The 288,358-nt window shown below is 42.3% G+C and overlaps 1 protein-coding gene and 2 long non-coding RNA genes across 9 annotated transcripts; 2 read left to right on the top strand and 1 right to left on the bottom strand.

Annotated features, from left to right (window-relative positions):
* Window positions 1-7,975: 7,975 nt before the first annotated feature.
* LOC114112889 (uncharacterized) lies at window positions 7,976-11,422 on the top strand. Its single transcript, XR_003588033.3, has 3 exons — window positions 7,976-8,100; window positions 8,530-8,657; window positions 10,599-11,422. It is a non-coding gene; the product is annotated as an uncharacterized LOC114112889 (long non-coding RNA).
* Window positions 11,423-65,255: 53,833 nt separating this feature from the next.
* PLEKHM3 (pleckstrin homology domain containing M3) lies at window positions 65,256-279,413 on the top strand. 6 transcript variants are annotated; one of them, XM_042244110.1, is made up of 9 exons: window positions 65,256-65,394; window positions 65,664-65,890; window positions 92,366-93,276; window positions 114,487-115,422; window positions 147,502-147,647; window positions 158,831-159,024; window positions 176,564-176,627; window positions 240,349-240,506; window positions 273,181-279,413. In XM_042244110.1, exons 3-9 carry the CDS (start codon window positions 92,682-92,684, stop codon window positions 273,356-273,358), a joined length of 2,271 nt encoding a protein of 756 aa, XP_042100044.1. In that variant the 5' UTR covers window positions 65,256-65,394; window positions 65,664-65,890; window positions 92,366-92,681; the 3' UTR covers window positions 273,359-279,413. The 6 variants fall into 6 exon arrangements, with proteins under 6 accessions (XP_042100044.1, XP_004004919.2, XP_042100045.1 ...); XM_004004870.5 differs by lacking the exon at window positions 65,664-65,890; XM_060410310.1 differs by lacking the exons at window positions 65,256-65,394; window positions 65,664-65,890 and adding an exon at window positions 77,069-77,183.
* LOC121818743 (uncharacterized) lies at window positions 156,330-174,567 on the bottom strand. Of its 2 annotated transcripts, none has more exons than XR_006058828.2 (4): window positions 174,453-174,567; window positions 172,893-173,374; window positions 169,135-171,825; window positions 156,330-163,867 (listed from the first exon to the last, which is right to left on the bottom strand). It is a non-coding gene; the product is annotated as an uncharacterized LOC121818743 (long non-coding RNA). The 2 variants fall into 2 exon arrangements; XR_006058829.2 differs by having other exon boundaries at window positions 171,643-171,825.
* Window positions 279,414-288,358: the final 8,945 nt, after the last annotated feature.

The following is a 288,358-nucleotide window of genomic DNA, read 5'->3' as shown; positions in this document are numbered from 1 at the left end:
GCATTCATTTCACATGCTAACAAGGTAATGCTCAAAATCCTTCAAGTTAGACTTCAGCAGCACGAGAAATTCCATATATATAAGCAGGGTTTAGAAAAGGCAGAGGAACCAGAGATCAAATTACCAACATCCATAGGATCATAGAAAAAGCAAGAGAATCCCAGAAAAACATCTACTTCTGCTTCATTGACTACACTAAATCCTTTGACTGTGTAGATCACAACAAACTGTGGAAAATTCTTAAAGAGATGGGAATACCAGAAGACCTTACATGCCTCCTGAGAAACCTGTATGCGGGTCCAAAAGCAACAGTTAGAACCAGACATGGAATAACAGACTGGTTCAAAATTGGGAAAGGAGTATGTCAAGGCTGTGTATTGTCACCCTGCTTATCTAACTTCTATGCAGAGTTCAGTTCAGTTCAGTCGCTCAGTCATGTCCAGCTCTTTGCGACCCCATGAACCTCAGCACAGCAGGCCTCCCTGTCCATCACCAACTCCCAGAGTCCACCCAAACCCATATCCACTGAGTCAGTGATGCCATCCAACCATCTCATCCTCTGTCGTCCCCTTCTCCTCCTGCCCTCAATCTTTCCCAGCGTCAGGGTCTTTTCAAATGAGTCAGTTCTTTGCATCAGGTGGCCAAAGTATTCGAGTTTCAGCTTCAACATCAGTCCTACCAATGAACACCCAGGACTGATCTCCTTTGGGATGGACTGGCTGGATCTCCTTGCAGTCCAAGGGATGCTCAAGAGTCTTCTCCAACACCACAGTTCAAAGCTACATTATGCAAAATGCCAGCCCGGAGGAAGCACAAGCTGGAATCAAGATTGCCAGGAGAAATATCAATAACCTCAGATATGCAGATGACACCACCCTTATGGCAGAAAGCAAAGAGGAACTAAAGAGCCTCTTGATGAAGGTGAAAGAAGAGAGTGAAAAAGCTCGCTTAAAATTCAGCATTCAAAAAACTAAGATCATGGCATCCAGTCCCATCACTTCATGGCAAATAGATGGGAGAAAAGTGGAAACAGTGGCAGATTTTATTTTCTTGGGCTACACAGCAGACACTGACTGCAGTCATGAAGTTAAAAGACACTTGCTCCTTGGAAGAAAAGCTAGGACCAACCTAGACAGCATATTAAAAACCAGAGACATTACTTTGCCAACAAAGGTCCATATAGTCAAAGCTGTGGATTTTCCAGTAGTAACATATGGATGGGAGAGTAAGACCATAAAGAAGGCTGATCATTGAAGAATTGATGCTTTCAAATTGTGGTTATGGAGAAGACTCCTTTGGACAGCAAGAAGTTCAAAGCAGTTGATCCTAAAGGAAATCAGTCCTAAATATTCATTGGAAGGACTGATGCTGCAACTGAAGCTCCAAAACTTTGGCTACCTGATGTGAAGAGCTGACTCATTGGAAATGATACTGATGCTGGGAAAGATTGAGGGCAGGAGAAGTGGGCAATGGGGTAAGCTAGCCCTTCTAGCATTTTTGTGTCTCACTTTTCTAATTTGTAAGAATGGAAGTAATAATATGTTTCACTTCATAGGAAGTAAATGTAGTTTAATGCAGTTTTTAGTCCTAAATCTCTCACGCTGAATGGCGTGCACAAGCACTGGAGTCCTTAAATTTCATTTGCATACGAACCACCTGTGGGATGGGTCTAGGAATCTGCCTTTTATCAGTTGTCCCAAGTAATTCGATTGCAGGTGATCCTCAACCTACTATTGATACTTTGAAAACACTAATATACAAGGTCCAGATACTCAGTAATAACTAAGGAACACTTACATATAAGTACTTACTATATAGCAGTTATTTCCCAGGATGAAAGGTGAGGGAGGTAGGGAAGCAAGATGGGGAAGAAAAAGCCAACTCAGCTGAGTCCCTTGAAGTGTCCCAGAGCTTGGATCATACTTCTGAGTTTCTCCCACCTGTGCTGGGAGCCAGCGTGAGGAACTCCGCCCATGGCAAAGGTCATGAGGAACGAGGCTTGGCATACGCAAAGGCGTGATCAAGCCTCAGGAAACCCCCTGTTCCCGAGCATCTAACCCCAAAACCAGAGTCTGTTTTATGCTCTCACATACACCTCTGACTTTATGGGGGGCTCTCCCCCATAACCGTTTCTCTCGGAGAAGGAGTTAACTTGCAGCTCCAAGTCAATAAAAATTCTTGGGCGTGACAAGAGTGTTTCAGCTTACGGACTCCTCTGAAGCTTATCTAGCCCACCTATATGGGTTCGTCCGGCCACATGTGATTGTTTACAGCCTCCCAATCTGAGAGGCACGAGATGTTTTAGACTTACTAAAGGCAAATTATTTTGGGGAGTTGGAAATTATTAGTATAGTGGGTTGGTTAGGAATTATATTGGTGAAGGGTTTTTCATTTGTTGTGCCAATAATTGCTGCTAATTCCTTGCTCTGGGTGGGACAAGGGTGTCTCAGGTCAAACCTCTCTGCTGACAGACTAGCTTGTGTGACAGGATTATCCATACTCCTGCCACATGATTGTTTACTACCTCTCAACCATAAACAGCACAGAGAGTTTTGGAGTATTTTGAGAGTCTTAATTAGCATATAGCTTTTTCTTCTTGTTGAGTCAATGATTGCCGCCAGGCCTCCATATCCTTAGGCACCTGGGAATATATTAATCAATGTATTTGGAATATAGAAAAGGAAATACAGTAGTTTTTGATGTTAGCAATACTAGACTTTTTGAGTTAATGGATTTTCTCTTTTGTAATAGATCACTGTGCTTTGTTATAAATCACTGTGTCCTTGCTATGTAAAAATGTAACTTTATCATATCTTAAGACTAAATAGATCTTAAGGGGAGCATTGGTGAAAGGATTTTCATTTGTTGGGCTGATGTTTGCTTCTTATAATGAATATAACTAACTTATAGGAGAAATAAGTATTAACCTTTAAGCATATGAGAGGAATAAGTATTAACCTTGAAGATTAATCACGTTAACCTTGGGTTAAATAAATTCCTTTCTTGATTGTAACTCACTACACCCTCATCCTATAGGAATGTAACTTCATTTGGAGGGTGGTGCCTGGGTTAAGAAAAAACACCCTTGGAAGAAATAAGTTTTTGGTTATCAGAAAGAAAGGATCATAAAATGTCAGCAAGTCTCACTCATGGCCAGAAGATGACATAATATTCCTAAGACCTTTTTTATACACTTATGTGAAGCACCTGATTTTGATAAAGGTCAGGACTGCTGACTCCCGCGTGACTCTATATTCATCCCTATGTGTAACAAAAGGTATATAAACAAACCCAAAAATAAAGAAATCGGATCAGTTTCTGGAAAGACTGATTCCCCCATGTCACTTCTTTCTTGCTCCCGCTTTTCTGGCTGAATTCCTATCTGGAGCATGGATGCTATTTCACGTAATCCAAGTTATTCAGCCTCTTTTTCTCCACTAATCTTCCTACTACACTATCCATTTCTAATCTCTCTATATTTGTGATTAAATATGTATTTTTCCAAAGACGCCGACTCCGTCCCCACCTTTGAATCACCCTGGATCCACCGGGGCTGGACCCCAGCACACCTGGAGGCTAAGGATCTGGGGGCTGGTATTCCCTTTGTCTCTGGTCATGGGGCAAAGGAGCCATAAAACTCTCAGGGCCTTGGGACTCTATGGGATGGTGAAGAGCAATCTTCAGAAGGCATCAGGGCCAGCATTAATTAGTTCAAAGCCTGCAGAAGCTGGAAGGTAAGCACATGAGCTGGAAAGAGGGCTGAGGGGATCTCGACAGAGTATGCCTTGTTGGTACAGTAGGGACAGTAAAAGTGTCCCCCTTGTATGTTGTGAGGTTAAAATGATACGATGCCTGTAAACACTTTAGTATAGGGTCTGACACATATAAGTGCTCACCAAGTGTCTGCAGTTATCATCACCATCATTACCACCACAGTCATTAGGTTCTATAGATTTGATAATACTCACTCAGTCGCATCCAACTCTTTGCAACACTATGGACTGTAGCCCACCCAGCTCCTCTGTCTATGAGATTTTCGAGGCAAGAATACTGGAGTGGGTTGCCATTTCCTTCTCTAGAGGATCTTCCCAGCCCAGGGACCAAACCTGTGTCTCCTGCATTGGCAGGCGGATTCTTTACCACTGTGCTACCTGGGAAACTCTAACGGATACAAATGCGGTGCGAATGCCATGAAGTAATCATGTTCCACAGAAAGGAAGACATACGAGAGGAACAAGGGGGGATTCGAGTTGATTGAAGCATGAGAGACCCAAAGAAGTAAGAGAGAAAGAAGGTAGTTGGATGGTAAAGCCAGATCTGGGAGGGAAACAGCATCAATCATCAGACCTTGGTGGGGACAGGAGTGATATTGTTAGAAGGCTCAGGACCAGCATCTAGAATCTGAATTCCAAATCGAAAATGGTTTTAAAAAACAAAAGGAAAGCAATAGAAAAAGCAAAACTATTTCAAATCTACATAAACTAAAATCAGTAAAGGCAGGACTCCCTTGTGGTCCAGTAGTTAAGACTCCGCCTTCCAAAGCAGGGGCCATGGGTTTGATGCCTGGTCAGGGAAGTAAGATCCCACATACCATAGGGCAACTAAGCCTGAATGCCACAAAAAAAGACGGAAGGAATGAAGATCCTGCATGCCATAACTAAGACCTGACACAGTCAAATAAATAAATTAAGGCTTTTTAAAAAGACAATAAAAGAGAAGTGTTACTACAAAACACTAACCCATAAAAAGGAATGCATTGACTCAGTTCTAATGAGGGGGATGAACCTAGAGTGAATATACAGAGCGAAGTCGGAAAAAGGAAGATAAACATCGTATATTAACACATACACATGGGATCTAGAAACATGGTACTGATTAATCTATCTGGAGGGCAGCAATAGAGATGCAGACATAGAGAACAGATTTGTGGACACAGGAGGGAAGGGCAGGGTGGGACAAATTGAGAGAGCAGCGCTGAAACATATGCATTACCACATGCCAAATTAGATAGCCAATGGAAATTTTCTGTATGGTGCAGGGAGCTCAAATCCAGTGATCTCTGACAACAGAGCGGGTAGATAGGGTGGAAGTTGGGAGGGTGGGGACATATATAGACCCATAGCTGATTCATGTCGATATATGGCAGAAACCAACATGATATTATAAAGTGACACTGAAAGGGAAAGTTACTCAGTCGTGTCCAACTCTTTGGGACCCTATGGACTGTAGCCCACCAGGCTCCCCTGTCCCTGGAATTCTCCAGGCAAGAAGACTGGAGTGGGTTGCCATTCCCTTCTCCAGGAGATCTTCCCGACCCAGGGATTGAACCCAGGTCTCCTGCACTGCAGGCAGATCCTTTACCCTTTGAGCCACCAGCGAAGCCCATGAGCCAGTTAAAAATATGTAAATTAAAAAACCACTAACACTACGGCTTCTTCCACAAGCCATGTGACCCCATTCTCCCCCAAGAGGTCTCAGCTACCCAGCCACTCGGACCTCTGAACTGGAAAAGCTAGTCTTATAAGAATCAACACAAGCTATTAAAAACCTTTCCATGCTCACTGCCACTCCTTCTCTCATTACCTTTTATCAAAACTATTCCAATAACTTCTTAATTTATTAAATAACTTATTTTTACCTCAGCTTTTCCAGCTTTCTTTAAAAAGCATTTTTTTTCCCCTCTGAAAACAAAACTGGAATATTGAATACATTATTTTAGGATAGGGATTGTTTCCGTTAGGATTAGTTGCTAAGGTTATTTGAAGAAACTTTAAAAAGAAAGAGGAAGGGGAGAGGAAGCAAACAGAGAGACGCCAGTGACGAGAGGACTCTGGCTCAGGACGTGGTGTAGCATTTATGGAGGTAAGAAGTGGTGAGATTCTGAAGACAGAAACAACAAAAACTCTTGCTAGATTCAACTTGGAGGTGAGAGAGAAATTTGGTTTGAGGAACTGGAAGAATGGAGTTGCCTTCAACCCGGACAGGAAGAACTGCAAGGGAGCAGATCTTTGCAGGAAAATCAGGCATCCCATTTTGGGCAAGACAAGTTTGAGGTGTTAGTGAGCGTTCAAGTGGAGTCATTAACCAGGTTACTGATTATATTAGCCTGGAGTTCAGGAGAGAAGCTGGGCTGGAGATGCACGTTTGCAAGTCATCAGTGGGTAGACAGTATTGAAAGTCATAAATCTGAACACAATGCCCAAGGGAGTGTGTGTAGCTGCAGAAGGTGAACCCTAGCTTTAAGGGCATGAAGCAAAGAATGAAAGCATAGGTCAGGAAAAGCTAACTTCTGTAACAAACACCACCAACAGTTTAGTGACTTACACAATTAAATTTTATCTTTCACTTAAAAAATTATAAATTTTTAAACAATAAAAAGGGTTTTTTATTTATTATAAACATAATGACTTTTTAGCTAGTTCTTCAGACAAGATATATCCAGAAACATTAAAGTCAGTAGGAACAATGCCAACATTTTTAGAGAAATGGAATCCAATTGTTTTATATAACTTTTAACTTTTTGCCCATTATACTAGAAAGCACTACCTACAAGTTCATTGCCCCAGTTCACTTGAGGATAAAACACATTTAGATTTATTAACAGATTACGGACTTCAACGCTGTAGTAAGTAGAGCTACAGAGGCCTGGTGCACAGCTGCCTAGATGTATTTTCTCTAGGTGACAGCGCCACCCAGTGCTCACTGGAAGGAAGGCCCATATCGTTCAAAAGCCTTTCCCTGACTTCACAAATGGTATGAGATTGTTGTGCACCTTTTAAATACACTGAGTTAAGCCACGAAGGTAAACTTATAACTTAGCTAAAGATCTTATTAAGTAAGTGTAAATTGTACTCAAATAGCAGTGTCTGAGAGCTTTTTGACATCGCATAAGCATACACTAAGAGAAGGTGGTTTCCTAAGAGAAAACAGGACTGATGGATGATCTGTGTTCCCCTGAGCGTCTGTGGCCCTTCTCAGCAAGAAATCCAGCACTTGTCTGTGTCTTCTCACAGAGCCTATGTCTACTCCTCCATCTCTCAACATCCAACAGATCCACTTCTAATTTATGAAACTGTGAGTTCATGAGTAACAGATCGTGTGTGTCCAACTCTTTGCACCATAGACTGTAGCCCATTAGGTTCCTCTGTCCATGGGGTTCTCCAGGCAAGAATACTGGAGCAGGTTGCTGTTTCCTACTCCAGGGGATCTCCCTGGCTCAGAGATTGAACCTGTGGCTCCTGAGTCTTCTGCACTGGCAGGTGAAGTCTTTACTGCTGAGCCACCAGGGAAGCCCAAAATAGATCCTATAGCAGAGTTCAAATACTTCCTTCACTTCATCTTCAACCTCAACACTTACTCGCTTACGATTTCTCAACCAACTCCTTTACATATTTTCTCTTGTACCATTGTACATAAATAGTTCTTTCACCAGAGCATTGATTAATCTCTATCAGAAAAAAGGGGCAGCTATGCCAAATCTCACTGGCTGCCTCTCTGTTTCTCTTTCCCTCTCTCAGTGTCTACAGACATAGACAGGGTTATTCTTTTTGAAAATATTTGTTTATTTATTTGGCTGCACTGAGTCTTAGTTGTGGCATGTGAGATCTTAGTTCCCTGTTGTTTAGTCACTAAGTCGTGTCCAACTCTTTGCAGCCCAGGGGCTACCGCACGCCAGGTTGCTTCCCTAACCAGGGAAACCACCCGAGCGCCCTACATTGGGAGCTTGGGAGTCTTAGCCACTGGACCACCAGAGAAGCCCGCATATATGGTTATTCTTATCGCACTGGTCTCACAATGTCTCAGATCAGTCTAGGTGTATTCAGAGATAATGAGCTCCTTGTCCAACTCCTCTGCCAGTCCTTGCAATTTAAAGCCACTATCTTGGCTCTTTGGAACAACAACCAAGCTTTATGTCTGGAGGCTGTTTTGAGGAGTGTCTTTTTCTTCCTGCCTGAAACCTCCCCCTCCCAGCTTGTGCTGGTCTCAAAGCTAGGAATTGCTAATTGTTGATAAAGCTTAAGAATATAGTTCCTGTTCTCAAACTCCTTGGGCTTTGTTGAAAGTTCCAGAAAAGCTCCACCAAACATTTCACACGGAAGGGTGAGTGAAAGTAGCTGGTTTTCTGATGGAAGTATTGCTTCTGCATTTTCAAGCGCTAGTTTTGGGAATCAGACTTTGCTACTAACATTACCATGGACTAGTTGTGAGACATTAAGGAAGCACTTAACTGCTCAGCTGCAGTTTTTACAGCTGCCCAGTGGAGCTAATAATAGTAAAATGCTGTAAAATGCCTGATATATAGTAACTCATTAGATGCTAGCTATTATTGTTACATTTTGTTTATCTTTTTAGTGTCCTGACTATAGTGTTTTGTACTTGTTGTGGAATTTTAAAAATTATCAAGAAACTCTAAGCTTGGCTAAAAATAATGTAATTATTAGTGTATATCAGGGAGCTATAGTACCTAGAATACAGGAAATAATATATCTAATGTTCTCCAAACTAGTCAAACAAATTTCTCATCTCTAGGCCATACATCATAAAGGTATCTTTACTAAGATGTCACACTTTTTAAAGAGAATACCAGAATTGTGAAGAGTCTAAAACCATTTCCTAAGAGTGAAGAACCTGGGACTGTTGAAACTGGAGAAGAACTAGTAAGTATTTTCAGGTATTTAAAAGGGTCCCGTGTGAAAAAATAATCTAGATTAATTTTTTCAGAAGATGGAGGCAGTCTCTTAAGACTGAACCCTTAACCCACAGGATCTGATGCTGCCTACCTCTAGGTAGATAGTGTCAACATTGTGTTATATTGTACAACACCCAGTTGGTGTTGCAGAATTGCTTGATGGGAGGTTGAGGAGGAGGGAGGAAGCTCCATACATTTGAGGGACCAGAATACAAAGCTTTCAGGGTATTGTGTGTGGTATAAGGGAAAACAATTGTGTTTTTCTTTACATCTAAGAATGCTTTTCTAATAAAAGGAACCAGGGCTCCTAGGAGAAGTGATTAATTCCGAGGCAAGAACAGAGAAAATAAATATGAGTATGGAACATTTTGCGATACTAGAAAATAAGAAAATACTAAAAAATAAATAAATAACAGAGAGAGTCACAGGAGCCACCCTGATGGTGATCCTAATGACAAAAGCTAGACCCATTTAAACTGCTACATCTCAGCCTGATTTTGGCTAGTGAAGATTCACTGAAACTGCTACCCTACAGGGAGCTTTTTAACATGACCACATGGTGGGAAGCCGACTTTTCACTGCCCGCTTTCCCCTTGGAGCTTTCAGTTTTAATATCTCCATTAACTCAGAAGCAAACCAAAAAATTCCCCATGAGGTATAATACACATTATTAAAATTTTAGAGATAAGATATAATCGGCACTGTTCAGATAATTTTCCATTGATACTTTATGACACAGGAAATACTGAAATTCCTTAAACATCTGGAGTACGTGTCCAGACATGGAAAGCTGACTAGTGTAATATAACTCCCACGTCAGTGAACAGGGATCAAGCAACTTCTGAAAGGACAACAGTGTCAGAAGGCTGTCCTGCTGCTTTGCCGATGTTTCTTTCTGCCATGTAGCCAATAATAACTGACAACACTTATAGTGTGTCTAGGGTGGCAAGCATGTACCAATCACTTCACATCCATTTGCTTGTCCAATCTTTTTCACAGCCACCATATGAGACAGGTATTAGCAGTATCTGCACTTAACAAGGATACAAGTTCAGAGCAGTTAAATGATTAATCTAGGGCCACATACACACAGAAAGAGCAGAGCCAGGATGTGAAGCTAGATTTCTCTGACTCAGAATCCTCAAAGTTTACCTACCTACCAACAAGCAGTGTGTTATCCTGCACACCGCCTCCATGCAGGATAAGGACATGCTTTGACAAAGGAAGGCTGAGGGGAGGGGCTAAGAGGGGGCCAGAAATATGTACAGTCAACCCTCAGAATCTGCAGGGAATGGGTTGCAGGAGCCCCCAGGGATACCAGGATGCCCAGATACTCAAGTCTCTTCTATAAACGGCTGGTAGAGGGACTTCCCTGGCCGTCCTGTGGCTAAGACTCTGAGCTCCCAACACAGGGGGTCCAGGTTCAATCCCTGGTCAGGCAAATAGATCCTACATGTTGCAAGTAAAGATTTTGCATTCTGGAAATAAAGAATGCTGCAACTAAGACCAGATGTAGCCAAATAAACAATTTCCTTTTTAAAATGATTGGTACAGTTGGCCAACTTAATCCTCTAGTTTGAGATCTGAAAATTCAACCAACCTTGGGTTGATGCTGGAGGCCCTGGACAGAACCTGTGGATGTAGATGGCCAACTGTATGTTTATCGAAGAGGGGCAACTGTGCACTATTTCCTGGACATACCATTTCCAGCGATAATTTACTTGAAGGATATAATCTCACCCAAAATGAGAAGAGGCAGAGAGAGAAACAGGAAAAGCACCCCACCTAGAGGACTGGAAACAGAGGAAAGAGGGATCTTTGCACCTAAAAAGTGAGAGCTGTTTGGGGACTTTTCAGGCCTGTAACTCTCATGAAACCAGACTGGATGCTCTAACTTCTGTCATTTCAGACAAGTGTGCCAGCGAGACCATGAAGGAGAGTGTGACTGCAGGGTCCCTGGTGCCAACGGACATTCTTGCAACACATCTGTGGGCTCCATAGTGAGACAGAGCAGGACACTATGGTCCTTGCCCACAATGTCCTCAGCCTGCCTTTTGTCTGTGGAAAATCTTTAGCCAAAGAATAAGTTTAGGGACTTCCCTAATAGTCCAGTGGTTAAGACTCCATCCTTCCAATGCAGGGGGCACAGGTTCAATCCCTGGTCAGGGAACTAAGATCCCACATGCTGTGGGTGCAGCAGCAAAAAAAAAAGAAAAAGAAAAGAAAGAATTTAATCAGCAAAATGAGAAAATACAGAAACAAAGGAAATCAGTCCAACAAGACTGAATAATAATAAAGTCAGTAAACACAGTCGAGGGCTTTTAGTTCCTCCTCAAAGGCTATAGATAATATTCTGAACCATATTCTGTGAGCTGTCTTAGAGATACTAAAACCCTCAGCAGGTGGAAGAAGTTATCTGCCTGATGACCAGATTGTAGCCATGACATAAACGGCCACAGTTCTGAGAATTAGCCTCCAGGAAATGGGAACAAACTGACTCTGGAACCGAAGATTAATTGTACTTAAAATAATCAAGATAATGCTGGCCAGAATACCGCAGGACCAAATTCAAGATAACTGTCAGAAGTGAACTGTCAGAAACTGTGCTGTTTCTGCATGTAGCCCCTCTCTTTGCCCAGTGATTGTCAGTGGTGGTGGAGTCGGCCTTTGGACAGGAATCTAACCCTCCACTCCCATTCATGGCACCAGAAATAAACCAAGCTTTCCACCAAACTTGCTTTTTTATTGGCTTTTGAATGGTGAGCAGCCAAACTCCCACTTTCCATTACAGTAGTGGTTTGCCCTCCATGAAAGTCCTGCCTTTATCTGGGGGGAATGGGTTTGATAAGCCACCACAGGTCTAGGGCACGACACCACAAGTCACTGGCAGGTGGTTAAACAAGGGGCCGGATGCTGTGATCTTAGTTTTCTGAATGTTGAGTTTTAAGCCAACTTTTTCACTCTCCTCTTTCACTTTCATCAAGAGGCTCTTTAGTTCTTCTTCACTTTCTGCCATAAGGGTAGTGTCATCTGCATATCTGAGATTATTGATATTTCTCCCAGCAATCTTGATTCCAGCTTGTGCTTCAAAAGCTGGATTCCAGCCCGGCATTTCTCATGATGTACTCTGCATATAAGTTAAATAAGCAGGGTGACAATGTACAGCCTTGACATACTCCTTTCCCTATTTGGAACCTGTCTGTTGTTCCATGTCTAATTCTAACTGCTGCTTCTTGACCTGCATACAGATTTCTCAGGAGGCAGGTCAGGTGGTCTGGCATTCCCATCTCTCTAAGAATTTTCCAGAGTTTGTTGTGATCCACACAATCAAAGGCTTTGGCATAGACGATAAAGCAAATGTAGGTGTTTTTCTGGAGCTCTCTTGCTTTTTCGATGATCCAACAGATGTTGGCTATTTGCTCTCTGGTGGTTCTTCTGCCTTTTCTAAATCCAGTTGAACACCTGGAAGTTCATGGTTCATGTACTGTTGAAGCCTGGCTTGGAGAATTTTGAGCATTAATCTGCTAGCATGTGAAATAAGTGCAATTGTGTGGTAATTCATGGCAAATAGATGGGGAAACAATGGAAATAGTGAGAGACTTTATTTTCTTGGGCTCCAAAATCACTGCAGATGGTGACTGCAGCCATGAAATTAAAAGATACTTGCTCCTTGGAAGAAAAGCTATGGCCAACCTAGACAGCATATTAAAAGCAGAGACATTACTTTGCCAACAAAGGTTTGTCTAGTCAAAGCTATGGTTTTTCCAGTGGTCATGTATGGATGTGAGAGTTGGACTATAAAGAAAGCCGAGGGCCAAAGACTTGATGCTTTTGAACTGCAGGGAGATCCAACCAGTTCATCCTAAAGAAAATCAGTCTTGAATATTCACTGGAAGGAGTGATGCTGAAGCTGAAACTCCAATACTTTGGCCACCTGATGCAAAGAACTGACTCATTGGAAAAGACCCTGATGCTGGGAAAGATTGAAGGCAGGAGGAGAAGGGGATGGCAGAGGATGAGATGGTCGGATGACATCACTGACTCAATGGACATGAGCCTGAGTAAACTCTAGGAGTTGGTGATGGACAGGGAAGCCTAGAATGCTGCAGCCCATGGGGTCTCAAAGAGTCGGACACGACTGAGCGACTGAACTGAACTGAACTGAAGAACTGAACCATTGAGAAAAAACAGACAGACATGGATGCACCAAAACAGCAAGAGAAAGGCGTGAACACACAGGTGGGTACATGGTGTCAGGTATATGGTGCATCAGGCGGACACTGAGGAGCCCAACATGGCCAGAGGACAGACTATAACGAGTGGGTGGACATAAAGGCCAGAGAATATACTAGAAAGATGGGGTGGAGCAGCATAGGAAGTGCTTTCAGGTAATAGGAGACCCTGGAAGGCATTCAGCAGGCTTCGTGAAATTGGATCTGTGTTTCTTTAAAGTCAAAGGACAGGCAACTGGGAGGAGGGATAGAAGCAGGAAGCCAGGGAGCTACAATAGCATTTACAGAGAACTGGTCCAGCTCCAAGTAGACCTGCCCCATCAACAGAGGGCAGCCAGACATAACCTCTCTCCAGACAGTCCCTCTCTCCTAGGGAAAAGAAAGGCCAGGTGGCCAGATCTTCCCACTTTTCATGAAAATCTAAAACTGTGTCAATACATTCTGATGTTAACTATCCATGCACCAGCCTGATTTGTAATACTGATTTAAACTTTAAAAAATCATGACAATCAGGCAAGAAAAATATACTCTCAGTTAAATTTATGCACAATGAGGAACAAAGAAGGGATTAGAAATCCAGACAGCATAGTTTGGTAATTAAATCCTGCAATCAGACTGCCCTGGACTTGGATTCATATTTTCCCAGGAGGCCAGGAGTAAGTAACTTAGCCTCTCTAAGCCTCATTACACAAGATGATTGATGGGATTGTTGTGAGGGATAAATTAAATAACACATGTTAAGCCTTTAGTGCAGGATTGGGAATATAGTAAGTGCACAATATGTAAGCTTCCTTTGTTGTTGTATCAAATGCATTATTATTCTCTGTTGTATTTTTCTGTAGTTAGTGGATTATTCTCATTTCATAAGTTGAGTTTAAGATTCAAAGCACCACAAATAACTACTACAATCTTTTAAAAAAAAACAACAACAACCTATTTCTCTAGTTTTGATACCCATAGTAGTAAGAAAAGTAAGAAAAAAGGTAACTGGCATTATTCATCCTCCCTTTGAAAACAAACCAGAAGTTATGGCCCTGAAATTCATTGAGCCTTTCCCCCAAGAATACGAGGCTCTCCCTTCTCTGAAAGTCTTGTAAGTAAGTTTTTAGCTTGACAGACATTTTCCAGCTTACATTTTCAACACTAGAGTTTTGTAGACATTTAAAAAACCTAAACCTAAACTTTAAATTAGAGGCAAAGTTGACTATTTAAAGAAGCCTATATGAACAAATATCTTACTTGCTAAAGATAAGGGTTCAGTGATTTACACTTAATCCCCCAAATGTTGTGGATCCAAGTTTGCTCAGAGAGCATTTAGTAGAAGATTAGCAGCAGCTGTTTTGTCTGACCTGTTCTTGGGTTTCATGTCTGTCTTCTAGCAAAATAGGAAAGGAAAGATTAGGCTACAGAGGGTCAGAATGCAAATAACTCTGAACTGAGATCACTTACATTGCACTGGACAGAACTCCTCCAACTGCAAATGTCTGCAAACTAACCCATACAAGCTTTAACCGAAAGGATGATCTATAAGCCTTGGGCATGGCTGGGTGCAGGGGTTCAAGTAAGATTATCAGGAGCTGTTCTTTGTAGACTTCCGTCTTCCTCGGTCCTGTTTTCCTCTGTGTGGGCTTTGCTCTCACCAGGCTCTTTCCATATATGGTGGACCTCCATAGCTACAGGTGTACAGCATCCTGTAGCTCAGAATCCCAGTGGGGAGTTCTTAGAAAGTCTTGGCATTGAGTCTCCCTGGCCTACTTTGAGTTAATTTCCCTCTTCCTGGGTTGATCATCGTGGCCAGTAGAATAGACTATTCTAAGGGGTTAAGATGAAGCCTGGGCTTATTCCTGGAGTTAGGGATAGAATGAGCTAGACGGAAGCCACCTGGCTCGAGAATGAGGAAGAGATGTTCCCCTAAGGCAAAAGGGATGCTGGAAAGTGGAATGGATTGAAAGTAGGGAAAGGTCCAGATGCCTGCCTCCAAGGTGCCAGTGCCCTCCACTACAAAATCCAAACAAAACTGGTGACTTGATTTGTGGCCCAACATGTAGCGAACAATTCTGCTAATGCCTGCAAACCAGCTACTAGATAATCACCACCAGGAAGACAAGCTGAGAGTACAGTCTAGCTAGCACCTCTGCTTTCTCAGTCAGTTTTGACTTTATGATGCAAAATATGAATTTAGAGTGCTTTTTAAAAATTTTGCTATTGGGAGGATTTAGAGTTATATAAGAAATCCCTGTTGATAAAACCAAGTGGACCCTGGCATGGAATTACTGGGTGAAGTTAAGACTGTTCTATCATGAACTATGTAAAAAATAGGGCCAATGAACTTGCTGATTTCCTAAGGGCAAGACTTAGAGTGAACTGCAAATAATCACATTTCTTTGAATGGCCAAGTCTCCTCACCACCATAGCATCTATCTAGTCTTTAAGTCTGTTATCTCATTTTTGAAAACCAGACTTTGAACTGCTATAAATTTCCTTGTAAAACTCCCTCTTATAATTAACAGTATGATTGTGCAGCAAGAAGCGATTAAGATTTGGGATCAAAAGCTTTGACTTCAAGTCTCCAGCGGTCTTCTTTTTTGGCCTCATATGTGTTTTATTTTAGTTTTTATCAAGATATAATATTTGATATAGAACATTATGTCAGTTTCAGGTGCACAATATAATGTAAAATGATCACCACAAGTCCAGCTAACATCCATCACCACACATAGTTACAGAGGCTTTTTATTGTGGTGAGAATTTTAAGATCTACTCTTAGCCCCTTCCGAATACATATGTGTCCGTGCATGCTCAGTCGCTCAGTCCTGTCCAACCCTTTGGAACCCTATGGACTGTAGCCTGCTAGGCTTCTCTGTCCAGGGAATTTTCCAGGCAAGGATGCTGGGGTGGGTTGCCATTTCCTACTCCATTCAAACACACAACACAGTATTATTACCTGTAGTCGCCGCGCTGTCCACTACCTCCTCATCCAATGTCCTTCTTGCCAGTTGCACAGCCTCATGTTCTGTGAACCTGTTTCCTCTTCTCTCAAATACCCATAGAATTCCTGCCCTATCTACCTCGCCAGATTTTTATGAGAAGCAAATATGATCATGTTCAGGAAGCCAATATTTAAACTATCAAGTGTTCTACTTTATTGTAAGGTAGACACATGGAGTTATTCTATAATAAAACTGCTGCTTACAGAGCCACTCAACTTCAAACACATTCCTAGACTCTCCCCAAAGTGGGCAGCTATTCATATTTGAATATTTCATAAATGTGGATGGAAGTTTTTTGGAGGCTTAGGCTGCCTTCCTTTGAGAGAAATGAAATCTTATTTTCTCCTTTAATATAATAATTATGGCTTATTTAGCGGATTTTTTTATTCCTTTGTAACTAATCTATTTTTCTTTTGGATTATGGAAGTATTTCTTGAGACAATATTTGTTTCATCTGTATGTCATTTCTGGCTGCTATTTTTTCCATCTTGGATCCCTTTTCACTTCCTTCCCTTATGTTTAAACTTTGTTTCACGGTTCCCACCTCAACCATCCATTCACCCTCAAGCAGGAAATGGGATACACACACATACACATTCACACAAAGAAGAAGCTTATAGGTAAAAAAAAAAAACAGGAGGAAAGTTAGGAAAAATGCAAAATTGATGGGACTTGGAGAAGGATGTGTACATTAGTCCAAGCATTTGGACTGGGAGAAAAATTGCCATGAAGTTTGGAATACACTGAATTGAGGGGAGGAACAGAGAGTTCTAAATCATTGCTTTAAAACCCTGGGTCTCATTTTTATAGCTTGTTTTTTGGCTGCCCAAATGTTTAGGGGACTGCGTTCAGCTTAGGAGATATGGCTGTGCCACTTATGACTACCATTTAGGCAGTCTTTTGTAACTTTTCTGCACATGTCATTTTTGATCTTTGAGACAGGTTTTCAAAAAATAATGTGGATGAAACTCACCAATGTAATACATTGTAAAAGAAGCCAGATACAAAAGATCGATACTGTACAATTCCATTTTTTATAAACTAAGAAAACAGGCAAAATGATTGGATGATGTTAAAAGCTGGGCTTGAGTAGTGATGAGAAGCAGCACCAGTGGGTGTCTGGGTTTCTGCTAATGTTCTGCTTCTTGATATGGGTACTGGTTACAGGGTGTAATCAGTTTGTGAAAAATCACAGAACTGTATACTTACAATTTGGCATATATGTTATACTTTAATTTAAATTTTTTTGCGGGCTTCCCTGGTGGCTCAGACGTTAAAGCATCTGCCTGGAATGCGGGAGACCTAGGTTCGATCCCTGGGTCGGGAAGATCCCCTGGAGAAGGAAATGGCAACCCACTCCAGTATTCTTGCCTGGAGAATCCCTTTAAATAGCATCAATTGCTTTAAGAAAATATCAAGCGACTTCCGTGGTGCTCCAGTAGTTAAGATTTCACCTTCCAATGCAATGGGTGTGGGTTCAATCCCTGGTCAGGGAGCTAAGATTCCACATACCTTACGGCCAGAATACCAAAACATAAAATAGAAGCAGTATTGTAAAAAATTCAATAAAATGGTCCACATCAAAAAAAATCTTTAAAAAGAAAATAGCAACCACAGAGATCTTGAACTTATTTTCTCCTAATTAGTGAAGTTGGCTGGAGTGAAGAAGTAGGAAAGGTTCTTGACATTCAGGCTTTTACTGCTCAATTATTCATTCATTTAATACATGTTTATTTAAGAATGGGTTCAAGAACTAAAGGCAAAGAGAGGTCCTTGCTCTCACACAGAGTACAGTCTAGTTAGATGGGGGAGGAGATAGCTGTCAATCAAATAATCACACCAATCAATTTATAAGAGACAGAACGGAGGGAGGAGGAACCATGAGGAAGTCCTCCTCTCTGAGACAAGAAGGGTGAGTGGCCCTTGGTAGAGGAATAGAAAAGATTGGTTGTTATGTGGTATTTAAATGTTAGGCTTAATTAGACCACTAGAGGGCGGCCACAGACAGGTATTTGCGGCAATTCATAAACCGGTGGCGAACCGAGTCTAAAAGTTCTCATAGCTTTTGTTCAACTCTCCTTGATGGTGTTGCTGCTGCTGCTGCTAAGTCGCTTCAGTCGTGTCCGACTCTGTGCGACCCCATAGACGGCAGCCCACCAGGCTCCCCCGTCCCTGGGATTCTCCAGGCAAGAACACTGGAGTGGGTTGCCTTTTCCTTCTCCAATGCATGAAAGTGAAAAGTGAAAGTGCAGTCGCTCAGTAGTGACCCCATGGACTGCAGCCCACCAGGCTCCTCGGTCCATGGCATTTGCCAGGCAAGAGGACTGGAGTGGGGTGCCACAGCACAAAATATCTAACAGAAACTAATAATCAAGTGTCAATTTACATATGTTCGTTTGGCCGTGTAGTCTTGCCTAACAATATAATACAGATTCCTACCAAGCACCTAGTTGCCTTAAAAGAATAAAGTTAAAAAATCAAAAAGGAATGGTTAAAAGAGCCACCCCCAAGCCACAGGTATGCTATTACTATTGCTTACTCATTAGCACCCCAAAGTCCCTCACATCTACAGCATCCCAGGCCCCCACAGAAAGTACTTCACTGCATGATATTACCTGTTTCTCACTGAGGCAGCGAATGAGCTGGTAGAATTTTACATGTTGCCTTCAGAGAAACAAAGGCAGAATAAGCAATAATTCACCACATCCAAATAAATGATCAAGGATGAAATTAAGGTTAAAACCAAGTCAGTACTAGTGCACTAATGAGTAGATCTCTTTAGCACCTAAGCATTCCAGTAAGCATTTAAGGCATGGCTCTCCCTCCCTTAAAACTAATTTCTAGTGCAATTGAAAAAAAAAATGTATTTTAATTGTTTAAAAATGAAAGCAAATCTATCCTGGTGACAGGTGAAGGCCTGTGTGGTCCAGACATTGCCCGTCTCCGGGACCCCTTTCCTCTCCTCCTTTCCTTACTTCTTCCCAGTCTCAGTTGACTTGATTCCAGGAAGTCAACAAACATTTCACATTTTCCATCACTTCTCTTTCACATTTGCTGTTTCCTTTGCCTGAGATGTCTGTTCTCATCATCACACAAGAAGCTTTTTGTTCTTCAAATTCCAGTGAATGGTCACTTCCTGAAAAGACTTCGTAAACCATGCACCCCTGGCTGTCCCTTCCCATAGAACCTCGACCTTTAGCTGGCACTTTGATGCCCAGTATGCCGGTCCATATTTCCTAGCTGTGCTAGCGGCTGAATGTGGCCACGCGTCTGGTTAATGGTTGTAGGTGGAAACACTGTGTGAGACGTCCTAGAAGCCTCCTTAAGAGCAAGCAGAGGGACTTCCCTGGTAGTCCAGTGGTTAGGACTTCACCTTCTAATGATGGAGTGTGGGTTTAATCCCTGGTCAGGAAGCTGAGATCCCACATGTCTCATAGCCAAGAAACTAAATCATAAAATGGAAACAATTCGTAGCAAGTTCAATAAAGACTTTTTTAAAAATCCATATAAAAAAATCTTTAAAAAAAAAAGAAGAAGCAGAGAAGTCCTTACTTTCCTCTCTCCTGCTGTCTAGAATGCCAATATAATAACTGCAGCTTCTAGAAGCATCTTGGACTCTGAGGCGGCAGTGATGATGGGAAGAAGGGCAGAGAGGAACCTGGAAAATTAATGATACCATGGGATGGGAGTGGGATAGGAAGTACCAGCCTCTAGGTATTTTTTATATGAGAAACAGACTGCTTTACACCAGTGCTCCTTGTAGCTTTACTGCTACCTGGCACCACACCTCAAAACTAACAAACACACCACACCCGTCCCCAGACACACCACCCTATTGTCTTCAGCGCCCTTTCACTACCTGGAATAGCTCATTCATGAGAGCGGGGGCCTGTTCTGTCTTGTTCACTGCAGTAACCCCAGCATCTGCTGTAATATTTCTATTCCTTTCCAGAAATTCTTGGAATTTTGATATTTTTCCGAATTCCAAGAAAATCATTTGAGAAAACAGAGGAAAATATTATAATTCTTCCTACAAGAAATAAAGATTAATGATCTGCATGGAGCTCTTACTGGTTTGACGGAATCCACCAATATCAACAACTAATGATGGCGTGGCAGTCATGAAAAAAATCTGGACAGTTTCCAGCAGTTGTGCTACTTCACTATGCTGTAGAAGTGTTTTACTCAAAGCCTGGAAAGGTGAAAGCTTCAAAAACCACTAGCAGGAGGCATACACAGTGCAGATTCTGAAGGTGAGAAAAACGAAAGCAATGAGCTCAGATCCAGACGATGCGACTGGGGCTAATCAGTATGATCTGCAAAATGATGTCCTCCTGACCGTTTTTCAAATAAGAGAAATTATAATACTGTTCACATTTTCTCCAGTGAAAAATTCTCTTTGGCAACAAGAATGGGGGAAAAAAACTTTTAGGCTTTTTGAATGGCAAGGCACCTTGAAGCACACAGAAAAAATAATAATTGAGAGATTTTTAAAGACCCCAAATAAGAAAAATGGTTTTATGCCCACTGAAGTTGGGACACTTGTTTTCAAAGAGGAATATTACAAAATTGTGAGAGGAATATTGAATTGCTTGCAACTGGCTTGGTTAGCAGTTGAAAAAGTAAGTAACCATGATGCAATTCTTCTAAGCAAAAACAGAATTCTGCTAAAAAAAAATTAGAATCAAATTGCTTAGTGAAAGTGAAGTCGCTCAGTCATGCCCGACTCTTTGAGACCCCATGGACTGTAGCCCACCAGTCTCCTCCGTCCATGGAATTCTCCAGGCAAGAATGCTGGAGTGGGTTGCCATTTCCTTCTCCAGGGGATCTTCTGGACCCAGGGATCGAACCCAGGTCTCCTGCATTGCAAGCACACACTTTAACCTCTGAGTCACCAGGGAAGCGTAGGAAAAAAGATCTAATATCCCTCATTAAACATTTAAGCAATGTTAATAGTTTATATGAGGGGGACAGTTTCTTTGCTTTGGCAAACAAGAACAAAATCATTTAGTTAGCAAAATCATTACTGGAAAGATTCTTATGAAGGAAAATATGCCTCATCAGAAGACATGTGAAGAAGAGTAAATGTTTTTGTGGACTCTCCATTGTGAAATCTGAAACTGGTCTAAAATCTGAATTAGCAAAAATAATATAAACTTTAAGAAAGAAATGAAAATCAGAGAAATACAATATTTTAATCATTTTAAAAAGGGATACAGTAGAAAATACCACAACATTGTAGAGCAACTATATTCCAATAAAAATTAATTTTAGAAAGGGGATGAATTTATAATAAACTACATGTATCTTAATAATCAGCTTGAAGACACTTCTAGACATACTCTCAACAATTCAACTATCAGCACAAAATTAAAGAACAAGGCCTTCCCTGATGATCTAGCAGCTAAGACTGTACTCCCAATGCAGGGGGCCAGGGTTTGATCCCTCGTCAGGGAATTAGATTCCACGTTCTGCAACTGGGACTCCACATAGGGAAATAAAATGATTAATAAAAAAATAGATATCAGAATGAAAGAATATTCAATATCTGAAATATTTGTCATAAAGCAAGACAAAGATTATGACAACCAAAGCAATACATGTTTTGCTGCTGCTGCTGCTGCTGCTAAGTCGCTTCAGTCATGTCTGACTCTGTGTGACCCCATAGACAGCAGGCCACCAGGCTCCCTCATCCCTGGGATTCTCCAGGAAAGAACACTGGAGTGGGTTGCCATTTCCTTCTCCAATGCATGAAAGTGAGAAGTGAAAGTGAAGTCGCTCAGTTGTGCCCAACTCCTAGTGACCCCATGGACTGCAGCCCACCAGGCTCCTCCATCCATGGGATTTTCCAGGCAAGAGTACTGGAGTGGAGTGCCATTGCCTTCTCCGATAATCGGGTGCTGTTAAAAGTTCATTTTAAGAATGGTAACTTTTAACAGAAACAGAGGCACAGACATAGAAAACAAACTTACAGTTATCAAAGAGAAAGGGGGATGGGGGAGTGATAAATTAGGAGTTTGGAATTAGGAGATACACACTACTGTATATAAGATAAACAATATGGTCCTACTGTATAGCACAGGGAAAATTATATTTAATACCTTATTACAAACCATAATGGAAAAGAATATGAAAAAGGATATATATATGTATAATTGAATCTTTTTCCGTATGCCACAAACTAACTCAACATTGTAAATCAACTATATGTCAAATTAGAAAAGAATGATAATTTTTAAAATTTAAATGTTATGGTATTATTTTTTAAACTCTAAAACCACTGTACTTGGCACTTGTCTTTTAACGTTTTCTATTATCAAATATCGATACCAGGTAGAGATCGTCTTTACACTTCACTGAGATTGTCAACCTAAAACAGATAGACTACAGTTATTTCTCCAGCAAAAATGAGTTTATTTGAAATCAGTAAAAGATGACAATTCAGGGTCTGCAACTACAGTGCATGCACCAGCCCCCAGCAGAGGTGGAGAGGAGAACTGTTTTAAAGAGGGAAAAGGAAGTTGGAGGGGGGACAGGGCAGAGGAAGGTGCTAAACAAAGAGTCCATTGGAGGGATTGAGAGTTTGAAGTCTAGTGGGTTTTCTTTTTTTTGTGTGTGTGTGTGTGTGTCATGTTTTTAATTGTGGAAAATACTCACAACATACTTTGTACCATTTTGACAGTTTTTAAGTGATGCTACGGAGACACTACGCATATTTGCACTGTGATACCATCACAGCATCCTTTGTGTATCATTTTTTTAAATTTTTTTTATTTTATTTTATTTTATTTTATTTTATTTTTTTCCATTCATTAGGTTTTCCTTTTTTTTTTTTTAAATTTTAAAATCTTTAATTCTTACATGCATTCCCAAACATGAACCCCCCTCCCACCTCCCTCCCCATAACATCTTTCTGGGTCATCCCCATGCACCAGCCCCAAGCATGCTGCATCCTGCGTCAGACATAGACTGGCGATTCAATTCACATGATAGTATACATGTTAGAATGGCATTCTCCCAAATCATCCCACCCTCTCCCTCTCCCTCTGAGTCCAAAAGTCCGTTATACACATCTGTGTCTCTTTCCCTGTCTTGCATACAGGGTCGTCATTGCCATCTTCCTAAATTCCATATATATGTGTTAGTATACTGTATTGGTGTTTTTCTTTCTGGCTTACTTCACTCTGTATAATCGGCTCCAGTTTCATCCATCTCAACAGAACTGATTCAAATGAATTCTTTTTAACGGCTGAGTAATACTCCATTGTGTATATGTACCACAGCTTTCTTATCCATTCATCTGCTGATGGACATCTAGGTTGTTTCCATGTCCTGGCTATTATAAACAGTGCTGCGATGAACATTGGGGTACATGTGTCTCTTTCAATTCTGGTTTCCTCGGTGTGTATGCCCAGAAGTGGGATTGCTGTGGGTTTTCATTGGCCAAGTTGTGAGTCTCTCATTGCCTGAGCTCTTGCCAGGAAAGAAAGAGGAATCTTTTCTTCCCCTTGTTGGGCTCAGCTATCATCTAGGGCATGACAGCTCTCCCTTCTGGTCTCCTGACTTTATTTTAATTGAGGTTTCTGTTTATTTTTATTTTTTTACAAAAGGTAGTATAATCTTGCATCAGTATGTATTTCCATAATAATAAACCATTCATTTACTATTGCTTTTTTGTTTTTTACGGAAAACTTTGGAAACCTTTTAGCATAACTTTGTTGCAGAAAAATGGTTCACCATTTACTGTTATGGTCAGTTGCTATTTAAAAACATACAAAGAAGGACTTCTCTGGTGGTCCAGTGGCTAAGAATCTGCCTACAGTGGAGGGGACACAGGTACTACCTGGGAGGATCCCACACGCTGTGCATCAGCTAAGCCCCTGCATCACAACTACAGAACCCATGCGCCCTGGAGCCCGGACTCCACAGCAAGAGAAGCCACTGCAATCACAGCTACAGAGCCCAGGTGCCCTGGAGCCCGGACTCCACAGCAAGAGAAGCCACTGCAATGAGTAGCCCCTGCACCACAGCTAGAGAGTGGCCCACACAACTAGAGAAATGAAGATCCAGCATAGCCAAAATAAATAATAATTTTTTTAATGTAAAGAAAGGTATTACAGAAAAAAATAAAAGAATAACATGATTTTGAGAATTTCTGAGAACCCCAATTTCTCGGTCCAAAATCCTGACAATTGGTATCTATCAGGAATTTGCATAGAGCAGACACTCAGCATATATTTCAAATGAAATAAATGTGACCTTGTTCCATAGCCCCTGCCATCTCATTTAAAGGAGAAATCCAGGACCTCCTTTGAGGCTGGTGTGGGAACAACACCCTGAAATTCCTGAGAGCTCTGGTGTTTACTGAGATGGTCTATGAGACATAGTCTTAAGATCCTCAGAAGTACTCCCAGGCCTGCCCTGAAATTCTGTGATAGAGTATCTTATAGCCACACTCTGGATTTGAGCTTAGCCCCAAAGCCATTTCTTGTTTAAGAATCTTTTAATGGGAGTGACTGGGGATGACCGACAACTTTATTTGAGAATCCAGTAAATCTTTATTTCTTTGTGTTTTCTCCCAATTCTGCCCAAAATATGCATGATTTCTTGGTTAGAAACATTGGAATTGGGTCATCTCTCCCATCTTGTGTGTACATACTTGGCTTAGTTGCAGCACCAAGGATCTTCAATCTTCGTTGCTGCATGCGGGACCTTTTTTTTTTATTTTCCTAGTTGCAGCAAGTGGAATCTTTACTTGCTGCCTGAGAACTCTTAGTTGCAGCGTATGGGATCTGGTTTCCAGAACGAGGACTGAACTTGGGCCCCCTGCACTGGGAGTGCGGAGTCTTAGCCCCTGGACCACCAGGGAAGTCCCTCCCATCTTCCATGTTATCATGGGACCTAGGAAAAGGAGCTTGGCACTTTCTACATTCCTCTTGGACATCTCCCCAGCTGACCCATGAGTTAATTAAGCAGACTTTCTAATCTTCACTTTCCACAGGTGACAGTGTTGCTAGACTTTCTGCCACTACATGAAAGGGATCCTCTGTTTTCCAGCATCCGCATCCTTCACCCCCTCCCCAGCTGTCTTCATGGCCTTTTTGGCTTCTTCCTACCACGCTGTCCCAAAGCCAGTGTCATATGGTTTAGGCATTTGTTAGGGTAGCATCCCATTTCCAAGGACAAAATTCTGTTCAAGTTATCTATTGCTGCACGATAAACCTAGTGGTTGAAAAAATAACTTACTATTACTATATTTGGACACAGCACAGCAAGGACAGCCCATTTCTGCTCCAGAATGCCTGGAGCCTCACCTGTAATGAGTTGAATATCTGGAAGGCTAGCGCAATTGGAAGCTGGCTGGTATCTCTTTTTCCTCTCTTGATCCCCTTCTCCCTCTCCAGGGAGTTTCTTTGTGTGGTTAGTTTAGGCTTCCCTATTTGATGGCAGCCTCTGGAGAGTCAGTCTTCTTACATGGCAGCTCAGGGCTCCAGTCCCTGTCCCACGAGACATGAACGGAAGTTGCTAGTCTCTTAAGGGCAAGTCTGGGAGCTTCATTTTTCACAATACTCCACGGATCAAAGCAGTCAGAACTCACCCAAAATCAAGGGAAAGCAACATAGGTCCCATACTTCAATGAAAGTAGCATCAAAAACCTCTAGTTACCTCCCATCTGCCACATTGTTAATTCCTAGGGTGAAAATAATATAGTTAAAAACTTCACGATAACAGAAATTCAGGTATAACTTCACTCCTGCCCAGGCCATATTCTTAAAAGAAAATGGCCTTAGGGATTTGCCTGGCTGTCCAGCGGTTAGGACTTCACCTTCCAATGCAGGGGGTCTGGGTTTGATCCCTGCTTGGAGAGCTAAGATGCCACATGCTTGGAAGCGGCCAAAACCCAAAACATAAAACAGAAACAATATTGTAACAAATTCAATAAAAACTTTAAAAAAAGATGATCCACCTAAAAAAATAAATCTTAAAAAAAAAAAAAAGAGGTGTGAGGAGTGGCCTCAGATTCTTGGTTTCTACGGTGGTTCGTACTGTGATCATTTGAGACCCTTCTGTATGCAGTACACCCTGTGCTTGTGATAGTGAAATAATCGGTGTTCTGAATATTCCCCATTCATCTCTCCAGGTAACATCTTCACCTTTCTTCACGTGCTCTGTGTCCCGGGAGGCTCCCGGTTGAGTCCAGCCACGAGGTGACGCCAGCGGGAGGGCGATGGCTGGAGTAGGGGCGGGTGAATGAAGGCACAGTGTTTGTTCTCCAGCTCCCTCCCCGCTGAGTCACTGTGGTTTGGTTCTGGGGCTCCTACGCAGCCTCCTCCATTCAGCAGTCCCAGGGTAGTAACAGCTTCCTGGCTCTTGCTAGCTCTCAGGTACGGCATGGCATCGGCATCGCTTGGGTTTTGTTCCTTTCACCCTGACTCTTTCCGATTATTCTACTTGGGTCTTCTGTTTGCTTGTGGAGACTGAATACAGACGGTCTATTTCTTATAAAACTAATAAATTAATAAATTTTCTTACCAAAATTGTATCAATGTATTTTTCCATTCTTTTATCAGATTTTGGGTCCATGCCCCACATTTTTAGAGTTCTTTACATCTCAGGGAACTCAAACAGGGGCTCTGTTTCAACCTAGAGGGGTGGGATGGGGAGGGAGATGGGAGGGAGCTTCAACAGGGAGCAGACATATGTACATCTGTGGCTGACTCACGTTGGTATTTGACAGAAAACAACAAAATTCTGTAAAGCAATTACCCTTTGATTAAAAAATAAATAATTTGAAAAGACTATTAGCCCATTATCTGTAATACATCTTACAAATATTTTCTCTCAGTTTGTTAGCGGTTTGCTTTAGCCATTGTTGTTGTTCAGACACTAAGTCATATCTGACTCATTGCAATCCCATGGACTGCAGCATGCCAGGCTTCCCTGTCCTTCACTATCTCCCAGAATTTGCTCAAATTCGTGTCCTTTGAGTCGGTGATGCCATCCAACCATCTCATCCTCTGTTGTCCACTTCTCCTCCCTCAGTCTTTCCCAGCATCAGGGTCTCTTCGAATCAGGTGGCCAAAGTTTTGAAGCTTCAGCTTCAGCCTCAGTCCTTCCAATGAATATTCAGGGTTGATTTCTTTTAGAATTGACTGGTTTGGCTGGTTTTAGCCATCTAGAAACAAAAATTTTAATATTCTGTGTAGTCAAATATATACCTAAATGTATTTTTTCATTGCTTTTAGATTTGGAGTCTTTTCCCATACCAAAGTTGAAGAATTCATTGCTATTGTCATTCCAATCCCAAAGAAAGGCAATGCCAAAGAATGCTCAAACTACCGCACAATTGCACTCATCTCACATGCTAGTAAAGTAATGCTCAACATTCTCCAAGCCAGGCCTCAGCAATACGTGAACCGTGGACTCCCTGATGTTTAAGCTGGTTTTAGAAAAGGCAGAGGAACCAGAGATCAAGTTGCCAACATCCGCTGGATCATGGAAAAGGAAGAGAGTTCCAGAAAACATCTATTTCTCCTTTATTGACTATGCCAAAGCCTTTGACTGTGTGGATCACAATAAACTCTGGAAAATTCTGAAAGACATGGGAATACCAGACCACCTGACCTGCCTCCTGAGACACCTGTATGCAGGTCAAGAAGCAACAGTTAGAACTGGACATGGAACAACAGACAGGTTCCAAATAGTAAAAGGAGTGCGTCAAGGCTGTATATTGTCACCTTGCTTATTTAACTTATATGCAGAGTACATCATGAGAAATGCTGGGCTGGAAGAAACACAAGCTGGAATCAAGATTGCTGGGAGAAATATCAATAACCTCAGATATGCAGATGACACCACCCTTATGGCAGAAAGTGAAGAGGAACTCAAAAGCCTCTTGATGAAAGTGAAAGAGGAGAGTGAAAAAGTTGGCTTAAAGCTCAGTGTTCAGAAAACGAAGATCATGGCATCTAGTCCCATCACTTCATGGGAAATAGATGGGGAAACAGTGGAAACAGTGTCAGACTTTATTTTTGGGGGCTCCAAAATCACTGCAGATGGTGACTGCAGCCATGAAATTAAAAGACGCTTACTCCTTGGAAGAAAAGTTATGACCAACCTAGATAGCATATTCAAAAGCAGAGACATTACTTTGCCGACTAAGGTCCATCTAGTCAAGGTTATTTTTTTTCCAGTGGTCATGTATGGATGTGAGAGTTGGACTGTGAAGAAAGCTGAGCGCTGAAGAATTGATGCTTTTGAACTGTGGTGTTGGAGAAGACTCTTGAGAGTCCCTTGGACTGCAAGGAGATCCAACCAGTCCATTCTGAAGGAGATTGGCCCTGGGATTTCTTTGGAAGGAAGGATGCTAAAGCTGAAACTCCAGTACTTTGGCCACCTCAAGCGAAGAGTTGACTCATTGGAAAAGACTCTGATGCTGGGAGGGATTGCGGGCAGAAGGAGAAGGAGACGACAGAGGATGAGATGGCTGGATGGCATCACTGACTCGATGGACGTGAGTCTAAGTGAACTCCTGGAGTTGGTGATGGACAGGGAGGCCTGGCATGCTGCGATTCATGGGGTCGCAAAGAGTCGGACATGACTGAGCTACTGAACTGAACTGAACTGTCTTCTGGTAGTTGTATGATTTAGTATCTTACATTTAGATCTCTGATCACTTTGAATTGATTTCTGACTCTGGCATGAGGTATGGGTTTAATTTTATCTTTTTCCAAATAGTCCCAGCACCATTTATTTAAAAATCTAACCCCTTCAAAATAGGTATTTTTTGTTTTGAATGTGTACACACACACACACACACACACACACACACACACACACACACACACACAAGAATCTAAAAAGTAATCAGACTTGGGAGACAAGCAGTTCTCTAAAAATTTACCCCAGATGTGGAAAGAACCAGCGTCATTCAGTTCCGCGACTTGAGAGAATAAAGCAACTATTGCAGTATATACCTACAATTTGCAATGAAACACAGGGAGATGAGCAAGCATAGTCTCCACCCTAAGAACATAACCACCTGAAGGGGGCGATAAACACTTACATCAAAGACTGCAGTGAGCCTCAGTGTTTAATACAGTATATTTGTTGGGTTAGCACCTCTCTGGGCCCCCAAAATCTACACCCAAATATCCATGTGAAGTGCTTATGTATGTCTACGGTGATCCATGGTAGAAATGCAATTTGCTTGCTATTGTATATACTGAATGCTGATTTCGTATTCTCCAAGTATCCTGATCGCCTCTAACATTGATCTTCATCCCCATGATGGTCTCTTTCATGGGAGAAAGACTATTAATATGGTAAGACCTTTCATTCGCTCTACAGATACTTATCAAGTGGCTTCTGTGTGTGCAGAACTGCTCTCAGAGCTCAGATAGTAATAGAGAACAAGAAAGACCTGTGATGACTGCATCCTGGAGGCAGAGGCAGAAAACAAACATTTAAGGTATAATGTCAAGTAGTATGATGAAGAGTACAGCAAGTCAAGGAGTGAAGAGCGAGGTACCATCTTAGATAGGATGGAGAGGGAGAGCCTTTCTTGGGAGAAGAAAGCAGTTAGGGAGTCTTAAATGACATGAATGGGGAAATCACATGAAGGCCCTTGGAGAGAGCAACTGCAGATCTAGGGGCGGAATGGGGGCCAATATAGCCAGAAGAGAAAGCAAGGGAGGGGCCAGGAGGAAGGCAGTGCCTAGATCCAGTAGGAACTCTAGGTTAAAAAAAAGAGCTTGGATTTTTTTCCATGAAAAAGGATCCTTTTGGCAGGGGCATGACATGTACAATCTGATTTATGTGCTAAATCTGGCTGCCATGGGGAGAATAGATCATAGTGCGGGTCACATACGGGGGCTGGAGAAGAGTCACAGAGTTCCTATGAGAGATGACAGGAGCCTGGACCAGGGACAGCCGTGGAGAGGAAAAGAATTGGAGAAGCAGAGGAATATGGGAGTTTTTGTAAGCCGAGCTAGCAGGATTTGCTGAGGGACTGAATTTGGGAAAGACAGGAGCCAAGGATGACTCTGATTTTGGATTAACCTGGTGAATAACAGTACCATCTATGGAGAAGGGCAAGAATCTAGAGATCTATATTGGACACATGGGTTCAAGATATTTGGTTACTTCCCATTAATTTTTAACATCCCATCATAAATTGCTTGTTTCTTTCCTATTCTGTGGTCTTCAGTTAGAGTTGTTCCCAGGAAGATGTTTAAGCTCAGTGAAAAGAAGAGAGAATAAATGACCATTTGATCATTTCTCAAGGTCTCAAGCATTATCCTTCTAAAAGAAAAAAGATTGAATCAATATTATTATTGATTTAATAATAGCTGTTTGAATCTAGTTGACTTCGATTGTAGTCAAACAGGGAAAAATCAATGGAAGTTAAACTCAGTGGTTTGCAGTGTTTTATATGGCTAAGAGCAGAGATGAACTTATAGCTTGCAACTGGCTCAGTCTGACGGGATGTTAGTTAACTGGGGGTAGATGCTTTAAATAATAACCGAGCCCTGATCCTTAAATCAGAATCTGTTAGGGGACATTTTCTCAGCATCTGCCCCACACAGGGGAGTTTGCTAGAGATTGTCACCATGTCAGATACTGTGGCCCACTTATTGTTATTCTTGGACACCTCTTTGTTCCTGGAGAGTTTCCCATGATTTCCAAGATACAGTTGATCATTGCGTCTTGTTTGTGAACTGTGTTGAGTCCCCAAGACTGAACACATAACTTTAATAAGACCATAAATGGGTTAAGGTACGTGAAGTACTTCGAGGGGTTGAAAAGGTCATAGAAGTAGCATTTAATGTTATCTTTACCTTAAAAGTAGCTCTTCAACGAAACAGTAAGCAAAAAGTGGGTCAAAAAAAAAAAGTTGTGAAGAGGATATTCTTTACAAAGATCTTGGGTTTACAGTCAATTATTTCCTGGCTAAGTGAGAACCCTGATAGTCGGTGAATTCTGAAGAAGTGTGGCCCTTTCAGGCCTCACACTGAATCTTAGCGGGGGGAGCAGAGCAGAATATCCGCAGCTATTGTGAACCATAAATTATTCGAGGTCTTTTTGATGGGAAAAGAAGAGTGGCATGGGCCAAATATGAATGAGTTACATCTTAAGCAACAAATGAGCAACATTTTTTTTCTGAAATTAAAAAGTCTTTTTTTCTTATAAAGAAAGCAATACATTTTAATACAGAAAATTATAAAAAAGAAAACAGTAATCACTACTCAGAAATTACCACTGTTGCTATTTTATTTATATACTAAAATATATATGTGTGTATATATATAAACATATATATAATCTTTTAGGAATATTGACTTCTATGAGTATATTCTTTAAGATGGTACAATTTGAAAACTGGAAGATCAGCTTTTAAAGAACTTCAAGTTACAGTGAAAAGTTGCCTAGCATAGACTTAGTAGTAATTATTTACATTTTACAGTACACATTCTATGCGTTATCACTTTTATTAGTACTAAGCAATAGCAGTTGCTATTAATATCATTAATAATTATTATTAATATTGTTGCACTATTGGTAACAGAGGAAAGAATACCTTGCTGGAAGATGTAAGTCCTAGCCCCAATTTATGACTAAAAAGACAATGAACTTTGTTAAGCCTCAGTTTCCTCAAATGTACAGTAAAAATCTTGGGCTAGATGAAATCTGAGGCCTCTTCTAATTTTGAAATCCTATCTAAGCCTTGTTTTGGAAAATAGGTACTTACTAAGATGCATTTCCTGAGATGCCAAATTTTACTTTCAAATATTTTTATCTAAAACACACCTGTTTTCAAGCAAAGAAAATGGATCACATTTTGAAGAATATCCTAATGCTTTGAAGATGGAGCCTATTTACAGAGACCAATTTGTTTCTCTGCATTATTTTAGCATGCAACTCTACCCTGGGACTGAAGCTTCCTAAGTATCTGAGGCTTTGGAAAGTGGGGGTAGAAGAAGCTCATTACCATGGAGATAGATGGGAGCAAATGGTCATATCATCAAAAGCAAACTAGAAATGTACAAAGCTTTTGTGATGCTGATCCTTTTTTTTTTTTTTTTAAGTAAGAAGAAGAAGGAAAAAAGGCACAAATAAAAGGACAGATCTCGCTCATTAAATCCAACACTAATTTAGTAATCAGTGAAATAAAGGTACCCTTGAAAGCCTGCAGCCAGAAAACACAGTGCAACAAAGAAGCACAAAAGGTTGCTGGCTGCCAGGTGTAATTTCCAGGTACTCCAAGTGCATTTGGACTCCCGGTTCTCTTAGCTTTTCTTTACAGATTGGCTGTCTTCATAGTAGATGTGAACGATCCATTTAGTCACCCCAGTATGTTATCCAAATATTTAGGGGGAGAAAAATTGCAGGAAAATAACCTTTAATTTTATGATTCTCTAGAAGAAACTGTTCAAAATTAAGAGGTATGAGAAGCTAAGAATGAGAGCTAATTTATTTTTTTGTTTATTACCTATCACTTGGGATAACCTGAAAATAATTTTGACAAGAACATTTAGAGTCAAATATGGGATAAAAGTCAAATTTACATAAAGTGGCTTGTATCAGAGTAAAATCACTATCAACTGTATCTCTACCTTCATCTATATCTACAGATAGATAGATAAAAAGGTTTTCTTTTAACCTCATCAATTATTTTATTTCACTCAGGTAGAAGCTGCCAAAAGCCGAAAGGCAGGAAAGATTTATTTTCAGTTCTTCATAAATATTCAAAATAAGAAAAATCATTTAAGAATAAATATATAAAAGTTTAAAAGCATGGCCAAGATTCTGCCTTGCACTTTCAGTCTATAAATTAGAAATAGTAATTATGTGGTGTTGGGATGTTTTAGAGGTTGAAGTATTATTTTTAAAGTGTTTTGTGCTATGCAGAGAAGAAATATACTTTACATCATATTTTAGGTGTGATTTATAAGAAAAATAGTCTCTTCTCCCTTAACTTCCTCTTCCTTTTCCATTTCAGATTCCCCCTCTGGTTGCAGCTGTTAAGAGAGAAAACTATTTGCAATTACAAAGCATTAATTTAATTGATCTATAAATTTAACGTAAAGACAAAACATCAAGATTTTTTAAAACTCTACTAGTACTGAAGTTCATTAAGAATGTAAATGAAAAGTTAGAAAAATTCTGAAAAATAGTGAAGTAATTAATACAAACAAATATTAAAATATATGATAACATTATAATAATCAAAATATTCTAGAGAAGAAATAGGTAGCTCAAAAGACTAGAATAATCAGAAATAAACCCAAATACACATGTGAATTATGTATGAAAAGGTGTACTGTGTGCCCAGTCGTGTCTGACTCTTTGCGATCCCACGGACCATAGCCCACCTGGCTCCCCTGTCCATGAGATTCTCCAGGCAAGAATACTGGAGTGGGTTGCCATTTCCTTCTCCAGTATGAAAAGATAAATGCACCAAATTTAGGGAAGATGAAAAGAAGGGAAGATGCGTCAGTTAATAAATGGTAGGTAAGCTGGTTAGGAATAAAAAGTGAAACAAAATAGGTCCTTTATCACATTCTTTATATCTCCCAACTTCCCAGAAGATTTTAATATTCTAAATGTTAAAAAAATAAAATTATAATTCTAAAAGTTCAGAACTTTAAAGATTTTCTTTGATAAATAATCTTGGCATATAAAAAGACTTTCTAAGTAAGACAGATAATCCTAAAGTCTTAAAGGAAGAGAAAAATAAATTTGAGCATATGCAAAGTGGAAAAAATATTGCAATATAATTGGCAAAGAGATATAGTCATTGATATGCAACACTTTGTACAATTCATTGAGTAAAAACAAATCAAATGGAAAATGGTCAAATATATTTAAATTTTCCTCTCTTTCACAATTAAATAGTTGTATATTAAAACAATGAGTATATCCATACTATGAATGTTATTCACCAACAAAAAATAGCATAAGGAATTCCCTGGCAGTCCAGTGGGTAGGACACAGAGCATTCACTGAGGAGGGCCCAGGTTCAAACCCTGGTCAGGGAACTAAGATTCCAAAAGCTGCCTGGTATGGGGAAAAAAAAGGAAAAAGAAAAAAGAGGAAAGAAAAAAAAGTAGCATAATTTATAGTAGCCCAAAAGAGTAAGCAACTCAAATGTTCATCAGTAGATGAGTGGGTAAGCAAAATGTGGTACATCCATTTTGCTAGAATATTATTCAGCCACAAAGAAGAATGAAGTACTGATAACGGCTACAAACATGAATGAACCTTGAAAGAAGCGAAAGTGAAAGAAGCCAGACACAAAGACCATGCTGTGTGATTCTAATTATATGAAGTCCTCAGACTAGGCAAATCTCAAGAGAGAAAAAGTAGATCAATAATTGCCAGGGGCTGGGGGATTGGAAATTGGGGAGAAATGGGGAGTGACTTCTAATAATTAGCGTCTGTTTTGAGATCATGACAACTGTGGTGGGGACTGCACAATTCTGTGAATATGCTAAAACCTGTGACCCGTGAACTTTAAATAGATGAATTGTTTGATACATGGATTATATCTCAATAAAGCTGTTAGTTTTTAAATGTATTTTTAATGAGGTATGTTGAATTTGTTCATTAGGTTACAAAATTCAATAAATAATGAATATTGTTAATAGTATAGGACAAGCATTCTTATACTTAATGGAAGTACACATTCATACACTTTTTTGAGGACAATTTAGCAATATCTTTCAAAATACAAATACACCACATCTTTTGATTCTACAAATTCAAAAAATTACAAAAGATACACTTGTAAAAACTCGCCAAGTTACATACAGAAGGAAATTGTGGTTATTGGGAAAATCTGAAAATCTGGAGGTACCCATTTTAAAAAGTACATACAGCCTTTCAAGAATATCATGGAATTATGTGAACTGATAGGGAAATACCTCCAAGAAAATAATGAAAATAACTAATATGTATTCAGCACTGGCTATGTACCATCTTCTAAGTGCTTTACAGACAATAACCTACCAAATCCTTTTTGCAACCCTATTTTTAATTTTAATTTATTTTTTTTGCAACCCTATATTTTTATCTGTATATTCCATTATACAGATGACAACACTAGAAAAGCACAAGTGTGTGAATAGCAAAGAGGAAGTTTTTGCTCTTGATTTTATATATTTTTGCATTGCTTAAACAATTTACCATGTGATATTAATTTTATTTCAATAAAGAAAAGTTAAAGCCTCAAACCCAAAGAGCTTGTATTCTAATATCTAAAGATTCTGGGACACATCAAAGAAATCAAGAAAGGGGGCTATTTCTGTCTTCAAAAAGCAATATGACTTGCCTACGACAGGCAATAGGCTCTGTTATCTCCATTTTTCAGATGAGGTAAAAGAAGTCAGAAAGTTTAAGTGAATTGTGCAATATTACACAGCAGTGAAATGACAGTATAGGATCTGAACCAAAACCTGAGGCTGAAGCCTACACTCTTACAAATACATATAGGCCCAGCAAGAAACTGGATACAATATAAATATCCATCACCAGATGAAATATTACATATCAGTTAAAAAAAAACACCTAGTTTAAAAGTAAAGGTCCTTTATGACCTTGAGATAAGAAAAGATTTCTTAAATAGGACACACAAAAAATTAACCATAAAGAAGAAAAAACCTAATAAATAAGGCTATATTAAAATTAAGAACTGCTATTCATTAAAAGAAATCTCTATGAAAGTGAAAAGGAAAACCACAGATAAATGAAACTATTAGCAATGCACTTATCTTACAAATCATTTTTTTTAAAGACAACAAAATATAAAACAGACAGAAGATTTGAACAAGAACTTCTCAAAGGAGGAATTCAAATGGCTAGTGAACACAGGAAAATGTATTAAAACTCACCAATCAACAAGCAAATACAAGTTATAACTAGACAACCTTATCTATCACCAGAGCAACTAAAAAGAGAAGGACTGACAATGCCATGTATTGGTGAGAATATGGAGCAACTGGAACTCTCATATATGACTGTGGATTGTAGTGACTGTAAATTGGTACACCCACTTTAGGGAACTGTTTCGCAATATCTATCAAAGCTAGACTCAGCAGTACATCCAACAGAAATGCATGCATCTATTCACCAGAAAACATGTTCATAGCAGCATTATTTATAATGGCCAAAGTCTTGAAACAACTTCAATACCTGTTAACAGTAGAATAGATAAATGAAATGTGGTATATTCCAACAATAGATAAAGCAACGATATACAGTTTATTCATAAAGCAATGAAAAGATATGAACTATAACTACGTGAATACCAATATAGATGCATCCCACAAATATAATGTTGAGCAGAAGAAGTCAAAATAGAAAAACTGCAGTGTTTTGATTACGTTCCTAAAAAGCTCAGAGATAAATCTAATGTTGATGGGGTGATTGCTCTGCAGGAGGAATGTATTGAATAGAAATGTATAAAGGGAATTTTGTGCAATTTTTAAAAATTACGCTATAGTTAATTTGCAATGTTAGGTTCTTCAGTACAGCAGTGATTCATTTATACGTGTGTAGACATTTTAAAATATTCTTACCTAGTACAGTTTATCCCAGGATATTAAATATAGTTCTCTGTGCAATACAGTGGGACTTTATTGTTTATCCATTCTGCACATAGTAGTTTGCATCTGCTAATCCCAAACTCCCAATCCATCCTCCCACCACCCCACTGTTCCTGCGGCAATCAATGTTCTATATGTCTGTGAATCTGTTTCTGTTTTATAGGTAGGTTCTTCTGTGTAGTATTTTAGAGTCCACATATAAGTGATATCATATGATATTTATCTTTTTCTTCCTGACTTACTTCACTTAGTATGATAATCTCTAAGTCCATCCTTGTTGCTGCACATAGCATTGTTTCACTCACAAAAGGATATTTTGAGGGCTGTTAATGGGTCAGGAAGCAACAGTTAGAACTGGACATGGAACAACAGACGGATTCCAAATAGCAAAAGGAGTATGTCAAAGCTGTATATTGTCACCTTGCTTATTTAACTTATATGCTGAGTACATCATGAGAAATGCTGGGCTGGAAGAAGCACAAGCTGAAATCAAGATTGCCGGGAGAAATATCAATAATCTCAGATATGCAGATGACACCACCCTTATGGCAGAAAGTGAAGAGGAACTAAAAAGCCTCTTGATGAAAGTGAAAGAGGAGAGCAAAAAAGTTGGCTTAAAGCTCAGTGTTCAGAAAATGAAGATCATGGCATCTGGTCCCATTATTTAATGGCAAATAGATGGGGAAACAGTGGAAACAGTGTCAGACTTTATTTTTTGGGCACCAAAATCACTGGCAATGGTGATTGCAGCCATGAAATTAAAAGACGCTTACTCCTTGGAAGGAAAGTTATGACCAACCTAGATAGCATATTCAAAAGCAGAGACATCACTTTGCCAACAAAGGTCCGTCTAGTCAAGGCTATGGTTTTTCCAATAGTCATGTATGGATGTGAGAGTTGGACTGTGCAGTAACTATCAGTACAATATGCATTTTTACGTAAGTTACATTTCTGTAAACTTTTTTTTTTGGCTGCACCTCTTAATTCCTAGAGTGGGAATTGAACCCAGGCCATGGTCATGAAAGTGCTGGATCTTAACCACTGGACTGCCAGGGGACTCCCTCCTAGAAAATTTTAAAACATAATGAATAAGATAACCAACAAGGACCTACTGGATACAACATGGAACTCTGCTCAGTGTCATGTGGCAGCCTGGATTGGTGGGGAGTTTGAAGGAGAATGGATACTTGTGTATGGCTTAGTCTCAGCTCTTCACCTGAAACTATGACAACATTGTTAATTGGCTATACCCCAACAAAATAAAAAGTTAAAAAAAACCCATAATATTAATATTCTTATTGGGTGGGGATCCATATAGATGGTATCAGCACAAAAATCATAGAATGTAGAGCATGGTGACTATAATTTTTGTTATCATTTATTACTCTACTGAATACTAGAAATGCAAAGGAAGTAGATTTTAGATGCTCTGGTCACACCCCAAAACTGGCAGCTGTGTGAAGAGATAAAATGTTAATTATTCTGACTCTAAATGTAAATCATTTTATTATGAACATATACATCAAATTCGGAGAAGGTGATGGCACCCCACTCCAGTACTCTTGCCTGGAAAATCCCACTGACAGAGGAGCCTGATAGGCAGCAGTCCATGGGGTCGCTACTAGTTGGACACGACTGAGCGACTTCACTTTCACTTTTCACTTTCATGCACTGGAGAAGGAAATGGCAACCCACTCCAGTGTTCTTGCCTGGGGAATCCCAGGGACAGGGGAGCCTGGTGGGCTGCCGTCTATGGGGTCGCACAGAGTCAGACACGACTGAAACAACTTAGCAGCTTCCATCAAATTATCATGTGGTACACCTTAAATATGTGCACTTTTTCTCTTAAAAAATCATAGACACTGACCCCGGGCGGAACCGGGCCCGCCACCATGGGGGGCACCAGGTTGCTTCAGCTACGATGAATGAGCCATTGTGAAGAGAGAGCCCCAGGAGGCACGCGGATTATGTGGTCAGTGGGCTGACCTGAGAGACCTATGTAAAAGGAAAGCCTATTCCAGCACACGGACTGTTTTTGTACTAGAATTTGCTAACTTGTAAAATGGCCAATAATCAGGATTTCCCTATAAGTCTCTTGGACATTGATCACTTGTAGTAAATTTAAACTCTAATTATGACAGCTACATTGAAAAATAATTGTACTGAAATTAACTTGTCTATCTTTATTTGGTTTTAATTTTTAAATGTTTTTAAAAAGAGACTTGTTTTGGGGGGGATGGGGCAGAGGGTGGGTGATTTCTTTTGTAAGTATAAAATAAATGGACACGCATTGGATACAAAAAAATAATTCAAAGACAGCAAAAAGTAAACATCAAATGTGTGATCATGACTGCCTCTAAGGATGGAAGAAGAATGAAACTTGACTGAACCTATAATTTTTTCATAATAAAATATCAAAAGCAAATATCACAAATAATAACATTTGATAGTGGGTACAAATGCATTTGTTATATTACTCTTTTATTCTTCCATATGGTTGAAGGTTTTAATATTTTTATTAAATGTTCTTTGTACCACAACTAACAGCCTCTTGATCGGTTACTAGAAATCAAATTGACAAAAACTCCTACAGAATGAGATAGTTTTGGAGGGGAAAGGAGGGGAGTTGATGTTCAGTTAGTTTTACAGTCTCATGTCTCTATCACTGATTTGAACCATTTTGTTGAAGCCATGACCAAGTAAAACAGAAACAGGATTTGTCTGATACTTTTATATGTGACAAATTAAAGGTCAGCTCAACGTATTTAACTGAACGACTGATCTTCCTTCTTTTGGCTTCTTCCTTAAATGAAATAGCCAGCTTACAGATCTAATTTTCATATCTTAGTGTGTCTTAGATCTGACCCTTCTTTTTCTCTCTAACTCAATTGTACATGGCCTGCTCTGCTCAGGTCCTAGTCCAGTCTAGCTTGAAACACCATTAATGGTCCAATATTCATTAAATATTGATTTTTTCATGTCACATCACTTCTTTGCACAATAGCCTTCAAACTCTCCAAAGTCTTCCTTCTAGGTAAGTTAGTGTAATACCCAATCACAGATTACTTCATTACCAAGGGGATTCAAACCAGAGCAAAGCTCCACGTCCCTAAACTCTCACTTTTACATAAGATGAGGTCCTAAAAGAAACCCAATCATCTTCTTACTGAGATGCCTCTTGCTTCCTCTTGCTCTGCGTTCTCTCTTACAACACCCAGAAATAAATTTGACTTCCTCAACTGTAAGAGTGTGCCCATTTAGAGGATACTGATACATTAAATTGAGTGAAAGAAGCAAGGCACAAAAAGATATAAAATTCCTTTTAACTGTGATTAATAAAAGTCAATGCTAGTTAAATTATTTAGGTATGCTTTGTTACATAGATGATAAGACTATAAAACAAAAACAAGGAAATAGTTATGACAAGTGTTGGCATAGTGTTAGTTCTTTTCTTTTATAAAATATTTATTTATTTGGCTGTGCTGGGTCTTAGTTGAGTCATACAGGGTCTTTGATCTTTAGTTGTGGGCAAGTGGGTCCTAGTTCCCTGACCAGAGATTGAACCCAGGTGCCCGGCATTGTGAGTTCAGAGTCTTAGCCACTGGACCCTCAGAGAAGTTCCCACGATGTTAGTTCTCAGGGGGAAGGAAGGGATGGGATGGGCTGAGACAATCAAGAAGGGAGCTCCACGGAAAGGTCCTACTGCAGGAGAGCATGGGTGGAAGCCGGCCACATCCTGAAAATGATCTGAGAGCCGAGTGAAAGACCTCGTCTCCAGACGTGTCTGAGAAGAGGATTCAGCATGATGCCACTTGACAAGAAATGGATTCAAGAACATGTCTGGTGATAAAGCTTCAGTCTGGGCATAGATTACCTTATTCAAGGATGAGTAAAAAAAACAAAGCATAGCAACCTAGGGGGGTGAAAAAAAAAACTATTGCAGAAGAGGAGAAAGGAAACAACTCACAGGAACCTCCTAAGAAGAGCTTGCTCCAGGCTTCGGTCCACTGTTGACTACTGACAATTCAGGGAACTGACAGCCTTAGTAGGTCCCAATGGACTTTTTCAAAGGGAAGGGTTAGGAGTTATTAAAAGAGGGAAATAGCACAAGAAAACATCAGGGTGAAATGAAAATGCAACAAGATTTTTATTTAAAGGAAGAATGATGTGATAAAAGATTGGAAGGAAATTAAAACTGAATGCTGGAATTAAAAAAAAAAAACATGGGAGGGTATTACAAAATTAAGGCTATTGTGATATAGGTGACAAGTTAAATAACTCCCCAAATGCAGAGAACAGGAGAGAGAAATGAAAAAGTTTAGATGATGGAAACAAGAGAGAGAGAGCAAAGAAGAGAGTCAGCAGATGTTCCTTGAGAAGAGCTTGGAATGGAAACACTCAGTCACCAGAGATTTGATAGAAGAGTCATTCTCCACAGGAGGATGGGGGTGAAGAGGCACGTCACAGCTTGTTGGGCCACAGAACCAGAATTGCCAGGGAAGGAGTCGTGTGCTTTTATGGATGTATGTATGTGTGGGTGGCACCCCACTCCAGTACTCTCGCCTGGAAAATCCCATGGACAGAGGAGCCTAGTAGGCTGCAGTCCATGGGGTCGCTAAGAGTCGGACACGACTGAGCGACTTCACTTTCACGTTTCACTTTCCTGCATTGGAGAAGGAAATGGCAACCCACTCCAGTGTTCTTGCCTGGAGAATCCCAGGGAGCAGGGAGCCTGGTGGGCTGCCATCTATGGGGTCACACAGAGTCGGACACAACTGAAGTGACTTAGCAACTTAGCAATGTGTGGGTATATGTATGTATGTGTGTATATGTGTGTACATGTGTGTATGTGTGTATATATGGGTATATATATTATATTGTGGTATAACAGTTTACAATATTAGTTTCCAGTGTACAGCAAAATTTTTATAGATTATATTCCATTTATAGTTATAAAATACTGGCTGTATTCCTTGTGTGTGTGTGTGTATGCCCAGTTGTGTCTCTTTGTGACCCCATGGACTGTAGTCCACCAGGCTCCTCTGGCCATGAGATTTTTTTTTCCAGGCAAGAGTACTGGAGTGGGTTGGCATTTCCTCCTCCAGGGGATCTTCCCAACCCAGGGATCGAACCCAGGTCTCCTGTGTTGGCAGGCGGATTCTTTACAACCGAGCCACCTGGGAAGCCCTGTATTCCCTATGCTATGCAATAAATCCTTGTACTTATTCATTTTATGTGTAATAATTCCCTACATCTGTCATCCAGTTTCCCTCTCCCCACTGGTACTCATTAGTTTGTTCTTCTATATATGAGTTAGCTTCTTTTTTGTTTTATTCACTAGTTTGTTTTATTCTTTAGATTCTACACATAAGTGATAATATACAGCATTTGTCTTTCTCTGTCTGACTTATTCTACTAAGTATGATGCTCTCCGGGTAGGAGAGGTAGACTTGTAAATTATAGTAATGAGTGACTCCTGGTAGGGCTGTGTTTGTGTTCTTCATTGTGTTAGGAAAAAAATGTCAGCACCCTTATAAAGTAGATCTGAGATAAGATAAGATGTGGATGAATGAATAAAGATGTTTAGAGTAAAAGTGCTAAACCATGTCCTAGGTAAAGTCAATCAAGAGAAGACCACACTCAAGAAAAGGAAACCCTCCTATACTCTTGGTGGGAATGTAAATTAGTACAACCACTATGGAAAATGGTATAGAAGTTCCTTAAAAAACTAAAAATAGAGCTACCACATGATCCAGCAATCCCACTCCTGGGCATATATCCAGAGGAGACAAAAACTCTAATTCAAAAAGATATACGCAAGGGCTTCACTGGTGGCTCAGTGGTAAAGACACTGTTTCCACTGTTTCCCCATCTATTTCCCATGAAGTGATGGCACTGGATGCCATGATCTTTGTTTTCTGGGTGTTGAGCTTTAAGCCAACTTTTTCACTCTCCTCTTTCACTTTCATCAAGAGGCTCTTTCCTCTTTACTTTCTGCCATAAGGGTGGTGTCATCTGCATATCTGAGGTTATTGATATTTCTCCCAGCAATCTTGGTTCCAGCTGGTGCTTCTTCCAGCCCAGCATTTCTCATAATATACTCTGCATATAAGTTAAATAAGCAGGGTGACAATATACAGCCTTGATGTACTCCTTTTCCTATTTGGAACCCGTCTGTTGTTCCATGTTCAGTTCTAACTGTTGCTTCCTGACCTGCATACAGGTTTCTCAAGAGGCAGTCAGGTGGTCTGGTATTCCCATCTCTTGAAGAATTTTCCAGAGTTTATTGTGATCCACACAGTCAAAGGCTTTGACATAGTCAATCCAAAATCACTGCAGATGGTGATTGCAGCCATGAAATTAAAAGACTCTTACTCCTTGGAAGGAAAGTTATGACCAACCTAGATAGCATATTTTTTAATATGTAATATCTCTGCTTTTTAGCAGATATTTTTAGCAGATATTACTTTGCCAACAAAGACCCGTCTAGTCAAGGCTATGGTTTTTCCAGTGGTCATGTATGGATGTGAGAGTTGCACTGTGAAGAAAGCTGAGAGCCGAAGAATTGATGCTTTTGGACTGTGGTTCTGGAGAAGACTCTTGCGACTGCAAGGAGATCCAACCAGTTCATCTTAAAGGAGACCAGTCCTGGGTGTTCATTGGAAGGACTGATGTTGAAGCTGAGACTCCGATAGTTTGGCCACCTCATGCGAAGAGTTGACTACCCTGATGCTGGGAGGGATTGGGGGCAGGAGGAGAAGGGAACGACAGAGGATGAGATGGCTGGATGGCATCACCGACTTGATGCACATGAGTTTGAGTGAACTCCGGGAGTTGGTGATGGACAGGGAGGTCTGGCGTGTGATTTGTGGGGTCGCAAACAGTCAGACACAACTGAGCGACTGAACTGAACTGAACTGAACAGTGCTAAAGAGTCTGCTGATTCAATCATTGGGTTGGGAAGGTCCTCTGGAGGAGGAAAGAGCAACCCACTCCAGTATTTCTGCTTGGGATTTCACATGGACAGAGAAGCCTGTCAGGCTACAGTCCATGGGGTGGCAAAAGAGTTGGATACAACTTAGTGGCTAAACAACAAAATACTTTAATTAAAAGAAGAAGAAGAAGAAGAAGAAATTCACACTTAAAATACATTTGTACAAAATTTTTGAAGCACAAGATTAAGAGGAAAAAAAATCCTGCCGTAATCTATTTTTTTTTCTTAAAAAAAAAAGAAAAGCTACCTGAAACAAGCAAATTTTAAAAATCAGACTTTTCACAAGCTTTACTTTCTCAGCCGCATGAAATTCCTATGGCAATAAAGCAATGCTTTCCAAATGCAAAGGAATGAAGTTGAAATTGAATAGCATTTAGCTGTGTTGCCACTTGGGGAAGAGCAACAAAAACTCCTATTTGCCAGCACGCAGAAAGGATGCTACCCATGTACCCTTTAATAAAACTAACTATGGTTTTTCCTGCGGTCATGTATGGATGTGAGAGTTGGACTGCGAAGAAAGCTGAGCGCCGAAGAATTGATGCTTTTGACCTGTGGTGTTGGAGAAGACTCTTGAGAGTCCCTTGGACTGCAAGGAGATCCAATCAGTCCATTCTAAACAGATCAGCCCTCGGATTTCTTTGGAAGGAATGATGCTAAAGCTGAAACTCCAGTACTTTGGCCACCTCATGCAAAGACTTGACTCATTGGAAAAGACTCTGATGCTGGGAGGGATTGGGGGCAGGAGGAGAAGGGGATGACAGAGGATGAGATGGCTGGATGGCATCACTGACTTGATGGACATGAGTCTGAGTGAACTCCAGGAGATGGTGATGGACAGGGAGGCCTGGCGTGCTATGATTCATGGGGTCGCAAAGAGTCGGACACAACTGAGCGACTGAACGGAACTGAACTGAACTGAACAAACTTTTGAATTGGTAAGTCATAAAATGAAACGACTGGTGATGAGTACAAAAATCAATTAAAATTGAAATAATTTTGAATAGTGATTTCAATTTTACTACTCAAAATCATTTTAAGTAGCTTATTTTTTAACATCCCCATCCTCTGTATGGGGCTTCCCAGGTGACTCAGCAATAAGAAAATCCACCTGCCAATGCAGGAGACACAGGTTTGATCCCTGGGTTGGGAAGATCTCCTGGAGACAGGAACGGCAACTCACTCCAGTATTCTTGCCTGGGAAATCCCAAGGACAGAGGAGCCTGGCAGGCTACAGTCCATGGGTTTGCAAGAGTCAGACATGACTTATTAGAGACTAAATAAACCACCACCACCACCATCCGCTATATGACAAAATTAATTTTAGTTATAGTAATTAAATAAAACAAAACTGGTCAGAAAAGAAATGTAGATGGTGAAAATAGTTTATTAAATTTTGTATATATAACTATACTAGTAAAAACTTATACTACAAAAAAGGGAAATACAGCTTAATACTTCTAAATAAAAATGATGTGAGATTTTTCTGGTCAAAAGAGAAAAACTTGTACCTACATATTGGTCAGACACAGTAATTAATTAAAACACCATGATTTAATAATAATTGCAAAAACTAACAACATTATAAACAAGAAGAGAGTTCTATTAAGGATAATGCTAGAATTCAGTAAAACATTTTATATATAAACTAAATTTTGCAATTGCCAATCAGAAATATTCACCTTGCAGTTTGCACTATTTCGCTCTTTTCTATTTAAAATACTGAAAGTTCAAATAGTCACAAAGAATGACAGAAGCTCTGATTCTTTGTCTTTGAAACCACTCTGATATTTATGTCAAATCTACTGGTTAGAGACAGGCATTTGTGGTGCCACAAGGGTTGGAAACACAAACTGGGGTCCTTAAAGTGAGATAGAACAACCCTGAACCAATATAAAGTTCCATTTGGAATGAGCTTGCATGTGCTGTGTGTTGAAAACCCAGCATATAACTGGGAGTTTTTATAATTAATATCCATGTAGAACACAACATTTACTAAAGAACAAGTAATAAACTGTGCTAAGTTGACATTCATGCATCTTCTTAAAATTCAGGAACCTCAACAATTGTTGAGCATTTAGGCAAAGACTTTTTTTCAGGGAAGGGTATTTCGTCGCTGACTTTGGACATTTCTAGGAACATGGTGATAATGAACAGCAGATAGCATTTAGTTAGTTTCATTAGGCTCCCACTGCCCTACCCTTGGGTGACCGCTGGTTTTAATAATTCTGTTAAGTCTGGGTGGGGGCGGGGTGCGGTGGGAAACTGAATGTCAGACCCTACGTCTCTCTTTTTCTAACTGTCCTCCAAAGAAAGTCCTGTGGTTTAATCCTTTGGGGATGATGTTCGCAGTCCTAATATTGGGAAGCTAGTGGCTTGAACAACGGTTTAAACCAGGGAGGGGAGTATTTTTCTCCCATAAGGGGCAGTGTCATCACCGATGCACGCTCCCTCTAGTTTTTTCGGTGTCAACATCCTTCACTTCTGTCTTTTCCCCTTAAGCTCGCAGCGTAGCGGCTAAACCTCAAGATCCTGTGCTAACAGTCCCCTCAAGCAAGAAAAACAAAAGCAAAATGCTCACAACAAGCCAAACCTTTTTTTTTCAAATGAGGAAAACAGTTAGCTTCCCTAGAAACCTCATCAGTCAGATTTTTGCTTACATCTCATTGGCTAGAACCTGTTATCTTAACTGCAAGAATGAGAAATAAAGTTGTTGGTTTTTAATTCTTTTTTAGCTAAGAGCATTTTTTATTTGGAACATCCCCAATACAGTTGGAGTTCTTTCTGGAAGGAAGAATGGATATCACTGAGGTAAATTATCTGGGAATTTGGTTCGTGCGCGCTTAGTCGTGGCCCACTCTTTATGACCCGGTGAATTATAGCCCGCCAGGCTCCTCTGTCCAGGGGATTCTCCAGGCAAGAATACTGGAGTGGGTGGCCATGTCCTCCTCCAGGGGATCTTCCCAACCCAGGGATCGAACCCATGTCTCCTGAGTCTCCTGCACAGGCAGGCAGTTTCTTTACTGAAATGTTTTCTTTACTGAAATAAACAAACTTGGGGTATACTCGAATTTCCCATAAGGAAAGACTTGTGGTTACGAATCACAGGAATTTGAATACATGGTCCCAGTGCTATAGAGGAGAAAGATCCATGAGAGTTTCTGAATGCTTGTGCCCCCTCAAACTCATGCTGAAAGACTAACCTCAAAGACGACCCTGTTAGGAGGTGTCATATGCGAGGTAATTAGGCCATGAGGGTGGAGCCTCCACGAGTGAGGGGACTAGTGTCCTTATTAAAGAGACCCTAGAGAGGCCCCACGCCCCTTCCACCCCGTGAGGGCCCAGGGAGAGGGTGCCTCCACGAGGACGAGGGTCTAACCCAGACTCCTCATCTACAGGTGCCAGGAGCTTGCACTTCCCAGCCTCTAGAATGGTGAGAAGCAAACTTTTGCTGTCTAAAAGCTACTCAGGCTATGGTATTTTGTTCTAGCAATCTGAATGGACCATCTGCTAAAACAACCTATTTTTCAGAAGATGTTTACTCTGCTGTGTTGTTGTTCAGTCACTAACACTTTGTCCGACACTTTGCAGCCCCATGGACTGCAGCACGCCAGGCTTCCCTGTCCTTCACTCTTTCCTGCAGTTTGCTCAGATTCATGTCCTTTGAGTCAGTTATGCTATCTAACCATCTTATCCTCTGCTATCTACTAGCTTTGTTGTAGTAGAGATTATTTCTGTGCTAAGTCACATAATTTCATGCTTATATTTTAAAAAATATTTTAACACACTTTGTATTTTAAGATTTTTCCACTTGTTACTTTCCTTTCTGGTGACCAAGAGAAAATAAAATAGTATATTATCCTGTTCAATCACCATGACTATAAATACTGCGTGCATGTGTGTCCAGTTGTATCTGACTCTTTGCAACCCCGTGGGGGTTAGCCCGCCAGGCTCCTCCGTCCATGGGGTTTCCCAGGCAAGAATACTGAAGTGGGTTGCCGTTTCCTTCTGCAGGGGAACTTTCCAAACAAGTGACTGAAACTGCATCTCCTGCACTGCAGGCAGTCTTCTGCATTTCAGGCAGATTCTTTACCACTGAGCCACCAGGGAAACCCACATGTATTGATATACATATACAAACAGATACAGAAGTAGATATTAACATTTAGCTATAGCAGCCTATGGTTACTTCAGTAAAGAGCTGGCTCGGAATACCCAGGCTTCCACTCAAGCTGATCTTCTCAGAGTTTGAGCACATCACATGGCATAGCCCTCTTTACAACTATATTCTAAAACACCCCCTCATCAGATTCTCCCCAGCCTAAGAACCAACAGTGATATAGCAAGGCGTGATTTAAGTGCTACCTTATTCTACAGTGAATACATGGGACCGTTAAAAAAAAAAATGATGTAGATCTTTAGGACTAACAGAAAAAACTGACAAGAAAGTGGAGAACTGTGTTGTGAAGTGAACAAAGGAAGCTGCACAGCCTTAAGCAGAGGAGACTTTTATTTGTTGTCTTTTGTCAAGGGGAGAGGTGATTAGACTCTGCACAGAAAAAAGTCTAAGGGAATCTACATCAAAATGTTACTTTCTTTTTTTCTTTTTGAGGAGGTCATGAGAAACATTATATTTTTTCTATATTGCTTACTTCTCTGATGTCTTATGTTTTTATACAAAAATATATTATCCTTAAAATCAGAAAAAACTAGATATCAATATATATGCATACATAGATTCATATTTATATGTAGCATGTTTTCTAAAACTCACTTCCTCACAAGATCCGGCCTTGTCTTCATACCACTCCCAAACTTTCAGCTTTCATTAGGCTCTTCCATGCCATGTATGTTTTCCCCTTCAAGCCTTTGTTCCTATTATTCCTTCTGCCTGGAATGCCCTCCCAAAAACCCTTCATTATTCCAAATTCTACTATACCTACCTAATCTTCAAGGACAACCCAGATTAAACTCAAGGGTTTCCTTGAAACACTTCCCCAAGTTCTTACCCCATTCAAACGTCTTTCCTCAACTTTTATAATGCCTTAAAACTTCAGTATGTATGAAAATCCGCTGGAGAGATTGTCAACCTCCTGTTTTCCTGCCCCCAGAGATTGTTTCAGTGGAACTGCAGTAGGTCCGGAAGCCTGCATTTCTAATGATGCTTCCAGGTGATGTTGATGCTACAGGTTGCAGACCACATTTGTAGAGACACTGGACTAGAACCCAACAATTCAGGATTCATTGTACCTGTTGTCTCATTTATTTATAAAACATGTATCTTTCGTTATAGACTGCCAGTTCTCTGTGTTAAGTAGACACCCTGTTTTATACTCTGCTGTGTCCTTTGCAGTTTGAGAGTCGAGAGATGCTCATAGGATACATGTCAACTGAGTTTGGAGGTTTGCAGATTTTCTCAGTAATTTAGATAGCACTAGAGATTATGTAACAATTTGCAGCCATCTATTCCACTATTGCCAAGTCCAGAAAACTTTCTAGTCCTGGTTCTGAACTTGAGTACATCTGGAATCCATGCGTGTGACCACGTGAATTTACAGTTACAGGATAAGGGACAAAGGACATGCTGGCCTCTGCAAGACAGTTTCTTTATGGAACCTCAGATTCTCTGAAAACATAACTTTATCATAAGACTTTCTTTCTTTAATTTCTAAACTGTTCCTAAATTAGTGGGAGCTCAAGGCTGGCTGATGCAACTTGATTATAATAGAGCAGTCTGAATTTAGTTGGCCACAACTGTGAAATTCAAGTGTGCAGTTGACTTCTAGCCTTAGTTTCCAAAAGGAGTGACTATGTGCGATTGGTGAGTCCACTATCTGAATGCCTGATGCTGCTCAGTGCAAGTCAGGGGACACTCAGCTTGCCCCATATAAGCCAGCCTTGATGGCCATCTCCCCAGAACACTCCAAGCAACAGAAAACACACCCAAATCTGTGCTCTTACTTTGCATCTGCCAAGGTCCACCCTTCTTTCTCCAACCAGTAGAGAAAGTCCTCATTTTTCATGGGGGCCAAAACCAGCTGGAACAATCATGCCTGGCCGTCTCTATGCCGATATGCTTGCAGTGCTGACAATCTGTAAACCTTGACTCCCCTCTTTGGCTAAACACCCATTTTCTTTCCCACTGGGTCATGACAAGACAGGAGGCATCATTAAAGCTTGTGGTGCTTCTTTGAGCCTTGTGAATCTATGTTACTGCATATGCGTCCACTTATAAGGGGAATAAGAATGTGTTTTTAGTTCTACCTCTGAAACTAGAAAATTAGTCTTTAACCTCACAGGAAAGGATAACAGGCCTGTACTCTGATAGGGGAAAATATGAGGTGTAGGTAATTCCCAAATGTAGTAGTCATGGAAACCTCTCAGGGAACAAACTTTGGTTGAAAAATTGAAAATAGGCAAGTACTTAGGTCACAGATATTGTTCTTATCCCTGAAGATATAGTGATATACAAAACCAGATGTAGTTATTGCTTATAGAGATTATAACTATTCTCATGACATTACAGTCTCTTGAGTAGGTAATTATAAATATATAAATCATTCCAATAAATGTAAAAGTTTAATTGCAGTGGGCTTTCCTAGTGGCTCAGTGGTAAAGAATCCATCTGCAATGTAGGAGACTCAGGAGACACAGGTTTGATACCAGGGTCAGGCAGATCCCCTGGAGGAGGGCATGGCAACCCACTCCAATAATCTTGCCTGGGAAATCCTATGGACAGAGGAGCCTGGCAGGCTAAGGTCCATGGGGTTGCAAAGAGTCAGACACGACTGAAGCAACTGAGCATGGACACATGCCATGAAGGCATATATGGTTTATAAATGCATGAAGTGAAAGTTATTGACCCAGAAGGCAGTCAGGGAAGACTTTCCTGAAGATCTGACTACTGATCTGAGAGCTGAAGGATGAGTGGATGGTACTAGGCAAAAGGAATGCTAGACAGAAAGATGTGCAAAGGCCCTGTGGCAGGAATGGGCAGGATATGATCAATCACTGAAAACGGCCCCAGTGACTGGAATAAAAAGCTGGAGAAAGCACGATATAAGACATTACTAGACAGGAAGAAAGGGCCAGACCATGTTGGGTCTTGTAGATTATATCAAGAATTCTCATGAATAACAAGAAGCCACTGAGATGTTTAATTACATTTCTGTTTTGAAAGAGTTGCTCTGGTTGTTGTAGGGAGAATGAGTTGGGAGGCAAACAGTGCTGCTGGAAGAGGATTGCAGGGGAGGATTGCAGTCACCCAGGGGAGAAGAGACAACAGCTTCGTCCAGGGTTGGACCGGGGGATGTGAGAAATGGACAGCTCAGGTCACTTCCCAGCTAAAACTATAAGTAATGCACAAGAGTTCCCTTGTGAGATACAAGCCTCCAGGAAAGCTGAGTGTTTGAGGCCTTTGTTAAAGCTGGCTGATTATAATATGGCAGTTTGAATCCAAGTGGCCATCCTAAGTCTGAAACGTAAGTACACCACAGACTTAAAAGGAAAAATGGGACAGTGATTTTTCTGGAGAAGTAGACCCCTAAAAGATGAGAAGAAGCAGCAAGCTAAAGGGGAAATTGCCCAGGGCGTCATCCTGCTTTACTCCTACCGAGTGAGGCTGTTTCCAACGACACATTCCCCAAAACCCAAAGGGCCAAGGGCCAGTAAGAGGAAGTGGGGAAATCACCTTGCCGTAAAGAAGAAAGGGACAACGATGTTTCCTCATTTTGAAATCTAAAATCCTGAGCAGCAGGGGTCCACACCAAGTTTTTGTGAAGGTCATTTTGCAGTACGGTAACTTCTGGCTTACTGTCAGCGTCTCTAAAGACAGTCCCCAGAAATAAAGGGGCAAAGAAGGGGCTTTTTTAGAACCGTTAGCGGGCCCCCTCCCCCACAGCCCCATTAGTGGGCCTTATTAAACCAACTCAGACAAAGAGCAAAGATGCCCTAGTTAATGGAGAGTCTCTGATAATTACTCTGCTCAGCCGCTTCTTTTAGGGTCTGAATGGCCTTTAAATAATGTTTCTCTTGCTGTGGTCACAGACAATGACCTAGCAATCTGCTTTAAGCGGTGCCAATCCCATTAGCTAAAGAACAGCAAACTCTGTGTGTGTCTGTGTGCCAATGAGTGAGTGAGTGTGTATGTGTGAATGTGTGTGTGTGTTGAGGAGCTCAGTTTATGAGAGAGATTAGATTTAAATGTTGCTTTCTTCCTCTTTTCCTCCCTACCTTAATAAACCTATCCCTCCCAAGAATCAAAGGTATCGTTGTGTTTACTGGGTCATCCACTGGGCAGAAATCTATTCCTGAAAGTGACAAGGGATCTTCTCAAATGCTTGTAGAAGATGCCCCTCATTCTTATTTACTAAGCACTTCTCTTCAGATGTGATTTTCAACTTATCTCTGCCCTCTAAAACCTTCAAGTCCCAAACCACAATCATGCCAAGAATATAGTCACTGCAATACATATCTACTATTCAAAGCTGAAAAGCTTAAAAATGTGGAAGAAAATAGGGTAGGAGACAAGGCTAATAGGAGGAAATATCAAGATCCTTGAAATATTTTGCCCTGTGGCCCTCTCTCCTGATGCTTGCAACTCTTTTCTTCCAATAATTAGACTATGTTAATGATCTAAGAAAGAATTGGAAAATTTTATTTGAGCCAAACTTGAGGATTATAAGCTGGGAAAAGCATCTCAGAAAGCTCTGAGAACTGTTTTCACCTGGTAGAAGGCACTGTTATATAACTTTCCTTGAGACAGAGGCCTGGACATGAAATGATGTGACATTGACAGTTTACTTAATGCACGTAAGCATCATTGTGGTGGTTCACGTGACCCCTTGCAAGAGCAGGGAGGAATGTTATCTTAAAGGAGTTGTCAATGCCACCAGAGAAGGTTGCTCGTTAGAGTTCAGCAGGTATTCCTGCCAGTGGGGGAGGTTTGGTCGATGTATTGCAAATATGCAATACACAGTTGGAGAGAGGGGAAGCCAGGGGTTAGAGAAGAATTTTTTATGTTTAAATTTTTCTCATCTCACCATAAAATATGAATTTTATTCCACAACTATGTAGTTATATTTAAAAACAAATTATATCATGGGCAGAGACTGAGAAAAAGGGCAAACTTGCTTTATCTGGGGCTTCCCAGGTGGCGCTAGTGGTAAAAAAAAAATCTGCCTGCCAATGCAGGAGGCACAGGAGACTCAGGTTTGATCCCTAGGTTGGGGATTTCTGCTGCTGCTAAGTTGCTTCAGTCATGTCCGACTCTGTGCAGCCCCATAGACGGCAGCCCTCCAGGCTTCCCCGTCCATGGGATTCTCCAGGCAAGAATACTGGAGTGGGTTGCCATTTTCTTCTCCAATGCATGAAAGTGAAAAGTGAAAGTGAAGTCGCTCAGTCATGTCCAACTCTTAGCGAACCCATGGACTGCAGCCTACCAGGCTCCTCCGTCCATGGGATTTTCCAGGCAAGAGTACTGGAGTGGGGTGCCATAGCCTTCTCCAAGGCTGGGGATTGGCAAGGGTCAAATGCTCCAACATGAAAGTGTAAATAAGTTCAATCAGGAGCAATTTTGTCGTGAAAACGTGTAAAGCAACATTCAGATGAACTGAAGTGAGTCAGCTCTGGCTGGAACCTGCTCTTGCCCGCCTTGGTCTGGAGGACTTTCTCAGGGGTTCCAGAGTGGTCTAATTCAACAGTTTTGAAACAGAGTGTGAAAACAAGTCAGCAAAACAATCTGAGATGACTCCAGTTACACAAATACATGGCAGTGAGTTATGTGCAGCTCAGTGAGTCTCACAAAGCATCCTCAACACACACACACGTGTACACACACCACTTGACAACTTCTGGAGAGAACAATTACACTCCAGCCAATAGGATGAAAGCTATTTTCTAATTCTGGATTCCAGAAAGACACCATAGGCCAGGGGAAATTCTCCTCAGAAAAAGTAAAGAAGATGTTCTTACTTCTCATTACTTACCATCCCATTCTCATTCCCTTTAACATCTATCTTTCATTTCAGTGACTGTGAACAGCTTACAAATAAGTTTCCTTCTCTATAATTTAATTTCTGATGTTATTCACTTTTGAAAGCACAAACTTTCAAACAGATATCTATCTGAGAGATGCTGGTTTCTTGTATGCCTACTGTTAGCAATCTACCTGTTGAGTAACAACTTTCATTTGCATAATAATTAGTTAAAATATGTGAAATAAGGACTCCTAACTGCAGGAACTGAAGCAAGTGCTTTGGGCCTTGGGGCTCTTTTGTATCAGTGAGTCCTGTTCTGGTGAAAACGACGGAATAATGTGAAAGTTCATTTGGGTGTGTGAGGAAGGATGGTGAACTTTTAGAAGATAAAAAAGAAAAGGGGGATCCAGCTCTTAGAGACAGGCTTGAAACTTGGGTTAGATTTTTTAAAAACACCTTGAAAATTACTCTTAAAACCAAATTGAATTCTGGAACTCAATAGTCTTTTACACTAAGTTCAGTCACTCAGTCGTGTCTCACTTTTTGCGACTCCATGGACTGAAGCACACCAGGCCTCCCTGTCCATCACCACCTCCCGGAGCTCACTCAAACTCATGTCCATCGAGTCGGTGATGCCATCCAGCCATCTCATCCTCTGTCGTCCCCTTCTCCTCCTGCCTTTAATTTTTCCCAGCATCAGGGTCTTTTTCAATGAGTCAGTTCTTCACATCAGGTGGCCAAACTATTGGAGCTTCAGCTTTAGCATCAGTCCTTCCAGTGAATATTCAGGACTGATTTCCTCTAGGATTGACTGATTTGATCTCTTTGCAGACCAAGGGACTCTCAAGAGTCTTCTCCAACACCACAGTTCAAAAGCATCAGTTCTTTGGTGCTCAGTTTTCTTTACGGTCCAACTCTCACATCCATACATGACTCCTGGAAAAACCATAGCTTTTATTTTCCAGAACTTTGTCAGCAGAGTAATGTCTCTGCTTTTTAATATGCTGTCTAGGTTGGTCATAGCTTTTCTTCCAAGAAGTCTATTTTAATTTCATGGCTGCAGTCACCATCTGCAGTGATTTTGGAGTGTCTTTAATACTACAAATATAAATTTTCTGTTAGATCTTACTATGAACCATCATGGTGTTTGGTGCTGTGAGTTATAACAAGTATAATAAATATAATCTATGATCCTAGACTTTGTGGCTGGGATCATAATTTCAGAGGTCCTGATCCTCAATCCAATGCCTTTTTAGTACAACAAAGCCTCTCTTATGACATGATTACCTTTTTTTTTTTGGTTTGTTTGTATCTTTTTTGTCTATTTTTTTTACTTTCTTAAAATTTATTTGTTTACTCGAAGGATAGTCACTTTATAGAACTTTGTTGTTTTCTGTCAAACATCAACATTAATCAGCATGACATGATTACTTTATGGTAATCTCATAAGGACTAAAGATGGAATATTGAGTAAAAAGTGTTGATCCCCAGAATTGGACTGTGAAGAAAGCTGAGCACCAAAGAATTGATGCTTTTAAACTATGGTGTTGGAGAAGACTCTTGAGAGTCCCTTGGACTGCAAGGAGATCCAACCAGTCCATTCTGAAGGAGATCGGCCCTGGGATTTCTTTGGAAGGAATGATGCTAAGGCTGAAACTGCATTATTTTGGCCACCTCATGCGAAGAGTTGACTCATTGGAAAAGACTCTGATGCTGGGAGGGATTGGGGGCAGGAGGAGAAGGGGACAACAGAGGATGAGATGGCTGGATGGCATCACTGACTCGATGGACGTGAGTTTGAGTGAACTCCAGGAGGTGGTGAAGGACAGGGAGGCCTGGCGTGCTGCAGTTCATGGGGCTGCAAAGAGTCGGACACGACTGAACAACTGAACTGAGCTGAGAACTACCAAGGACTGCTCTTAGATCTGTTGACTTGCTTTAAGTCCTTCTCTGGCTGCATCTCTTTCTGGTCAATGAGGTGACTACCTGGAACCCTCTCCTTCTAGACCAGGTTCCTGGGATATCAGAATTCCCTGTACCAAAGCCAAGAGTCTATCTCCAGCACTGCATGGGCTTCCTCAGGGCTTGCTTTCCTGGGGGCTGATCCAGCTGCCAGTCCTCAAAAGTTTGAGGATTGACTGTAGCTGGGGAATCAGTAAATGAAGTTAGGGATGGCAGCTGAGGTGTTTATATGCACATGTCTGGGGCTTTGTGGTGTAGGACACGATCTGGGCTGGGAAACTGAAGGCATCCATTTGTTTTCTGGTCCTGGCTTTTGTAAATATTAGGGTCTACCTGCTCAGCTCCCCAGTTCCAGTGGGATGAAGTTTTCATACATGTAATGTGTGTGTGTGTAAATTTTTTTACACTACTCTGCAGTATGATATCTTCATGTTTATCTCCATGCAATAACAGCTTACTTACTGGGGGCCTTATACTGCCAAACACTAATACAAATTTTACTGTGAATTAACTTATTGCAACAACACTTTGAGGTAGACAATATTATTACTATTATTACATTATTATTATCATCACCATCCCCATTTTACCTACAGGGAAACTGAAGCACAAAGAAGTAAAATAATTTGTGCAAGGCCTGGAAATGAGTAAGTGTTAGGGACAGGATTTTAACTGCAAGACAAGGTAGCTGCTCATCAGTCTCCTCTGCTTTTCTACCACAATTCTATTCATCCTTCAAGGCAGGCTCAAACCATTGTTCTTCTGTGGAGGCCTGTCTGAGTGGTTCCGTCTGCCTCTGAACTTCTGGAATTTCTGTTGCCTTTATCGCTCTCTGGGTGTGTATCATTTGGGACCACTGGACATCTTTCCATCTAGAGGTGAAAGGTGACTAGACTCTTGACTGACAGCTAGTTGAGTAGGAGGTGACTTAGTTTCTCAGAACAAGTATGGTGGACTCTGTGATGGGTGGCCCGGACTCCCCATCAGAAAAGGACTCATTGCCCCAGCTGCTGGGAGTGGTGTCATAGACTGCCTTCAGTGGTCAGACCCTTCAGGGACTGTATCAGCTGCAGAGGGCTGCCTTGCCCAAGGCCATGCTCCCTCCCACATTCATTGACCGATGGATGTGGACAGGAAAAGGCCTGGTCATCTTGGTCAGTGGTGAGCTGGAGCCAGCTTCTTCTGGCTCTTGAGGCCTGACTTTTGCACATCTCCAATTCCTTGTTCAGTGACACGACATTCATAAACTTAGGTATGGTGTGGTGTTTACATTATGGAAATCAGCCAACACTAACAAGTCAGGGCTTTTGTTTTCTCAGAGTTCGATTTGCCAGCACACTACTTGTTCTTTGTCCAGTTCAAGACTGCTCTGAAGCCTCTGACAGGCCACTCTGGCTCAGAGGTCTTCATGGGGCTGGTGAGGCTGCACAACTCTACCTGTCCCCCTGCCCAGTTTGGCTCTCATCCACTCCCATACACACATGCTGATCCCCTAGGTATACCCTGCATGCTGAATTCTCTCTGAGTCTGATTCCCGGGAATTCAACCTGCAACTCTTTTATTTTTTTCTCTTCATGAGTTGTTTTATTTGGGGCAAAATGATGACTATAGTCTGGGAGACAGCCTCTCAGATAGCTTTCAGGGTCTGTTGAAGGTCAGCAACTCCTGCAACTCTTTTTAAAAAAAATATTTATTTATTTAGGTGTGCTGGTTCTTAGTTATAGCACATGGAATGTTAGGTCTTCATTGCAGCATGAGAACTCTTAGTTGTGGCATGTTCAATCTAGTTCCCCAACCACGGATCGAACCCTGGTCTCCTGCATTGGGAACTTGGAGTCTTAGTCACTGGACCATCAGGGAAGTACCCCCAGCGGTCTTAATGCTGTTAAAGTTTACCCAACTTTGCTGATTGTTTAGGTGTTTTATTGGGAATTCTGGGTTTTTCCAGAAGGAAGTTGAGAGCATATCATACAAAACAGTTCTGTCCCACATCAAAATTGAAAAAGTTTTCCTTTTACAAGTTTTTAACTTTCTGGATCATTCTATCAACAGGTAATTTGTTGTTCTTATTGCTGTTCAGTCACTAAGTCATGTCTGACTCTTTGTGACCTCATGGATTGCAGCACACCAGGTTTCCCTGTCCTTCACTATCTCCTGGGAATTTGCTCAGGTTCATGCTCATTGAATGAAGTGATGCTATCTACCCATCTCATCTTCTGCTTTCCTCTTCTTCTTTTGCTTTCAATCTTTCCCAGTATCAGAGTCTTTTCTAATGAGTCAGTTTTTAGCAGCTCTTTTTCCAGTAGTCATGTATGGATGTGAGAGTTGGATTGTGAAGAAGGCTGAGCACCGAAGAATTGATGCTTTTGAACTGTGGTGTTGGAGAAGACTCTTGAGAGTCCCTTGGACTGCAAGGAGATCCAACCAGTCCATTCTGAAGGAGATCAACCCTGGGATTTCTTTGGAAGGAATGATGCTAAAGCTGAAACTCCAGTACTTTGGCCACCTCATGCGAAGAGTTGACTGATTGGAAAAGACTCTGATGCTGGGAGGGAATGGGGGCAGGAGGTAAAGGGGATGACAGAGGATGAGACGGCTGGATGGCATCGCTGACTCGATGGACACGAGTCTGAGTGAAATCAGGGAGTTGGTGATGGACAGGGAGGCCTGGCATGCTGCGATTCATGGGGTCGCAAAGAGTCGGACACGACTGAGCAACTGAACTGAACAGAACTGAATGGAGGGCCTAGTTAGTATTAACCACATATAAGCCACCTCAAGCCCATGAACCCCTGACCAAGAGGTCAAAGCATTCCTGTATGTGCTTCTTGAATACCTAAAATGAACCACACTCATATTGCCCAAATATAGAAACTTTCTTGTAAGGGTCTATTACTCATTCTTGATCTTTCTGTTTTAAAAAGACATAGTCAGTGATAGTAGGGTATGGAATCATTGAATATTTTGCTTTGTTGAAGGCTTTTCACCTTTCTTTTCCTGTTTACCTATTTGTAGAAGTGATAGCAAAAGACTGCAAATCATATATGGTCTGACCATTAACTAATCAGAAAGAATCCTGCCTCTAATGCAAGAATGGGATCAGGTATCAATCCTTTGGGTATTGGATCTTAGGATGGGTAGAAAGGGAATTCTTTGGAAAGAGATTTGAGACAGTTAGGAAGCTTAGGAATAGAAGCCAGTTACAATAAATGGAGTAGCCATCATAGTCTACAAGAGTCCGAAATGCAGTACTTGGATGCAATCTCAAAACGACAGAATGATCTCTGTTCGTTTCCAAGGCAAGCCATTCAATATCACAGTAATCCAAATCTATGTCACAACCAGTAATGCTGAAGAAGCTGAAGTTGAATGGTTCTATGAAGACCTACAAGACCTTTTAGAACTACCACCCAAAAAAAGATGTCCTTTTCATTATAGGGGACTGAAATACAAAAGCAGGAAGTCAAGAAACACCTGGAATAACAGGCAAATTTGGCCTTGGAGTACGGAATGAAGCACGGCAAAGGCTAATAGAGTTTTGCCAAGAGAACACACTGGTCATAGCAAACACCCTCTTCCAACAACGCAAGAGAAGACTCTACACATGGTCATCACCAGATGGTCAACACCGAAATCAGATTGATTATATTCTTTGCAGTCAAATATGGAGAAGCTCTGTACAGTCAACAAAAACAAGACCAGGAGCTGACTGTGGCTCAGATCATGAACTCCTTATTGCCAAATTCAGACTTAAATTGAAAAAAGTAGGGAAAACCACTAGACCATTTGACCTAAGTTAAATCCCTTATGATTATAGAGTGGAAGTGAGAAATAGATTTAAGGGACTAGATCTGATAGACAGAGTGCATGATGAACTATGGACAGAGGTTCGTGACATTGTACAGGAGACAGGAATCTACACTATCCCCAAGAAAAAGAAATGCAAAAAGGCAAAATGGCTGTCTGAGGAGGCCTTACAAATAGCTGTGAAAAAAAAGAAGTGAAAAGAAAGGAGAAAAGGAAAGATATAAGCATCTGAATGCAGAGTTCCAAAGAATAGCAAGGAGAGATAAGAAAGCCTTCCTCAGTGATCAATGCAAAGAAATAGAGGAAAACAATAGAATGGGAAAGACTAGAGATCTCTTAAAGAAAATCAGAGATACCAAGGGAACATTTCATGCAAAGATGGGCTCAATAAAGGTCGGAAATTGTATAGCCCTAACAGAAGCAGAAGATATTAAGAGGTGGCAAAAATATAAAGAAGAACTGTACAAAAAAGACCTTAATGACCAACTATGATGCTGTGCTCACCTAGAGCCAGACATCCTGGAATGTGAAGTCAAGTGGGCCTTAGGAAGCATCACTATGAACAAATCTAGCGGAGGTGATGGAATTCCAGTTGAGCTATTTCAAACCTAAAAGATGATGCTGTCAAAGTGCTGCACTCAATATGCCAGCAAATATGGAAAACTCAGCAGTGGGCATGGGACTGGAAAAGGTCAGTTTTCATTCCAGTCTCAAAGAAAGGCAATGCCAAAGAATGCTCAAACTGCCACACAATTACACTCATCTCACACGCTAGTAAAGTAATGCTCAAAATCCTCCAGGCCAGGCTTCAACAATACGTGAACTGTGAACTTCCAGATGTTCAAGCTGGCTTTAGAAAAGGCAGAGGAACCAGAAATCAAATTGCCAACATCCGCTGGATCATTGAAAAAGCAAGAGAGTTCCAGAAAAACATCTATTTCTGCTTTATTGACTATGCCAAAGCCTTTGACTGTGTGGATCACAATAAACTCTGGAAAATTCTGAAAGACATGGGAATATCGGACCACCTGACCTGCCTCTTGAGAAACGTGTATGCAGGTCAGGAAGCAACAGTTAGAACTGGACATGGAACAACAGAATTGTTCCAAATAGGAAAAGGAGTACGTCAAGACTGCATATTTCACTCTGCTTATTTAACTTATATGCAGAATACATCATGAGAAATGCTGGGCTGGAAGAAGTACAAGCTAGAATCAAGATTGCCAGGAGAAATATCAATAACCTCAGATATGCAGATGATACCGCCCTTATGGCAGAAAGTGAAGAAGAATTAAAGAGCCTTGGATGAAAATGAAAGAGGAGAGTGGAAAAGTTGGCTTAAAGCTCAACATTCAGAAAACTAAGATCATGGCATCTGGTCCCATCACTTCATGGCAAATAGATGGGGAAACAGTGGAAACAGTGGCTGACTTTATTTTTTTGGGCTCCATAATCACTGCAGATGGTGATTGCAGCCATGAAGTTAAAAGATGCTTACTCCTTAGAAGGAAAGTTATGACCAACCTAGATAGCATATTTAAAAGCAGAGACATTACTTTGCCGACTAAGGGCCGTCTAGTCAAGGTTATGGTTTTTCCAGTGGTCATGTATGGATGTGAGAGTTGGACTGTGAAGAAAGCTGAGCGCTGAAGAATTGATGCTTTTGAACTGTGGTGTTGGAGAAGACTCTTGAGAGTCCCTTGGACTGCAAGGAGATCCAACCAGTCCATCTTAAAGGAGATCAGTCCTGGGTGTTCATTGGAAGGACTGATGCTGAAGCTGAAACTCCAATATTTTGGCCACCTGATGCGAAGAGCTAACTCATTTGAAAAGATCCTGATGCTGGGAAAGATTGCGGGCAGGAGTAGAAGGGGACGACAGAGGATAAGATGGTTGGATAGCATCACCAACTCAATGGACATGGGTTTGGGTGGACTCCAGGAGTTGGTGATGGACAGGAAGACCTGGCATGCTGCGGTTCATGGAGTTGCAGAGTCGGACATGACTGAGTGAATGAACTGAACTGAACTGAAGTAGCATTTGTGGAGCTGTTTTAATATTTTAACAATGGAATGGCCTTGTGGATGCCTCCCAGCTTCATTTGTACTTTTACGCAAGTCCATTTATGCCTTTAGGGTTCTACATCTCAAATGCTTTTAATTTGCTTAATAAGACAAACAAATTATATTCTATTGCTCTCAGTGAATATCACAATCATCTTTACTTGGGTATGCTTGTGTACATGGGGTGAGATATACTTGGTTTGCAAATTCTAGGCTATAAATAACACCAACATTTTTTGATTCTGTTTAAAATATATTTTGATGAGACTTTTGTTTTACTTCTTGGAAGATAGCATTGCTTTATTGAATCCTGGCTGGACCATTACATTATAAAGGAAAGTTTAGAGGAAAAAAATTTAATGAAGGCGTACAATGATAGAATCTCATTGCATGTCATTTGGTATTTTACTTTGTTATAATGTACATTTATGAAGATGATTTGTGTGTGTGCGTGCTAAGTCGCTTTAGTCGTGTCTGACTCTTTTTTACCCTACGGACCATAGCCTGCCAGGCTTCTCTGTCCAGGGGATTCTTCAGACAAGAATATTGGGAGTGGGTCCTCCAAGAGGTCTTCCCGACCCAGGGATCTAACCCCTGTTTCTTATGTCTCGTGCATTAGCAGGTGGGTTCTTTACCACTAGTGCCACCTGGGAAGCCCCGTGAAGATCAGTAACTAGGTACCATAAGTGTTGTGGACAGAGGAGCCTGGCGGGCTACAGTCCATTTGGACAAAAAAGTTTGGACATGACTTAGCAGCTAAAAAAAAAACACCCAAAAAACAAACTAAAAAAGTGCTATGGAAAATGCAAAGATGGAAAAAGCAAATTCTTTGCCCTTCAGGGGATGCAGATGGAATATAATTGTGGAGCCTAAAGCAGGATAGCGGGAATTAACGAAAGAGTATCCAGGAGTGGTTAAAAAGAAAAGTGAATCCAGAGTGTAGGGTGGGAGAAAGAAGTATTGTGGAAGTAAGTCTGGAAGATGGAGTGCTTTCACTTGTAAATGACGATGCTTTCAGTTGTAAATGACCAGCACAAACTACCTTGAGTAAATAGGGATTTCATTGGTAGCATACTGTGGCGTCTAAAAGGTATAAACAGGTGGCCCTTTGGATTAGGGTAATAATGATGTAGGCTCATCGATTGTAACAAATGTATCATCCGAGTGCGGGATCTTGACAGTGGGATCGGGGTTGTGTATATGTCAGGCACAGCCAGTATCTGGGAACTCTACTTTCTGCTCAGTTTTGCTGCAAACCCAAAACTGCTCTGCAAAATAAAGAAAAAGCATGCTATGGCTGCTATGTCTGGGATCATCCACTTGTTTTGGTTCTGAGGATCTGCATCAGTGATAATGAGTAAATCTAGTCATTCTGTAAGTGCAGCTTTTTAATACATTTTAGGTACCAGATAGTCTGCTTAATGCATAGTGGGAAAAAAACGACAAAGCATCAGCCCAGTGATCACCTACATTGGAAGCACTCTGAGGCACTTGTAAACTCACAGAATTCAGGACTTTACTGTAGACCTTCAGAATAAAAATCTATGGGTGTATGGTCAGGCCACTCAATTCAGCTATTTTCTTGCTCTCTGTACATTCCCCTGCTCACCTACACCCTACCCACATGACTGGCGTTCCTATGTACTTGCCCCAGGCCTCAACTGGAAATTGTTCCTATTGAAGGGGCAGTGAGGGGCATGCCCTTCTACTGGTTTCCCTGGTAAGCCATGGGCCTATCTGATGTCAATTGTCAATTCCCCCTGTAACCAGCAACCACCCCAGGAGTGAAGACTGCTACCAGTCCACAGCACGCCATGGGGTGTCACTTCAGATTCTTGCTCCAGACATATAAGATCCTCCACCCATTAAACCATAGATATCTCTGTTGCTAAGTCCAAGCTCTTTCTTTGGTCTTAAAACTGGGCAAGTACAGGCCTTGTAGGCATGTGGGGTGCAGCCCAACAATGGGTGTGTGACCCAGGAATTTGCAGTTTCAACAAGCATCTAAGAGCCTTGACACTCAAAATGTGGCATCACCTGAGAGTTTACTAGAGGTGCAAAGGCCCCACCACAGACTCTTGAACCATGATCTGCATTTTAACAGGATCCTCACAAGTTAAAGTTTGAGAAACACTGCTCTAGAAGATTCTGTTTCATGCTGAAGTTTGAGAATCAATGGCCTGGGAAGGCTAATGAGTATGTAGATAAATGCATTTATAGAAGAACATGTGAGTTCCTCTGGGCATGCTTAAAAGGATCAGGTTCCTCAGAGACTTCTAGGAGAGGTGTGATGACACTTGCTTCTTAAAGAGCAAGGAGAAGTTGGCCAGGCTAAAGGGATGGGGCAAAGGTGACAACTCTCATCAAAGGGAACCAGCTATCAAAAGTCCTGAGGCAAAAGAGAATACTGCATGTTTAGGCAACAACAGGTATCTCAAATTGCAGTGTAAGTTTTCTGACAAACTTATTTAAACTCTAAACATCAAAAGAGATTTTTTTCTTTTAATTCAGTGGGGAAAGATTTTTATTCATTTTCCAGAGAGTGGGGGAATCATGTTTTTCAAACCTTATCTTGCTACTTTCTCTGGCCTCCTTCAACAATTTTTTTTGTGTGTGTCCATTTCTTTGTTCATTCATTCAGACATATATACCTTGCCACTGTGAAAGTCAAACTGTTAAATTGCTCAGTCGGGTCCACCTCTTTGTGACCCCATGGACTGTAGCTTGCCAGGCTCCGCTGTCCATGGAATTGTCCAGGCAAGAATCCTGGAGTGGGTTGCCATTTTCTTCTCCAGGATATCTTCCCAAACCAAGGATCAAACCTGGGTCTCCTACATTGCAGGCAGATTCTTTATATTCTGAGCCACCAGGGAAGCCCCTGATCAGTAGGCACAGAAGCCATTGTGCTTTGTACCTCTAAGTGGTGGTGAGTGAAACTGAAATAGTTCCTGCCCTCAGGGAGTTTGTGGTTCAGGTGGTAAAGAATCCGCCTGCAATGCGGGGCACATGGGTTCTATCCTTGGGTTGGGAAGATCCCCTGGAGAAGGGAAAGGCTACCCACTCCAGTATTCTGGCCTGGAGAATTCCATGAACTGTATAGTCCATTTGGTTTGCAAAGAGTTGGACACGACTGTGCAACTTTCACTCACTCACTCACTCAAGGAGTTTACAGGTGAGGCTGGAGTGGGATTAGAGATGCCAACAAAACAGGTAAGGTTTTTTTTAAAATATGTAATTATAAATTGAGAAAATGGCTAAGTGCGCTATGATGGAGAATAAAGCAGGAAACTTCAAAGACAGTCTTCCATTCAGACCAGCCTATCCTCTTGTAAACTGGCCAAAGTCACTGGGGGTGGGTTGGGGAGAACTCAGGTCGTCTGCCAGTGTGCATGTACACACACACACACACACACACACACACACACACACACACGCCCTTTCTGTTTTGATGTGAATCTGAATGGGGGTTGAAGACCTCTCAAAACCATCCTCTTTCAACCTGCAGGCTACAACATGAAAGGGCAATGAAAATTGACTTTCATCGCAGCTCCAAACCGGAAATGCGAAGCAACCTCTAGGTTCTAATAGTCCTATTTTTAGAAATAAGTTATTTCTCAAATTCTCTTAATCAAGGGAGCTGCTAAAAACTAGTCCCAGGTTGGTTCCAAGTAAAAATTTCGATTGCAAACATCCACTTGGGCGTTGAGAAGAGCAGAGAGGAGACTGAGGCACATAGCACTGTTTTCAAGAAGTATGTGATGAAGACTGTGAGAAAACAAAGAGGTAAGAAGGCCAGGAGGGTGTGGTTGGCCACACCGGGCGCTGGGTCCCTAGGGCGGGGAAGACGAATCCTTGCGGCCTGGAACCTTGTGCGTCGGAGTCTCGCTTCCCGGGCTGCTGGAAGGAAGCATTTAAGTGTGGGACCGCAAGAAGCGCTTGTAAACAGAGAGCCGGGCCGGAGTGGTCGCTGGCCAAATGGGCTGTCACCGTGAGGAGGGCGGGCTGCCGAAACCTAGCCCCAGCCTGGAGTAGGTTGCAGGCCCTGCAGGTGAAGGGAGAGAAGCAGTCGGTGGCCAGGTGAGCATCTGTCTGCTTCTTTGCCGCCTGGCTGGCCACTGGGGGAAGGGTGTGGGGATGACAGCATTGTAAATATCCGAGAAGCTCCCTAGGGTAGCGGTGATTTTGCTATTTCTTTCATCCTCTGGAATGAAAATTGCACAATAATGCAGTGGATAATAGTGGAGAGGAGATTATATGATGCATTGTCTGTTTATTTTTATGAATCAGGTATATAAGTAGAAAGCAGTTGAAATAGCTGATCCTGTTCTGTGCGTTTTTTTTTTCAGTCCTCCCCTCCTGGGTCCTAGAAACGAGGCCTCAGCAGAGCTTTTAATTCGCATCTAACTAGGGCTCCCAGATTACAACGATTGTTCCTTCTGTTGACCTTGCTCATTTTTAATATATAGTAAATGCCACTGTGTGACTGATGACAAGCATGATTTGGTCTTCTGTAAAAGGATTACTAAGCTAAAAGATTGAGATCCGGAAATTTTAGACCCACTCCTCAAATAAAGTAAGTTACTACTAAGATATACAAATGAATGACAAATAAAGACTGATCTAGATTTATAGCTTGCAAAGCAAAACAGATTTGAATTTACCAGGTTAAACCGAGATTGAGTTATGCTGTTGTAAACTTATTTGGAAGTTTTCTTTATTCTTGGAAAAGAGAAATATCTAGGCTTTTTTCCTGTAATATATTAATTCCAGTTGTCATAGTCAATTGCAATTTGTATTCATTCATAAGCTACTTTGGCACACCTTTAAGATACAAGGCAATTTTTATTTCATTAGCTTCAAAAAAAATGCTTTAATCAAAACTGGGCTGAAAGATCAGTAGACATGCAGTCCTTCTGGGTAATATAGTCTAACTTTTAGTTACTAGAAGAATATTAGAGTAAATTGCACATAAAACAGTGTTTTAAAGTCATGCACATCAAGGAGATAATATTAATGACTGATCAGTTTGCCTTTACAGTGAGTATTTTCACAATGTAATGGTTCATAGCAAGAACTATAAAGCCAGTGTGGGTTTGAATTCCTGCTTGGTCACTTCCTATTGTGTAACCTTGAGCAGTTTATTTGTTGTGTTTCTTAATCTTTGGTATGGGAATGACAGTACTGACCTCATAGGGTTATTATGAGGATTAAATGAGTAAATATCTTTAAAGTTCTTAGAACAGCACCTGTAGAAATTGCAATATACATGTTTGTTAATAAATACATAAGGATATAGCAATGTTAAAAGTAAATGTTAAATGGGTATAGTTTCAGTTTTGCAAAATGAAGAGTTCTAGAGATTAGTTGCACAACAAGGTAAATATACTTAACAGTCAGGAACTGTACCCTTAAAAATAGGATAGTAACTTTCATATTGTCACTTTCCCCACAATTAAATCTTTATCAGCAGTGTTAGCAAAGTTATATACAGTCATCCCTCGATACACAAGGGGGCTTAGTTCCAAGACCTCTCAGATACCAAAATTCAAAAATTCTCAAGACCTTTATATAAAATGGTGTAGTGCCTTGCACTTAACCTACACACATCCTCTGGTGTAATTTAAATCATTTTTAGATTACTTATGAAAGTGTTAGCCGCTCAGTTGTGTCTAACTCTGTGATCCCATGGACTGTAGCCTGCCAGACTCCTCGGTACTATAAGATCACTGGTAGTACCTAATATAATGTATATTCTATGTAAATAGCTGTAATTTCAACGAAAATACTTTGTAAATAGTTGCCTTTTTTTTTTAAGTTGCTAAGTCATATATTACTCTTTGCTGCCCCATAGGCTGTAACCCCCCAGGCCCCTCTGTCCATGGGATTTCTCAGGCAAGAATCCTGGAGTGGGTTGCCATTTCCTCCTCCGGGGGCTCTTCCTGACCCAGGGATCAAACCTGCATCTCCTGTATTAGCCGGCAGATTCTTTACCACTGAGCCATTAGGGAATCTGCAGATAGTTGCTTGTTGCTCAGCAAATTCAAGTTTTGCTTCTGGAACTTTCTGGAGTTTTTCCGCCAGGTATTTTCAATCTGTGATTAGTTGAATTTGTGGATGTGGAAGCCAAAGGTACGGAGGACCCACTGTGTTCGGAATCTTTATTAGCACTTAGCAGGCCCTCCCCACAGCTGTCTTTGCTATTGGGAAAATGCACCTTCTGGCAGTCATCAGTAAGATTCACTTATTTGGTAAATTCATGCAATTAAGACATCACAAAGAGAACAAACAAATGATTAGAAGCAACACCTAAGATGCTGTGGCCCACACAATTCTGAAAATGCCCCTCCCCTGGGATTGCATGCTCTAATCCCTAGAACCTGTTGCAGTGATGAAGTGTCACTTCCTTGATCATATTATGTTACATGGCACAGTTGAATATAAAATAGGAGAATGAGCTGGTGGGCCAAATCTAATCAAAGTGAAGTGAAGTCGCTCAGTCCTGTCTGACTCTTTGCGACCTTGTGGACTGTAGCCTACCAGGCTCCTCTGTCCATGGGATTTCCCAGGCAAGAGTACTGGAATGGGTTGTCATTTCCTTCTCCAGGGGATCTTCCCGACCCAGGGATGAAACCCGGGTCTCCCGCATTATAGGCAGACGCTTTACCGTCTGAGCCACCAGGGAAGTCAGATCTAATCAAAGGGGCCTGTAAAAAGAGGAGAGCGTTCTCTGGTTAGGGAAATCCGAGCAATCTGAAGCCTGAGAAGGACTGACTATGTTGTTGCTGCATTGAAGATGGAGGGGATGCTTGAGAAGGAGTGGAGGCGGCCTTGAGAAAGTCAGTTCAGTTCAGTTCAGTCGCTCGGTTGTGTCCGACTCTTTGCGACCCCATGCCACAGCACGCCAGGCCTTCCCGTCCATCACCAACTCCTGGAGTTCACTCAGACTCACGTCCATCGAGTCAGGGATACCATCCAGCCATCTCATCCTCTGTCATCCCCTTCTCCTCCTGCCCCCAATCCCTCCCAGCATCAGGGTCTTTTCCAATGAGTCAACTCTTCACATGAGGTGGCCAAAGTACTGGAGTTTCAGCCTTAGCATCATTCCTTCCAAAGAAATCCCAGGGCCGATCTCCTTCAGAATGGACTGGTTGGATCTCCTTGTAGTCTAAGGGACTCTCAAGAGTCTTCTCCAACACCACAGTTCAAAATCATCAATTCTTCAGCGCTCAGCTTTCTTCACAGTCCAACTCTCACATCTATACATGACCAGTGGAAAAACCGTAGCCTTGACTAGATGGACATTTGTTGGCAAAGTAATGTCTCTGCTTTTGAAAATGCCATCTAGATTGGTCATAACTTTTCTTCCAAGGAGTAAACGTCTTTTAATTTCATGGCTGCAGTCACCATCTGCAGTGATTTTGGAGCCCCCCAAAATAAAGTCTGATGCTGTTTCCACTGTTTCCCCATCTATTTCCCATGAAGTGATGGGACCAGATGCCATGATCTTTGTTTTCTGAATGTTGAGCTTTAACCCAACTTTTTCACTCTCCTCTTTCACTTTCATCAAGAAGCGTTTTAGTTCCTCTTCACTTTCTGCCATAAGGGTGGTGTCGCCTGCATATCTGAGGTTATTGATATTTTTCCTGGCAATCTTGATTCTAGCTTGTGCTTCTTCCAGCCCAGCATTTCTCATGATGTACTCTGCATATAAGTTAAATAAGCAGGGTGACAGTATACAGCCTTGATGTGAGAAAGTCAGGAGACCTGGAATTGCTGAGGGTGACCGAGCATGGAAATCGGGAACTCAGACTGAGGGCCTGCAAATGAATGAGCTCGGAACTGGTTTCTTTACCAGAGCCGTTGGTTAGGAACACAGCCTGGCCAGTGCTTTGATTTCAGCCTTGTGAAGGAGAGCCTGAGCTGAGAACCCAGCCAGCCCCATCCAGACTCTGACTTTCAGAATTGTGAGGAAATACATGTTGTGTTAAGGTTCTAAGTTTGTGGGAATTTGCTACACCACAATAGAAGACCGTAAAGACAGGAACAGATTATCCATAGAAGAGAAAACTAAATGGCTAATAGTCATATGAAAGTGCATTCTCAAATAAAAAAGAAAAGAAAAAAAATGCTTTCTCTTTCCATTAATCAAATAAATTGAAACAACAACCAGCTCTCAGATTTACATAGATTTTAAAAAATTCTAGCTCTTCACATCAGTTAGTGTGCAGTAGAGCAGGCACTCTCAGATGCTGTGAGGGGTACACTGAGGTTAAACCTTTCTGAAAAACTTGTTGGCTGAATGTCTGAAAAATCTCACGAATGTGTCTACTCCTCAGTCCAATAGTTCCACTTCTAGCAGTCTGTCCAAGGGAACTTATAAGAAATATTTAAAAAGTTAACATTCACAAGTGCTTAATATAGCTTTGGTTAGAAAAGTCAGGTATTGACGATAGTCTCAGTGGCCAACAGGAGGGGAACAGTTTGAATTAATTAGGGTATTGTCAAAAGATATGGTGTTATAGAGACTTTTAAAAGGATATTTATGAAGGGTTTTAACAGTATGGAAAGGTATTTACCAATTTTTGGTAAATAGGAGGAGATCAGTTAGAGAAATATATGTGTAGTAAGTGAAAAGTGTTAGTCGCTCAGCTGTGTCCAACTTTTTGTGACCCTATGGACTGAAGCCTTCCAGGCTCCTCTGTCCATGGGATTCTCCAGGCAAGCATAGTGGAGTGGGTAGCCATTCCCTTCTCTAGGGGTTCTTCCTGACCCAGGGATCTGAGTCTCCCACATTGCAGGCAAATTCTTTACCATTTGAGCCACCAGGGAAGACCATAATAACTCTCAACTATGTTTAAAAAAGCAGAAAATATACCTATATAAGGAAAGAGGCTGAAAGGGCCAAAATGGAGCAGGACTTTTTTTTTTCCCATTGGAGGATGACTAGGCATAGTTTATTTCCCCTTGAACATTTTTATGTATTTTCAAAACATTTAACAGTAAGTATATAGTAGTTGTATATAACCATAATAGTTAACAAATATTATTTTAAATGCTGTTTAAAACTCTATGCTATGGGGCATACAATGACTCTAAGACCTTGTTCAGTCAAATAATGGAGAAAATAAAAGTTCATAAATAACTAAAACGTGTGAGAAAGTGATGTTTTAAAGAAAGACAATGAGATAGGAAATGATAAATATGGTTGAGAAGGTTGAACACAAGGTAGGGTAACTTATTTGTCAATACAGATAATCAGTGTGAGCTTTATGGTAGAAGGATGGATGAGTATCATACTGAAATAATAGAATAAGGAAGCTTGTGGTTGAGTTTCCTTAAGTCTTTGTTTTCTCATAGATTGATGGATTTTAGGCTTTGGGCCATAGACTCAGGTTAATTATACAAGTGGAAAACAAAGAACTATGATGGCTATATAGCCATTAGCGAAACAAACAAACAAACAAAAAAAACCATTGCATGTTGTTACTAGGAAAACCAAACTAGGCTGGTAACATCTGCATTAAAAACCATATAAAGGTAATACTTCCTGAATATTTATCAAGTATTTAACATACTGTATTCCAGTTTAATCTTGTGTGCAGCTTTCCTATGATATGTGAAGTCAAGTCATACATTTACATATTTAAGAAGCAGGCAGGTTGTAGGGTACTATTTTAATTACTGGTTTCAGAAAACCTGATTTTACTAGAAACCTGAAAAGGTTAGACCGGTTGGGTAGAATGTTTAGGATTCTCTGTCTCCGGAAACTTTCCAGGAGCCCCAGACCACTGCCGCTCCTCCTCCTTTTCCTACTATTCCTTTGATAGTTCGATATGCCCTCTCCTCCGCATCTGTAGGAAAGTCCTGGAAGTGTCTCTTGCCCGACTGGCTGTTAGCCAAATGCTGATTTTCTTCAGGGGGCATGTTTACCCTTTAAAAGAAACTGTGTTGAGGAATATCTAACAAGGAATTGCTTTTTTTCTTTTTCCTTTTTCTTGTAGAGTGGATTTAGTATTTGGTTCTTAAGTAGCTGAACCGTATTCTAGCTTGGAGTTTCTGGTGCAAGCTAAATAATTCAGAGAACTGGGTACTGAGTGAGAGTGTGGTAAGCATAACCACCAGCAGTGAATCCCATGCCCATGTTTGCTCTGCTTCACTGTCTACTGTAGGTTTTACCAGACAGCAATAAAAAGCCCACATCATTCACCTTCATGTTGACAGTTGGGTAAGAGGTTTATTTGGTCCATGAGTGTAGTTAATGTTAGCGGCAACATGAGTTATGAGCAAAAAACCAAAGTCAAAATATAGAGGCCATTGTGTTGAGATGTCAGGCATGCTATTTTTCACTAACATTTTTTTTGTTTTTCATACACTCATTAACTGTCAATTTGAGTTTTGTGTTTTACATTTGATCCCCTGATGATATGTCACATTTATGAGTATGGAAGAGATTATTCACCTAGTTACCATGATTAGTGTAACCAATTTATAATTCAGTGCAAACTGAAGCTGCCTTGGTCTGTATTATCCGTTTTACCTGTGGACATTTATCCAACTGCAAAATTGCTAAATGTCCATTTCACTCCAAAGTCTACAGATGTGATTATAGATTTTCATAGAACAAGGAACGTGTATTATAGATTAGAAAACATTGGAAATGTAACCAACAGTTTTTATGCTCCAGGAAATTAGCTAAATGATCTTTTCTCATAAACTTTTCCAGAACAACTTCTCTTCCACCCTCAGGGATTCATTGGTTTGTTAATTAGACAAGTAAGAATTGAGCATTTGTTTTATACCTTGACACATACCTCTTATACTTGGAGCCAGAGATACAATCTTGAAGGAAACAGGCACAATCTTGCCTTCGTGAAGGTTGCCATCTAGCAGGGGAGACAGACAAGTAAACAGGCTATTTTTACAGAGTGAAAAGCATTATAATTGAGAAAATATGTGTGCTGTGGTACCTCATAAGAGGGATGTCCAGAATGGACATGGGAGGTCAGGGAAGAAGTGGTACCTCAGCAAAGACCTGAAGGCTGAATGAGAACTGACTAAGTTCTGTGCCTGTGTGTGGGGGGGTGGTGGTGGGGGTACAGGATAAGAGATGATGGAGATTTAAGAGGTAACCCTAGAAAAATAAGTGGATCGGAGCTCTTATAGGCAGTGTTAAGGAATAGTAAGATTTATCCAGAAAATAACAGAGTTTTATCAATATTTTTAGAAAGCCCTCTCTGACTGCAGTGTAGTGAATGGATTAGTGGAAGGAAAAAAGTAAAGGGAGGAAACTGGCTGGTGTCTGAACGAAGGTTGTAAAGAAGGAGAGAAAGGGATAAATTTGGCAGATCTCAGAGAAGTAGAATTAACATGACTTGCTGTTCAGAGTGATTTTGGGGGGAGGGAGCCAGTAGGGTCAAGGATGATGATATTCTTCACTCTGTGGAGAATGCCAAGAGGAGGGCAGGCAGAGGGTTAGATGAGGAGTTCGGTTTTGTGCATGTTAGGAGTTAGGGGATGTCTGAAAGGCAGTGGCATGTGTGAGTCTTGAGCTCAGGAGAGTAATACTTCTCATCTCCATGTGGACTTCTACAGAAAGCCACAGGGATGGAGAAGATCACCCAGGGGAAAAGGAACTAAATAAGAGGGTTATGAGGAAAATAGGGGAGCACCTACATTATGATATGGGCATTTTGTTGTTCAGTCACTCAGTCATGTCCAACTCTTTGAGACCCCATGGACTGCAATATACTAGGCTCCCCTGTCCTTCACTATCTGCCAGAGTTTGCTCAGATTCATGTCCATTGAGTTGGTGAGGCTATCTGCCGCCTCCTTTTCCTTTTGCCTTCAATCTTTAACAGCCTCAGGGGCTTTTCAAATGAGTTGGCTTTTCGAATTAGTTGGTCAAAGTATTGGCGCTTCAGCTTCAGCATCAGTTCTTCTAATGAATATTCAGGGTTGGTTTCCTTTTAGGATTGACTGGTTTGATCTCCTTGCTGTCCAAGGGACTCTCAAGAGTCTTCCCCAACACCACAGTTCAAAAGCATCAATTCTTTGGTGCTCAGCCTTCTCTATGGTCCAGCTCTACATCCATACATGACTACTGGAAAAACCATAGCTTTGACTGTACAGACCTTTGTCAGCAAAGTGATAAGGGCACAGGAAAGGGAGCTCATACAAGGGACTGAAAGGAGCATACAGAGATAAAGGAGAAGTGCTGGAAGAGACCGTGTTAATGCATTCAAGAGAGCGATGTAAAGAGTGAGTATTCAATAGTTCAGTACTACTGAGAGGTCAGGCAGTTGTGGAGTGAAAAGTCTCCCGGGTTTGGCAATAAGAAGATTGCTGCTGACCTCTGCCTGTGCAGTTTCACCTGAGGCAGAATCAGAGTGCTTCCACATGGTGAGAAGTAGAGTCAGAGAATTAAAAAAAAAAATTTTTTTTTCTTTAAGGAACTTGGAATAGGAGAAGGGACAAAGTGTCCGAGCTGTAAAGGAACTTGGGGGAAAAGGGAAGATGTTACTTGTTCATTATTGCTTCTTTGAGAAGAAATGTTCCTTTTGAATCACCCTGAATCTAGTCCTAGTGAATCCTTCCATTCTAAGACCACCAGAAAGCACAGAAACTAATGCTGCCTGAATAGTGCAGGAGGAACCCTTGAGTAAATTAAAACCTTGTCTCAGAGCTTCCAAAACTGATTGCTGTCACCACTCTCTCCACTAGTTTGTTGGTTTGTAATGGGAGAGATCAAAAAGACTGTGGTGACCTTTTCCCTGGTACCATCCAGACGACACCTGTCAGTATCCTGTACCCTGCTTTTGAGTTCTCAAAGCACTTACATTATGTCATTTGATTTGCACTCCAAAACAGTCTTTGGAGGAGGTAGGACAGGAATCCTTATTTGACCTACATTGAAAGAACTAGAATTCAGGTTCAAATGACTTAACAAGTAGTAGTGGTGCATGGACGCTTCAAACTCAGGTTTTCTAATTCCAGACCTTGTGGTCCAAAAGTAATTACCCGTCACTAAAAGGTCAGATATCATATCTATATTTTCACTGTAGTGGGGTCATATGAAACCTGGGCATGTCATCTAAAGAAACAAGACTGAAAGTTGTGGGTCAACTTTGTTAGAATCCCATATATACTGGTATTTGTCCCTCTATCTACCTGTCACCCCCCCCCCCAAAAAAAAAGTTTAGTTAGTTTATTTGGATGTGCCTTAATAAGCTGAAGCATGTTTGAATTACCTATAGTCACATCTAACTTGAAAATATTCCTTTCAGTTCTTTTGACAGAAATACTTATTTGCAGGGTTAGTTTTTTTTTTTTTTTAAAGCAAACATTTTTACAAGTGTTTCTATTTATTGGCTAAATGAAAAATGATGTCTTTGGTAAACATTAGTGAAAGGTTAGGGCAATTAGGCCTATGTAAACATTTTGAAAGCACTTGTTTGGCCAAAATGGAGTCACAGTTATTATACCCTTGCAGACATTCCAAGCAGTATGTCCAAGGTCACTTCAGAGAATTGAGGTTAGCTAGTTAGAACAGCCTTTTATTCTGTTTGTTCAGGCACCTCTCATTCACCATTCCCTTAGAGAATTTACAATGACACAGAAATAGTACAGAGGTGATTTTTTTTTTTTGTAAATTAAGTATATTTAGCAGTTAACTTTCTGAGTTGTGGGATACACAAATAGAAAGATTTAAAAATAATTATTAAAGTTCTTACTGTTTGAAATTAACATTCAAAGTACCTTATGTGTAAAATTCTAGCTGTGTTATCTCAAGGTAATTAGTTTGCTGTTGTTCTACTGGCTGGTATGTGCATTTTAGAGGCTGGTTTCCACTCACTTACTGGCCATATTAGCTTGGACAAGGTATTACTGCATTTCTTTAAATCTCAAGTCCCTTATCTGTAAAGTGGTAATAATAATAATAGCAGCAACTCTTCGATAGGGTTGCTGGGAGGATTTAATAGCATAATGAAGATACAAGGCTTCACATAATCACTTTAGTAAGTGCTCAATAGCACTTTTTTCCAGTAGTCATGTGTGGATGTGAGAGTTGAACTGTAAAGAAAGCTGAGTGCTGAATAATTGATGCTTTTAAACTGTGGTGTTGGAGAAGACTCTTGAGAGTCCTTTGCACTGCAAGGAGATGCAACCAGTCCATCCTAAAGGAAATCAGTCCTGAATATTCATTGGGAGGACTGATGCTGAAGCTGAAGCTTCAATACTTTGGCCACCTAATGAGAAGAACTGACTCATCGGAAAAGACCCTGATGCTGGGAAAGATTGAAGGCAAGAGGAGAAGGGGATGACAGAGGATGAGATGGTTGGATGGCATCACCGACTCCATGGACATGAGTTTGAGTAAACTCCGGGAGTTGGCGATGGACAGGGAGGCCTAACATGCTGCAGTCCATGGGGTTACAGAGAGTCAGACACAACTGAGTGACTGAATGGAACTGAACTGAAATGCTCAGTAAATGTTACAATGACTTAAATCTTGGGTTTGGCATAGGAGCTGTAAGAACTCTGTGTAGTTTTTTAAAGTTTTTGTTAAATACACCCTTCCACATTTAACTTATGTCCATCTACACTGAAGGAGTCCTCTGCAGGGCATTTTTGAAGACTTTAGTAGTAGTCATTTCCGATGCTGGGGAACTATTTGAATCCCAACTACTGTAAGCGTATCATCCTAATGTCAGATCAAAACAGAGAAATAGGACAATCAGAGCTTCAGAATTCAACTTTGGAGGGTTTTTGCATTGCAGACTTGTTTTGTAAAAATCCATTTCATACTAATGATAATAGTCTATGCATGCATGCATGCTCAGTCATATCAGACTCTTTGTGACACAGTGGACTGTAGCCTGCCAGGCTCCTCTGTCCATGGGATTCTCGAAGCAAGAATACTGAAGCGGAGTGCCATGCTGTCCTCCAGGGCATCTTCCCAACCCAGGGATCGAACCCAGGTCTCTGTGTCAGCAGGTGAATTCTTTAGCCACCTGGGAAGCCCAATGGTCCATAATAAAAGGAATTTAAACCAAGATTTAGAGGTGAAAATGTAGTTTTTAGTGTTCTTCTTTTTCGTACTTTGTAAACTTTTCCTCTATCTATATGATGGACAGAGAATTTTTTGGCCTATGTGTTGTACTTTAGTAAAATAGCAAAGACTTGTCTTCTTATTTTTACCTTGCCTTGTCCTTATCTTTGAGGGTCAAAGACAATGTTTTGTCTGCTTTTGGCAGCCTCATTTGTTTCCTGAGAGAATTGGTAAGAGGCTGCTTGGTAGCCAACCAAGGTCATTGTCAAAAATTGTGTCCAAAAAGGAGGGAGAAGTTGTGGAAGCAGCCCATCATCACTGGGTACCTCCATCCTTTCAAATAAGAAGTGAGTCACCTTCTGCTTAGACCTTATGTGGTTCTGGTACTCTCTGGGTACCATTTAACAAAGATCTGGGCTCATATTTAAGCAGGTTCAAGTGTACCGAGGCAAGAAAAAAAAATCAAATAATTACCTCTCATGTACATTCACCCTAAATGCCCAGAGGAACCAGTTCTGTGAATATGTGCTCACACGTAAGCTGGTTGTTGCTTTGAAGGTTAAAGTGGTGAGTATTCTCCCTTCTGCCAACCAGCTGTGGTGACCTAAGAAATTAAGTCAACAGGAAGTGAGGCATGGGTTCATTTCTCATGACATCTCAGCCACCCAGCAGAGGCTTCTCTTGGCCAGGGATGTTCCCATGGGTCGTAGAGACTTGGGCAGCTTGTGAGGAAGCACTCTGCATGCCTGCCTCCCGTTTGTGCAGTGGTGAGTTCACGGTGAGCTCACCCTTTGGTGACACCCTTCAAGATATTCCAGTAAGTTGACAGCTTCATGCCAGCATGAATGATGCCAGAAGCATCATTTCTAGAGCAGCTCTGATTAGTTTTGTTTGTACATTTGTTTCCTCTGTCTTTGGTTTCTTTCAGCTGAAGTCATCTCTGTGTACATGTTATTATGTGATTTAATTGTGCTTTGTCACTTAAGACCTTTTATTGTGCCTTGATTTGTGATAATTCTTATTTATGTCCTTGTAACACCTTTTGTATACTTCTGTTAGAGTGCTTTATATACTTGGTTTTGTTGTGTTTCCTCACAAGCTTTTTGAGGGCAGAAGCTGTGTTTTGTGACCCTAGTATCATCTAACATGGTGTTTGGATACTTGGCCCATCCTCTATGAGTGCTTGTTGAATATAAATGTTTTTGTGTTTAGGAATCTACTAGCTTCTAATAGGAATAGTAAATGTTTTAGATGTTACAAAAATTTCACATATATTGTCTGCATTTGTGCATTACAGCTCTCTAATGGAGAGATGCTTTGAGGGATACAGGCATTGGCAGGATTTCCACTTTGCAGATAAGAAGGGCAAAGAAGTCCTGAGTCAGCCTGACTTACCGGAGGTCATTCAGCTTAGAAGGCAGTGCTGAGCCATCAGCCCTCTCCTGGTGTCAGAAATGTGTGTTTTTCTTGTTGCTACACCTCTGTCCCATCAAACAAACTCAAAACTGGGTGGCTCATGGATTGAATTCAGCTTACTTAGTCCTTGTTTATGGTCCTTCTAGCATCAGGGTCCCTGAGTGATTTAAGGTGATTTAAAAGTTAACTTGTACTCAGTAATTAGACAGGGATTGCAGGAACTTCTTTTTCTTTCCCATGGGGCCTTCGACTGACAATAGATGAGTTATTTTGGTCTCTTTCATCATCTCTAAAAAATAATCCTGCTTCTCTACTTACCTCTCTTTGTTGAGATTACTACAAAATTTTATCAAGAAACTTATCAAGTGCTTTATAAACCACGCACTAAACCATGCGCATGAAGACAGTTACTCTCAATAAAGTCAAATAGTTGTATGAGCTGATGACATCTTTAAATCTAAAGAGGCTAATCCAGAAAGCTTCTTCCCTAGCTTTTAGGGTGTCTTGCATAGCTGGGTCTCAGTTGATGTCCTTGGAGGGGCCATTGCCTTCGTTGTGGACATTTCATGTTAGCTGGTTTAGCTAAGACGCCACCTCCATGTTGCAGTTGTTGTTCAGTCGCTAAGTCATGTTCGTCTCTTTGCGACCCCGTGGACTGCAGCACCCCAGGCTCCTCTGTCATCCACTGTCTCTTGGAGTTTGTTCAAAGTCATGTCCACTAAGTTGGTGATGCCATCCAACCATCTCATCCTCCTAGTTCTAGTGAATTTTTCCTTGCTGCAGTTGGAGGCTGACGCTAGCGCGTATGGTTTTTATGATGGAACTTGTCACTTTGTTCACCCCAGTCCTAGGATGAAGATAATTTGAGTGGTTCCTTTGTGTGTTTTTTAATCACTATTTCCTGCCATGGAGGTAAAGGGAAATAAAAAACATTGAGTCTGCCTGCATTTTTCGACACTTAAGTAACTGAAGTTTGTGTCTGTTTTGTTGCTAAAACCAGGACATTTTAGTTTTATGAAAATGGGCTTCTGAATCAGAAGCCTTAGCTTTCCAATCCAGTGGTTGACATCGGGGCATAATAACATTACTGCCTTCAAGAGCAGAGCAGTTGGAAATTTGAGATGCCATACTTATATTTTGTTTGCTTTCTGGGAAAATACCTTGGGGTGTCACATGTCTCAGTGATTTTTGCAAGTGACAAATAGTAATCACAGAGATGGACTGAAAAATGCTTTAGGTTGATTGCCTGGGGATATTTCAAAGGGAACATGTCCTTCCTGGTATTAGAAAGAGCTTGAGCTCTGAGTCACTGGGAAATTTGACCAGCTGAACTATGGATTTGGAGTGGTTCTCAGAGTAATTCCTAAGTGTTGCATAGGTGCTTTTGTTTTCATAAAAGGTCTGAGTGAGGTCTTTGCTTCCTGACCCTTGCCATGTTATTTTTAAACCCACTTTTAATAGCTTGGAAGCTTTTTCTAACCAAGAAAAAAATGTAAAAGCTCAAGTCAGTGTTTTGGAAATCATGTCAGATTTTGCTTAGATGAGCTTATGAATTCAAATATATTTTTGCCGGAAAACCAGAGTGCTGTTTATATGTATAGGTGTCAGTACCTTGAAAACAGACTTCATTTAGTTGTTCATTCAGCCAGTATTTACTGAGCACCCACTGTGTACTGGGCTTCTGAGGTGGTGCAGTGGTAAAGAATCCGCCAGCCAAGCAGGAGACATGGGTTCAGTCCCTGGGTCGGCAAGATACCCTGGAGTAGGAAATGGCAGCCCGCTCTAGTATTCTTGCCTGGAAAGTCCCATGAACAGAGGAGGGTGGCAGGCTACAGTCATGGGCTGCAGAGAGTCAGACATGACTGAGTGACTGAACCCCCGCCTCCCTCCCCACACACATACACATTGTGTATTAGCCATAGTGTTAGGTCCAGTGAGGGTGGTAAACATGCGATGGGGTAGAATTGCTGTTCTCAAGTTGCTGTATGTCCAATAGGGTAGGCGTGTGACTGCAGGAAATTTACTTGGTATCTTTGCACCTCAGATTCCTCATCTGTAAAAATGGGAATAATGGTACCACTTTAAACATGGTAAAGCTTACAGATATAAAGTACTAAGCAGTACTAAGTGCTTGGCACAAAATATGCTTTTGATAGTTTATCATCATCCTCATTTCAGAAAGAACAGGCACTGTGCAATGTAAGCTGTGGGCATGGTACCAAAGACATTCTATAGATGGTTGAAGAAAGAGCAGACCGTTTTAGGATCGGGAATCAAAGAAAGCTTGTGAAAGAGGTGGCAATTGGGCTTCAAGAGTGGCTGGAATTTCAGTAGGTAGAGGTAGGAGGTGATACCTCAGAGATAACTGTAAGCAAAGTGTTAGAGTTGGGAAAGCCTAAAATTTGAGCAGTAGTATTCCAGTTTGGAGGAAAAGAATATCTTACGAAAGCGAAGTGGAAAGTTGGAGAGCAAGCTAGTCCCAGACTGTGAAAGAGCTGTGCCATCATCAGTGGGAGCTGTACTGAAGGGTTGTATTTGCTTCTGTCTCGCCAGTAACTTAAACAGCACACAGCCCATCGTGAGCAGTCAGCAAGTAATCATTGAGTGAATCACTGAGTTGGCTTGAGACAAGTTGAACTTCATTTGGCCAGAAGATAAGTCAGGTAGAAATGTCTTACAAAAAGATGGGAACATGGGGCCCAAGTCCCATGAAGACCGAAGGTGGAAGTTTGGGAGGTGTGAACATGGAGGTGATTATTGAAGGGCAGTGGGGACAAACTGACCTGAGCAGCACACGTGGCTGTGGTCAGAGGAGAGAGCTGGGGTGAGGCCCTATTTGATGAGGAAACCAGTAAGGAAAGGCAGAAGGTGGAACCAAGAAGGGGAGGGTAGAAGGAGGAGGGAAACAGAGACTTCGGTGCCTGTGAACCCCGAGGAGAAAAGGCTTGAGGAGGGGCTGGTTGACAGGCTCAGGGAAGGGCAGGGCTTTGCAGGGAGGGAGCTAGTCGTGGTGTAGTGAGGAGGTCCCTGGACTGGATGGAAGAGAGTTCAGTCAAGAGGGGCCTGGTGCCAGGCCATAGGTCTTGCTGGACACAGCACACTCGAGCACATTTTTTTCTTTTCAGGGTTAGTTATTTATTGGTATTTGCTTTTTGAGTATATATCTAAACAGATCATATGCACAAACTGTATATATAATCTGATTTTAATTAAATATTAGATTTTTTAAAAAAATCTGTTTTCTCTGAGTTCTGAGGTCATGACTGATTTTCGTTTCTTTTCCACATCTGTCAGTATTTTCTAGGGTTTTTATGAGTGGTTATTACCTTCAGAACCGAGAAAAACACTATAAAATTATATTTTTAAATGGTATGTTCCTTATGTATTGCCCATCAATACACTTCTCATGTATTGAAACTTAGATAAATGTAGCCATTTAATTCCATCTGTGTTTCTACCTGTCCTTCTCCCCCGAAAGACCTCTGAACTCTTCTTCTGAGGTCCACACCAGCACTGTTTCCTTATCTGCTGCTCCTGGCTTGCCTGTGCGCCATCAACATGCTTACATTCCACGTCTTTATAGCAGAGCTTAACCTCTTGTAGCCTGATCGCCCGGAAACACCCTTACTAAGGTCAGATCCTTTTGTGGTGGAGCCTTTACATTATGTAACTTTCCGGGCAGCTGTGGCCTTAACCGAAGTGAAGACCATGTGAGAGCCACATGTGCTGATCATTCTTATAATCGCCCTTGTTTCTCATATTTGAGGATGAATTGGCAGAAACCATTTATCCTGGGTGTCTTTAGCATTGCATTTTTCTTCATAGTCCAGCTGCTTCTAAAACTACGTGGCCCCAGCTTCTTGAGCACTCATTACATTCTGAATACAAGCCATTTAGTCAAGTGGGAGGAAGTCCGCGTTTTTACCATCCAACTTGGGAGATGTGGCCTGTCTATGTGGGCCGGACTGGTATTATTACTCATATCTGTTTCTGCTTCTGTGTGGGAGGACTGCTGTATTCATCCTGCTAATTAGCCTTGCCTAATGAGCATGTAAACAGCAGATTTCCTCGTTAGGAAATAGCAGTACACTGATACCGCATCCTGTTACATTTGGATGCCTGCATGGGATTCTTTGGGTTGAGTGTTTATGGCCACGCTTGACAAATGGACCTCAGTTTCTCTACCTGTCATGCTGGGGAAGTAATGCTTTTTACAGAAAGAGTATTCTTTATAAAAATAAGATAAAATGTCTGTAGATCATTGAGTTGGCTGAAAAGCAGGATGCTATAAATAGTTGGTTGCTGATGTTGCTGTTGCAGGGCTGACATGTCTTTCCAAGGAGAGAGCAGGAGCACATGGTTGTTTGGGTGAGGTCCAGTGGAGGGCTCCATAATTATATAGCTGTTTACATTTTTTAAAAAGGTGTGTTGAAATCGAAACAGCTACCTAGTGAATGATCCACATTCACTATCAAGCTGAAGCAGTTTGATATTAGCAGTGTTATTGGATGCAGATGGTTGAGTAAGGCGCCCAGAATGTAAGCGGTTTGCCAGAGGCCACCCAGCACATGTGTGGTTGAACCAGACTTAGAACTCAGTTCTGATTAGCTCCTGATTTCCAGTTTTGTGGAGAAGCAAACCAGACTGCACCCCCACAGTGATTTTACTTAGTTCACTTTGTCAGAGGAAAGTACTCTCCCTACTTTGATCTGTCTGAAAGTGTTATTTTTAATTAACTGATTTCAAAACCAGATGAGGCAAGCTAGTAAGAGGTGTTCACTTATAGAAACTAAACTTGGCCTTAGACCCTTGTATAGTGAACTTGAGGACTATACATCCTAGGGAAAAGAAAAATTCCAAGAGGAGAAAGGTTGGAACATGGAGCACCAAAGGTTGAAGACATAGAGATTATATAAGAGGGTCAGTAAGACATCACCTGCCTGCTGTCAAGTACTTGGAATGTAGAGTGGGATCAAGAGAGGACTGTTGAGCATTTAGTACGTTGTGGCAAACCCAGGGTGTTCTGAGAGCCTGAGCAATTTGGAACATTCCCCAGCTTGGGCCAAAGCACCGGAGAGATAAAACAGCAAGGAGAGTGTTAGCCGGGAACGACAAAATAAAGAGGTAGATAGGTCATGAAGGGGCGTGAACGTCCTGTAAAGGAATAACAACGCTTCCATGCAACATGCATCTATTTAGTGCTCTGTGTGTGTGTGTCAGGTATTTCTCCAATGTACTTGGGATACATGAGTGAACAAAATAAGTATCAATTCCTGCCCTTGAGGAGCTTTCACTTTAATGAGGAGGGAGAAACACTAGATATTAAGTAATAATTAAACTGAGTGGTACAGTAGAGGATGGTAAATGTAAAAAGGATGCGGCCGTGTGACCACAGTTGACGTCAGCAGTAGTGAGTCATGTTGATAGTATCTACTCTTCTTATGATATGAGAGTGGCACCTTACCTCTCTGGTTTTTCTCCCCCAAACATATAACGCTAATCTCATCACAAGAAAACCATCAAACAAATCTCAGTTGAGGGATAGCCTGTGAAAACCCTGACCAGTACTCCTCAGAACTGTCGAAGTCATCAAAACAAGTAAAGCCTGAGAAGCTGTCACAGCCAAGAGAAGGCTAAAGAGACTTGACAACTAAGTGCCACGTGTTATCCTGATTAGGGTCCTGGAACAGGAAAAAGATATTAGGGAAAACTGAGGAAGTCTGAACAAAGTGTGAACTTTAGTTAACAATGTTATATTAGTATTGGTTCATTAATTGTGATAAACGTACCATATTAATGCAAGATGTTACATGGAGGAAGCTGGTTGTGGAGTATACGGAAACTCATTGTACTGTTTTTGCAATAATTATGTAAATCTCAAAATGTTCTAAAATTTAAAATTTACTAAAAAAAAAAAATCCACAGAGTAAAGAAGATCAGAAGTCCAGGGTAGAGACACATGTTGTAATTTAAAATAGGATGGTCAGGGCAGGCCTCATTGAGAAGGTGATGTGAACAGTCACTTAAAAAGAGAGTTGACCAGGTTGGTATGGGGGGGATGGCGAGGAATGGGTCAGCCAGTGCAAAGACCCTGAGGGGAGAAGATGTCTGCAAGTCGGAGAACCAGCAGGGAGGCGAGCACGTACGTGTGTGTGTGCGTGCGTGTGTGCGTGCGTGCATGCGTGTGTGTGTGTGTGTGTGTGTGTGTTTTGAAGGGTGAGGGGGCCAGGTTCGGAGAGTATGACATTACAGAGGAAAGGCTATGGAAGCCATCAGGTGAGGACTTTGGGGCTGTTACCAGGAGATAGTGAAGGATAGGGAAGCCTGATGTGCTGCAGTCCACGGGGTCACAAAGAGTTGGACACGACTGAGCGACTGAACAACGGCAACATTCATATACTGTGTGCCGGGAACCATGCCATGGGTTGTCCTATTTAATTCTCTCAGCTGTTGATATTTTAGGAGAGTTAAAGTTAAATTTAAAGTTAATTTATGTTACCTTGCTGATTTTGCAAATGGGAAGATTGAGGTTAGGAAGATGAAGTAATTTACCAGAGTCGGTTGCTGGTAACTGGTGCAGCTGCAGTTCTTTTCTTCGTACTGAGACCCACAGTCGTCACTCCTGACTTCAGCCTCCTCTTCTCAGGGGGCTGGACTAGATCTTCTAGGCCAGGAATTAGATCTTCTAAACCACAGCCCACTAGAAAAGGTGGCCCGCTGCTTGTTTTTGTTTAAGTCATGGTGAAAAAAAAACAACACATAAAGTTTACCATTGTAATCATTTTAAGGTCAATAGTATTTATATTCACATTGCTGTGAAGCACATCTCCAGAACTTTCCATCTTGCAGATCTTAAACTCTATACCCATTAAACAACAACTCCTTTTTACCTCCTTTCCTAGCCCCTGGTAACCCCCATTCTACCTTTTAATCTCCGTGAATATGATACACAGATAACACCACCCTTATGGCAGGAAGTGAAGAAGAACTAAAGAGCCTCTTGATGAAAGTGAAAGAGGAGAGTGAAAAAGTAGGCTTAAAACGCAACATTCAGAAAACTAAGATCAAGGCATCTGGTCCCATCACTTCATGGTAAATAGATGGGAAAACAATAGAGACAGTGACAGACTTTATTTTTTTTTTTGGCTCCAAAATCACTGCAGATGGTGACTGCAGCCATGAATTAAAAGATGCTTGCTCCTTGGAAGAAAAGCTATGACTAACCTAGACAGCATATTAAAAAGCAGAGACGTTACTTTGCCAACAGAGGTCTGTCTAATCAAACTATGGTTTTTCCAGTAGTCATGTATAGATATGAGTTGGACCATAAAGAAAGCTGGAAAATTGATGCTTTTGAACTGTGGTGTTGGAGAAAACTCTTGAGAGTCCGTTGGACTGCAAGGAGATCAAACCAGTCAATCCTAAGTGAAATCAATCCTGAATATTCATTGGAAGGACTGATGCTGAAGCTGGAACTCCAGTACTTTGGCTACTGATGCGAAAAACTGACTCATTAGAAAAAACCCTGATGCTGGGAAAGATTGAAGGTAGGAAGAGAAAGGGATGACAGAGGACGAGATGGTTGGATGGCATCACTGACTTGATGGACATGAATTTGAGCAAGTTCCGGGAGTTGGTGATGGACAGGGAAGCCTGGTGTGCTGCAGTCTGTGTGGTTACAAAGAGTCGGACACGACTGAGTGACTGAATGACAACAGCAAAGACATTGAAGGCATTTAGAACAGTGTCTAAATAGTAAGTGCTCCACCAGGATATGGGACTTCCCTGGTGGCTCAGGCAATAAAGAATTCACCTGCAATGTGGGAGACCCGGGTTCTATCCCTGGGTCGGGAAGATCCCCTGGAGAAGGGAATGGTAACCCATTCCAGTATTCTTGCCTGGGAATTCCCATGGACACAATAGCCTAGCGGGCTACTGTCCATGGGGTCACAAAGAGTCAGACACAACTGAGTAACTTTGATTCACTTTGACCACTAGGATATAAGCTCCACAAGGACAGGATTTATGTTTGTCTTGTTTACTGTTGTATCACCAGTGCCTAGAACACAGGTGTTGCTTCAGTAAATATTTATGGAATGAATAAATCACCGCAGCAAATGCAGGCAACAGCTGTATTTCTCGTATTAATTCATTTATTACACTAAAGAGTAATTTTTTTTGGCAGTTGTTAAAGCAGTACCTCTATTATTTATTGCTGGAGATAATCATTATGTGATGAGAAGGCTGTCAGAGGGACTATTTCAGGAAAGAGAGTGGGTCATATCCTAGGTCATGTCCAAGTCTCTGCCATGGCAAGAAGCCTTCACAGAAGAGAGAATTCAAGAGAGAGCCATAGTGAAGTGAAAGAGGGTTTATTCCGGGAGATAACATACTCCGTAGACAGAGTGTGAATCATCTCAGAAGTCAAGAGAGGCACCAGGGTATGGAGTTGTCAGTTTTTATAGGGATGGGAAGTTTCATAGGCTATTGAGTGGGAGGAGTGTTCCAGCTATTTTGGGGAAGGGGTGGGAACTTCGGGGACTGGGCCACTGTCCACTTTTTGACCTTCATGGTTGGCCTTGAAACTGTCACGGTGCTTGTAGGTGTGTCATTTATTGATATATTACAAATGGGGCTTCCCTGATAGCTCAGTTGGTAAAGAATTTGCTTGCAATGCAGGAGATCCTAGTTCGATTCCTGTATTGGTAAGATTCCCTAGTGAGGGGATAGGCTACACACTCCAGTATTCTTGGGCTTCTCTGGTGGCTCAGCTGGTAAAAAAATCCGCCTGCAATGCAGGAGACCTGGGTTTGATCCCTGGGTTAGGAAGATCTCCTGGAGAAGGGAAAGGCTTCCTTTCCAAAACTTCTAGGAATTGGACCACTGTCCACTTTTTGACCTTCATGGTTGGCCTTGTAGGTGTGTCATTTAGCGTGCTGATATGTTACAAATGGGAGCTTCCCAGGGGGCACAGTGGTAGAGAATCTGCCTGCCATTGCAGAAGATGCAGGTTCAATCCCTGGGTCAGGAAGTTCCCCTGGAGGGTGTAATGGCAACCCACTCTAGTATTCATGCCTGGAAAATCCCATGAACAGAGGAGCCTGGCAGGCTGCAGTCCATGGGGTCACAAAGAATTGGACATGCCTGAGCACACACGTCTTTGTTGTCATCATCATCATGTTACAGTGAGCGTATCCTGAGGCTCAAGGTCTAGTGGAAGTTGACAAGGTCTGCCATCTTGGGCCTAATTGATTCTAATCAGTGTGTCGTGTTCTCAGGCTGTGTCATTCTTTTAACGGCTGTGCCCTGCTCCTTTCCTGTCTGAATACTGACAAAAGAAAAAGAGGAAAAGAAAACAATGTCATGATTCTAAAGTTAGCCATTCAAAAATAATTTTATTTATTTATTATTATTTAATTGTTTAAAAGTGCTTCCCTTATAGCTCAGTTGGTAAAGAATCTGCCTGCAATACAGGAGACCCCGGTGTGATTCCTGAGCCAGGAAGATCTGCTGGAGAAGGGATAGGCTACCCACTCCAATATTCTTGGGCTTCCCTTATGGCTCAGCTGGTAAAGAATCCGTCTGCAATGTGGGAGACCTGGGTTCACTCCCTGGGTTGGGAAGATCCCATGGAGAAGGGAAAGGCTACCCACTCTAGGATTCTGGCCTGGAGAATTCAGGGTCTCAAAGAGTTGGACTTGACTGGTTCTAATCAGTGTGTCGTGTCCTGAGGCTCTGCCATTCATTCAATGTTGTGCCCTGCTCCTTTCCTGTCATTCATTTATTCAACAAATACTTTGTTGAACCTCAACTGTGTTTAGGGGGCCCATAGGTGAACAAAATTGCTGTCTGAGGGGATATTGACATCACAACTAGTAATTATGGATGTCATGTATATAACTTACAGAAATGCTGGTGTTCTTCTGAACCAAGGCCCTTGTATCCTTGAACAAGGACGGTTAACCTAGTCTGGGACACCAAAGAATGCTTCCCTAAGGAAGCGATGAGTCCTAATAATTGTTTGCAGTGTGGCAAAATACTCTGAAATTTAGTGTCTTAAAACAATTTATTTTCTCTCATGGGTCTGGGATAACTGACTCAGCTGGAAAATTCTCTCTTGGGATCGTGATACTGACTGGGGCTAGAATCATCATAGAGCTCAATTAGGCTGCCATTCAAGATAGCTTTTCCCTCATGTGTCTGGTGCCTCTGTCCTCTAACAGTTGGCCTCTCCCTCCAGCAGAGTAGCCTGGACTTTCTAAGTGGCCTAGAGCTCCAAGAAATAGGAAGAGGAAGCTGCCAGGCCCATTCAGGGCTGCACCTCCAGTGGCTCAGTATCATTTCTGCCACACACTAGTGATCAAAACATCACAAGCCTTGCCTACATTCTCTGGAGAGGAAAAGTAAGCACTCTTTCTGATGGGGAAGTAGCAAGTTCTCATTGCAGAAAAGCACGTGGGATAGGAACTATTGTTGTGGCCCTCTTTAGAGAGTGTAGGTCTGTCACTTGGTGTTAGGTTGGACCCTCAAAGATGATTAGGCATTGATGTGATGAGCAGAAGAGTCCAGGAGGGCATAACTCCTCTGGCAATGGGATCAGCCCCAGTGCAGGCCTGGAGATCCGAAAGGTAAACCTTGGAGGAGGAACTAAAAGGCTTGTGTGACTAAGAGGAGGAATGAGGAGCAGGAGTGGCCTGGAAATCCTGGGGTACACAGTGAATGCATGTTTACATCAGAAAACAAAGAAAATAGCTGTGTAGGTTCCGGACAGAAGCAGTGGAAAGCACCAAAAATGAAATTCTTAGAATAGGAAGAACAGATTAGTCCCAAGGACCTGGGTTGGAGTAGGGGTGGGTCAGGGAAATCTTATCCCAAATTACATAGCTAGAGTGAGACAGAATTAGGATTCAGAGCTAGATCTGACTCTGGATCTGCTAGCTTGCTTGCTATACTCCACTATATTGCTCACCCCACTGCCTATGAAAAGTCATTTTATATAATGAACTTGAAAATCCCTTGCTAACCAAAAGGTGATCTACTCTTCCTAATTTCTTCCGAGCTATCCTGGCAAATACCATCTAAGTTCTTTAGGCTCAACTCAAAGGGCACATCCTTAATCTCTCCCTCACCCTTGCTGTCAAGTGACCCCCTCCCTCCTTCCCCCACCAAATCTGTTTCCATTCTCTATCAAGGGAGTGTTTTGGACTTATTTTCTTAGGCTCATCATGATAGACCATGAGTCTAGGGCCAGAGTGTATTTGATTCATCTTTCCATCGTCAGCATCTTTTATCTGTCGTGACCTTAATGAATCATGAATGGATGGGTAGATGAGTGGTTTCTAGAATCCCAGCACTGAAGTGGTTCTCAAGTTGAGTTGTTACTGCCCTTAATGAGGGTTAAATGAGGCATTGCATTTGAAGTATCCTTGGGACCTCTTACTCTCTCTGGGCCTCAGTGTCCCTTTCTGTAGAAGATTGGGGTTGCAAGGATGATCTTAAAGGCCCCTACCTTGTCTATGAGTTTACAGATTTGGAATGCATTGCGATGAAGTGTTCTACAAACGAGCAGTGCTGGCCAGCAGTGGTTATATGTTCCAGAAAAGCGTCTATTTCTGCTTTATTGACTATGCCAAAGCCTTTGACTGTGTGGATCACAATAAACTGTGGAAAATTCTGAAAGAGATGGGAATACCAGACCTCCTGACCTGCCTCTTGAGAAAACTTTATGCAGGTCAGAAAGCAACAGTTAGAACTGGACATGGAATAACAGACTGGTTCCAAATAGGAAAAGGAGTACGTCAAGGCTGTATATTGTCACCCTGCTTATTTAACTTATATGCTGAGTACATCATGAGAAACGCTGGGCTGAATGAAGCACAAGCTGGAATCAAGATTGCTGGGAGAAATATCAATAACCTCAGATATGCAGATGATACCACCCTTATGGCAGAAAGTGAAGAAGAACTAAAGAGCCTCTTGATGAAAGTGAAAGAGGAGAGTGAAAAAGTTGGCTTAAAGCTCAACATTCAGAAAACGAAGATTATGGCATCCAGTCCCATCACTCCATGGGAAATAGATGGGAAACAGTGGAAACAGTGGCAGACTTTATTTTTTGGGGCTCCAAAATCACTGCAGATGGTGACTGCAGCCATGAAGTTAAAAGATGCTTACTCCTTAGAAGGAAAGTTATGACCAACCTAGACAGCATATTAAAAAGTGGAGACATTTCTTAGCCAACAAAGGTCCGTCTAGTCAAGGCTATGGTTTTTCTAGTAGTTATGTATGGATGTGAGAGTTGGACGATAAAGAAAGCTGAGCACTGAAGAATTGATGCTTTTGAACTGTGGTGTTGGAGAAGACTCTTGAGAGTCCCTTGGACTGCAAGGAGATCCAACCCGTCCATCCTAAAGGAGATCAGTCCTGAGTGTTCATTGGAAGGACTGATGTTGAAGTTGAAACTCCAGTACTTTGGCCACTTGATGCAAAGAGCTGACTCATTGGAAAAGACCCTGATGCTGGGAAAGGTCTAAGGTGGGAGGAGAAGGGGATGACAGAGGATAAGATGGTTGGATGGCATCACCAACTCAATGGACATGACTTTGGGTAGGCTCTGGGAGTTGGTGATGGACAGGGAGGCCTGGCGTGCTGTGGTCCATGGGGTTGCAAAGAGTCGGACACGACTGAGCGATTCAACTGAACTGAACTGAACTGAACCAGCTTGCAAATACCAAAGCAGGGAACACAACGAGTATATTCCTAGACATTTCAATTTTTTTATTTTAAAGTCAATTTGAAGGTATTTATGCTTTCTAGTATATATAAAGATTGAATTTTAAGCACTGGGTAAGGAAAGGAGTATTCAAAATAGAATCTTAGGTGAATAGCTTTGTGCTCTGCACCTTAATGTCTCTTCTGTAAAGTGGGAAACATACTTTATGATGTTCATTTAGAATTTTAGTCAATAAAGAACTAAAATTTTTAAGATTTATTCTATATTTTTTTCTTAGCCTCTGGTGTACAAGATGAAACTGAAAATTACAAGTTCCAAAATTCCAGAAGTAGTAAAACTGCTATAAAATTCAGGAGACTCAGGCTTAGCATAGACACAGCAAACAAAACCCTGTTTGCAACTAGAAAAATGTTAGAACTGATTTTCAGTCAGTTCCTTGCCAACATAATAAAAATCAAAATCTAAAAAGTAGATAAATTCACAGTCATTATCAGTTTACGAGAGGTTAGCCACCAAGGTCCTATAACCTGCACACCTTGATACATTTAAAATAAAAGGCTGTATATACTAGCTTAACACATTAAGCAATATAGATTAGTGCTGTTGATTTAAATACAATGATTTCATGGCCTACGTGCTAAAAATGATTTTAGTGTACCACAGAAATTGTGCAGTTTTAGAGAAAAAAGCACATTTATGTACCTTTATAGCAGCTTGCAAAGGTGTTGCTAATTGCCTGGTTTTATCTACTTGTAAGTAGTTAAGGAAGACAGAGCTTACCTAGTTGTTTTGTTTGTTCGTTTTTTGGTAAAGATATAAAGGTGTATGTTGAGCATGTGAAATGTGGCTAGTGTGACTGGAGAACTTTATTTGATTTTTAATAAAGTTAAATTTCAATAGCCATGTATGGCTAGTGTCCTCCATATTGGACAGCATTGCTGTTCTCATTTGGCCTGGCCTCAAGGATCTAGGTATCTCAGAGAGTGAGGTAGTGTTAGGGTTCTTTCCGCCCAGCCCCAAGGCTGAACCTACATATAGAGAAAGTGAAGTCACTCAGTCGTGTCTGACTCTTTGCGACCCCATGGGCTGTGGCCCACCAGGCTTCTCCATCCATGGAATTTTCCAGGCATGAGTACTGGAGTGGGCTGCCATTTCCTTCTCCAGGGGGTCTTCCCGACCCAGGGATTGAACCCAGGTCCCCTGCGTTGCTGGCAGACGCTTTACCATCTGAGCCACCAGGGAATCTCCTAAACCTACACATAGGCAATTCTCAAAGCCTCGGGGAGTGTGAACACTAAAACCTTTTTGCAAGCTGACTGGAAAAGTTGTCCAGAGTCATCTTCAGGCATTACGTCATCCAAACGTAGGAAGCCTAGCGCAGCAACATTCAGAAGAAGGCCCATTCTTCCTCTCTGCTTCCCCTTCGCACCTTTGAGCTGATCAAACCATCAGTGCTTTCAAAGTTTGTGAAAAGACTCATGCAATTATGACTTTCAGACTGATTATGATAAAGGTTGAGTCACAGAATTCCTAGTCTCTTTTGCTTACTATTTTAGGTCAGTATCAACAGAGATTTGCCAGGGCAGTCTTTTCACACCTGCTATAAAAGGCTTCTCTGTGTGAGTAAAAGCTCTTGACTTTAATTCCGCTCATCAGGAGTCCCACGCTGCTCTGTGTAAGTTTTAACACAAAGTAGAGATGTGTACTCTTAACAGTAGAACTTCTGGGTGTTGTCCATGATTGGGCATGACTGCCATGGAAGAGATGTCAAGATGAGGATGTAACTGGGCAGATTCGTATGTGTAGAATACAATGAACCATGTGCCAATGTTGTTCTCTTTATTTTCTTTCAGGAAATCAAAGATGGTCGTGACGTTGCTTTGACAAACACTTCCTGTTGTCTTGACAGTGGTCTCCCTGAAGAGTATTCTCAAAGGAATATTTGTCTCCCAGTATCTCTGTTGATGACTGTTATCATCTAGAAAATGCTTTTCATGTTCAGGAAATCAGCCACCCTTGTGCTTGACCTGTTCTGGGCAGCTGAATGAAAGTTCCTTCCAGTTGCTTCCAGAACTCTGTTGCCCAAAACTCTTCTCCTCTTTGGGTGAATGTTCATGAGGCCCTTTCCTGAACCAGTGTAGGAGGCTTTGGCCCCTTGGAGCCTATGACATGGAAGCTTTGGAAGTGGATGATATTAGCCCAGCCTTGGAAGTGACCGAGGATTTCTTTAATACTTTTGACAATAAGCTCGAAAAGGCTGTGCAGCAAGCGGAGGTTTATGGGATCCAAGAAGTCCCTGAACTGGTGGGGCGGGAGGTCCTCAGTAACATAGACAATGGTGCTATCAGAAATGTCACCTCCTTGGGCCAGGGGGGCATGATCTGGGACCATTGTAAGACCAGACTCTTAGACACCAAAGTTCCAAATGTCTTCCCTGCCAAAGAACAGTTTATGGTCCAGAAGGGGACGACCCCAGATAATCTGTCCTGGATGGAACAAAAGGAAGCATCCACCTTTAATTTTTTCAACATCTGTCAGCGTCGGAGAGACAGGCCTCGTTCTGTGAATGACTTATTGGATGAGACCTCTACTTTTAAGCCTGGGCATGCTCGATCAAGGTCAGATATTACCCAGGTGGACTGGAGGGTGGTCCTCAAAACCATGCCTCTGCAGCAAGAAGTGTCTCTTCAGGGTCCTCACTTCACCAGGCCTTCTTTTCTGTTGTCCTCATCAAACAAGGTAGAAGATGCTCAAGGAAACACAGGTATGTCTTCATAGCTGCCTGCTATTGAACAGTGGTTGATTTTGCTTTGTCTCTCTTGCATCTGCCTCATGAAGGTCTGCCTCTCCACTGTCCATGTCTGTCTTTGCCTACTTAAGCCCCTTCTTCCATTTACTTCCACACTTACCTTATCTGAAGCCTCCAGTCTTATTATTGTTCTAGGAGGTACTGAGTGAAAGGATAACTGTGGTTAATTCTCTTTCCTAATCTTGTTTGTTAGAATCAGAATATTCCCGTAATTAAGGCAGTACTTTCCTTTGACATTGCATGATACCACTTATTCACATCAATAGATGTTTATCAGGTCATAAGCATCAGTCTTGTGCTACGAAGGCTTGTATGAAGCCACAGTCCCTGCCCTAAAGAACTTCTCTTTAGGCTGAGGGGATCAGACACTCCCAGAGACTCAGGAAGACACCCAGTGGTGAGAGAGCGAGTGACACTGATTGTAAGAAGATAGAGGGAGGGGAGGACGCTTTGGGCTGGACTTGTCAGAAAAGGGTAGTGAGACATCGTGGAACTTGAGCTGGACCTTGAAGGACACTATGTTGCAGAAAGAGAGTGGCAGCGGGAGGACTCTCGGTTAGGATTATGGTGTGGACAGAGGGACGGACAGAGGAGAGCGGGCTGACCCTCAAGGAGACCAAAGGATCTCATGATGATCGTGGGAGGAACAGTGTGAAAAGGTTGCTTAGGACCTCATGGTTTAGGCCCCAAGTTCCTTTTCCTCTTGTTTTCTATGCATACACACGTGCCCATGGATACGTGCTCGTGTACATATGAACATGTGAACTTGCTCTTCTGTGAGACACAACAAGCCATCTCTCTCTTTCTCTCAGCATTTTTCCTGATGATAACCTCATTTATACAGGCTTTATACATGTATACAGTAAACATTTATTACTAATGATTCTTCAACTACCTTGCATAACCTCTTTATTTAGATGCATGCATGCTAAGTGGCTTCAGTCGTGTCCTACTCTTTGTGACCCCATGGGCTGTAGCCCTCCAGACTCCCCGGTCCATGGGATTCTCCAGGCAAGAATATTGGAGCTGGTTGCCCTGCCCTCCTCCAGGGGATCTTCCTGACGCAGGGATGAAACCCACATCTCTTATGTGTCCTGCATTACTATGGGTTCTTTACCGCTAGCACCACCTTGGAAGCCCTAGTTTAGATGGCTTCTGCTCAGTTAACTGGGGAGACTTCTTTTGGCACTTTGTTTCTGTTTTAGCGTTACATGTATTCATTTATTTAAGAATGAGAGTTTTGCCTTGAGCTCATGTACAAGTGGCTTCCCAGGTGGCTCAGTGGTAAAGAATCCGCCTTCCACTGCAGAAGATGTGGGTTCTGTCCCTGGGTCAGGAAGATCCCCTGGAGGAGGAAATGGCAACCCACGTCAGTATTCTTGCCTGGAAAATTCCATGGATGGAAGAGCCTCGAGAGCTGTAGTCTATGGGGTATCACAAAAGAGTTGGACATGACTGAGCGACTGAGCGACATGACTGAGTTGGACATGACTTACCCATGCTGTGTAAACAATTGTACTCATTGATTAGTAAGCAAGCTCAGTTCTTATTTAGTTTCTTGAAGTACACGTAGATTTTTTTAAAAATCACTAACGCCCTGTAACCATTCTAAATCCCTGGCATAACCCAAGTTAGGACGTCGTATCTACAGTTTTATTTTTCCTATCTTGTCTAGATTGTAAATGCAAAAACTGGCCTTCCTCACATTCTCTAAAGGAACCTAAAGAGAAAACCTTCCTTAGCTGCTCCCTTGAGGATATGAGGGACCATGATCTTTACTTTTTAATTCTCAATTTTAAAAAATTTGGGTATTGTGTTGAAATATAAGAACTGAATTACCATTCAGTTTGAAAAGCAAACTGTAACAAATGGCCTTTGCAGGTATTGATGTTATATCACGTGGCCAGCTTTTGGGTATCCATAGAATACACATTCTATCAGGAATTAATAAAGTTGGGAAATGACCTGCCAGGTTTCTGACGTCTTTTCTGTCTGGCACGCTGTGGAGAACAGGAGATATAAATCTTGTTTGTGTTGCTCACTCAGTTGAGGGCAGGGGTAAGCAGGGCCCACTGGCCGCCCATTCTTGCGCTGGTGGGGAGGGTGTGTGGAGAAGAGTTAGATTGGTGACCGGTCATTCTTGGGCTGGTGGGGAGGGTGTGTGGGGAAGAGTTAGATTGGTGACCGGTCACCCACTCTGTCAGCTGTAATTCTCACTGCATTTGGGAGTTGGGGGGGGGGGGGGGTGGTGTCAGCATCCAGGTACATCCTTGTCAAAATCAGCCAACATCTTTGAGTGAACTTTGCTTTAAAATCTTTGAAAGCAGCCATCCAGGCTGCAGCAGTTGTTCCTCCTGAAGCAGTATGGCCAAAGCCGAGGAAGGTACTGTGGTGTCTTGGCCAGAGCTGGAGCTGCGGACCCAGGAGGTTTGGGATGAGGCCAGGCCTCATTCTTGAGTCTCAGACTTACACATCCCACTGCCTGGGGCATCTCTGCTGGAGTGTCCCACAGGCGCTTGGAAGTTCAGGGTCCAGAAAAGAGCCCATCCTCCTCACATCCTCCAGTTCAGCTGTAAAAGCTAACAGGGTAATGAGAGGTTGAGGGCTCCTCAGAAGAAATAAACTTTAGCGCGGGGGGTTTCCATTGATGAGGGCAACCTGGTTTTGTGTCCAGCCCTTACCTCTGTGTCTCTCCCTTACTTGTGAGCTGTATTACTTTGTAGTCTTCTCCAGTTGATTTTTTACTCTTTTCTGGATCCTTCTCTGAGCTCATCTGAGTAGCTTAGAGACTTTCCAGTAGTGGGTTTCTCCTCAGCTGCCCCTTCCTCCTTTTTTGCCCACCCCCATCCCTTCCCTTTCCTTCCTAACAGTACGCCTGAGGGTCTTCTTTATTAGGTAGGGCCTCTGTGTCTTTCACCTCATTTGGCAGTGACTAACTGGGCTTTTCGGAGAAGACAATGGCACCCCACTCTAGTACTCTTCTTGCCTGGAAAATCCCATGGGCAGAGGAGCCTGGTAGGCTGTAGTCCATGGGGTTGCTAAGATTCGGATACGACTGAGCAACTTGACTTTCACTTTTCACTTTCATGCATTGGAGAAGGAAATGGCAACCCGCTCTAGTGTTCTTGCCTGGAGAATCCCAGGGACGGGGGAGCCTGGTGGGCTGCTGTCTGTGGGATCGCACAGAGTCAGACACGACTGAAGTGACTTAGCAGCAGCAGCAGCAGCAACTGGGCTTTTGAGCCTTACCGAGGATAAACATTGCTCTGGGTATAAAGCAACTCAGATTTTGGCATATTGAGGGCAGTGCGCAGCTGAGGTATAGTAAGAGCTATTTGGCTAATGGGCAAGCCTGTCTGAAGAAGGCCTTCTGGTCTGACAAAGTAGCAAGCGTATTAAAAAAATGACTCCAGGTCTAGACTGTTAAGAGTTTCCTTCCTTGTTTCAGTATTTACTTGATGTGTAACATAGGGCAAGTTTCTTAACCTCTCTGAGCCTTTATTTTTTTGGCCATAAAGCATGGGATAATTGTAGTATTTACCTCAGTATCTTGTGAGCATTAAAGGGGTTAAAAGATCTAAAGTGCTTCTCATAACCATGTTTGGCACGTAGTAAACACTTAAGTCTTTCCTAGTGGCTCAGACAGTAAAGAATCTGCCTCCAATGCAGGAGACCTGAGTTTAATCCCCGGGTCTGAAGGATCCGCTGGAGAAGGTTAACGGTAACCCACTACAGTATTCTTGCCTGGGAAATCCCATGGACAGAGGAGCCTGGTGGGCTACAGTCCGTGGGGTCACAAAGAGTCAGACAGGAGAGAGCAACTAACACTTTCACTTTCAAACACTTAATAAATGTCTTAAACATTTAGTAATATTATAAGTATTATAACTGAATTTGAAACTCATCCATGAGAATCAAAGTGACCCTGCCAGTCACTCCTGGTTTCTCCTGGCATAGTCAGTTTCATAAAATGACCTCACAATAAATATTTCTTCAATTGGCCTTCCTGCACTGTACTTTCTCACAGCGAGTCACTGGTTCGTTAATGAGAAATAGACCATCCCTTGTCTCACACTGACTTGTCATCAACAGTTTACTGTCTTCCACACCAGAGTTTATGGTCACTGAGGAAGGGATTGTTTCCTGTGCATGGTTTTATCCTCAGTACCTAATATAGGGCTCTGAACATAATACGTGCTCAGAACAAATATTTGCATGTGAGATTAACATAATTCTGATAGAAATAAAGCTGATAAGTTAAGAACATCAACTTCTCTAGCGGGTTTATGCCTTTCTAGAAAAACGACCGCTCCACCCTCTTTTCTGAGAGCCTCGCCTGGTCATCTCATAGCATCTCATACCTTGCATGTCTTTTCTGTGAAGTTCTTTAGCAGCAGTGAAAAATGAAGATTTGCTTTCATCTCAAAGGCTGCCGTGTAGTCTCCTTGTGATAAGAGAGAATCAGACAGATATGGCTTATAAAATAGCCCCTCGTGTCGGAAGAATGGTGTCCTGGCCGTGGAGGAGTCTCCGGATACCATCTCGGACTCCAGGGTCACACAGTCGCAGCTACGGTTGCCCTTTGTAGAGGGACCTTCTGACTGCTGTCGGGGGAGCACAGAGCCTGGGGAGGTAATTGTGGTTTGCCCCTTGCTCTTCCTGTAGTTGGCAGTCCTGCGAGGTAATTTTTTGTATCACTCTTCAGCTTTTGCCTGTTTGCTCATAATGTTTCTTTATAGAAGACTATTGCTTTGGGTTTGAAGACCACTTCTTTGCTAGGTTTTTGGTATAGATGAGAACAATATACATCAAACATATCAATAGCCTCCTTGTTACCGTCAAAGCCAACATTTAAGCACCTGGTGTGTTATCCTCAGGGCAAGTAAGAGAGCCCGGGTGGAGAGAGAAGGGAAAAAATAATAATAATACTTACTTTGTTCACTGACTATTTTAAGTGCTTTGCAGATAGTCACTTATTTAATTCATTTTTATTGACTCCATTTTAAGGATGAGGAAACTGAGGCACAGAGAGCTTTAGTAATGTGCTTACAGTCCCCCTACTAGTAACAAGTGGATCCTCAACTTGAACCTGGCACTCCATCTTCAGAGTCCATGCTCTAAACCGTGAAGCTAGACCTGAACCCCTACTTCGGAAGCCAGTAGGTCTGTCTCCAGAACCCTCCACTCTGGAAGCTGTGTTGGCAATCAGTCCCTGTTGGGGTCAAGGGTAGGAAGTGGTATGGAAGAAACAGACCTGGATAATGTTCATCAACTAAAATTAATCCCTTCGGGAATCACTGGTTAGGAAAAACCGAGACGCACCGAAGCAGTCTAGCTAAGCAAGGTTTGTTTCCTGCTCTAACACATTTACTACATGGACAGTTGCAGAGCTGGCCACGGCCCTTTAGGGGACCAGTGGGTCTGCAGAAGGAAGACTGCAGCTTTGCTCGTCACAACCTTGAATGTTAGCCGTGCAGAAAAGCATAAGGAAACCGAACCCCTGGTTTGTGACCATGGAAAGAGGGCTTCAGAGTTCTGCCCCATCTCCGCTGCCTTTCTCAGTCTTACTCAGTTCAGTTCAGTCGCTCAGTCGTGTCTGACTCTTTGTGCTCAGAAGCCTGTAAATGCATTCTCGAGATTCCATTGCCTCAGGCAGAGGCAAACCTAAGATAGACTGTGCTAAGTGCTGAGTGAACAAAGGGTCCTACCAGTGGGTCCTACAAGGTGGGTGGAGTATAGCTTGAATCCAACCTAGTTAAGACTGTCTGCATTATCTGAGGAAGGAATTATCGTGTCCAAAGGGTGAGGTCATAAACTGATGGGAAGGAATAGATCTAGGGAGATAGCAGCAGTTCTTTTTTATCCCCCAGCTTTATCGAAGTATAATTGACAAAATTATAAGATATTTTAGGTGTCTGTCATGATCAGATACATGTATACACTACAGAAGCATGATCCATCCGTTTGACACACCCATCACCTTACAACACAGGCAGTTACTCCTGAAGAACCTCAGGGTCGGTGAACGTGAAAGTGCTAGTCGTTCAGTGGAGTCCAACTCTTTGGGACCCCATGGACTGTGCCTGCCAAGGCCCTCTGTCCATGGGGTTTCCCGGGCAAGAATACTGGAGGGGGTAGCCATTCCCTTCTCCAGGGGATCTTCCCAAGCCAGGGATTGAACCCAGGTCTTCTGCACTGCAGGCACATTCTTTACCACTGAGCTACCTCAGAGTAGGCGGTGGAGACCAAAGCTTCCCCAGGGCCAGCTCCTCTCCTCCTGCCATCCCAGGGTCTGCGTTGCCCGGGGCAGCTGTAGCAAGGTGAGACTGGGAGCCAGTCCTGAGTAGAGGCCCTGCCTCCACCACCAGCATGGCTCCTGTGTAGTCCTAGCACTACAGTAACCTTCATTCTGTACAGACATGCTCCCAACTAGTGTCTGCTTTAACCTGTTACCCCTTTGCACCACTATCATCCTATTTTGTTTACTGAGTAAATGGTACAGCTGTAGGCAGCAGGGAATTTTCCATGGGATAGAGAAGATGAGGATGTAATACTGTAGGATTACAATCCAAATATAAAAATGTATTAAGGTAAGAACATGAAAAGTCCCTATAGGAACATGTGGACACTAGAATGTTATCAATATGAAAATTAGGTGTACACACACACACACTTAGTGCTCTAAATATATACACGTAGTAGAAGAAGGGGAGACTTTATGGAAAGAACACTCACTTAGGGCCTGCAAGCATTTTATCCCACCTCTGTTCCTAACTTGCCACATAAGTTTGGAAAAATCACTTGTCTGTTGCCTTTGGTTTATAAACCTAGTAAAGCAGGTTCAATTGTCTTTATAATCTTTTCCAACTCTAAAATGATTCTAAGATGTAGCTGAACTGACCTCGACTCATGGTTGTGTGGGAGCTAATTACTGTAGTCAGATCAGTGATGGAAAGTCGCGGTGGAAATATAGGCATGGTTGTAATTATTTTACACAGAAGGATTTCTGTGTGCCTTGTAACTCTACTTCTGGACGAACTGCTGTTGCAGTTCTTAAAATAAAAAAGTTTAAAAGAAATCCTTGGCCTTAGCTGTGGAGCTCTGAAACCCGAATCTGACTGGTGCTTCCCTCCTAGCTGTGTTCACGTTTTCATCTGCTTGGCAAGCATAGTGGTCAGCTGGGCTTTTGTTTCCTTCAGTCTCACTCTCTGGTGACCTAGTACCATTCCTCTGCCTGTGTTTCTTGAGCTGAGATCTTCAGGAAAAGATCTCAACAGAGATTTTATGTAGGGCTGGAAAATCATGGCAGGATGGTTTCTTTATCCTGAGCTCTGTGTTGCTCCATTTCAATTCCCTTTTCCCCCATCTTTCACTTGAGAAAAAAAAAAAAGGCCAAATTTGGGACGTACACTAAATTGACTGCTTTTTCAGTTATGATATTTCTCAAAAGCCTTGGAACCAATAGAAGTGGGAATATTCCTGTGGGCTTAGAACAAGTGAAGTCACCAGGACATGGGCTCTTGCTGACTCTGATTCACCCTTCAGCACCATTAGTCAGTGCAAAGAAGTTGCTAAAATAGGTCACAGAAAGTTGATTTTATATGGTTGTATAGTTTCCATTGGTTATATTTTTCGGAAACCTAACATGCCTCATCGCCAACTGGCATCCTAATTCCTAATAAATCTATATGGGAACTCTGAAAATGAAGTGTCTTTGACTTTTTTTGCGGCTGTTCTGTTAATGCATTTTATCTTTCTTGGCTAAGGAGGACTATAGTTACTAATTTTACAAATGTCTAGAGTTACCTTCTTAAAACACAGATTTTTTTATGCTACTCTGTTCTTAAAAATGAATCCTGGTTCCCCATTCTTTACAAAAATCAAGTGTAAATTTTCTGAAGCATCCAGGTAATCTTTCTAAGTTTATCACCTGCACCTTTCTTCTCCACCTACTGATAAAGATCCCTGGTGTTATTTGCTCAGTCATATCCGACTCTTTGCGACCCCAAAGACTATAGCCTGCCAGGCTCCTCTGTCCATGGGATTCTCCAGGCAAGAATACTGGAGTGGGTTGCCATTTCCATCTCCAGGGGATCTTCCCAACCCAGAGATCAAACCTGGGTCTCCTGCATTGCAGGCGGATTCTTTACCATCTGAGCCACCAGGAAAGCCCCTTCTTCCCCCATCTCGGCGCTAATTTTGAATCTGTCATGTGTGTTTAACCAGCTTAGCCTTTGCTTATGATGTCTTTTCACCCAGAAGACCTTCCCAGCCTTCTTCACTTTTCACAATCCTCCATTATCTTTCAAGGATCAGTTCAAATGCCACATCCTCTCTGAGACCTTTCCATCTTTTTCTATTTTTTTAAATTAAAGTATAGATGACTTACAATATTGCATTAACTTCTGGTGTACAATGTAGTGATACACTGTTTTTATACACTGTACTCTATATAAAGTTATTATAAAATACTGCCATATTTCCTGTACTGTGCATTATATTGTTTGTAACTTATTTATTTTATATCTGCTAGTTCATACCTCTCTTCACCTATCTTTCTCCTTTCCTGACCTCTTTCCCCTCTAATAACAACTAGTTTGTTCTCTGTCTGTGTATTTTTAATTACAATTATGTTTTTTCTTTTATTTCCTGTTTCCACAGCACATTTTATTTTGCCATGCATTATAGGTAATTGCTTGACCATTCACTTTTCACACTAGGTTGGCAGTTCTTTGACGCAGTGAATTGTAGACAACTTTCTATCGTATCAGGTATGAGCCTATGAGGCTGTTTGGCTGAATTCTATGTGTTGGTACTTGGAAAATCAGGATACACAGTTTTTTTGTTTGTTTGTTTCCAGAATGAAAATGACCTGCTCTCTCTTTCAGTTTTCCTTACCTAAAGCTTGAGTCAAGTTGAATAAAGTTTGTTATTATTAATACTGTCAGTAAGAGCTATCATTTAGTGAGTTAACTTTATGCCCAGACCTGTGCTAAGAAGTATTCATCTGTTATCTTATTTAATATTAATAATAATTTAATATGTTAGATAATATTGTCCTGATTTTACAAAGGAGAAAGTGGAGGCTTAGAAAAGGCAATCTCACTAGGCCATCAGGCTATAAGTGGAGAAGCTCCAGGCCCACTCTGGCGGCTACACGTAACCACGCTATAAAACTGCCTCTCAAGTCTGAGGAAGCGTAGGACTCATTCCCTCCACCGCAAATAAAACACAGTGTGATCTAGATTGAAAATCTGGAGGTTGGCATTCCATCCTCATTTGCACACTTTGTGGTGTACCCTTGGCCAAGTCATTTTGTTTCCTGGAACCTCATTCCAAATCTGTTAAATCAGTTAAAATGTTTTTAGAAGCAAGTAATAGAATACTCAACTCAGTAGAAGTGGCATAAATAGTGAGGCCATTTATCATTTTATTTTTTTATCTAACAGATAGCTATTGGACATAGTGCGTAGCAAACACTGTAGACAGTAAATACTTAAGGACACCTACCTCTGGTGGCCCCAGAGTCATCAAAGATCCAGGTACTTTTCATCTTTTTTCTTTGCTGTCCTCAGTATAGGTGGTGGTGTCTCCTCTTTCCCTCATTGATGCAAGATGGCTGCATTAGCCCCAAAGATATGTATCCACAGCCAAAGTCAGGAAAGGAAAAAGCAGGGCACCTTGTCTGGGTCTTTTCTCCGAGGTCCCCAAGAGCACCCCATCAGCAGTCAGAACTGGGTTCCATACTGGTCCCTAAAGCAACCTCTGGCAAAGGAAAATAGGGTTACCAATTGTTTTAAACAAACCATGGCACTTTCTGTGGGGGTGGGAAGAAGCCATCTCCACACCTAAACAAAATTAGGGTTCTCTTGATAAAGAAGGGGGAGACACTCGACAGAGTAGCCAGGCGCCTGGCAGGTTCTGCCTCTGGTAGGGCTGGGCTGAAGAGATTTCTAGTCCCTTCTGCCTCTGGGTTTCTGTGATTCAGTGTTACCCAAAGATAGAGCACTTATCTTAAAATCTGGTGGCCTAAGTATGGGAGATTCTTTTATACTTAATTTCTATAGATTAATGAAACAAGAATGAGAAGCTCACCATGGCAGACAGTGAGCATCATTTGAAAGCTGATGTTTGGAAATGTTTTCTGGGTTAAAAAAAGTTCATAAACACTAGAGATTATCCTTGTTAGAGAAGACAGAAAACCTCTGAATTTAAGAGGTTGAGTCTGTGATCTTCTGGTCAGGTTCACATCCAAAGAGTAAAATTGACCAGGTCTGTGTTGACTTGTACGCTATCACTGTTGCTCACAGCACAAAGAACTTAGATGGAGAAGATCCCTAGCTGTGTATCTAACGCCTACATAGCCACATATGTTACAGGTCTGTTTCTTCTAGAGCCTACACAGATACTATGTCCTTTCCCCTAAGTTTATGAAGGGAAAACAAATGGGATGTTCTCTTTCACCAACAAAGAAAGATCTCCGAAGTAGCTCATCACTTGAGCTTAGTTCATTTCTCCCAGAATGAGTTTGTTAATGACCATTGGTGAGCACTGCAGTGGCTAGCACTGTGTACCATGTATAAAATGTCCAGGACCCAGCCCCTCTTTGATTCCTGTAGATCATTCTCTTCATGTTCTTTGCTGTGGGCATTTGTGGCAGTGTCATAGTTGACGTGCATCCTGTTAAATTCACTTCCCTCATGTGACTCTAATGAGAACAAAGACCCCAAACTAGTTAACTTCTTCCTAGTTTCTGGCTTAAGCACGGTCAGATACTAGAATATGAAGCAAAGAGACTTGGAAAGCAAAGAGACTTGATTGATCTAGAATGTCAGAGAAGTCTTCATTGAGGAAAGAATGTTCCAGCTGAGCACTGAGGGTTGAGTATGTAGTGGAGGTGGAGATGAACATAGCCTGTGTGGGGGGTGGTCAGAGGCTAAGCCAGAACAGGACTCATAATGGACTACAAGATTATGGAGGACCTTCAAAGCCAGGCCGAGAGAATTAGCCTGGTATGTTGGGCAAGAAGCACTTGGAAATTTCTTGAGAGTCAGGATTGAAAGGATATGGACTTCCTGGTGGTCCAGTGGTTGAGACTCTGAGCTTCTACTGCAGGGGACATGGGTTTGATCCTTGGTGGGGGAATTAAGATCCTGCATGCCGCTCTTGTCCTCTCTCCCTCCCTTTGCACACTTCACTCCCAGGGAGAAATAACTTCCAGGCAGCTTTAGGAGAGGAAGCAGGCGTGTATCACTCAGCCTCTGAAGGAAAGGCTGATTCTGGCCTGCTCCTCTCAATGTGCTTTGCCACCTATCAGCTCTGTGTGAGCAGCCCCCTGGGAGGGGAAAGTCTGTGTTGAGTGATCTAGTGATCCACTGGATCCAGGGATCCATTGTTGCTGGTGACTCACAGGTGGAAGTGAAAGTGAAGTCACTCAGTCGTGTCCGACTCTTTGTGACCCCGTGGACTGTAGCCCATCAGGTTCCTCTGTCTATGGGATTCTCCAGGCAAGAATGCTGGAGTGGGTTGCCATTTCCTTCTCTAGGGGAATCTTCCTGACCTAGGGATTGAATCCAGGTCTCCTGCATTGCAGGCAGACGCTTTAACCACTGAGCCACCATCTGTGTAATTCTGGGATTCTGTTCATGGCTACACCCCTAACCTGTAACCTCCAGCTGGCTCATGTTCAGATTGCTATGAGTCTGACTACCCTCTATCAATCTCAGTTGGTTTGCAACTTGGGTGAAGAAGAGAGATGCTATTTACTGGGTCCGCTCAGGCCCTAAGAGTATGGAAGGATTGGTAGATGGGGTGGAAATGAGAAAACTCTGCCAGTCATCATGATGTGAAGTGATGGGACTCAAATTAGGATGACTGTGGCAAAAGAGAAAGTGGGACTTTTCTCTTTGGTGAAAAGTGAAAGTGAAAAGAGAAAGTGACTTTTCCCAGCACTGGCTCCATAAAAGAAAGTGACTTTTCTCTTTTGTGAAAGAGAAGGAACGGCTGTCCTTGGGCTGTGAGCTCTTGATAGGATCTGTCTGACTCATTTGGCATTCCCACAGATCCCAGCAGAGTCCTTTGTGCGTGCATCCAACAAGTGCTTATGGAGCCAGTGCGGCTAATATGGGGGTGAGAGGGACATCCAGGTCCTTGTCTTCAAGGAGCAGCGGTTCTTTGAAAGAAATAAAAGAAGGTCGTAAGATAAGAGACTGAGAGGGGCCCTTTAGCTGAGGTGCTGAGAGGCAGTGGCCTCACTGAGGATGGCACCTTTGAGGTGAAAAGCTGAGGAGATGAAGACGTCAGTGGAGCTGGGGGGAGGTATTCCAGAGAGAGGACACAGCAGCTCCAGAGTCCTCAAGGCCAGAAAGCACTCAGCTCGTTCAAAAAACACAGGAGGCTTTTGGCTGGAGTTAGAGAAGAAATGTGAGATGGTGCGAGGTGAGGTCAGAGCAGTAGTCAGAGGCCAGACTGTGCAGGACAGAAAGCAGAGACATTGGAAGCATCTAGAATCTGGAGGAAGGAGACAGATTGAGGCGTAGGAGATGCAGGTGCAAGTAAGTACTTTGGAATAGAATAGACACAATACACTTCGGGATATTAGAAGACAAGAGGAGAAGAGATCCGTAGAGGGGTAATTTTCAGATGTAATAGACGAAGAGATTCTGAAGAAAGGGAGATTCCACCTTCAGAGTGGAGGTGGAAGGGCTCGCTTTTCCTGGTCTTCTTTTGAGACCAGAAGCTGAAGTAGGAAACAAATCGATTGAATTCTTAAAAAGATGTGTCAGGAGTCATTCTGAGAATTACTGGTCTCTTCTTCATAATAATACAATGAGGTAGGTACTATTATGCATGCATGCTAAGTCGCTTCAGTCATGTCTGACTCTTTGCAACCCTATGGATTGTAGCCCACCAGACATTATAGCCCATCCCAGCCCACCATGGGATTCTCCAGGCAAGGGTATTGGGAGTGGGTTGCCATGCCCTGTCTCAGGGGATGTTCCTGACCCAGGGATCGCACCCACATCTCTTACGTCTCCTGCAGGAGGATTCTTTAGCAGGCGGATTCTTTACCACTAGCACCACCTGGGAAGCACAGGTGCTATTATAGCCCCATTATAAAGATGATAAAACTGAGACTTGGGTTACGCCATTTGTCCAGGGTTACCCAGACATTTAGGACAGAATTACGATATAAACTTCGGCCAGTTGGCTTAACCACCTGTGGTCTTACACTTGTATAGTACATTGGTTAGTGTAATGTTGAAGTGAAGCCAAGTAAAATATATATAAAGGCCCTCCCTCTGGTGTACATAGAAAGAGATGGTAGAATTTGGAGTTTGAAAGACTAAAGAAGGTGTGGAAAATTTGTTCTGGGATTGTGTTTGAGATCCATGAAATGAATAAAAGAATGAATTGTCTGGATTAAAGCAATAAAAGAAGTTGAACATGAATTTATGTTTGACCAGTGCTCTGGTCTGAATATTTGCATCCTCCAAAATTCATACGTTAAACTTCTGGCCCCAGAAGTGATGGAATTAGGAGGGGGCTTTGTGGGGTGCTTATTAGGATGTGAGGGTGGGGCCCTCTTTTCACATTTATTAGTCTTGTTATATGAACTTAAATGTTTCCTTTAAATTTGCCCAGATAATTTTGGTTTGGAATATTGTCAGCACAAAGGCTTTTGAGTTCTTTGAAAACATTACAGTGTTGCTCTTTGTCTTTCATTCTGAACTACTGCCTGATCTTTGGGAGTCCTATTCTTAGGACTTCATTCCTTGTCTTGACTCAGGCCATTCAGACTTTCTTGGTAAACTAAATGTTTACCTAAATGTTTCATTAACTGTGATCTGAGACATGCATTTTTAAAAAAAACATGGTTTTTAAAAACAAAATTGCATAAAGTGACCAAAATGGAAGCACATTTTGTTTAATTACATATGGTAATATATGTGAATAAGTCTCACTATTATTTATATTATTATTACATATATATATAATGTCTAAAAGCTTAATATCAGATACTCTACAGTCTGGGCAGAAGGATTATGAGTGCTGGAATGTGGAGGCAGAAACTTTTTTTACCTTTCTTATTGATTTTCTTGGAATATTACATAATTTAATACATATTTGATGAGTGTGAAATAGTATCTGAAATATGAGTCACCAAGGTGGTATAGCCATTGAGCCTTGTGGCTTCAGGGGAGGACAGCTGTGTTCAACTAGAGGGGATAAGGAAAGGCCTCGGGAAGAAGTGAGATTTTATAGTAGCCCTTACATATGAGGAAAACTTGGACAAGAAGAGATTCAAGGAAATCTAGGCGGGGGTGTACAGTGAGAGAGAATCCATGGTTGGGAGGGGCCAGTAGTAAAAGTCACTGCAAGTCCCCTGTCTGGAGTGTGGGTAGTGGAGGAGAGTGGCTATGGCGTGTGGAAGGCCCCTGGAGAAATTCATAACAGAGGGATCAGACTAATATCCTCTGACCCTCCTAATCAATCTCCACATCCGTACAAGGACAATCACCTGTAGCATATTCTCACAAAAAAAGAAGAGCACCTACCTGGACCTTGAGATCTATATAGCAGTTGACAGTAAACCTAGGAAACAGGAGCATTTGAACAATACCCTGAGGATACATTCAGCCAAATCCAGGCTGTGCGAAATTCTACAGGACAAAGGAACTAATTTCTTCAATAAATTGTTGCTGTTCAGTTGCTAAGTTGTGTCCGACTCTTGTGACCCCATGGACTGTAGCCTGCCAGGCTCCTCTGTCCATGGGATTTCCCAGGCAAGAATACTGGAGTAGGTTGCCATTTCCTCCTCTGGGGGATCTTCCTGACCCAGTGATTGAACCTGCATCTCCTGCATTGGCAGGAAGATTCTTTACTTCTGAGCCACTAGAGAAGCCCAAAATATATGCCATGACAGCGAGAAAGAGGGAATTGTTACAGATTTAAAGAAACTTAAAAGACCTATCACAACTGTATGGATCACAAACAAGCTGTGGAAAATTCTTAGAAAGATGAGGATACCACACCACCTTACCTGCCTCCTGAGAAACGTGTATGCAGGTCAAGAAGCAAGAGTTAGAACCAGGCATGGAACAATGGACTGGTTCAAAACTGGAAAAGAGTATGTCAAGGCTGTATATTGTCACCCTGCTTATTTAACTTCTATACAGAGTACATCATGCAAAATGCCAGCCTGGATGAAGCACAAGCTGGAATCAAGATTGCTGGGAGAAATATCAATAACCTCAGATATGCAGATGACACCACCCTTATGGCAGAAAGCGAAGAGAAACTAAAGAGCCTCTTGATGAAGGTGAAAGAGGAGAGTGAAAAAGCTGACTTAAAACTCAACATTCAAAAAATGAAGATCATGGCTTCTGGTCCCATCACTTCATGGCAAATAGATGGGGAAACAATGGAAACAGTGATAGACTTTATTTTCTTGGTCTCCAAAATCACTGCAGATGGCACCTGCAGCCATGAAATTAAAAGACACTTGCTCCTTGAAAGAAAAGCTATGACAAACCTAGACAGCATATTAAAAAGCAGAGACATTACTTTGCTACAAAGTTACATATAGTCAGAGCTATGGTTTTTCCAGTAGTCATGTATGGATATGAGAGTTGGACCATAAAGAAAGCTTTGCTCCAAAGAATTGATGCTTTTAAACTATGGTGTTGGAGAAGACTCTTGAGAGTCTCTTGGACAGCAAGGAGATCATACCAGTCAATCTTAAAGGAAATCAACCCTGAATATTCATTGGAGGGACTGATCCTGAGGCTGAAGCTCCCATACTTTGGCCACCTGATACAAAGAGTCGACTCATTGGAAAAGACCCTGATGTTGGGAGGGGCTTCCTTGATAGCTCAGTTGGTAAAGAATCTGCCTGTAATGCAGGAGATCACGGTTCGATTCCTGGGTCGGAAAGATCCACTGAAAAAGGGATAGGCTACCCACTCCAGTATTCTTCGGCTTCCCTTGTGGCTCAGCTGGTAAAGAATCTGCCTGCAGTGGAGGAGACCTGGGTGCAGTCCCTGGGTTGGGAAGATCCTGTGGAGAAGGGAAAGGCTACCCACTCCAGTATTCTGGCCTGGAGAATTCCATGGACTATACAGTATACAGTATACTATACTGTATAGTCCATGGAGTCGCAAGTAGTTGGACATGACTCAGTGACTTTCAGTTTCACTTTTACGGATGCTGGGAAAGATTGAAGGCAGGAAGAGAAGGCGACAACAGAGGATGAGATGGTTGGTTGACATCACCGATTCAACGGACATGAGTTTGAACAAGCTCTGGGAGATGGTGAAGGACAGGGAAACCTGTTGTGCTGCAGTCTATGTGGGAAAAAAGAATCAAGACATGACTGAGCAACTGAACAACATAAAGACCTGTCAACCAAATCAATGTGTAAACCTAAATCGAACAAATCATCTATATAAAGAAATTTTTTGAGATAATCTGGGAAAATGAGATACAGACTGGGTATTAGGTAAGGAATTATTAATGTTTGGGGCATGAAAATGGTCTGATATATGTTGTAAAGTTCTTATCTGTTAGATTGGAGGTATAGCCTGAAGTGTTGACATTAGTAATGATGAAATGTCTGCAATTTGCTTTCAAAAATATTCCAGCAAACACACACACACAAAGCATGAGTTGGAGAGGAGACAGTAGCAGAAACTTGGTGATTTTTAAAAATGAATTAATTTTAATTGGAAGCTAATTACTTTATAGTATTGTGGTGGTTTTTGCTATACGTCGAAATGAGTCAGGCATGGGTGTACATGTGTCCCCATCCAGAACCCTCCTCCCACCTCCTTCCCCATCCCACCCTTCTAGGTTGTCCCAGTGCACCAGCTTTGAGTGCCCTGTTTCATGCATTGAACTTGGACTCTATTTCACATATGGTAATATACATATTACAGTGCTAATCTCTCAAATCATCCCACCCTCACCTTCTCCCACAGAGTCCAAAAGTCTGTTCTTCATATCTGTGTCTCTTTTGCTGTCTTGCATATAGGGTAGTCGTTACCATCGTTCTAAATTCCATATATACGCTTTAATATACTGTATTGGTGTTTTTCTTTCTGACTTACTTCACTCTGTGTAATAGGCTCCAGTTTCATCTACCTCGTTAAAACTGATTCAAATGCATTCTTTTTAATGGCTGAATAATATTCCATTTTGTATATGTACCACAACTTTATTATCCATTCATCTGCTGATGGACACCTAGGTTGCTTCCATGTCCTGGCTATTGTAAACAGCGCTGTAATGAACACTGGGGTACACGTGTCTCTTTCAATTCTGGTGTGCTCGGTGTGTATGCCCAGCTGTGGGATTGCTGGGTCGTATGGCAGTTCTGTTTCCAGTTTTTAAGGAATCTCCACACTGTTCTCCATAGTGGCTGTACCAGTTTGCATTCCTACCAATAGTGTGGAAGCTTGGTGATTTTTTTAGACTGAGGGTTGGGTCCATAGGAAAATGTGTTATGGTCAACCTAAGGAGTTTGAACTTTATCATGTAGGACTAGGAAACTTATGCAGGGTTTTAGGCTGATGAGGAGGCATGAGAAAGGTTATAAGCCGCCCAGAAAGGTTTCCCTGGTAACTGAGTGGGACATGGCGGGTGGGGAGGAGGACTCACAATGGGAGCCCATTTAAAATCTTGATTAAGATGGTGGCTATGAGAATGGAAACTTTTTTTTTTTTGAGAACAGAGAGAGGAAATAATGGCAAAAGAGGAACTCTTTGGTGGTTTGGCAGTACAGAAGTGAATCAGGTGCATAAGGAAATCCCCTTTTCCTCTTTAGTCAGTGGCAATTTTTATCCTTAAGCTACTGCTCTGAGTCGTATGGGACAAGGGGAGCGAAAAGGGATCTTTGTTGAGGAGGAACTGAGCCACGTCTTCATAACTGGCCACAGTGGAAAGCAGTGGGGAAACAGAATTCTCAGGTTCTTTTTGTTTATGTTTTTGTCTTGTTTCTTGCTCTTTTTCACGAGAGAACTAGTCTCTTGTAGTTTCAGTATGAAATTTATAGATACAGTGATTCATTTTGATTGCCTTTCTGTTTTCATTGGGGAAATGGTGATAATCTTTGTCAGAGGTTCTACCTGAATCATTTATGATATTAGTTAAGACAGAGATAATAGGGTTCATTTGTGAAATGGGATACTTTAGAAAAATGTAGGTGATGAAATGATATGGTCTGGGGAAATAAAAATTGACCTATGGTAAATTAATGGAAGCTTAGATTAAGTGTATAACTTCTGATTTGTCAATAGCAAAAATATTCAAGATAAACTTTAGATTCAGCAGAAAGTAACAGCAAGGGATTAAAGAGAAATGGTAGTTCTCCAGCCCTCTACAGTCAACGATAATTCATACTTTGCACACAACATACCAATAAGGTTTGATATAAACAGGCCCTCCAGAAAGGAATACACTCTGAGAATAGTTTTTTTTTTTTTTAATCACATCTGTTCTCTTCTTTTTCAAGAAATTACACTACAAACTGCAGTCTATAAGAATGGGTCATATCCTATGATTAACCCCCCTCTTCTCTTTCTCAGTTAAACATACCTATTTAGAGAGGGCTGAGCTGAGGTAGGAAGGAAATATTGAAACACTATGCATTCTTTACCTTATTCTGCAGCAAGAAGGTAGGGGAACTTTTGAGACTCCCTACTAGACTTCCATTCAGTCCACCCAATCTGGCATCTGTTCTCCTAGCTTATCAAGGCTTCCTAGGTGGCTCAGTGGTAAAGAACCCGCCTGCCAGTGTAAGAGACGTGGGTTCAATCCCTGGGTCAGGAAAATCCCCTGGAGGAGAAAATGGCAACCCGCTCCAGTATTCTTGCCTGGAGAATCCCATGGACAGAGGAGCCTGGAGGGCTACAGTTCATGAGGTTGCAAAGAGTCAGACACGACTGAATGACTGAGCACGCTTATACAATCAGAAAGGAGCGAGGTGTGCTTCTGGTTTAGGTCCAGTTAAAGTTAGAATTTCTAATTTGTGGTAGCTGTTGTAAAAAGCTCTTGGGAGGAGAGAAAAGGAGAGGAAATTTCCTAGCTAAAAGCAAGAGAGATGGCTTTTCTTTTGCTCAGGAATGTGTAGCTGAGCTGTTGGGCCTCAGAAGGGATGGGGATGGAAGCGTGGTTATGGGTCTTGTTATGGGAAAGGTTGACCTGTCATCGGCGCCTGATGGAAATGAGAGGGAGGAGGCCACAGCAGTGTGTCTAACAGCACTGCCTCTCTTCTTGCATCATCGGAAAAGAAAGATAACCTGAGAATAGTCTTCCATTATCTCTCTCTACAAAGGGATTAGTGCGGGTTGCAAGAAATTAATGGCTTTTGAATTAGCACAGAAATACTAATGAATGTCAGGACTGGAGATGTAAAGTAGGTGAAATTAGCTTTTCTCCGCCGCATTTCTCTCCTTTTCTCTTTTGGTTTGCTATTTTAAGATCTAGATCTGTGTTACTCTTTTTTTCTCCTCCATCCAAGATCAGAAATCCTACCCCTTTGGGAATGTGATTTGTCTTCTTTAGGGAGTGACTCAGTTTATGACTGTCTCCGATGTGTCAGCAAAAAGGTTGAGAAACATCTCAGAAATGAAAAACTTGGCTAGGGAGGAGAGCTACCTCATTTTCACGCCCAATGAAAGTATCAGGACACCTCCCAAGTGACAGTCCCCTTTTATTAAAGTATGACCTCTGTATCTGTGGCAGCTAATCATTAATTAAAGATGGCATGACCAGTTGAACTTGTGGGGAAGAGGGGAAGAGAAGGGAAGGGAGTTAGACCTACTATATGCTGGGCATTATGCTAGAAGCTTTATGTTCTAGAAGCTTTATTTCTATTCTGACTTTTACTAAGTACCCACTATGTACTAGACATTGCTCTGTGCACCGTGACATAAGGATGACAGGACAGACCTCGCCCCTGTCCTCTGTGGAGCTGATAGTCCAGTAGGGAAGACACGCTTCTTTAAAAGCATCAACATTTATTTTGTTTGTTCAGATATTTAAATAAATTATTATAATACAGCCTGAGAAGAGCCCATTAGAAGAGAATATATAGTAAGGATCCCTGATTCTAACCCAGGGGTGTGTGTAGGCAGACTAGGGGGTGGGGTTGGGGGAGTCAGGGCAGACTCCTTCTAGAAGAGAGGATCCTTGAGTGATGGGTAAGTGTATGGTAGCCGGTAGAAGTGGCGAAAGGGGCATTGCAAGCGAAGCGAATAGCGTAAGCAGGTTCAGAGAGGGGAGAGAACAGCTATCCAAGCAGACACCTAAGAAGTAAGCTAGTTGAGTCATGTCTGGAGAACTGGTTATGAGCCAGAAGGCCCCTGGCCTGGCCTTGAAGACTGATGGGAGTGTCTGAGAATCAGGAGTTTGTGAGTAGCACGCATCATGCTCTGTTCTTTGCACTGGCCCTTCCTGTCTCTGCCAACCTAAAGAAAGATGAGTATTGTCAGGGAGTTAGGTCAAGTGGCAGGAGGAGCATTCTTTCTCATATTTGGTGCTTTGTAGAACACTGGGCTTCCCTGGTGGCACAGTGGTAAAGTATCTGCCTGCCAATGCAGGAGACACGGGTTCAGTCCCTGGGTCGGGAAGATCCTGTGGAGAAGGAAATGGCAACCCACTCCAGTATTCTTGCTGTAGAAATCCCATGGACAGAGGAGAGAGCCTGGTGGGCTACAGTCCATAGAGGTCGAAAAGAGTCAGACATGACTGAGTGACTAACCAAGAACAAAAGAACGTTACCTAGAAAACAAGAAATTCTGGCAAAAAGCGGTTGTTTCATGGGCCCGCAGAGCATAATCCCAGTCATTCCAGTGTTTCTGTTTTCTGAACAGGCTTCTGCCTGTCTGATTGACAGCGGACCCCCAGCCGCCCAGTAGTTAACTTTTGCAGTCAGGATTCCACCCTAGGTAAGTTCTTCAGATATGAGGGTTTCCCTCAATTACATCTTGTTGATTAGACACTCTCTTGGAATTTTTACTACCTCTGTTTAATATTGTGTTTGGTTTGAGCCAGCAGGTTAGGCTGATCTGTTTGTTTTCTGGCACCCGCCTTGTCATCTCACTCAGTTCATTCATGTTCATGGATTAATATGTTACTTCTTTTTTTCTTTTCCTTGCTTTCTAGAACACAAGCCAGCATTCCCGAACATCCTGAAGAAGGGTTACCTGGAGATTCGGAAGGACCATGACAGTTACTGGCAAAGCTGTTACGCCGAGCTCTCCCCCTACAGCTTATACTTCTACAGCCTCGACAGCAGTGGAAATCAGAACCTCTATGCCACGTACCAGCTGTCCCACTTCCAGAGCATATCCGTTCTGGGAAACCTTGAGGCCAGGCTGGTGGACACCGTCCTGTATGACAACACTCAACTGCAGCTAAAGGCAGAGTCGCCGTGGGAGGCTTTGGACTGGGGGCAGAAGCTCTGGGAAGGCGTGCACGCTGCTGCACCAACCTACATGGGCCGGCCGGGAGAGCTGGCCGACTCCCCAGGGCTTGGCCATCACATTGACTGTCCACAGAATCATTGTTTACAGAAGAAATCCCGTGAGCTGCTCATGCCATCCCCTGTGCTGGATAGCCCCAAACAGTATCAAAACATTCTCAAATCTGGGACGCTGTACAGGCTGACCATGCAGAACAACTGGAAAGCATTTACATTTGTGCTGAGCAGGACCTGCCTGATGGCCTTTCCGCCGGGCAAGCTGGACGAGGACCCCCTGCTGAGCTACAACGTGGACGTGTGTCTGGCCGTCCAACTGGACCACCTGGACGACTGTGATTCTTGCTTTCAAGTCATTTTCCCCCAAGACGTCCTCCGCCTCCGTGCTGAGACGCGGCAGAGGGCTCAGGAGTGGATGGAGGCACTGAAAACAGCTGCCAACGCGGCAAGGAGTTCAGAACAGAACCTGCAGGTCACGCTGAGGACCAAACCTAGGGATCAGATGGGTGGGCACGAACTCAGGAAGAGCAAACGCCAGTCAGTGACCACTAGCTTCCTTAGTATCCTGACGACTTTGTCTCTGGAACGAGGGCTCACTGCTCAGAGTTTCAAATGTGCAGGTATGAAACAACATTTCAGCCTAAAACTCATTCAAGAACAAAATCCTAAATCCTGCAAATGCAATTCACTTGAAAAATCCCTTTGAGAAGCCAGTTCCTGATACCTCTTGAATCTCACTTAGTCGTGTCCAACTCTTTGTGATCCCATGGACTGTAGCCCACCAGGCTCCTCTGTCCATAGGATTTCTCAGGCTAGAATACTGGAATGAGTAGCCATTCCGTTCTCCAGGGAATCTTCCCAACCAGGGATCGAACCCGGCTCTCCCATGTTGCAGGCAGATTCTTTACCATCTGAGCCACCAGGGAATCCCCTCCTTTAAGGAGTTTGCTATATTAAACCATCTATCCATCTTCATGCCATGCTGATGAAGTAAGTAGAAGCAGCTGTGATCTACCCACTGAATCAAAATGACTCGGCTGCAGCATAAGCAGGCTAGAATGTAGACTTCCTGAGTCTGCTGTGATTCCATTTCCTCTGCCTTCTTAAATCAAGGTCACTGGGAATGTAGATGTCACAGACTGTCTCCTAAGAGACATCTATGCCCAGAGCTGACTGCTGGCATTCCTTAGGTAAGGAAAGCATCCATAGTCAGTAACTGTCATTGATCATGACCTTGTCAGATTCTGTTAAGGAAGACTCCAGAAAGTCAGCTTTGACAGAGAACCTGGAGGTGGCCAAGTGCAGGGTGATGATGAAGCAGCAGGTGACCTCTGAGTCACGATGGGCTGGACCCTCATCCTCGGGACTCCTGGGGCTGCCAGAACTGCTGTGGAGGGTGAGACCCAAGGTGGAGGCCAAGGCCCAGTCATCTGGAAGTCCTTAAAACCCTATTATTGCTTCTCTCCCCTACTCACCATTCCTCTCACCTTCCCGCAAACAGTAAACCAGAAAGCACACATCCCTCACTAAACCAAGTCTGTATATCTCCTATGAGCAAAATCAAATTATTTCCCTTTCACTGTACATGCTTGTGTGCTCAGACATGTCCGACTCTTTGTGACTCCGTGGACCATAGCCTGCCAAGCTCCTCTGTCCATGGGATTTTCTAGGCAAGAATACTGGAGTGGGTTGCCGTTTCCTACTCCAGGGGATCTTACCAATGGATCAAACCCATGTCTCTTGTGTTTCCTGCATTTGCACGTGGGTTCTTTACCAGCTGTGCCACCTGGCAAGCCTTTTCCTTTGACTAAACACCATGCAATTTGTCACAAGAAATTTACCATGGAGGTAGCTTTAACTGGAAGCCTGATTTGGAAAATTTCGATTCAGGTGTATCAGGTTTAAGTACATTGTTTAAAAATGAACAAGAAACCTACCACCAGTCAAGAACAGATTTTCAGTTTCATGCCCCTTCCTGCATTCAGAAAAGCCAAATAGTGGTGGCACAGTGAACCTTTGAACTTAGCTTAGTTATGATGGTTGCCTCTGCTGTTGAAAAATAATTTACTCAAAGCAGGGATTAAGTGAATCATCTGTGCTTTGTCTGGAGGGCCTCAGGAGCTTGGGAGCAGACACTTGCAGGGTGGGCTGAGAGAGACCCGCAACTCCGAGCCGGTAAAGAAGCCACAGTAGGCGAGGTGCACACGTCTGCAAGCTTGTGTGACCTTGTACTAAGTCAGCCAGCTACATTTGGAAAAGGTTTTTGAAATAAGGAGATGCTGGTTTTAGCATGGTTTTTAGAAACTATTGACATTGCAGTGTCTTCATATACTAGTGCATATATTGTATTTCAGAGTTCAGCCAGTCAATAATAATTTATGAGTGCTTGCCCTCTGGATGCGCTGGAATTGGGGCACACTCCTGTGGCTTTAGACTGCTGAGGAGGGCAACAAATCTGCTGTGTTATTGGAATCGGGGAGAACAGCTCAGCTTCATTTTCAAGGTGGAGACCGGAGTATGGATCGGGAACTTCCTAGTAAAAGAGGGAAGAAAAGCCTCAGGTGTTACACAAAATGATCCCTTTGTGGCCTTCTACTTCACCTTCCTGTCCTGAGTTTGCTTCCTGATGGAGTGTGCCCTGCATACACCTTGTGCTACCCGAGCAGCATCTCTGATACCTAGAGGAAGGAGAAATACAGGCAGAGGGTACCGTTCAGCAGGTATACCACATCTGGCAGTTGGAGAAAGGAGAACAGGAAAAAGGCATAGAAAGGTGAGTGGAAGGGACAGGGAGAAGGAAGCTAAGTGAAAAAGAGTACGGAAAGGATCACGTGATGGGCTGGGATAGGACCTGGAGCAGCTTCTTTGTGTGTGCCTGCTAGGTTGCTTTAGTCATGTCTGATTCTTTGCGACCGTATGGATTGTAGCCAGGCTTCTCTGTCCATGGGATTCTCCAGGCAAGAATACTGGGGTGGGTTGCTGTGCCCTCCTTCAGGGGATCTTCCCAACTCAGGGATCAAGCCCGAGTCTCTTATGTGTCCTGCCTTGGCAGGCGGGTTCTTTACCACTAGTGCCACCTGGAAAGCCCCAGAGCACCTGCTTTAGGGCCCGTGTTTTAGGATGCCACCCTTTGCTGTGTGAATCGGGAGCCCACTGATTGGCCGTCTGGAGAATAGGCTGTGGATGGTGGTAATAGGTACCCCGGAGACAGGGTAAGGTAGTCTGAGAGTCCTTTGCTCTGCTCGACTTTTACCTTCTTGCTTTTGGTTTGGTGTACTAATGGGGCACAAGTAGCTTTCTCATTTGGTGTGGGGAGAAGTCAGTCCTAATTTGTGCAGTGTGGCTGAATTCTCAAGTAAAATGTTTAATTTCATTTCACGTCCCCTCTTCCATCAGAAACAGCTATGCTCAGTTGCTCTGTGGTACACGTGGGTTATGCGTGGCTTTCCATTTTCCTAAATACCTGTGCCCAGAATACTGGTTTCCTATCTCAGATAGGCATACTCCATCTCCTGTAGAGGGCAGAGTCTCAAAAGAAAAAGGCCCAAACTTAGTAAGCAAACCTCTGAATGTTGTTTTAAGTTACTTAGGAGGCTGTTCCTTATATCAAAGATTATTAGAGCAGATGGAACTTGAAAAATTGATCTACGTTTCTCACAAACACAGTTAACCTAAACCAGCTGTTTGTGCGTTTAGTCCTTGTGTCCCCTAGCTTTTCATCTTCATAAAAACATGCGTTCAGTGAGAGAGCTGGTTGCAAGGCATGTTTACCTTCCAAGCTGTCAAAAAGTCCAATAAACTGTTTTTAGTTGAATCTTGGCTTTCTTTATCATTTTGGGGAGAAGCTAATTCACAGTATTTCACTGTTTAAGTGAGCTTCTTTAGACTACAAGGACTTATGTCCACTTGGTCCCTCCTCCTTTAAATATTCCTAATGAATTAACAGTGAAAGATTGCACTGAGCAGGTCTTCATCACGATGTCATTTGGTTGCTATTCGGGGGAGCCACAGATGTTGGCTTTTAAATCTACAAAATAGTGCAGTTGGCCTCATTTCACTGAATACTTTCTGTAGGTGAAGAATTTTCTATATCCTTTTTAGAAACTTAGAGAGCCCCAACAGAGAAAATGGACCCTGACCATCCCCAAATGCCTGAGGTTACGGTTTTGAAAATACATGCTTGCACATAACTGTTTATTTCTTAACGTGTGCTTGAACTTTTTATAGTTATGTTTGATTATGTGTGGTTTGTTACATGGCTCCCTCTCCAGCTCCATGGATGCTAGGAAACCCAGCTACAGTGGTCTTCCTGCTAGTCTGTAACCTATTCTTGCTCATTCATGGATCCAAGGCCCTTACACATGCTCTTCCTTCTTTCTGAGAACATGCCTTTGAAAATTAAATTCTTCCATTCATTCCGCCATTTATTGTGTGCCCAGTTTCTGACCACATGCCTGAACCTCAGATGTACCTGGAGGAGTCAGTGGTCCCTGCCCTCAGGGAACTTGCAGTCTCCTAGGGAAACCAACGTTAACCGGATTCATCACCAATGCCAAATGGTAAACTGGGGAAGCGAGGCCCACAGGTCAGATTTGGGAGCTGTCAGAGTGGTGCCAAGTGGAAGTCTATGAAACTGCAAACATTGTGTCTTTTCTGACCAACAAAAAAGGGCAGTTTGATAAGGTTGAACTTCATGTTTGACCCTGAAGTCCCAGAAGGTTCCTGGGCAAAGGAGCACATGAGGAAAGTGGTATTTAGGAACAATTAATTTGCTAGTGCTTTAGTACAACTTTACAGAAGCACTTTAGCAGAAAGTAAGGAATGCTTCTTTAATGAAGTCACTGGTTGGGATTCAAAATTATGTTTGGCAGTAGGGCATCTTTAGTGTTAAAATATTAATGCTAAAACAAATGACTGTGCGGCTTATTAAAATATTTATGGGTATGTACCGGTAAGTGGTTCTAAATGAGGTCATTCACAAAATGCTGTATAAATTTGATTATAAAGCAGAAGCACAGTTTTCTTCAGGAATTAGAAAACGTGTACATACCTATTTCCCCTCAACAGATACTTGGTTTCCTGGCAGTAATATATACAGATATTTTTCCTGTAATTTCCCAACAATCAAGAAACATAGCAGTTGAGTGTTATGATAAAAGAGCCCAGAGCCTTGTTTATAGATGTGGCAAGAGATGGCAACGCTCACGTCTCGAAGCGTCTTCAGTTCAGTTCAGTTTGCAATCGGATGGCCCACTGTGGGGCAGTGTTCTCGATTGTGAACCGAAATTGAAAATGTTAACAGAAGAAACAGCAAGAGAAACAGTGATCTGAGGAGACCCCCCCACCATTTCGCACTGTCAGTTTTTATGGCTTTACTCCTTGGGTTGCTGTCTAACCTCTTAGGACTGCTGTTGGTGATTACATCTCTCTGGCATTAAGAGCTTTTTGCTTTCCTTTTCTCTACCCCCCTAGACCTTGGGAGGGGTAAGCCCAAGGGGTGGGGGTGGGGGGGGGGAGTTTTGCTGTGAATTCTTCAGCCATTTAGTGCAAATTCCTGTAATTACCGGCATTGTGTCCTCTCTGAATGGCACATAATACAGCAGAAGCCATTCCTAATTGAGACCTTACAGGAGGTACAAATCCTCTCTTTGTTCAGCCTGACAAATTAGTGCCAGAAAGTGGCAGGGTCCGAGTGGAAATCAAAGGCAAGAAACACAAAGATGGAACTTAAGGCTACAGTAATAACCCTCTCTTGTCCTGAAGGGAAAAAAAGGAATGACCAATGAAAAATGAAGTTTTTTTTTTTTTGTTATAAACTCCCTTGACATGACAGCACCTCGGGGCTGCTCTATTTATTTAGCAAAAGTGATTAAACAGTAATACAACAGGGCCGCCCATTGTTTCCCCCCGGTGCCCCCACCTCACAGACCCCTGCTGCCTTGGCTAATTGATTGACAATGAACCTCTGATAAAGAAGTCTGTTGTTAGGACCTGAGGTGGGGGGAGCCTTTTTTCCCCTCTTTTTGTGTGTCTGAGTGTGTGTGTGTATGTGTGTGTGTGTGATTTCATTTTTGTTTGAATTGCACTCCAGTTTCTCTTTGCCCCACCCCTTCTTTCCCCTTCTCTCCCCTTTGCTTTCCACTCCCCTTACCCCAAAGCTTTTGAGCAGTTGCTCCCAGCTGACATTCACAAACAGGTAGTGAGGAATTAGAATTGTAGTACAGGCTTTTGACAAGTTTATCTTCGAGCAAACTTCCTCCTCTCCCTTTGGTCCATTTAAGGCAGAACAGCAGTGTGAGAAGACAGAAAAGGGGAAGAGGGCTGATTATTGGTGCTTTAAGCTCAGAGAAGTGGGTTTTTTTTTTGTTGTTTGTTATTTTTTTAGTTTCTCGTGCGTGGGAACGGATGTCTGAAGCTAATCTTTCAACTTTAAGAATCTGTGCACGTTTATGTGTGTCGGTGGGGGCGGTGTTATAGAATAAGAAATAAAATTTTGAATTATTTAAATCTCCTCTCAGTTCCTGAGACGCGAGGATTGATTATTTTAGGATAGAACATGGCTGCTTGTGGTGTAATTCAGCACCCCAAGATTGCTGTAAATGGTGGGAAGATGACCAGAGGCCTCTAGGCAGATAATTAATAGCCCCTAGTTATATATGCTCAGCTAGCTAAGCTGAAGCTAAATCCCAAATTTAACTCTGTTACAGCTGCAAAAACAAATCATTTCAAGCCCCTATGAAAGCAAAATATATTAAACAAACAGTATCGACCTTGTTAATACCCCATGGCATTTCGTGTGATAAATGAGGGCGTCTTTCTGGCAAAGGCCTGTTTTATGGCATCGTTTGGACATAAAAGATACCTTTACCCTGGTAATACAAGCATCCCTGATAGAAAGTATGGAGTGGTTAATTATTCATTAAATAGCTGCCAGTCTGGAAGTAAGCAGTATTTCTGACTTGGGCACAGTTAGTTACTTATTGGCCTCAGAGTAAATCATGCAGAATGGCAGTTCTTAAGAAAAAGAGAAATTGAATTTGGAAGCTGATTATGCATGAGTCTAGGTAAAATAAGTCCTGTACATTTTTAAGTGCCAAGTAGGAAAGTTATACAACTTACTACTTACATTCTTGAAAAAACAAATTCCAGTATGGCCAAAAATCTGTTTTGATTCTCATGGGAAAAATTAGGGGATCTCTAGTAGCCAAAGTGCCAGACCTCCTAAGGAAATGAGAGACAAAAAAAGAAATTGACTTTCCTTGATAGCTCCAATTCCTCTCTTTACTACTATTTTCAAATTTGTCTCACACTTATTAGGAATGGTAATACAGTGAAGATTTATTTGACTTAAAGAATAGGCAGGTAGCCAATTGGAAGAGAGAGAAACAATTAAGGAAGACTCTGCTGTGCCCCTCAAAACATAAATAGCTTGGAGTAATGAGAACTATTGAGTCCATTATTACCGTCTCACTTTGTATTGGGCTTCCCTGTGGGTCAGATGGTAAAGAATCCACCTGCAATGCGGGAGACCTGGGTTCGATCCCTGGGTTGGGAAGATCCCCTGGAGAAGGGAAAAGCTACACACTCCAGTATTCTGGCCTAGAGAATTCCATGGATTGTATAGTCCATGGGGTTGCATTTTGTATTGTCTGAGTTATTTTGTTTTTGAGTGTATTTGATGGCTGTCTCTCAGAGAAGAAATCTCTAGTTCGTTTTGTGTGTGTGCTGGAGGGCTAAGTTTTATTTGCCCAACCTTGATTAGCACCATGGAGGCGTTCTGATAGTAAAATCCGTAAGTGGAGTTTCAGTGGAGGATTTACGTCAACATGCATTTATTAAACCCCTCTTGTATGTAGGGGCTTTTCTGGTGGCTCAGACAGTAAAGAATCTGCCTGCAGTATAGGAGACTTGGGTTCGATCCCTGGATCAGCAGGATCCCCTGGAGAAGGAAATGGCCACCCACTCCAGTTTTCTTGACTAAGAAATCCCATGGACAGAGGAGCCTGGCGGGCTACAGTCCATGGGGTCCCAAAGAGTCAGACACGACTGAGCGACTAACACTTTCACGTATGCCACACATGTGCTCTTCCAGGTACCTTGGGATGTAGGAGTAGGAGTATGATGTATGCTGTGCTCTTCAGAACACCTAGAACTCCCGCCCCTCCTGAAGTGTATGGGGGGCTGGATGGGACTGGGAGGCTAGGGGGTCAAGCCAGTGGTTTGGAGGCCCGTACGTCTGTGGCTGTGTTCATGTCCGAGAACCCTGTTGTAGAGAACTTGAAAGCTAAAGTCCTAAAGGAGTGTCTTTCCTCACTCCTCCGTTTTAAACTTTGTCCTTCTGCTTCCTGGAGAATTAATCTCAGGGGATCATCATCTCAGCTTTTACTACCATCTCTCAAAGATAAAACCTGAATTTCTATTATGTGCTCCATTATGTAGTAGGTGCGATAGGAGATACAAGAGAAGCATACATGTGGTCTAGACCCCCAGGACATTATAGTCTGGTGGAGGATGCACAAAGGAAAGTGAGGGATTACGAGACAGTTAGGTCAGATCCATGCTTAGTGTTCAGAAAAGCATTTGGTAAAAAACCCTCAAGACGGAGAAACTTGGGTTATCAGAGATTTTAATAATGTTGTTTTGTGAATGGTGAATGACTGTCAGCTTTACCCAAGGATTATTGACTAACAAATTCCTTTCACCCTAGAATGTTGTCAGTAAAGATACATGAAAAAAGTGAGAAGCAGCATACTTTAGTAATTAGGAGCTAGGACTCTGGAATCAGACTGGCTAAGTTCCTAGATCTGCTACTCACTCTGTGACTCTGGGTAAATTACTTAACCTCTCTGTACCTTCATTTTAAAATTTCAGAGGTGAGAAAATAATCACATCTACTCCATAGGTTTGTAGCAAGAATAAAATGGGTTAAAAGGGCTTGAAACAGTGCCTGGCACGTGATATATGCTATGATTAGTCACTCAGTCATGTCTGACTCTTTGCAACCCCATGGACTGTAGCCTGCCAGGCTCCTCTGTCCATGGGGATTCTCCAGGCAAGAATACTGCAGTGGGTTGCCATGCCCTCCTCCAGGGGATCTTCCTAACCCAGGGATCGAACCCAGGTCTCTTGCATTGCCTGGCACATAGTAAATGCAATATAAGAATTTTGTTGTTCACTCACTCAGTCGTGTCTGACTCTTTTCAACCCCGTGGACTGGAGCACTCCAGGCTTCCCTGTCCTTCACCATCTCCCGGAGCTTGCTCAAACTCATGTCCACTGCATCAGTGATGCCATTCAACCATCTCATCCTCTGTCATCCCCTTCTCCTCCTGCCTTCAACCTTTCCCAGCATCGGGGTCTTTTCTAATGAGTCAGTTCTTCGCATCAGATGGCCAAAGTAGTGGAGCTTCAGTTTCAGCAGCAGTCCTTCCAATGAATATTCAGGGTTGATTTCCTTTAGGATGGACTGGTTTGATCTCCTTGCAGTCCAAGGGACTCTCAAGAGTCTTTTCCAACACCACAGTTCAAAAGCATCAATTCTTTGGTACTCAGCCTTCTTTATGGTCCAACTGTTACATCCATACATCACTACTGGAAAAACCATAGCTTTTACTATATGGACCTTTGTCAGCAAAGTAATGTCTCTGCCTTTTAATATGCTGTCTATATGTAAGAATTATCTAGTTTTATTATTTGCCTACATAGGACAATAATCACCTAGGTAAAGATATCATAGGCCTACATACCAAATTTGCAGTTATATCTAAACTAGGTTGGACAACTAATGTGTTGAGTGACAATCAAGATTCTGAAACACGCTAGAGGAATGGACCAAATGAGGTGAGATTTAGTAGGGATTAATAGATAATCTTATACCTATATTCAGAACGTCAGCTGTGAAGATGGAAGGAGGAGAAACTCGATCTAATAGCAGCTCACGTGGTCATACAGACGAGATTTAGTAGGGATCAGTAGATAGTCCTCTACTTAGGTTCAGAGAATCAGCTGCAAAGATGGAAAGAGGAGAAACCTAATCTAATAGCAGCTCACGTGGTCGTACAGAGGAGCCCCTGGGGAAGCCAGCATTTGTGCTGTTGTGGCTACACAAAGTGCAAGCACAAACAGGTCCAGAAAGGAGAGAGTGCACCTGGAAGTTTCAGTTGTGGATGCTGCTTTGGAGGAACAAACAACCACATCTCCTGACACTGGATAGGATAGTGAAGGGACTAAAAAGCCCTGCCATACAAATGTCACCTAGAATAGGGAGGACCCGTCTTGTTTCCACGTTATTTGAAGGCTGCCATTTAAAAGAGAAAATAGGCTTACTTTGTGTAGTTCCATTGGCTCAAAGTAACAGAAATGCCCAGAGTAACATGGATTTTCCTTATTGAAGAGGGTTTGATGGCCATGGGTGAAAATGAGTAGAGTGGCAAGAGCCCTGGCCGATGGGACCAGAAGGTCTGGAACGTTGACCCCAAGGCCAGTCTTCTAACTTGTCTGAGCTACGTGATTCTCCTCTGCGGGATGAAGAGGTGTATTAATTCAGCCCTTCTGCAAACATTTACTGAATTTCTACTATATTTTATGTAGTATGCTTGGTGCGTAGTGAGCAAGATAATCCCATTACATGTCCTCACAGAACTTGAAAGCCGGAAGCCAACTGAATAAGTAACTCTAGCACCTGAAAGTCTTTGAGTATCTTTCCAACACTTCCATCTGTCTGGGGTATTTTAGAGGGGACAGTTTTGCTCTGTATGGTCCCTTTCATCTCTCATTCTGTGATTCTTTGAAATGTCTATAGAAGATTAGAGAAAATTAAATTAATGTGGTCCTCCATTTAAACTTCATTTAATAAGCAATACCTTTTTGCTTTGGGTAGCAGTATTTAAACCATTAGAAATATCACTTGACTAAGAAGACAGGAGATGGAATTTTTTTTTTTTTTCTGATATCTGTCATTGGATAAATTACTCTTTTGCAGTCTAAGTTTCTAGGTCCAGGAAATTCATTTTCAATAAAACTAAATGTATATTAAGAATGTGAATACACACTGAAATAGTACTGTGACTATGGAAGAAGAAGAATGTTATATAATTTGCGTTTTGAACTATTTCACATCCTAAAATTCAGAGAGATCTGATCACTTTATATAAGTAGGCCGTTTGATTTTATAGGATATAAATTTGCTTTTTGATTTATTCCTGGTATTCTCATCATAGAAGTCACATGTTGTCTTTGATATGTTTCAGAAGAATAAAATCATTTTGAATTTCAGAAGATAGGGATCTTTTGATAGACCTTCCTGAACTTCATAGACCATAGCTGTGCTATCTTTTTTTTAAAAAAGCTGTTCATTTCTCCTAGTCTTTGTTGCAATACTTTGGTCTGGAAAGTTCTTGTCCCTTTTTGTAGCTTCCTTTATGGTTAACATTGTTCTCATCGTGTGTTCATTTCCGGCTAAACTTCTAAAGTAAGTGTTAATATACTATTGGACTCTACGTTGAGTTAAAAGTTTCTATTTACTGACCTTTCACTGGGAGGGAAATTGGTCTAGGTGTGGTTTTAGGACAGACTGGGGTAGGTTCTTTTAATTTCTAGCTAAGTTCCTTGAAAAACTAAGCTTTCGTGAAGTCCTTAGAATAAGAGCTACTAGAGAGGTTTTCTAAACTCCATTATACTGCCTAAAAGCAGAAACATTCTTAACTGAGAAACTTGCTATTTTATCATATATCTCTGAATAAGGAAACTGGATGATAGAGTAGTGCCAACTTATTTCTTGCATTAATATTTCCATCCATTCATTCAACAGACAAGGGCCTGATACCGTCCCCAAAATTGAGGACCCTAGAAAATATGGCTATAAACAGGTCTTTATACTTTGAAACATTCTAATATAGAAAATGTTTTCATTAAATTCTGTTAGTTAAAAAACAAAGAACATGAAACTCCTTTACATGTTTCTGATAAAAAGGGGAGCAGGCCTGCAAAGCCGTGTGATCACGGGTACGGGTGACAGCCAGTGTTTTGGGTACAGTTTTGCATTGTGCTTTGTTGAAGACTTCTAGGTGTGAACAATCATTTATACTCCTAGAGACTTATTTGTAAGCCTTTCATGACTACTCTCCCCAAACCCCACTCTTATCCTGCGGGTAAATTGGACCATTCCTCCTGCTTGACTCCACCCACCTCCACTGTTGGACTCATGGGCCTGTGACTTGTGTCTCACTTTTTTGAGGGTAGGACCCCAGCATCTCTCAAACTGTGGTTGGAACACCATTTGCATCCAAATCTCGAGCGTGATATGGGGAGCCCTGGCTGGATTCTTGCCTAAGAACTGCTGGAGTCAGGGTCTCTCCAATCAGGCCTAGAGATTTCACAAACTTTCCAGTTGGTTTACACACATGCAAAGTTTGAGAAACCACCAACCTAGCCCACAGAATGTTCTTAGTGAATGAATTGAGCCGTATTTCAGCTTTCTTTAGGTTATATAGGTACATTTCCTTTAATTGTTTCTTCTCCCTATGACCATTCTTACCTATGAGATATCAATCTGCTGATCATCTGTAGTTTTTCATATCTTCATTATATCCTGGAAACTGCAATGATGTTCTGTTAGGGTTCTACCCTGTGGTGAATACAAATGAAGGAAGTGATTAGCTCAAGTCCTTGACCCACATTTTGGCTTTTTTTCTCCTTTGAGACACTCTAATGTTATGCTTTTGTATTATACTTGGCATATTTAGTGTTTGAATTTTGAGACTGGCTTTTACCTCACTATCTTTTCTCCTAGCCTGGTCATTTTTCCCATAGATGACTACAGTGGCTTCCTAACCAGGTTTCTTGCTTTCATTCTCTCTCTTTTTTTTTTTTTTTTTGCCTCAAGGTGTGACATGTGGGATCTTAGTTCCCCAACCAGGGATCAAACCTGGGCCTTCAGCAGTGAAAGCACCAAATTCTCTGGACCGCCAAGAAATTCTTCCCTGCTTCCATTCTAACCTTTCCAAATCTTAACTGCAGTGAGTGTGATCTTATTAAAATTAAGATTGACCCTGGTAGACCTTTCTACACCATTTTTCAGTAGCTTCTCACTTCCTTTGATGTGAAGACTGGCATCTTTACAACTACTCCCTCGTGATATGGCCCCTGCCCACCTCCTAGCCATCAACTCTTGCCCTCTTGTCACTCTCCTCTACACTGAATTCCAGCCACACTGCCTTCAACCACTTCCTTTGCACTCGCCCGAGAGCCCTCCCATGTGTGGTTGCGTCTCCCTGGGATATTGCCACCCTCACCATTAACCCCCAACTCATTGTTTGGGTCACTACTTAGATATCCCTTTCTCAAGAACACCTTCTCCAACCAACCCCTCAGATTGACTCAGGACCTTTTTTATTCCCTCTGCTATCATGCTGATCTAATACGTCCAGAAAGTTCCAAAAAGGAAAACTTGAATTTGCCGGTTATCAGCAACTATTTGCATAGCATTTACATTAGGGATTATAAGTAATCTAGAGATGATTTAAAGTACATGGAAGGTTGTGTATAGATTATGTACTATAATAGGACATGCAAATACTATATCCTATTATTTAAGGGACTTGAGCATCTGCAGATTTTGTTATCCATAGTGGGATCCTGGAGCCGATACCCCATGGGTATGACTGTACTTATGATTACACTTTTATTAAGGAAGGATACAAATCAGGAACAGCCAAATGGAGAGACTCAGACAGCAAGGTCTGAGAGGACTCTAAACACAAGAGTTTCCTTGCCCTCGTTCCATGGAGTCAGAGCACATCACCCTCTCAGCACACCAATGTGTTCATCAGCCAGGATGTTCCCAGAGCTTCAGTGTCCAGAGTTCTTATTGGGGCTTCATTATATCAGCGTGTGTGACCGAATCACTGACTGTGATTGAACTCAATCTCTAGTTCCCATTCCCTTTTCCAGAGGTCACACTGACTCCTTGTCCCAGGTCTCTAACTCTGTGGTTGATCCTTCTGGCAACCACCCCCTCACCCCAACCTGAAGCTATTTAGTGGCGCACCAGGACTTACCTCACTAGCATTAACTCAGTTGTGATCCATGGGGCTCATGAATTATAAAGATACTTGTATCACTCAGGAAATTCCAAGGGTTTTAGAAGCTCCCTGCCAGGAACAAGGAAGAAAGACCAGATAATTCATTATCATACAACAGCTCAGAATATTGAGTGGGCCATTCCTACCGCAGAAACGGAGCCTGGATGAAAAGAGGATGAGTGATATTGTGGTTGCCTCTTAGTGAGTGGGCTTCCCTGGTGGCTCAGTGGTGAAGTCTGCCTGCTAATGCAGGAGACGCAGGAGACGCTGCTTTGATCCCTGAGTCAGGAAGTTACTCTGGTGTAGGAAATGGCAACCTGCTCCAGTATTCTTGCCTGGGAAATCCCATGGTCAGAGGAGCCTGGTGGGCTAAGTCCATGGGGTCTCAAAGAGTCAGACATGACTGAGCATACACTTCAGAGAATGAGAAAGGCATGGCCTGCTCAACCTGTTTCCTCGTTTCTGGTACGCTACTGGTAGGTGCCGTCTAGCGCTGACTGCATCTGCCAGGGGAAGGGAGATTTCTGGTGGTGTCTTCCTGGGTCACTGTGGGACCAAGCAGCTTCAGAAGCAAATAAGAAACTGGCCAGTCTTGGGCTGCCCAGCCTGGCTACAGCTCTCCCAGAGCCCTGGCTCAGGGTGGAGGGGTGATGGACACGTCCAGTGACTTTGTGATCCCTGCTGTCTCACCCAGGTACCACTCACACATCTTGGTTTAAATAGAGTGTGTCCTTTTTTAAACGGCTATTATAAAGATGATCAACAAAATTAATTTTATATATTACCTTTAACTGAAAATGCAGTGTATGCTATTTTTAGATACGGGAGCTAGGATTTCAAAACCAAAGACATATAGACTTGTGTCAGCTTCCAAAAGAGTGCAGATCAGATTCATTTATTTCCAGCTTTATTGAGGCATAATTCACAGTTGACATTGTGTAATGTGAAGGTATACGAGATGATGATTTAATATATGTGTGTAATGTGAAATGATTGTCACAGTAAGATTAATTAACATATCCATCACCTCACATAGTTACTTTTTTTTTGGTGGTGAGAACTTTTACCATCTACTCTTTTAGCAACTTTCAAGTATACAGTACAGTATTATTAACTATAGTCATTCTAACCAGGTCTGTACCAAGGATTGTGTCTCATATTTTTTCAGTAATGTAAATAAATCACGTGTGGCTGAACCAAAAGCTTTGCTAAAAGCCACTTCCTCCTTAAATCACCAGGCCCATACCACTGACACAGAGGATAGACTTAGTTTGAAAGCCTTGGTCTCTTTCTTCCTTTACCAATAAAGATGTTCTTCTCAACCCCCAGACTTCTAGAGACCAGACAAAATAATAGACACACGTGATCTGGGGGCTGGGAAGGATCCAGACTCGGTAGGATAAGTAATACATTAGGAGCACAAGAGCTCAGACTTCTGTTTACAGCCCTGCGGCTGATTTATCTTAACAGCCTCGAGCTAGCCTGTCACCATCTTGCAGGTCAGCAACTTTGACACCATAACTTGAGGCAAGATTAAACTGTCTTGACTATGTACAATTCAAATGTTATAAAATGTCAGTTGCACTCAAAGTACTAAATATCATCTATCACTGCATTTTTTTCCCCAGGAAATATGAGGGAGGACATTCTGTCCTATAATGTAAAAGTACATGAAAACCTCAAAGAAAATGATGTTTGTCAGCCATCATTTGGATGAGGAATTTTAACTGAGTAAAAGGTGTCCAGTTATGTGGGGGATTTCCTGGCTACCCCTTGAGTCCAACTGTCCTGCATGACAGTAATCCTCACCCGCCCACAGGCGTACTGTGGTTTCCTGATTCTCTCCCTCTTTCCTCCCCACTCCCATCATTGGATGCTGTTTGTCTGAGCCATCATCCATATTGAGGCTTTCCAGGGTTAATAGATCCTACTTCTTCATTCTGCTTCTAGGGGTCAGGCGGATGGCGATCAAGATCTTGCATGCATTGCTCATAGATCACATGCAGTGTTATCTAAGGGAGCCTTAAATTAGGGAGACTTCTTCACATGGTCACAACTGGAGTCCCTAAGGCCATGTCCTCTTGCCACAGCCCACAGAAAAACTGCTCCCTGCAGGCCAACTGAGCATGCCAAGGTCCTTCTTCTAAACTCCCTGGTCAGATACCTCATTTCCTTGTCTGTGAGGAGGGCCGGATGAGCGATGGGGAGAGAAGCTGGGAATACTGCTCTAGGAAATTCCTCTCAAATGGCAACGTGAAGACCCAGGAATAGGCATTTCTCACTTGTAGGTGTTGTGTGTATCTGTGTGTCTTCCAGTGTCCGTAAATTGAAGTTTTATTGGCACACAGTGACACTGTTGTTTATGTATTGTCTGTGGTTGCTTCTGAGTCGTAGGTGTCTTCTGTTCTCTTGCCTACCTACTCTAAATATCCTGACACCAGCAGCCTATCTTCTTCAAATGCGAACCATATCGTTAAGAACCATATAGTTAAAAGATTAGTCTTGGCGGTGGTTGCAAATCTTTGTTTTTAGAGAGACAGAAAAACTTGGAAAGCAAGACAAAGAAGACATAAGGGAAAAGGATAAAGGAAGAAAGTAGAGTGAGGCAGTTCCTAAATCTTCTGGAACACAAAGAATGTAGTGCAAGGTAAAAATGAAGGAATTCAAGCGTGGACTTGAAGCTGATGAAAGTGATTTTTTTTCACTTTGAGTCTGTTCCTAGTACTGCTCAGATCCACCCTCATGACTTTAATTTTATCAAATTGTTGTCATTACTAAAATAGCTCAGGCAGAAATTGCTGTAAGAGATGTTGTCAGGGTTTCTTCACAGGTTTTAGCAAGGAAGAGGAAAGGTTGTGTTTTAAAGATATTGTAAAGTTCAAAGAGAGGAGACTCTCACAAAATAAGCAGAGAGAAACAGGCATTAAGAATGAGGAGTGATGTGAAGGAGAATTCGGAAGGGACCCTGATGGGACAGTGTGTGTGACAGAAGCTACAAGCTGATGAAGCTGATGCACACGGAGCCTTCTGTGTACATGCTGGAAGGAAATGTAGGTTCTAAAACAAGTCAGGAAAGGACAAGGTGCTTTTCAAGTAAATCTGAAAGATAATCTGAACCTCTAAGCCAATAAGAGGTTATTGATCTTTTCAAGCAATCATAATAGAGATATAACTGAGGAATCACAGAAGAATTAGTGGTGGCTTAATATCATGTTAAATACCAGGGGAAGTCACTGTAAACAACGTAATTGGGCCACACAATGGATCCTCTGTGAAGAAAAAAGGATTCAGATCAGGACCCTGACTAGGTTGAGGAGAGCAAGGCACTCATTTGAGGTGTAAAACTTAAGGAAATGCAAAAAAAAAAAAACCAAAAAACACAAACACCTCTCAGTAACCAAGATAAACATCATTTTAATGGAATATTCTTTAAAAATAAAAATTAACACCAAAAAGTGCATAATGAACAAAATAAAAAAATTTTAACAGTATCAGATAGCATCGGTGTGACTGATTTCCCTGGGCCTCAGGCTCCAGAGAAGCATTCCAGTAAGACAGTTTACTTAAGATATCTTCCTCCAAAGCTTTTAGTGTGTAAGTTCCAAGTAGCCCAGCCTGATATTCACCTTGTTAATATTGAGGATGATGAGGTTGACCCCCCCCACCACTTGCCTGTCTACTGCAGGGCTGCCAAATGGGGAATCCAGACTGCTATACATGGAGCCATCTGTTTACAGGCTGGAAGGAATCGTGGGTTCTAAAACCTACATTTTAGATTAAGAACTATGATTTAGCAATGACAGATTCTGGGTTAAGATAGAACTGGAGGAGACGCTGTGTAAACCCCGACAGAGGAGCATGATTTCTCCACTGGCCGTCTGCATGTTTGAAATAATCCACTTAGTCTGGCCCCTTCTGTTTCTGCCTTTGTTTTTCAAGTAAGAGTTACTGGTAGCAAGTGTTTCACCAGCGGAGTAGTTCAGGAAGAGATGAGCCCCAGGCTTGGAGGAGGTGTAACTATCAGGTAGTCCAGTCGATGGTGGTGCAGTGTGGACAACACCTCTTTTTGGAGGCACCTCTCATGTAAACTGGGGTTCCCAGTTGGCGCTAGTGGGAAAGAACCTGCCTGCCAACACAGGAGACATAATCAACGTGGGTTCGATCCCTGGGTCAGGAAGATCCTCTGGAGGAGGTCACCCCTCTTTGGTATTCTTGCCTGGAGAATCCCATGGACAGAGGAGCCTGGCAGACTACAGTCCATAGGGTCGCTAGTTGGACATGACTAAAGAAATTGGCAGCATGAATGGTTCCCTTTAGACAGGAGACCAGAGCTGGTGAAAGGGCTTTTACTCCTCCCTATTAACAGATGGCAACCCACTCCAGTATTCTTGCCAGGAGAATTCCATGGACCGAGGAGACTGGCGGGCTACAGTTCATGGGGTCACAGAGCTGGACACGACTTAGCGACCAACAGCCGCAAGATAAGAGATGGTATATTGATCGCTCGCAGAGAAGAGTGACCAAGTGGTGCACGCGTGTGTGCTCAGTCGTGGCACTGTTGACATTTGGGGCCAGACAACCCTTTGTTGTGGGAGGCTGTCCTCTGCATTGAGGGATGTTTAGCAACATCCCTCACCACCATTCATTAGATGCCAGAAGCTACCTCCACTCACCCTTTTGTGACAACCAAAAATGTCCTGACATTACAAATATCCCCTGTTGGGACAGACATTTCCACTGGTAGAGAACCACTGCTATCAAGAAACAAGGGCAACCAACTGTCTCCTCTTCCTCAGTTCTTTATAAAGCAGTGTCTTCTACTGAAATCCATGTTGATTTGGAGAAGACTCTTGAGAGTCCCTTGGACTGCAAGGAGATCCAACCAGTCCATCCTAAAGGAGGTCAGTCCTGGGTGTTCTTTGGAAGGACTGATGTTGAAGCTGAAACTCCAATACTTTGGCCACCTGATGTGAAGAGCTGACTCATTGGAAAAGACCCTGATGCTGGGAGAGATTGGGGGCAGGAGGAGAAGGGGACAACAGAGGATGAGATGGTTGGATGGCATCAGCGACTCAATGGACATGGGTTTGGGTAGACTTCGGGAGTTGGTGATAGACAGGGAGGCCTGGCATGCTGCGGATCATCGGGTCACAAACAGTCAGACACAACTGAGTGACTGAACTGAACTGAATGGTTTCTAATGAGACCTCAGCCTCTTACTGGGTAGGTTTAAGGAAAAGTAGTTTGGAGAAGGCAATGGCAACCCACTCCAGTGTTCTTGCCTGAGAATCCCAGGGACGGGGAGCCTGGTGAGCTGCCATCTCTGGGGTCGCACAGAGTCAGAGACGACTGAAGCGACTTAGCAGCAGCAGCAGCAGCATTATTAAAGTATTACTCACTCAGTCATGTCCGACTCTTTGCGACCTGCCAGGCTCCTTTGTCCATGAGATTTCCCAGCAAGAATACTGGAGTGGGGTGCCATTTCCTTCTCCAGAAGATCTTCCCAGTGCAGGGATCAAACCAAGATGCTCTGCATTGCAGGTAGATTTTTTACCATCTGAGCCACAAGGCTCAGAAGTAAAAGTAGTAGGTTATAGAAATAGAATTTTCACCAACCATCATTCACTGTAACTATATCAGATGCTTTCGGTCACAAGAAACAAAAGATTGAATTCAAATTGATTTGTATTATAGAGGTGAATTATTCTCAACAGGCTGAGTTTTAGGTATTAATTGATCTGTTAGTTCAAATTTTTAAAACTATTTAAAAACAATTTTTAAAAAAAAAAAATTTCTGTTTGTTTGGTCAAGATTCAGCACATAGGATCTTAGTTCCCTGACTAGGGACCAAACCCAGGCTCCCTGCATAGGAAGTGAAGAGTCTTAACCACTGGACTGAGCTATTTTTTAAATTTAATGTTTCGAACAGCATTTTCTCATGTAAACCACCTGCCCCTTCTGACTGATAGATTTCTTATATAACCATCATAGGCTCAGTGTCTTGGGTGTCTTTTGGCAATCCCCTTGCCACACTCTTCCCATTATTCACCTACCAAATCATTTGCACTTTATCTCACACTACAGGATCACCTTCTTTATCTCCCTGCCTGCCTAAGCTCAGGCTGGGGCAGTGACTTACCAGCTGGTTCTCTCCCTCCCACTGTTTTCTTGTCAATTAATCTTTCCAAAGTTCAGGTTGTAGTTTTGCTTCTAACTCTAGCTGTTCCTTTATCTTACTCATCAATACTCATCCTGGATTGATTAGTAAGGACTTCTCCCTGAGCATGTGGGAATCTTATGTTCTAGCTTCAGTTCATTGTTCCAGGCTCTTTTCCCAACACCCCTCTAGTTACAGTGAGTTTCAGAGAACTAGAGTAGTCAAGCTACTAGAGTAGTCTAGCTTCTCCAAACAAGCTACCATTTTTCTGACTTGAACCATTCTTTTTCAAAATATATATATTTTTTCCCCTTCAAAGCCAAACTCAAATGCCCCCATGTCTACACAGCCTTCGTCAATCTCCTCAAGTAGAGTGATTGCTTCCTCTCTTGCTCATCTCTGCTGTCTTCTGCCTGCCGCCTTACAGATCTGTATTCTTGCCCCCTTCGCCTTTCGTATTCAGAGGAGATGCTCATGCTTGAGTGGTCCAAGGCACAATGCATTGATGAGCTAAGTGATGTTCTTGCATGTAATTGATTCGTATTTTCTATGCTTGTCATATTGTCATCCACAAGGAGACAGTGTTTGTGATATCTTCTGCTTGGAGATGACGATATGAAAATTCACCTGTATAGTTCATTGGTGTTGCTCAGTTCAGTTCAGTTCAGTTCAGTCTCTCAGTCGTGTCCGACTCTTTGCGACCCCATGAATCACAGCATTCCAGGCCTCCCTGTCCATCACCAACTCCAGGAGTTCACTCAGACTCATGTCCATTGAGTCAGTGATGCCATCCAGCCATCTCATCCTCTGTCATCCCCTTCTCCTCCTGCCCCCAATCCCTCCCAGCATCAGAGTCTTTTCCAATGAGTCAACTCTTCGCATGAGGTGGCCAAAGTACTGGAGCTTCAGCTTTAGCATCATTCCTTCCAAAGAAATCCCAGGGTTGATCTCCTTCAGAATGGACTGGTTGGATCTCCTTGCAGTCCAAGGAACTCTCAAGAGTCTTCTCCAACACCACAGTTCAAAAGCATCAATTCTTCGGCGCTCAGCCTTCTTCACAGTCCAACTCTCACATCCATACATGACCAGAGGAAAAACCATAGCCTTGACTAGACGGACCTTAGTCGGCAAAGTAATGTCTCTGCTTTTGAATATACTATCTAGGTTGGTCATAACCTTTCTTCCAAGGAGTAAGCATCTTTTAATTTCATGGCTGCAATCACCATCTGCAGTGATTATGGAGCCCCCAAAAATAAAGTCTGACACTGTTTCCACCGTTTCCCCATCTATTTCCCATGAAGTGATAGGACCGGATGCCATAATCTTCGTTTTCTGAATGTTGAGCTTTAAGCCAACTTTTTCACTCTCCTCTTTCACTTTCATCAAGAGGCTCTTTAGTTCCTCTTCACTTTCTGCCATAAGGGTGGTGTCATCTGCATATCTGAGGTTATTGATATTCCTCTTGGCAGTCTTGATTCCAGCTACTGTTTCTTCCAGCCCAGCGTTTCTCATGATGTACTCTGCATATAAGTTAAATAAGCACGGTGACAATATACAGGCTTGATGTACTCCTTTACCTATTTGGAACCAGTCTGTTGTTCCATGTCCAGTTCCGACTGTTGCTTCCTGACCTGCATACAGATTTCTCAAGAGGCAGGTCAGGTGGTCTGGTATTCCCATCTCTTTCAGAATTTTCCACAGTTTATTGTGATCCACACAGTCAAAGGCTTTGGCATAGTCAATAAAGCAGAAATAGATGTTTTTCTGGAACTCTCTTGCTTTTTCCATGATCCAGCGGATGTTGACAATTTGATCTCTGGTTCCTCTGCCTTTTCTAAAACCAGCTTAAACATCTGTAAGTTCATGGTTCATGTATTGCTGAAGCCTGGCTTGGAGAATTTTGAGCATTACTTTACTAGCATGTGAGATGAGTGCAATTGTGCGGTAGTTTGAGCATTCTTTGGCATTGCCTTTCTTTGGGATTGGAATGAAAACTGACCTTTTCCAGTCCTGTGGCCACTGCTGAGTTTTCCAAATTTGCTGGCATATTGAGTGCAGCACTTTCACAGCATCATCTTTCAGGATTTGAAACAGCTCAACTGGAATTCCATCACCTCCACTAGCTTTGTTCATAGTGATGCTTTCTAAGGCCCACTTGAGTTCACATTCCAGGATGTCTGGCTCTAGGTGAGTGATCACACCATCATGATTATCTTGGCCATGAAGATCTTTTTTGTACAGTTCTTTTGTGTATTCTTGCCACCTCTTCTTAATATCTTCTGCTTCTGTTGGTGTTGCTCATTAAGTGCTAAATCAGGCACTTCATCTAGGTTGTGCCTATTCCACTAGAGGTACAACCATGAGCAGAATTACTGTATCCACCCTCTGTCTCAGTTTCTTCATCTGTAAAATGGGGATAACACCTGCCTCACAGAATGATAAGAGAAATGAATGTGTGTGTGTGTGAAGTGCTTATAACAAAACCTTGCATACGTCGATAGCATTATGTCGGTATTTGTTTATCCATTTGCTTATTTATTTTTTCCAGCTTAAATTTCCTACTATTTTCTCAAAAGTCTTTATGGAAAGAGCAGACAGGCATAGAACTTAAAGAGAAACTCTTAAGAGGAAAACAAGTATGAAAAAATACTAACTTTAGACTGATTTAAATATACTAGGTGCTGAATTTATAAGATTTCATTATTAAACTTATCTTACACTACTCTAAATACTGGTATTGAAGCGTCTTATCATTAAAAAGAAAATAAAAAATAACTTGGCTCAAAACATTTCTTTGGAAATAAAAATCCATGTCACAGATCATTATATTTATAACTCAGTGTAGCTATTTAGTAGATAGAAAAGCAGTCAGAATCTCTTGAACAGTGCACATATTTACTTAACTTGCCTTAGCAAAAATCAAGATTTATTGCCTTTCAAGATAAATTTTGACTAAATATTGACTCTTGGTTCTCAATCATTGTTTACCCGAAAGACCAATAAATCTTGACACTTCTCAACTTGAGTTGGAGTCTACTTGGTATTTATTAATTCATTTCATACGATTTATAATCTTAATAACAACATGCCATGAGATTAAACAAATAAACATTATAGAGTTTACCAAGAGAAGAAAGTCTTTAGTTTCTATTTTCTTTTTTTTCCTGCAAAAGCTTTCTTGTTTCCATTTGGTCTGCAGCTCAGGAGAGATCTCCAGGGTGGTTAAAAAAAAAAAAAAAATCTGCCTAGTGACTGCAGGGGCCAGAAGCCCTGACACCAGGGGCATGCAGATGGGTCCCACTGGGCTTTGAGGCTCCTAGTCCTGCCAGAGGGTGCGCCTTGAGATGCTCGCCCAGCCCCACCCGCAGGGGCTAGTCATGTGCAGTGCATTTCCTTGATGAGTTTCACCCCTTCATCCAGGGAGTAACTCTCCGTGACATCACAGAGGCAAAGGTCTGTGCGGACAGAACCCAGGGCCTGGTTCAGGGTCTTCTCCAGGGTTTCACTCCACTGATCTTGGGAGGGCCTCTGCATGTTCTGGAGGAGGGTGCATCCACTGAGCTAGTTTTACATCTTTAAGAGACAGTCATTGCCCTCCTGCTTCTCCCAAGCCACCTCGCAGAAGTGACTCACATGCCCCAGAGCCACAGTGACACAGTGCAACTAGATGCCCATGGAGCCGTGGGTGCAGGAGGCCCACAGATGGCCGACCAGGTAGTTGAGAGTGGACTCTACCTCGCTGGAATAATTCTGATGAATCTGGTTGGCAGTGAGGTGCTAACTACAAAAACTGGCGTTGTCCAGTCCTAGAGGCAGAGGATGGTGAGGGTCCCAGCAGTCACAACTAGAAAGAAGTTGGGAGGTGGTCAGAGGTAGGAAGCATCTGTTCCATCCAGAGATTGTCTAAACAGGAGACAGATCCATGAGACCACCAGGTGTGCTGCCTATATTTTCAATCCGCAGTAATTACCTGACATGATTTTTCGCTTCATTTCTTACTTAAATATAGTACTTCTAGCTCAGTTAATACAACATGCAAATCGAAACTGACTTAGCAATTTAAATATTTCATTGTGGGAAGAAAAAAAACCTGAGCTAACAGCTTGGAGAATACCTTTATTTTATTTTTTAAATAACTTTGTATATTTATGTTATTGGCTTTGCGGGACCTTTGTTTCTGTGCAGGTTTTCCTGCAGGGAGTGGGGCCACCCTTTGTTGCTGGGTGTGGGCTTCTCTCGGAGCACAGCTCTTCAGAGTAGTTGAGGCACGTGGGTTTTGCTCATGGGCTTAGTTATTCTGCAGCATGTGGGATCCTGTCAGACCAGGCATTGAACCCTTGTCTCCTGCATTGGCAGGCGGATTCTTTATCACTGAGCCACCAGGGAAGCCCTAGAATACTTAAAAATGTTCAACCAGTTAGTATTCAGCTTAGGTTTTTTTTAAAGATCTCTCTTTGGTTGCCCCTGTCCTGCAAGTATAGTCAAGTAACATGTGATTGTGCTTGTAGATGACCTCTGTCTTGAACGGTTGATGGCTCTTGGTCTCAGTTACCTCTGTCTGTCTCTCTGGATATAATGTGCACTGAACACTCACTGTGTCCAGGTGCAGTGCTCATGCCTCACGGGTATAACATTTGCCATCTTGCTGTGTTGAAAGGAAAATTCCTTGGTTAGGTATCTCCATTTTGTATGAGAGGGGTTATTTACTTCTGTTATGTACTTAAGCATATAGCTGTCCTAGCAACAGTTACAGTCCATTCTACAAGTGCCAGCTTAAACTATCCTAAATATGTGTCAGCCACAGTAGGAACATTTCCTTCCAAGTGTTACTTGGACTTTTTAACATGTGTCAGCCCTCTGACTCTGTAGCCCAACTTTTGGAGTCAGATATTTGGCCAACAATGAGTGACAGTTTCTCTTTACAATCTCTCAGTGCCATGAAAGTCCTTTATAGACAAACATAAAATGAATCCCAGTAGACGAAAATTCTTTTCTGATGAACAGAAATGATTTTCAGAATAGCACTGGAAGCAACCAGCCAATACATTTCAGGAATACATTTGAGTATGTGTATTCCCTCCCAACCATGAAGTTTTCATCTCCTGGAGAATTCCCTACCAGAGGACTTAAAACCTTATAGAGAATATAATTTGGAAGTATCACCATTTAGGGGATCCCCACTAATGGTAAAGTACCCTCTGGCCAATGCAGGAGACACAAGAGACGTGAGTTCAGTTCCTGGATCAGGAAGATCCTGTGGAGAAGGAAATGGCAACCCACTCCAGTATTCTTGTGAGAATAATCCTGTGGGCAGAGGAACCTGACAGGCTACAGTCCATGGGGTCACAAAGAGTCAAGCCTGACTGAGCGCAGCACACCATCCAGAGTGAGACCATATAACACAGCGACCACAGCAGCATGTCATAGTATTCACATGAGCAGTTAGAGGAGGGACACAATTGATTTTTCTTTATTTCCCCTTTTGTTCCTTTAGTTTCATTTGAGATACTTATAGGTACTATTTTCATTATAACAGGCAAAAGGCATACTCAGAGACATTTGTTTTCATGTGCCGATTCTCCAATCCAAGTATTTCTTGTCTTAATTGATTTTATGACTAAGTAGATGTCTCCTACTTTATGGGTTACCACCCGGTCCCAAAGATACAGAGTAACTTGGATGCTTGAGATAGGATAAAGTTTGGGATCACTTATTTCTAAGGAGGTATTTCTTAGTGTTCTTCACCTTTGCCCTCCTACTGTTGCAGTTATGTAGAATTCTGTAGCCTTGGTTCCACCTGTGTTAACTTGTGAACACACGTGTGAACAGTCTCTCCTGGCAGCTCCATCCCCCTCGACAGTGGAGGATGCAAGTCTAGAGGCCAGGGTGCTTTGTTCCAAGTTCCCTTTTTTAAATTGTTTAGTTGTTGCGTTGTGTCTGACTCTTTGTGACCCCATGTACTACAGCACGCCAGGCTTCCCTGTCCCTCACTATCTCCCAGAGTTTGCTCAAACTTATGTCCATTGGGTCAGTGATGCCATCCAACCACCTCATCCTCTGTTACCCCTTCTCTTGCCCTCAACTTCCCTTAGTGAACACCAAAGCTACCTTGCAAAAATCACATCTTCCCTGTGTCCAGCAATTCTTTGTTTAAACACTGTGCCCAGCTTTATGCTAATGCTAGGCTCATGAAACAGAATTTTCTACTGTATGCTGAGTGTGATATCTTATTTTTAAAAAGTGCTTATTTGACATTTTCTTAATGAGCCAATGGTTAAAGACTATAAGCTAGGAAAGCTAAGTTCTTTATGCCTTTCCCCCCTAATTCTTGTGAAACAGTAAGTCATTGACATCCCCATTTCTGTTTTCTGACCATGCCTTGAGACATGTGGAACCTTAGTTCCCCAACCAGGGATCAAACCCCTGCCCCCTGCAGTGGAAGCTTAACCACTGGCCCACCAGGGAAGTCGTATTGTTTTTCTTCATTTTAGAAAGTCTGATTCTTAAGGCATTTGATTAGGCTCCAGTGATTCAATCAGTGTTTGCCCAGCACGTCCCATGGCTCACTGTCTCCCCCAGAGAACACCTGGTGGGAGGGAGGAGGCAGGAACTGGGCTGCTTCCGCTCTTAAGGTCATCAGTCCTTACTCCGTGCACCAGATAAAAGAGGGAACGAAACTTGCCAGTTTTATTTTTTCTGCTTTAACAGAGCAAATGAAAGTCCGTCAGCGCAGTCTCTTTCTCTTCTCTCTTTTATAGAGGTACCTTGTCTTCTCTCTGTTTGTTCCTGTTCTCTTCTTAGGGCATTTCTTCCTTCCCAATACAAAGTCCTGGATTTCCCCTACCAAATGAGCTGGAGAGGGTAGCGTGGCAGGCTCCACTTAGAATGCATTGGGTGAGTTCTCTCCCTAGTGAATCACCTGGGTCCAGACACAGACCTCCTTACTTTTCTCTTGTGCCCATGAATTTTCCACCTGCCGGCCGGGCCAAAGAGGGCTATAGCCGGGAGCCAGGAAGTAGAGGGAGGTGGTTGGTTGGCATCTCAAGATCTCAGCCTCAGCAACACCTCACTGCAGCCAACTGAGCTAACTAGGTACCCTTGTTAGAAGAAAGACTATGCCCTCATGGAGAATTATGCCAACATTTCTGCTTCAGCCCCCAGCAACAGACTTTTTTGGTTGTCTGTAGTGAAAGGCCCCTTGGGAAATGGACTGTACAAGCAGCAAATAGGATTTTGGTTAAATGGTGACATTTGTTTCCCAAAGTGTATCAGAAGGAAGCTAAGCTCTTCAGAACATGTGTTCATTAAAGATTGAAGTGGGGTGGGAAGCAATAAAAAAAAAAAAAGGCCAGTAGGTTCTCTTGTGAGATAGTTTTTTGTTCCTATGAATTGAATACACTCTCTGAAAAGTTTCAAAAAGAGACAGGGAAGAATGTATTTGCTTTGATCCTATGTGTGGAGCAGTTCCCTATGACAAATGCCTTTTAATTTAGAAACATTGTTGAAAAGTCTGTTTGAAAGTACATGAAAATGTAATATGTAAATAAGCTCTAATTAGTTATTTCAGTTAATTATTTTTTTGTCTCTGCTTTGCAGCTCTATTTTTCCTCCTCAGAAGGTCCCTTGTCAGAGTCCAGCTTTGGCCTCCTCCAAAAAATGTGTTTTTCTAGTGGTCATTATGAAGAAAATACACCCCTCCCAACTCCGGTTGAAAACCTCATAGTGATAGAGTAAAATCCCAGGGTGTTATGGGGAATTGTTTTTAATCCGTGATTTGCTAGGAGGCTATTAAAGCAGGAAATCTTGCAGTTAATTGAAAGAATGGGTATATCCTTCTTCAAATACATGGTATCTGTTATTTTTTAGAAAATGAATCTACACCAGGCCACTAACTGGACTCTAATCTTTCCTGATTATCCTGTGTTCTTTCAATGACAGATACATTGGATTTGGAGATTAAAAATTTTAATTCTTTCCAAGTCAAATAAGGTGCTTCTCAGTGAATGCTCTGGGAAAAAATGGTGGTAAAATGAACTGTTGTTTCTACATAGTAAATTTTTGAAAATTGCCTAAGAATTTAAAATGTTGAGTTTAGAAGCCTAGAAAGTAAACTGTGTAACAAATTATGAGCTTTTCGCTTAGCAATCTACCCCCACCTCTGCAGTTCACTTAATTAGATCAGAATTTTTGAGCATGGAGGGACCTTTGCAGTCACCTAGAAATCAGGGAACTCTCCTCAGCTTTTACCTACCACAGTCCCTGGTGGTGGTTGGTTGGGTAGAAATGCAAGTTCCTGGCCCCTACCCCAGATTTACAGGGTCAGAATCTCTGGGGCCAGGTTGGGGCTGAGAGGGACTACATTTTTCACAAACATCTCCAGAAAATTCTGATGCTCACTGAATCTGGCAAACCACTGGTTTAGGCTGACTCCTTTATTTTGTGGTGAGGAAGGGCAGCCTAGGGAGTTTGATGGGTCAGGCTCATCATGTTCCCTTAGGAAAGAGCAAGCGTCCCGACTCTCTTAGTTGCTTCTGTCATGTCTGACTCTCTGCAGCACTATGGACTGTAGCCCGCCAGGCTCCTCTGTCTATGGGATTTCCCAGGCAAGAATACTGGAGTGGCTTGCCAGTGGGTAGCTATTTCCTGTTCAAGGGGATCTTCACAACTCAGGGAGTGAACCTGGGTCTCCTGCATTAACTGGCAGATTCTTTACCATCTGAGCAACCAGGGTTCCTGACCTAGACTTATGCTTGTCCCTACACCATGTATCCAGAACACTTCTAAGCACAGGGAGAAATCGAAACCTAGGTCATTAGAAGCTGTCAACTTTTAAAACAAAAAAGGTTAAGAGTTTAGTGAACAAAATTGAGTTTATTTGGGAATAGCAGAGGAATTGCTTTGGGACATGCAGACTAAGTTTGGAGAACCATGGAGAGGAGCAATTCTATTAGGAAAGGGGAAGTGGGGAGGGGCTGTATTGAAGGAAAGTTCATTGGAGGACAGTGAGTGTGTGGGGTTGTGGTGTCTTCTCATTGGCTGGATTGTTGATAGACAAGGAGAAAATCTTCCTTCTTCGTGCTTGGCTATATAAAGTAAGCTGCCACAAATAATGTGTGCCTGAGACCTCCTCTTTCAGGGCTTCCTACGTCCATTTTGAATGAGGTATTCTGTTATATTCATTTTTGTAGAGTTATTTCAGCATCAAAAGTAGGAGAGCATGATTCTAAATAAGTTATCAAAGTAAAGACAGCCAAGAACTAGAGGTAGGAGTTTATGTTGCTGCTGCTTGTGTCTCAGCTAAAACAAGTATGAACCCTAGCCATGTTCTCTTTTTCTTTTACGAGCCTGGACACCTGTGCAAAGTGCTGAGGCTGTTTAGCTTATTGAGTTGAACCCTCATCCTGTTAAGCTTTGAACCTGTGTGCCTGGTTGATATACACATTTGCAGGCTATATGCTTTCTTAAAAAGCACACTTGTGTATTTTAATATTGCCTATGTGTTAGGTTGCATCTAGGAGATAATAATAAAATCATTAAAAGTTATAGAATAATAAGCCCAGGAGGACCTACTAAAGCATTCAGCAAATGCTTACTGTTTATTATATCCTAAATTCAAACAAGCAAAAGCAAAAATGCTAAAATAACTTACATTTATTTTTGCAATGTTTTATGGTGAACGTTTCAGCTATAATGGTGCTCCCAAATTTCTACAAGATCACGTTCACTTTCTAAATCACTAGGGAAGATTGAATTCTGTTCAGTGTCATTTCAGTGTTAAGTCAGCTTGCATGTCTACAGTGTCTAGAATGTGTCAAGTTCTGCTCAACTCTGTTTCACAGTCCATATGTGGTCATGTTTAATGTGTACTTCTTGGAATGGGCAACATATCTGCATAGGGGTAGTCACCAAAGTAGGCTGTTTTCAAGAGGCAGGTGAGCAGGTTAGGAGGATTAATTCCAGAACAGCTCTGGGACATTAAAATCTCTTTATATGCATGAGGCTGTTTATGTGCTAAATAATATTCAGTTTATCGTCTCTTCAACATAAACATTTATTGCTGGTCTGTCATGTGTAAAGTTCTGTGTTAAGTGCTAAGGATAAAAAATAGATCTGAGTGGTTTATAGTGTGGTTGTGGCTATACAAACACATCAAAAAGCATAATAGTTTAAGGAGGCATGCACTGTATGCCAAATGAGCACCATGCTCATGGGTGCCCAGATGGTATTCCAGTGTTCAGAGCCTAGTGATGGCACCTACCGCTCCCAACGGAAGCAGCAGGTGTGTTTGGCTTTTCCTTATCAATTTCGCGCATATCTCAGTCCTCAGCCAATCTGAAAAATAGGAGCTTGTTACGATCTTGTTGCTACTCAACCGTAAAGAAGTAGTTATTCTAGGAAGACAGTATTAAACTCTGGAAGCGTAATTCCAATACATTTACTCCCCATCTTTCAATATCTCTTGTATTCCAAAACAGTGGGATCTAGTTTTCTTTCTGGAGGGTACTTTGTAGACCTGCTTGATGTCATTTTATTTGTGATGAACATGAAAGCTCTAGGAGTTTTCTGATACTTTCATTCATGAATTCATGTGAGTAAGTATCCTCTTAGGCTGTCAAAGATGTTTGAGCTCCTTCTAGTGGAAATGGGGAGCAACTCTGATTTTATTATTATTACTATTATTATTAAGAGTAATCTGTGCTTTCCTGATGGTTCAGATGGTAAAGAATCGACTTGCAATGTGGTACACCCAGGTTCTATGACTGGGTCAGGAAGATCCCCTGGAGAAGGGAATGGCTACCCACACCAGGACTCTTGCCTGGAGAATTCCATGGACAGAGGGCTACATAGCCTGGTGGGCTACAGTCCATGGGGTTACAAAGAGTTGGGCGTGACTGAGCAACTAACACTTTCATTTTGTACCCATTTTATGAAATAGGCTTAATATGAGATTTCTTTGATCAGTATGGTTCTTGGCATCCAACCATGAAATGGGCCATGAGGAAGGGTTTCTAAAATGAAATCTGTAGATAAGACATGTCAGAAAAGTGATGCTGTTTATATAATCCTGATGACCTGTTCTGGATGTTGTCCTTTGGGTTGATTGTAACAGAATTTCTATTATCAATAGAATGTAGTTCCTCCTAGCTAAAGGTAAATAATGGCATCTTTTTTGTCGAGGCCACAATTATTACCAGCTTCCCTGTCAGTACCAGGACGGTACTCACATAATCATGGACTTCTTGGACATGAAAAAGGCCTTGGCAAACATTTGCAGGCAGTCAGTGGTCTTCAGTGATGGGCAGGATCTGGCAAAGTAGAGATTAAAGAAAAGGATATCATGAAAGAAGTAAATCATGCCGAGATATGGAGGGTGGAGTTAGCGCACTGTGTATATTTGGGGAACAATGAGGAGAGACTTCTCTGACTTCAACCAAGAGGTTCTATTCCCATTAGAGAGTCATAGGAGTAGGTAGTTGGAAAGGAGAGGTAGGGACCAATCAAAGGGCACATTCCTTTCCCTGAGATTGTCAGCAAAGGAAGGCTACATGTCAGGTTTTAGGTTCATCTTAGACAAGTTCAGAACCCAGTCCAATCTCCATCTCTGACTGCCTGTGCTGTGCTTAGTCCCTCAGTCACGCCCAACTCTTTGCGACCCCATGAACCGTAGCCTGCCAGGCTCCTCCGTCCATGGGATTTTCCAGGCAAGAACACTGGAGTGGGTTGCCATTCCCTTCTTCAGGGGATCTTCTCAACCCAGGGATTGAACTCAGGTCTCCCACATTGCAAGCAGATTCTTTACCATCTGAGTCACCAGGGAAGCCCTGACTGGCTGGGCGACCTCAAGACAAAATACTTCACCTGGATAAATAAACCTTAGTTTATTCATCTGTAAAAAAAGCTGATAATATCTCCCTCATAGAGTTGTTGCATGGGTTAAATAAGATCCTATATGAGAAGCCCTCAGCCAAGTGCCTGGTGGAAGTAGGGTTTCTGAGGAGGAAAAGAGGAGATGAAAGGGCGTTGGTTGTAGAGAGACAGTCTCTGGCTGCTGTGCACGGAGGTGGAATTAGAAGAGATCAGAAATGTACCAGGATCAGCAGTCCCCCAGGAGGCGAAAGGGGCGAAGCTACCAGGCTAGGAAGGAGGCATGCATGCTCAGTCACTCAGTCGTGTCCAACTTTTTGCCACCCCATGGACTGCAGCCCACCAGGTTCCTCTGTCCATGGGATTTCCCAGGCAAGGATACTGGAGTGGGTGGCCATTTCCTTCAGGGGATCTTCCTGACCCAGGGATCAAACCCACATTTCCTGTATTGCAGGAAGAAGGGGACGTGTCTGTATATGTATTCTCTGCAATTTTTTTCCTGTCATTGACTTTTGTTTCACTTGAGGATTGTGTAACTTCATTCTACAGTGTTAGAGACGCACAGCAATCACAGACTTTTCTTCTGCCCTGAACAGGATGCCAGCGATCCATAGGCCTTTCCAACGGGAAAGCCAAGGTGTGCAACTACAGCGGGTGGTATTACTGTAGCAGCTGCCACGTGGACGACAGCTTCCTGATCCCGGCCCGCATAGTCCACAACTGGGACACTTCAAAATACAAGGTGGGTGCTCCTGGGTTCACTGCATAATAGTGATTTTGCTTTTTACTTGTTGTCACGTGGATTCTAAAGAGAATGAGACTTTGAGGCAGACCTGATTAAGGTCATCTCATAAAAGCTACAACTTTATGCTCTTTTCCCACTATATACTATTTCTATTGCATTATTTGGGGCTTCCCTTGTATTTCAGTCCATAAGGAATCTACCTGCAATGCAGGAGACCCAGGTTCGATTCCTGGATCAGGAAGATCCCCTGGAGAAGGAAATGGCAACCCACTCCAGTATTCTTGCTTGGGAAATCCCATGGACAGGGGAGCCTGGTGGGCTACAGTCCATGGGGTCACAAAAAGAGTCAGACACAACTGAGCGACTAAACCACCATCGCATTCTTTCCCTCCCTTCTAGGCTGGGAATCATAGGCTGATAATTTCTGCATTTATCTCCAGCTCCAGTTTTGCTACTGAAAGTGAGACCTGTGGATTTAATTGCCTGGTAGTATTTATGTCAACTGTGATTTTCAACCTAGTCATCCTTTAGACCTGTGAACTGGTTAGCTCCGTTGCACAGCGTGTCTACCCTTGTGTAAACCAAACTGCATAAATCAAATTTGGCAAGTCAAGGAATCTAACCCCCACTGGAGTCTTACTCTAGGTTTAGGATATTTATTTATTTTTTGTGTGGTCCTGGGTCCCGGGACCCAATAGAGAATTCTGTTACCTGATCTGACTAGAAGCTTTCTCTTTGTTCTGCCAGAATATTGTCACGTCTGCCTTGAACAAACCTTCCATGCAAGGCACTACATACAAAAACAGGCTGTATGATGGGTTTTATACCTCCTTGCTAACAGATGTCTGAGGCTTGCTTTCATTGTAACGGTATCGTACCGGAGCAGTGTGGGCAGGAGTGGAACGTGTAGCTGCTACCTACCTGTCATCTTTGAAGTCTAAACTGAAGCTGACCACTCTGGGTGGCCAGTCGGCTTGGATCCTTTTCCGCATCCCTGGGCAGCTCCAGTTGTGCCCAGTAATCATCCACATGTCTTTAATCTGCCTCCTCCCTGGGGAGTCCTTCTCAGCATATGCCTCCTACTCCAGGGAGAAACTGAAGCTAGGAGATTTGAATTCGAATACCTGCCAGTCTGCCTACATCTGTATCTGTCCTTACTGCCTCCCCTCCTGGGCTGGAAAGAAGAAGAGCCTCTTCCTTCATTTAGAGATCGTCCTTCCACATGTGCTCCAGATACTTTTACCCATCTCAGGAACTCCTGCTCTTTGTGCCAGAGCCGATAGAAGAATGTCCTTGATGAAACCTCCGATGCTTCCTGCTTTCCCCATCTGTACTTTGTTAGTTCCCCGCCATGGGCTTCCCTGGTGGTAAAGAATCCCAGTGGTAAAGAATCTGCCTGCAATGCAGGAGATGCAGGTTTGATCCCTGGGTCGGGAAGATCCTCTGGAGGAAGAAATGGCAACCTACTCCAGTATTCTTTCCTGGAGAATTCCATAGACAGAAGAGCCTGGCGGGCTACAGTCTGTGGGGTTGCAAAGAATTGGACACAACTTAGCAACTAAACAATAAGAATTTCTCTCTGTGCCACCACCACACATGTGTGAATCTCTGGAATTGCACTTATTTAGGGGTTGATAGCAGGAACTTCGGAGAAGGAAATGGCACCCCACTCCAGTACTCTTGCCTGGAAAATCCCATGGATGGAGGAACCTGGTAGGCTGCCGTCTATGAGGTCGCATAGAGTCGGACACGACTGAAGCGACTTAGCAGCAGCAGCAGCAGCAGGAGGAACTTTTGTTAAACAGGCCTTTATCAGAATCCTCTCTCTACCTCTAACTAGGTGCTTGACTGGTTGAGGCAAATAACTTGAACTTTCCTGAGCTTCCATTTCCTAATCTGTAGAATGAACCCAGACTACCTGGGTTCAAGTCTTAGCTTTGTCACTTAGTACCTATCTAATTGGATTTCCCTGGTGGCTCAGATGGTAAAGAATTAGCCTGCAATGCGAGAGACCTGGATTTGATCCATACCTGGGTCAAGAAGATCTCCTGGAGGAGGGCATGGCAACCCACTCCAGTGTTCCTGTCTGGAGAATCCCCATGGATAGAGGAGCCTGACGGGCTACCGTCCATGGGGTGGCAAAGAATTGGACATGACTGAGTGACTAAGCACACACACAATAGTAGGGATAGTCCCTACTTCTTAGGGTTGCTATTTGCTTAAATGAATAATTCACAGAAAACATCTACTGCAGTGTCTAGAATGTAAATATTCAATTAATGCCAGCTTTTACAATGATTGAATATAAGATAACTCTAAATCTCTTTACCTGACATAAAGACATTTATGATCTCTAGTCCCAGCCTTTCTAGCCCTTCCATCCACTGCCTCCCAACCCTGTGTCTCTTAAGGAAGAGCGTACTCCTTCCCATCACCCAGTCCTGCCAGGCTGTTTCACACCTCTTGTCTCCCTCTCGCCCTCATTCAAATCCTAAACCCAGCTTAAACGTTCTTTCCTCTCCTGCTTCTTTCCTTCCCCTCTGTCACACAGAGCTGTCATTCTCTCCTCTGCATCTTGTACTTGACACTCTGAATACGGGCTATAAATATATTGGCCACGTGTGTAATAGATAAACATTTATTTCTAGGGCAAGAACGCTAGTTGAGTTTTTGGTTTGAACAGTTTAATCTCCTTGGAGCAGAGCTTTGACAGCTGAGATGTGTGTAGAGAGTGAGTGAGGCAGCCCCAACCCCGTGATCATTGAGGGCTTAGGCTGGTGGCACCTGCCCTCAGAATGTGTGCCCATCAATGGAGCTAAAGCAGAAAAGGTGGCACTGAATGAGGAAAGTGAGAAACTCAGGCGTGGTTTAAGAACCCATGCAGTGGAGAAGGCCCAGGTCTGTTTGTAGTGAAGGCTGAAGGCACCTGAAATCATCAATCCAGCCATTGCTCAGGCTTATTATAATCTTACTATAAAGCAGATATTTTTGTGGTGGTGGTCCTTCAACTGACAAGCTTTGATTTTGAGAGGACAGGTAAGTAATAAGGATATTAAGTACCACACTTCATCCAAGAGGAAAGTGTCCTCTGTGAGACCATTCCCTCCTAGGTGCTCAGCAGACAAGAGATTTTTAAATCAAGAACAGAGCTGGTCGATTTTATCTGGATCATCTCTCACTGACATTAAGTAACTGTGTTCCATTTAGTCCAGTGTCTGTCTGTCTTTGCTCAAATGCTGGGATTTAACTTAATGTTCCTAATTGTGAGGATCAGTTCAAACCTATCAGTTTCCAAGACCAGACATCGTTCTGTTAGAGCTGCCTGCTCCCCCTAATTGCAAGTACGTGACTGGCTTGAATATCCATTTGAAAGAGTGAACAAATGGTTTTGCAGAGCAGAATGAAATCTGTCATCCTAAGTGCTTCCTTGTCTGCCCTGCAGAGTAATAATAATCCTAATTATTTTTAAAGCAGGATTTCATCTGTTTTCCAATGTACCTCGTGCAGATTGAATTGAGCTCCAGGATTACCTAGCAGCTAAATTCTCTCCTCCAATTCTACAGCCATCTTTCTAATGAAATTGTTTTTGGACAATAGTGTTTCCTCTTACCCTCCCCCCTTTTAAAAATATCAAGCATGACAAAGAGATAGTAAGGAAATCAAACTTTGCCTGAACTCTTCCTAAATTGTGCTTTTAAAAAATATTTTTGTTTCCTAGCCTGAACATGCACATTCCATTTAGCTAGGGGTTTTCCATGTTACACAAACCATTTCCTATCTCTTCATCTTGAGAGGCATTCAAGGCAAGCTCTGCTGGCCTTGCAGAGCTGGAGAATAGCTCGCTGATGGGAAAAGCCACTTGTTCAGAGTCACTGAGAGATTTTGAGAACAAATTGTAATTAAACTTAAGATCTCTTGATTCCTCCTCCACTAGTCCACAGCGCCTATTTTAACAAGACCAAGAAGTGTTATGGTTGGAATTGATCTTCTTAAAACTTTGCTATGATTCTTCATAATAGAGATGCGGAAAAATGCTAGAAGGAAACCTTATACCGAAGCAATCAGTGGTTATTTTACTGTGATTATAGGTGGATTTTTTTTCTCCCCTAATCTTTTCTGTTCTGTGCAAGTCGCTTAGTCATGTCCGACTCTTTGCAACCCCATGGACTATACAGTTATGGAATTCTCCAGGCCAGAATACTGGAGCGGGTAGCTTTTCCCTTCTCCAGGGGATCTTCCCAACCCAGGTCTCCGACATTGCAGGCGGATTCTTTACCAACTGAACTATTAGGGAAGCCTTCTCCTACTATTTAGTCTCCAAGTTTTTAGTAATGTGATTACATTATTTTTATTATTTTATAAATTTTAACTGTCACGTAGCTCTGTAGGTTCTATTTCAGAAAATTTGTACTAGAAATTAACCTTTTTTTTAATACCTCAGAATTATCATTATAAATATGAGTGTTCTAAATCTTGTAACCAATAACTTCAATGTGGTTTAGCATGGTATGGGAGACTGTTCTTTCTGTAAGGAAATTACCTTGTACTGCTATACTTTTATTCTTCCTTTTCTGAACATAATGTGCTTCCACATTTCGAGGTTCAAAAGTACAAAGGACATATACACACGGATAATCTCCTTCCCTTTTCTTCCTCACACCCACCCTGTTCTTCCCACAGGCAACCAAATCACTCCTTCCAGAGATATTTTTTATACATGTGTTTTGCACAAAAATGGCAATAGGCAATACAGTGTACATGCTGCTCTTAGAAAACATTCCATTTAGATCATAAACCTCTTCCTTGGGCTTTTAAAAAATAGCCATTCCATATTCCATCATGAATTTAACACACCAATTTCCCAGCTTCTTTTGACCAGCATTAAGGTTTTCTCAGTCTTTCTAATATGACAATGATTCTGTGAATAACTTTATGCATTATATCGAATGTAAGTTCTTTGATTCATGAATGGGACTCTCTGTAGGTAACTTCCTAGAGGTAGTGTGTACACCTGTGAGTTTGATAGATGTTGCCAGATTGCTTTCCCTCGGGTTCCTTCCTCCCCTTGGTACCAGGATGTCAGCTGTCACCCCTGCTCTCACTGTGCGGCCTCTAGCTGGCCTTCCCCTTTCCTACTTTATTCATTCTAAATATGTTGTGAACTTAGAAACAAAGAATCAAACTGATAGAGGTGTGTGGTTCAGAGTCACAGCCAGAGCCCTGTAAAGTACTCATTCATCTGTTCAGGAAGTGTTTACTGAACACTTACTATGCTCACCATTCTAGGCATTAGGACATATGTTCTGCATCATGAATTTCAGATGATAAAAAAAGACAGTAAACAAATGTACAAATAAGTGACTTCTAGATAAATGAAGTGTTACTGGACTTTAGTTTTGTTTTAGAGTTAACGACACGTGAAAACCCACACACCAGTGTACTGCCTCCTTAAATTATGGGTTCAGCTCCATTGGTAGCCCACTTGCTTTCTATTTGACTGGGGAGGAGAGAGGGACAGAATGGGAACTGGTATCTCCTCTTTTAAAGAGTGATGCACAGACAGTTGTTGGTAGAGTTATTTAAAAAAGAACTGTGAGTGTAAACAATGCTAGCAAGCACAGAGCAGGGTATCCCCACATCTGAGTTTTGGCTCGAGATCTACCATGAGCTGACCACAGAGAAGTCATTTAAGTTCTCTGGACTCAATTTTCTATTAAGTGCAGGTAATGGTAGAGAAAGAGGTCCCTTCCTCCAGATGATGAGGGGAACCTCGGCTGACTCTCATTTGTCACCACCCCCCACCCCTCACTACAGTCTGCATGACGTTAACCAGCTGCCCTGTCTGTAGCCAGATTGGTTGGAAAGTGGCTGGGTTCCACAGGTTTTCTCTAGTACTACATGTCCCAGAGTTTTAATATGCTAACACCCTGCACTTTGAATCATCAAGAGAAGAATGTGGCATGTGGCATATTTTTCGTTGGACCTCAGAGGATCTTTTCTATATGACTGGCATTCCTTGGGACACAGGTTAAGAAAACCTGAACTAGATCATCTGTTGTTGTTCAGTTGCTCAGTTGTGTCCGACTCTTTGAGACCCCATGGACTTCAGCATGCCAGGCTTCCTTGTCCTTCACCATCTTCCAGAGTTTGCTCAAACTCATGTCCATTGAGTCAGTGATGCCATCCAACCATCTTGTCCTCTATCATCCGCTTCTCCTCTTGCCTTCAGTCTTTCCCAGCATCAGGGTCTTTTCTAATGAGTTAGGTATTCACATCTGGTGACCAAAGTATTGGAGCTTCAGCATCAGTCCTTCCAATGAATATTCAGGGTTGATTTCCTTTAAGATGGACTGGTTTGATCTCCTTGCTGTCCAAGGGACTCTCAAGAGTCTTCTCCAGCACCAGTGTTCAAAAACTTCAGTTCTTTGGCACTCAAGTCTATTTTATCTGTACCCATTCTTGTTATTCTAAGATGATGTTCTCATCCATTTTACTCTGATCCATTTTCCTCCTTTAACAAAAACTAAAGTCCTCACCACCACCACATCATTCTCCTCCTCTCCAAATTGCTATCATTGGTCACCACATTGCTTTTGCCCCATCACATTATTACCCAGGACTGTTTTTGTGGGGGAACATACTAGGACACCATTTCAGAACCTCTCAGAATTACAGAAACCCAAATGACATTTGAGAATTTTTATTTTCAGAGGTACCTGTCACTAGCATAACAAAAGATGTATTATATTAAAATCTATACCAATGATGGTTAGCTTGTAAAAATCAAGTGACAAATGTGCTTATTTATAAATACATATGTATATCTAGCAGATTTGTCATTATTGGTTTATGGATAATTATGACCTGAACTGTGCTGTTTTCTCCAACTCCTGAGTATGAGATGGAGAGGAGACCTGCTTCTTCCTGGCCCTCCTCCTCCTCACCTCTTTCAAATCATGTTGACTGCAGGTCTGTGAAGAGAAAAAGAGTTAGTTGCTCAGCCGTGTCCGACTTTTTGCGACCCCATGGACTGTAGCCCACTGGGTCTCCTCTATCCGTGGGATTTTCCAGGTGAAAAGAGAACCAGTTCACAAACTGCAACAAAACGACAGTCGCAGAATGAAGTTCTTACAGCTTAAACTATTCTAAAGTTAAAATATCTATGGAAAGAAACTGGGGTATTAATATTATTTAGTTAATATTAATAATACTAATATCATTAATAAATATTGTTTAGTAAGATACTAACAGGCCAATAGGTTGGAAAAACGAATTGTCAACCCTGTAAAAATTGCTTCTAATCTAAGTGGGATAGGATCATGGAAAAGAATACCAACCTAAGCCATTCATTTTTTTTTTTTTTCAACTAAGGAATACTGGGCTTATCCTTTTGTACCTATGAGGTGAGTTTTCATATCAGAAACAGCACTCGGGTTTTTGATGTTTTTCGTAATTTGGTAGGCAAGAAGTAGGACAGTAGCTCCTGGCTCTTAAGTAGAATATATTTAGTGTTCCCTTATAGCTCATGAAATGGTTCTATTAACGAGAAAGAGACTTTCTCTCACATAAACTTTGTCACTTAAGAATATCACTGGCTTCCTTCCACAAGTAACTATATATTTTTAGAAAAACTTTTTAATTACAGTTGAGTTTGAAAGTAGAGTGCTCATACCAGAATAGAGGATGGTTTCGAATTTCGATCACTATATCTCCACTGATTTCCTATTTTGCAACAATAGCATTTCATACGGAATTTTGAGTCCTCTCCCAAATTCCCTCACTAATGGAAGTGGTTGGTTCTCAAAAAATGAGCATGTGCTTTGCAGCCAAAAACAGCTCAGCGTGGCAGGGCTTTATTTGTTCCCATACTCAGGCAGCCGGGGTCATCGTACGCTCTGTGTTCTCCACACTAGCTAGTAACTTCAGGAAACAGGGCCTTAGACTTTCTTGAGACTAGCTCTGTTTTTGTTCCTAGTGATTTCAGTGTATGAATGCAGATGTCAGTAGCTGCCATCCCATTTGTCTCACTGCTTTTACTGTCTCTGTAGAAGGCTTTTTTTTCCCCCCACTCGGGCTTAAGTACCACCTGAAGAGAGAAGCCTTTTAAGGCCTGGGAGACTGGCCAGTGCCCTTTGTCCTTCTGTTCACCTACTAAAAGGTAGCATTGTTAACCTAATTCAGCAGGGCCCTGGCTCAGTATAAACACTGCTCAATAGAGCCAGAAAGACTAATTGAATTGTACAATACATCATTCTTCAGCAACAGTTTCAAGTGGATTGTACTTCATTTTCCAAAACACCATCCGTTTTTTCCTCATTTAAAATTTTTAAATATAGCAAATATTTAACCATTATAAACAAAACATTTGAACCCGGTTCTGTCTTTCCCTGCTGAACGGTGAGCTATGTGAGGGCAGGGTCCTGCCCGTTGTGGTCTCCACTGAGTGGTCAGACACCTGCTCTGGTGTCTGCCATGGATGTACCTGTGTCTTCAGACCTCAAAACGAGGCATTATTTAGCCCTGTCAGCTGCTCTTTCCAGTCTGATTACATAGTCCAAGGTTTTGGCTGATTCTCGGTGCCTCTCTGTGAGCACCATCTGCAGAGACTGTTATCTTCTCTGACTCTTAAACTGCAGAATCCCAAAGGACCACGCAACAGAACAGGCATCTCAAAAATAATTGCTTCTACGTTGAAAATGACTTTTATTAGAAAAAAGCATTGATGCTTTTCTTTTGCACCTCTATAATTACATATTAACTTTATAATAAAGAACATGGTAATAGTGAATTTCATAAACAAGTGTTTTAATCAACATACAATAACCACACATTTAGTTACTGGGCTTCCCTAGTAACTCAGCTGGTAAAGAATCCACCTGCAATGCAGGAGACCCCAGTTTGATTCCTGGGTCAGGAAGATCCACTGGAGAAGGGATAGGCTACCCACTCCAGAATTCTTGAGCTTCCCTGGTGGCTCGGCTGGTAAAGAATCCTCCTGCATTGCAGGAGACCTGGGTTTGATCCCTGGGTTGGGAAAATTCCTTGGAGAAGGGAAAGACTACCCACTCCAGTATTCTGGCCTGGAGAATTCCATGGACTGTAAAGTCCATGGGGTTGCAAAGTGTCGGACACAACTGAGCGACTTTCACTTTCTTAGTTAGCGCGTGTACAGATTGATTGAGTTCGTGGTTGTATCTGCAGCGCGTGTACAGATTGATTGAGTTCGTGGTTGTATCTGCTTGTTGTCCCGTCCTTACCCACCTAGTGCATTTCTGTTTATCTTTCTAGACCTTAAGCCAGTGTCACCTGCTTTGCCAGGCCTGCCCTGGCTCCTAGCTCCCTTCTCCCCAGCATGGTTGACGTCTCCCTCCTTCAGGCTCCCAGTGGACCTCATCCATGTTCCTTTGTGGTGGATGACTGGCTATGTGCTACATGTATATTTTTGTTTTAATTATTGGTCTGTTATACTCAACAACTGGAGAAGGCAATGGCACCCCATTCCAGTACTCTTGCCTGGAAAATCCCATGGATGGAGGAGCCTGGTAGGCTGCAGTCCATGGGGTCGCTAAGAGTCGGACATGACTGAGTGACCTCACTTTCACTTTTCACTTTCATTCATTGGAGAAGGAAATGGCAACCCCAGGGACGGGGGAGCCTGGTGGGCTGCTGTCTATGGGGTCGCACAGAGTTGGACACGACTGAAGCAACTTAGCAGCAGCAGCAGCATACTCAACAGCAAATCCCAGGAGGTTAGGGGGCATATCCTGTTTATTATTCATCAATACTTTTCTAGAGTGGGAACAGTGGATTTTCAGTTTTGTTAATGAGCAAAGTTGTTTGTTCTGTTTATGCTGAATTCCAGTCTTACTCCCAGTACTAGAGAGGTTCCAGTGGAAACTTTGTGGAGAGGTCCATGTCCTTGTATCAGTGAATTGGTATGTAAAGATTCCCCCAAACCACCCACGGGTCATGCATTAGTTAAGCTGTAGCTCAGGTGCATTTTGTTTTTTTTTCTGTTTATCTCTATTGACAAATGACATTTTAAAATCAGCTTTCATACTCTTGGTGTTTACTGCCAGAAGTGGTTATAGAGTTGGCTGCATCTGTTGGCTAGAGTCAGCCCAAGTCCATGCGCTGGAGTGTGCTAAGTCACTTCAGTCATTTCCGACTCTGCGATCCCATGGACTTTAGCCCGCCAGGCTCCTCTATCCATGGGATTCTCCAGGCAAGAATACTGGAATGGGTTGCCATGCCCTCCTCCAGGGGATCTTCCCAACCCAGGGATTGAGCCACCAATCTCCTATGTCTCCTGCATTGACAGGTGGATTCTTTACCACTAGTGCCACCTGGGAAGCCCCCACCCCAAGTCTAGACCTTTACTAATAAAAGCAACTCTTTTCTGCTCACTAAAGTGTACGTTTGAGCTTGTTTTCTATGCATATTGTTTTGTATATAATATCCTTTTCCCCCTTTTTGGGAGATATTCTTTCATTCCTTTCGATGTACATGGTTTACCTATCTTTCTAAAGTAACTACTTTATAAAAATACCACAGAATATATGTACATATAGATGCACATAGCTTTAGTTTTTAAAATCAGCATTGCTGTTAAGAGGCTTATGAATTATTTTTAAAACTTTTTATTTTGAAATAATTGTAGATTCACTGGAAGTTGTATAGATAATGTAATACAGAGGGGTCCTATGTATCTGTCACCCACTTTGCCCACTGGGTGTATCTTAAATAATTGTAATACAATATATATTTTTTTAAAACAACAGGAAATTGACATTGGTATACTGAATCTGTATAGTTCTGTGTCATTTTATCATATGTGTGAAAGTGTTAGTCACTCAGTCGTGTCCAACTCCTTGCAACCCCATGGACTGTAGCCCACCAGGCTCCTCTGTCTATGGGATTCTCCAGGGAATCACACAAAACAAAAAACAGAGTTAATATATGTTGTAATTCCTTTCAATGCCCAGATTTCTTTTACCAGTTGAGTTTCTTAGAAGAGAGAAAGAAAACCGTATTTTATACTTAGTTACACTATGGGCTTTTTTATTTGTCTGTGTTCAGAAAATGATGTCATTTTGGTATTTAAGCTATGGTTCCTAGCTGGAGGAGGTGTGGAGAGCCGGGTTTTGCGCCAGTGCTAATGGAGGAAGTTTCTCTCGTAGGTGTCTAAGCAGGCCAAAGAGTTTCTGGAGTACGTGTACGAGGAGCCCCTGATCGACATCCAGCAGCAGAACCCCATGCTGTACGGACACGCCGAGCCGCTGGCCACCGTGGTGCGGCTGCGGCAGCGGCTGAAGTCACTGCGAGCCTATTTGTTCAGCTGCCGGGCGGCGGTGGCCGAGGATCTGCGCCGCAGGTAAGAGTCATAAATGTCAGACAGCTCCGGTTTGTTTTTCTTTGTTTTTCTTTCCGCCCCGGGAGGGTGGTTAGATGATCTTCGAGGGCCTTTACAATGCGGAGTAGCTGGAATTCTGTGGTTCTCCCTCAGGGCTCATCTCTGACTTTTTCCTCTGAGGGCCTCTGTCTGGTTGAGCCAAGCACAATGAAAATAATATCTCAGCGGAACTGAAGGCTTTTAACCCATGCATCGAGTTCCCACGATGGTGAAGACCTCTCTTTACCTATAGGTTAACTTGAGATAATATTCATGGAAGTGTCTTCATTGATTGTAGCATCTTATAGTTTCTCCAATTTCAGTTCCTATTATCGTCAGTGAAAATAAGCATGTTTGAAATATTTCATAGCTCCAAAACATTTTTTTCAATGAGAAATTAATAAGTGGTTATTCAAATCTTATTTTACAGACAGAAACAGACTTGGTAAATGATACAGGCCGTAGAGCTGGAATTAAAATACATTTAAAAAAGAAAAACAACCCACCATAAAAAGGCTCAGGATTCTGCCTTTTCATGTTATCATTGGCATAGGCTGCTCTTCCATAGGTTGGTTATGTCCAAGTTTATGGAACACACAAGTCCATACCAAGCTCAGAACCTTAACATAAAATTGAAGTTAAAAAATGTGCCTGCTCTCATCAAATTCCTTCTTTTACAGTTAGGTTTTATTGGCATTTAAATTCTCACCCTTGGTATACACAAACTAGCTTATACTTGAAATAATTGTTGTTGGTGTTCTAAGTACCTAAACATATCTTTTAATTTTTTTTTCATTGCAGCTTGAAAGCATACATTAGTCATGGTTTTTGGAGGCAAGCGTATGTGAATAAGAAGCTTTAGAAAGTGATCGTTTGCAATTTGAAATCCAATTAATATCTGAAGAATCCCAGGCCTCTGAAGAAGATGTTTTGAAAAGAACTAAATGTAGATAGTAAAGGATATGTAATATCTAGACAAGCTCTCATAAAAATAATAATGAAAAGGCAGGTGCCGTAGAGCAAAATGCCTCATAGTGGTAGCCGTTCTTTCACCTGGTTGTTTTTCAGAAAACACTAGAAAATAGTCAAGATTTACTCTTGTAAAGTCTAGGCAAATCTTAATTTTAAAAGATTGGGGCTTTGCCTGAAAGGGAATAAAATTATGTGTTTCCAACAAATTTACCAACCAAGCTAGATACAAGATTCTTGACATTCAAAGTATGTTCGCTCTATTACTCTCAGTACCTTTTGGCTTTGCTCAGAGCTGGTTTTTCTTTGTGCTTTTATTGTTGAATAATGTTAAAATCTACACACGGAAACCTTGTTGGATACCTTTATGATGTAATGTTTTGCTTTGGTTAAATATGCCAAATCTGGGCATACATTTAGAAATTAAATAGGAGATCCTCTCTTCATATGGATGAGTAAGCATACCTACGCTGTGCCAGCAGTTTGGTGGCTTACCACCATGTACTACTACGCCTTATGGCCAGACCACCGGGAAAGGAATGGAAGTTCTAGGGAGAAGGCAGTCCTGGGGCTGTGAGAGTGAAAATAGGAGTCTTCCCCCCCCCCCCCCCCTTCATTTCTCTTTCCTGGACTTGTTCATGACCATTATTCAGTGTAGTGCCTGGAAGACGGTGCGTGGTTAGTAAGTACTGAACAGATGGATGTAAGGAGGGATGGGTGATGAATGGATGTCTGTTACGGTGTCACTTGAGACCACTGAGCCATGGCTGGTAGCCCAATTCGGAGGAAGGAGTCATCTTCAGATTCTTCTTTTTCTTACTTCCCTGTCAGTTGGCACAGTGTTTGAACCTTCTGAAACCTTCAGAAATTGTTGTTGAATAAATGAACAGACCAAACCAACACAAAAAAGATTTGGTTGGTTCTGTTTCCGGGACAGCTCTCAGATCTTTCCTTTGCTTTTCACTTCCAATGCACTCCCCTGGTTCAGTCTCAGGACCATTACAGTATCCTTCTAACTAGTCCGTCACGCTTGGGTTTCTTTCCTCTCCAACTGAACCTTCACATCAGACAAATTATTAAAGCGCAAGTATGGAATTCAAGATCTGCCCCAGTCTAACCCAGTATTTTGTTCTACTCTCTCAAACACAAATGATTATTTAATTCTCCCCTCAGTACATTCTGTTGTGGGAATTAAATGGGTTTTTACAACTGCAGGGCTTAGACAGTAGTGCCTGTTCACAGTAAATAATAAATACTATTATTACTAATACTGCTTCTTACCCTAGATTGTTCTTGTCTCTAGCTTTAAAAATCTTTGTTAAAAGAGTCCACTTAAAAGCCACCCCTGATGCTCTGTAACTGGAATCGGGCCCCTTCTCCTGCTACTCACTGTGTCCGGAGAGGGGTGAGCAAGAGGAAGTGGGTTGGAGAGCTAGTCTGGCACAGGGCCTGTGGTTTCTGGGTATGCGGTGCATACTTATCTGTGCATTTGTTGCATAAAAGTGGGTGGAGCGGGAGGCTCCCTAAGACTTCCCAAGAGCAAAGAATAAGACGATGATTCCTACAGAGCCTTAGAAGAGGTGCTATAATTTTTTGTTGTTGTCTTAGTTTCTGTATATTTATATAATCTCTGAGGTTGCCAAGCTCTCCAACCTGGCACAGAGAAAAGTACACCAGTAGCAAGCAGGTCTCATAGCTTTGGGAGGGGGGTGGTTTTGGGGGGAGTTAAGAACTTTTTTGGATTTATTTTAAAATATGACTGTTTCGTGAAATATGTCTAAGGTTTTCTGGGATGTCCATACTTCTTACAGCTGGACCATGCTTATTCATTCTGCCTTCTTCAGTGTCTATAAAAATAACCATTTAACAGAGAGGATTGCCCACCTCATGCTAAAATGACTGTCACCAGAAGCCATCTCTTACTTGTCTTTCACTTTTATACGGAATCTGACTTTTTAAAAACAAAATCAGTCAACAGTACCTTCAGCGACAATAAGCTTGTTCAAAAGCAGGATACTGAAGGTTTCCTTTGTTTCACCTGGTGAACCACCTCTAGAGTGGGGATAGGGGGTAGTTTAGACAGTGCGAAGGACCTGCTGGGCACAACTAACCGTATAGATCCTTGATAGAAATTAAAAGAGGGAGGAGTTGATGAGCAACACGGGAACCGAAACAGAGCAAGGGAATCCAGTTCTTATCTAGTCGTAAAAGGCATTCTCTCCCTGCCTGGGTTTTACCTCCATATAAAAGTTGCCATTAATCTCCAGCAAGTAGGCCCAACATGCTGAAGACCTGTCAGTGCTGTATAAACAGAATAAAGCAAACTGTTAATATTGCTGTCGTGAGGAACCTGGAAACAGACTGATTAATCGTATGGGCGCTAGACCGCCAGGGAGCCAACTTTGGTCATTGCCTTATTAGGGAAGTCGCAGTTGGCTTTTAGGCCTGTCGTTACAATGACCGTCCGGTTTTTATCCTCACTGTTTTTGTTATTGTTGTTAAACGAACGCCTTGTTCTTGAACCCGAACTGCAAATCTTGACTGGCAGGGGTGATCAGTTTAGAAAAAGTCAGTGTCTTCCACGAAGTCTAAAATGTTTATAGTGCTGACAATTCACGGTCTCTGAGGACTCCCAGATGGTGACCCTGCTGGATCAGTTCAAGGTCTAGTTAACTTTTCACGAGAAGAATTATTTACAGTGTCCACATGTGGAGGTGCGTGAAGTACTCTGTGGAAAATCTTCGCACTGTCAGGATACATCCGGATGAGCAGCCGTTAAGGACGTGTTCAGGAGAGACCCCGGGAAAAGCTGGGAAGGGCCTCCGGCCTGCATGCCCCGCTGAACACAGGAACGGTGGGATCCAAGCGTAAATCAGAAGTCATAAATGGTCACCTCGGGGCCAGGTTTGCCCTCAGATGTTTTGTTTGGCCTTTCAGGGATGGTTCCACCAGGTTCTAAAGTTGCAAAATAGTAGCAAATGTCTGACCTACTCAGTAGACATGAATTTGAGCAAACTCTGGGAGATAGTGAAGAACAGCGAAGGCTGGTGGGCTGCAATCCATGGGGTTGCAAAGAGTGGGACATGACTTAGACACTGAACAACAACAGCAAAAGCGAACATTTAAATAATTAGGCCTTTTCATGCTCTCACAAAATAAAGCTGTCTGGTTTCTCTTAGGAAATCAGAAGCTCTGAGTACACAAGTCTTCCCTCATTCCTGGCTGTAGCAATCAGCATTACGTATTAGACTCTCCACTTTGCCATAATCCCTGCCCCTCCTGTTATCTCCCTAAACCCACTGACAATTGGTACATAATATGTTGCTGCCCTGCGTTTCTCATCCTCAGCCCATTTCACTTATTTGTGATGGTGAGATAATCATGATTTTATCAGTTAAAAAGTACTTTCCCATAAATATACTCTTTAGTCTTTATAATAGGTAAACCATGGTATTTAGAAAGAATGGAAGGAACTATGACTCTGACATGCTACGTGACTTGCCTGAGGTGACAGAGCTGGCAAGGAGCAGAGCTCACACTCGGAATCAGGCTTTCTGATGCTCAAATTGTTGCTGCTTTCCCAGGGGCATTTGCTGGTGGCAGTGATGTCCAGAAGTTTCTAGACTCTTCAGAGGAATAACCCCTTTTATTTCTCCTGAAGGACTTCATTGAGGTTGTCTAGGAGAGTGTGAAGGCAGCGAGGTGGCAGACAGTAATGTCTCTTGTGCGGAAAGGTCCAATTGCTGTACTCACTGCCAGCGCTGGGCTTGGAGAGCAAGGCATGGCTATTGGCTTATCGCTAATGAACACACTTTCCTCTAGATTTGTGTTTACCAGACCTTTCTGTTGCATAGACCTGTAAATGTAGAGATATCTATAGGGTTATCTTATCCATGTCTAAAATAAATATTACGATCTCTTTCTCACCATTTCATAAAAGAACATAATGATGCAAAAAAAAAAAGTGAACAGCAATCAAACAGCTTTTTAAAGTCAAATAGATCTAAAATTCAATCTACTATTCTTTTTTTGGTCTCATTTTGCCTTGGATTGCTGAAAAACATTGCCAGAGCAATACCAGTTGTTTGGACTAGCTTTTCAGAAATCCTGAATTAAGTCATTTTCTCTTCTGAATGCTGAAGTGAAATTATCCAGTCCAAAGAAAGATATTACAGAAATCAATTGGTGGATGCCTGAGTGTTTCCCATTCTCTATCATTAACAGATGATTGGGGTTTTGGGTGCCTGGTGAATCCAAAGTTCCTATTGTGATAAATATTTAAAACTAGTTTCTCTCCAACACTACTTGAAGCCAATAGGCAATGTTATAGCTGCCTTCCCAGTGACTTAGAGCACAAGTGTGATGGTTCTGGGGGAACAGGTAGTCCTACTTGTTTGTTAAGTTCAGTTCTTTGCTTAGACCATTCTAAACCATTTGACAGTTTAGCTTAGTATAAGTCACCTTTTGCTGTCTTCAGTCTCACGTTTCATTTGAAATTATATCCAGTATTAGTTCTCACTGAAATACCAGCTTTATTGAACAGTGAAAAATTTCTATCATAAAACCCGGCATTTTTATTAACTTTGTCTAGCCTGCTGAGTGCCAGAAAAATATGAATGTGTATGTATGTGAATGTGTATGTGTGTCTATCCTGTCAGACTGTCCTTGCCTCCTCTTCCTTCAAGCAAAATTCAGCAGCTTGCTCAACTCTTAGAAACAGTCCCCAGAAATGTCATTTAATATACCAGATTTCCTTTCCCAATTCTTTGCTCCTTACCCCCAGGGAAAGCTGTCTGTCTGACTGCTGAGTTCACTAGACAGAAAGCTAAGTCCAAAGGTTGAAACATCCTTTGGGTGTCCACTAGCATCTCAAACTTAATATGGTCAAAACTGAGCTAGTAGCCCCTCCCCCACTCCTGTTGCAAACTGCTTTGGCTGCAGGGCCCCTCATCCGCCTTACTGGTACCTCCACCCATCCAGTTGTTCAGGCCAAACACCTTTCTCTCAGTTCTGAATCCAACCTATCAACAAATCCTATCAGCGTCACCTTCAAAATAAATCCACTCAAATTGAAATCGTCATAAAACCATCACTTCCCCTGCTACCCCCTAGGTCCCAGCCACTGTCACTGTCCCCTGGATTATCGTGGTAACTGGTCTCCCCCTTCAGTCTGTTCTTAAGACTACAGTTAGAGTTAATGTGTACATTAGATGATGTCACCCCCGACTCAGACTACCTGATAGCTTCTCCTCTCTTCACCCAAGTGAAAGCCAAGGACGAATATGGCAGGTTCCCCATCCCCTCTCTGCCCTCATCCCCTGATATGTGCCCCCTCCTTTACTCTGTTCCAGCCAGACCAGCCTTGTTTAGTCCTTGAGCACAGCACACAGGCTCCCACATGAGTTTCTGTGCTTGTTTTCCTCTTCCCCAAGTAACTGCATAGCTGGCTTCCTTCTCTCCCTTAGATCCATATGCAGTCACCGTGTTCATGGGGCATCCTTGGCCACTTTATTTGAAATTGCGCCCAGCGCCCTCCCTGACACACACGCTTCATCTTTTTAGTCTCTGCTTATCACCACGCAATGTAGTGTTTTATATTGTCTGTCTCCCTCTCTGGAGCCACGCATATGGCTGTGGAGGTCATGCTTTTCTCAGCCTGTATAGCCCTGCCCAGAGACCCTGTGCTCTCCACACTAGATGTAAGCTATGAAAGGTCGTGGCTTTTTATCTGTTTTGTGTTCTTAGGCCCTGCTATATCTCCAGAGCCTTGAACCATACTGTGTGTGTGTGACTGTGTGTGTTAGTCACCCAGGCATGTCTGGTTCTTTGCGACCCCATGAACTATAGCCTGCCAGGCTCATCTGTCCATGGAATTTTCCAGGCAAGAATACTGCAGTGGGTTGCCATTTCCTACTCCAGGTGAGTTTCCCAACCCAGGAATCGAACCCAAGTCTCCTGCTTGGCAGATGGATTCTTTACCCCTGAACCAAGGCTTCCCAGGTGATGCCAGTGGCAAAAAATCTGCCTGCCAATGCAGAGATGCCAGAGACTTGGGTTCAATCCCTGGGTCAGGAAGATCCCTTGGGGAAGGAAATGGCTACCCACTCCAGTATTCTTTCTTATAAAATTCCATGGACAGAGGAGCCTAGTGGGCTAGAGTCCATGGGATCGTAAAGAGTTGGACATGACTTAGCGACTAAAACCACCACCAACAACACTGTACATACTACTTTTAACCCAATCATTTTGCTTAGTATATTGTAAACATCTTTTTATGCCAGCAAATATTTGTCGAAAGCATCATGAATCGCTGAGTGAAAGTGGTATTTTGATGCATGAACATTCTGATGCACCCTCGATTTTAGAAGTATGTGAGGATATTATTCAGTGTACCCAACAAAAGATTGCATGAAAGAGCTGAAAGAGATCATTTCATAGCAACAACTCCTCATCTCCCTACCTCCCAGTAAGTCAGACATATTAGGTAGAGGGATAATCTGCTACAGAGAGAAAAGATTGCGTGCTCTTGTGACTTGAATACACTTAATGTCTCCTCTGTCAGCCTCGTTCTTAAAACAGTCTACACAGACTTGACTTGCTGTGTCTCTGAACTGAAAATGAGAAGTGTCTATACCCAAAATCTAAGATCCAAATGTGCAGCCGATCATTAGCCAATATCTGGTTAATACTGAATTTTAGAAGGATGAGCCCATTTTAGGCACAATATTATCACTAAATTAGTCTCATTAAAGACCAGAGATTATTAGCACTTCAGATTTATATATAACACTTCTTTAAGTCCAGTTAAATGAACACAGCTCTTTATGTTCTCTGTAAGATTTAATATTGGCTAGACTTTGTGGCTAGTTTTTGAGTTAGCTAGTTAAAAGTGTCTTTGGGGCTTTCCTCTCAACAGATTAGCTATGTGAATCTATCAAGACTCAAAACCTACTAAAACACAAAACGTTACTTTGATAGTTTTTGAAAGCAGCTATTCTCAGTCTCCTTCAAGAATTCCTTTTCCCTTGAATGACTCGAAGAACCAAGGTTTTCAAGTCAGCTAAGTGCCTCATCTCCTGAGTCCCTCCCCTCACCTCGTTTTTCTCTAGAAATCTCATTCAGGAAATCATGTATATATGTGCTAGTATCAGCACTCTAAAAAGGAGCTGTAGACTGTCTGCAAAACCATCATTCAAAACTAAAACATTAATAAACTTTGAGAAAGGAGCTCTGGCAAGTTATATATTAATTTTACTATAATGTACACAGAACTTTTTATTTATCGAGAAATCCATAGCAAGTTAAAAAGTGATTTTATCTTATTCTGAGATTAAATGAAATCTGTAGATTATAAAAAAAATCATTTTCTAAGAGATGACAGGAAAATAAAACGCATGGCAGAAAAAGTGTTATATTCTTAGAATCGTGGCATAACATAGGGATTTGAGCTAGGATCTCTAATGTGATAAAATCTGTCACTTTTATAATCAGATCCCAGAATAATAACAACCCAAATTTCTTCCTAAGTATTTCTACTCCAGGCTTTAGCTCGAAGAAACTTAGGCACAGTCTCTGAATGAACATGTAAAAGAGACCCTTTTTTCCCATACCTATCTGCCAAAATATAATATCTGATGCAATCTTGCTACTTTTTCAACCAATGAGATTAGCACAATGAAGTATCTAGAGAAATGATTGAAGCTTGTTTTCTTCCACATGGATGGCTATCGCAATATCTGCCTTTGATTTAAAATTGTTCTTCCATTAGCTGGGAGCATGGCTGGACATAAGAGTCCTGTCTATATCCAGTCTAATGTAACTATTTCGGGAACATCTGTAGCTCATATCAAGAACACCAAATTGCATCTCCCTGGGAATATTTCACTGTGCTTTTTGCTGATTTCGGCGTGGGTACGTGTGCCCTCCAAAGGAAAAATACTGCAACCCTTTCCATTCCATACAAATTACCTCACCTGGAGCACTGACTCTTGGAAAACACAGTGATACTTCATGAATTAATGATTTTCCTTTCTAAATTACTCCTTATGCACTTCTACACATAATCTTCCTTTAGATCGTTATGGTTTAGAATCAGAATTGGAGATTTTTCCTTGGTGTTGTCTTTTTTATTGTGTATACCTGTGTGTGTGTGTGTTTAAGAGAAAGAGAGAGTGATAGACACAGAGATACATGTAGAAGAAGGGAGGGAGATGAGTCTGTTTTTTAACTTATTTATTTTTTAAATATTTATTTGGCTGCTCTGGGTCTTAGCTGTGGCATGTGGAATCTACTTCCTTGACTAGGGCTCACCCAGGCCCTTATATTGGAAGAGTGGAGTCTTAGCCATTGGACCACCAGAGTTCTAACTTATTTATTTTTAACTGCAGGATAATTGTCTTACATTACTGTGTTGGTTTGTGCCATATAGCAACATGAATCAGCCATAGGTATATGTATGTCCCCTCCCTCTTGGACCTCCCACTCACCTGCCACCCCATCCCACCCCTCTAGGTTGTCACAGAGCACCAGTTTTAAGCTCCCTGCGTTATTTAGCAAATTTTCACTGGCTATCTGATTTCATATATGGTAATGTATATGTTTCAATGCTGCTCTCTCCATTCGTCTCACCTGCTCCTTCCCCTCACCCTGTGTGAGATGAGTCTTTAAATCATATCTGTTACATGTGTTAAGATATTTTCATTTTAATCATTGGGTTTTTAATGCCAGTTATGCAGCTCAAAGAACTGAGCTTTAGGGATATGGCGATATTACTAAATCTATCAAATCCTGCAAAGGGTGTGCCTACTTCAGGGCCTGACTTAGTCCCTTTTCTTTCATGAGCATCAGGGCTCAGTGGAAACTGAGTTTAAGTCCTCAGGAATTAGTCAGGTTAAATGAGTCTTGATGTGTTTGACTCAGTGTCCTGGTACAAAATAGAAGAGGACTCCCTACTTGTTTTATATAGACTCCTGCCTTTGATTTCATAGGCCATTATTTCTGCATTTTTAACCCCAAGTGCCACCTATATAATATAAGAGATCTGAATCATTCATGACCTTTTTTCCCTTTTAATCTTTTCTCACTTTTCTCATCGGAACCATCTGTAAATGAAGCCTGACTTACCTGCTCAGTATGTCAGGAAGTTCTAAAGGTGATAAAATAGAAGTAGTTGGCGCGAGAAACAGTTGGGCTGGTTGGTTTTCATGATCCTTCAGCAGGTTTCTTCATTGTCCTTTGGTATCAGAGACCTTGACGGCGCCACCTGCCAGCGATGCAGTTTTCCCTCGGTCGGTGAGTGAGGTGTGGAGTTGACTCTCCTCCTGCTGTTTGTCCTCTGGCTCCGGTGTCAGGACAGTCACGTTGGCGTGAGCAGGGCCGTCCTCATGCGTAGCCTGCTGGTGAAATTCTGCCTGACCTGATGACGACTCGGCCTGCAGTACAGCGAGATCACTTACTGCACAGAAAACCCTAAACACAGCTTCCTCACCAGAAACCAAGGGCAGCACCCTCCTGCAGCTAAGAGGCCATTTAGCAAAGCACTGCCAAGTCAGGCAACCTTCCGTTGGTTTGTAGCTCTCTGTTCCTAGGATGTTGAAGTCGGAAGGGAACACTGGGGAAATTAGTGATTATGTTTTACAGAAAGTCTTAGTAGAAACTTGAAGCCTTTCAGTGAAGAAAAGAGTGTGTATGTACATGCACCCTCACCCATGGCAAACGTTTATTTGGAAGAGCTCCTAGTGGGAGCTCCATGTCCCATTTCCTCTAGGCCTTTCCAGGCTCAAGAGCTCAGGCTCTCTTTTTCCCACTTCTCCATCAGTAGCTTCTGATTCTGCACTGGCTTCTTCAATATTAGCACGTGAATATGCCCAAGTGGCTTCCATCTCTAAGAAAAGAATCCTTTCTTAGTCCTGCATCCTTCTGTAGCTATGGCCCAGTTTCTCTCCTTTAAAGTGAGTTTCTTAAAAGAGTAATCCACAGCCCTTCGCCCCTCTGCAGTCTAGTGTCCTTCTTCCTCCCGAGGTCACTAATGAATTCCATTTTGCCAAATCCAGCAGGCACTTTTCAGGCCTTGTGAGTGTCTTTCCCGGGTTATCTGACCTCTCCGGGCCTCTGATGCCGTTGACCCTTTTTGTCCTTAAAACTCCCTCCTCCTTTGGCTTCCTGGATGTTGGCTCTTCTGCTTTTTCTCCTGTCAGACTGCTCCTTTGCAGCTTGCTTCCTGCAGCTGTTCTTGCAATGGCAATGCTCTGCCGGCATCCAGTCTTTTCTGTCGCTCTAGTGTGTGCTGTCCTGGTTGTTCCTCATTTTCATGTCTTCACCTGCAGGCGCACAGCTCTCCTCTCTGAATATGTGGATGACTCCACTTGGACATTCCACAGACAGTTCCAGACCTCTTCCCTGACAGCTGAGCTTCCCTTTCTCCTCATGGGCAACTCCTCTTCCTTATTCCCTGTGTCAGTGAATGGAATTTCCATTTACCAGCTTCCATTTACCATGAGCAGTGCCAGGCTCCTTCCTGGCTTCCATTTCCTGGTAGTCTTCATGGCATGTGGATGGTGCCGCAGAAATCTGTGTGTGGTAGGCTCCCTTTCTCTCCACCCCAAGGGCAACCATCTAAATTCTGTTCAGGCTCCCATCATTTCACAGCTAGTTTACCCCCAAAATTGTCCCATCTCTTTGGTCTCTTTCTCCTTCTGCTGTCAGTAAACTTTTATAGGCACAAAGAATGAGTTTGTTTGAGCAAACTCCAGGAGATAGTGAAGGACAGGGAAGGCTGGTGTGCTGCAGTCCATGGGGTCAGATGCAACTTAGTGCCAGCAGCAACAACGCAGGCACAAATCTAATGCTGTCTTCCTCTTGCGTGAGGCACTCCTGTGGCACTCATCTCTTTGGGGGTAGGCTGTTCTCCAAGCATCTAAGCTCTCTCATATCTGGCTACACACTTTCCAAGCTCACACCTTGCAGTACCCTGGTTCCCAGCATGGGCGCATACACACATGTACACATACAGAGCTTGTTCCCTGAAAGAATTATGCTTGTCCTGGCCTCTCTGCTCTTACCCACGCTGCCCCCTCTACCTGGAATACCTGCCCTTCCACTCCTTCATGTGGGTTCTGACGTGTTGGTTCTGAGGCTTTTCCTGAATAGGCTCCTCACCCATGCACTCCATGCTGGAGCTGGAGTTATTCACTTACTTGTCTGTTCATCTCACTTATTTGTAGGTATTAGGGGGAAAAAAAACTACGTCTTCTCTAAATTTCCTGTCCAATGTGTACCCAGCACCTGCTTGTTACAATGAGAATGTGTGCTGACTTCAGATTTTTCACCATGGGGTGGCAAGTCACTGAGGTCATAGGACTCAGCTTTATTTGCATTGAATTCCTGTGCCATATGGTGATCACTAGTTGTTTTCTGACCAAAAAACTTCAGTAACCATTCATTAAGCATATGAATAGTAAAATTATAAAGTCAGTGCTGCCATGGTTCTCAAGGAGGTGCCACACTTTGCCTCCCACATGTGAGCGGCTTCCCTAGCTCTCCCCGAAGTGGCTGTGTGCCCTGCAGAGCCCTGTGATGCTCGCCAAGCACACCTAGGGCCTGCGACTCTCCACCAGCTCTTCCATAACTTACCCTGGGAGGCCCCACTTGTTGCATCCATACCCTAAAGAGCTCCCATCAGCTGGGCCGCCTCGTACACTGAAGCCACCATGGGGGGAAGCCCTTGGCATCCTCCAAACAGGAAGTTGCCCTTGCTTTTCCTGGGCTTGGCTTTCGTCTCCTTATTTGCCGTGCACTTCCGCTGTGGACATCAGCCTAAAGAAAATATTCCAAGAAAGACAAGCACTGTGTGATATCACCTATGTGTGGAGTCTAAAAAATGCATCAAACTAGTGAGTATAACAGAGAAGAAGCGACCCGCAGATCTAGAGAACGAACTAGTGGTTACCCTTTCGGGAGGGGGGCAACAATATAGGATGGGAGAATGGGAGGTCCAAACTATCAGATGTAAGACAGGCTCCAGGATGTATTGTACAAAACATGGGGAATATAGCCAGTATTTTGCAATAACTGTATCCTTCCAATTTTAGTATATGTGCCGCCAAAGCAAGCACTGCAGTAACTGTAAATGGAAGGTAACTTTTACAAACTGAATAAAAATTTTTAAAAAGAAGATATTCAGAGAATGTCTTACCAGTTGAGTCTGCCTTAAAGACATGGGCAGTAAGAAAGAGGAACAAGCTGATGGGGTTATCTGAGCCCGCCTTTGAAACCCTTTTCCCCTCTAAGCAGAAAAGCAAGTCCTTCCCTTTAAATAAATCTTTTTCTTCTTTTATGTACATTAAAAAGTTTATTTACATTAAAGAGACACATTTTAATGCCACGCTGTCTTCCCTCTCAAGAAATTTATTCTCATATTTGACTTCAATGCTTTCTTGATGTAATTTCCATCCTCATGGTGAAGAAAAGCTGACTGGCATTATCTGTCTTAAAAGTCGGTGTTTTTTATGGCCACCACTAAATCTCTTGGACACAACATCTCCTCCAAACACAATATGCTCAGTTCCTTTTTCTTTTCTGTGTATATTGCATTTTCCAGTTTTTTGAGTCGTTAGGACCGAACTCTTGTAAATTATTAGTATTAGACACTGAAGAGAGCCAAAGAGGAGACAGCAAATAACAGTGCTTCTGGAAGGGCTGAGAATTTCTTCCAGAGGGAAAGAGGAAATAAATATGTGAAGTATATTTACACACAGAAACAACACATAGCTGACTTTAGCTGTATACAAATCGTGGTAAAGGAATATGAGAGATGACGGTGCCCAAAGTTGGTGAGTTATTGTGAGAAGAATGAGCAGTGTTTGGAGGCAATGAGGACCCACCTGGAGTGGAGAAAGTAGAAATCCTCTTTGTTGCTCATCAGCTGTGTTCATTGAACGTATCCATCGCCAGCCCTTAGCACAACACCTGGCTCATTTCAGGCACTTGGTACTGTTTGTTGACTGGATCACCAACTGACGGTAGTACTCCAGTAAGCGTAAACCAGTGTGATTCCACTTGTAAACCTGTAATTAATTCTTATATCCTGTATACTCTCAGTTGTGGAAGTTTAAGGATTTTGGAGAAGAACTTGAAGTAGCAAAACATTAACGATATGCTACCCTGCTAGGGTTCATTTCAGTCACCTTCCTTCAAACATTTTCTCCAGCTGACCTTCATGTGTTCAAACCAACAGAAAAGGCAGGAGCTCACCTTGAAATGATTTTCCAGCCTACTTGTTCGGTTCACTCTGTCTTTTTTTCTCAGCTCTGCTGGCACATTGCTTTCATTTTATTTAAGGGACTTCATTATGAGGCAGTTGTCTCTGAAAAAGATAATTCCTCCTATTCAACCACACTCAAACGTCCTTTGTCCCCATATTAGATGACCGTATTCTGCTGCCCTGGTGACCCCACAGAAAGACTGCATCCTAGGTTTGCTTCTCTGCATATACGTTTGGGTCTCAACTTGCAAGTGTTTATATATATTTTAAAATATCTAAATGTAATCTTGTATTCTGGATTAGGCCCTTGAGGAGAAAAAGAACATTAGTGAAACAATTGGTGAAATCTGAATAAGTTCTAATTTACATAATTGTTCATTTATTCATTTTATCAATGAACCATGGCTCATGGTTGTGTAAGATTAGGGAAAGCCGGGTAATGAGTATAAGGGCACAAACATTTCACAAAGGGAAATCAAGCACATGTGAACATCCTGGTTCTTTTCAAAGCAGTTTTTCAAGCATGAGAAAAATTGCGGACTACCAAAGTGTACTTCAGATACTTCTAGGCTTTATAAGATAGACAAAACAACCCCTGTTCATACCAAGCCTCCTCCTATTCGGTTTTCTCCGAGGTCCATTCCCAAAGCTTCTGTGCTGATGTCAGACGTGCCCCTGGCTCTCCCACGTCTCTCAACCCCACATCCCCGAGGGCCACACTTGCTGTCCCTTGCACAAGCACTTGCTGTTCAGCACAGATAAATCTCAGTGCTTTATCCCGTCCCCCAGCAGCCTGCCCTGTGCTGGCCAGTGACATCACCATCCTGACATCCCAGCTAAGTATTTCAGAATCACCTTCAGTTCCTTTCTCCTTTTTCACCCATTCCAAGTGTTGTCAGTCCTCCGAAAGGGTCTCTTGTGTCTGTACACTCACCCATTTCCTTTCGCCTTGTGGTTACCCTAGGCCACGGGTACCTGGTCAGGACTGTCCCTGCCTGCCAGTCTTGCCATCCTCCCCACTGCCTTCAGGAAGTGAGCATGACCCAGCACATCAGTGTAAGTTTCCTTCTTTCAAAAAATAACAATTGGTCCACATTGCTGCTGGCCTAAACAGTAATAAACACCTACCCGGAAGAGAGATGTATCATACAGCTAAATTAGACAGTCAGTTCATACCCACCTCTCTCCTTCTTCCATCCTTATCTCCAGGAAAGTAGAGGAAGCACAGGCCTTTGGAGTCAGAAAGTCCTGGCCTTGAAGCCCTACTCTATGACCCTGGACAAATTAGTCCTTGCCTCTGAGCTTCAGTTTCCTCTTATGTAAAATGGAAGTGGTACCAACCACGTGGGGCTGTTGTGAGAACTAAAATGAGATGTTTATCAAGGGCTACACCCAAAGCAGGCTCTTCATTGTTAACCCTGTAGGGGCCATGAGGAACAGGTCTCTTGATGATCTCGGTACCCTATGTGTGTGAATTGAAAATGGACGTTGGTCATGTCTCCCGGGCCCGTGGTCTACCTTCTACAATAGGGGCCTCTCAGTAGGAAAGCTTCATCCCACATGGAGGGACTGAGCACTTTCCCTGCACAATTTCCAGCTGGGTGGGGACTGTGTGCTGCTTCCTGTCACGTGTGCAGCCCCGAACCACTAGAGTAGAAGGGATCCCAGCCTCAGGAAGTGAATTCCATTCTTCAGAGTACAAGGACCGTATCACTCAATGGTCTGTTCTCACTCTGTGGATGAAACAGGGATTTTCAGCAGAATTCTTCAGAATCTATCATTCTTCCCAGGAGAGAGCCAAACTATTAATACAAAATGCCTATTGGGGGCCTCCCTGCCAGGGGACTTTTTCTCGTTGGTTCAATGCCCTTTCTTTCTTCAGTGGCCTAGTACAGTAGCTGGCACATATCTGTGCTTAATCAGAATTGAATGGATAGAAAGATGAATGGAAGGATGAAGGATTTAATCTCTAGGATTTGTCCAGTAATGCACACTTAATTGAAAGACTGAATAATGAATTCCCCAATGAGCTAGGTATTAGACCAGTGATTCTAAACCTTGGCTGCTCTAGTCACCAGGAGAGTTTTTGTTTTAAGACTGATTTCTGGGTTCTACTGATTCCTGTGCCCTATTATTTTCTAAAAGCTCCCAAATAATTCTAATAGACAGCCAAGGTGGGCACCTACCATGCTGGGCCAATCTAAAAGTATGTACCCCACGCATAGCTCTTACATCCAGTCACCATGTTGTAATTAACAGTTTATGATCTTTCCCTCACTTGACTCTATGCTCCTTGAGCTCTGATACTGGAACTTTCTAGTTCATAACTGTCTTCCAGTGCCTGGCACAGTGCTTGGCATATTGTAGATCATCATAAATGTTCGTAAAGTTGAGATCGTTTCTTTCATTTGGGTGGTTCTATTCAATTTTCTTGTATCCTAAGGCAAAGACAGAAAATGCTAGCACTGTAAGTTTTGTTTTATATGAGAGTGTGTGTATGTGTGTGTGTGTGTGTGTGTGTGTGTGCGCGCGCGCGCGCTGTTTTCTAGCCATCTATGCTTTGGTATCTATATACTTGTCCCTAATTCATTTTTTTTTTTTCATGTTCACTCACTGTCACTTTTCCAGATGCTATGAACTGACAGCATCCAAAGATACTGGACTTTGTCAGGGAGCCTCAACTTGAAATATTTTGTCCTATTATTTCCATCCGTACCTGGTCTCCAAAGCTCATCCCTATACATATAAGAGGATAGTTCATTAATGTGAGGTCTGGCACCACTATCCTCATTAATGAAAGCCACAGGAGCCTCTAGAAAAAGACACACAGGTTGCTACTCTCGTTGATATTCTCAACTCCACAATCTGTTCATTTAGACATAGAATAATAGAGCTGGAAAGATATTTAAGATACCGAGTTCAGTCATCCTCATTAAACAGTGAAGAATCTGAAGCTTCATGGGTTTTAGGACTTGCCTGAGATGACACACCGTTCAGGGGCGCAGCTGGTGCGAGAAACCTGGTGCTCTGGTCCTCAGGCCTGGACCACTGCACTGTACTCCGAGCATCTTGGAGTACATCAGAAATCAAGGATCACACTTTTACTTCCTCTTTGGTATCTGTGTTAGAAAGAAAAATACCTGGAAAAAGGTATTATTATAGGTTTCTCAGAGGATGTGGGGAGGAGGAGTTATTAGGTGGAAAAGGATTCTTGAATGAGAACTTAGAAACTTCTCAGAAAAAAGCGTTTTGTGGCAGTACTACAATTTGTGTTTCTGTCCTTGTTTTCAGAATTTTCCCCAGAGAATACCTCCTTCAACAGATCCACCTGTATTCCCTCGCTGATCTGCAGCAGGTAAGCACTTCATGGAACCACTTCATGTCTGTTTTCTCCCCAGGGATGTGTTTTTGATGCTTATGTTCTTGGTACTGAATTCTGTCATCATTAGTGTACTTATATTCACAAGCCCAGATAATTATTTTCTATTCAGAATGAGAAAGCTTAATGTAAAAAGATATTATAGGACAATAAGAAATGCTGGCTAGCATTTAGAGAAACTGGAGCTCTTGTACACTTGCTGGTAGGAAGGGCAAGTGGTGCAGCCACTTAGGAAAATAGCTGGGCAGTCCCTTAAAAAGTTAAATGTAGAGTTTCCCTATGACCCAGCCATTCCACTCCTAGGCACATACCCTGCTGCTGCTGCTGCTGCTAAGTCACTTCAGTCGTGTCCGACTCTGTGCCACCCCATAGATGGCAGCCCACCAGGCTCTGCCGTCCCTGGGATTCTCCAGGCAAGAACACTGGAGTGGGTTGCCATTTCCTTCTCCAGTGCATGAAAGTGAAAAGTGAAAGTGAAGTTGCTCAGTCGTGTCCAACTCTTCGCAACTCCATGGACTGCAGCCTACCAGGCTCCTCTGTCCATGGGATTTTCCAGGCAAGAGTACTGGAGTGGGGTTCCATACCCTAGAGAACTGAAAACATATATCCACATAAAAACTTGTATGGGAGTGTTCAAACATCATTATTCGTGATAGCTAAAAAGTGGCAACAACTTGAGTGTTCATTAGCTAATGAATGGATAAACAAAATGTTGTATATCCACTTAAAGCAATAGTATTTGGACATAAAATGGAATGAAGGATACAACATGGATGAGCCTTAAGAGCATCATGCTGAAAGAAGCCAGACAGAAAAGAATACATATTTACGGTCCTTATTTTATGTAGACTTTTCTTAGAATGTCCAAAATAGGCCAATCCTTAGAGACAAAGAAGGTGAGTGATTGCCAGTGCCCAGGACAAGCCATGGGGTGAGGAGTAGCTGCTGATGGTGTGGGGCTTTCTTTGGGGATGATGAAAATGTTCTGGAATTAGTTGTGATGGTTGCACAACTTTGTAACTGTACTAAAAGCTAATAAATTGTATACTTCAAAAGAGTGAATTTTATGATAGGTGAATTGAATCAGTAAAAAAAAATTGTACAAGGAAAAAAGACATCAAGGACAATGAATATATTAAACTCTGACTTGTGTTCAAGCCAAACAGTTGGATGATGTTACATTAGGAAAAAAAAAAAACAAAAACAGAACAGAGCATGTAGGAGTGAAAATCTTTTTATACTTTTATTAGTATACATATATCCTTTCAATGATTGAGCAAGTTAACAGCCAGGAAGAAAACCAAACCAAAGTTCTGAATATGTTAGGCTTTGCTTAATCATTTAAATCAATAGCTCATTCTCTAACACGTTTTCAGATGCTACATGAAAGCATTGCTTTCTTTTCCATATTTTCTGGATTCTTTCAAGAGTCAATTACATAATAATCAGTTCAGTTCAGTCACTCAGTCATGTCTGACTCTTTGCAACCCCATGGACTGCAGCATGCCAGGACTCCCTGTCCATCACCAACTCCCACAGTTTACCCAAACTCATATCCATTGAGTTGGTGATGCCATCCATCTCATTCTCTGTTGTCCCCTTCTCCTCCCATCGTCAATCTTTTCTAGCATCAGGGTCTTTTCAGGTGAGTAAGCTTTTTGCATCACATGGCCAAAGGATTGGAGTTTCAGCTTCAACATCTGTCCTTCCAATGAACACTTAGGACTGACGTCCTTTAGGATGGACTGGTTGAATCTCCTTGCAGTCCAAGGGACTCTCAAGGGTCTTCTCCAACACCACAGTTCAAAAGCATCAATTCTTTGGCGCTCAGCTTTCTTTATAGTCCAACTCTCACATCCATACATGACCACAGGAAGAACCATAGCCTTGACTAGACGGACCTTTGTTGGCAAAGTAATGTCTCTGGTTTTGAATATGCTGTTTAGGTTGGTCATAACTTTCCTTCCAAGGAGTAAGCGTCTTTTAATTTCATGGCTGCAATCACCATCTGCAGTGATTTTGGAGAAAAAAAAAAAAAGCCTGCTACTGTTTCCACTGTTTCCCCATCTATTTGCCATGAAGTGATGGGACTGGATGCCATGATCTTCGTTTTCTGAATGCTGAGTTTTAAGCCAACTTTTTCACTCTCCTCTTTCACTTTAATCAAGAGGCTCTTTAGTTCTTCTTTACTTTCTGCCATAAGGGTGGTGTCGTCTGCATATCTGAGGTTATTGATATTTCTCCTGGCAATCTTGATTCTAGCTTGTGTTTCTTCCAGCCCACCGTTTCTCATGATGTACTCTGCATATAAGTTAAATAAGCAAGGTAACAATATACAGCCTTGACATACTCCTTTTCCTATTTGGAGCCAGTCTGTTGTTCCATGTCCAGTTCTAACTGTTGCGTCCTGACCTGCATACAGATTTCTCTAGAGGCAGGTCAGGTGGTCTGGTATTCCCATCTCTTTCAGAATTTTCCACAGTTTATTCTGATCCACACAGTCAAAGGCTTTGGCATAGTCAATAAAGTAGAAATAGATGTTTTCTGGATCTCTCTTGCTTTTTCCATGATCCAGCGGATGTTGGCAATTTGATCTCTGGTTCCTCTGCCTTTTCTAAAACCAGCTTGAACATCTGGAAGTTCATGGTTCACGTATTGCTGAAGCCTGGCTTGGAGAATTTTGAACATTAGTTTAGCGTGTGAGATGAGTGCAGTTGTGTGGTAGTTTGAGCATTCTTTGGCATTGCCTTTCTTTCGGATTGGAATGAAATCTGACCTTTTCCAGTCCTGTGGCCACTGCTGAGTTTTCCAAATTTGCTGGCATATTGAGTGCAGCACTTTCACAGCATCATCTTTTAGGATTTGAAATAGCTCAACTGGAATTCCATCACCTTCACTAGCTTTGTTCATAGTGATGTTTCCTAAGGCCCACTTGACTTCTCATTCCAGGATGTCTGGCTCTAGGTGAGTGATCACACCATCGTGATTATCTGAGTTGTGAAGATCTTTTTGTATAGTTCTTCTGTGTATTCTTGTCACCTCTTCTTAATATCTTCTGCTTCTGTTAGGTCCATACCATTTCTGTCCTGTATCAAGCCCATCTTTGCATGAAATAGTCCCTTGATATCTCTAATTTTCTTGGAGAGATCTCTAGCCTTTCCCATTGTATTGTTTTCCTCTATTTCTTTGCACTGATCACTGAGGAAGGCTTTCTTATCTCTCCTTGCTATTCTTTGGAACTCTGCATTCAAATGGGTATATCTTTCCTTTTCTCCTTTGCTTTTCACTTCTCTTCTTTTCACAGCTATTTGTAAAGCCTCCTCAGGCAGCCATTTTGCTTTTTGCCTTTCTTTTTCTTGGGGATGGTCTTGACCCTGTCTCCTGTACAATGTCACGAACCTCCATCCATAGTTCATCAGTCACTCTATCAAATCTAGTCCCTTAAGTTTATTTCTCACTTCCACTGTATAATCATAAGGGATTTGATATAGGTCATACCTGAATGGTCTAGTGGTTTTCCCTACTTTCTTCAATTTAAGTCTGAATTTGGCAATAAGGAGTTCATGATCTGAGCCACAGTCAGCTCCTGGTCTATTATGTAATAATAATAGTAGTAGTAATTGTGACAACTTTCAGAACATATCAAACTGCTGTGATTCAGTTCTTTTCTTTGTTGTCTTGCCCTGAAGAAAGAAGGTCAGCTTAATCTGTGTTCAGATCCTTCACTCATTTTCAAGACTGAAAAAATAAATAAAACCTTGAAAAGTAATTTCACCTCAAGGATTTTATGTTTTTTTCTTTCTTTCTTTTTTTTTTTTTTTGCTCCCCCAGACAACTTATTTTAAATGGTAGGAATAGTACCAGTAAATGGTAGTTTTAGAGTGCTTATTAGAGAGGGCTGAGTGAACACTAGGGTTTTGATTTTCACATGTGCATCCAACGTAAATCTATTTGCACCTCCCAGCTCTCTCCACCCCTTCAGTCCTGCTGCCCTTTACCACGTAATCAAACAGTGATCTGCTGACTGGTATGGAAAGAGATGCAGTTTTAATTGTGATTGCCCAGTGGTATTCATGGGGAGGAATTGGTTACAAGACCCAGTGTACACCTATGTATTTCTACAGTCAGGATCAGTGATCTAAGAACCCAAACTCTTAGCACTGGAGAAGTGAGTTTAAAGGCACCGGTGGTGTATTCTTGTAAAGGTGATTTGATATAGAGTGAGCAGGCTCCAAAGTGAGTACTTTTTGAGGAAGCCTTTCAAAAACAAGTTATGATACCAGATGAAGAGAAAGAATCAGTAATTCCATATTCATTTTAGGGTGTCAAAGTACTGTAGCTATTTGGCATAATAAAGCCTTCTCTTTTAAAAAGCTCTCTTATACCCTGCTGTCTTTTTTCTTTCTTTTTTTTCCCCCTTGTAATAATCAAACCATACAATGCCAAGCAGCTTACCTAAATCAGTGGCAGCTATATTCTTGGTGGGCCAGACCATTAGCCTCAGAGCCCCATAAGCAGCTTAATCAGTTTCAGCCTCCATCATAAAGCAATAGAGGCAATCAACAGCTTATCAAACTCCCTGTAGGCGGGGGTGGCCAGAGCTCCATGCTGTCTGTTTACTCCACAGTTCTCTCTAACCTGGTTCTTTGTGCGTGGCTTTAAGATCTCCAAACCTATCATATTGAGAGGAAGTTTAATTCAATTACTTTTTCTGCCTGAGGTGGGTTAAATTGGATTTAGCTTTTGATCTATCTACATCTAGTCTATCAGTACTGAAAGAAACCTCTGCCCCATCTTCCCTTGGTTTCAGAGTAAATTTCTGTTCTGTTTTTCTGAATCTGAACTGTTCTTGCAAACAGAGAAGTGAACACAAGAATGGGGAAAATTACTATTGCTTTGTGACAGTCCATGTCAGACATGGTAGGAAATCCCACCTCACTAACCCAGCTGCTAGCCCCAGGTCGTCCTGTACCATTTCCCCCTCTGTCTGGGTGCTATGCCACTCTGTTTCAAGTCAGCTTCAGGAGTTTCAGAATAAGTTATTTCCTCCATTCCATTCCCATTCTCACTCCTAAAATAAAGGTCTCTGTAAAAGCATCCTTGGACAGCAAGAAGATCAAACCAGTCAATCCTAAAGGAGATCAACCCTGAATAGTCATTGGAAGGACTGATGCTGAAGCTGAAGCTCCAATACTTTGGCCATCTGATGCGAAGAGCTGACTCACTGGAAAAGACCCAGATGCTGGGAAAGCTTGAGGGCAGGAGGAAAAGGGGGTGACAGAGGATGAGATGGTTGGATGACATCATCAAATCAATGGACAGGAGTTTGAGCAAACTCCAGAAGATGGTGATGGACAGGGAAGCCTGGCATGCTGCAGTTCATGGGGTCACAAAGAGTAGGACATGACTTAACAACAGAACAACAAATAAAAGCGTCTCTTCTATCAAGTGAAATGACTGTAGAAAAATGAATTTCAGTTTATAAATTTTGCAAGGGAGAGGAAGAAACTCAAGTAAGTAACTGAAGAATTAATCTTGAGTAATGGCAATGGCAACCCACTCCAGTATTCTTACCTAGAAAATCCCATGGACAGAGGAGCCTGGCAGGCTATAGTCCACGGGGTTGCAAGAGTCAGATGCAACTTAGTGACTGAACTACGACTACAAATGTCAATATAAGTATCTTTCCTAAGGGCTTGGATTCCTTTCTACAAATTTCTCTCAAGTGAATTTGAGTTTTCCTATTAGCTTTTATTTAAAAAACAAAATGTAAATATCTTCCTCTCCAGAGAGAAAAAGAAAGGTAAAAATTGAATAAACATGATAAAAAGGGGATTTATAAGTATATATTCAAAAATCTTAATATAGTGCACAACACTACCACCCTAACTAAAGACACTGAAAGAATTATGGTATCAAAAAACGTGCAACCTTTTTCTTTCTCACTGTTTTCATGTTTATAAGTAATAGTCCCCAAAGTTTTAGCAGATAGATTCACTTCAGCGAATCAGCAGATTATGCCTCTGATATTACACTCAAGAAAAAATTCCCCCCTCTTCTGAGTATTTGAATTCATCGGCCTCTTTGCATGCAGTCTGTCTGCTTTTGTACACTTGAACATGGGAAATACATAGCGCGGACTGACACTCCTCAGCAAATGAGACTTCCTCTAGTTGTTCTGGGCACTTGAATCACCTGCCCACTGGCCAGTGAGTGGTGTTGCCAGTTATTGGCACCATTTGTAGCTTATGACAGTGCCAAATCCTTGTCTTTTTACTGGAAAAGATTCAGGGCAGAAGGAGAAGAGGGCATCAGAGGATGAGATGGCTGGATGGCATCACCAATGCAATGGACATGAACTTGGGCAAACTTCAGGAGATGGTGAAGGACAGGGAAGCCTGGCGTGCTGCAATCCATGGGGTCGCAAAGAGTCAGACACGACTGGGCAACTGACTAACAACAACAACAATAGCTGATTAACAATGTTGTGAGAGTTTCAGGTGGGTAGTGAAGAGACTCAGCCATACATTCTGAATCCATTCTCCCCTAAACTCCCCTCCCATCCAGGCTGCCACATAACATGGAGCAGAGTTCCCTGTGCTATACAGTAGGACCTTCTTGGTTATCCATTTTGAATATTGTAGTGTGTATGTGTCCATCCCTAACTATCCCTTCCCCCCATTTTTCCCCCCGGCAACCATAAATTCCTTTTCTAAGTCTGTGAGTCTGTTTTGTAAATAAGTTCATATGTATCATTTCTTTTTAGATTCCACATATAAGGGGTGTCATATGACATTTCTCTTAAGCTGCTCACTGGCTTTTACTAGCGGGTGGGAATGTAGTAGTTAGCTCCACACAGTCATTCCTAATCAGTGGCAGGGGCTTCCCAGGCTGCTCAGATGGTAAAGAATCCACCTGCAATGCAGGAGATGCAGGTTCAGTCCCTGGGCCGGGAAGATCCCCTGGAGAAGGAAATGGCAGCCCACTTGCCTGGGAAATCCCATGGACCAAGGAGTCTGGTGGGCTGCAGTCCATGGGCTCGCAAAAGACATGGCTTAGCAACTAAAGCAACGCAACAATCAGTGACAGCATTGTAACAGGTAAGACGGGACAAGTGCTTCTCCTGTCCTAGCAGCAGGGCACAGAAGATGCGAGCAGAGACTCTCCGAATCCCAGGAGCTGGGGGATGGGGTGGGTACACCAGTTTGAGTTGTCCATTTAAGGTTGGAATTTCAAATGAATTTCTGTTCAGTAAAGTAGATATTGTTGGAAAAACATGCGATCTTTGCTCCTTGAATATAAATCTGACAGAATGTGCTTTTTTTTTTTTCCAAATGTTACAAATTTTCAGGAGGTTTGAATGCATAGTGGTGTTTTAAAATGACACAGCAGTTCCTCAGAAAGTATTTGGCAGGCAGTGTCTATCTTAAGCATGTGAGAATGAATGGACAAGTGTTGGTGCATGTTTTTAATGGGGAAACGAGGCTACCTTTTTAAGAGATGTTTTTCCCAGTTTGATGCTTTGAGAAAGGAAAGTAGAATAGAATTTGTGTTTCGTTATTTTCAATCTGCCCAGCATTATTGGCGATTCATGGGAAAGCTTTACAACAGGAATACAACAAAAAGATACACTCCAGTGGGACAGCGGAAGCAATCCCATGACCCTCCATGCTTGGCTTGTTGTATTAGTCTCCCATTCCTCTGTTGCATGTGTGACAACCATCTCCTTACTCAGATCCCTTTGGCTCTTTTAACACTGATAAGCAAATCCCTCATTTTATCAGTAGAATACATTAGTATATGCAAATTAGCATTCACTAGATCCTAGCTGCTCTCAAGGAGCAAATCAGAGCCACGGTTTAATATGTCACTTCTCGGGCTGTGTAAGTGATAGAGGCTTTTTCTAAAGCTCTTTCCACTTGCTGAAAGGAAAGGTCAGACTTGACTTCTACATGTTGGCTCCCTGTGCTTTTGTGACAAAAGCCTAAGATGTCTGTGAATGACTGACTCTTCTGGTGTTACTCACCTTTGGGACGTATGTAAGCTAAGCAGTGAATGATTCCGTTTGTATACCATTCATGAGAAAGGATGCTGGGTGATCCCAGGGGTGAGGCGGTTGGTTAGAGCAGCCCTTCCCCACCCACTCCCTCCACCACTCACCGCCTCACCTGCCAACACACACACACACACACACACTCTTCTTGTGGGGCAGTCTCAGAACTGATTTCCCAATTGTTCACGTTCCCTGGGCCCTAACTTTCCAGACTAGCCCCTACCTCCAGCTTAAAACAATGCGATTCTAGTTAATATGAAACACAGGCATACTTCATTTTTTTGCACTTTGCAGATACTGTGTTTTTCACCAGTTGAAGGTTGGTGGCAACCCTGCATTGACAGAATCAGCATTTTTTATTAATAAGGTATTTTTAAGTTAAGGTGTGATTTTTTTTCCAGACATTATGCTTGTCCACTTAATAGCAGTTTGGTGGAAAACCAGAATATTCATGTGACTCGCTTTACAATGATGCTTTGCTTTATCTCAGTGGCGTGGAACTGAGCCCGCAGTATCTCTGAGGCATGCCTATATATTCCCCGAGAGGAGTAAATTATTATTTTAGCACAAATCCTTTTGTCTTATTAAGTTGAAAGCACAGAATGATACCTGAGGGGAGATAAATTCCAATAGGTGAGTTTTAATTATGAAAAAAGGTGGGAGAATCTGAACCTTGGAACTAAAGAGATGTGAAGTGGGGAGAGTACTGAAGCAGAGGATTCATAGCCGTCAAGAGCCACGGAGAGAGGAAGGGGTAAAGGCGCCTCGGGTGGTCTGAGGTGTTTGTTTTATGCTAAAGCAGTGAACATTTATACTAAGCAACTGAGCATGTAAATGTTCAAATGACACAATGGATGGATGGATGAATGGATGGATGGATAAATACACGCACATGTACCTACACTGTCCTGAACTCATCAGCACTCTCCCCATAAAAGAAAAGCAAACAAATTAATTTCACATAGGCCCTTAAACAAAACAATGTTAGCAATGCTGCTTTGTAAAATAATGCACAGAATTCTGAAAGCAAATAAAATCTCAATGTTTTACATATTGGAGCAACAGTAGGTTGTCCAATGTTGCAAATTTTCTGAACACTAAACCTTCCCAAACAGCTCACTGACTTTTCAGTTAGACTTCTCTCTAGTTCCCCACTCCCACAGAGCTCAGGAATTGTCCTCCTTGGGGCTTAAACATTTGTCAGAATTGGCTCCTGAAGAAATAACACAAGCGGTGCCCAGCCCTACCATGAAGATGTTCTAGTGTGTTCTTGCTAGTGAGTGTGATCACAAAAGGTGATGTGTAAGGCATTTTGAGGCCACTTTTTAAAAACACACTTGGCCGAATTCTTCTCTGAGGAAGTATGCAAGTTATTTTGCATGGCTCTGCCCCACCAAACAAACACGGAATCAGAATGTTATTCTCTGTGGGCACTGTTCACAGAGTCAGCAGACAAAGGCCAAGTCTAAGTGGGCACCCAGCGCAGCTGCCCTTTCACCGAAGAAGCAACAGGTGATGACCTTTATTCACATGGGGGCTGACATCTTTGAATCCACAGCCCCCAGGAACACAGCGCCTCGGTGCCCACAACCCAGTCACCGGTGCCGAGACTTCAGGAGCCCGAGGAACTTGTATTCATAGCGTCTCAGCACCCCTGATCCCCGCGCCATTGTCCACCCAGGCCTTAGTGGGCAGGATAACTAATTAGGAGCATTCGGATTTAACCAGCAGAAAAACAAAGCGTGACAGCTTGCCTGAGTTGCTTCATGGCCAGAACCTGTGTCCCCTGCAGCTGTCACAGCCTTCAGAAACTCCTGAGTGTAATCTGGGGCAAGACGGGGACAAGGCCTCCATTAACACATCACTAAATCTCTGTGAGCAGCTTTCATCAGGGTCAGTCCAACCAGTGAACGAGTTAGGAGAGGGGACCATAAGTTATCTGGGAGACAAATCATGCCATTTAAATACGGGTTTTCAGCAGTGGATGTTGAAGGGAACGGGATGTTTCACGGTGAAGGGAAGGGACTGAATGTCCCTTCCTTTGAAGGATTGGCAGGTTGGTAGCAGAGCAAATGGAAATTCACTCTTTCTCAGGAGAGCAGGTGGGAATAGTTCCCGACTCATGTTCCATCTCCCAGGGTTTCAGATTCTGGCGGGAGGGGAGAGGGGGAAGTGACAAGGGCCACGGCTGTAACCGGGGTCTTCTGACTCCTTCCCTGAGGCCTCTGGTCCTCGGAGGCCTGCTGATTACAACTGCTGGCGTTTTAGTGTCGGGGCCAATTAGCTGAGTGGGTTAACACAGATGATTAACATGGTGGTATTGCAGATTGTTCGTTACACCAGCTGGTTAGTCTTTGCCCAGAGAAAACCGCCTGCCTACAGACCTCGGCCCCACACCCGACTGCAGCCACACACCTAGCCCACAGACGAGCGAAGGGCTAGCTAGGGATGGAGAGGAGGGGCTCCGCCACAAAACGTGGCTAGCCAGGGGCACAGTTCTTGCTCTTCTGGGGACACCCAGTGAGAAAAATGGCCCTGATTGATGAGTGCTGGATGGAGAGCCATGTCATCCAGGTGAGAAAGAGCTCAGAGATTAAGATTCCAGAAGCCAACCATGAGCTACCCCTGCCCCCCAGTCTACCCCCGCCCCAAGTATAAGAAGCCCGCTAGTGGATGAGGATGCAGCCACACCACTGGATGGTGCTCGCTGAACTCACTTCCCTGGAGTCCGGTTTCCTGGCCCCCTCATCTGCTTTGGCTTCTGACCATCTGTGTTCTGTTGTTAATTTGGGGGTTTGTGTTATTGTTGCTGTTTCCCACTTATTAAAAAGCAGTTGTAATACTGACTAGGTGAGGGCCTGTTTCCAAAGACAGTTTACTTAAGAAAGTCAGGTTAGTGTGGCTCTTACCAAAGGTGAAATTGGACTCCCCCCAGCTGCCCACCCCCCACCTCTTCCTCAGCCTGCTACCTCACACATAAATATGTTTTGAGTCACTGGGAGCAGGCAAGACAGTATTTGGATCAAAACTAACCCATCATGTGTTCAGAGAAACAAATGCCAGCCATACCTTTGGTTGGTTGCTGCTGCTGCTACTGCTAAGTCGCTTCAGTCGTGTCCGACTCCGTGCGACCCCATAGACGGCAGCCCACCAGGCTCCCCCGTCCCTGGGATTCTCCAGGCAAGAACACTGGAGTGGGTTGCCATTTCCTTCTCCAATGCATGAAAGTGAAAAGTGAAAGGGAAGTTGCTCAGTCGTATCCGACTCTTAGCAACCCCATGGACTGCAGCCTCCAGGCTCCTCCATCCATGGGATTTTCCAGGCAAGAGTGCTGGAGTGAGGAGCCATTGCCTTCTCCTTTGGTTGGTTAGTGGGGTGTAATTTTATATGTTACCTAGTGCTGTATAATAAATTACCCCAAGACTTAGTAACTTAAAAGTAAATGCTGCCTCCCATGGTTTCTGTGGGTCAGGAATCCAGGAGGAGTTTAGTTGGGCAGTGTGGGTGCGGAGTCTGTTAGGAGGCTGCAGTCCTGACGTTGGTGGGTCAGGACTGCATCATCTGAAGGAGGCTTGACGGGGCCAGGGAGTCTCCTTCCAGGGTGGGTTACTCCCCCATCTGGCGAGAGTTGCTGGTTACTGTGCTGGTTACTGGCGGGAGTCCTCTCCTCCTCCTTACATGGGCCTTTCCATGAGCTGCTCAGGTGTCCTCATGACATGATGGCTGGCTTGTGAGTGACCTCTGAGACCTTGCCTTGAAAGTCAGCATCATATTCTGCCATATTCTATTCATTTGAAATAATCACTAAGTCAGGCCCGCATTTATGGGACAAATTAAAGTCCATCTTCTAAAAGGAGGCATGTCAAAGAATGTGTGAGTATATTTTAAACCCACCATACTTTGTAATAGCGTCTTATTTTTTTTGTATATTGTGTTGTCACCTTTTTTCTACCCACTTTATGGACAAGAAAACTGAGATTTAGAAAAATTAGCCAGCATATCAAAGCTACAGGGCTTCTGCTCAGTGGCTGAGCCAAGACTGAAGTTGGGGTTTTCTGACTCCTTTTTTTCTGCTGTACCATGAGTGTGTGTATTAAAAAAAAATAAAAAGGCAGCCTTTTGGGTACTCTCATCTCATACTTGCCATTTTTATGGCACAGAGATATAAGGAGGAAACACACTTCCAAAAAGTTCAAGAAGAGAAACACATGAAGTCAGTTATAATTCTTAAAGTTATTTCCTGTACGACCTGAGAGACATACGGCCGCAAACTCCCTTATCATATGTGATATGCTCACAGGGAGTAGCCTTAGGCTGCAGAAAGGTGTTTGGGTACATTTCTGTCATGTTTCCTTTATTGCCCTGGTCAAACTTCCCTTATGCCACCAACAGCCAGCATGAAAGGGGGTTCCAAGAGTCCTTCTGACTCTTCGTTTTTATTTGGTTCAATTCAATAACCGTGTGAGCCAGGCACTGTGCTGGGAACAGAAGGTGAGCGAGTCACACAGCTCCTTCCTTCACTGAGCTCACAGTCTCAGGAGGAGGCAGACAAGCAGTTTTTAAGTTCAGGAGGAGCTGGAGTTAGGAAACACATCTAACCCAGTGTGGAAGGTTATAGTCCACAAAGATATCCACAACTGTATCTGCCATCCCACATGCCCTTCTTACACTGTGACTTTGACATTCTTCCTATTGAGAAGGGGTATCTGGTTTTTATTTTTTAATTTTTTCTGAATTTGGGTGGGCCTGTGACCATGGAAGTGATGTTATGTGACTTCAAGGCTAGGTCTTAAAAAGTGATACAGCTTCAAGCTGGTTCTCTTTGGGAATGCTCACTCTTCTAAACCAGCCACCATGTTGTAAGGAAGCCCATATTAGCCCATGCAGAGACCCCACAGAAGGAGGTCACATGTAGTCATTCCAGCTGACAGCCATCATCAACCAACAGACATGTGAGTATTAAGATACATCCAAATGACTCCCACCACCCCTAGCCTTCAAGTCTTTTTAGCAGAGGCTCCAATGAGGCTACAGATATCATGGAGGAGAGACAAGCCATCTCTACTGTGTCCTGCCTGAAAGCCTGACCTATAGAATCTGAACATAATGACTGTTTTACACCACTAGGTTTCTGGGTAATTTGTTTTACAAGCAATAGTAACTGGAACACCCAGTAGCTTGGCCGTCAGAGAAGACTTCCTAGTGGCTGTGACTCTAAATTAAAATGTGAGGCTCTATAAATGTGAGCCAGGTGGAGGGCAATGGGAAGAGGGCTTCCAGGCCTTGGTAGCCTCAGACCCTTCTGTGACCTAACCCATGGAGAGAGGCAAGCAGGAAAAATTTCTCGTTACTGACTTGGACATTTACGAAGGTCAGTTTTCATTACTGATTCTGCCAGTTCTGTCTGCATGCTTCAGGATATTCATAAATTCTCTCAGAACATTCATGGGACAAGTATGATGGTATCGCATCACTCTCCTCAGAAATGACTCTGTGATGTGCCTCAAGCAGCAAGGAGCATGACATTTATAATTTTTTCATCCCACCTGCGCATCTGAACCGTGAACCTGGTTCTCCATTAGACTCTAGCAAAGTGTTCTATTCATTTATTCATTCAGCAAATATTTATTAAGCACATACTATGTGCCCAGAGCCATGTCAGTCCTGAAGTTGAGAGGGCTCATTTTCTCAGAAAAGGACTAGCGTTACTTGGTGGTTATGGTTAAACCCCTGTATTCTGCTTGAGTGCCAAGAACTAGTAGAGACTACCTATAGTTCTGCTTCAATCTGGTGACATCCAGTAGGGTGTTACCCCTTAGTGCTTCCTGCCAGCCATTCTACCACACTGGTGGCTAGTCTTCAAAGAGCAGAGGGCTAATAGTAAGAAGGCTCTGTCCAGTCAGGTGTTGGGGGCTGAGGAGGTTTCTAGCATGTTCAAAGTTCATTTGCTTGGCCATTATTAAAAAGTCTGTTGTTCAGTCACTAAATCGTGTCCTATTCTTTGCAACCCCATGGACTGCAGTACACCAGGCTTGCTTGTCCTTCACTATCCCAAGGAGTTTGCTTAAACTCATGTCCATTGAGTCAGTGATGCCATCCATACATCTCATCCTCTGTCAACCCCTTCTCCTGCCCTTAATCTTTCTCAGCAACAGGGTCTTTTCCAATGAATATTCAGGGTTGATTTCCTTTAGGATTGACTGGGTTGCTCTCTGGCTGGTGCAAGGAACTCTCAAGAGTCTTCTCCAACACCACAATTCAGAAACATCAATTCTTTGGTGCACAGCCTTCATTATGGTCCAACTCTCATATCCCTACGTGACTACTGGGAAAAAACAGTAGTTTTTTTGGACCTTCGTTGGCAAAGTGATATCTCTGCTTTTTAGTACACTGTCTAGGTTTGCCATAGCTTTCCTCCCAAGGAGCAAGCATCTTTTAATTTCATGGCTGCAGTCAACATCCATGGAGATTTGGGAGCCCCAAAAAAGTCTACAAATGCTGAAAGGGATGTAGAGAAAAGAGAACCCTCCTACACTGCCGGTGGGACTGTAAATTGATGTAGCTGCTATGAAAAACAGTATGGAGGTTCCTCAAAAAACTAAAAATAGAGCTGCCATATAATCCAGCAATCCCACAGCTGGCCATATACCCAGACAAAACTATAATTCAAAAAGATACCTGCATGTCTATGTTCCTACTATGTCACAGAAGCCAAGACATGGAAACAACCTGAATGTCCATTGACAGATGAATGAATGAAGAAGATATGTGTATGTGTATAAATGATGCGAATGCACAGTGGAATATTACTCAGCTATGAAAAAAGAAAGAGATAATGCCATCTGCAGCAATATGGATGGACCAAGAGATTATCATACTAAGTGAAGTAAGTCAGAAAGGGAAAGACAAATACCATATGGTATCACTTTTATGTGGAATCTAAAATGTGATGTAAATGACCATATCTACAAAACAGAAACAGGCTCACAGACATGGGGAACAGACTTGTGGTTGCCAAGTGGGGTGGATTAGGAGAGGGAAGGACTAGGAGTATGGGATTAGCAGATGAAAACCATTATACAGAGAATGGATAAATAAGGTTCTACTGTTTAGCTTCAGTTCAGTTCAGTTCAGTCGCTCAGTCGTGTCCGACTCTTTGCGACCCCATGAATTGCAGCACGCCAGGCCTCCCTGTCCATCACCAACTCCTGGAGTTCACTCAGACTCATGTCCATCAAGTCGGTAATGCCATCCAGCCATCTCATCCTCGGTTGTCCCCTTCTCCTCCTGCCCCCAATCCCTCCCAGCATCAGAGCCTTTCCCAATGAGTCAACTCTTCGCATGAGGTGGCCAAAGTACTGGAGTTTCAGCTTTAGCATCATTCCTTCCAAAGAAATCCCAGGGTTGATCTCCTTCAGAATGGACTGGTTGGATCTCCGTGCAGTCCAAGGGACTCTCAAGAGTCTTCTCCAACACCACAGATCAAAAGCATCAATTCTTCAGCGCTCAGCTTTCTTCACAGTCCAACTCTCACATCCATACATGGCTACTGGAAAAACCATAGCCTTGACTAGATGGGCCTTTGTTGGCAAAGTAATGTCTCTGCTTTTGAATATGGCTATCTAGGTTGGTCATAACTTTCCTTCCAAGGAGTAAGCGACTGTATAGCTTAGGGAACTATATTCAGTGTCTTGTGATAAACCATAATGGACATGAATATTAAAAAGTATATATGTATAACTAAGTCACTCTGCTGCACAGAAGAAATTAATACAACATTGTAAATCAACTATAGTTCAATTTTTTTTTTTTTAAAGACAAAGTTTGTTTGTTTGATGCTCTAAAGATAGGATTTCCTGACAGCTCAGTGGGTAAAGAATCTGCCCACAATGCAGGAGACAGAGGGGACATGGGTTCAATCCCTGGGTTGCTAGGATCCCCTGGAGGAGAAAATGGCAACCCATTCTTGCCTGGGAAATCCCATAAACAGAGGAACCTGGTGGGCTATGGTCAAATGGTGGCAAAGAGCCAGACACGACTGAGCATAACCACATCATCTAGAGATGGATCCAGAAAGCAGAGCAGCCTCATTGGACAGCATTAGCGCATGTGTCTTGGCTGAAACGTTTGCCCACAGGTGCTGTGTTGAGTCGCTTAGTTGTATCCGTCTCATTGGGACCCCATGGACTGTAGCCCGCCAGCCTGGCTTCCCTGGTAGCTCGGCTGCATGTGCTGCTGCTGTTGCTGCTGCTAAGTTGCTTCAGTCGTGTCCGACTGTGTGTGACCCCATAGACGGCAGCCCATCAGGCTCCCCCGTCCCTGGGATTCTCCAGGCAAGAACACTGGGTGGGTTGCCATTTCCTTCTCCAATGCATGAAAGTGAAAAGTGAAAGTGAAGTCGCTCAGTCATGTCCGACTCTTAGCAACCCCATGGACTGCAGCCCACCAGGCTCCTCCATCCATGGGATTTTCCAGGCAAGAGTACTGGAGTGGGGTGCCATTGCCTTCTCCGGCTGCATGTGCTAGCGGCCTGCAGTTCCATCTGCATTTGTAACTTGCTGCTCTTCAATAGTATCACCCCCAACTCTCTTGAGGAAAAATTAGAAGGCTGATGGGGGCAGCTGTTCATACTGTTCTTTGTTTTTAAATTTCTAGCTAAATTCTAATAAACTATCAACACACTCTCTGGGATTTTAAACAGGATTCAATATCATTTGTGACAGCAGGAAAGATCTTTATAGCATAACCAATTAAAAAGTATAGGGTGCAGCCGTGGTCATTCAAAAAGCTATTGAAGCATTAATAAGCCTGGACTTCTGTAGCTGGGGAGTAGGTATCTGTCTCTCAGAAATTTTTTTTTTTTTTCTTCCCAGAGAGCTAGTCACTCACTTATTCCTAAGTGATGTCTGTTATGTGCCAGACAGTTACGTGCCATGTGCAGGGACAGGAAAGAAAAAATACAGCGTCTTTTGGCAGGCAGGGGGCTTCCTACGTGGTGCTTGTGGTAAAAAACCTGCCTGCCAGTGTAGGAGACATAAGAGACACAGGTTCGATCCCTGAGTCAGGAAGATCCCCTGGAGGAGGGTATGGCACCCACTCCAGTATTTTTGCCTGGAGAATCCCATGGACAGAGGAGCCTGGCAGGCTACAGTCCACAGAGTCACAAAGAGTCGGGCACAAGTGAAGTGACTTAGCACGCACGCACTGCCCTCTGGGAGCACCAGCTCTCCCAGTTCAATCCTGGTCCACCGACCTAACCAAGCGAGCTGACATTTTAAGGGAGGGAAGTACGGTTTCAGAACAGTGTTTTGTCAACTCCACTTCCTGCAGAGGCCAGGAAAGCTGCACCCATGCCCAAAGCAGGCCAAGGGTGAGACTGCAGGTCATGCTGAGAAGCCAGGGAGTGTCTCCTCTGAAGGGGACAGCTGTTCCTCTGAGCCCCAGAGCTGTCATCCCTTCCCTTTTTCCCAAGAGGAGCCGGAAATCTGTATTTTTATGTGAAATTTCTCAATATTTAAACACTCGGCAGGCCAAACAAAACACAGCTACTGGTTCTGACCCCTGCTTTATAACAGAGAATGCCAGCTTTTGTTCCGTCAAACTAATGAATGCTCAATTATGGGAAGGAATTTGGAGCTTAGTGTTAGACTGTGCTCCTCCAAAGGCTGCACACCCCATTTCGAACCCTTGAGATACTCACTGACAGACTCGCAGAGGCTGACAGCTGCGCTCTGAAAGTGGACACGCAAAAGGAAGCAGGCAAGCTATTCCAGGGCACTTTGCAAGGTCAGGGCAGTAATGCAAACATTAGGAAGGCCGCAGACAGAGGTCAGGTGGCAGCCAGGAAGCCCTCCATTTCCTCGAACTGTTGGTTAATAAATCATTTTCAAAAGTATCCCAGATTCCCCCCCCCTCCTCCCTGACACTGCTTTCTGAGGTGGAAAATTAAATAGAAATCAAAACTAAGATGGCTGTCAGGAAGTTTTAGGAGACTAGCAAGCCAGTGCGAGGCCAACAGGGGATGAAGTTTCTGCCTGGAGCAAAGGTCTCCAAAAGAGGGATGATACCTGACCTTAGGCTTCGAGGAAGGGCTGAACAGTGCGGTGGTTATACATGGAGCCTTGGAAACCAGCTGCCCACATTCAGACGCTCAGGTGACCCTGGGCAAGTCACTTCGCTCGGTGCCTCAAGGAGCATTTCAGGAACTTCACTGGTGGTTCAGTGGTTAAGACTCTGCACTTCCACTACACGGGGGCCTGGGTTCAATCCCTGGTCAGGAAACTAAGATCTGCATGCTTCAGCCAAAATATTTTAAAACCTTAAAAAAAATTTTTCTTTAATTTTAATAAAGTAAAAAAAGAAGAAGCACTTCATCTCTGAAGCAGGGATAGTAACTGTACCTGCCCTGAAATGTGCTTATGAGGTTTAAAGAAGTTAATATGTACGACTGTTAGAACTCTGCTTAACAGAGAGTGTTTAAGAGAGAGGAGATGTGCCCGTGGTACCCGTACTGATATAGTGTTGCCTGGAGACATGGACCTTTGTAAATGGCCCTCTGCTGCTTTCTTCAGTGGCACCACAACTCTGCATCTGTGGACACTAGACTGCAGTTGTCATGATATAAGTAATGCTGGCTGCACCCTGAGTTCTGCCTCTCAGATTCTGCAGGGGGGTCTAGACCACAGGTTCCTCCGATGTGGCAGCAGCTGCATGCTTGCATGCTAAGTCGCTTCAGTCATGTCTGGCTCTTCTGCAACCTGACAGACTATAGCCCTCCAGGCTTCTCCATCCATGGGATTTCTCCAGGCAAGAATACTGGAGTGGGTTGCCATTTCCTACTCCAGGGGATATTCCCAGGGATCAAACCCACATCTCTGATGTCTCCTACATTGGCAGGTGAGTTCTTTACTACTGGGTCCACCTAGGAAGCAGAGTCACCATATGGAGCAGCACCTTGGTAGGGAAAGCTTCCTCCTGCCTCCAGGGCAGTCCTGGACCAGACCTCCCAAGTGACCCCACAAGGGGGATTGCACCTGGATAGCCCTCCATCCCACCCTTTCTCCCAGGCAACAAGATCTCCCCCAGGCTCTGCTGGAGCAAGTCAGGTATTACCCTCCCACCCTTGCCACCTTCGTTAGTCTTGCTGAGGGACTTTCCAAGCTTAAACCAGAAGGTGGGTGTTGCTTTCAAGATAAAGGTGGGCACCCTCAGCGCCTGTCTCTGAAGAATGCATGCCCTTTTGGTGGGCTGTGCAGAGATTATCCTTTCAATGTTAACAAAAAGTGTTCTGTTAAGTTTTATAGAGCCGTGGAATACATATGTTGTGCGCTAAAAAAAAATAGTCTGTGCTATTTCTGCAGCTATAGAAGGGAGGAGCTTGCTAGACTGAAATGTTGGCAGAAACAAAGAGAACCGGTGTTCTTTCCCACCTGCAATTATAGTTTTCCTTGCTTGTAAAGCACACAGGTTTGCAGTACATTCTTCCATGCAGTATGGGAGAGGCCCTGCTGCGAGAGTAATTGGCTTTCTAGCTTCCTTTAACACTGAGGTGGAAAGGAGCTGGACTGAAGGGCCTTTACTCCTAGCGTTAACTGATGTTGAATTGTGTTGAAATCCTCTGCATCTCCCTGAACCCATGTGTTCTATTAAGTCTTAGTGAGGAATGGAAACACAGCTTACCTCTGAGAATATCTCCATCCTTATCACTTCTCATAGCTTATAAAATCCAAGTTTCTTTTCTTTAACAGATTTTTAACTTAACCCTCATAGGGATTATTCTCAACCCTATTAACCCTCTGGTTAAAGCTATACAGCATCTTTAAATGACAAATTCATACACTACATCCAACGTTGGACCACTTTTTTCTCTGACTTTGGCTTTGTACTATCTCTGTTCCCAAGAGGAGACTCACAGGTGTATTTGGATAAAAACCACCTTGATCACCTCACTTCTTGAGTCCCGAGTTTCCTCATTTGTAAAGTGAAAAGGTTGAATTAAGAATTTTTACAGCCCCTTCCGGCCCTATGGCCCTGGTTCTATGATTTTAGGATCCGTGAGAAGCAATTAAATTGTGGAAGCCGCTGTACCTGCACCTACTTTCTGAGGTTTCCCAGGCAGTCTGCGTAAAACAACCAAGCTCGGGGCACAGCCAGAAACCTGGGAGGAGAGCCAGCTCTCAGCTCCTTCAGTTCTAAGCAACAAATGGCAAGATTTCCGTATGCCAAAGGTCAACTGGTATTTCAACTTTTTGTCATTGAATAGAAGTTCTAAGCATTTTCACAAATACAATCTAAATGATAGCTTACAAAAATAAGTCAAATATACTGATTTTTGTATATCCCTTTGTTGTTGTTCAGTTGCTAAGTCATGTCTGACTATTTGCAACCCCATGGACTACAATACACCAGGACTGTCCTTCACCACCTCTGAAAGTTTGTTCAAACTCATGTACATTGATTTGATGATGCCATCCAACCATCTCATCTTCTGTCACCCCCTTCTCCTCCAACCTTCAGTCTTTCCCAGCATGAGAGTCTTTTCCAGTGAGTTTGCTCTTCGCATCAGGTAGCCAAAGTATTGGAGCTTCAGCTGCATTATCAGTTCTTCCAGTGAATATGCAGGGTTGATTTCCTTTAGGATTGACTGGTGTGATCTCCTTGCTGTCCAGGGGACTCTTAAGAGTCTTCTCCAACACCACAATTAGAAAGCGTCAGTTCTTCAACAGATCAATTGTCTTCCTAATACCTTCTAACCTACTGGCAATTAGAAATAATGCCCAGCATACAAAAGTTGGCCAATAAAAACATATGAAAGATAATATGCCATTTAGTGGGTTTGCTCCTAAGATGGGCAGCATCACTCAGGTTATCTGGTGATCAGTGGGTTGGTGTTTGGCAGGGCTAACAGCAGAGAGCCCACTGTAGCTCAGACAATAAAAGGACAGGGCATTCATAAGGGAAGGCGTAGACCAGACAACAAGGCAGGATATTGTGAATGGATTCTTGGCTGGAGCAGAGGCCAAGGGTGCAGAGAAAGTCTCAGCAATAATGGACAATAAAACTACTGGTTGGAGTTTCCCTTTTTCTCTTTTCTCTGCCTACTCCCTGCTGGAGGCAGGAACTCATAATCTGACAAGTGGAAGAAAGGGACTAGGAAGAGCCAGGATTCTCAACCTGAGGGCTTTGCTCCTGAGTGGTTGAGACACAGTCTCACTGAAGGCCAAGGGCTCATTCCACGGTCATGTCGCAGCAAGGAAGGAGAGAGGAACATTCAGGAAACCCACCACCCACAGTAATAACAGCAGCCTATCCCTTGAAAAGTGAAAGTGTTAGTTTCTCAGTCCTGTCTGACTCTGTGTGGTCCATGGACTGTAGCCCCCTAGGCTCCTCTGTCCTTATGATTCTCTGGGCAAGACTACTAGAATGGGTAGCCATTCCCTTCTCCAGGGGATCTTCCCAACCCAGAGATCGAACCCAGGTCTCTTGCATTGCAGGCAGATTCTTTACTGTCTGGGCCCCCAGGGAAGCCTATCCTTGCTTATACGTATTAGGGCATCTCAGGTGGCACTAGTAGTAAAGAATCCACTTGCTGATGCAGGAGATGCAGGAGACGTGGGTTTGATCCCTGGGTGGGGAGGATCCTCTGAGGAGGAAATGGCTACCCAGCTACCCACTCCAGTATTCTTGCCTGGAGAATTCCATAGAGAGAGGAGCCTGGCGGACTATAGTCCTTGGGGACACCAAGAGTCAAACATGACTGAGCACCTTGCACCATCTCTTACCAAGTCACATTCTATCCTGTGGGTTGCCATTTCCTTCTCCGATGCATGAAAGTGAAAAGTGAAAGGGAAGTCGCTCAGTCGTATCCAACTCTCAGTGACCCCATGGACTGCAGCCTACCAGGCTCCTCCGTCCATAGGATTTTCCACTCAAGAGTACTGGAGTGGGGTGCCATTGCCTTCTCTGTGTAAAATAAGGAGGTTGTACTAAAACTTAGATTAATAATAGTTACTTTTTATTATATGCTGGGCTGCCCTTGTGGCTCAGCTGGTAAAGAATCCGCCTGCAATGCGGGAGACCTGAGCTCGATCCCTGGGTAAAGGGAAGATCCCCTGAAGAAGGGAAAGGCTACCCGCTCCAGTATTCTGGCCTGGAGAATTCCATGGACTTTTTGTCTATGGGGTAACAAAGAGTCAGACATGACTGAGTGATTTTCAGTTTCACTTTCAAGAAATGTTAGTTACTTTTATTTTTGAGTGCTTACTTTGGGCCACATTCTGTCCAAAATCTACATGGATTAACTCATATAATCCTCACAACAGCCCTCTAAGACGGGAATATTATTATTCATCTTTTGCTAATGGGATGAACTTGCCCAAAGCCTCCTAGTTAAAGTAGAGGAGCGGGGGTTCAAACCCAGGCCGTCCTGTTTTAGCACATACTCTTATTTTTCAAATTATTTCAATTTTGTATGAAATTTTTCAGATTTATCAAAACAAAAATCAATAACTACTACCTGCTAGCTACAGGAGTCCCTTCGCTAAAGGCACACACTCCAAGCCAGTACACTGTGCCATCTGCTTCAAGCACTGATGCTCTCTTATTTCTAAAGGCAAACTGGTAGCGAGATCCCCCAGGTGGCAAGGCCAAGCTCCGCCATTGCCAAAGCCCCACGTCTTTCCACTGGGTGGAGGGAGGGAATTCTAAGCAAAGGGGGTGAGAATGAGGCGCCAGAGGGCCAGCAGCTTGTGTGCCAAGAGTCCCAGAGCCCAGGACACTTAGTGGAGACACTGGGATCGTAGTGGTCAGGCCCAGTCCCCTGCCCAGCTTCCCCCACACAGGCCAGACGCCCTAAAATGTTTGCATTCTGACCTCTGCCATGGTGGTCAAAATATCTCCATACTGTCCAACCCACTGACCTGTAGATGTCAAAAACAGCAAGTTTCTAGAACACAGAAATGGATTATCCACAGAATATATTAACTTACAGTTCCAAAGGGAATGCAGGGCTAAATACATATGGATTCTTTGTGCTGTGAATTTTCTTTTTGCATTTCAAAAGTTTGGAGTTAACACATTCTACATTCAAAACTGGCTGACCCGTGTCGTGTGTGTTTTTGTATTTTACAGCTAGTCTGATTCCAAAAAGGACTTTTGTGGTTGAGCTCCTCTCTCTCCTCTTTCGAGTGTGTGTGTTTATAACTGTGACTAATTTTAATTCCCAGCCCTTTCCATTGGTTTGAATCATTGGCATATACACTTATCAAAGATGATTCTTTGCTGCTGGGGATCCTGCATGCCTAGAGTCCTGCGAATATCCCTCCTACTGAATGTGGTTAGGAAACCCAACTCGTCTAGAATTGCCTTTAGCCTCAAGGTTCTCTTCCCTTCAGCTACTGGAAAGATAGCAAAAATCTCTGATGCAGCTGACATTTTAGGTGTGTATATAATTTACCAAATTGTTGGCCACTCAGCTCTTAGTCAGTGGTCACGAAAGGAATTAGCAACCCTCCCCTGCTCCCCCAAAACCCCAAGAAGGAAGGGTGTTACTTGGCTTTGGCACAGGCCTGCTGGCACAGTGTCAGACAGCAGCACCACGGTGCATTTTGGCCACAGAAGACTCTGGGGTGGCAGAAAGGGCCAAAATAATTGTGGCATAAGTTGGCCAAAATATTAAGCAGATCTGAGTTTAATTTAACACAGAGATAACAGCTCTTTTTTGTTGTTTTGTTTTGTTTTGCAACTGGCTGCTGCTTTCTCTGTTTCCATGGGACCAAAGATTTCAGCTGGGAGTTAGTTCATAAGGGCATTAAAGCCCTTTCAAAGTGAGGCATGTAATGGTCTTTACACAGGCTTTCACATTTGGCTGGCCAAGATGGAGTAAGGATAAAAAGGCACATGGGGATCCAAGAGAGGCTGAAAATGGATCTTGAGGCTTGAATTCCTCCTATGAGTTTGCTTAAGCCACATTGCCTGAGCTTAGAATAGAGAGGCAGGCAGTCTGTCTCCTTGGGATAAGGAAGGATTTGGAACTCAGCGACTGTGAGGTCTTGGCCTCTACTGTGTTTTCTGGTTTGTTTTGTTAGCAGGGGCAAGTTATTCTAGTTTCTTGCTTCTGGGGTTTTCTTCTGCACACTTATAAGCTGAGTCTCCACCCCATGGATGGCAATGGGGTGGATGGAATGGGATAATGAAAGGGGTGGAGAGAGAAGTTGATTCAGCTGCTTAGGATGAGGGAGGCAAAGAAACTTCAAACCTCAGAGCTAGCTTCTGAGTCCATCAACGGTGGAGAGGAAAGGGGCACCCCCAAGGACGGAGGTGCCCCCAATCTGGAAAGAAGCTGGTCTCTCAGACAGTACTATGGCTAGTTCATTAGGAAAACCAGCTTAATGTCTGGATGGTGATTTTATTACCCATGAAATGGTTAAGATGTAGTAGTTTATAGTATTTAGAAGAGTAATCCATGAAGTATATTCAAAAGTAATCAGATACACCTAAAAATGGTAAAATGGTAAATTTTATGCTATGTATATTTACCACAGTCAAAAAAAAAAAAGAATACTTTCAAATGATTATGAGCTTCTCAGGAAACTACTGGCACCCTTTGATTTATGGACTATATTTTACAACTTTTCAGGTATTTGTTAACTGTTAGAACCATGATGCACTGAATTAAAAACGCATATGACAAGACACACGTGCTAGTGGGTAGTGCACTGAAAGAGATACATTTAGGAAGAAAGATCCACCCTTCACATGTGGGATCTGGAGGGGATGGCCCAATGGGATGTCCTCAGTCCCCAAGCTGGGAGCAGAAAGGGTAATTTTATGATTCTTTACAAGACATATTCCCCAAATAAAATGTCACTTGAGTGGAGAAGGAAATGGCAACCCACTCCAGTATTCTTGCCTGGAGAATCCCATGGACGGAGGAGCTTGGTGGGCTATAGTCCATGGGTCGCAAAGACTGAGCAACTTCACTTTCACTTTTTCACTTTGAGTTACTTAGCTCTTAGGCCTGCTCACAGGAACTTTTAAAGCAATCCATAAATAAGTGAAAGCTTCTTAGTGGCTCAGACCATAAAGAGTCTGCCTGCAATTCAGGAGACCTGGGTTCAATCCCTGGGTCAGGAAGATACCCTGGAGAAGGAAATGGCAACCCTGGCAATTCCTTCCTCCATTATTCTTGCCTGGAAAATCCCATGGATGGAGAAGCCTGGTGGGCTATAGTCCATGGGGTTGCAAAGAGTCGGACATGACTGAGCGACTAACTCTACTACTATAAGTGAAAGAGTCAACCTTGAATGCAAATCTCTATCGTATATGCAAGAGGAAGTGCCCAGTAAACATCTGCTGAATTAATCAGTTATTAGAAGAGCAAGACGAGGATGAGAATGAACTCGAAAGGGGTTGTGCGTTACTACAGGCTGTTGTTGCATAGTGAGCCTTTGTGAACTGAAGACCTCGCTAACATTTATCTTTTTTTGTTTTTTAGCTTTGGAACTATTTGGTTCTGAGTTCAGACACCTGTCTTTGCAGTAAAGCTTTGAATAACCATGGCCTGTTGTGTGGCTGCAGCATGCCCTCTGCATGTAGCCCAGTGGTTGAGAATACAGAGGCTGGCAACAAGACAGCCTGGGTTTGCATCTTGTGATCTTGAGCAAGTCACTTAAACAGTTATCATTAAAATGAGGATGATTAAAGTGCCTCCCTCACGAGATGGCAAAGTTAAGCAAGTCACAAATACATACAGTGCTTAGAAGAATGCCTGGTGTATAGTGAATGCTCCACGGATGCTGCTGTGGAAAGTCCGTCACCATGATATTAACCAGGTTCAGCAGATTTGTAACAGTGATGAGATGCACCCTATGATGCTGGTGCTTGTTTCTCTGGATTGTTTTAGTCTGACTAGCAATTCTAGCTATCTGTGAATAGGAAGAACACCTTAACTGACAACAGAAATTCTGAAATGGTTCGAAGGGGATTCCCTCCCTGGACAATTTGACATTTATTTCAAATCCTACTTCTGCCTCTACCACCAATCTCTTGTAGTTTAGATGGCTTCAGTTTCTTCATCTCTGACATGGATTATAATTTACCTTACATGACTGATAAGGAAACAAAGTATACATTGACATTTTATTGAGGTACCTTAGTGAATTATTAAGTGTAATAAAATGTTTTCAAGTGGCACAGCACTAATACTGGCATTAAAAAAATTACATTGAAAATAGTAGTCAACTTATTAATAACGATACTCTTTAAAGGCAGTATTATAAAGCTAAGTAACAATACCCCAATAGAAGAACCAAAAACACAAAAAAAGACAATATGTAGCCATTCTGATATAGAATGGAAATGCAAAATCAGAATTTGGTAGAGTGATACTGCCAGGGACATTGCGTCTAATGATGGCCTTTGCTACTATCAGGTTGTATAGCATATTTTTTAGGAGTAAATTACTTTATATGTAAGTGTACACAAATATATATGCAAATATATATTATACACAGCCATATATTTAAGGAAATGGTCTCTTCTCCATAATTTGAAGATTCCTGGTAACTCCACTTTAATTTAATGACATACATTCGCACTTGATCTTAACTACCTGCTTCCTCGGATGCCCTATAATTTATACTGTTGACATTACCTTGTGACAGGGATTATGAGCACTACAGCCAGTCTGGGATCCTTAAAAACTGAATGAAAAATAAGAAAAAGCAATCACCCATGAATGGGAAGGGTTGAGGGTGGCAGGAGAAGAGGAGGAAGGCAGCTTGTCCCAGGAATGGCCTTGGAAGTCGGAAAGGAGAGGGAGCTGGCCACCTCAGGACGTGTTATTTTTCCTGTGGCTTCTTGCTCCACTCCACCCCCACCTCTTCCAGTCTGAGCTTTGAGTATAGTTGAATTTTCACCGCAGAACTTGGCTGGGTCTCCTCAGGGACTTTCTCTTTCCCATCTTTCCATAAATTATAGGTTTGCACATGAGAGCAGAACAGATGATTCCCATTATCTTTTGGGTTGGGTTAAGATTTTTTTTTTTTTTAAACCTCCTGCCCACTCTTAAATGTGTATCCTAGTTCAGGGAGGTAGCGCTTTTATTAACAGTGGCCCATCCACCAATGAATTGCCCCCCTTTTCTTTAATAGGATGGTTTTAACCTGCTTTCTTTGACCAGTTTGACTGTGATCATTTTCCTTGGCCTTTAAATACTCTCAGGAAGTCACTGCTCCAGGAGAACAGGGCCTGTTCGAGCTGTTCACCCCTGTCCTGAGCACCTGGAACAGTGCCCAGCAATCTGCAGGCTCCCGGTGAATGAATATGAAGATTTTGTTCCTTATTTTGGTGGTGGAGTGATATTTCTAAGGTACTATTTACTTTCATAAATGACCCATTCAGATCAAAGGAATCAGACAGATCCAAAGGCATTAATTTACACCAGAGTATAGAGGCCATTTGGAACCCCCCAAAATAAAGGCTGACACTGTTTCCACTGTTTCCCCATCTATTTCCCATGAAGTGATGGGACTGGATGCCATGATCTTCGTTTTCTGAATGTTGAGTTTTAAGCCAGCTTTTTCACTCTCCTCTTTCACTTTCAACAAGAGGCTTTTAGTTCCTCTTCACTTTCTGCCATAAGGGTGGTGTCATCTGCATATCTGAGGTGATTGATATTTCTCCCGGCAATCTTGATTCCAGCTTGTGCTTCTTCCAGCCCAGCGTTTCTCATGATGTACTCTGCATAGAAGTTAAATAAGCAGGGTGACAGTATACAGCCTTGACGTACTCCTTTTCTTATTTGGAACCAGTCTGATGTTCCATGTCCAGTTGTAACTGTTGCTTCCTGACCTGCATATAGGTTTCTCAAGAGGCAGGTCAGGTGGTCTGGTATTCCCATTTCTTTCAGAATTTTCCACAGCTTATTGTGATCCACACATTCAAAGGCTTTGGCATAGTCAATAAAGCAGAAATAGATCTTTTTCTGGAACTGTCTTGCTTTTTCCATGATCCAGTGGATGTTGGCAATTTGATCTCTCGTTCATCTGCATCTGCCTTTTCTAAATCACTGCAGATGGTGACTCCAGCCATGAAATTAAAAGACGGTTACTCCTTGGAAGGAAAGTTATGACCAACCTAGATAGCATATTCAAAAGCAGAGACATTACTTTGCCAACAAAGGTCCGTCTAGTCAAGGCTATGGTTTTTCCAGTGGTCATGTATGGATGTGAGAGTTGGACTGTGAAGAATTGATGTTTTGAACTGTGGTGTTGGAGAAGACTCTTGAGAGTCCCTTGGACTACAAGGAGATCCAACCAATCTATTCTAAAGGAGATCAACCCTGGGTGTTCTTTGGAAGGAACGATGCTAAAGCTGAAACTCCAGTACTTTGGCCACCTCATGTGAAGAGTTGACTCATTGGAAAAGATTCTGACGCTGGGAGGGACTGGGGGCAGGAGGAGAAGGGGACAACAGAGGATGAGATGGCTGGATGGCATCACTGACTCAATGGCCGTGAGTTTGAGTGAACTCCGAGAGTTGGTGATGGACAGGGAGGCCTGGTGTGCTGCGATTCATGGGGTCTCAAAGAGCCGGACACGACTGAGTGACTGAACTGAACTAAACTGAACTGATAGAGGCCATTTATAGGTAGGGTGTAGGGTTCACTGAAAGCTAGAGCCACTGCTAGTAGTGAAGGTTAATTGAGTTACAGTCCTGGGCATTCTTTGATTATATACCCAGACCAGATGCAAATTTAGTAAGAAAGGGGAAGGGAATTCACTGCTTTGCACCTGAGCTTGGTGGTGGTGGTGGTGGTTTAGTCGCTAAGTTGTGTCCAGTTTTTGCAACCCCATGGACTGTAGCCTGCCAGACTCCTCCGTCCATGCGATTTTCCAAGCAGGAATACTGGAGTGGATTGCCATTTCCTTCTCCAGGGATCTTCTCCGCCCAGGATCAAACTCATGTCTCCTGCATTGCAGGCAGATTCTTCACTGACTGAGCTACCTGGGAAGCCCTGCATCTGAGCTTATTCAGCTCTTTTTGGTTTCTTAAAGAACTCAATCTAAGCTTCTAAAAGAAGTGCTGGGAAAAGGATGCAAAGGAAAATTAAAAGATGTGCCCTAATTCCACTTCCAAAATTTGGAACATTCTATTACTTATAGACATAAAAGTACAGTGAAGGAATTTTTCAAAAAAATATCCTTGATGGTAGGGAAGGAAGAGGAGAAGAAAGGAAAGATAACATTTTTTAGAAAGAATAGATAATGTTTGATGCTGAATTCACTAGAAAAGTTGGGGAACCTGCCTGGAAGAGCGTGGACATTGAGGATGACAACCTGGTCTCATCAGAAGAGAAGCCTTGCAAGGAAAGGGGCTGTAGAGAAACGGGAGGCAAGTTACAAATGGAGGATCATGACAGCAAAAAGGAAAAGCTGAGATGTTCAACTTGAGACATGAGAGGAAGAAACAGCCAAAGCTGAGTGGAGGAGAGGGGGAGAAAAAGATGCTACCAAGAAGTGTCTTGTAGCAACGGCAGAAACTGATCTATAGTGAACAAACTGGGGAAGATATTGTTAAAATCCAGCTCCTTTGAAGGAGACCTCCATCAAGTAGACCCATTAGAAGGTCTAGAGATTAACTATGCATTTTCAGTTTGACCTTATCTTGTAGTTTAATAAACTAAATATGTACTTGTCCACTATCTCTTGCCCTACCCTTGACCAAGATCTACTAAATTAATATCCCCTCTTTCTGCTTGACTGCCCTGGCAGTGCTGTTGTTCTCACTGTGCTAAATATAGTCCCAGGGACAAAAGGGATGAGACACATGAAAGGCAACAGCTTAGGATATGTTAATATATGTCTTTCTTGTTCAAGACCAACTAATCCATCTTAGGAGCCCCCTAGAACTCCTGCTTTTTGATGTTAGCTCATTTATTTGATGACTTGGTAATGAGTAAGTCCTTCTGAACTGTGTTTCATAATATAAATTAAATCATAACATGTGAGGGTTAAATCCCCCCACTCTGAGGGTTCAATCCTACATTAATTCTATTGTTTACTCTAAATAGAGACGACATTAATTTCATACTTAGAAGCCTAGTATATTTGGATGGTCTTGTTTACCTAAGTAGTGACTTGCAGTTAAGATTCTGAAAGCCTTTCTCTATGGTGTAATCTTTTTGTGTCAAATGCATCATGTTCTATGCCTTAGAGGCAAAAATATATCATTCAGATTTGCTCTTGACCTAGAAAATGGGCCATGAAAGGAAACAAACCAAATGAACAATGAGTTGCCTTCGATGCATGTGTACGAAGTTATTCACTTTAATGCAGATTAGCAAAGGAATTGTCATTCTTATTCTCTAGCTGTATGTTTTCTCCAGAAACATGTTACTGTATCTCTAGAGGCCTGATACAGTCTAACAGATGCCTAGACCTTTTGGTGTTCCTCCAAGTGTAGGACAATAAGAATAACTATTAACATTTTTGAGCTCTTCATACCTGTCACTTACCATTCTAAGAACTTTACCCGTAGATACTTGTTAGACCCTCACAATGAAGTGGGTATTATTCTTATCCCCATTTCATAGATGAAGACCTACGCAGAGAAGGTAAATGGCTGGCTGCAGGGCACTAGCTGGTACATGGGAAATTCTCCAAATTTGAACCGAGTTAGCTGAGCGACTGAACTGAACTGAGCCATTGCTCTTAATTACTGTGTAAGGATACCTCTGAGTCTATGGAACATCAACCAAAATGATATTAGTTGGTATAAGATATGCTTTTAGGCAGTACATGGTCATGGCATTAAATGACATTTCCTTGAGGTTGTATCAAGCAAAGTTTCATTCCAGTGCTGGTGGGACTTGAACCCCTAATACCTGCATATCTCCCTTTCACAGTTTTCTGGAAGCTCAGGGCCTTTCAGCAGTTAGGTTATCTTGATTTTATGGCAAGGGTTTCTGGCCTTCCATTTATGGTATTCATATAAGACTGTCATTTTTAAATGTATTTACTTAAGCAAACAAGTGACTCAATTGAAATTAATTAACACAAGTGGAGATAGGAATCAAGACCATCCCCAAGAGAAAGAAATGCAAAAAAGCAAAATGGCTGTCTGAGGAGGCCTTACAAATAGCTGTGAAAAGAAGAGAAGCCAAAAGCAAAGGAGAAAAGGAAAGATATACCCATTTGAATGCAGAGTGCCAAAGAATAGCAAGGAGAGAAATAGCAAGAAAGCCTTCCTCAGTGATCAATGCAAAGAAATAGAGGAAAACAATAGAATGGGAAAGACTGGAGATCTCTTCAAGAAAATTAGAGATACCAAGGGAACATTTCATGCAAAGATGGGCTCAATAAAGGACAGAAATGGTATGGACCTAACAGAAGCAGAAGATATTAAGAAGAGGTGGCAAAAATACACAGAAGAACTGTACAAAAAAGATCTTCACAACCCAGATAATCATGATGGTGTGATCACTCACACTCATCTAGGGCCAAACATCCTGGAATGTGAAATCAAGTGGGCCTTAGAAAACATCACTACAAACAAATCTAGTGGAGGTGATGGAATTCCAGTCGAGCTATTTCAAATCCTGAACGATGATGCTGTGAAAGTGCTGCACTCAATATGTCAGCAAATTTGGAAAACTCAGCAGTGGCCACAGGACTGGAAAAGGTCAGTTTTCATTCCAATCCCAAAGAAAGGCAATGCCAAAGAATGCTCAAACTACCACAAAATTGCACTCATCTCACACGCTAGTAAAGTAATGCTCAAAATTCTCCAAGCCAGGCTTCAGCTGTATGTGAACTGGGAACTTGCAGATGTTCAAGCTGATTTTAGAAAAGGCAGGGGAACCAGAGATCAAATTGCCAGCATCCGCTGGATCATGGAAAAAGCAAGAGAGTTCCAGAAAAACATCTATTTCTGCTTTATTGACTATGCCAAAGCCTTTGTGTGGATCACAATAAACTGTGGAAAATTCTGAAAGAGATGGGAATACCAGACCACCTGACCTGCCTCTTGAGAAACCTGTATACAGGTGAGGAAGCAACAGTTGGAACTGGACATGGAACAACAGACTAATTCCAAATAGGAAAAGGAGTACGTCAAGGCTGTATATTGTCACCCTGCTTATTTAGCTTATATGCAGAGTACATCATGAGAAATGCTGGGCTGGATGAAGCACAGGCTGGAATCAAGATTGCTGGGAGAAATATCAATAACCTCAGATATGCAGATATATACCACCCTTATGGCAGAAAGTAAAGAAGAGCTAAAAAGCCTGTTGATGAAAGTGAAAGAGGAGAGTGAAAAAGTTGGCTTAAAGCTCAACATTCAGAAAATGAAGATCATGGCTTCTAGTCCCGTCGCTTCATGGGAAATAGATGGGAAACAGTGGAAACAGTGGCTGACTTTGTTTTTGGGGCTCCAAAATCACTGCAGATGGTGATTGCAGCCATGAAATTAAAAGATGCTTACTGTTTGGAAGGAAAGTTATTATCAACCTAGATAGCATATTCAAAGCAGAGACATTACTTTGCCAACTAAGGTCCGTCTAGTCAAGGCTATGGTTTTTCCAGTAGTCATGTATGGATGTGAGAGTTGGACTGTGAAGAAGGCTGAATGCCAAAGAACTGATGCTTTTGAACTGTGGTGTTAGAGAAGACTCTTGAGAGTCCCTTGGACTGCAAGGAGGTCCAACCAGTCCATTCTGAAGGAGATCAGTCCTGGGTGTTCCTTGGAAGGATTGATGTTGAAGTTGAAACCCCAATACTTTGGCCACCTGATGCAAAGAGCTGACTCATTTGAAAAGACCCTGATGCTGGGAGGGATTGGGGGCAGAAGGAGAAGGGGATGACAGAGGATGAGATGGTTGGATGGCATCAGCAACTCAATGGACATGGTTTGGGTAAACTCTGGGAGTTGGTGATGGACAGGGAGGCCTGGCGTGCTGCAGTTCATAGGGTCACAAAGAGTCAGACACGACTGAGTGACTAAACTGAACTGAACTGAACACAAGTGGAAATGCTGCTTTGAAAACGTCTGTGAAGGTATTTTCACATGATTAAAGTTTGGGAACTTTCCCAATTCACTTTAAATCAATAGTTTTGGCAAATAGTGATATGTTTATTCTCTTATCACATAAAAATCTCAATTTTCTTCTGTGGGTTGAAGACTCATCTGGGATAGAGTTCTCACCAGGTCCTGAGGAAGGGAGAAAAATATAATGTGGTGAATTTGTCCTCTCTTGTGAAATGTGGTGATAGTAGCTGCTCTTCATGTCCTTACTAGGCAAAATTAAAAACAGGGCACTTTTTAAAAAGTTGTTGTTTAGTCTCTCAGTCATGTCCAGCTCTTTGGCAACCCCATGGACTGTAGCCTGTCAGGCTCCTCTGTCCATGGGATTTCCCAGGCAAGAATACTGGAGTAGGTTGCCATTTTCTTCTCCAGGGGATCTTCCCAACTCAGGGGTCAAACCTTGTCTCCTGCATTGCAGGTGAATTCTTTACCGCTGAGCCACCAGGGAAGCCCCTTTAAAAATTGTACTGATCCAGAAAACATGAAATCTGGGTGCTCTTGCTCAGTCACTTTCATAGTATCATTCCTTTCAGTTGCCTGAATAGCCTTGAGTACTTCAGACAGGGTAATGTGGAGTCATGCCAATTCTTTCTAAAGTGCATTCAAAATAATAATAATAATAATAAAGTGCATTCAAGTATTTTCTTCAGGGAAATTATTAAATAGCTCCTGCTTATGGAATTCTGTTATATCTTTTCTCTAGGTTTATAGTTTTCCTGGCAGGATTGCAGTGCTACTTATTAATAAAATTTTTTTGAAAGATGAGATATCTGAAATAACTATTGAAAGCAACCAATCTACTACTTATACTTGCTAACATGTTTATTTCATTTTCACTTCCAAACTGGCAAGTTCAGAGCATGGTTGAGAAATCCTTAAGAAGTTACTGTTTGCTTGCTTTCTTTTTCTTTAATGTTGCTGCTGTTTCTGGGACTCAGGAGAAAGAGAAGCTTAAAAATTGGACAGATTTAAGAAAATTTTAAAAGGTTGGGTTTTTTTCTGTTTCTTCATTGTTTTAATCAACACATTATTACTTTACATGAGATTTCAAAGTTGGTTTAGAAAGAGGAGCTACATTTGGAGATACAGAAAGATTTGTAAAAGGGAAAGGAGGAGGCCCCAAATGCCCAAAGTCAAGGAGACTAGAGTTGCAAGGGTTGACTATAGGGCCAAAATACAAACAGAAGCAAAGTTGAAGGACTCTAGTAAGATTTAAAGTGGTTTTTCAGGTTGTATACAAGTTAGCCAGGGAAGATCTGACAAGTTCAAGACTAGCATTGCTCAGCAAGCCCAAAGCAACAGATCTCTGCCATTGTCATCATGCTGAGAATATAAACTAGGCTCAGACCAAGACATTCCCAAGCACCCGGATCACTCTGTAGACTAGTGGATATTACTGGATCACATGGAGCTTTTATTTTTTTTTTTTTTACTAACTCTAAGATGTCTGAGTAGTCTTCTCCTTAACTTGGCTTTCCTTTGTGCCTTTAAGGATCTTTTTAGGGAAACAGGTAGGTTCTCATCCTCATCTACCCTTTGGCCTCAGTTTTAGCCACGGGTGGCCATGGCTTGTTTCCATCAACTCTAAGCCCCATGTCCGTATGGAGTCTTTTCTGGTCTAGTGCACAGGGAGCTGGAACAGGCCTATCACACTGATGTCATCTTTGTTCCCCTGTGAGTAGCCATGGCTCAGAATACCTGCAAGAGACAGGCCCAGACTGAAATATGTGGATATTCGGGCAGGCTCATCATTTGGGTATCCGTTGGAAGCTGAAGCTCCAATACTTTGGTCACCTGATGTGAAGAACTGACTCACTGGAAAAGACCCTGACGCTGGGAAAGACTGAAGGCAGGAGGAAAGGGGAATGAGAGAGGATGAGATTGGATGGCATCACCTGCTCGATAGCCATGAGTTTGAGCAAGCTCTAGGAGTTGGTGATGGACAGGGAAGCCTGGCGAGCTGCAGTCCATGGGGTCATGAAGAGTTGGACATGACTGAGCAACTGAACTGAACTCAACCATTTGGAATCTTACTCATTGATACTTTTTAAGATATTTCAGCAGGTACTTAAATAATATTTAATATGTTTAATAGATAGGGGAAGATAAACTGATTTTCTTCTAATAAAAATATATATACCTCTTGAAGTGGGAATTTGTTACATGCTCTGACAGTAATATTACCATTTTAGCTTGTTGAATGGGATTTCTAGTAAGTGTTTCCATAACTCTGAACTGGATAGTGTTAATCAGTCAGACTCTCTAAGAGTATAAGCAGCCTACATGGATATAGTTACAGAGTCTTGTTCAAAAATATAATAGTTGTTTTTCTTTTTATGACTTTCATGTCAGCAAAATGTTTCTAGCTTTTCTTTATACCAGATCTTGTCATCTGAGACTAGAGATGGTTTCAGATCTTCCTTTTCAATCTAGAGTTTTAAATTTCTTTTTCTTGCCTAATTGCTGGCTAGAACCTCTGGTATAATGTTGAATAGATATGGTAAGTCTTTTCTTGAGAAAAGAGGGGAAAACATTTAGTTTTTCACTATTCAGAATGAACTGACTCTTTCATAGTTAGGTACGCTACTCAATCTGATACAAGCTTCTTTTCCTACTTGTTGAGACACTAGAGAGATCTAGTGGAGAGATACTAGATTTTGTCAAATGATTTTTGACAAATGATTTTTCTTCATCTATAGAGATCATTATGTCATTTTTGTCCTTTATTCTGTTAATGTGGTGATTTAATGTAATCAAACTCTTATACTGTTTGATTGTTAGATGTTACACCAACCTTGCATTCCTGGGATAAATCCCAAATGGTCATACATATAATTCTTTTTACATGTTGCTGGATTCAATTTGCTGGTGTTTTATTGAGGATATTTTCATCTTTTTTCTACTTTTCTATAGTTCCTATTTTCTAGGGTTTTTTGTTTGCAATTTTTTATGGAATCTGTTGAGTTTAGCCTTTACTTAGTAAAATTAATCTCTGGACTTCCCTGGCAGTCCAGTGATTAACACTTCATGCTTCCAATGCAGGGAACGCAGGTTCACTTCTGGTCAGAAAACTTAAGATCCCGTGTGCCTCATGGCATGGCCAAAAGTAATAATAAATATAAAACTAAACTCTTGTACCCATGTTAGTTGGTTGCTACTTCAAATAACTGTCAGCTGCTTCATTCCAAGGCTGTTTCCCTCACTTATAGTGGCTTTGTACACCTTACACATGCTTACTACCAAAAATGTTGAGTATTCTATATAAAGAAGTTGTTTTAGAACTTCATTGCTATCTTATTCTCAAGTGGGACTAGTTCACATTTGCTAATAATTTAAGGAGGGGGTATGAAAACTCAACCTCACTGGCACCTTATTTCCAATTTATTTGGTGAGAATGTAGTACAGTTTACCAGTTCATGCCCTAGGACTGCCTGGGTCACACCTTCATCCAGACTCCAATGGCAGGGGTTTATAAGAACCTCATCATCAGATTTTGGCATTAGAATTCATTGTTCCTAATAGTCAGGATAGATATAAGGCCACAGAAGAGAGCTCTCAGGGATTCCTTCCATTTTGTGTTGTGCCAGCCTTGTTTTGGAACGCATAGTCACAAAACAATATTCACATCTTATCTTCCATTTTCAGTTATTTTCTTTGGGAGAAAGGAGACAGATTTCTATTTGAACGCATGGTACCAAAGCCTTGCCAATTGGCAGTAAGGTCAAATGGGTGGAGCCTCCCAAGTTTTGAGTGTGTGTTTCCACGTGATTGAGCTTGTTGAGCAGGTAGAGCAGGTTATTGAGACAGAGACTTGGATCTGCCTTTTAATCTGAACTAACTGCATCAGTGGAAAATGGTTTTTGGTATTTGATGAGAGCTGTTGGATTAGCCAACTCTTCTTGTGATAGTTCAGGCCTTTTATAACTGTTTTCAGAGAGAGAGAGAAAAGAAAATAAAAGGACAACTCTGACTATGGTCTATAGCCAGGCTTCTGTCACTAAGCAATAAAGAAAAAGCTCAAGTCGCCCTTGCATAAGTGGGAATTTGTGGTTTCTAAAGCTGCCCATTCCCCAAACGACTAAAATATGCTATTGGTGTTTGGCACTGTTTCTTATGTTTTGCTCTCCTTAAATTTCTCTTTAAAAGACTTGGAGTTTAAAGGCAGAACCACTGAAAAATGCAATTTAATCATAGAACTGTGAAAGGCCAGCCCACAGTTAACCCCAGGATGCCCTGGTTTGTTTTGTTAAGCCAGAACTTTGAACCAGGCTTATTCACAGGGGGTGCTGAAAAGGCGGGAGGGAAGGAAAAGAAGGAGGCGAAGGAAAGAAAACAAGTAGCCAGGCTGGCCCTGGAATGGCTCTGCTGTGCACCAAGGGCTTTACTCCATCTCTAGGCCGAGTGACTCCATGATTTACACTGGAATGAGTAGAAGGGAAGGAGATGGAAGGAGAGCCCAGAGCCAGGGGAAGAATGGTGGAACTGTCTCCCACACTGTGGGCTGTCAGGGGACAGAACACAAAACTTCCAGGGGCTCTTGGCCTCGATTCACTGTTTTGAAAGCTGTGGGTTTTTTCTGGATTATAAAAGTGTACTCATTGCAGAAAATTTGGGATGTTACTGAAGAGAAAACCACTGCCCAAGCAGCATGGCAGAGAGGTTCAGATCCCAGCCCTTGAAAACCTGAGTCTGTGTCCCACTGCTCATTGTATAGAAACAGGTGTGTTAAGATCCCTAGGATGATGATGTGGGCATTAAAGGAGCTCACAGACCCCGCCAGGGCTGGCTACTGCAGCTGTGAACCCCCCACCAAGGTTAACATTGAGGTACATATCTGGCAAGCTCTGTTCTATGCATGCATGGGGGTAAAGCATGGCCATTCTTCAGAGCATATAAACTTTTATCTTGCTTTAACTCACAAATACCCAGTGCTTCTGAGGATTGTTAACTCCTATGTTAAAATCCCCATTGCTATAGCTAGTTTAACCTCCTTTTTATTGGATATTGTGGGGTTTCCAATTTTGTATTATTACAAATAACTCTATGATATACATCCTTGTGCCAAAATCATTTTGTTTCTGACTATTTAAGATAAATTCAAATGAGGAACTACTAGATAGAGGATCTGAACTTTTGAAGAGCTCTAAGTGCAATTTACTGTATCTATCTATACCCACACCAGGGCTTCCCTGGTGCCTGAGACAGTAAAGAATCCACCTGCACTGCAGGAGACCTGAGTTCAATCCCTGGGTTGGGAAGATCCCCTGGAGGAAGGCATGACAACCCACTCCAGTATTCTTGCCTGGAGAATCCTCGTGAACAGAGGAGCCTGGCGACCTACAGTCCACGGAGTCGCAAAGAGTCGGACACGACTGAGCGACTAAGCACAGCACAGCACATACCCACACCAACAGTGTAAGCAAATTCTCTCTGTAACACTGGAGCATTAGCCATTGTCATTTAAAAACTGCAAATACTTGGCAGAAAAGTATTCTCCTTGTTTGACTTTGCATATCTACTTTTTATTTGTGAGGCTAAACATTTTATATGCTTCTTACTAATACTGTTTTTTTTCATGAGTTGTTTGACCATATCTTTTGACCATTTGGGGATAAGCTGTGTTTTCAGTTTTATGTGAGTTCTTTCTATATTAGGCTATCAATACTTTATGTGTGCTATTTTCCGTAGTTTGGTTGTTTGCCCTTGAATCTTATATATGATTTTTTTTGCTCAGTAGTTTAACTCTTATGTGTCCAGATCTGTCCATTTTTCCCCTTGTGTGTTTTTTCCCATTGCTTTAAAGGCTGAAAAGCCTTTCACCATGCTCAGGTCAGATAATCATCATTTGCATGTTACATGTTCTTGTCTTTTTAAAGATAACTTTATATATTTAATAATGTAGTAAATGTTGGGATTTGTTCTACTTCTTGATATGAAGTGAGGATACAGTTTGATTTTCCCCCGAATGGTTAAACAGTGATTTCAGCTCCATTTTTAAAGTAACCCATCCTTCCTGTGCTTTTTATTCCATATTTATCATAATTTAATTACATGTGTTCTAGGATCTGTTTCTGAGCAGTCACTTCTATTTCCTCAAAATAGCCATTCTGATGCCAGCACCAATTATTTGAATTGTATGATATATTTTGATGTCTGGTAGCATAAATACAATCTCATATTCTTATTTTTCAAACTGTCTTATTTATACTTGCCCTTTTATTTTTCTAGACCAACTTTGGAATCACCTTGTCCACCCAGTATACTTTGTAATTTAATAATTGTGCTCATTCTGAATTGGATTTCTGTACTTTTTCTTAACAATGAGATTTTTTAGCTTGGAATTTAAAACAGGTATTAGTTTATACACATGTATCCATTCTCCCCCAAACCCCCCTCCCATCCCATGGACACATGTATATGTATGCTTCAGTCCCTTCACTGTTCTCTTGAAACTACCGCAACATTGTTAATCAGCTATACCCAGTACAAAATAAAAAGTTTGAAGTTAGATAAATAAAAAAGGATTAAAAAATAAGTATTAGTTTAAATTTATGGAAGAATAATGTGCTAAAGAATCAAGTGACTTATTTTATAATCTTAACTACGGGTATGATTGAGTGATGACAACCGAATGCTGCCGCAATTTGTCAGGAGGTCGTCGCGGAGCCAGTCACTCCCCATCAAGCTGTGAGACTTTCACAGATTGCACATTAATATTTGCTTTTTGGGTACAAAAGGAACTGAACATGTATCAAATGTTCAAATGCTTTGGTATTTTTCATTCTACATAATCAACAAGAATTTTAGCTATTCCAATGATAAAATGCTTTTCAAGATCAATTCAAAAATTGCCCACTCTGGCCTTTCCAGTGGCCCACAGAATTCATCCTCCCATTGTCCTCAGGTTTGAGGAGCTGGCTAGCTCATCTCTCAGGAATTATCCATGTCCCAGGAGCGCATGAATCACACAGCCCAAGAGGTTCTGCTAAAGTACACACGGTGTTTAACTGGCTGCAACTTCTCCATTTGCCCTCTGTGTTCACGCCATCAGATCATAACCCCGTCTGGCCTAAGACTTGCCAGTTTGTCTGGACAGAGCTGTCATCTCAGTGTTGGGTTCCAGGGCCTGCGTTGGGAATATTCCAGAAATATTCAGTTTCAGCTTTTTTAATGTAGAGGTTGAATGCACTTGGAAAGGCCTAATGGAGCATGGGCCATTCTTCTTTAACGAGTCATCTCTTTATACCTGTGGAAAGCAACAGAGCAAGACAGGTACACTGGTGGCCAGAGTCAAAAATGCCTTAGAAACCAGGCGACACTCGAGCCAGTTATGAGAATGTGTAGCTTAAAGGGAATGGCAGCAGAGTAGGACGGATCACACGTGGCAGTCGGACAGCCCGAGTTCAGACTCCAACTTTGATGGGCTCTCTGACCATGAAATGGGGCTTCCCAGGTGGCTCAGACAGTAAAGTATATGCCTGCAACTCGAGAGACCTTGGTTTGATCCCTGGGTTGGGAAGATTCCTTGGAGAAGGGAATGGCAACCCACTCCAATATTCTTGCCTGGAGAATGGAGGAGCCTGGCAGGCTACAGTCCATGAGACCACTGAGTTGGACATGACTGAGCGACTAACATTTCATTTTCACTGACCATGAAACAAGTCCCGTAATCTTCCTATGTCTCAGTTTATATGTAAAATGAGTGTGATACTATTTTGGACAGTTGCAGTAAGAATTGGAAATAGATACAGAAGCACCCAGAACTCACACATGCTGAGAGCAATGATGATAGCTATTAAGATCAAAACTTTTTCAGGGAATGATGAGTAGGCAGGCATCTGAGAGCAGGAGATGGATGCAAAGTAGATAAAAACCAGAAGCAAGTGTGGAAACACGGGCTGCACCTAGCTGGTGGGAATCCCTTGTAGGGCTTGATAAGGAGTTGAGACCTCATCCCGTCGGGGCTGAAGAGGCTTTGGGAGTTCTCATTAAGGAAGTGCCAGCTCTAGGATAGCACTAACACCTCGTGGTTAGCACTTGGGCTCTGAGAGTCCAGCTCCCTGCTCTACACATGCAAGCTGGGTGACCTTGGGCAAATGACTCAAGCATTCTAAGCCTCAGTTCTATTTCCTATAAATTATTAACAATAAAACTACTGACCTTCTAGGGCTCTTTTAACTTTTTATTTTGTACTGGGAGATAGCTGTGCTATCCACTGGTTTCAAGTGACCAGTGGATGGACTCAGCCATATATACACATGTATGAGTTTTCCCTCAAAAATCCCCTCCCATCCAGGCTGCTACATAACATTGAGCAGAGTTCCATGTGCTGTACAATAATGACCTTTTAGGGCTCTTGCAAATAATATTTATTTAATATTCACTGCATGCCTGCCAATGTTCCAAGTGCTTGACTTGTATTATCTTAAAGGAAATCATGAATTTAAAAGCTTACAGCCGTGACTGGCACATATTTAATCACTGCTGTAGGGGTGGCACAAGAGCTGATGTCATTATTTTTATTGTTTGGTCAAATCTGTATTTTAGTAAGATCCTTCTGATGATGGCACAGAGAATGGGCTGGAGTGGTTGGGCCTGGAGGCCAAGAAAACAGGTAGTTTCACACGTAAGTTTAAAAGGTCATTGTACTGTATACTTCAGTTCCATGCACCTTATCTATGTTATACCTCAGTTTAATAAATTAGATTCTCTCAGTACAACAGAGCTGTCGGCTGTCACCCTGTTTATTTAACCTATACACTGAACACATCATGAGACATGCTGGGCCGGATGAGTTACAAGCCATAATCAAGATAGGTGGGAGAAACATCAACAACCTCAGATACGCGAATGATACCACTCTAATAGCAGAAAGCAAAGAGGAACTCAAGAGCCTCTTGATGAGGGTGAAGGAAGAGAGTGATAGAGCCAGCTTAAAACTAAATACTAAAAAAAAAAAAAAAACTAAGATCATGGCAGATAGAAGGGGAAAAGGAGGGAGTAGTGACAGATTTCCTCTTTGGGGGCTCTTAAGATCACTGCAGATAGTAACTGCAGTCCTGAAATCACAAAACGATTGCTTCTCGGCAATAAAGCTATGACAAACCTAGACAGTGTTTGAAAAGCAGAGACTAAATTACTTTGCCAACAAACGTCTGTATAGTCAAGGCTGTGGTCTTCCCAGTGGTCATGTACAGTTGTGAGAGCTGAACTGTGAAGACAGAGTGCCAAAGAATTGATGCCTTCAAACTGTGGTGCTGGAGGAGACTCCTGAGAGTTCCTTGGATAGCATGCAGATCACACCAGTCAGTCCTAAAGGAAATCAACCCTGAATATTCATTGGAAGGACTGATGTTGAAGCTGATGCTCCAGTATTTTGTTCACCTGATGCTAATGGTGACTCATTGGAAAAGACCCTGATGCTGGGAATGATATTGAGGGCAGAAGGAGAAGAGGGTGTCAGAGGATGGGATGGCTGGATGACATCACCAATGCAATGGACATGAACTTGGGCAAACTTTGAGGGACAGAGGCCTGGCTGCTGCAGTCCATGGAGTTGGAAAAACTCAGACACGACTGGGCGACTAAAGAACAACAAGTGAAATCCTTATTTTAATGAACCATGTTTCTGAAGGACAGGAAGCCCAAGGAAAACAAACCTCTACAACTCGTACAATTTTCTGACCTAGTGGATAGTTTCTCTTTGCTGGAGCTGCCTGTAGCAGTAGCGAATTAATGTAGAGGAGAGTCGGTGTCTTCCTCCAGCCTAGGAGTGCCAAGATGCTGAAACCAAGAAAGGCAGGCCATCCGGGTGTTGTGGAGAAGGGTATTAGATGCTGCATCACCAGCTGCCTGCCTTTCAGTTCATTCGCTCAAAGGTGTCCAACTCTTTTTGACCCCATGAATAGCAGCATGCCAGGCCTCCCTGTCCATCACCAACTCCCGGAGTTCAAATCATGTCCTTCGAGTCGGTGATGCCATCCAGCCATCTCATCCTCTGTCATCCTCTGTCCCTTCTCTTCCTGCCACCAATCCCTCCCAGCATCAGAGTCTTTTCCAATGAGTCAGGTCTTAGCATGAGGTGGCCAAAGTACTGGAGTTTCAGCTTTAGCATCAGTCCTTCCAGTGAACACCCAGGACCGATCCCCCTTAGAATGGACTGGTTAGATCTCCTTGCAGTCCAAGGGACTCTCAAGGGTCTTCTCCAACACCACAGTTCAAAACCATCAATTCTTCGGCACTCAGCTTTCTTCACGGTCCAACTCTCACATCCATACACGACCACTGGAAAAACCATAGCCTTGACTAGACGGACCTTTGTTGGCAAAGTAATGTCTCTCTTTTTCAACATGCTGTCTAGGTTGGTCATAACTTTCCTTCCAAAGAGTAAGCGTCTTTTAATTTCATGGCTGCAATCACCATCTGCTGTGATTTTGGAGCCCCAAAAAATAAAGTCAGACACTGTTTTCACTGTTTCCCCATGTATTTCCCATAAAGTGATGGGACCAGATGCCATGATCTTTGTTTTCTGAATGTTGAGCTTTAAGCCAACTTTTTCACTCTCCTCTTTCACTTTCAACAAGAGGCTTTTAGTTCCTCTTCACTTTTTGCCACGAGGGTGGTGTCATCTGCATATCTGAGGTTATTAATATTTCTGCCGGCAATCTTGATTCCAGCTTGTGCTTCATCCAGCCCAGCGTTTCTCATGATGTAATCTGCATATAAGTTAAATAAACAGGGTGGCTATATACAGCCTTGACGTACTCCTTTTCCTATTTGGAACCAGTCTGTTGTTCCATGTCCAATTCCAGCTGTTACTTCCTGACCTGCATATAGGTTTCTCAAGAGGCAGGTCAGGTGGTCTGGTATTCCCATCTCTTTCAGAATTTTCCACAGTTTATTGTGATCCACACGGTCAAAGGCTTTGGCATAGTCAATAAAGCAGAAATTGATGTTTTTCTGGAACTCTCTTGCTTTTTTGATGATCCAACGGATGTTGGCAATTTGATCTCTGGATTCCTCTGCCTTTTCTAAAGCCAGCTTGAACATCAGGAAGTTCCCAGTTCACATATTGCTGAAGCCTGGCTTGGAGAATTTTGAGCATTACTTTACTAGTGTGTGAGATGAGTGCAATTGTGTGGTAGTTTGAGCATTCTTTGGCATTGTCTTTCTTTGGGGTTGGAATGAAAATTGACCTTTTCCAGTCCTGTGGCCACTGCTGAGTTTTCCAAATTTGCTGGCATATTGAGTGCAGCACTTTCAGAGCATCATCTTTCAGGATTTGAAAGAGCTCAACCGGGATTCCATCACCTCCACTAGATTTGTTCATAGTGATGCTTTCTAAGGCCCACTTGAGTTCACATTCCAGGATGTCTGGCTCTAGGTGAGTGATCACACCATTGTGATTATCTTGGCCATGAAGATCTTTTTTGTACAGTTCTGTGTATTCTTGCCACCTCTTAATATCTCCTGCTTCTGTTAGGTCCATACCATTTCTGTCCTTTATCGAGCCCATCTTTGCATGAAATGTTCCCTTGGTATCTATAATTTTCTTGAAGACATCTGTTGTTTTTGTCTATTTCTTTTGCATTGATCGCTGAGGAAGGCTTACTTATCTCTCCTTGCTGTTCTTTGGAACTCTGCATTCAGATGCTTATATCTTTCCTTTTCTCCTTCGCTTTTTGTTTCTCTTCTTTTCTCAGCTATTTGTAAAGCCTCTTCAAACAGCCATTTTGCTTTTTTGCATTTCTTTTTCTTGGAGATGGTCTTGATCCCTGTCTCCTGTACAGTGTCACAAACCTCCATCCATAGTTCATCAGGCACTCTGTCTATCAGATCTAGCCCCTTAAATCTATTTCTCACTTCCACTGTATAATCATAAGGGATTTGATTTAGGTCATACCTGATTGAAGAAAGTAGGGAAAACCACTAGACCAATTTAAGTCTGAATTTGGCAATAAGGAGTTCATGATCTAGCTTCTGGTCTTGTTTTTGCTGACTGTATAGAGCTTCTCCATCTTTGGCAGCAAAGAATATAATCAATCTGATTTTGGTGTTGACCATCTGGTGATGTCCATGTGTAGAGTCTTCTCTTGCGTTGTTGGAAGAGGGTGTTTGCTATGACCAGTGCGTTCTCTTGGCAAAACTCTATTAGCCTTTGCCCTGCTTCATTCCGTACTCCAAGGCAAAATTTGCCTGTTATTCCAGGTGTTTCTTGACTGCCTACTTTTGCATTCCAGTCCCCTATAATGAAAAGGACATCTTTTTTGGATGTTAGTTCTAAAAGGTCTTGAAGGTCTTCATAGACCTGTTCAACTTCAGCTTCTTCAGTGTTACTGGTTGGGGCATAGGCTTGGATTACCGTAATATTGAATGGTTTGCCTTGGAAATGAGCAGAGATCATTCTGTTTTTGAGATTGCATCCAAGTACTGCCCGCCCTTGGCCCTCTGTAAAGTCCAGTTTTACAGGGCTTCCTACCTTAGGGCAGTTTTCCATTTAGGTCTTACTGAGCCTCTCAATGTGTCACAGGTAGGAATGCTATTCAGAGTGCTTTTCCCTTTGAAGCTCATCTTATCTTTGAATGTCCTCCTGTTGTAAAACCACCATTCTCATTTCTTTCTTAAGGCCATGTCTAAAGCAGGTTAGTCAGTACATTGACCCTTCTCGGACTGACACCAAATGAAGTGGTAAGAGTGTTCAAACCGGGCAACACCCTTCCCCTGCAGGTACCCTGGGAGATGTGGAATGATTGTGACCTCTGAATAGATGGGGAATGGATTCTTAAAATCTGATACCAATTCTGTTTCTCCTCCTATTGATTGCGAAAACATGATCTAAAACAGTAGGAATTGCGAGATCAACCAGGTGATCCAGATCAAGTAATATGCCTCCAGGGATGGAGCGTTGAGGGGGAGAGTCAACTCTGATAGAGCAGGAGGCCCAGCATTGCTGTAGAAGGGTATTTCCATTTGTAGAAAATGCAATATTCATCCTAACCAACTGCTTACTTACTAACTCCCAGTTAGGTATTTAAAAAGATAAGATTAAATGTCTAGAATTCAGTGATAATTATGTAAACAAAAACCAACCTTAAATTGCCTAGAATTAGATACGGCTATTGACACTATGCATATCTTATAAATCATTCTAATTGAGCAGGGCAGTGTTACCTTCCCAAACCTAAAAACCCATAAGTCAAGAGAACATTCTGATTAGACGGACAGGTCTCCTTGGATACAAGCATTGAGTCTGATCTGGCCGTGACAGGTTCACTGATAGGCAGTTTTCAAGAACTTTTGTGAAAATAAACTTGTTATGGGGATAAGTGAAAACACGAGTCATATAAAACCAAAAAAATGAAGGTTCTTTACATTTTTGTAATGCTTATACATATGCATATGCAAATTACATGTATACATATTTCTAAAGCTATGCTTTGTGGCACTGTCATTGTTTTCTCTTTTAACAGTTTAAGCATTTACTATAAAAAGCAGCCACACGTATTCCTGTAAACATTAAAAAATACAGGATTATATACATATATATTTTTTGAAGGTATGAAAAGTTTTATTACTTACATATAATTTGAGGTCTCTGGGATGAGCAGAGCACTCTCAGGCTGGTCCAGAATGGCTGCAGAGAGCCGGTAAAGCAGACTGGCTTGGGGCTTTTATTGTGGTTGAGAGTGGGCCAGGTGAGGACTGCCATCAGAAGGCAGGAGAGTGTGTGGTTTGAATCTCCTGTAGGTGTTTGGGCTTCCTTATCAGCTTACCCAGGTGTGGGGCACGAGAAGCAGGTGCGAGGCTTAAAAGCTGTTTGCAGTCAAATATCAGCAGACTTTAACTCTATCACAAACATCATTCACACAGTCACCAAACGTGCTCTTCCAATGTTACTGCTCAATTTTTTCTTAAAATTTTTCTTCCCTCTCCACTCTTACTATTACTCTGTTAGTTTTAAGAAGTTATCATTCTAACATGTATACTATCATGTAAGAATCGAATCGACAGTCTATGTCTGACGCAGGATACAGCATGCTTGGGGCTGGTGCATGGGGATGACACAGAGAGATGTTATGGGGAGGGAGGTGGGAGGGAGGGTTCATGTTTGGGAACGCATGTAAGAATTAAAGGTTTTAAAATTTAAAAAATAAATAAATTAATTAATTAAAAAAATAAAAATAAAAAAAGTTATCATCTTTGTGTGAGTCTCTGTGGTAGGTTTTTTTAAAATTGAGGTTTAAATGACATATAACATGATAGCTTCAGGGTGCAATGTAGTATTCACTATTTGTCTATATTGCAAAATGATCATCACCACAATAGGTTACAGGATTTCTTTTCTTGTCCTGAGAACTTTCAGATCTACTTTCCTAGCAACTTTCAAATATGCAATATAGTGTCCTTAACTGTAGTAATGATGCTGTAAATTATATCTACATGATTTATATATTTTATAAAAGGAAGTTTGTACCTTTTAACTGCCTTCACCTATTTCACTTACTCCCCATCCACGGCCTCTGGAAACCACCAATTTGTTTTATGTAACTATAAGCTAGCTTGTTTTGTTTTAGATTCTAGATATGAGGAGATCATACTGTATTTGCCTTTCTCTGTCTGACTTATTTCATTTAACATAATGCCCTCAGGGTTCATCCATGTTGTCACAAATAGCAAGGTTTCACTTTTTTATGGCAGAATATATAAACACACACATTCTACATATATATATACACACACACACACAAACATGTACACACACACACGCATGCCTCACATCTCTATCCATTCATCCATCAATGGACACTTAGGTCACTTCCACATCTTATGCTGTGTGCTAAGTCATTTCAGTCATGTCCAGCTTTTTGAGACCCTGTGGACTATAGCCCTCCAGGCTTCTCTGCCCATGGGATTCTCCAGGCGAGAATGCTGGAGTGGGTTGGCATGCCCTCCTCAATATCTTGGCTGTTGTAAATAATGCTGCAGTGAACCCAGCAGTACATATGTCTTTTCAAGTGAGTATTTTTGTTTTGGTTTCTTTGGATACTCAGAATTGGCATTACCGTATCATATGGTAGTTCTGTTTTTTATTTTCGAGGATCCTCCATACTGTAACATTTTTTATAATGGCTGCACCAGTTCACATTCTCACCGACAGTGCACAAAGATTCCCTTTTCTCCACATTTATACCAACTCTTATCTCTTTTTATGATAGCCATTCTAACAGGTGTGAGGTAGTATCTCATTGTGTTGGTGTTTTTTTTTTTAAGAAAATATTTTTTATCTTACAATATAGTATCTTGAAAAGTACAGTAGTAAAGTACAACAAGTAACCTATTGGGGCTGGCGTCGAGTGAATAGGCAAGAAGAGTTACTGACTGAAGGAAGGAAAGGAGGTGGGAAATGGTGGAGCTGAAGGATGGTGCTGAAGGGGACTTAACAGTATTTCCACCCATGTTGTGGAATGTATCAGTTAAGTCACTCCTTTTTGTGACTGAATAATATTCCATTGAATGGATATATATTACATTTTCTTTATCCATGCATCAGCTACTGGACGTTAGGTTGTTTTTACTTCTTGTCTGTTATGAATAATGCTGCTATAAACACTCGTGTACAAGGCTTTGTGGACCTGTGTTCTTAACGCTCTTACCATTAAGTATATACAAAGGAATGGCTATGGTACCTCTTTGTTTGAAACTATTTCAGGAGATGCTGGACTGTTTTCCCAAGCAGCTACACCATTTCATATTCCCCCCTGCAGTGCAATGAGGGTTCCCTTTCACCTGCACCGGGAGGACTGAGGGGCTGCTGGGGGAAAGGAGACCATTTGGGCACCAGGAGGGGTTTGGGTGCCTTTGGGTGCTGGGAGCAAGTGCCTGCTCAACTGGGAGAGGGAGGGACCTCTGAAGGGACCAGAGGATTCATTATGATTTTGATTCACATTTCTCTGATGATTAGTGATGTTGATCACCTTTTCATGTAACTATGTATCTGTATGTCTTCTTTGGGAAAATGTCTATTCAGATCCTCTGCCCATTTTTAAATCAGGTGGGTTTTTTTTTGCTATTGAATTGTATGTGTTCTTTATATATTTTGGATATTAACATTATCAGATATGTAATTATTTTCTCGCATTTGATTTTGTCTTTTCCTTTTTTGATGGTTTTCTTTGCTTCTTAGTTTGATATAGTTTCCCTTGTTTATTTTTGCTTTTGCTGCCTTTGCTTTTTGGTGTTGATTAAAAAATATCATCTCTAAGACTGATGTCAAGGAGCTTACTGTCTATGTTTTCTACTAGGGGTTTTATGATTTTAGATCTTTCATTCAAGTTCTTAATACATTTTGAGTTAATTTTGTATAGTGTTCCAGTGTCATTCTTTTGCATTTTTCTGTTCCATTTCCCCAGCACCATTTACTGAGGAGGCTCCCCCTTCCCCAGTGTATATTCCTGGCTCCTTTGTCATAAATTAATTGAATATATACCATGGGTTTATTTCTGTTCCATTGATCAATGTGTCTGTTTTTATACCAGTATTACACTATTTTGGTTAATATAGCTCTGTATTATACTTTGAAATTAGATTGTGAAGCTTCCATCTTTCTCAAGAGTATTTTGGCCATCCAGGGTCTTTTGTGGTTCCATACAAATATTTGGATTATTTGTTCTGTTTCTGTAGAAGATGCCATTAGAATTTTGATAGGGTTTGATAGGATCTGAATCTGTATATTGTTTGGGATAGTATGGACGTTTTAACAATAGTGATTCTTCCAATCAATGAGCATGAATTATCTGTCCATTTGCTTGTATCTTCAACTCCTTTCATTAAGGTCTTATAGTTTTCAGTGTATAGGTCTTTCACCTCCTTGGTATTTTATTCTTTTTGATGTAATTGTAAATGGGATTATTATTATATTCATTTCTCTGATAATTGCAGAATTCTATTTTTAACATCTGCCTTTCTGTTCTTCACATCACACTCTGCAGAGGTAGCTTTTTTTTTTTATAATCGGTCTATCTTCTTCCAGACATTCTTATATATGCATGTGAATATTTTTATTTCTTTGCAAATGGGATCAAACTATACTACCGTTCTGCATTTCCCCTTTTCCAACTAAGAGTATACTGTGGACACTGGGGATATGTGCCCATTCAGTATGCATATTCTTTTATTAGATACATAATATAGAGTTACCTTGATTTTTTAACCTGTGGTGTTTTTCTCTGTTAGAATCAGTACTGCAGTGAACACACTCATACGTGTTCTTGTACAGTTGTGTGAATGGGTCTGTAGGGTAAGTTCCTTAACATGAGAGTGCCAGGTCAGAGGGTATGTATGCTTTGCAGTTTGATATAGATTGCCTCTTGCTTTTTGAAAAGGAGAAACCAATTTTTACTTCCATTCAGTGTCTTAAGAATGATTGTTTTCTTATATCCGCATTAACTTTCTGTGTTAACAATATTTTTAATCCTAACCATCCTGATAAATAAAAAATAACTTCACACTATGATTTTGATTTGTATTTTTTTCATTATAAGTAAGGTTGAATATCTTTTTTATATTATAGTGGCCATATGTAGTTTTTGTTAATTGCCTTTTAATTTCATTAACCTATAATTATATTAAGGAAATTGACATTCTTTTTATCTAAGTAGGAAATATTTTTCCCAATTTTTTGTCATGTGACTTTGTAAATGGTATTTTGTATTGTAACTAATTTTCTAATGTTACATATTCAGATTTATCACTTTTCTATGGTTTCTAAGATTATAAAATATTTACTCACATAAGTGTTTAACACTTTTCTCTAATATGTTTATAATTTTAAAAATACCTTTTATGGTTTATTATTATATTTAAATTTTCCATTTGTGTGGAATTACATTTTTTTTATGAAGTGAATTAGAGATTCAGCTTTGTTTTTTTCTCTGATGGCTAAACAATTGTCCCACCATCATTTATTAAATAATTTCTCTCTCCTCACTTTCACTGTATACTAAATTTCCATATGTATTTGAATCCATATCCTGGGTATACGGATATACACCATAAACACCACAAACACAGCAGATAATCTTCAAAAACAGATGTGTGAAGTTATAATCAGTACTGACTGGTGGTTTGCTACTTCTTGACACCTTGAGGCAAAGAATAAAAAACTGCTCACATTCTTAAAGACAATGGCATGCAAGCTAATAAAGAACACCTATTTCCACTTATGTGCAGGGTTTGTTTTTCCTCACATCAGTGACCCAGCAGTTTATTGGATCACAACCTTCTAGTCAGGAACTCATTTTTGTTTCTCATTTAATCTTAGGCATTGATGGTCTCATAAAAGCTGTTAAGTAATAATAATGTTGGGCACTTACATTGTACTTTTCATCCCTAAGTGCTATCTAAACATTAACTAATTAAATGCATTGATGAAAGGGAAGGATTTGCAGACTTCATCAGGAAAACTGATATCTGGTTGCACACCTGGGAGGGCATGATTCCTGAAAAGCGTTAACTCTCTCTTTGAATGGCGCTCAGCAAGCAGAGGAATAAAAAGCTGGTGACATTATTTTACTTCTTTTGAAAATTTCCTTGGGTATCTTCTAATTAGTCTGGTTAAACTCACCTTTTATCTATCTCCCCAGACATTTCCTTTCTACATTCCTGGGGGTATTCAACAAGCTTCTTTTGATGTTTTCCTGTCTGTTAGTCACAAAATCATAGGATCTTCAAGCTGAGAGAAATCCTTATTGATCATCTAGTTTTGAATAACTTAGTATGATCACTTCATTTTGTAGGTGAGGAAACTGAGGCATGGAGAAATTAAGGGACTTATTAAAAAGGTCAGACAGCTTAGTGGGGACAGAACTGAGAAGAGAAGTCAAGATGTTTAGCTCCCATTTCAGATCTCAAATCAGTTTCAATCCTTTTTTCCTCTTTGTGAGCGTCTGAGTTGCTTTTCCCTTTTTTTTTTTTTTTAACTCCATCCTTTACATGCTTCTCGTTTCGTTCTTTGCTTTCTACCTTTTATGTCTCTCCTAACTCTTAGTGGGTCATTCCCATGCATGATCAGGTAACATTGCTTCAATTTCTCCGCTATTTCTCTACTTCTTTAAATATGGGGTCTTTTGTTGTTGGTAAGATGTCCTCAACAGGTCCCTCTGAAAAGCACTGTTTCTTCACATTCTCTTACATATGTGCTTTCAGGGAGTTGATTTAGTTTGCTTTGGTTTTTTCCAGCCGTAGTTGCTTCTTCCTTTAATAAAGTTACTTCTCTTGGTAAATAGCCTAGGGTTTAAGTTAATAAGTCCATTTCCATCATAGAATTTCATGTTACTTTATCTTTTTAAATTTTTAAATTGAAGTTCATGTTACTTTAATTCATGAATTTCCCAGTCATTCAATAATAAGAATGATACTCCATGTTTAGAAGTTTACACAAGATGTGACTACTTAAGAGAATTTTTGTACAAGGAATAAATATGTTGGAAAATAAATCCTCACATAAGCCAAAGACAGATCCAGTTCAGATCAAAACTGTGGGAGTAAACCTGGACCAGCTAGACTGTGCATCTTATTTCCATGCAGGGGCTGAGACGGTTTAGAAATTCTCCATTTCTATATACCTCCATGGGTATCCAGTGACTTCAGGATTCTCAGGCTGAGCCAAACCCCAAGGCTGCACTCTGACCCTAGATGCCCTCATTAGGGCCCCTTCTGAGAGTAATGAAGAGTACTTAAGGAGACGGGAGTGGGGGTGCCAAGGCCTGACATAACCCAGCTAGGTGATCTTAGCTCCCCATCACCTCCCTGGGCCTTAGTTTTGCCCTTGTATGTGTGTGTGTGTTAGTCGCTCAGTTGAGTCAGACTCTTTGCAACTCCGTGGACTATAGCCCGCCAGGCTCCTCTGTCCTTGGGATTCTCCAGGCAAGAATACTGGAATGGGTTGCCATTCCCTTCTCCAGGAGATCCTGCTAACCCGGGGATGGAACTCCGATCTCCTGCATTGCAGGCAGATTCTTTACCATCTGAGCTACCAGGGTGCTCCCCATCACCTCTCTGGGCCCCTTTAGCCAAGTTAAAGAAACCATTTAAAGCAAGGGTCCCCAGTCCCTGGGCCACGGACTAGTATTGGTCATGGCCTGTTAGGAACTGGGCCACAGAGCAAGAGGTGAGTGGCAGCAAGCAGTAAGCTAAGCTTCATTTCTATTTACAGCTGCTCCCCATTGCTCACATTGCTCAGCCTCCTGTCACATCAGTGGCAGCATTAGATTCTCATAGGAGCATGATCTCTATTGTGAACTACACATGTGAAGGCTCTAGGTTGCTCATTCCTTATGAGAATCATCCCCAAACCATCCCCCTCCCACCACATCCTACCCAACCTCACTGTTGTCAGTCGCTCAGTCGTGTCCTACTCTTTGCAACCCCATAAATGGCAGCATGCCAGGCTTTCCTGGCCTTCACTGTCTCCCGGAGTTTGATCATACTCAGGTCCATTGAGTCAGTGATGCCATCTCACCTCCATCTCTGGTCCGTGGAAAATTTTTTTTCCATGAAATGGTCCCTGGTGCCAAAAAGCTTGGGGGGGCTGCTGACTTAGAGCCTTTCCTTGTATACTGTTCAGTGAGTAATAATGACATAACTGGGCCAAAATGAATAGTTGTGACCTAAATCAGATTTATATTAGACACATAGCTAATTAACTCAATAGAGAAATGAGATTCTGCTGAACGTACCATAAGAATTTCCTGAACTGTCTCAACTTAAAATATCTTAATCTACTTTCCCTGTAAATAGTACGCATGCATTTATATGAGACCATTTGGCCTGCTTTGGGGCTCAGAATATGTGGGCCATATAATTGTACTTACTCTTTGCAAATGCTTCTACTGAAGTTCCGTGAGGTTATGGCTTCACGAGCCTATAGCCATTAAGGCACTTTCCATAATGTGGAAAAACTGAAGTAGACCCCATCCTATATATTTTTGTGAATTAAGAAATTTATGTTCTTGGGTTCAGCTTTACCATTCAGCCATTGGAGAAAGTTGAAATTCTTTTAGTCCCTGAGATAGTTTCTACCAGGATGCAAAGTATAATTTGATAGGGATCATGATGGCCACTTACGAATCGACCCAATTACATCAACCCAGACAACCCAAATTATAACTTAGTTTCCAGAATCTAAGTAGAGATTGTCACCCTTGGGAGAGAATCAGATAAGAGCTCAATGTTGACATCATAATCCACCATGAGTGAAGTATTTGATTAGCCAGAACCTTCCTCCTATTAGAACAGTCCCATAATGGATAAAGAAGGGTGTGGAGCAGCTAATTGGAGAAGACATAGTTTCCTGTTTTTCTGTAAACATCCCAGCATTGAGCCATGATAAGGAGCTTTAAGGCTAATTATGGAGAAATGGGATTTTAACGAACTTTTTGAAATAGGAAAATCCCCTATGCCTTTTATTTTCTATTTTTAAGAAAAATAATATGGTAGTATGCTTTTTATTTTCTGTTTTTAAGGATTTATTATTAAGAGGAATAAAATTAACTAGACTTACTGTGGTGATATTTTGCAATATATACAAATACCAAATCATTACACTGTATTCCTGAAACTAATATAACATTACATATCAATTTTTTTAAGAAAAAAGGAGTAAAATTTAGAATCAAATGAGAATTCAAAATTATTCTTGCATGTGTTAGCTTTTCAAACTTGAGCAGACGCCACAGACTGTTTTTCCTAAATCTTCAGGAACTCACCGGGCCTAGATCACTAACCATCACTGTCCCCACCTGTTAACGCTAAGAAATGTCACTCAGAAAGAAAATAGTGAGTGCTGTCTTTCAGAATCCTCTGGCCAAGCAAATGCAAACGAAATTATATTTGAAATCATTTTAGTGTGTGACAATTTTGATTCTTCCATTTTACCAAGCTTGCTTGTTACTAGTGAGTGGCAGGTGGCTTTGTTGAACATGAATGGGGTCTTTTGGTTAGACTTTCAGAGGAGGGGCCGTTTGTCAAGTGCAGCAGCCCTCCCCATCAAAATCTTCCCAACAGTTGTCCAGAATCTAGATGCTACACAATGGCGGAGGAATACCAGCACTGAAATGGAAGGTCACTTGACAAATCAGGGGGAAGGAATCCGTCGATGCGTACATTCAATGAGAAGGAGATTTTTCTTTCTTGTTTCTTGTCTAAGTCCCCCAGTGCTCCTTCTTTCTCCCAGGGTAGATTTTGAATCTTGTGGTGGAGCCAAGGGAGTGAAGGTAACGGACATAGAAGAATCATTTGTGCCCTTTTCCCAATCCCGCAGATCTCTGTTGGCTGCAGACCTTGAGCATGACACTGCAATTTCCTGGTGCCACACATGAGTAATGAGCAGCTGTTTCTGAACCTGTGGTTTGGAGAAGGCAGCACTAGGTTATTTTTTAACTTAATTGTAATTTTTGATTGCTCTGCAAGAAGGCAAATCAAATAAAGTCTGTTGTCTTAGTCTGCAAGAAAGCCATAGGCCTCAAATTCCAGTGCTGACCATCTTGACCAGAATAGAAGAGGGGGGAAAATGTGTGTATCCTTGAGCTGGAAGTTCGACCAGCAGCTTTCGTGGGCTACTGTCACACAAGAAGGGTAAGCATATTTGGTGTATTTGTCAGTTTGCGGGATCATGGAAAGTAACATTTGACTATTCCTTGAGTTCTAGAAGTACCTGAGTTGATAGAGTGAAAATAATTTGTAGAGAGACTGCAAAAGTCAAAAGTAGAAAACTCTTGAAGAAGGTATCAGCTTGATATTGCATTTGTCTTTATTCTACAGTGCAATAAAAAAGACACATAATTTTAAGTTACAAATGGAAGTGTGTATTCTTTGAACACGAAGTCCCTATGGTACCCCTGGAATAATCATATATGCAGTACCTCCAAATTAAATCAGACTAGGACTTTCTTTCGGAGAAGGCAATGGCTCCTCACTCCAGCACTCTTGCCTGGAAAATCCCATGGACGGAGGAGCCTGGTAGGCTGCAGTCCATGGGATCGCTAAGAGTCGGACACGACTGAGCGACTTCACTTTCACTTTTCACTTTCATGCATTGAAGAAGGAAATGGCAACCCACTCCAGTATTCTTGCCTGGAGAATCCCAGGGACGGGGGAGCCTGGTGGGCTGCCATCTATGGGGTCGCACAGAGTCGGACACGACTGAAGTGACTTAGCAGCTTAGCAGCAGGACTTTCTTTTGTACAAGAAATTAAATTTAATGGAAAACAGAAGCAAACTATTTCACCATGTTTTGGACATATGCCTTTTTCTCAAGGAGATAGAACAATTTGGTATATGGAGAAGATGAGAGAGATTAAGGAGATGGATGAAGAGCTACCTGTGTTTTCTGCTAATTACTTTGTCATGATTTTGTTCACATTAACAGGCACTTGTGGAAAATAACTAAGCCTAGGATAACTGAACCTCATCTCAGAGGTCTATTTCACCAGCACTTACAACATATCCAAATGAGTGCCTGATTAACAAACCACCAGTCTTCTAAATGCTAAAGCTGAGTGGCCTTGTGACTTGTGGTGGAAGGATGTAAAGTTATATTAACCTGTGACCAGGAAAAAGTGAAAAAGAAAGGCTCCTTGAGCTTTGGTCTTCTTTGAGGCTTCCATCTTCCTGGTGTTTGTGGAATATGGTCCTAACCTCAGCACCCCACCAGGTTGGCTAGGAAAGTGGGAATGAAAAGCAGGATTCTTGAGGGCAGAAGGAGATGGTAGGACATCTTACTTCTTCTTAAGCAAGTATCTCAAGTAAAGATGTAGCTGTGAGATATGAGCTCCAGACACCTGGAGCCTGCTTCTCTTAGTGCTGAAGCCTCTAGACCAAAAGCCAGAATAGCTTCCGAGTGTTGCTAGTTGTTATATTCAAAACAAGATTAAATTTTACCTTTACCCTTTGAAATCAGTATAAAGTTTTCTTCCCTATAATATTAAACAAATGTTTGTCAATTCTAAAATAAACTTACAGAGTATTACCTCGCTTTTCTGAAGAAAAAATTTCCAGCAACTTCAGCACTTTGAAACATGGCCCTGAACCTTACCTGACAAATAGGAAGATCAATTACTTAAGTGTAAAGACGCGAAAAGGGTTTCTAGTTAGCTGAGTTGCCACCAAGTTCACGTGTTCTTCGTTCTCCTCCCCAGATCACACAGCGGAATGATTCAAAATGTTGTGACACAAAAATAGCACAGATATGACTCTTGCAGCAAAGGAAAAAGACTGGAAAGCATCCTCAATCATTCAGCAAGAACCTAGATGCCTGGCAGAGAGAGGGTATTTAAGACTGGTGTGAGATTCAGTCTGCCTTTAAGCAATTTACATTCTTTTAGGTTGCTTTACATAAAATTGCCATTTTTATAAGTAAAATCACCATTTTACTTTTATGGGCAAAATCACCATTTTATAGATAGTACCTCCACTTTTACATTTTCAATCTACAGTTGGAAAAGCAAAACAATCACATGTTAAAGGATAGCAAAAAATATAGGAGAACATCAATTTCCATATTAAATTGTGTGGTTATAAAAATAAGTTAGATGAAGCACAAGAGATCCATGGCAGGTGAAGTAGCCAAAGATGACTGTCCAGATCAAGCCAGAATAGATCTGAGCCGTGACTCCTGGGTGACATTTAAGGAAGTGTTAAGAGAAGAAGTGAAACTCCAGATAGAAGAAATACATTGACAAAGGTACAGAAGCAAGAACAAACATATTCTACACAGGGAAGAGTTCCCTTACAACAGAACATAAATACCAAGGAGTGGAAAATGAATTTGGATAGACAGTGTGAAATTAGCCTATGGAGACCCTTGTACACCAGGCAAAATATAGGCTCCAGTTCTGTCTAGTTCATGCTTCTATCAATAGCCAAGTATATTCAATGCCAACTATGCATTGAATTCAGCAAATTCAGTGCAATTTTCTGAAATGAATGAATGAAGAATGGTAAAATAAGAATTCAACCAAAGGTTTGAGGGAAGAGATAACACACAATGAAAGTAATGTATAAACCTAATTAGTATAAATGCTGGATAGATTCAAGGAAAAAGGCTATCATCCATAAATAAAACCAGAATCTTATTTCATTATTAAATCAGGACTTCCTTGGTGGCACAATGGATAAGAATCCGCCTGCCAATGTGGGGGACATAAGTTTGACCTCTGGTCCAGGGAGATTCCACATGCAGTGGAGCAACTGAACCAGTGCACCACAACTACTGGGCTTGCACTCTAGGGCCTCTGAGCTGCAAGAACTGAGCCTGCATGCTGCTGAAGCTTGCATGCCTGGAGCCCATGCTCCACAACAAGAGAAGGTACCGCAGTGAGAAGCCCACATGCTGCAATGAAGAGGAGCCCTCACTCACTGAAACTAAAGAAAACCACATAAAGCAATGAAGATTCAGTGCAGCCAAAAATAAATAAATAATTAATTTTAAAAAAATCAGCATCAACCCTGAAACATTATGCTAAGTGAAAGAAGCCAGTCATAGAACACCGCATATTATATTATTCTATTTACATGAAATAGCCAGAGTAGGTAAAATTATGAAGACAGAAAGTGGAGATTGCTTGTGGGATGGATTAGGGAGAAAAGATTAGTGACTGCTAATGGGTGTGGGGATTTGGAGGAGAGTGGAGGAAATGTTCCAACATTGATTGTGGTAATGGTACAAGAAACACCTGGAGTAACAGGGAAATTTGGCCTTGGAGTACAGAATGAAGCACGTCAAAGGCTAATAGAGTTTTGCCAAGATAACACAATGGTCATAGCAAACACCGTCTTCCAACAACACAAGAGAAGACTCTACACATGGACATCACCAGATGGCCAACACCAAAATCAGATTGATTATATTCTTTGCAGTCAAAGATGGAGAAGCTCTATACAGTCAGCAAAAACAAGACCGGGAGCAGACTGTGACTCAGATCATGAACTCCTTATTGCCAAATTCAGACTTAAATTGGAGAAATTAGGGAAAACCACTAGACCCTAGACCATTCAGGTATGACCTATATCAAATCCTTTATCATTATACAGTGGAAGTGAGATATAGATTTAAGGGACTAGATCTGATAGAGTGCGTGATGAACTATGGACGGAGGTTCGTGACATTGTACAGGAGACAGCGATCAAAACCATCCCCAAGAAAAACAAATGCAAAAAAGCAAAATGGCTGTCTGAGGAGGCCTTACAAATAGCTGTGAAAAGAAGAGAAGTTAAACACAAATGAGAAAAGGAAAGATACATCCATTGAATGCCGAGTTCCAAAGAATAGCAAGGAGAGATAAGAAAGCCTTCCTCAGTGATCAATGCAAAGAAATAGAGGAAAGCAACAGAATGGGAAAGACTAGAGATCTCTTCAAGAAAATTAGAGATATCAAGGGACTATTTCATGCAAAGATGGGCTCGATAAAGGACAGAAATGGTATGGACCTAACAGAAGCAGAAGATATTAAGAAGAGGTGGCAAGAATACACAGAAGAACTGTACAAAAAAGATCTTCACAACTCAGATAATCACGATGGTGTGATCACTCACCTAGAGCCAGACATCCTGGAATGTGAAGCCAAGTGGGCCTTAGGAAGCATCGCTACAGACAAAGCTAGTGGAGGTGATGGAATTCCAGTTGAGCTATTTCAAATCCTAAAGGATGATGTTGTGAAAGTGCTGCACTCAATGTGCCAGCAAATTTGGAAAACTCAGCAGTGGCCATGGGACTGGAAAAAGTTGGCTTTCATTCCAATCCGAAAGAAAGGCAATGCCAAAGAATGCTCAAACTACCACACAATTGCACTCATCTCACACACTAGTAAAGTAATGCTCAACATTCTCCAAGCCAGGATTCAGCAATACGTGAACCGGGAACTTCCAGATGTTCAAGCTGGTTTTAGAAAAGGCAGAGGAACCAGAGATCAAATTACCAACATCCGCTAGATCATGGAAAAGCAAGAGAGTTCCAGAAAAACATCTATTTCTGCTTTATTGACTATGCCAAAGCCTCTGACTGTGTGGATCACAATAAACTGTGGAAAATTCTGAAGGAGATGGGAATACCAGACCACCTGACCTGCCTCTTGAGAAACCTGTGTACAGGTCAAGAAACAACAGTTGGAACTGGACATGGAACAACAGACTGGTTCCAAATAGGAAAAGGAGTATGTCAAGGCTGTATATTGTCACCCTGCTTATTTAATTTATATGCAGAGTACATCATGAGAAACATTGGGCTGGATGAAGCACAAGCTGGAATCAAGATTGCCGGGAGAAATATCAATTATCTCAGATATGCAGATGATACCACCCTTATGGCAGAAAGTGAAGAAGAACTAAAGGGCCTCTTGTTGAAAGTGAAAGAGGAGAGTGAAAAAGTTGGCTTAAAGCTCAACATTCAGAAGACGAAGATCATGGCATCCGGTCCCATCACTTCATGGCAAATAGACGGGAAAGCAGTGGAAACAGTGTCAGACTTTATCTTTTGGGGCCCCCAAATCACTGCAGATGGTGATTGCAGCCATGAAATTAAAAGACGCTTACTCCTTGGAAGGAAAGTTATGACCAACCTAGACAGCATATTAAAAAGCAGAGACATTACTTTGCCAACTAAGGTCCACCTAGTCAAGGCTATGGTTTTACCTGTGGTTATGTATGGATGTGAGAGTTGGACTGTGAAGAAAGCTGAGCGCTGAAGAATTGATGCTTTTGAACTGTGGTGTTGGAGAAGACTCTTGAGAGTCCCTTGGACTGCAAGGAGATCTAACCAGTCCATCCTAAAGGAGATCAGCCCTGGGTATTCATTGGAAGGACTGATGCTGAAGCTGAAATCCAATACTTTGGCCACCTAATGCAAAGAACTGACTCATTTGAAAACACCCTGATGCTGTGAAAGATTGAGGGCAGGAGGAGAAGGAGACGACAGAGGAAGAAATGGTTGGATGGCATCACTGACTCAATAGACATGAGTTTGAGTAACCTCCGGGAGTTGGTGATGGACAGGGAGGCCTGATGTACTGTGATCCATGGGGTCGTGAAGAGCTGGACACGTATGAGCGACTGAACTGAACTGAAGCTCTTGTTGGTAACATCATTTGCAAATGTGTTCTCCCAGTTTATAGGTTATCTTTTTGTTTTATTTATGGTTTTGTTTGCTGTGCAAAAGGTTATAAGTTTGATTAAGTGCCATTTGTTTTTGCTTTTATATCTGTTACCTTGGGAGACTAACCTAAGAAAACATGGGTACAGTTTATGTCGGAGAATGTTTTGTCTATATTCTCTTCTAGGAGTATCATGTCATATTTAAGTATCTAACCCATTTTGAGTTTATTTTGTATATGGTGTGAGGGTGTGTTCAAGTTTAATTTGCATGCAGCTGTTCAACTTTCCCAGCACTACTTGCTAAAGGGGCTGTCTTTTCCCCATTTCATATTCTTGCCTTCTTTGTCAAGATTTATTGACCATAGGTGTGTGGGTTTACTTCTGGGCTCTCTATTCTGTTCCATTGATCCATATGTCTCTTTTTGTGCCAGTCCCACACTGTTCTGATTATTGTAGCTTTGTAGTATTGTCTAAAGTCTGGTAAAGTTAATGCTTCCTGCTTTGTTCTTTTTCCTCAGGATTGCTTTGGGAAATCTGGGCTTTTTATCATTCTGTATAGATAATTTTTGTATTATCTGTTCTGATTCTTTGAAAAATGTCATGGGTAATTTGATAGGGATCATATTAAATCTGTAGATTGCTTTGGGTAGTATTGTCATTTTAACAATATTAATCCTTCCAATCCAAGAGCATGAGATATCTTTCTATTTCTTTGAGTCATCTTCAGTTTCCTTTATTAATGTTTTGTTGTTCTCAGAGTATAAGAATGCTAGAGTAGATAGCGATTCCCTTTTCCAGGGGATCTTTCCAACCTAGGGATTGAACCCAGGTCTCCCACATTGCAGGCCGATTCTTTACTGTCTGAGCCACCAGGGAAGGGCCCATAGATTTCAGGATTATCAGTTCTGGTTCTGTGAAAAATTTCACAGTTAATTTGATAAGGATCACGTTAAATCCATAGATTACTTTGGGTAGTATAGCCATTTTAACAATATTAATTCTTCCAATCCAAGAGCATGGGATATCTTTCTATTTCTTTTAATCATCTTCAATTTCCTTTATTAATGTTTTGTAGTTCTCAGTATATAAGTCTTTCACTTATGTGGGGTTTATTCATAAGTATTTTATTTTACTGTTTTGATGTGGTTTTAAAAGGGGTGGTTTTTTACATTCTCTTTCTGATATTTCGTTGTTAGTGTGTAAAGAAATTGCAGAATACATTTTTATATTCCTTATAGTCTTTTACTCTAGTATTATCAGCCACTACTATTTGTTTACCTTAACCTGGTAATATCTCTTTAAGTATGATTTACTGCTCTCAGATGTTATTTTTATGTAGATTCTCATTTTAATTATGATTCATTTGAAAGTATCCATCTATTTCCAGCTATTTCCAAATTAAATTCAATCTTCATTTTTTTCTTTTATCAAAATCAGCATGTATATGCATGTGCCTCAGTAAGAGAGAAATAAAGGCAGATTGTATCTTATTAGTATAGGAACTGCTTAAGTCTTTGAAGCCTGTGCATTGTTAGTTAAGTGAGGGGGGGCTCTGATGAACCATCGGCTCCAAACTCATGAATGTTGGAGGGGAGGGAACTGAGGGAGGCAGCCAGACTCAAGACAAGACACTGGGGCCTCGTGGAGACAAGTGTCAGTTGAAGAGCACATGTCTCAGCAGGAGCCAGCAGCCTCTACTCATAGCCGGGATCATCATCGTGTTGGAATCCAGGCCTACTTTTGCCAGATCTAATGATTTTTCAAAAGAAGCCAAAATCTGAATTTTTAAATCATGTAACCCCCTCCCCAATTATTAAATTGGCTCATTTTTTTAAACACTAAGAGATTTTTAAAAAACATCTCCAGGCTAAATATAGTCGTCAGACTGCCAAATTGCAACTTCTGTTATTATGATACTTAGCAGCAGCAAGAGAAACCTATTTTTCCATATTTGTTACATGTTCTTAGGTGAGCTGGTGAAAAAACTATTCTATTAACTCATTAGGAAACAGATATTATTGGATATATAACATAACATAAAATTCTACATCAGTAGTTACCCTGTTTGTTTTCAATCTGTTTTGGGAAATCCACCACACTCCTCGTATACTACACCATAACTGTCTATGAAAGTAGGCTTCCCCATTTGTTGGTCCTCTGTCCGCTACAACACACTACAGAAAAAGAGCAATACAAAAGAAGTTTCAACATCTTCATTTTTCAGCCCCCAGTGGTTTAAGCCAGAGAGTTCTTTCGGAGTGAAAATACTATGTCTTGTCTTTCTCAGAGTTGCTGAGAAATTATAATTAGAGGTTTTCCTGTTGTGTAAAGGAAAGGAATTCCAGTCCTGCATCTACAAGACTTTTTGTTCTCAACAAATTTGCTTTCTTCCCTGTTCTGTTTCTCTTTCTGCAGGTAATAGAGGGAAAGCTGGCTCCATTCTTGGGCAAGGTCATTAAATTTGCCACCTCGCATGTGTACAGCTGCAGTCTTTGTAGCCAGAAGGGGTTCATCTGTGAAATCTGTAACAATGGAGAGATCCTCTACCCTTTTGAGGATATTTCAACAAGCAGGTACAGAATCTCTTGTCTTACAACAGTATACCTGAATATGTCACATGCGGTGTTATTGGGCCAGATCGGGCCAACTTTTTGTCAAGCACTGTGTCTCTGTCTCTGCCTCTGCATCAGATTTCCTGATGTCCTGGAGAATATTTTTTACCCTTTGGTTTCCTACATTTATTTCCAACTCACTTTGCTTCCTTTATCCAGAATGATATAACAAAGTTGCAAAAAACCCATAGTCTAGATCTATCTTATTTGGTAACAAAGAGTATTCAGCTTCATTTTTTGAATAAAGATGGGGGTGGAAGAATTCTCACAACCATCCCAGGATCAAGTGATAGGCTATGGAAATCATAGTCTCAAGAGGAAGACCCAAACTGGATGGATGACTAGGAAGAAAACCAGAGGACACTGGTGAACAGCTGTCTGGTTCACCACATGCTCTTCTCTATAGATGCACTACAGTCTAGTGATGAAAGTTTTAGGATCCAAAGGAGAGAAAAGTGGGAGTCCATGTGGGATTATTTTTCTAACCAAAGTAATATTTGGGTATCATCACTTCCATTGATTGATGGATGATTTTTTCCCCCTGACTTAAGAGCAGGGTTTTTCCTGTTGCCTATTTCCTGAGTCATAAAATGATACATATCACTTTTCCTTTCATTCCAACAGCGTAATAGGAATATACATTGTTTGTGCATAAGGGCATTGGCTTCTCTGGGCATGAATTCATGGCTCATTTCCCACCCTGCTGGGCTCACTTACTCTGTGGTTCAGAATAGAAGGTGAGGCACTTAGCCAGGGAGAGTTGAAGCATGTGTGGTAAAGCTAAGATATTAAAAGTCCACTTGGCCCTTCTGGCCTCTTCTTAAATCCAAAGACTATTTGTAAATGTCTAGGTCCCGCACACAGAAAGACAGACACATAAACATAAGATTCCCTATACACACACACACTCCTGCCTCCAGTTTCCTGAGTGCTGTTATTTAGCTCATAGCCTAAAGATTATATACTTCTTAAAAATGTATACCACACAAAAACTTGTATACAAATGTTCAGAGCAACAGTATTCATAGTAATCAAAAATTAGAAACAATATAAATGCCTATCAGCTAATGACTAGATAAACAAAATGTGATATATTGATATAGTGAAATATTATCCCATCTAAAAAGGAATGAAGTATATACTGCAGAGTTGGATGAACCTTGAAGCCATTATGCTAAGTGCAAGAAGCCAGACACAAAAGGCCACATATGTTCTATTTATTTGAAATGTACCCAAAAGACAAATCTGTAGAGACAGAAAGTAGATTTGTAGGTGCCTAGAGCTTAGGGAAGGGGGAAAGAGAATAACTACTAACGAGCATAGATTTATTTGGGGGGAGGGGTGATACAAATGTTCTAGAATTGGATAGTTGTGATGGTTACACATTCTTGTGAATATACTAAAAAGCAGTGAATTTTACACTTTAAAAGAGCAGGTTTTATGTGAATTATACTGCAATAAAAAATGTTTAATAAAAAAGTAAAAATTAAAAAAATACTTCCAACTGAATATGCCATATATTTTGGGCCATAAAAGAAGTCTCAATAAATTTAAAAGATTGAAACCATACCAGATGTGTTCTCTGAGACATGGAATTAAGATCTCCAGTAGAAAAACATTTTGAAAAACCCCAAAGTATTTGGAAATTAAATAATGTGCTCTAAAAACCCATGTGTCAAAGAAGAAATCCACCACAAGAGAAATTTTAAAAAGAATTTAAAGAGCATTAAGTTCACCATTTTAATGTATCAGTTTTTAAAATAATTTTTGTAAGTCTTTATTGAATATGTTACAGTATTGCTTCTGTTCTATGTTTTGGTGTTTTTGGCTGTGAAGCATGTAGAATCTTATCTCCCCAACCAGGGATTGAACCTGCAACCCCTGCATTGGAAGGTGAAGTCTTAAACACTGCCAGGGACATCCTTAAAATATTTTTAAATGAATGAAAATGAAATACAAAATATCAAAATGGAATGCAGCTTAAGTTTTTTGAGAGAAATTTATAGCTATAAACACCTGTATCAGAAAAGAGGAAAGAAGGTCTCAAATTAATAAACTAAAATCCCACTTTAAGAAACTTATGAAAAGCAAAGTAAATCCAAAGCAAGCAGGAGGAAAGAAAGGGTTAAGATTAGAGAAGATATCAATGAAATGAAAAACAATAAGTCAATGAAACCACAAATTGGTTCTTTGAAAAGATTAACAAACTTGATAGCCTTTTAGGTAGGCCACCAAAAAATTAAGAGAGAAGATACAGATTGCCAGAATCAGGAAAGAAAAAGGATATAGCGATTAAAATAATTTTTAAAAGGCAGTATAAATAACTTCATCCCAACAAGTTAGACAACTTAGATTAAATGGATAAATTTCTAGAAAGACAAAGTACAAAACTGACTCAAAAAGAAATAAAAATATGAATAGGCCTTCAACAAGAAATTGAAATAGTAATTTTTTCTTCTTCTTCCCATGAAGAAATCAGATGGCTTCACTGGTGAATTTTGTTGAATATTTGAAGAAATAATACCAATTCTTTACACCATGATAAAGAGAGGCATTATATAATGATAACTGGATCAGTTCTTTGAAAAATAAAAAACAATATTTAGTGTGTATGAACAGAGAGTCAAAAATGCATGAGGCAAAAACCAACTGCATGGAGAAACAGATAAATCCACAATTATATTTAAGTATATCCATTATTATAGTTGGGCTTCCCTGGTGTCTGCAATGCTGGAGACCCTGGGTCGGGAAGATCCCCTGGAGAAGAGAATGGCAACCCACTCCAGTATTCTTGCCTGGGAAATCCCATGGACAGAGGAGCCTGGTGAGCTGCAGTCCATAGGGAAACAAAGAGTCAGACACAACTGAGCAAATAATAATTATAGCTAGAGACTTCAGCACCCCTTTGTCAGTAACTGACAGATCCCTTAGGCAGAAAATCAGTGAATGTATAGTAATTGAAAAGCACTATCAACCAAGTGACTCTAATGGACATCCATGTCAATTCATGTGGTCCATCCAAAAACAGAATATACATTCTTCTCAAGCTCACGTGGAATATTTACTAAGAGAGAGATCACATTCTGGGCCATTAAACCTATCTGGACAAATTTTAAAGAATAGAATTTATACAAAGTATGGTCTCAGACCATAATGAAATTAAACTATAATCAGTATTAGAAAGATACCTGCAAAATACCCAAATATTTGAAAATTAACAATATACCTTTAAATAACATGAGTTTATAACACGTTCACTTAAAAATCTACACATGGGTATTTATAGCAGCTTTATTCCTAATTGCCCCAAATTGGAAACAGCCAAGTTGTCCTTTACTAAGTGGATGGATAAAGAAACTCTGGTTTATCCATATAGTGCAGTATTATTCAGGGATAAAAGAAATGAGCTATTATGCCTCAAAAGGACATGGAGGAAACTTAAATGCATATTCTTGAGTGAAAGAAGCCAATCTGAAAAAGTTACTTACTGTATGACTCCAAGTATGTGACATTCTGAAAAAGGCAAAACTATACAGACAATTGGAGAAGGAAATGGCAACCCACTCCAGTACTCTTGCCTAGAAAATTCCATGGATGGAGGAGCCTGGTGGGCTATAGTCCATGGGGTCACAGAGTCAGACACGACTGAGTGACTTCATGATGATGACATGATACAGACAATAAGAAAATCAATGATTACCAGGGTCTTGAGAGGGGGTAGGGAGGAATGAATAGATGAAGCACAGGAAATTTGGGGGCAATGAGATTATTCTTTTAATAGTGCATACATGACATTATACATTTGTCAAAATTCATAGAACCATACAACACAGGATAACTCTTTATTTTAAACTGTGGACTTCAGTTAATAATATACCAATATTGGTTCATTAATTGTAACAAACTACTACACTAATGCAAGATGTTGATAATCGGGAAAACTGGAGGTCAGTCATAATATGGGAACTCTGTACTACCTACTCAGTTTTCCTATAAATCTGAACCTTGAAAATGTTGTCATTTAGCTGCTAAGTTGTGTCCAACTCTTTGGGACCTTGTGTACTATAGCCTGCCAGGTTCCTGTGTCCATGGGATTTCCCAGGCAAACACCAGAGCAGGCTGCCATTTCCTTCTCTAGGGTATCTTCCTGACCAAGGGATCAAACCCACATCTCCTGTGTTAGCAGGTGGATTCTTTACTGGGGAGCCACCAGGGAAGCCCTCTCCCAAAAAATAAAACCTGTTAAAACAGTTCATTCAGCAGAATATTTGGCTCAAAGGTCAAAGCTGAAAAGTTTTAATAAACTTTATTAGAACAACTTTAGATTTACAGAAAAATCACAAAGATAGTACAGAAAATTCCCTTATATTCCATCCCAGTTTTCACTATTAACATCTTACATTAGTACATTTGTTACAATTCATGAACCAATATTGATATACAATTATTAGCTAAAATCCATAGTTTTTTTTTTTTCTCTGATTTCCTTAGTTTCTGCCTAGTCATCTTTTCTGTTCCAGAATATCACATTACATTTAATTGCTTCATCATCCTCTGTTTCGTGGTGGTGCCGATCTTTCAGACTTTGTTTTCATGACCTTGACAGTTTTGCAGGGTACTGGTCAGGAATTTTGTACAGTCCTTCTATTGGGACACACTGGTTGTCTTTCTTATGATTATACCAGGTTCTATGGGTTTGGGAGGAAGAACAAAGAGGTAGTGTCATTTTCATCATGATTTGCATCATGATATCATACCATTTGTGTCTCCATTTCAAAGTTACTCATCCCCCCCCCACCCCCGCCCGCCACTCCCATCTCCTTTTTATACTTTCCTTCTGGAAGTCAGTATGTTCAACCCATACTTAAGCAGTGGGAACTTATATGAGTGGAATATGTACAAAGTCATTTGGAATTCTTCGGCCTAAAGAGATTTGTTTCTTCTTTCCCATTTATTTTTTCAATTATTTATTCATAGCAGTATGGACTCATGCATACTTATTTTATGTGTGTGTGTTAGTGCCTCAGTTGTGTCTGACTCTTTGTGACCCCGTGGACTGTAGCCCACCAGGCTTCTCTGTCCATGGAATTCTCCAGGCAAGAATACTAGAGTAAGTTGCCATTTCCTTCTCCAGGGGATCAAACCTGGGTCTTCTGCATTGTAGGCAGATTCTTTACCATCTGAGCCACCAGGGAGCCCAAAATAAATAAAATAAATAAAAAGTATTTATTTTGCACTCTGGGTTATCCAATACCACTTACTTGTGTTGCTCAAACCGTTCCAGTTTTAACCATTTGACTCTCAGTTGGCTCCTGTGTCCCCTCGGCATATCATAGTGATTATGGGGGTTTCGGTGTTGGGCAGTTCCTTACTTTCTAGCAGCGCTCCCAGCTCATCTTATGTAATTCCTGCCCTAATCGTAGAAGCAGCCATTTCTTCAGGGGGCCCTGGTTCCTTTTTAATAGAGAATATTAGAAACCAAAATCAGGGTGCTGGGGTACACACACATTTAAAGCCCTCAGCCTCAGTACTTGTCTCTTGCAGGGCAGAGGTGCTCCTCTCTCACTGCACATCTGAATCTCCTGTGAGATCTGGCTTCTTTAAATCCCCAGAATCGGTATCTTCAAAGACTCCCATGTGATTCTGAGTCACATGCAGGAGAAAGAACCCCTCCTCTAAGATACCTATCGTCATGATCCAAGATGCTGGATTCTCACAACCAAAATGACCACATTAGCACGGCCATGGGCTCATAAGGCCTTTACCCTGTAGGAAGGAATACAGTCGGAATCCTCTGTTTCTCCCTTAGTCAGATTCAGTTCCCTTTATTTGCTTGCACAGATGTCTGAGTCTGAAGGAGCCCTGAGCCTTCCTGGAATTCCGGGTTCATAATACTTTCCAGGAACCTGCCGAGCTTTCTCATGGTGTTCAATTTCCACTTAAACGCTAGGAGTGGATTATACACGTCAATGGAAAAGGACAAACAGAAACCCTAATAAAAGATTTACTGAAGGAAAACTGTAATCAGAAATAGAGTTGCAGATTTAAAACATATCTATAAAGATGTACTAAGTAAAGGTGGCGCTAGTGGTAAAGAATCCACCTGCCAATGCAGGAGGCACAAGAGACCCAGGTTCAATCCCTGGGTCAGGAAGATCCTCTGGAGAAGGAAATAGCAGTCCACTCCAGTATTCTTGCCTGAAAAATTCTATGGACAAAAGCCTGGAAGACTACAGTCCATAGGGTCACAAAGCATTGAACACAGCTGAACACATACACATACATAAATAAAAATAAATTTGAATAGTGGGATAAATTTTAAAATCTATGTGTAACTGAAATCTTCACAGATGAAGTGATGATAAATCAGATTTGCTGCAAAATAATCTGATGGTGGGAGGGAGAAGATAAATATAGATAAATGAGATAATCATTGGTGATAGGTATTGGTGATAGGTGATAGGTATGCAGGGATTTATTATACTATCCTCTCTACTTTCTGAATATGTTTGACATTTTCCATAGTAAAATATGTTTTAAAAATCTATATGTGAAAATCCTAGAAATTTAGTTTTAGTGAAATTGTTTCCACGTACGTATCTAAACCATCTGGCTAAATCCAGCACCCCTGTGCCCTCAGAACTATATTTAATATCCTTTCAGACCCAACTATCATGTGAACAACATAATTACAATTCAGTAAAGAACATTCCACAAGCATTAGAACTATTCATTCCTTCAATAAATGATTCACTGAGCATATTATGTTTGTGCACTGGGCTGGGTTCTGGAGACACAAAGTGAACCCAGCATGCTCCTTGCTCACAAATAGTTGACAGTCTCCAGTAAGAGACAGACAAGCCACCAGGCAGTTGCGTTCACATGTGGGAGGAGCCACCATAGAGGGGGTCGACCTGGGGTTCCACTAAGGGGAATGACATGCATTGTGAGTAGAAAGATGTTCCACAATTTCTAAATGGAGAAAACTCCATGTTGAGCTCTAAAGCACTGATTCATGCACTTCAGTATCAGCATATACCTGGTTCTAACGTGCTCATTTGATTATGGCCATCTGTCACCTGGACTTCCCAGGTGGCTTAGCGGTAAAGAATCTGCTTGCCAATCCAGAAGACGTGGCTTCGATCCCTGGATTGGGAATATCTGCTTGAAAAGGAAATGACAACCCATTCCAGTATTCTTGCTGGAAAATTCCATGGACAGAGGAGCCTGGCGGGCTACAGTCTATGGAGTCACAAAAGAGTTGGACACGACTTGGTGATTAAACAACATTATCAAACATTGGTCAACTCTTAAGGCTTTCTCTTCCTTATTAAATGAATTGTTCTGCCGAAGGAAACTTCAGAAATGTGTAATTTAGAAATAAAACCCTAGTATTAATTTTTAGAACAGCACCTCTGGCTGACATAGCCACTATTCTGGGCTTGTAGGGGAATCGCACTAGTACTTACTAGTGCCAGCAGTGTTCATATCTCATCATTTAATTCTTCCACCAGTCCTCTGAGGAAGTATTGTTACCTCCATTTTTATAAGGAGGAAACCTAGTTTCAGAGGAGGCAATTAACCTGGCCCAAGAGATAAAGCCAAAACGTGAAGCCAGATATATCTGACTCTAAAATTTGTGCTTTTTTCATTGTACATCACTGTTTTTTCTGTACATATAGTCTTCAAACTGTTTTTGCAGCATACCCTCTAAAAGAAATTTGAAAATCGTAATAACCTGTTATTAAAGAAATCTCTCCGCAAAACTGTTCTTTACAATTTTCCCTTTATTTGCCAACCTGGATTTTTTTTTTTTTTAAATACTTGGAGCAGTGAGCTGCAGTTAGATTGGGCTAGGGGAAATCTCTGCCTTTGTTTTGTGAAGTGGCCAAAGGGCTATCCTGAGGGGATGGGGGAGCTGGGGAAGGGGACCACAGCCAGGCTTCCAGCTTTGTGCAGCCGGGGCAGGCCATGTTCAGCTGGGGGTACCTGTGGAATGAGGGCCTGCCTTTATCAGGTTTAGGAAGGCACATCCCAGATTAAATACATACCTCTCTCCTTTAAATAGGAAAACATGGAAATCCAGGTTGCAAGATTTTGAATACAGTAGGGAGATCCAGAACCACAAAACTGCTTTACTTGAGCCTAATCCAGCATTTACCCCTGTAGAAGACTGAAAAGAGAGCTCAGCTCTAGGAGAGAGGGACGCTCTGTGGAAACAATGGTCCAGGTCTTCATCCTGAGGAAACAGGAATGACAAAACACAGCCTTCTTGATGGAGAATAAGAAATAAGGGCTCTAACTTCTCAGAAAGACAAATTAGAAGATGAGACTGATAACAGCCCTAAGATGTAAGGGAAAGCAATCAGTATAAAAGCAAAAAAGTCACATAAAACCACAGAATGACCCAGAACTTAGGTTGGTTTTTTTTTTTTTATCCTAAAATTACCTTCTATCCAGCTTTCTTTCCAATATCTCTGCATATCACTGATCTTCTTTTGTTACTAAGGACAGAGTGCTGCTAAGGAGGCCAGTCCTCAATCTTGAAATGTATAAACGCTTCCTCTTAGATAATACTCTGCATGCGTTTTAACATAAGACTTACAAAATATACCAGCTATCATAAATCAGTTCCATCCTTTCAATCTGATCCATTCAGCCATGTTGAATTTTTCATGTCACAGACAAGCCATCCCCATAGGTTTTCTAGTATGGAAAACATTGCACTTTAAGATTTAATGACCCCACTCCCATTTGGGGCTGTATTTAGATATGAAGTGGGCTTCCCTGGTGGCTTAGATGGTAAAGAATCTGCCTGCAGTGCAGGAAAAGAAGAAAGAAAGTGAAGTCACTCAGTCATGTCTGATGCTGTGACCCCATGGACTATAGCCTGCCAGCCTCCTCCATCCGTGGGATTTTTCAGGCAAGAGTACTGGAATAGGTTGCCATTTCTTTCTCCAGAGGATCTTCCTGACCCAGGGATCAAACCCGGGTCTGCCACATTGCAGGCAGACTCTTTACCATCTGAGCCACAAGGGAAGCTCCAGTTCAATCCCTGGGTTGGGAAGATCCTCTGGAGAAGGAAATAGCTACCCACTTCAGTGTTCCTGCCTGGAGAATTCCATGGACAGAGGAGCCCGACAGGCTACAGTCCATAGGGTGGCTCAGTTGGATACAACTGAGCAATTAACATTTTGATTTTCACTTTCACTTTTGATGTAGAGTACTATAAGAACATTATACATTAATACATGAATTTGGTTTCCCTCGTAGCTCAGTCAGTAAAGAATCTGCCTGCAATGCAGAAAACCCAGTTCCATTCCTGGACCAGGAAGATCCCCTGGAGAAGGAAATGGCAACCCACTCCAGTACTCTTGCCTAGAGAATCCCATGGACAGAGGAGCCTGGCAGGCTACAGTCCACGGTGTCTCAACAGTTGGGTATGACTTAGTGACTAAACCACCACCACATGAATTTGGTGGGTTTCATATAGTAAGCATCCGTAACTATTTACTGTTTGGTTCAGCTTTCCCAAGTATGTTATATGTGTTCATTAACAACACTGACAGAACTTTTAAAAAACTGATTAGTTCAGTTCAGTTCAGTCACTCAGTCATGTCCGACTCTTTGTGACCCCATGGACTGCAGCACACCAGGCCTCCCTGTCCATCGCCAACTCCCAGAGTTTACTCAAACTCATGTCCATTGAGTCGGTGATGCCATCCAGGCATCTCATCCTCTGTCATCCCCTTCTCCTCCTGCCTTTAATCTTTCCCAGCATCAGGGTCTTTTCAAATGAGTCAGTTCTTTGCATCAGGTGACCAAAATATTGGAGTTTCAGCTTCAGCATCAGTCCTTCCAATGAATATTCAGGACTGATCTCCTTTAGGATGGACTGGTTGGATCTCCTTGCAGTCCAAGGGACTCTCAAGAGTCTTCTCCAACACCACAGTTCAAAATCATCAATTCTTCGGCACTCAGCTTTCTTTATAGTCCAGCTCTCACATCCATACATGACTACTGGAAAAACCACAGCTTTGACTAGACGGACCTTTGTTGGCAAAGTAATGTCTCTGCTTTTTAATATGCTGTCTAGGTTGGTCATAACTTTTCTTCCAAGGAGCAAGTATCTTTTAATTTCATGGCTGCAGTCACCATCTGCAATGATTAGTTAAGAGAATTTATAATACTGGGACTAAGTGAAAAAAGTCAGACAGGGAAAGACAGATATTGTATGATATCACCTATAATGTGGGATCTAAAAAAGCAAACTCATAGGTAGAACAGATTAGCAGCTATCGGAGGTGGGGGATATGGAGTGGGCAAAATGAGTTAAGGGGGTCAAAGGTACAGATTTCCGTTTATAAGATGAACACTGTATAGCATGGTGGTGGCGGCAGCAGCAGGCTTAGTCGCTATGTCATGTCTGACTCTTTGCGACCCTGTGGACTATAGCCCACCAGACTCCTCTGTCCTTGGAATTTTGAAGTCAAGAATGCTGGAGTAGGTTGCCATTTCCTCCTCCAGGAGATCTTCCCAATCCAGAGATTGAATTGGAAATAGCAATACTATATCATATATTTGAAAGTTGCTAAGAGAATATATCTTAAAAGTTCTCAGCACAAGAAAAAAAAATCGTGACTAAGTGAGGTGATGGAATTAGCTAAACTTATGGTGGTGATCATTTTGCAACATGTACCTATATCAAATTATCATGTTGTATGCCTGAAACGAATGCAATATTATATGTTAACTATATCTCAATAAACCTGGGAAAAAATACTTATGAAGCTAGAGGAGCATTGGGCTTCCCTAGTTGCTCAGTCAATAAAGAATCTGCCTGCAATGCCGTTGACCCAGGTTCAACCCCTGGGTTGGGAAGATCCTCTGGAGAAAGGAATGGCTACTCACTCCGGTATTCTTGCCTGGAGAATCCCATGGACAGAGGAGCCTGGCAAGCTACAGTCCATGGGGTTGCAAAGAGTCAGACTTGACTGAATGACTAACACTCAGAGGAGCATAGTTTAAGTCTGAAGTAACACTGCAGCTTTCTACATAAGGTTGAAGCAGCTGATCTATCATTTCAAGTATTTCTCTGGCGTGAGTGTTGGCCTAGGGAGAGTGATGACATGCCCTTGTCCTCAAGGCATCCCCAAGCATGTGTTCTTCCTGTGTTAGGGCATCTGCAGCTCACTGGTTATTCTTCTAAAAGGGCTACATATTTTGTTAAAGCACTAGGGACTTGGAGAAGCAGACTGAGTGTTAGCTAATAGTTAGCAACTTCCTACTCTCCTTCAAGAAACCACGATTGCACACAGGACCCTGAACTTACCAACACCAAACTCTTACCGGTTGAGTTAACATACTCTGACACCACATCCAGTCTGCACACGTTCACAGAACATTGCCTACATTTGTCTGTTGAGAACAAACACTGGCCGAATGGAACAGCCCATAGTGAGTGAGTTTCTAAGAGGTCTTATCCTCTTTTTCACTTTTAAAATCTATTTTGTCAGGTTGTGCTATGTTTAGTCGCTCAGTGGTGTCTCTTTGTGACCCCATGGACTGTAGCCTGCCAGGCTCCTCCCTCCATGGGGATTTTCCAGGCAAAATACTAGAGCGGGTTGCCATGCCCTCCTCCAGGAAATCTTCCCAACCCAGGGATCAAACCCAGGTCTCCCACAATGCAGGCAGATTCTTTGCTGTTTGAGCCACCTGGCAAGCCCTTTGTCAGGTTAGCTTACAGAAGAAAAAAAAAAAAAGTCTCCTAAAGAATTCAGTTCAAGCCCCATCACTTTCATCCATTTTGGCCAAACTCCAGAAATGTCTAGCTTGTACTGAAGAGCACGGGGACTCCTCCCAACACCTTGACCTCTGGAATTGGCCTTTGTCATTTTGCATCTCATTGCAATTCACATCATCCTGCCCCTGAGGACCTGAACTTGTTGGGGCATGGACTTTGTTCTTTGTCTCAGCACCCTCTGCCCTTCTTTAAGCTTCATAAAGACATGAAGCTTCAGGTAACTAACTGTAGTCCAACCTTTAAAAGGTTTGTTTAAAAACAGAGAAAGAAAACTGCTTTATTATGAAGTATAAAATTACTTCTTCACACAGAAGATGCTGAGATGGGCAATTCTTAGCACAACTTCAACAGTCCATTAAGAGCTGCGTTTCCCACTGCCCTAGTTTCCTTTGATTTGTTCATGGAAGGTAACTGTGGAGATGGCTTTGCCTAAGTTGCCACTTAACGTGCCTAGAAAATTATCAAACTCTGAACCTGTCAGCGACCTTACAAAGGCTCTTCCATTTTTCTGGGCAACCCATTAGAGTTTTGTCATTTCGTGAAAGAGAGTCTCACGTTTGGGCAGGAATCTTTTGGTGGGAGTCAGGGGAGTAGGAGAAAACTCCGCAGGAGGAGGCGAGAGAAGCACCACGCAGAAGCTGGTCTTCCCTTGTAGCTTCCTATTTGCTCAGCCTTCAGTTTCTGTGAGTCCCTGCACAAACAGACCAAATACCTGGATTATGCCCTCATCTGGACTCGAATACACATATATTACATACCCTTTTTTCACTAATCAGCCTGACACATTCCTCTGTTGGTAAATGGTTCCAAAACAAACACTGTCGGTGCACCTAATTAGCAGGTTCCTGGGCTGTGCTTGGCAGTCCTGTTACATCCTGTTCAACAATAGGGAACAACAGCCTTGGCTGAGTCGGCTGTTAGGGAGGGAACAGCTTCCCCCCAATGCATATACGCTTTTTTAATGATATTTCCTTTCTGTGGCTTTTCTTGGGACGCAGCCACTCAGCAAGTATTGTAATGAGGTGTGGGATTCTCCCGGCAGCTCGAGGGAATTTGGACTCCTCCTCATAGGTGCCTTTGCTGAGGAACCAGTGGTTGGCATCTGCTTGACGTTTCTCTCTCTCTCTATCCTCTCTCTCTATTCTCTCTCCCTCTCCCTCTCCCTCTCTCTCCCTCTGGTGTTGAAGAAGAGCATATTAAGGAACTTTCTCCATAGTTCTCTAACTCCCCTGCCTGCGTTCTAGAATCAAAACTAACAAAGGTGGAAGGACCCGTAGAGACCATGTCAACATTTTTAGCGTAGAAACACTGAAGCCCAGAGAGTGTACAGATTCTGTGAGGGGCAGAAGAAGGAGGCTGACTTACAAGATGGAATTCTGCCCCACTTAGGCTACATGACTGCCTGCTCTTCGGTGTATTTATTGAGTGGGTAAAGGTTCTCCTTGATAAAAACTGGAGCACAATGCTCGTTTTTCGGCTTTTAAACTTTGGTCAAAGAGTAACTTGGTAAATAACATTTCACCTTGGCCTCGTGGCTCCTATATTCACACATTGAAATGTTTCGGAACGTCTGCTGATACAGGCAAGACTTTTGTGTAATCCTCAGGGCTGACCTGACCCTTTATGCCATTAAGCCACTTGATAAATACCATGCATTTGTAAATACAATCCTAGCTGGTGAGGCCGCTATTGTTTTTTGAAGCCGTTTGGTCACTTGAATAGATTGGCTGTTGTCTCCCCCAGACACATTTCTTACCAAGTTTCTAGTTACGTGTCTGGTTAATATTGTGTTAATCATCTTCTCTCTAAGCATTTCAGTTAACCTAATTTTTTGCGGTTTGGAGTGGGGGTAAGTTATTAAACTCCTGTTTCACCTTTTCAACTGTAAAATTGATTGATGATCATTATAGAAAATGCTTAAAGTACATAAAAATATAATGAAGAGAATTCTCCATACCCATGTATGCATATGTATTTTTTAGTAAAACTGAGATTGCATCCAGTCTTTTTATCACATCATAGTAGAACCAGGAAAATAGTCGTGTTTAACCTATATATTTTCACTAATGGGTAATTTTACAGGAAAAAAAAATGTAACTGGCTCTAAAATTGTGAAGATCCATTTAATAAATAGAGGCAGGCTAGTGCCTGGAAAATCCCATGGATGGAGGAGCCTGGAAGGCTGCAGTCCATGGGGTCGCTGAGAGTTGGACACGACTCAGTGACTTCACTTTCACTTTTCACTTTCATGCATTGGAGAAGGAAATGGCAACCCACTCCAGTATTCTTGCCTGGAGAATCCCAGGGATGGCGGAGCCTGGTGGGCTGCCATCTATGGGGTCGCAGAGTCGGACACAAGTGAAGCGACTTAGCAGCAGCAGTCCTCAGAAAAATCACTGGACTGATGACTTGAAAGTCTAGATGTCATTCCTAACTCAGTTGCTTTGTGACCTTCAACAAGCCATCCCCTACCCCTCTACATAGCAGGCATATGACACTGTTTTAAGCTCTTATTGACCAGAGAAGTAAGAGCTCGTGAGAGCTTTACTTCAGGTCCATTTTGTACTAGTCTCTTGATAGTTTGTCATGACGTTTTCAGGGAAGTTGATGCTTTTTTTTAATACAATCCACCCAAAGGGATTAAGATATAAATTCAAATGTTGACTCAGTCCACCATTTAGAAATAATGTAGGATTCTTAAGGGACTCTTGTTTTTCTCACTGCTCCATCCTCTACATCTAGAACAGCACATAGTAAATGCTCAATAAATAATTTATGAATGGAAAGTTTATTTTACTTTGGCTTTTCAAACCCGTACTTACCTATTTTATTTTAAACAGCCTTTAAGCTCATTTCAGGGAATTTGCCTACTTAAGTGTAGACATTGCCAAGATATCTGACTTTTATCGAGTGATCGCTAACATTCAACTATATATTAGGGGCAGATGTGCTTTATTGGCCCAGTGGAGCCTTCACTGTCACAGACTTGAGCTTTGCTAAGCTACCCAGGTAACTTAATTTTCAAAGCATCTTTTAGGTCACTTCTTAGTGTGTGCTTTTTTCTTCTCTGTGGGACTGTAAATAAGTAACCTGAATACACAATGGAGAAGAGAAAGAGTATTTACCTTTCCATATAAAAAATGTTGACTTTTCAGACTGAGCAATATGTTTTGAAATGAACTGTTTTTATACTTTAGAATTACAAGAGGTACAATAGTATCTTGGTTTTGTCAGTATATGTTTATGATGGTTTGAGACTTTTTTCACCCAACCGTAGGAGTACAAATAGTATCCTGTTAAAGTTGTTTTCTTGTTCTTATCTCAGCATCTAACATGCATCATTATATCTTTATTGAATCCTTTCAGTATTTTGAATATTAACCCACTCAATGCTGCAGTAGGAAGCATCTGCCTGTGCCACCTAGAGCTACCATTAGTAATCGTCTGCTTGGTTCCTGATTCTCTCATAGTACATAAAACAGAGTTAAAGGCGCAGTTCATGGATGATTGCACTCTGTACAAAAGTTGCTCTTTAGACTGAATTGTATCAGAGCATAGAACCTGGGGAGCTTAGCAATCATTTACACATTGCCCCCACACCCTGCAACACACTTCCCTTCCCCATTCCACTCCACCATCCATGGATGCCAGCATCCCCTGCAATACCATTCCCATAGGTAGTTGGAGATTCAGGCTGTCAAACAGTATGGTATCCTTTCTGCCTCACTGTGTTATCAGCACTTGCCTGAAGTTTGAAGGAGACACAAAGCCTCCTAGGAGGGTGAGGGTAAAAGACTACTCTGTATCCTTAGCTAGCTAGTCTCACTTACTTCTGTTGACGGATGGGGATGGGAGTGGATGCTCTCACCAAAATTAATGGGAAGAACTTTTTTGATGAGAGAACAGGGAAAAAGAGTATTAAAAGAAGTGATTCATAAGACTTCCCTGGTGGTCCAGCAGTTAAGAATCCAGCTTGCAGTACAGGGGATGCCCGTTCGATCTCTGGCCAGGGAACTAAGCCTGTGCACCACAACTAGAGTCCACGTGCAAGAGATCCCACGTGACACAACATACGAAGATCCCATGAGCCCAGACAGCAAATAAATATTTTTTTAAAAATAATTCATGTGAAAAACAGAAATGCCTTTTATAAAACCAGTAACATAATAGACTGACTTGCAAATAATGAATCAGTGACTGGTTTAAAGACTGCACTGGAAACATTCAGTTCAGTTCAGTCGCTCAGTCGTGTCTGACTCTTTGCAACCCCATGAACCGCAGCACGCCAGGCCTCGCTGCCCATCACCAACTCCTGGAGTTCACTCAGACTCACATCCATTGAGTCAGTGATGCCATCCAGCCATCTCATCTGTCACCCCCTTCTCCTGCATCCCTTCAGTTCAGTAGCTCAGTTGAGTCCGACTCTTTGCGACCCCGTGAACCGCAGCACGCCAGGCCTCGCTGTCCATCACCAGCTCCTGGAGTTCACTCAGACTCACGTCCATAGATTCAGCAATGCCATCCAGCCATCTCATCCTCTGTCGTCCCCTTCTCCTCCTGCCCCCAATCCCTCCCAGCATCAGAGTCTTTTCCAATCAGTCAACTCTTCACATGAGGTGGCCAAAGTACTAGAGTTTCAGCTTCAGCATCATTCCTTCCAAAGAAATCCCAGGGCTGATCTCCTTCAGAATGGACTGGTTGGATCTCCTTGCAGTCCAAGGGACACTCAAAGAGTCTTCTCCAACAGCACAGTTCAAAAGCATCAATTCTTTGGCACTCGGCTTTCTTCACAGTCCAACTCTCACATCCATACATGACCACTGGAAACATTGGCAGCCACTAATTTGAAGTAAGGTAACTTAGGCTAAAAGATCTAGTTAGGCTTGAACATGGGGAAGCTGAAGTATCTTAAAGCTCTTCTTTAAGAGAGGAGTTGACACATTCTTTTTTTAGAAAGAGGTGGTGGAGAGAAAGGAAATTTAAAACACTTAGGTAGGAAAGCAGCTTATATCAGTGATTGGGAAGAAAAACTTCAGAACTGAGAATGAAGAAACAAGCAGAATTTCCCTGGGAAGACAAGGGGTGGAGTTGGGTAGGATGACATTAGGGTGGAAGAGTGAAGCCTGAGTTAGCCTGAGGGATGGCATGATTTTCATGCAGTCAGAAAGAGGCACCAGCCCAGGGGCTAAGGGACACTAGTGATGTGAATGTCAAAGCAACAAGCATGAAAGGTGACTTTTCCCTTCCTCTCTTTCCTGAGAGTTACGTAAGGTCCACTGTTTAGAAGAGAGAGACCTGGGACTTCCCTGCTGGTCCAGTGGTTAAAACTCTTTGCTTCCAGTGTTGGGGCTCAGGCTCAATCCCTGGTCAGGGAAGTAAGATCTCACATGCTGCACAACACAGCCAAAAAATAAATAAATTTTAAAAAATGAAAAAGAGAAACCTAATTGGGTGAACCTAATTGGAACTTCTAATGCTTAGAAGTACCTAAGAGCAGTTCTTAACCCTTTTCCCACCTAACCCCACAAAAGTTTCCTAGCTGTTTTTTTCACTGAGGGGTCTAGAGGGCTTGCCCAAGTCACTGAAAGGGTGACTGAAAGAGACACTGAAAGGCTTAGTTATTAGTTAGCAAGCATGTTGTTAACCAGACCTAAGCGAAAGGCACCCACTGGCTTCTCCCAGTGAATGACCACATTGCTCCCCTTGAGAGTTTCCTTTGCTGATATACAACCCTCTAGCCTTCTCCACCCTAGTCCTGTCTTATGAGTGAATATACACAGCGTTGAAAGAAATACAACTTGCAGTGACTTCCTGGTGTCTAATGTGTCTGTTTATTACTTGTGTACATAGTATAACTATTCATAACATTTTTTTATTACTGTGTTATCAGTTTCAGGGGCTCCCCTGGTAGCTCAGCTGGTAAAGTATCTGCCTGCAATGTAGGAGACCCCAGTTTGATTCCTGGGTTCGGAAGCTCCCCTGGAGAAGGGAATGGCAACCCACTCCAGTGTTCTTGAGTTTCCCTGGTGGCTCAGATGGTAAAGAATCTGCTTGCAATGTGGGAGACTGGGTTCCATCCCCATCTAGCTTTTACTAATATGCAGAGTGGAAGTGAACGTTTCAAATAATGTTCTCACTGAATCAGAGGAGCTGCTAAAAAAAAGGCATGTTGTTCATGCATTTTTCTCTCATTCAGTGTTTTAAGCATTATTACATTATTTTTTCAACATGTTTGGTTCAAGCACACTAGGCTAAAACCTTATACATTATTGAACAGTTAAACCATGTTTTCTAATCTAATAAACATGTACACAGTCTATTAGTTTAACCCACCAAAAGTTAATACTTTTGTCACTGTATAGAGATAAAAATAAATAACTGAGATGTTATTTATTATCAAAATGTCAAATATCTAAAGTAAAGACTGAAAAAAAAAGTCAGAATTGGTCCTTGATTACCTCATATGTTTATACTGTGGCATCTCTTTTTAAATTAAATAAAACTAAGAAATAAAATTATAAATTTAATTGGTTGATGATATACATTTCAACTTTTTTCATTTAAAAAAACATAAAGATGGGCAGCATTGAACTTAATAGAGTCAAGATAGAATCTCTTTGGGGTGTGGTGGTGGTTTAGTTGCTAAGTCGTGTCCGACTCTTGCGACCCCATGGATCGTAGCCTGCCAGGCTCTCTGTCCATGGGATTCTCCAGGCAAGAATACTGGAGTGGGCTGCCGTATCCTTCTCCAGGGAATCTTCCCGTCCCAGGGATTGAACCCAGGTCTCCTGAATTGCAGGCAGATTCTTCACCAACTGAGCTACGAGGGAAGCCCTCTTTAGATTAATTAACTCTTTCAGTTCAGTTCAGTCGCTCGTCATGTCCGACTCTTTGCGACCCCATGAATCGCAGCATGCCAGGCCTCCCTGTCTATCACCAACTCCCGGAGCTCACTCAGACTCACATGCATCAAGTCGGTGATGCCATCCAGCCATCTCATCCTCTGTCGTCCCCTTCTCCTCCTGCCCCCAACCCCTCTCAGCATCAGAGTCTTTTCCAATGAGTCAACTCTTCACATGAGGTGGCCAAAGTACTGGAGTTTCAGCTTTAGCATCCTTCCTTCCAAAGAAATCCCAGGGCTGATCTCCTTCAGAATGGACTGGTTGGATCTCCTTGCAGTCCAAGGGACTCTCAAGAGTCTTCTCCAACACCACAGTTCAAAACCATCAATTCTTTGGCGCTCAGCCTTCTTCACAGTCCAACTCTCACATCCATACATGACCACAGAAAAACCATAGCCTTGACCAGACGGACCTTAGTCAGCAAAGTAATGTCTCTGCTTTTGAATATACTATCTAGGTTGATCCTAACTTTTCTTCTAAGGAGTAAGTGTCTTTTAATTTCATGGCTGCAGTCATCATCTGCAGTGATTCTGGAGCCCCCAAAAAATAAAGTCTGACACTGTTTCCACTGTTTCCCCATCTATTTGCCATGAAGTGATGGGACCAGATGCCGTGATCTTTATTTTCTGAATGTTGAGCTTTAAGCCAACTTTTTCACTCTCCTCTTTCACTTTCATCAAGAGGCTCTTTAGTTCCTCTTCACTTTCTGCCATAAGGGTGGTGTCATCTGCATATCTGAGGTTATTGATATTTCTCCCAGCAGTCTTGATTCCAGCTTGTGTTTCCTCCAGCCCAACGTTTCTCATGATGTACTCTGCATAGAAGTTAAATAAGCAGGGTGACAATATATAACCTTGATGTCCTCCTTTTCCTATTTGGAACCAGTCTGTTGTTCCATGTCCAGTTCTAACTGCTGCTTCCTGACCTGCATACAGATTTCTCAAGAGGCAGGTCAGGTGGTCTGTATTCCCATCTCTTGAAGAATTTTCCACAGTTTATTGTGATCCACACAGTCAAAGGCTTTGGCATAGTCAATAAAGCAGAAATGGATGTCTTTCTGGAACTCTCTTGCTTTTTCCATGATCCAGCGGATGTTGGCAATTTGATCTCTGGTTCCTCTGCCTTTTCTCAAACCAGCTTGAACATCTGGAAGTTCACGGTTCACATATTTCTGAATCCTGGCTTGGAGAATTTTGAGCATTACTTTACTAGCGTGTGAGATGAGTGCAATTGTGAGGTAGTTTGAGCATTCTTTGGCATTGCCTTTCTTTGGGATTGGAATGAAAACTGACCTTTTCCAGTCCTGTGGCCACTGCTGAGTTTTCCAAATTTGCTGGCATATTGAGTGCAGCACTTTCACAGCATCATCTTTCAGGATTTGAAACAGCTCAACTGGAATTCCATCACCTCCACTAGCTTTGTCCGTAGCAATGCTTTCCAAGGCCCACTTTACTTCACATTCCAGGATGTCTGGCTCTAGATTAGTGATCACACCATCATGATTATCTAGGTCATGAAGATCTTTTTTGTACCGTTCTTCTGTGTATTCTTGCCACCTCTTCTTAATATCTTCTGCTTCTGTTAGGTCCATACCATTTCTGTCCTTTATCGAGCCCATCTTTGCATGAAATGTTCCCTTGGTATCCCTAATTTTCTTGAAGAGATCTCTAGTCTTTCCCATTCTGTTCTTTTCCTCTATTTCTTTGCATTGATCGCTGAAGAAGGCTTTCTTATTTCTTTTTGCTATTCTTTGGAACTCTGCATTCAGATGCTTATATCTTTCCTTTTCTGCTTTGCTTTTCCCTTCTCTTCTTTTCACAGCTATTTGTAAGGCCTCCCCAGACAGCCATTTTGCTTTTTTGCATTTCTTTTCCATGGGGATGGTCTTGAATCCTGTCTCCTGTACAGTGTCACGAACCTCATTCCATAATTCATCAGGTACTCTATCTATCAGATCTAGGCCCTTCAATCTATTTCTCACTTCCACTGTATAATCATAATGGATTTGATTTAGGTCATACCTGAATGGTCTAGCGGTTTTCCCTACTTTCTTCAATTTGAGTCTGAATTTGGTAATAAGGAGTTCATGATCTGAGCCACAGTCAGCTCCTGGTCTTGGTTTTGTTGACTGTATAGAGCTTCTCCATCTTTGGCTGCAAAGAATATAATCAATCTGATTTTGATGTTGACCATCTGGTGATGTCCATGTGTAGAGTCTTCTCTTGTGTTAATTATAACTAACTGTTTAGATTAATTCTAAAGTTGTTTACTTGAAGGGAGACTGTTTTTTACCAGATATCCGAATGTATTATAAGACAGTATACTGTTTGGACTTCTCTGGTGGTCCAGTGGCTGAGATTCTTTGCTCCCAATGCAGGGGGCCCTGGTTTGATCCCTGGTCAGGGAACTAGATCCCAAGATGCTGCAACTAAGAGTTTGCATACTGTAACTAAAGATCTCACATGCTGTGACAAAGACTGAAAATCTCAAGTGCCACAGCTAAGACCAAGCACAACCGAATAAATAAATTAAAATATTAAAAAAATAAAACAGTACAGTGTTGGCATAGGAAAATAAATCAGTGGAATGGGATTTCAGAAAGCATGGAGATAAATCCAAGTTATAGGGAAATTTAATGCACAGTAAAGGTAGCACAGCAAATTAGTAACACAAAAATGGATCATTCCATAAAAGGAACTGGGAACCAGATAACCATTGGAGAAAGAAAAATAATGCTGGATTTTACCATACTCCTTACGTCAAGATAAATTCCAAATGGATCAAATATGCTAATGTATAAAACAAACAAAACAAAAACCCATAAAGTACTAGAAGAAAAGAAGGGTGAATATTTTTATCATCTTAAAATGTGGAAGGTCTCTTTAAACTTGACACAAACCCAGAAGCCATGAAAGCAAAATGCTTTTAAATACATTTTTTAAAAGCTAAATGCCTAAAATTTTATAGATAAAGGCAAATGTAAACAGGAAACTTGGAGCGATACTACCACACATGTGACAAAGCATTAATTTCCTGAATATAAAAAAAAAGAAATCTATAAAAGTCATTAGAAAATGCAAAGGACACAGACCAGTATACAGAAACAATATGCAAATGGCCAATAAATGTAAGAAAAACTGCATTTTGTGATAAAGAAAAGCAAAATAAAATGAGATGCTTATTTATCAGCTGTAGGAACATATTAATAGACATGAAATGTAAAGTCCTATGAAAAAACAGTAATTAACATCACTTCCTATTTCATTTTGCTAAGTCCATGTTATTGTTCTAAGTATTTAGAATGAAAAGTGAAAGTCACTCAGTCATGTCCAACTCTTTGTGACCCCATTGACTGTAGCCTGCTAGGCTTCTTGTCCATGGAATTCTCCAGGCCAGAATACTGGAGTGGGTATCCGTTCCCTTCTCCAGGGTATCTTCCTGACCCAGGGTTCAAACCCCAGGTCTCCCAAACTGCAGGCAGATTCTTTACCGTCTGAGCCACCAGGGAACCCCAAGAATACATAGACTAGCTTTGTCTAATATATTAAATAGAACAACTGCCTTTGGAAATGATTGGCCTAGAGCAGTTGTTTTTGAACTTTTTTATTCATCAGAATTCTCTGGAGGGCTGGTTAAAATAGTGACAAGCCCCACCCTGTAGTTTATAATTCAGTAAGTCTGGCGTGGAACCCAGTAATTTGCATATCTAACAAATTCTCTGGTGATGCTGGTTTGACTAGTCCAGGGACCACACTTTGAGAACCACTGGCCTAGAACACATTGAGTATTAGAAAATAAAGTAATACTGTATTGTAGAAAATTGTATTGATGAGAAGAGACAAATAGGGGAGTAAGTAATGACAAAACACTTTGGGTCTTTTATCTGAATGCCTTTCTCCTTTTAAATTTACACCATTTAACTTATTCCTGCGTAACTAATCATGCTGTTTAAACTAGATCTACCTTCTGAACTTTTTTGCATTTTTCTAATGTACCCATGCTTGACAGTTTCCTTTATTTGTGTTCCATTAAGTGTCTTGAGGAACTGAAATGTAGTATGTTAAATACTAGTAAATCCCATCAGAATCTTGGTATCTATTTTTATAAATTATTGTTTCTTTTAAAGAGGTTTTACTTCAAACCTTGACAGTTAAATTTTTCAGTTTTACATTTTAAAGGTAGGCTGGTAAGTTAAACAGCAGTCTATATACATAAGCCAAGATAATTTTTTTTTAATCTGCATTAACCTAATAATATTCTTATATTTACTGTCTTTATCTTAGATGTAGCAAGATATTTCTAAACATCTCTTGGACTTTTAGATATTTTGAACTACTTTAGAGGTTTTCAGAGAAAGCCATTGCTCTTATTTATGGTTTTTTTAATGGCTACAATCATGATATATCCTAGCTGTTTACAAAAATTGTAGAAAATTTTAAAATCCTCCTTCGGTTTACTTTTTCTAATATTAAAACAAGATTTTCCTGAAGTAATTCCAAGAAGTAATGGAGATTTGTCTGTTGAGAATGATATTAACTGCCAGGTGAACCACTGAAAAAAAAGAAAAACCACTTAGAAGTGTCAGAAATTCCTTTTTTTCATTCAGGTCAAATCTATTATGATTTTACATACATAGAGTATTACTGAGAAGTCCTGTCACCACCTGCAAATTAGCAAGAAGCATTTATTAAGCATTAGCACTAAAGATAATGGTGAGTTACTGTCCCCAGTAGGGTAGCAAAATTAGCAAATGAATTAATTAACCCTTGTTTACATTCTATTTTCAAAGCCAAGATTTTAAGTAAAGCTCTTGTCAAAGGTATTAGCTGAGCTTGGGTTTACAAACTAAAAGTGCAAGACCTGTGAAAGCCAAATGCTTTGTGGGCTGTAATCAGGGAAAAAACCTTCCTTAATTAACTTCAGGGATTAAAAGGTAAATAAAAAGATCATTTCAGGGCATACCAATTGTTCTTCCCAGATTTGAGCCTTAGCAGGTATTTGGGGATATACTAAGTAACTTAAAGGGCCATGTGGCTAGTAACTGTGGAAAGAGGGCCAGATTTAAGTCAGAAGACAGAAATCACAGCCAAAGTTGACCCACCATTTACTAGTTCTGGGACCAGAGAAGCCACCAGCTATTTTATTATTTCATTTCATGTTTATCTATTTACTGACTGACTTATTTAAAAAGGGAATACAACTAGGAGAGCTATTTAAGGATAATTTATGTAAAAGTAGGGGCAAAGGGCCTTATAGATATTGTCTGATTTAAATATCTAATTTGTGCATTTTATAATTCAGAACTACCGGGATAGCTTTACAAATTAGCACATAACGTGCCTAAATCTGCCTGACATTTAGTCAAAGGCACTGGATCTTTGATCTTTTCTAGTCTCATAGAACTCCAATCAAACTATAGGGGATACCTTTTCACTACCCACCTCCCTACCCACCCCAAGCCAAAAAAAAAAAAAATAACAACACAGTTAACAACCCTAAATGTGATGGACCCAGATGCAGTTCATCCCTGCCCTCACTGTCCAAGGAGCCAGACCCTTTGTTGTCTCCCTCCCACCTGCTTCTCCTGGGGCAAAACCAAGGGGTACCTGGGGAATGGATTTCTGGTTATCCCAGCACAAGTCTTGCTCATTCATTCATTCAAAAGAATGCACCTTTTAGATTGTATCATCTAGTTAAATCATATTTAATTCATTTTACCTTTGAATGTTTAGTAACATATTCTGTGTATTCTTCTAAACAGCATACATATAGCTATATAAGTACATGCATAGCACACATACACACAGAGACAGACATGCTATATATGATATTGGCTGGTTTCCTATTTAAGCAAATTATAAATTGTTTGCTGACATCCATTTACTGACTGAAGAACAGAAGGAAACACCAACCCCAAACATGAAAATAACCAGGCCCCAATAACTACCTCCCTTAGCTAAGAGATTTGAATAATCATCTTGGTTTCTGAGAAAAACCAATAATAACTAGTGACCCTGTGAGGCATCTTACATAGCAGCCATACCCCAAACCGCACACACATGCCTGATAATGTGCACTTACTCTGCGCCCCACCCTTTTCGTCGTGGGCTCCACTGAGTGGAAATCAGCCAGAGCTCACCCTGCTCTGTGGGCCTGTCTTTCCCTTGTCAGAGATCCAACCAAGCTAAGCCTGAATTTCAATCCTAGTGAAATATCTGAGGTCATTGCCTGAGCCAAAAATAAAAATGCAGCCAGGGAGGAACCCAACATGAACAGAGTAGAAGCATCTCAGTGACCTCAACCTGGGGCAGAGGCCTCTCGCGGCTTCCTGTGACCTCCCTGTGTGCAGCTAGAAGCTGGAAGGGTACAGACAAAGCCATCCTCAGCCTGTCTCTAATTGGTTTCACATCATCAGCATTCCAGAACAGGAAACTCTCAGCAGCCAGAAATTCTTGCTTCTTTGCCATAGTATTTGAGAAGCAAGCCTTTCCCTTGCACATATTTAGTTCTGTTAGTTTTGTCACAGGTGAGTTTTCTTGAATTTGATAGCTTGTAATAAGAACATCCTGTCTGTCCAATCTCTTGGCAGTTGACTATTTGATTTCTGGGTTCTGGACCTCTCTTTCATTTGCTGTAGGTCAGTAAGCCAAGTTTTAGGGTTGTGTATAAGAAATCAACCCTGAATATTCGTCAGGACTGATGCTGAAGCTGAAGCTCCAAACTTTAGCCACTTGATGTGGAGAGCTGACTCATTGGAAAAGACCCTGATTCTGGGAAAGATTGAAGGCAAAAGGAGAAGGGGGCGGCTAAAGATGAGATGGTTAGATAGGATCACCGACTCAATGGACATGACTTTGAGCGACCGGGAGATAGTGGAGGACAAAGGAGCCTCTGCAGTCCATGGGCTTGCAAAGAGTCAGACACGACTTAGCGACTGAACAACAATAGAGTCTCGTCTGATGATGCCTTTATTAAGACACAGAATGAGATTTGTTTCCCCCAGCTGGTGGAGATATTCCTCTGCCCCGTTCCAAGGAAGGGGACCAGTTTACCAGGCACGCACCAATCATTAATGGTATTGACCCCTAGGGCTTCCGCAGACTCAAACCTTGAGTTACTCCTTTCTCCTCACACATCCTCTGGCGTACACTGTACTGATCGGCACCTGGTCCTCTCCAGTGTGGCTGTCCCAATGTTTAAAACACAAAAGTAAGTACTTCCATGTAGGCTGATGAATGACTACTGCCTCTGGCCAGTCCTCACCCCCACAAAATAACCCCACAACATTTAACAATTCTGGGCATTTTTCTTGGGGAAAAGGGATGCTGATGAAGATTGGGAGAAAACTTAGAAGTCCTTAATGTTTAGTTGAAATTTTATTTGAAGGGGCAGAGTCAACTCTTTTTGGCCCAATTCCTGATGATCAGAGCTGTATATAAGCTATTTCATCACTTGACTAATGAATGCACATAACATTTCAAATCTCACTCTTCACTTTAGGGCTCATCTCATGTTAAGGCTCATTCATTCCCAGCTTGTCAGTTTGAGATTTTTCTGAGCAGGGACCAGCAGGGCTACATTCCCACTCATTCATCCACAGACCTGGGGCCAAGGAAGTTTGGAAAGAAGAAGATAAAACCCAGAGTAGCTCTTTTTCCTCGCACAAAATCTGCAGGTTGGAAGGAACCTTAAATACCATCTAATCCAGCTTTCTCTTAGCCTTTTCGGGAAAGTGAGGTTCCGAGATGAAGTAAGTTCTCCAAGATCCCAGTAATGCTAGGGCCAAGATTTCAGGATTACTGTCTCTCATTGTGCTCTCCCTTCTGCAGTAAGTGGCCTCACTGCTATTTTGCTGGTCTCCTTTCCATTGCAGAAGTCACTGAAACTGAACTACTTCACAATTAGGTATTTATTTTATGGGGCAAATAGAAAAGTATTTGGTTTTGGTTCTCTAGATGGCTTAGATACGGCTCGAAGAAGGAAGGAACACCACAGAGAAATCCCTTGGAAGTTCTTGGCCAAAGAGGGGATAAATATGGTGCAGGGTCAGTCACCAAGATGGCCTTTGGGGAGAATGGAAAAATCAAAGTGAGCTGATAGAAAGTTGAGTGTTACTAGTCAATGCACGGACTTCCCTGATAGCTCAGCTGGTAAAGAATCAGCCTGCAACACAGGAGACCCCAGTTCGATTCCTGGGTTGGGAAGTTCCCCTGGCAAAGGGACAGGCTACTCACTCCAGTATTCTTGCCTAGAGAATCGCCATGGACAGAGGAGCCTGGCGGAGCACAGTGCATGGGGTTGCAAAGAGTTGGACACGACTGTGACACACAGCACAGCACAGTCAATACACAGAATTGTGTATTGGGTATGGGCACAGAATTGTGCCATGGGTATAGGCTTCTTAAATGATGGCCTAAACTAATTTTAGAAACCACAGGACGGTTAATGCTAAGTGAGTTTCAGCTATTTTAATCAAGTGATATATTAAAATATGTATTTGTGAAAATGACGTGAATAAACACACTACACTGGACCTTATTGGTTAATTTGACTGTAAGCCCGCAGGGAATACTTGCAGGTTCCACCTGGAGAGGGTGCTATTTATGTACTCCCTGGGTACCCTCTCTGTGATACCTTGTCCAGATAGGTTGAGTCAACAGTTCTCAACCCAGAAAGTTTCCTACCCCTGCCTGCCCTCCACCCCACCCCAGGGACATTTGGCAGTGTCTGGAGGCACTGATGGGAGGAGCAGGGTTTGCCACTAGCATCAGGTGGGCAGAGGCCAGGGATACCACTAAACATACTATAGTGCTCAGAAGGTGGTGCTGGTGTTTCTGCTCAGTCGTGTTGACTCTTTGAGACTCTGTGGACTGTAGCCCACCAAGCTCCTCTGTCCCTGGGATTTCCCAGGCAAAAAAATACTGGAGTAGATTGCCATTTGCTTCTCCAGGGGATCTTTCAACCCAGGGTTCGAATCCATGTCTCTTGCATCTCCTAAATGGGCAGACAGATTCTTTACCACTAGCGCCACCTGGGAAGCCCACAGTGCTCAGAATAGCACCATACAACAAAGGACTCTAAGTCCCAAACATCAGTAGTGCCAAGGCTGAGATCCCTGGATTAAGTGAAGCAGTGAATGCTTTCAAGAAAAAAACAGGAAAATCTATTGCATGGCCCTTGGTTATAACCAAGTATATGTCTATGCAGTCACATCCTCCATGACACGACCCTGGAAAGGGAGGCCACATGGTCTTTGTTCTCCAGGGGCCACAGCAGAATCCAAAGACTGCTGACTGCTGGACTGGATGACTCAGAAATGAAGGAGCTGGCTTTCATTGGATGTATCACTGAGGAATGCCAAAGGGACGCTGCTCTTTCATTATCTGTAGCAATTTTCTGCCCAGACAAATACGTTGGTAGCTTTGCCTTATGTAAAAGACGTGTTCCTTAAAAGTTATGTTTAATTGTATTTTGTATTTTTAATACAGTTAGGAAATTCAGTAAAAACTAAGGGGTCAGTGAATCTTTTTAGTGTGAAAGGTTCTTTTTAGTAAAGTCCTATTCTCAAAGAAAAGAATACCTATATATTGCATTTTTAATGTAAATATTTTTTCCTGCACACTACATTTTTACTACAGAGCTCATAACTCTTATGTGAGAGTCTCTCTTCCTCCTTCCTTCTCCTGCCCTTGTTCCTTTTCTGTAAAGGGAGGATCAGGGGGAAATTTTAACAGTACAGGCTCTGAATTTGGGAAAGTCATTGATAAGTCTATCCACTTACACAGGTCAAAAGATGCCTGCTGGGTTACAGATTGTTAGAAAAAATAGGACTTGGTTCTATTTTGAAATCATTCATTTTTTATCTTACACTTTTTTTTATTTTCCAGTTAGTGACCTTTGGCTAGAAAGAGCAGGTGTACCTGGTCCCTCCATCCACCCCTTGGGTGTTTGTTGCACCAGAAATATCTGATAAGACTCAACCTCTCCACTCACAGTGGGGTGGGAGAGGGGTATCAGCAGAGACAGGGAGTGGTACTGAAGGAACCCAGCGGTTGTCTCCTTATCAGTCATTCCCTAGTGTAACATCCCTAGGTGTGTAAGTCACTGACTAACTCAGCAGGATAGAGGAGGCAGGAAGGAGGAAATTTATTAAAGTTATCATTCGTCTCCCTTCAGTAGTAGGAGGTTACAGAGGTGTGACCCACTGAGGACAAGGCCACCGAGGGGATGCCAGCCAGACAAGAGACGCACAAGGACACCTGTATTTGCCCTTCATTCCCTGCCTGCACTCTCCCTGGGAAGGAGGGAGGGGTTGAGGCCAGAGAGATGGTAAGGATGACCCCACCATGTCGACAGCCCGGCAGCTCCAGGCAAGAAGGCAGGTGCCAGCGTCACCATGGGAGCTGGTGTACCCTTTCGCTTGCTCCTGGAACCACTTGCTATTTGACGGGCCCTTCCATGTACATCCACCCGTTTTTCTCTGAAAACCCCACTGACTGGGAAGGAAGTCATTGTGAGTACCAAGGATATAAATTCCATGCCCAAGGTCACTCAAAGAAAGATTTGAGATTTGGACACAAGGATTCTAACTTGAAGCCCCACATGTCCTTCCGTGATCACGCACTACTCTCACTTAGATAAGCAGGCCTCAGGTACAAGCCTTGGCTGGGCTGCCGGGAGTCCTGGGTTCTAGTCTCTGCTCTGGCTTTTACTCACTATGTCCTCGTGAGACAACTACTACCCCTCTTAGAACCTCAGTTTTCCTCTCTTTGAAATGATGGGGTTGATCTGAGTGCCCTCAGGTCACCACAGTGGCATAGGTGAAATCAGGCTGAAATGAAGACTTGCAGGAAGGCAGCAAGTAGCTGCTGACACTGGAAGAGGCCGTCTCAGCTATGTGATCAAGTGTTAACCAGGTGCCAGGAACCGTGCAAACGCTGTATCTGTGATCTCATTTGAGCCACACAGCACCAGATGAGGTACACGTTAATGGAAACCCAGCTTAGCAGATAAGGAAGCTGAAGCTCAGGGAAGTGAAGTAACTTCCTCAGGGTCACTGTCTTAGTCAGCTCTGGCTGTCACAGAGAATACCACAGCCTGGATTTATCTCTTACAGTGCTGGCAGCTGGAAGTCCCAGGTCAGGGTTCAGCAGGGCTTGGTTTCTGGCCAGCGCTCTCTTCCTGGTTTGCAGACGGCTGCCTTCCTGCCTCGGTCCTTACCTAGCCTCTCCTCCGAGTACAGGCAGGGGCAAAGAAGGGGCTCTCTCTTGTCCTTCCTGTTGTTGCTGTTCAGTCACCCAGTCATGTCTGACTCTTTGTGACCCCCTGGACTGCAGCATGCCAGTCCTCCCTGTCCCTCACCATCTCCCGGAGTTGCCCAAGTTCATGTTTATCACATCGGTGATGCCATCTAGCCATCTCATCCTCTGACAGCCTCTTCTCCTCTGCCCTCAATCTTTCCCAGCATCAGGGACTTTTCCAGTGAGTCATCTGTTCGCATCAGATGACCAAAATACTGGAGCTTCAGCTTCAGCATCAGTCCTTCCAGTGAGTATTTAGGGTTGATTTCCATTAAGATTGACTGGTTTGATCTCCTTGCTATCCAAGGGACTTTCAGGAGTCTTCTGCAGCACAACAGTTCAAAGGCATCAATTCTTTGGCATTCTGCCTTCTTTACAGTCTAGCTTTCACAACTGTATGTGACCACTGGGAAGACCATAACCTTGACTGTATGGACCTTTGTTGGCAGAGTAATGTCTCTGCTTTTCAGCACACTGCCTATGTTTGTCATCACTTTCCTGCCAAGAAGCAATTCATGGCTGAAGCCACCATCCGCAGTGATTTTAGAGCCCAAGAAGAGGAAATCTGTCACTACTTCCACCATTTCCCCCTCTATTTGCCATGAAGTAATGGGGCCGAATGCCATGATCTTAGTTTTTTTAATATTTAGTCTTAACCTGGCTCTTTCACTCTCACCGTTCACCGTCATCAAGAGGCTCTTTTAGTTCCTCTTTAGTTCTCTTCTTATGAAGACACAAATCATATCAGATCAGGACGTATCTTTATGATTCCCGTGAACCTAAATTACTTCCTGAGGACCCCATCTCCAAATATAGATACATTGGAGCCTGAGGCATCAGCATAGGGATTTGGGGGGCACACAGTTCCATCCATGGCAGTCCTATAGGCAGAATGTGATTTGAATATAGATTGGCATTAGGCCATCTCACCCTGCCTGCTCTACTAACCACTGCTGTGCAGTATTTAGACAAATGTTCTTGCCTGGAGAATCCCAGGGACGGGGGAGCCTGGTGGGCTGCCGTCTGTGGGGTCGCACAGAGTCAGACATGACTGAAGCGACTTAGCAGCAGCAGCTGAGCTGGAGGTAGAGACTACTGGGTACAGTGAAGCTTCTGTCTTTTAATCTGTAGATACAGATAGATACAGATTTATCGGATCTAAGATAGATACAGATTGAAGCTGGTAGATACAGCCCCTGCCCACACACTAGTGCCTGTCCCTCTAAGTCCCTGCCTTCTCTCCTGGGTACCAGCGTGGGTGGGAAGATCCTCCTTTGACCAAACTTTCTGAATCCTGAGCCAATAGCAGGCCACGGAGTGGCTCTCCAGAGACCATCCCACACCCAGGTCTGAAACTCAAAGAAAAGTAGGAGGCATAAGGCTGAGCCCTGAGGACTGGCTCCTTCACAGCCATCATTGAACCTGCATGCACACTGCCAGCGGAGCAAAATCACACAGGCCCAGTTCCCTGGGCTCCTGGGATGAGGTCCTAGTCGGTTGTCACTCACGTGAGGAAGGATGAGAACTTAATCCTCACTGGCAAGCCACCCAATGGAGCAGCTATAGTTGTGCTTGTCAATTAAAAGTGAGAAAAGTGTTACTCAGTCATGTCTGACTCTTTGCAACCTCATGGACTGTAGCCCGCCAGGCTCCTCTGTCCATGGAATTCTCCAGGCAAGAATACTGGAGTGGGTAGCCATGCCCTCCTCCAGGGGGTCTTCCTGACCCAGGGGTTGCACCCAGGTCTGCTGCATTGCAGGCAGATTCTTTACCATCTAAGCCACTAGGGAAGCTTGTCAGTTACTCATTATTAAAGGCTTTGCAGTAAAAACAAGCCATTTAGACTCCTACAGGCTTCCACCAAGCCAAACAACATCATCCACCTGGAATGTCTCCTCTCTATAAATTACAGCATTTGTGTGTTTTTTGTTTTTCTTAAAAAACAAGATCTCTCCCCAACTCTCTCATGCTTTACTGTTCCCACGTGTGTTATGAAGCTAGATATAGAGAGGTTTGAGGGAGTTTCTAATTTAAGAAAACAAAACTCAAAAGAGCAACAGACCACAGTCTATCATTCAGAAATTGAAAATATGCCATTTTGACACTTTCCAAAGTGTCAAATAAAGGTAGGGAGTGACAGGGAACCGCTTGGCTCTTGTTAGCGGAAGCACATTTTCACCGCTATGGCACAGGGGCTGTCACTGGTGTTGGGAGTGTTTTCAGTTGGCAGGGCACTCCACTCTTATTTTCTGTCACTTCACCCTAGAGTCACTACCCCCTTTTCTTTCTCAGTCGAGCTAACACATGGAGCTTCCAGAGCTCTGTCCATTTTAACCATGATCACAAAATTGCTAACTGACTGCTGACTACCCTCCACCCAGAAAACATAAGCCTGTCCCCAGCTAGTTCTAATCAGAAACAAACAAAAAACAAAAAAAGACACATGTTTTTCAAATGAAATTCAACCTTGTGTCTTTTGGGAAAGGAAAGAACCCACTTCTATGAGTCACGTCTCTTCGAGGGGTCAGGAATAAAAGGCTGTGACCTGAGCTGTGCAGAGGTCTGGACTTCCAGCCTCCTGCCCTGCTCACTTCAACCTTACTCATCATCTCTGTGGTTGGTTATTGCAGGTGTGAAAGCTGTGGAGCCGTTTTCCACGCTGAATGCAAAGAGAAGTCTGTCCCCTGCCCGCGATGTGTCCGCCGAGAGCTGCAGATGAAGCAGAAGTCTTTCTGGCGGAGGTTGAACATGGACGAGAGCCTGGAGGAGGCTTGCAACATGTTTGAGCTGTCCTACCAGAACACCTGACTCAGCAGGAGTCCAAGGCCGGGCGGTGACCTCTCAACCATCTATCAGCCCCAGTGGCTTCCAAACTAGACAGTTAGACCCCTCTGGGAGAAGTTAACGTCTCATCCTCAGCTAGATATATATATTTATAAATGTATATGCATACATACCTATATGTCCTGTACGTATGTTTAGTATAAGTCGTTGTCTTAAAGGTCCATGGAGCTTTGTGGCTCAAGAAGTTAACCAATAGCGGGATTACACCTAGCCATGAATTTCAGCTGCTTTGCCCCCAAGCCAAACGTGGTTTACACACAAGGCTTTATAGTTCAGACATTGTGGGGCTCTCAGGAGCCATTTATTACAGAGGACCTAGGAGAAAGCATTTTCTCCAGAAGAGTGCTTTGAGTTATTTTTGTGTTATTTATTTTTAGCCTTCACAGAGGATGAGGTAACTGAGGCAAGCACCCATCATCAAGTTTCATAAGAAAAGCTTCAAAACACAGCAGTGACTCCTGGATCCTTCCAGGAGCCAATGTCCCGGCTCTCACCTCTGTGTCATCGCAAAGGCTGGGATCCCCTAAGCTGAGTTAAACAGCTTGGAAATCAGGAGTGTGAGCTCCCTCTGACAGAAAGTGTGTGTCCCTAATTTATCAGGAGAGCTAGATAAATTGTTCTAAAGTTAATCTCAGAAAGCATTTTTCCTGACAAGAGACCTCAGTAACCTACATGTTGTCTGTCTGTTTGCTGGTACGAATCCCAACACCCACCCAGAGACGTGACCGTCTTTGCCAGGCTGGAAACATGGCTCTGAAGAGCAGTCTTCCAGGAGTTCCATGGGTGACAGGATGATTTTTTTTTTTTTTTCCAATGGTGCTGGCTGGAGGAAATTACTTCGGATTGTTAAATATATCAGTTTGTGGACCAGGAGGTCGGGTGTAGAGTACACACATTCCAAGAGAGGATCTGCAGTTTTCTTTTCACAGAATCCTGTGTGGGCAGTTCCCACCTATTCATTACACTTTATTTATTTTTATTGTTCTTCATTGCCCTTTCACTCTGACCTTTCATTTGTCAATGTCACCACGTCTGCTTTCATACTTTCCTAATTGTTTTGAAAAATCAGAGCACCTTGGAACTTCACAGTACCAACTTTAGACTATGAAGAAAATACCAAACTGACAAATATAATTAAGGAATTAAATCTAATCTTATTTAAATATATATATATATACACACACACATGCATCATTGCCACCATGAAGTGAGATGCAAAGTGCTAAGCTAATAAGGAATAAGAATGAGTTGCTCAGGCACTTGGCCAGGGGGGTTATTCTTCCTCTGCAGCTTCCTCTTAGCACAGTGGCCACGGTGACTAAAATGGCAGATAGCTTGGCACCAGAAAGCATGGCTCCCATTCCTTCCACCTTAACTCTTTCCAGAACCAAAAAATAAGCTTATATTTAAGCAATTCTCAGTAGGTTATATGAGAAGATTCTTACCGTTCCTCAGAGCAGATGCCTTCAGAGCCTCCATGGTTTAGTAGCTACACTCCTAGCAGGACCTAGAGAACCAGTGTTCGCACAGCCCATGGGGCGTTTAACTTCACTGCTCCTTTCCCCACACCAGGCTCCCTCTGATCCCAGCTCACGATGCTTCTGTTCGTTTGGAGATGTGACATTTCAGACTCACTTCTGTGCAGACTGTTGGGTGTGAGCATTTCACCTCTCAACCCACACCCATTCCTTTGGCCCCAGACCACACATTTCAATGTTAATAGCTCAGCACAACTCATGCATTTATCTTCTGATTATACAGTAGCTGTAGCCAAGGCATGGAAACTTATTAAAAGGCCGGGGCCCCATTCATGAGACGCCTTACGGTGACTTTTACTTTTAGAAAAACAAGTTGACTCCCTCTCCCCGCCCCACCCCACTCTATAGAAACTGTTACACACAAAAGAAAAAGGGTGGAAAATCTCAAACAAGCGCTTGGCAAACAGGCAAACAAATTTGATCATCTCCCCTTTCCTCTTCCCCTTCGTGAAATACAGTATTTATATATTCCAGCCTCAGAGAAGATAGCAAAACGTGATCTTTCACAAGAGAATTACAGACATGCTTATTATAAAACAGATGTGCTCCGATGGCGAAGTGCCTTCTCCCTCCGCCCCCAGCTCCCTGTCACTGTAGCTTACTTCTGCCTTTGCCGTAATTAATGTATCTGTGACTCCAGCTGTCAGCAAGGCCATCCCTAGCACACTGCAATTGGAGACCCAGAGTACGGGGCCATCTCCTCCCCTTCTAGCACACTGGCTGCGTGTACAGAATTTCCTGTCCTGTCTCACAGGCCCCAGGGTCAGAACCACCGAGAGTCGGCTTGATACTCTGGGTCTGTGCTCCCAAGGCCTTGGCTTCTACCAGGGTTGTTTCGAGGTCCAGCAGAATAGTGGCAATCCCTGTGAACCTCTGAGGAGAACTTCCCACCCACATTGTTGCTTATTTTCCAGAGGGGAAAAAAAAATGATAAATGTGCTATCAGCATCAGCTACCAGAGCTGGAAGCACTCCCCAGCGGCCCGTTTCCCTCCTCTTTGTGGAACCCCGAAAGCCTGGCCAGTGCCAGCCGCAGGCCTACATGACACACTCAGCCACCAACCCCCAAACATGAACAGACAGGGCAGAGCTGGCTTAGCATTTGGGTCTGCCACAAAAATTCAAAGTTGCTGTTTTCAACCCAGGATACCTTAGCGCACACCTGAACGCCCTTACTGTTTTCGACCCTAACAAATTACTTGGTGCACTGTAGGTAATTGTTCCACTACTTAGAAACTGTCGAAACGAAAGCAAATCTGTGGATTACCACCTCCTTAAGACCTACGCTAATACCTGCTTTCCCTCATGGTCCATTTTTCATCCCATATTAAATATCTCGTACATAAAGCCCAGGAGAAAATGGCCCATTAATCTCCTAGAGCTGGCAGCCAACTTCAGGGAAACTCTTTTCTCTTGAAAGGCCCCTTCCCTGGTGTATCACTTGAGGAAATCCCTCCTCGCCGTGCCAGAAACTCGATTGTGGGACAGTCCAAGCCTGGTGAAATGCTGGCATCTCACCCTGCAGTAAAAAAGCCAGTTCTTAAAATAGACCTCAGTTTGCACCGCAGCAGGAAGGCCGCAAAGTACTTAAAAAGCAGTCAACTGGGATGGGAGTCATGTTCTTTCCAGGGTGGCTCTTTCTCCAAGTTGAAAGCTCTGTATGTGAAGCCACATAAAACTCCCGTCTTCCCCCTTTGCCTCACTGCCTTTCAGGGGACTGTGTTATGGTCATCTTCATGATCATTGTGCTTAAGAGTAATCTCTCTAGGAGCTTTAATATTTGATGAGCTGAGAAGGCAATCACTTTTGGATTCTTCCAGACTAGGCCTCCACCAAGAAGGGAATATCGCTAGGACTTGGGATTTGTGGTTTCCAGCCAACCCAGTGGTGTCCTTCAGACCCCCACTGAGGGACTGTGCCTGGCTTCCTTCCGGCTGCGCGGAGAGCCGAGCTGTTCACAGCAGTGTGGCTGCTGTCGGCCACCTTTGCTAAGCTGCAGTGAGTCCCCTTGCGTGGAGTCCAGCCTCTGTTTTTGTCTGTGCATCTGTACACACTGCACACCCACACTGGATAGTTTCTTCCCGTGCCTTCTCGAAAAGGCATGACTTCCAAACCTGTGTCTTTGTCTCTACCCATGAGCCAGGAAGGGCCACACGTAAATCATTGCATCAGGGAAGGACTTGCGTGAGGCCACACTGAGCATTTTCTGCAAACAGAAGCATGATCTGAGGAAGCCAAGATACACTCGGCTCCTAATTTAGGGTTAAGCCAATGCTGCTGTTGCTGTGTGGGGGCGGTGTTCCTCACCTCCACTGACCGGCTGCTCTTGACTGAAGTAACTAGACTGTGAAGTAAGTCTTCAGCTCCTGATTCTAATACCGCCTGGAGTCAACACAAGGTGATTTTATTTTTTATTTTTTTTACTTCTCCCAGTAAAGAGAGGTAAGTGCAGTTCCCCCAACCCCCTTATGGCTTGAGGTTCCTGTCTCACTACTTTTCTTCCTCTAAGACAATGTGAGAGAAGTAGAGAGTTGGGGCAAATCTGAAAGAAGCGAACGTGCCCTCGTTGGCCTGAAATGAGTCGCTGGAACCACTCTGTTTTCCTTTCCCCGGTCCTTGCCAACACCTGGGCATTAACAACAGCTCCGAATGTTGTGTCCTCTGCACCGTTCTTCCAATCCTCAGTTTAGTAGAACTCACTGCCCTGCTTCACTACTTGAACCCAGTGACAGGTGAACAAGCCCTGCTCAGCTCATCTAAACAGAGAAATGTGATTTCTACCATGGGGGACAGTGTTTCAACAGTGAAGTACCAGTACCCCAAGCCATTGTCAAAAGTCACTGACAAAAGTCAAAAGAAAAGTGTGGAACACCGTCTCAAGAACACCCACAGTCGTCGGGGCTTTTAATTTAAATGGGCTCCAAGGGCTCATGCATAGAGCCCTTTCCTCCTGCAGTGGCCTCCAAGGTGATGGAAGGCACTGTTAACCCCGAGTGAAAAGACAGCTGCTGTTTTGTTAGGATTTTCCCTGTAGAGAGAGATGCCATCTTGTTAGGAAGGTCTGCAGTGAAGCCAGTTGTTACCCAGGTAGAAGATTCAGGCGCTTATGGAAACTCAACACGATAAGATACCCTCCTAGGCCGCTGAGCTGCAGACCAGCCTCTCTTCCCTTCCCTTGACCTTCCTTGCCGCAGTGCTGAGCCCAGATTCAGGCCTGGTAAACTGGCTGGTGGACCTCTAGGGCTTGTGGCTCCTCACACTGACCATCATATTCATGTCTTTTTCCCCTTAGGAGTGCCTTATAGTACTGCCTCGTGCTTCTAGTCTAGACTAGCAGACCCACTTGAAGCCTGCAGGGTCCTTTGCCTCAACACAGATCACCTTGCTTCTTCCCTGCTGGCTGCTCTCGACACAGGCACGCTTGGAGCCCACATAGTCCATGCACATGTCAGACCTTTCACCTTCATTTAACCTGGTGCCTTAACCTCATGAGTACAAGGGTTCCTGTTGGAAGCACATTGTCAGAGCAGACTAGTGGAAACACTCCTTGGCACCATTGACACAACAAGGAAACACAAAAGATACAACCACATAATGTTTTGACTGTTTATGCTGTTTCTCAAATTACTCCTTTTGTTTGCTTGCTTGCTTTTCATGAACCAAACTCAGGGGAATGTCATGATGTCACCAAGGCCAATGGGTAGAGAAATTAAACTGGTTATTCAGATTCCAATTGTAAAGTCAGTGAACTTAGCCTTTTTCAGGTGAAAAAAATTACCCAAACACAAGGATTTCCTTTTCCTTTACTGTATAAAGGGTTTCTTTTATTTTGCCACCTGTCTTCCAAGTGGGAAGTGAGAGGCCTCTTGGATGGATTGTGGTGAAGGCATTTCTACATGGTGTGGGCAGTCCACCAAGCTATTACATTAGGCTTTCACCACCAGAGGCTTAGGTTCTGATTTTGGTCACCTTTCAGGATCCTATTGTGAACAGCCTATCCTAGAACATTCAAGAAAAAAAAATCTATCTTTAGAGAACAGTAAAAAGAGAGGAAGTGTGTAGGTTGGAAATGAAGAGCATCGAACGTGGGGTGCGGAAGTCTTTGCACAACTTATTCTTAACGCTCCTGGGTCAGATAGATGTCATTTTCCCTTATTTCTGTTCATGCTGTACAGAACTGTCTAAAACTTGGGGCTTGGGCTATTACTCTGTCACTCTGTGTTGAGCTATTTGTAATATCTACTGTAACTTATATGTGTATTATTTCTGTTTTCTGGATTTTATTGCCTTTTGTTTGGGCATAAGTTATCCATAGTTTTGTTTACATCATTTTTTAAAATATCAATAACTGTAATAATAAAAAAAAAGAAACTGTGTTGTGGACAAGACCCCTAGTTTTTACAGTCATCTGTCATATAATTTAAGTGCACCAGTTCCTGATGTATAAAGTTATCTCTCTCTCAATAAACAATGCAGAAAGTACTTTCTCCTCTCATAACAACTCCATTCAAATGCTGTTTTTGCGGGGGTGGTGAAAGCCCAAGATGAGCGCTGGATGTTAATTCAAAGTCAAGATTTAAACTTTATTGAAAGTGAGCTATTGGGACCTTAAAATAGTTCTTAAGATTTTTACTTTTTTTTTTTTTTAACTGTAGTTGGTTCACAATGTCAGTTTCAGGTATACAACAAAATGATTCAGATATATAGATATATAAAATAGCTCTTAATCTTATAGACTTCATTTTTTTCCTGATTTCTTCAACCTCAATATTCTCATCAGCCCTTCCTATGCTTATGAAAAATATAGTGAAACTTTGAAAAAATTGCAAATGTGGTGGTCTAGGCCTCATTGGCCAAAACAGACCATGATTTCTTTCTGATCTGAGACAAACCCACCCCAGCTCCCACATGGAGCATCTATCCCAGCTTTCCCCCAAGCTTTCATCACCACTGTACTCTCCAAATTAGGGGAGCAAGTGCCAGATGGTAGGCCAGTAGGCAAGGCCACTGGTCATTCCTGAAGATCATGAAGACCATACTTTGGGAGCAAAGAGTGAAAGTAGAGGGGACTTGTCTCTGTGAGGATAGCAGCCCTCTGGGAGCTGAGAGGTGATGAAAACTATCTGCATGACCTTCCCCAGGGCTGGCCCTCACGGCCACAAAAAAGACCATGGGCACAACTGTCCACTCGGAACCTTTCAAAAGCACCATGGAAATTCACCTACTCAAAGACATTGAAGAGACCAGAAAAGGTGCTTCTGGTTAAACATTTACCACAGGTGGACTCTGAGCCTCTCTCTCTAGGACACACCTAAAGAAGTTCATGCCCAGGTGCCCCTCCTCCACCCCCAGGAAAGTGACTGGGGCTCATGCCCATTCCGTCCAAGGAACAACTGGACCTCATCTTCACAAGCAACCTGCCACAATCCACAATAAAAAGAAACAAGTTAATGTTTCACTGAACCAAACTAGACACAGCGCAGCCAGAGCCCCGATTCCTGTGATTTACAGGACGGGTTAGCCTTCCCCCAGTGGCAGCAAACCTGAGTGACTGGATAACTGCAGAAGTTTTCACATTATCACAAGTCATTTCCAAAGGGTGAAGAGAGACACCATTCTGTTCCTCTCTCCCCACCCTCAGGAGATGTGATCGGAATCTCCCTGAATCATTTCCAGTCCTGTCCTTTGATGAAGCCACTAGATGATGACTTTTAATCGGTGGTTCCCTCAGGAGTAACACAAAAATACAAGCAAAACTCAGGATCCCATTGCAGACAACTGAATCCAAATCTTTCTGGATGGGGCCTGAGTATTTGTATTTTTTTGAAAGTTCCCTGGGTGAGCCCTGTGCATCCTGAAAGTTAAAACCCACTAGACTGAATGAACGGAGAAGGCAATGGCACCCCACGCCAGTACTCTTGCCTGCCCCATGGACGGAGGAGCCTGGTGGGCTGCAGTCCATGGGGTCGCTAAGAGTCAGATATGACTGAGCAACTTCACTTTCACTTTTCACTTTCACGCATTGGAGAAGGAAATGGCAACCCACTCCAGTGTTCTTGCCTGGAGAATCCCAGGGACGGGGGAGCCTGGTGGACTGCCGTCTATGAGGTTGCACAGAGGTGGACACGACTGAAGCGACATAGCAGCAGCAGCAGCAGACTGAATGAAACAAGTTTCCCTGAAAGAGCCAAGTGCTTGGGATACTGGTAGTCCACAGTGGGAAAGATGTCAAAGGTATGTAGAGGGACTGAGCCGTCTTAGTTGCCCTCCAGCTCACAGCTGTTGTCTCCCTTCCTCCCAACAGACACCAAACAGGTACAGTTCTTTGGAACCTGCTGCTCATAGATTGCCATTGTTTTCATAAAACCTGAACTTTATACTCTCTTAATTTTCTTCCGGGGTGTGGTTAGTGTCTATTTATCCAGTATATACCATTGCCAGACAGCCGGGTGAGTAGAAGTCATGGCCACAGGTGACTAAGTCCTGTGCCCTTCCTTTCATTTTTTCATTCCTCCTCATTATGCTGCAGTTGGCCTCAAATGTATGCATGTGACAGTCTGCTGCCAGGCCAGGCCCAGCCGACAAACATGAAACTTATCACTCCAGACAGTGTTGTTTAAATGGAAAATCACTAGGTGCTTCTTGCCTAGAAAGGCCTCGGAGGTTCGGAAAAACCTGAGCCGTGTCGAGATTTGCCTTCGCTTCGTGGAAAAACTATAGACTTTAATTAAACCACAATCATTCTGAATCCCGGCATCTATTGAACTGACCACCTTCAAGCTCTCCTACCAGTTGCAGGTGAATGGAAACTTAGTTCTTCCCCTCTCCTCCTTTTGTGAAGTCAGTAACTTTGATGATGACAAATACTCCTCATTGATGGAGCACTTGTACAAATGGTTCAGTCTTATGAACGATGTGATCTGCTCCATTCCCACAGTGCTTACCAGAGGGGGCACCTCCACAGCAAAGACTTTATTGAGAATCACTGTAGAAAGACAGTGTTTCCAAAAGGCAAGGATGCAAGTAGAAATGAACTTGGGACTTGTTCTAAAGCAGCATCCTTAGAAATTACATTATTGATGAGTGGGGCCAGGTTGTAGGGGTGCAGGGGTGGGGGGGTTTAAAGTGGATTTTTATTACTGTATTTGGATTCTGATTAGAGTAGAGGATTCCTTCCCCAAGAGAACAATGGCCCCTGGTATATAATACTCAGGAAGCCCAAGGCAAAACCCACACAGCAGATTCATTTATCCTCCCTTGTTCGCATCTATTCCTTCATAGCTTGGACAGAAAGGTCCAGCAGGAAGAGCAAACTGTTCCCACAGCGGAGCATACAGAGATTCTGATTTATGTGCGATGACTTACAATTTACCTGGACAATCAGGAGATTCATAATAACCCCCTCGCCCCCCGCTCTATCTCATATTCCTCCATTAAGAGCTATTGGTTTTAAGCCAATCAGTTCAAGTTCATGGGTTCATACAGTATTTCAGATCCTGCCATACAATCTCAGGCAGCTGTTGGTCTGGGGGAAATTCCTCCAGCTTTTATCCAATCCCTTCCAGACAGCCTGATATGAGAATCACTTTCCATGGCTTCTGTGCTCTCCCAGGACGGTTTGTTGTTCTGAAGCTGAAGAGCCGCTATTAGCACCATCATTTTTTCAAATGAACATTGAGCTAAATTATCTCAAATGTATAAAAGGAACATCTCTCACTGTGTTATGGAAAATTGCCTTCCAGATTACAAGACTATACAAAGCACATATTAATTTGGGGCCCAAGGACATCCAAATTGCCTTAGCTTCCGTGCTGTATTGTGATGGCACACTCTTAATAATGCCGGGTTCCAAGGAGACCGCAAGGTGCACGCTGTTAGGAAAATAAACCAGAATCTTTCTCCATTAGGATCACTGCACGCATACTCAAGCCCAGCTGGAGGTATTTCGCTCTGAGATTCAAGCCTTTTGCAGAGGAAATAAATTCCAATTGCACAGGCAGGGAAGTGAATGTGAATTCTAAACTGGGTCAAGCTCCCCAGATGGCTTTCTCACTGCTACCCAGGAGTTAAGGCCACCAAGGAAGCAGCCACTGCAGCCCCAGTGCCCAGAGGAGATGTCTAATGATAGACATCTCAGGAAATTCCTCTTGCTTATCCAAGTTCAGTTCCACAGCAAGGGGAAGAGGGACAGCAGAGGCCTGGCACTGACTGATGGAGTTTGCCAAGTGCCAGTACTTGTGGCAAACGTATATCAAAATCAGCATGTGGTCCAACAACCAGTAAGTCCTGGGAACTAGCTCTGCCCAAATCAGCCCCAAACCTGTCCCCCTGGAACCCCAATAGTCAGTTCATTTGCAGCCCACCATGGGGATATTTGGAGGTAAAAATAAACTTTTTTTAAAATAAAAATTATTCGATGTTTGCCTTGTTTGTTTCACCTACTCTTGTTTTTCTTATTTTTTTGAGAAAATATCAGAGACCATCTCAGACATAATGATATTTCATGCTGATGTGCTTTACCACACATCTACAAAACATGTTTATTTTTCTTCTACAGAGTCACAATGCCATTACACACTGAACAAAAGTAGTGATAATTTCTTGTTATCATCTGCTGCTCAATCCCACATCAAATTTATCTCATGATCCCCCAAATACCTTGTTTTGTTTTGTTGGTTCTGACAGTAAAGATTTTACAAAATAAGGTGCTCCTCCTGAAGGCTTGACACACTGTAAAGAGCTATGATTCCATTCCAGCTTCCCTTTCTCCTTCTTTAGGGAGCAGGGGTCCCAGTATCTTTGGAGGACAGTACACCCTGCCCTATTCATGCCAGCCCATGCAGCCAGCAGACAAGAACACACAAGAGTGAGCACTGCCAGGCTGCATCATCCTTGACCTCTCCATTCAGAAAGCTGCACCAAAGCTGGAGGAAAAGTTGCCTTTAATTGAGAAAAGAGGGCATTTCAGGAGTCTGCTGCACCCCCAACATGACGATAGTGACTTACCAATGGATGCTGAATACCTGAATTGAAAGGCCTAGCTCAAGAAACAGGGTTGGTTCCTAGAGAACTGAGTGGACTTGGAACCCTTTATTTGCAGGGAGGCAGTTTCCCCCAGTGCAGAGGGTCCTGTCTGTTCCCTGGCACCATGTTGGGACCTAAGGCACTAGCTCCTGAGCCAACATGTTGGAGGTCCCCAGGGTTGGGGTTCCTCAACTTCTTACCCATCTGCTGAGATGCCCTCACCGAAAGGACTTTAGAATTAAAATCCTCTTTATTCAATTCTTCCACTGGGGGAGAATTTCACTTTGAAGTATACAATATTCATGACATAAAATTAAGAGGCACAAAAATTGATGAGAAAAGAACTCTCCAAGACAGTCTTCCCAAATAAAAGACTCTATTTAGCTATGTTCTAAAGCACGTCATTGTTTGCAGTGTTCTTAGTTGAGCATATCACTGATCATCTTATTTTTTAAATCAGATATAAATCACTGTTTGATTAAGACTTTTTTAAAGTAGGAAAGAATCTAAGATTATTTCTCATTATGGTCAAAGCTATGACAAACCTAGACAGCATATTAAAAAGCACAGGCATCCCTTTGCCAACAAAGGTCCATATAGTCAAAGCTATGGTTTTTCCAGTGGTCATGTATGGGTGTGAGAATTGGACCATAATGAAGGCTGAGCACCAAAGAATTGATGCTTTTGAACTGTGGTGCTGGGGAAGGCTCTTGAGAGTCCCTTGGACTGCAAGATCAAACCAATCAATCCTAAAAGAAATCAACCCTAAATATTCATTGGAAGAACTGAAGGTGAGGCTGCAATACTTTGGCCACCTGATGCAAAGAGCTGAGTCTTTGGAAAAGACCCTGATGCTGGTAAAGATTGAAGGCAGGAGGAGAAGGGGACAACAGAGGATGAGATGGTTGGACGGCATCATCGACTCAATGAGCATGAATTTGAGCAAACTTCAGGAGATGATGAAGGACACGGAAGCCAGATATGCTGCAGACCATGGGGTCACAAAGAGCCAGACACAACTTAATGACTGAACAACAACAACAACGATGGTCAAAACTTTTCACCCTTAATTTCGCCTTAATAAAACTTCTGATCTCAGACCACAAAAACAACCACAACAATAACAAAACCAGAGATAATGGCAGGAATGGAATCCCTGATGCAATGTGAACATTATGCCAGAACTAGAGCAGCCCTTCTCAAACTGTGGTCCCCAGACCAGCTTCACAGCATCAGCTGGGGATGTATTAGAAGTGCACATTCTCAGTTCACTCATGACTGGGGTACATGGGGACAGGAGGGGAGACCTGTATTTTAACAAGTTCCCCCACAGGGGATCCTGATGTAGCCTGAAGTCTGAGACCCACAAGGACACAAAGAATCTCTGCCAGTCCTAGAGCCCTCCCTGCTGCCCTCTTTGGTCAACAAACCTTTTGGAGGCCTCCCATATGTCAAGTGTTCTGTTAGATGCTGGAGTTGCTGGAGCACAGCCTCCCTGCCTCCCCACCCCCAACCCAAAATGTACATACAGTGAATGGAGAGAGGTGCTCCCTGAAGCCAAGAGGGCAGTGTTCACCAGTGCTGTTATTGCAACTGTTAGATTCCTGGCTCCTCAGCTATGATGCTTGGTGACCTCGGGCAAGTCATTATCTCCTTCTCTCTGGGGATAATAATAGTCATCAGGTTATGGGGCTGTGGTGAGATTTCAGTGAAACAATGCAGACGGGGCATTTAGCACTGGACCTGACACACAGAAAGAGAGGAGAGGCATCCAGGGTATAAGGGAAGAGCGTGGACAGCACGTGGGTCCACACCACCAGGCCAGGAAAGTTTCTGGGAGTGGGTCCCTTTGAGGCTGGTCTAGGAAGGCAGCTCATTCTGTGTAAAGCCAGGCTGTGAACTGGAACCCAGTGGTTCTGAGGCTCTTACTGGCTCCAGGGGCTGGGGTTCTGAGATTCGGGGGGCATCTCACAGCTGCTCTGTGGGCTCAACAATACTATTTGGTTATCATTCTGTTCTTGTTTACCATTTTGCCCAGCTCCCCCTTCCCGACCATTTTAAAAGTCAGAATCACCTTCTGTAGCTCCTGGAGTTTATGAACATCTTATCCAGGTGGCCCAGTGGTAAAGAATCTGCCTGCAATGCAGGAGACTCAGGTTCAATCCTGGGTCAGGAAGGTTCCCCTGGAGAAGGAAACAGTAACCCACTCCAATATTCTTGCCTGGGAGATCCCATGGACAGAGGAGCCTGGCGGGCTATAGTCCATGGGGTCACAACAGAGTCGGACACGACTGACTGACTAAACAACAACAAATCTACCACCATCCAATAAATGGGAGCCTCCTTCTCCCTCTCTGGCTTCCCTTCTTGAGAAATGTGGTTGAATCGAGGACTTCACTACTCACCAGCCTCAGCACTTGCCTCTCAACTATCCTGTCCGGTATTCCTCTCAAAACGTTTTCTCACCAAACTCCCCCACTTTTGCATCAGTTTGCAGAAACACAGAAATGTTGGATGTGCAGGTCGACTGGACTGATTCAAGTTTCCCTTCCCAAAGGGTGCTTTTGCATGACGCTCACCATGCCTCACCTTGGCTCCCTTCCATCCCCTATCCCCCTGAAGCGGGTCAAGGACCCTGAAGTTGTTTGCGGCATAGTCTGTACTTTTTTTTTTTCCAAAATAATTCTTTTCTCCTTTGTTTTTATTTTTAATTGAGAAGGCCCAGCACAAACGCCAGCACTGCGCCCCCTCTGTGGGTCTCTTCCCCCTCTCCATCAGAAACCTGGGCCTCCCGTCCTCCTCCCGTCCCTTTATTTCAGTGGCCGGCTGATTGGAAAAGAGCGGCCCCCCTCTTCCTCCCCATCCCCACAATTGTCACCGCCAATTAGTGCATTGTTAGGACACACAATGGCGTTACTGTAGCCAGTGGAATGGGCGGCCTTTGTGCTTCTCCAGCCGGCCGTGGGGGCAGTCAAGTTTCATTTAGAGACTTAAAACACAACGCCAGAAGAAAAATGCTATCAGAAAAGCAAAAAGGAAAAACGGAGAAAGAAAAAAAAAAAACAGGAGGAAAGAAAAAGAAGGAAAGGGGGTGAAAAAGATGATGATAAAGATGAAGATGAAGGCGAAGAAGGCAGGCAGTAAGCAAATGTTGAAAAGGAGAAGAAAAAAACCCCTGCTATTCAGGGGTTAGCCCCAACTCATGAAAAGACCCAAGTGGTCTCTACACACTGAAGCCCCCCTCAGAACACAAAAAAAAGGGCTTGGGCTTAACAGTAATTAGTGGTCTGATTGTGCTTGGAACACTGTGTGTCTTTAAAGGATTTTCCCAACTTTGCTATTTTATGTTTTTCAGTCTTCTCAAATCTAGGAGGTGGGGGGGAAAGGTGGGGCCGGGGGAAAGAAGGGGCCACACTCGCTCCCAGCAATCTGGGTTGGGGGCGAATTTGGTCTTTCTCTTTGACAGGTAAATTGGATTTCATTCTCTACAGCTTGTAACTAATTACAGAGGGTATTTTTCTGGAAGAACGTGACATATGGGTGAGTTTGGGAGTCACTGTTTTATTTGTTTCAAGTGCCCTTCCAGCAGCCTGGCCCTTTTTGCAGCCTGGAAGATGCCCCCAGAGGCCCAGCCCTTTAATCCAGAGCCACAGGTTGTAGACTTTTTCTCTCAGCCAAACTTTTGTGTCCAAGAGAGCTCTTTCCTGCTTGTAAAGATGAATATCCCAGTTTAAACATGAGACCAGCCTGAAAAAGCAGCCTTGGCTTCTGAGCTAGTAGTCACCTGGAACGTTCGTCAGAGGACTCTCATGCTGGAAACACAGCTCCCCCGGTTTTCACTCCTCTGGTCCTCATGGATCCTCCCAAAATCGATGTGTTCCCTGCTTGTTAGAGCTCCAGGTACAAAGGATGCTCTCTGAACCCCAGAAGCCTGTAGCCACCCTGCCCTTAGACTGGTCTCTCTCTCCTCCCACCTGCCCCACCACAGCCTCCAGTTTCTAAAATGTGCCAAGATGCACCACGTCAGACTGGCCACCAAACAAGAATATCCCTGTGTCATTTGTGAGATTTTTCTGGGAACCACCCAACCCAGTGCAGCCCATTCATAAACTTGTGCCAACTTCACTCTGTGACATGGGGGTTTTATTTCCCTTCAGATGCACGAAATATGCCTCCCCTGTCCCTTTGTGAGTCAGACCAGACTCCCAATGTTTGGTTGTTTGGGTGGTTTTTTGCTTGTTTGTTTGTTGTTTTAAATAAGCTAATTAATGGAGACATCCATTCCATGCAAGGTTTACATAAAATCACACTCACTTGAGAAACAGTTTCCCCTCGCTTTATCCAGGTCCGGCTCACAGTCGGTGCCTCCTCTGTTTGGTTTTTCCATCCGTCAAGTAGAAGCC

Source organism: Ovis aries, chromosome 2 (assembly GCF_016772045.2).
Source record: "Ovis aries strain OAR_USU_Benz2616 breed Rambouillet chromosome 2, ARS-UI_Ramb_v3.0, whole genome shotgun sequence".
Classification (NCBI taxonomy): Eukaryota; Metazoa; Chordata; class Mammalia; order Artiodactyla; family Bovidae; genus Ovis; species Ovis aries.
Note: the sequence above shows the minus strand (reverse complement) of the source record. Positions and strands in the feature narration are given on the sequence as shown.

Coding starts and splice junctions, on each gene's coding strand:
- PLEKHM3 (XM_004004870.5), top strand. CDS start 92,682: ATGGAAGCTTTGGAAGTGGATGATATTAGCCCAGCCTTGGAAGTGACC. Junction 115,423..147,501: donor TCAGAGTTTCAAATGTGCAG/GTATGAAACAAC, acceptor TGCCCTGAACAG/GATGCCAGCGATCCATAGGC. Junction 176,628..240,348: donor CCCTCGCTGATCTGCAGCAG/GTAAGCACTTCA, acceptor CTCTTTCTGCAG/GTAATAGAGGGAAAGCTGGC.